General features: G+C 37.7%; 1 protein-coding gene and 1 pseudogene across 2 annotated transcripts; both read right to left on the minus strand.

Moving 5' to 3' along the window:
- Nucleotides 1-9,961: 9,961 nt before the first annotated feature.
- Nucleotides 9,962-243,212, minus strand: THEMIS (thymocyte selection associated). 2 transcript variants are annotated; one of them, XM_072643293.1, is made up of 6 exons: nt 242,936-243,212; nt 180,640-180,798; nt 161,907-162,365; nt 139,010-140,058; nt 41,633-41,786; nt 9,962-10,168 (listed from the first exon to the last, which is right to left on the minus strand). In XM_072643293.1, the coding sequence occupies exons 1-6, from the start codon at nt 243,024-243,026 to the stop codon at nt 10,149-10,151; spliced, it is 1,932 nt and encodes a 643-aa protein (XP_072499394.1). In that variant the 5' UTR covers nt 243,027-243,212; the 3' UTR covers nt 9,962-10,148. The 2 variants fall into 2 exon arrangements, with proteins under 2 accessions (XP_072499394.1, XP_072499395.1); XM_072643294.1 differs by lacking the exons at nt 9,962-10,168; nt 41,633-41,786 and adding an exon at nt 109,206-119,001 and having other exon boundaries at nt 242,936-243,137.
- LOC140526778 (low molecular weight phosphotyrosine protein phosphatase pseudogene) lies at nt 105,866-106,363 on the minus strand (annotated as a pseudogene).
- Nucleotides 243,213-249,933: the final 6,721 nt, after the last annotated feature.

Genomic DNA, 249,933 nt, shown 5'->3' on the forward strand with positions numbered 1-249,933 from the left:
AGCTGGCCTTATTTTATCGACTGCTATAGATAAGAATTAGACACACAATACAAAGCATGTTGTATTCTTGACAAGAGAATTTTGGAATATCTTAAGAAGCATATTGGGGGAGAGAGTTTTTTTCTTTGTCCTCTGTTAGCTAATAAAATAAATGTAGGAAACGGTACCTATTGATTATCCCAAAAGAAAATACATTTCCAGTCAGAAGGCAAAAAATCATTAAATATAATAATAAGTATTTAGGATCATAGGATTATAGATTTAGAACTTGGCAGAACCTTAGTGGACTTTAATCATCGTATTTTCCACCTGTCAAAACTGAAGATCAAAAAGGTGAAGTAATTTGTCCAAGGTCACGCAGTAGAAAACCAGAACTGAAATGAAGGTTACACTGTACCCCTCTTCTAACTCCAAATTCAGGGCTCCTTATGCCACTTTCATGATAAATAAAGTATAATCCAAATACATATTTTTTTGTTCAAAGGTTTTAGTGCACGAAGGGACCTCGGACATCATATAATCCAATCCTCTTGTTTTACAATAACAAAGCTCAAGTCCAATGAGTGACTTGACCAAATTCACAGAAGTAGTAACTAGCAGAGATAGGTATCGAACTCAGGTCTTCTAATTCCAAATATAGCACTATAGTATTGTTCTCTTGGGGGTCATGGGTTGTTCAAGGAGGACTGATATCTCTGGTATGAAGGCTTGCCAAGCCTTTTTCAGGGCTGCTCATCTACCTTTGGTGTCCATCTATCACCCAACTTTCATTTGTAACTCCAAGAAGCTATAGTATGCACAGTGGCAAAATCCCAGTAAAATCTTTCAGCAGATGGGTTAAACCAGGCTAAGAGTAACTGAAGGGTCTCAAAACTGTCAGTGAGCTAGGAGGATGTCTGCCTCAAACATGTGAAGACTATGCCCAGTAGAATGGGTGAATGAGAACAATTTGTTCCAATAGAAATGAAAGTGACTGATAGAGGCACTGTGGAGCACTTTAAAGCTTTGTCAAACATCAAAGATACCAAGGTCATCCATTGCATCCTAGGTTATCATCAGTTATTGTGACTTTTGTCTTGCAACTGGAATTTGCTGACTGTGGAAGAGACAGTGAGACTGATGACTTGGTGCAATTCTGCCTCACTTAAATACAATTCACATGTAAGTTAAGACATCACCCTGTGATGTCATTGGGAAACAAACTGCTCTCCACAAATGTGTTCTGCACATGCATCTCCTGTTCTTGAAATACCATGTTGGTGTTTACTGAGAGCAAGAGGTCTCAGTCAACAAAAATTTATAACATTAGATTAGTGTCTTCCTTTCTTTCTACAATGAATATTTTGTCCAGTAAGTTTGTGGATCAATATAACAATCAGAGAAAATGGAGCTGAGATAACCAGACCATTTACCTAACACATTTTTATTGTATTAATAGATAGGAATTAGTGGACTCATTAGAAAATGAGTACAACCTTCTGATTCTATAGATGAGGAAACTACGACACAGAGAAAATACATAAAGACCAACATTAAAAAGTAGTAGGATACAGGATTCAAACCCAAGACTTTTGGCTCTGAATCTAGAGCTTCTACTAAATAGCAAAATATTTACAAGAACCAGAAAACAATACATTCCCCAATCTTTAAGTTATTTTCAAAATTTTCAAAAATTTAGGTAGCAGAGTCAGCTGCAAGGCTGAAATTGATGTAGTGTTAGGATTGAAGGGTTTTGTCATGAATATCTACTGAGAAGTTAAGCTGGATGCTAAGTCAGATTCATTTTTATCAATGACTAAGGTCTATATCTCTAATATCTCATACATTCACATCTGTCACAAAGGAGCTTGAAAAAATATATGAGTGGTTTCATACGGTCTCCCCCCACAACTGGGAAAATAATTTAACATATAAAACATAATGATAAGGAAGCAGTAACTCCATCTTTCCTTAGAAAAAGGCACCATTATAATTAGTTCTATTGAATTACAAAGTAAGTTATGAACTATGTAATCACATCTTTAAATAACTTCTGACCATGTAACAAATTTCATCTAAGTCTGTTAAAATGGGGGGGAGGGGTGGAGCAAATTGAGTTAATTTGAAAACCCTTTATTTGTTGGCTGCCTTCTCATTTAAAAAAAAAATAAAGCGGGGGGGCGGAGCCAAGATGGTGGACTAGAAAGACACACTTACGCAACATCCTCCCCACAGCCCATAAAATACCTGTGGAGAGGGACTCTCAAAAAATTTTGGAACAGCAGAAGTGGAAAACAACAGAGTGGAGGAGATTTCCAGCCCATGGTGACCTGAAAGGGCCATGGAAACATCAGTTGCTCCCAGCCTTGGCCGAGCAAGCCCAACAAGACTCTGGGAGGAGGACACCTGGGGGCAGAATCTCCAGTTGCAGTAGTGGGGCCTCAGATCCCTCAACTCACAGGCACCAAAGGTCAGTGATGGGGTTTAATCAGCAAGCCAGGAAAGGAGAAGTGCTTTCCCATAGCTCCAGCAGCAGGCAGCAGCCACAGAGCCTGCACAGCAGCATGGAAGCTCCAGTGTTGGAGCGTAAAAACCCCTGGGGGCATTGAAGAGCTGAGTCTTGCCTCCGCCCTGCGTGGAGGCCATGGGGGAGCTGGTCTTTGTCTCACACTGAATGGTGGCCCTGACAATCCAGCTTATCTGAAAATCAGCCCCCAGTGCTGACTTGGGAACTGGAGGCCAAGTGGCTGTGGAGAGGTATCTGCTAAGATTATGAGCATAAAAATTCCTCTCTGCGTCCAGACCAGTACACACTTGATTGTGCCACCTTGGAGGAACTGAGATCTCACAGGTTTCCAGAGTATACCCTACTCTTGACAAAGGACCCAAAAGTCAAATAACTGGTTGGGAAAATGCCCAAAAAAGGGGGAAAAAATAAGACTATAGAAAGTTACTTGCTTGGTGAACAGATATCTCCTCCCATCCTTTCAGATGAGGAAGAACAATGTTTCCCATTAGGGAAAGTCAAGGCTTCTGTATCCCAAACATCCAAAATATTCAATGGGCTCAGGCCATGGAAGAGCTCAAAAAGGATTTTGAAGATCAAGTTAGAGAGGTGGAGGAAAAATTGGGAAGAGAAATGAGACAGATGAAAGAAAAGCATGAAAAGCAGGTCAACACCTTGCTAAAAAAAATGCTGAAGAAAATAACACCTTGAAAAATAGGCTAACTCAATTGGCAAAAGAGGTTCAAAAAGCCAATGAGGAGAAGAATGCTTTAAAAAGTAGAATTAGCCAAATAGAAAAGAAAGTCCAAAAGCTCACTGAAGAAAATAGTTCTTTAAAAATTAGAATGGAACAGATGGAGGCTAATGACTTTATGAGAAACCAAGAAATCACAAAACAAAACCAAAAGAATGAAAAAATGGAAGATAATGTGAACTATCTCATTGGAAAAACAAATGACCTGGAAAATATATCCAGGAGAGACAATTTAAAAATTATGGGATTACCTGAAAGACATGATCAAAAAAAGAGCCTAGACATCATCTTTCATGAAATTATCAAGGAAAACTGCCCTGATATTCTAGAACCAGAGGGCAAAATAAATATTGAAAGAATCCACAGATCACCGCCTGAAAGAGATCCAAAAAGAGAAACTCCTAGGAACATTGTGGCCAAATTTCAGAGTTCCCAGGTCAAGGAGAGAATATTGCAAGCAGCTAGAAAGAAACAATTCAAGTATTGTGGAAACACAAGATCTAGCAGCTTCTACATTAAGGGATCATAGGGTGTGGAATATGATATTCCAGAAGTCAAAGGAACTAGGACTAAAACCAAGAATCACCTACCCAGCAAAACTGAGTATAATAATTCAGGGGAAAAAATGGTCTTTCAATGAAATCGAGGACTTTCAAGCATTCTTGATGAAAAGACCAGAGCTGAAAAGAAAATTTGACTTTCAAACATAAGAATCAAGAGAAGCATGAAAAGGTAAACAGCAAAGAGAAGTCAGAAGGGACTTACTAAAGTTGAACTGTTTACATTCCTACATGGAAAGACAATATTTGTAACTCTTGAAACTTTTCAGTATCTGGGTAGTGGGTGGGATGACACACACACACACACACATACACACACACACACACAGCATAGAGTGAATTGAATAGGATGGGATCATATCTTTAAAAAAATGAAATTAAGCAGTGAGAGAGAAATATATTGGGAAGAGAAAGGGAGAAATGGAATGGGGCAAATTACCTCTCATAAAAGAGGCAAACAAAAGACTTTTTAGTGGAGGGAAAAAGAGAGGATGTGAGAGAAAAACATGAAGCTTACTCTCATCAATTCGACTAAAGGAAGGAATAAAATTCACACTCATTTTGGTATGAAAACCTATCTTATAATACAGGAAAGTGGGGGAGAAGGGGATAAGCAGGGTGGGGGGGGATGATGGAAGGGAGGACAGCAGGAGGAGGGAGCAATTTGAAGTCAATACTCTTGGGGAGGGACAGGATTCAAAGAGAGAACAGAAGCAACGGGGGACAGGATAGGATGGAGGGAAATATAGTTAGTCATACACAACACGACTATTATGGAAGTCATTTGCAGAACTACACAGATATGGCCTATATTGAATTGCTTGCTTCCCAAAGGGAATGGGTGGGGAGGGAGGGATGAAGAGAAGTTGGAAGTCAAAGTTTTAGGAAAAACTGTTGAGTATTGTTCTTACTACTAGGAAATAAGAAATACAGGTAATGGGGTATAGAAAGTTATCTGGCCCTACAGGACAAAAGAGAAGATGGGAACAAGGGAAGGGAGGGATGTTAGAAGAAAGGGCACATCAGTGATAAGGGCAATTAGAATGCTCGGTGTTTTGGGATGGGGGAAGGCAGAAATGGGGAGAAGATTTGGAACCCAAAATTTTGTGAAAATGAATGTTAAAAGTTAAATAAATAAATTTAAAAAAAAATAAAGCTGACTTATAAGTCACCTTTCAGGCGTATCTCAAATCAGTCACACACTTCAGAAGTTATTGGATAAGAATTAAACAGTGAAAAACTCATGAGTCAGATTTAAAACAGAGATCTTATTTTATTAACTCTGAAGGAGAGGATACTCCTTGCTTACGAACTCTGTCACAAGTGGGAAGAGATAACAGACATAGGAGATGTACCCCCTCAACACTGGGCCCCAGGGGACTGCCCCAAGGACTTATGATGGGCATCATACTTTTATCCTTTAACATTTTTGTCAGTGACTTTTATATGGTTTAGATGGGAAGCTTATCAAATTTGCAAACAAACCTGGGAGATAAAAGAAAAACACATTTGAATAACAGCAAAGATTCAAAGATATCTTGACAGGCCATGATACCTGACCATATAGCTGGTTAGTTTAAAGGGAACTCTTCAGATATAAGTTGGACTAGAGGGCCTGTGATGTCTCCTCCAGTTCTGAAATTTGTGATTATATGCATCTGAATAAAGAAAAATGTTTATTTGTTACTACACATAGTTTCAAAGTTCCAAATATTGTTGCGAAAAAACAAAAACAAAATCAGCCTCAATAAATTCGTACTACTAGCAAGCAAAAGTAACACTATTTGTCAGTCATGGCATGGAATTTTTTTTCCCATTATGGGGATGGGTTTCAGTCACTTACCTGGTTTCATTGTGACCAATGATATATATCCCTATGAAAAGGATGGCTTTATTATAAGCATGTAAATGGTTCAATGCAATCTATGTCTACCAGAAAACAGCAACAAGCAAATGAACAATTTAAGGTATAAAACCTAATGGGAAGCAATAATTTTGTACAAATGGCACTACACAATATAGTAAGAGTAATGTCATTCCATCCTTCAGGGACTTCTGACCTTTTCAAAAGAACTCTACTGTTGTCTAAGTTCAATGGTCTATATTGAAATTGAACCCAATACCTTGTTTGTATTCTCATCATGTTCTAACAGTTATAGTTGACAGTCTTATCAAATAAGCTCCTGAGAGTAGCTAAGGCTCAAAGCCACTAATGTTTGCATCCTGATTCCTATTCAACCTTACTTTGATTCCCAGTGGGATAAATCCTTTGTTTGAAAAAAACCAAAAACATCACAGTGATGACTTGCACATACATTGGATTTAAGTGAGGCAGAGTTACTCAAAGTTGTCAGTCTCTCTCTTCCTGAGTCATCAAAGTCCAGTGGCAGGACAAAAGCCAAAATGACTGGCCATGGTCCAGGAGATGTAGGCAATGACTTTAATACCTTCAATGTTTAATCAAATTCTAAGTGCTCCACAGTGTTCACTTCAGCCACCTTCATGGCTCTCAGGACAAATTGTTCTCATCTGCCCATTCCCAGTCTTCATACACTTGGGGGGAGATATTTCCCTAACTCACCAAGAAGTTTGAAGTTTGTTCATTATAGGAAGCTGAGGAGGGATTGGAGATGTAGCAGCAAGCACCCTGACACATCCAGGATGGTTGGCTAGCACAGGTTCTTAGATCTGCTTTTCTAAAAGGAAACCAAGCTTTGAGGGTTCAACAATCTTCTTTAGTCACATATACCAACAGAGAAAATACAAGCAGAGAAATAAAGACCAAGAGACAGATCTCCCAACTGTCTGACCATAAGCAATATATGCATCACAGATCAACAGACAGATCCAACTGTCTGACCATTACATACATACATTGTTACCAGAGAGAAGCACCAACATCTGGGTTTTCAAAGCCAGGGGGCTCCTTAGCAGCTGCCCAGAGTCTCGTCTGGCACATGGACCTTCTTCCAAAGAGTAAGTCCCAAAGCAAAACTTCACCTCAGAGTATATATACACTTTTCCGAGCCAGAGGGTATCATGACCCTCCTGACCCAGTGTCTCAATAACAGTTAACAAAATGTGTGGGCCTTCCTACAAAACAAGCCTGCCATAATCAAGCTTCCCTTAATGGACTCCACCTAAGACTTATTAAAGGGCAGGGAAGATCTTTAACATAAATCTCATTAACATTACTGGAGACACCACTGGGACAGATTAAAGCAATAGAGAAGAGTATAAAAGCAAAAAAGGTGAGGCTATCTGATTCATTGGGATAGATTTGTAGAATGGGAAACTAACTTGACACGTTTGAATCAATCAATCAATCAAGGAAAAGCCATATATGTGCTACTGTATGAAAAGCATTGTGCTAAATACTAGGTATCCAGATAGAAAAGCAAGTCAGTTCGTGTTCTCAAGGAACTCATTCTAATAAAAGAAAACAATCCATAAAGGAGAGTTCAGCTTCAGGGCAGATCAAAAAGACGGGATGCAGCAGCAAAGCAAACAGTAATCTATCTTTTTTAGTGTCATTGACATTAATAAAACACTTGACTATTATTAAGTAGTAACATTACCAAAGTATAGTAAAGATCATTTATAAGTATCAATCCTTATTGACCTTAAGATAAACCTGTAACACAATACTATGAGTAAACTTCCAAATGATTTATTGACATTGGTTCATAGCTTGTAAAAATCAAAGCAAAAGCTTTATAATGTGAAAATAATTTGACTTTCCTCTCCCCTCTGAGTACAGTATAACAACAAATGAGGACAGTGATTCTTTTTCATCTCAACCTAATACATGATCTATTGAATCTAGAGGAAGTAGCACAGTGATACACACACAACTGGTTTCTTAATATTTACCAGTACATCCCTACCTAGACCACATCCTCTTTCAGGGTTATATAACTTGGTCTATTTGATGCTTTAATGGCCCTGAGACAATGCTTAGCAGCCCCTGTGTCCAAAAGAAGTACTTCTGTCTTCCTTCTCCTTTACTACAACCAACTTCTTTCATATGCAGGAGAAAATACAATTCACTTTGTTTTTTGCCAGATCTAGAGGCCTTCCTTTTAAATGACCACAAGAAAATGCTTATTAAATTCCCTGAAAATAAATGTACGTAAAAACCAAGTCAAAATGGACATATGTGGAGCTAGAAAATTTATTTTCAATAAGAAATAATCTCGTAAAGGTATGTCTGGAATAGCAAATCATCTAGTACTAAGTCTGCTGTTTAATAAAAGTCAGTGCGAGAGATTATATGAAATGCACCCTTGTTAAGAAACCTGAAATGCATTATAAATGCATTTCAGCTTCTCTTTGATATCATACATAGTATATTAGCAAGATTTAGCAATGACCTAAGACTTTTTATTTTTTACTTTACTGTCATTTGGTCCTTGCTGAAAGAAGAAATGGAACTTTTTCTATGTACTTAAAAAAGAAGAAATATTGATCATTAATACAACTTTAACAAGAATGGATCAGTATTTACATATGTATATGGAACAGTGTTTCAAGGCTGAAAAAAGGAAATACTCCATATGCAATGGTGGTAACTCAGATTTATTGCCATGACCTTACCAACCAGGTATTTATTTTGTGCTTTTGAATATTACATTGTTGTTGTTACTGTTTTAACATGGAAGGGAAAGAAAGGGAGAAAGGATGAGAAAGAGATGGAGAAAGAAAGAAGGCAGGAGGGAAGGAAGGCAGGAAGGAAGGAAAGAGGGAAGGAAGGAAAAGAATCAAAGAAGGAAAGACATGATATGACAACAGAAATGGAATAAATTTAGAAAATATTATTAGGAAGGAATATCCTTTATATAAGGAAAAATGTTTCAGGGTATTCTGAGCCCTCTTTGATGATGAATTTATGAATGATTACATGCAGAATTCATAATTATGATATGGTAGGTTGGTGGTCAAGCAGTTATTATATAGTATTATGGGAAGATGGCAGAGTCAGAGGGCCTCAATTATAATTGTGAATCTTCTACAAAATGGTTGTATGCCATTAAGTACGTAACTTAACAGTTATGTAACTTAACAGTGCATAACTTAACAGCAATAATAATTATAATTAACATTTATACAGAGCTTTAAAGTTAGCAAAGCATTATTGTCATAGCAAACAAATAGTAGTGCAATTGCTATCACCCCCATTTTACAGAGGAGGAAACAGGATCAGAGAATTAAATGGCAAGGCACATGAATAGAAAAAGTCAGATCTGGGCTTTGAACCTAGTCCTCATTATAAATACATCGCTTTTCCCATTACTCTTTATGAAAATTCTCTGTACCTCAGCTGACTCGTTTAAAAGATCAACTGAAATCATTGATGTAAAAACATTTTAAAGTGCTACAAAAATGTAAGGGTATTATAAATTAAAAATGAAGATCAATATGATTTACAATAAGAAACTAACTTTAGTAATAACTACAAAGACTTTTTAAAAAATCAAATCTTACTGGCAAAGAAATGGATTTCCTGTGGGACTTGGTACATGCTCATTTGAAGGAGATATCTAGTTTGATGGTTTTAACATAGGATAATTAGAAGGACAAAAACGTGTCTAAATTGTAGCCAGGTTGGTCAGCTGATGTTGGTCACCTCCTTGGATGTGAGCCAGGGGAAGGCCTATGACATAGAAAAGTTTTAGCTAGAAATCTCAATAGTTTATCATGATATATTAAAGAAAGGTAAAAACTTGAAACCAAATTCATTCTTACAATTCCCAAGATTGAAAATAGAATTGCTGTAAATTTCAAATGTCTCCCACACATAACCATACTTTACACAAGTTACAAACTCTTTATTTTTCCCAGTTAGCAAAAGTAAAGAGAAAACCCAAGAAATAGTGAAATGATTGTTTTTTTTAACAATTAAGAAATTTAGAATGAAGGGTTTTGAGGGACTTGTGCCTGATTGTGTTCCATTTCAGGGTGATTATATGAGGCTCTAGAAAATTGGGCAAAATAATTTCTTTTAAAATTTACTGATAGTATTATACATAAAATAGATGAAGGAAGAAACGTGTGTGTAAATTTCATAAATTAGTCCCTAAATTACAATGAAATTTTTTAAAGGGAGAGGTTATTAATTTCTAGCCAGAGGTTTCTCTTTTAAAATCATAAGGTCAAACTTGTTATATCTCCTGGTTTTTAATATTCTATGTATGTCAAGTTACTCTGGGGGACAATTGCAATGACAGTTGATTTGAGCTTTAGACGATTCTCAGATGATTCTCAGAAGACAACAGTAAAGCATCATTTTTCATGTAATATTTCCAATCAATTTTCAAGTGTTTTCAGTTACTTCTCATTTTTGCAGTTATTAGTCATTTTGGAAGGTTTCTGTAAGAAAACAAAAAACATAAGATAGAGAGATAAAACAAAAAAATAACACTAGAAAAAATGTCTATTCTTAAAGTTGGTTCTTTTTAAAATTAGTTTTTCATTTTCAACATTCATTTCCACAAGATTTTGAGTTGCAAATTTTCTACCCATCTCTCCCCTCCCCCACACCCCATATGGCACGCATTCTGATTATCCCTTCCCCGAGTCTGCCCTTCCTTTTATCTCCACCCGACTTATCCTCTTCCCCCTTACTTTCTTGTAGGGCAAGATAGATTTCTATACCCCTATATAGCTTCTTTCCTAGTTGCATGTAAAATCAATTTTTAACATTTGCTTTAAAACTCTGAGTTCCAAATTCTCCTTCTTCTTCCCTTCCCACTCACCTTCATTGAGAAGGCAAGCAATTCAATGTAGGTTATGCATGTATAATTATCCAAAACATAGTCATGTTGTAAAAGACTAATTATATCTCCCTCCATCCTATCCCGCTCCCAATTATTCTATTTTCAACTTTGACCCTGTCCCTTTTCAAAAGTATCTGCTTCTGACTACCCCCTTCCCCAATCTGCCCTTCCTTCAATCATCCCCCGGCCCCCTTATTCCCTTCCTCCTTACTTTCCTGTAGGGTAAGATGCCCAATTGAGCATATATGTTACTCCCTCCTTAAGCCAAATCTGATGAGAGTAAAGTTTCTGCATTTCCTCTTACCTTCCCCTCTTGCCTTCCATTGTGAAACCTTCTTCTTGCCTCTTTTATGTGAGATAATTTACTCCATTCTATCTCTCCCTTTCTCTTCCCAATATATTCCTCTCACCCCTAAAATTTTTTTAGACATCATCCCTTCATATTCAATTCACCCTGTGCCCTCTACCTATCTATCTATCTATCTATCTATCTATCTATCTATCTATCTATCTATCTATCTATCTATCTAATCTATCTATATTTCCTCCAACTATCCTAATACTAAGCAAGGTCTCATGAGTTACCAATATCATCTTTCCATATAGGAATGTAAACAATTCAACTTTAATAAGTCCTTTATGATTTCTCTTTCTTGTTTACCTCTTCATGCTTCTCTTGATTCTTGTATCTGAAAGTCAAGCTTTCTATTCAACTCTGGTCATTTCATGAAGAATGCTTGAAAGTCCTCTATTTCATTGAAATTTCATTTTTTATCCTGAAGTATTATACTCAGTTTTACTGGGTAAGTGATTCTTGGTTTTAATCCTGGCTCCTCTGACCTCTGGAATATCCTATTCTAAGCCCTTTGATTCCTTAATGTAGAAGCTTCTAGATCTTGTGTTATCCTAATTGTATTTCCACAATACTTGAATTGTTTGTTCCTAGCTGCTTGCAATATTTTTTCCATGATCTGGGAGCTCTGGAATTTGGCTATAATATTCCTAGGAGTTTTACTTTTAGGATCTTTCAGGAAGTGATTGGTAGATTCTTTCCATTTCTGTTTTACCCTCTGGTTCTAGAATATCGGGGCAGTTTTCCTTGATAACTCTACAAAGATGATGTCTAGTCTAGGTTCTCTTTTTGGCCATGACTTTCAGGTAGTCCAATAACTTTTAAATTATCTCTCCTGGATCTGTTTTCTAGGTCAGAGGTTTTTCCAATGAAATATGTCACATTGTCTTCTATTTTTTCATTATTTTGGTTCTGTTTTATAATTTCTTGCTTTCTTCCATTTGTTCCATTCTAATTTTGAAGGAATTATTTTCTTTTTTTTTAAAGTTTTTTTATTTTTTATATTAATTTTATTTGTTGTCAGTGTTCTACAATCACTACCATATAACTTAGATTATTTTTTCCCTCCCTCCCCCCCCCGAGACAACATACAATTTTATATAGGTTCTATACATATATTCTTATTAAATACATTTTCACTATAGTCATGTTGTGTAGAAGAATTAAAATGAATAGAGGAAATCATATAACAAACCAAAATGTAATACAATAGAAAATGATCTGCTACATTCTGCGATTGAATTCCAAAATTCTTTCTCTGGGTATGAAAGGAATTATTTTCTTCAGTAAGCATTTAAATGTCCTTTTCCATTTGGCCCATCCTGCTTTTTAAAGTATTTTTGTCTTCATTGGCTTTTTGGACCTCTTTTGCCATTTGGGTTAAGTTTATTTCTTTTTAATATTATTTTCTTCAATATTTTGGGGTCTCCTTTACCAAGCTGTTGACTTGTTTTTCATGATTTTCTTGCATCACTCTCATTTCTCTTCCCAATTTTTCCTATACTTTGATTATTTGATTTTCAAAATCTTTTTTGAGCTCTTCCAAGATCTGTGACCAATTCATATTTTTCTTGGAGGCTTTTGATGTAGGCACTTTGACTTTGTTTTCTTCTGGTTGCATGTTTTTCCTCTGTTTGCTCATCTTCCCAGCCAGGTATTTGATTTTCTAACTCTTTGTCAAGGTAGTACTCTGCTTCCACAGGGTGTGGGGTGGGGATGAGTATATTGCTCCAGGCTTCAAGGGTTTTACATCAGCCTTTCTAACTCTTACCTTCTGTGGGCCCAGAGCTCTGGAAGCTGCTGTTGCTGCTGCTACTGCCAGTGTTGTCTCCTCCCACCCCACTGCTGGGGCCAGACTATAGCCAGACTATGCCCCTCCCTCACTCAGGTCCAACAGAGTTTTCCCACTGACCTTCTATGCTGTCTTTGGCATTTGTGGGTTGATAAGTCTGGAAACTTCCACTGGTGCCAGTGATTCAGTCCTCTGAGGCCTGCTCTGGCCCTGTCTATGCTGGTGTGGCTCAGGCCCAGGACACAGTGTGCTGCGCTCTACTCTGCTCACAATCCAGTGTGATAGATGTTCCTGTCAACCTTCCAGTCTGTCTTGGGGCTGGAGATTTGCTTCACTCCATCTTCTGTGGGTTCTGCAGCTCCAGGATTAGTTTAGAGTCATTTTTTTCCAGAAATTTGCAGGGGGTTGGAAGGAAAGCTTAACCAGGTCTCTGCTTTTATTCTGCCATCTTGGCTCTGACCTAAAGTTGACTCTTAAAAAGGATATTTGAGGAGTAAATTATCAGAAATGGATTGGGAGATATCCCTGAACAAACTGAGTACCTCTCTATTTTTGCATAAAAGGTTCCCCTTGTCTGGCATTCACTTCTCACCATGACCTCATATCATGTTTAGCTTCCTTCAAAGCATAATTCAGGTATCCTCTTCTATACAGGCCTTTTTTCATCTCTCAGTTATTACAATCTCTCCCTCTTGTGTCATTGTATGATCATAGAATACTATTTTACAAATAATTTAAAGATTATCCAGAAGCAACAGAGTGGCATATTATGAACATCAGTAGATTGTGACACATTACAAATGAAGAATTACACAAGGGAAATGGTACACCATCAAAGTCAAATAAAAGATGCCATCAAAGGAATGTTTAACCAGAGGGAAGAAATGGGCCAGTCATGTAATGAAAATGATAGATAACCAAGGATAGCTCAGATGCTCTATTGATATCCATGCAATGTCCAGAGAATAATATTACTAATTAAAAAGCTAGACTCTAATAGTAAAGAAATGATTAGTAACTATCCTGCAGAGGAATTGGTCATCACAAAGAATCAGCAGGATTTTATAAAGGAAACATCATGTCAGATCAATCTTATTTTCTTCTTTGACAGCATTAGTAAGCTGGAATACCAATGGAATGTGGTGTCTCATGATCTATTTGTGGATATGGCAGAGAGATACAGAGTAAATGATAGATTTTGGAATTAAGGATTTTGAAGTACATAGTTGAATGAATATATCCAAAGATTCATCATTAATGGTTCAGTGTCCACTTGGAAGATCATGTGAGGTACCCAGTAAAGTGCCCAAGACATCTGTATTATTTAATATTTTTTTCAGTGACAAAGGTATAAATGGCATGTTTATCAAATTTGCAGATGACAAAAGTTGGAAAGGATAGAATCAGAATATCAGAGTTAGAATTCTAAAGAATCTTGACATAGTAGGGTCTTGAGCCAAATAGAATAAGATAAAATTTAATAGCAATAAATATAAAGCATTATACTTGGGTTCATGAAATCATATTCATAACTATAAGGTGAAAGAGATATATTTAGAAAGCAGTAGGTCTGAAAAAGGCAAGATATTACTGAGCTCTATGCTCCATAGGAGTCAAATATGCTATTCCAGTCTAGGAAGTGAATGCCATGTTGGTCTGCAATAGGAAAAGCATAGTGTCCAGGACTAGTAAGGTGATCATCCCCCTACACTCTGCCCTGGTGAGATCACATGTAGCAAATTTTGTCACATTTTAGGAAATAATTTGATAATCTGGAGGACATCAAAAGAGAAAGTGACCATAAATTTCTGAAAGTCTCAAATTCCAAACCATATGAAGGTCACATTCAAAGGAACTGGAATGTTTTTAAACAACATTTAGACTTAGACATGATAGCCATCTTCAAGTATTTGAGGGACTATTATCTGGAAGAATCCTTAGACTTATTCTGCCTGACCCCAAAGGACAGAAGGTAGACTTTGCAATGAGGCAAATCTGGGCTAGATATTAGAAAGAGCTTAGCAATGAGAGCTGTCCAAAGTGGAATATGATACTAACAATAAACATGAGAACAATTGTTCCAATGGCCAAGAAGGAGGTTGAAGTGGGCACTGTGAAGTGCCTAGAGCTTGGTCAAACATTGAAGATACCAAGACCATCTACTACATCCCAGGCCATCACCATTGTCTTGACTTTGTCTTGCCATTGGACTTTGATAACTCCAGAAGAGAGATTGAGGCTGATGACTTCCTGCAACTTTGCCTCACTTAAATCCAATTTATGCATGAATCAAAACATCATCCATGATGTTACTGGTCCTCTTCAAAAATGAAGGACAAACAAACAAACAAACAATAGACTCTATTTAAGAACTGAATAAACAGAGGCAATAATGAAGTACCTTGTTTCAGGGTAGAAGCAGTGCAATGGAACAGATGTAATTTGTCCAGATCTAAAGTTCCAGGTTTACATAGATTAGGTTCAATGTTGAGAGAGCCTCACACAAATCATAAAATCATGTCCCCTGAGAATATTAAAATTTGGTCTATGTTCAAGGCTTTATAACCCAAAGGAAAAAGCATACAACTCCCATAAAAACACTCAGACCAATACATCAAATATTGGACAGACTTTATTTAATCTAACAAAAATCACAGATTCAGTATGAGCACATAAATAGGCAAGCTAACTCTCCATCCCTTTTTGGTAGACTTCTACAGTTGCAGAATCACATCTCAGAACTGGAAGGGACCTCAGAGACAATTTAGTCTAAAATTCATCTGAATAAGAATCCTTTCTACACAAGGAATTGAAAACAAAGCAGAAGCTCACTGATTGGAGAATGGCTAAGCCAATTGTGATACATGAATATAATGGAATATTACTGTGCCATAAGAAAAAAATGAAGATGAATAATTCAGAGAAGCTTGGAAAGAAAAGTGATATAACGTAGAATGAGGAAAGCAGAACCCAGAAATCAGCATACCCAATAATTAGAATAATGTAAATGAAATAAAACTGAACACTTATGTAACACTTATGTAATACCTAGCTTCTATGACTCATTTTCCTGAATAAGCAGCAAGGAGTATAGGTGCAAAAAGAAATATTTTTCATATTCATACTACTGCCACAAATAGCCTGCAGGTCATTTCCTCTACCACCACCACACATGCTAATGAGAGAGAGACACAGAGAGGGAGAGACAAAGACAGAGACACACAAGACACAGACAGAGAGAGGGAGAGAGGGAGAGAGGGAGAGAGAGAGAGAGGGAGGGAGGGAGGGAGGGAGGGAGGGAGAGAGAGAGAGAGAGAGAGAGAGGGAGAGAGAGAGAGAGAGAGAGAGAGAGAGAGAGGAGAGGGAGAAAGGGAGAAAGGGAGAGAGAGGAATGAAGGGAGGGAGCAAAAAGGGAGGGAGGGAGAGGTTGTAGTTGGTGGGGGCAAGGTGCTTGGACAGATAGCTCATCTTGCCTGCTTCAGACTTGAAGAATTGCCAGTCTTCTTCCATTTCCTTAGCTCTGGCTCCTACTATTTATTATGACCAAAACTAGTGATATTATTTTATGTAAACTTTCTATCTTTCTTCCTTTTTTTTTCCTTTCTGCCTTTCATTCTTTCTTTTCTTAAATTTTCTTTTTCCCCTCTTCTTTTTTCTTTCTTTTCTTCCTTTAATCTATTTTTCTTTCAAATTGAATCTCCCTATCTCACCTCATTTCCACTAATGGCAGGCATGGGAACTCTGATCTGCTCCATTTCCAACCTGGGCCAGGTTGCTTCTCTCCTTAGGCAACCTAGCAATACTTGCACTCTCAAGGCCTTATTGTATTCGTCCTGGAATTAATGCAGACACCTACTTAGTTTAGGCCTCTGCATCTCAAAACTCCCAAACTCAAGCAGTCCACCAGCTTCAGCTTCCCTAGTAGCTGGGATCACAGCTGTGCACTGTAAAGTCCTTATATAATGTATTATACATGACATAATATCATGTATATCATAATACTGTGCTTAATTGTTTAATCTGTCATCCCAATAATTCCCAGTTTCATTAACCTTTGCTGCTGATTTAACAAAATAAATACAAAAATATAGTAGGATTTCGAGCCTGAGGGGCCTTTGGAGAGTATCTAATCCAAACCCCTCATTTTAGAAGAAGAGAATTTAAGTGATTTGCCAAAGGTCATACACACAACAGAGCTGTGGTTCAGATCAGAGTTGTGCTGGGTAGTTTAATAACTGGTATCCTAAAGGGAACATAAATAAAGTATGCACAACATTTGCATAACTTGAATCATTAACATTTTCTTCATCACTTTCTTAAGTCTGGATAATCAATAAAACAATAAATCAAAGGAGTCAATAACATAGTCAGAGGAAGCATTAGACTCAAGCTCTTTTCCCACAACCCCTCAGTAAAGATCTTGAGAATGTACCAGATGTAATTCTGATCAAGAAAGCCAAGAGGTTTCATTTTGTCATTTTTCTAGCCCTGCTTGGCTTAGACAGCTGGACGGAAGGGTCTGGGGATCTAGGCTGGTAAAAACTCCCAGGAGCTGTGGCAAAGAACATTCCAACACCCCAGTACTAGGAGAAGGTCAAGTTAGGAAACCATGGTGGGGGTTTCCCCCCATAAGCAACACTGGGAACAGGAAGAAGTATCACCTGGCAGCTCTGTTGCCTATCACTCAGTGCCAGGTCACAGATTCTGAGTGGAGTGGTTGTGAGTGCTGGCCATACTTGTGTATTAAGCCCAGAACAAGTTCTATCAAGCAAATGGTAGCAATGTGGAGCTTATCCTAGAAGCAAGGAGAAGTATCTCAGAACAAAGAGGAGCTGGAATAAGTCATTCTCAACCTGAAGACCTTCCCAGTGGGGGATGGTTTGTGGTTGAGTCAACCAATAGTTTTAGTAGTTTGCTGAAATCCACAAGAAATGAGTTAATAAACTCAAACCTGGATCAAGAACTTGTATGACTCAAACCACAAAGGCAGTGAACAGATCACTCCCTGAATCACACCACTTTGGGAGCACTGAAAATTTGCAAGCCCCCAGCCAGAGCTGTGAAAACAGCAGAAAGAGGTAAATCACCTCAGATTTGTACAGTGACCAGAATTAACACAAAGTCCTAAATAAGGAAGTAAACTGGAAAAATGAACAAACAAACAAAGAAAAAAAGAAACTAACCATAAAGCGCTGTTATGGTGACAGGGAAACTCACAGAAGTGAATGACTTAAAAAAAAAAAACCTACAAGCAAAGCCTCAAAGATAAATGCATCTTTTATACAAGTCCAACAAGAATTTCTAGAAGAAACTAAAATGATTTTTAAAGCCAGATGAGAATAGTAGAGGAAATATTTTTTTTAAAAGAAGCAAGAGATAGGCAAGAAAGATTTGAAAGGAAAATTAAGAGTTTGGAGGGAAGGTATAAAATCTTACTGAAGAACATAACTTTGAAAATTAGAGTTGTCCATTGGAAGCTAATGACTATATGAGACATGATGAAATAATAAACTCAAACGACTAAAAAATTAAGTAGAAATGTGAAATATAGGAAAAACAACTGACCAATTAAAAAATAAGAGCTTTTAGAAGAAAGAATTTTTCTAAAGCATTACTTTCCAAGAAATTCACAGAGATGAGAATAGATCAAACAAGAACTATAGATAATTATACAAAATTTTTTGTAGCATCCTACTGTTTTATTCTGTAGTATGTTACTACTGTTTGCTTGGACCTACTTTCTCTATAGGTTCATAAGATCACTCACCTTAGTCCCTGCAATCTACTACATAAAGGCTATCTAGACTTGAGACCATCAAAATACTGGTCAGGACTCTGACACTGGTCAGGACACAGACTGTGCTGTCCTAAAGGTTCCTGTGACCTGCCTAGAAATCTGGAGGTAGACTACTATGGAAGTAGAACTAGGTGAGGAGACAGTGCAGCTTTTCTAAGCTTTCAGATATAACATAAGACCAGGAACTAGGAACTTTTGGGACTAAGGTCCAGAATATATTTGTTTCTCTCTCTCTCTCCTCTCTCTCTCTCTCTCTCTCTCTCTCTCTCTCTCTCTCTCTCTCTCTCTCTCTCTCACACACACACACACACACACACACACACACACACACCCCATACACACATAAGCATGTATATACACATGTATATGAATCTATGTGTACACATACATACGTAGGTACATACATATACTACAGTCACCATCCACTAACTAGACCAATTTAAGTTTGAGTAAAGTCCTTTTGAAACATGATTCCTGGATCTAGAGTCTTATTTAACCTCAAATCACTACAGAAGGGTGCATCCTTCCCTTTGAAAAAACTCCAAGGTAGGTATAAGAGCAGACTTCAGGGTGACAGTCAATTAATTGATGACATTTAGGACATACCGGGACAGAGGGGGCTACATATGCAGACTAACTGATCTACTTCATGTACTCTAAGGATTGCTTATTTCTTTGTGTAATTTCCAATAAATAATAATGATAAAGCTTGTGAAAGTGAGTCAACGATGAGTATCCTCCTTGTATCAGAACTTAGAAATCTTTTGATCCCAGTAACTTGGAAGCTGCCAGGCATTTTCCCTGTTTCTTCAGCAAGGAGTTATAAACCAATAAAATGAGAAAACTCACCAAAGTATGAGTTTTTATAAGAAAAGAGTCTGCCAGGATCATTCCAAGGTTTGATGCAGCAGGATTTTGTACTTTCTTACTCAGATTCTGTTGCTCTTCCTGAATTTATCTCTTTAAGTGCCATTAGAACTTCCTCATATTTTGGTAGCAGAGTACCAATGTCATGGTTCTATTGCCGTAAATAATGAAAACAAGCCAAAAATATCATGTCAGCCGAACTGGATAATTTCGTGTCTATTGTCTTCATTTCAGGTGCATGTATTTACAAATGCTCTCAGGATAATTTGACTTAGCTGGATCTCATGCCAAGGCCTCTGAAGGTTTATTTTTCCCTAACTGACTTTAACACTTTTAGAAGATAATACTGCTCGTTGTTTTCCCACTATTTATCTTTTATGATATTTTACCAATGACCTTTTTGTACTCTATTTGTAAAGGTTTTATTTAAAGGTAAAGGTCTTTTATTTTTTATACCACAATAATTTCTCAGTAGACCACTCATCATAATATAATATAATATGATGTATGATATGATATGATATAATCTAAATCTTTTAAAGACTTCTTTAATATTATTCAACACAGTGACCATGTCTGACAGCAACATTCCATGCCTATACTTTCACATATTATTTTACCAAGAGGAAAAAAAAAGGTGACCTTGTGTTGACTGGTGATTCAAATTACATTTGGCATAGCATTGCTGTCACTTGTATGCTCTCTAAGATTTCCAGGAATTTAAGTTAATGTTATACTTTGGGAGAATCCATCCACATTATTTTTTTTACATCAAGGCCATTCCATGACACTTCTTCTGTTTGGTATACATTTCCAAAATTATAGGCGGTAGGTTATCAGATACATTTGCCAGTTTTGTTTTGTTTTTCCTCAGCATCCTGGATTTCAGCAGGTTTGATAACTTGGACTCATCAGGGACAGCTAAGTGCTCTCTTAGCTCATTTATTTTGGGTTTCAATTCCCTGTGGACCATTTTTGAGCTATTTTTTTTTGTTGAAGGGGGAGGGTGAGAGAGGGTTTTTGTCCTTATTCTCTCCACCCTGAGGAGTGATCCTGTTTCTTCTTGAGCTCTGTACCTGCAAGGCTTCAGCTACTTCTGAACTTTAGAGTTCCTACAATCCATCCTTTCTTGTGTTTAGCCTGTTATCTCTCCTCCTATCTTCTCTACAATCTTTTAAAAGTCTGAGTTGGTGAGCTCTCAGAACCTCCATGTGGTCTCTTTAGACCCTCTTATTCCTCATCATCAGAATCCTTTGTACTTTTGTTGTCACAACGTGGTGTTTTATATTCTGCTATCTTGGGGCAATTATCCTCTTGTGATTTTAGTCCATGGAAAACCCCTTGTCTTTTATTTTTTTAATTTCTTGAAGTCTCTTCTCCCATAAATCTAGGGTAGCTAGGTGGTGCAGTGAAGAGAGCACCAGTGCAGGAGTCAGGAGGACCTGAGTTCAAATCTCACCTCAGACACTTGACTCTCAATAGCTGTGTGACCTTGGGCAAGTCACTTAACCCCAGTTGCCTCATCCTGGGTCATCTTCAGTCATCCTGATGAATATCTGGTCACTGGATTCAGATGGCTCTGGAGGAGAAGTAAGGTTGGTGACCTGCACAGCCCTCCCTCACTCAAAACAAAGTCGAATGCAAGTCTTGTCATTGTTTCTCCAATGGCATGGTCTTCTTCAGCAACAAAAGACGAACACACATATTTGTATTACTGTGATTATTCCCTATGCTTTTCTGGCTCTTTCTTTACTCTATGTGAGTTCAAATCAGAGTTCCCACATTTATTTCAATTCCTCACATTTGTTACTTTTTATAATATGATAATGTTCATTCAATTGTTACACCACATTTTATTCAGCCAATTCTCAATTTATGGGATCCAATTTGTTTCCTTTTTTTGCTACCATGAAAAGGATTGTTTTATTTCTTGTTTGGATTAGTTATTTAATATTTTATTTTTCCCTAATTGCATATAAAAATAATTTTTATTTGTTTCTTAAAACTTCGAGTTCCAAATTATCTCTCTCCCTTTCATCCCTCCCCCCACTGAGAAGGCAAACAGTTTGTCAAAGGTTATACATGTGCAATCATACAAAATACACTTCCATATTAGCCATTTTGTGGGAAAAAAAAAACACAGACTAAAAGAGAAGAAAAAAATCCAAGAAAAATAAAGACAGTTTTAAAAAGTATACTTCAGGCTGTATTCAGAGTTTGTCAGGTGTGTCTTTGGAGCTGTACAGCATTTATCATTATAGTTTCTTTAGAATTGCCTTGGACCATTGTCTTGATCAGAGTAACTAAGTCTTTCACAGTTGATTATTAATACAATATTGTTATCACTGTCTTCACTGTTCTCCTGGTTTTGCTCCTTTCACTTTACATCAATTTTTATGTCTTTCCAAGTTTTTCTGAGAGCATCCTGCCAATCATTTCTTAAAGCACGATAGTATTCCATCTCATTCATATTACTACAACTTGTTCAGTCATTTCCAATCAATGGACATCTCCTCAATTTCCAATTTTTTGCCACCACAAAAAGAGCTTATATAAATATTTTTGTATATGTAGGGCCTTTTTCATTTGTTTGCTTTTTGTCCTTGGGATACAGACCTAGTGGTAGTATTGCTACATCAAAGGCTAATCATTTTTTATAGCCCTTTGAGCATAGTCCCAAATTGCTCTCCAGATTTGCTGAATCAATTCACAACTCCACCAACTGTACAGTCTCTCAATTTCATGAAAAGTATTATTTTGAATATTTTGCTACATATTGGGAACTTTGTTTTGCACTTGAACTCAAAACATGACTCTCCTTGGTTGCTACCACTAAACACTTTCTTGTCACATAAACTTTCAGGTTGTTTTGACTTCTGTATTCCAATGATTATTTGGCAACAGTTAAACTTCTCCAGGAGGTGGTCACAGCAAGAGTCAATGCCATTACTTTCATCTAATTCCTCTTTCCTTCCCCAATGTTTAAAACTTTTTTAAACAGGATGCATTAATCTCCTAGTTGTTGATCTGATAACAATAGAGAGGTCTGTTGTTTTCCCTAGGTATGTATCTAAGATATTTTAAGAGAGAACTTCCCAAGACTTATAAAAAAAAAACTGATAGCTACATATTTGTGGTAATTTCCTTAGACACAAATGACACTACCAGAAAGAATGTAAAAAGTAATGCAAATATTAAAAGTCTTAGTTAAGAACCTGAAAATGATGGAAACACAGGCTGCATTTCCTCACTGCAATCCATGGAAAGCAAGGGGTATGAAAGAGACATGTTGATTTGGGAAGAGAACAGCTAGCTAAGAAGGTAGTATATGAGTCTGGGATCTGGATTCCTGGACCACTACTTAAAATATAGATGTGACAGATTTCTGGCCAGAGACTGAGTACAATACTTAGCAAAGCTTGGTGAGAATGTATTTGCTGGATATTTCACCAAAATAATGCAAAGGAATTTAAGGGTCATAAAAAGAGGGGGAAGAAGAAGACTCATGTAACTGTTGAGTTACTACAGAAAGTTAACTCCAAAGAATTGAGATACACAGATTCAAGGGAGACAAAATCCAAAAAGAAGTCAGTTACTGTCATATGTATTGTGCCTATTCACCAGCTATTGAACAAATCTTGGACTTTAAGAATACAGTGAGAATAGTTAACATTTGTATATAGTTTAAGTATGTGCTTCTTAGTATCCTTAGTATCCTCGTGTTCCATGCTGCCTGAAAGTCAGACAATACCAAGTACCACTTCATGCTTTTTTTTTTGAGGGGGATGGTGTTTTTGTTTTACTTTGTTTTCTATTTTATGGGTTGCTGTGGGTGAAAAAAATATATGATCACCTAGTGGTCAACTTTTTGTTGATGAGTCTCTTTGCTAGTTCTCAGACAACAGACATAGACCACAGATGCATTGTCCGTTACTATACCCAAATTTATTCACTTTCCAGATATATAGGGGCAGCTTCAAGACTCTACATGGAGTCCAGTATAGAAACTGTACCATGCCTAAGGAGGAACTTTAAAAGAATGTCAAGAGGTATAGAAAAGAACTTTTCCAACAATCTGGAGTTGTGAACTATCCTTTTATAACAAGTAATCTCTAAACTTGAGCCCATTTTCCCTTGAAAGCCATACATTTTGGTATATGTGTCACAGACTTTTGGGAAGGGTGTTTTCTACAAAGTGTTTTTGCTGAGTCATTTTAGTAAATACTACTTTCTATAATTTAATTAAGTCTGTCTGGCTAATTAGTATCAACTGATAATCATTGGTAGAAGCACACTCCTGGGACCTACTGAGCTCTAGCATTAGGAAATCATCTTCAGGTCCTTTATAACCCAAAGGAAAAATGTAGCAGCCATCCATGCACTGAGAATCCAACCTGCTAGTGCAAATGGGGTTTGTGATAGTAACCTCATAGCAAATGTTACTTTACTCACAAGCAGCAGAGGTGGAATTTGAATCTTGGTCCTGTAACCCCAAATCAATACTACCTCTGGGTTCTTCCTTCTTGGATTAAAACCAAGTCTAATCCTTCTTTCAAATAAAAGTTTTTTTTTCAAAGTCAAGACACCTCCCATGTTCCCCTAAGTCTTCTCTTCTCCAGGCTAAAAGTCCCCTTTTCCTTCACATGATCCTAATATTCAAGAACTTTTACCATCCTAGATGCCTTCTTCTGGACTTCTGCTTATTGATATCCTTCTTAGAATGTAGCTTCTATCACTTTGATCTGAGATAGATATCAGACCAGTTGAAAGCTGGGGGAATTTCTAGGAAGAAAAATTTACTATCCCATTCTCAGTAATAAGCTAGGGGAACTTATTTTGATGTTTGGGCATTATATACTAGATTAAACATACTTGTGTAGATCAAGGCTGTGGTATGTGAATTGACTTGTTTAGATATTTGCATTGAAAAAGCACATTAATTCCTACCTTTCCAATCTTTTCCCACTTTACTCTCCTTCAATTACTGTTCAACCCATTGACAATGGCCTTCTTTCTGTTACTCATATAAGCAATTCCATCACTCTGTGCATTTTCTCCAGCTACTCTTCATGTTTGAAATGTTCTTTTCCTTATCTCAGCCACTTGACTTCGTTAACTATCTTCATGAATCAACTCAACCTACCCCCTTCCTCCCTTCCCCCCTACTTCAGGAAGCCTTTCCCAGTTTTATGTAAGGAGGATTTTGATATCTTTTATAGACTTTAGTTTCTCAGGATCCATGGCCATGGCAATGTCTAGTTTCCAGGTGTTAGATAATAACTCCCAGAATAAATCCAAGGATCCTGGATAGTAATTCCTAGAATCATAGTGACTGACAGTCCTACTGAGACTGTGCAGTGAGATATAGGGATGACATAAGTAATATTTACTACACTTGTGACAAATGATGATATTGCTAAAGTTAACCTGTGAGGCCACTGTTGGCAAGATGTCTTCTTTGTCTATTGCCCTATGAAGCCAGTGGGCACTGGCCATCAGTGAAGAATCCATGGGGGAAACCACATGGAATTCATTGGGGAACCCATGGGGAAATCTGACAGTGTAATACTGTGTGTGCCTCAACAGGCTCTTTGAGGCTTCAGGGGATTTAGGGGAGTATACAAGCTGTGGCTGTCACAATTGACCCCATTGAGATATAAGGGTAGTTGTTCTCCGCCCCCCCCCCCCCCACTTCACTCTGGCTCCTGCAAGAAGGGTGGTTAGGGAATGCCATAAGAGTTGGTGCTCCCACTATCAACAATCATTTGAGAAGACTAGATTAGAATAAAGTAAGATTATTAACCCTTCCAAAGCTGTGTTCCTGTCTGACCATATCAAGAGTGAACCTGTTAGAGAATGGAGTCTGAAAGGTCTAGTGCCTCTGTGTGTTATTTGTGAAACATCAGTCCCAACTGAAGCTTCTAGTGCTTTCCATCTGAGACTACCCTCCATTTTAACCCTATATCTTGCTGCTGCTCAGTCAGTCCATCATATCCAATTGTTTGTGAACCCACAGCATGCCCAATGTGGTTCAGGAGGTTTTCTCAGAAAAGCATGATTTGCCATTTCCTTCTCCAGTGGATTAAGACAAACTGAAGTTAAGTGACATAGTGTCTGTGGCCAAATTTGAACTCAGGTCTTCCTGACTCTAGCCCAGCACTCTATCTATTGAACTTTCTAGCTGACTTGTATATCTTGTATAGACACTTATTTGTAATTTGTCTCTCCTCTTAGAATATGAGCTCTTTGAGGGCAGAGATCACATGTTTTTCCTTTCTTTGCATCTCCAGTGCTTAGCACAGTCCTTTGCACACAGTCAGTACTTAATGGATATTTGTTCACTGACTCACCTCATTTGATTTTTCCATTGAGTTGTCTAGTCAACTAAATTGACTATAATCAAGCAGTTGATTTCAGTGTGTATAGACATGGCCTTAGTTGGGACAAGACATAAGTAAACTTTGCTAACATAATCTTTTGTCATGAAGCTCCAAACCCCCACAAAAAATGAAGGCTCAAGAAGACTATCATTAATCAGAATCCACAATATAGTAAAATTAAGTTTTGTTCATCAGCCAGGGTTATACTAGAGCCAGTTAGTACTGGCTCACAAGAGCTGATTGTTCAGTTTTCAGAGTAAGCATTTCCAACTTAGAAATTGCAAATTGTTGCAAATCAAGGCTTGATTTATTGTTTTGTTGATCTTCTAGTCTTAAGATACTGATGGTGACGAGCGCAGCACAGTAGGGACAGGACCTGGAATAAGCTTCAGGGAGCCACTGGCAGCAGCAGTTCCCAGATTGCTCAACCCACAAATACCACAGGGAGCTTCAAAGGTCAGAGGGAGGGTTCCTTCATGCAGGAGAGGGGAGTGTGGTCTGGACTGCCAGCAGCAGGCACTGCAGTGTCAGCTTCCATTTTTCGAGCCTTCCACCTAGCACCACTGGGAGAATTGAGCAGCTGATCTGAATCTCAGCCCTGAGCTCAGCCCTGGAGTAAGGAGGAACTCGGGTGTGGTAGAGCTGGAGGCAGTTGTGGTGAGGGAATTCTAATTGCAGATTCTTGGCAGAAAAGCTTTTGCTTGTTCCCAGACCAATGTGCAGGCCAGGAGAGTAGTAAACTCCTCTGCCTTGATTGTGCCACCCTAGAGGAACTGAGAATTTACAGATCCCCAGAGTATATCCTCCTCTTGACAAAGGACTCAAAAGACAAGTAACTGAGTGGGAAAATGCCCAAAAAAGGGAGAAGAAATAAGACTACAGAAGGCTACTTTTTTGGTGAACAGATATTTTCTTCCATCCTTTTGGATAAGGAAAAACAAAATATAACATCAGAGGAAGTCAAGGCTTCTGCATCCAAAACCTCCAAAATAAAAATGCAATAGTCTCAGGCCATGGAAGAGCTCAAAAAGGATTTTGAAAATCAAGTAAGAGAAGTGAAGGAAAAATTGGGAAGAGAAAGGAGAGTGATACGAGAAAATCATGAAAAGCAAGTCACCAGTTTGCTAAAGGAGACCCAAAAAAATGCTGAAGAAAATAACATCTTTAAAAACAGGTTACTTCAATTGGCATAAGATGTCCAAAAAGCCAATAAGGAGAAGAGTGATTTAAAAAGCAGAATTTGCAAATGGAAAAGAAAATTCAAAAGCTCACTGAAGAAAATAATTCTTTAAAAATTAGAATGGAGCAGATGGAAGCTAATGCCTTTATGAGAAATCAAGAAATGATAAAAAAAAATACTAAAAGAATGAAAAAAGGGAAGATAATGTGAAATATCTCATTGGAAAAACAACTGACCTGGAAAATAAATCCAGAAGAGATGATTTAAAAATTATGGGACTACCAGAAAGCCAAGATCAAAAAAAGAGCCTAGACATCATCTTTTATGAAATTATCAAGGAAAACTGCCCTGATATTCTAGAACCAGAGAGCAAAATAAATATTGAAAGAATTCATTGATCACCTCCTGAAAGAGATCCAAAAAGAGAAACTCCTAGGAATACTGTAGTCAAATTCCAGTGTTCTCAGGTCAAGGAGAAAATATTGTAAGTAGCTAGAAAGAAACAATTAGAGTATTGTGGAAATACAATCAGGATAACACAGTATCTGGCAGCTTCTATGTTAAGGGATTGAAGGGCTTGGAATAGGATATTCCAGAAGTCAAAAGAACTAGGAATAAAACCAAGAATCACCTACCCAGTGAAACTGAGTATAATACTTCAGGGGAAAAAATGGTCATTCAATGATATAGAGGACTTTCAAGCACTCTTGATGAAAAGACCAGAGCTGAAAAGAAAATTTGACTTTCAAACACAGGAATCAAGAGAAACATGAAAACATAAACAGGAAAGAGAAATCATAAAGAACTTTCTAAAGTTGAACTTTTTACATTCCTACATGGAAAGATAATGTTTGTAACTCTTGAGACTTTTCTCAGTATTTGGGTAGTTGGAGGGATTATACACACACACACATAGACAGAGAGCACAGGGATGTTACCTAAAATAAATAAAATTAAGGGGTGAGAGAGGAACATATTGGGAGAAGAAAGGGAGAAATGGAATGGGGCAAATTATCACTCACAAAAGAGGCAATAAAAAATTTTTTCAATAGAAGAGAAAAGGGAGGAGGGTGAGAGGGAAAAAGTGAAGCTTACACTCTTCAGATTTGGCTTACGGAGGGAATAACATGCTCACTCAATTTAGTATGAAAATCTATCCTACACTATAGTAAAGTAGGGAAGAAGGGGACAAGTGGGGGGAGAGGGATGATAAAAGGGATGGTAAATGGGAGAAGGGAGTAATTAGAAGTAAACACTTTTGGGGAGGGACAAGGTCAAAACAGATAATGAAATAAATGGGGGGCAGGATAGGATGGAGGGAAATATAGTTCATCTTACACAGCATGACTATTATGGAAGTCTTTTGCAAAACTACACATATACAGCCTACATTGAATTGCTTGCCTTCTCAGTGGGGAAAGATGGGGAGGGAGGAAGGGAGAGAAGTTGGAATGCAAAGTATTAGGAATGAATGTTGAGAATTGTTTTTGCATACAACTGGGAAATAAGAAATACAGGTAATGGGGTATAGCAATCTATCTTGCCCTACAAGAAAAGAGAGAAGCTGGGGATAAGGGAAGGGAGGGGTGTGATAGAAGGGATGGCATATTGAGGGAAGGAGTAATCAGAATGCAAGACATTATGGGGTGGGAGGAGGGGAGAGATGGGGAGAAAATTTGTAACTCAAAATTTTGTGGAAAGAATGTTGAAAACTAAAAATAAATAAATAAACATTAAAAAAAAGAAAGTGACAGTGAAAATGTAATAATGCAGATTAAGCTTAAAAGTGTATTGTGGTGGGCCTTTTTTTGTTTGTTGTTTTGTTTTGGAGAACTGGCTGACAAACATTTAACAGCACATTGCTGATACCACACCTCTTATCAGAGAATATAAGTTTGTCAGGCAGCTAGAAAAGCAGATGGGGGCTTAAAATGAAAAGGAGTCTCCATTGCTTGAGGATACCTCAGGACAATTAGTTTTTAGTTTTCTCTCAGTTACAAGGGATGAGCTTTCTAAGTATCCATTTGAGCTTCATCTATTTGTACCACGTTGTTCTTCTTGCTGAAGAGTTCAAAGTACAAACCTAAGAAAATTACCTTGCTAAAGAATGATCATCTGTAGATTAAAAAACAATCCATTGGGTATTAATATGAAAGTTTGCAATGCACACTTAGCTTCCTCAAGAGTGGGCTATATTGTGGAAGGTCCTTTCTTGTAATTTTTGCTTTACATTCTCAACTAAATTTTCATTGATGTGTTTATGATCATGCTCATCCTTTAGCTTCCTTTCCAGATCTTCTTTTATGAGCACAGTTTTTGCTGAGGCTAAACAAATGAATAAAACATATGGGTAAGGAAATGAAAGATCATCCACTTGGCAATATTTATAACCACCTTAGTTTCCCCTCACCAGCAAGAACTAAGGTGGAAAATATTTGCATTTATTTTCAAAGGTAACCCTGACATCTGTAACTCTGGGTACTTTCCCCAGGCATCCCTCAGCATACTAGTCTATGTTAACCATGTTACACAAGAAGTAAAGTCACTAACAGGCAGTCCTTTATTGGTACACATGAGTCAGCTTACTCAGGCAAACTTGGGGTGAAGGTACGTTGAATTGAACAGAGAGGTGAAGTCCTTTCTATGACACATACTGGCTTTGTGATGCTGGGAAAGTCATTTAAACTCTGTTATAGAGCAGTGTTGTCCAATTCAAATATAATAAATGTCACTATGGCATCATGATAAAAGGATTCACTCAGACCACATATTAACATAAAATGTAATACAATATTATCCACGTATTATTAAATTTTTATGTATTTTGTTAAATATTTCCCAATTACATTTTTAAATTTTTTATTAATTTATTTATTTTTAGTTTTCAGCATTCACTTCCATAAGTTTTCAAGCTCCAAGATTTCTCCTCCTCTGTCCCCCCACCCCAAGACAGTATGTAATCTGACATAGGCTCTACATATACATTCGTATTAATCATGTTTTCACATTAGTCATGTAAAGAAGAATTAGAACCAATGGGAGAAATCAAGTTAAAGAAGAAAGAAAAAAACAAAAGAGAACAAATAATGTGCTTCCATCTGTGTTCAGACTCCATAGTTCTTTTTCTGGATGTGGGTAGCATTTTCCATCATGAGTCTTTTGGAGTTGTCTCAGATCCTTGCATTGCTCAACAGAGATAGGTCTATCAAAGTTAGTCATCACATAATGTTGCTGTTACTATGTACAATGTTCTCCTGGTTCTGCTTGCTTCACTCAGCATCAGTTCATATAAGTCTTTCCAGGTTGTTCTGAAGTCTGACTGCTCATCATTTCTTATAGCACAATAGCATTTCATTACATTCATATATCACAACTTGCTCAGCTGTTCCCCAATTGATGGGCATCCCCTCAGTTTCCAATTCTGGGCCATCACAAAAAGAGGTGCTATAAATATTTTTGTACATGTGGGTCCTTCACCCATTTTTATCATTTCTTTGGGATACAGACCTAGAAGTGGTATTGCTGATTCAAAGTTATAGCCCTTTAGGCATATTTCCAAATATGATCCAGAATGACTGGATCAGTTCACAACTCCACCAATGATGCATTAGTGTTTCAATTTTCCCACATCTTCAGCATTTATCATCTTCCTGTTTTGTCGTATTAGTCAATCTGATGGGTGTGATGGTACCTCAGAGTTGTTTTAATGTGTATTTCTCTTATTAATAGTAATTTAGAACATTTGTTCATGATTATAGATAGTTTTAATTTCTTCGTCTGAAAACTGCCTGTTCATATCCTTTGATCATTTATCAATTGGGAAATGATGTGCATTCATATAAATTTAATCAGTTCTTTACATATTTTAGAAATGAGGTCTTTTATATTGGCTGTAAAAATTGTTTCCCAGCTTTCTGTTTCCCTTCTAATCTTGATTGTATTAACTTTGGCAAAACCTTTTCAATTTAATGTAATCAAAATAATTCATTTTGCACTTCATAATGTTCTCTATCTCTTGTTTGGTCATAAATTCTTCCCTTCTCCATGAATCTGACAGGGGAAGTATTTCTTGCTTTCCTAATTTACTTAAAGTATCAGCATTTATATCTAAATTGTGTACTCATTTTGACTTTATCTTGGTATATGATGTAAGATGTTGGTCTATGCCTAGTTTCTGTCTTATTTTTTCCAGTTTTCCTAGCAGTTTTTGTTAAACAGAGAATTCTTGTCCCAGAAGCTAGAGTCTTTGGGTTCATCAAACAGTAGATTACTATAGTCATTGACTGTTGGGTCCTGTGTACCTAACCTATTCCACTGACCCACCACTCTATTTCTTAGCAATGCCAAGTAGTTTTCATGATTGCTGATTTATAATACAATTTAAGATATGCATTTCTTTTCACTAATTCCCTTGATATTCTGGTCTTTTGTTCTTCCAAATGAATTTTGCTATTATTTTTTCTAGCTCTATCAAATAATTTTTGGTAGTTTGATTGGTATGGTACTGAATAAGTAAACTTATTTAGGTAGCACTATCATTTTTGTTATATTAGCTCTGCCCACCCATGAGCAACTGATGTTTTTCCAATCATTTGGATCTGACTTTATTGGTGTGAAAAGTGTTTTGTAATTGTGTTCATATAGTTCCTGGGTTTTTTCTTCGCAAGTGGACTCTCAAATATTTTATAATGTCCACAGTAACTTTAAATAGAATTTCTCGTTCTATTTCTAGATGTTTGACTTTGTTAGGAATATATAGAAATGCTGATTATTTATGTGGGTTTCTCAATTACCATTTAATCTCATTCTGACTGCTCTCTTGCAGGCCATGTGTTTGATTGCTATAGAGACAATTCTCAAAGATTTTGAGTTTCAGAGATGTCACCAACCTGTATTAGCAGAAACTTTTCTAATCTGAGGTTCCTTACATACAGTATCTTTTATTTCAGACACCTCAATCTATATTATTATTGGTATTCATTTGTTAGAATAAGAGTGAGATACCTGGAAGAAATAAGAATTGAAACTGGTTTACCATGATGGGTATAAGAAGAGTTTGTTGTCCTCTGTCACTGTAGTACCATATACCCATGTAAAAGGAAATAGGAAAAGGTCATTTAAGTGGTACTAATTAATGAATGGGCTTGGGATATTCAGATCTTCTGTGTGATTAATTTTGCTATTGAAAATCTACCTTAGAAATCACTATAATATTCAATAATGGAAATGCAAAGAATACAAAATATTAAAGAACACAAAGTGAAAGCAATGTAATTCATTGTGCTATAGTATCTCTTGACACAGAGATAGCAAATAAATTAAAGATAATAAATTGAGAATAACAGGGGAGAAAATTAAAAAGGGAAAATTCTCAAAAACTGGTAGCTTGGGTTGTCTTATCCTAAACTTGGGCATCTCAAACAATTTATAAGGTGAAAGAGTGGAGACTGAGGAAGGGAAGCATGCCAGTGGGGGCTTTAGGCCACATTTAGGTCCTCAAGTGTGGCCCTTTGATTGACTCCAAACTTCATAGAACAAATTCCCTTAATAAAAGGATTTCTTCTGTAAAACATGAACTTAGTCAAAAGGCCATACCCAAGGACCTAGAAGACCAAATGTAGCCTCTGGGCTGCAAGTTTCACACCCCTGGGGCCAATGAAAACAGAGGCTTGATTAGGGGAGATTTGTTTTGTAGGATGGCCCACATCTTTTGTTAATTCATGAGGCACTGAGTCAGAAGGGTCATGATACCCTCCAGCTCTGAAAAGTATATAAATACTCTGAGGTGAGGTTTTTCTTTGGGAAGAAGGTCCATGTGCCAGATGAGATTCTGGGTAGCCGTTAAGGAGCACCCCCCAAGCACTCGACTTTGAAAACCCAGATGTTGGTGTTTCTCTCTCTGGTAACTATGTATGTATGTAGTGATCAGACAGTTGGATCTGTCTGTTGATCCGATGTATGTATTGCTTATGATCAGACAGTTGGAAGCCCTGTCTCTTGGTCTTTATTTCTCTGCTTGTATCTTCTCTCTTGGTATATATGATTAGAGAAGATTATTGACCTCTCAAAAGTTGCTTTCCTTTTAGAAAAGCAAATCAAAGAACCTGTGCTAACAGGCCACCCAGGATGTATTGGAGGCTTGCTGTTACACATATTTCTCCCATTTGCACACTCCACTGTTCAACTCAAATGGTCTGGTTAAGGCTTGTCATTCATAAGAATCAATCTCCCATCTCAATGCCTTTGCACTAGTTGTCCCCTATGCCTGGGATGCATTACCACTTCACTTTCAGATTTTAGAATACTTCATTTCCTTCAAGGATTAACTCAAGGAACCCCCTTCTACATGATGCCTTTCCTGAATGCCTTAATTATTAACATCTTTCCCCCCAAAAAATGTCCCAGAATTTTACCACATATTCATTTTATATATACCTATAAAAGCAGATTTCTTTATACCAATAAGTGTAACCCCACCCCCAATCAAAAGTAAACTCCTTGACAGCAAGGATTGCTTCACTAATATTAGTCTTTGAGTATCTGATACCTAACACAATACCCTGTACTTAATAAGCACTTAACAAATGCTCCTGGATTGAATGATTGATTGTTTCCATTGCTTAGAATATCCTTTCTCATCTCCTTCATCTCTTAAATTCCCTTGCCTCCTTCAAGGCTCAGTCAGTTGCCACTTCCTACCTGTGGAGACTTCTCTTGATTTCCACTGCTGTTAATATTCTCTCCATACTCAAAGGACCTAGTATTTACTTATGAGAGTACATATACTGTCCTACTCTGGTACCTGGTAAGAGTTTTTTCACAGCAATAATTATTTCATTTTTCCGTCTTATCCCCTAATGCTAAGTACAACACTTTACATAGTAGGAGCTTAATAAGTGCTTGTTGAACACAAAGAACACAAAGTGAAAGCAATGTAATTCATTGTGCTATAGTATCTCTTGACACAGAGACAGCAAATAAATTAAAGATAATAAATTGAAAATAACAGGGGAGAACAACGACAACAAATGCTTGAAGGGCGATGTGCTGAGGCTGCTACTATCCCACTTATTTTCATATTTTTATATTTGTATCATATAAACATATTTTACATATTATATATTTTACATTTATACTTATTTTTACATTCAGAAAGCAGATTAAGACTGCTGATTAACCATGCCCAGATCTTACTTTACTCTTTGAAATGATACTCAAATCAGTCCACTTTAGATCAAATATGTTATGGAAATATTTATCCAGTGAAGATGCCCATATAATCTTTTTAATAGACATGGTAACCACTGACTTTATTTGAGAACTATGTTCTAAGTGCACTTTACCTCCTTGTTATTTAGTATTTGTTGAGCCAGATCTGAATAGCAGTACAATAACTTGCACTCTGATTATGATGAGAACATTTACGAAGCCATTAACTTCTTGTATTTGTATAACATTCCTGCCAAGTCACTCCAAGGGCTTCAAGGAGCAGCATCTACTGTATAAACCCAAGAAGAGATTAGATATAGCTATTGCCATTGATGTCCCACAAAACAAGGAGAAATGTGGCTTCTTTTGAATACTACAATCTTCTCCAAACTCCATTTCTCTTGCCTGCATTCAATACAAATGTGTGACATGGTGTTATTGTGGTCAATGGAGCCAGCAGTCATTTCCCATGATATATTATGCTCTAATAAACTTTCAGTTCAACTACGTACCCAGGGGATAATGCCTATTTTATTGCTTATTTTTCTTCAGCAGCCTACTAAGGTCTTGGAACATTTCACCCTCTGGTCCTGATGATCTTCTCTGCTAGGGGCTTGTAGTATAAGTTTGCTTAATTGGAGTCTTAACCCTTGTTCACAGAGGCATTAAAAATATTTCCAGCTCTGTTTCCTCTTCTGTTTTGGATTTCTGGTTGTATAGTTTTTCTGCTACAGCTAGAATGCCAAGGAGCAGACTCTCTCTTCTCTCCAGGAAAATGGAAAAGGCAGATTAAAAACCTAAAAAATTGTAAACAGTAAGTCCCTTATGACTTCTCTTTGCTGTTCACCTTTTCATGGTTCTCTTCATTCTTGTGAGAACCATGAAAAGGTGAACAGCAAAGAGAAGTCATAAGGGACTTACTAAAGTTGAACTGTTTACATTCCTACATGGAAAGACAATATTTGTAACTCTTGAAACATTTCAGTATCTGGGTACTGGGTGGGAGTACACACACACACACATGCACACACGCACACATACATAGAGACAGAGTGCACAGAGTGAATTGAAGAGGATGGGATCATATCTTAAAAAAAAAAAATGAAATCAAGCAGTGAGAGAGAAATATTGGGAGGAGAAAGGGAGAAGTTGAATGGGGCAAATTATCTCTCATAAAAGAGGCAAGCAAAAGACTTATTAGTGGAGGGATAAAGAGGGGAGGCAAGAGAAAAACATGAGGTCTACTCTCATCACATTCCACTAAAGGAAAGAATAAAATGCACACTCATTTTGATAGGAAAACCTATCTCATAATACAGCAGAGTGGGGGACAGGGGCACAAGCAGGGTGGGGGGGAGGTTGGAGGGGAGGGCATGGGGAGGAGAATGCAATCCGAGGTCGACACTCATGGGGAGGGAAAGGATCATAAGAGAATAGAAGTAACGGGGGTCAGGATAGGATGGAGGGAAATATAATTAGTCCTATACAACACAACTAGTATGGAAATCATTTGCAAAACTACACAGATTTGGCCTATATTGAATTGCTTGCCTTCCAAAGGGAAGGGGTGGGGAGGGAGGGAGCTAAAGAAGTTGGAACTCAAAGTGTTAGGATCAAAAGTAATGTTCTTACCACTGGGAAATAAGAAATACAGGGTAAGGGGTCAAGAAAGCTATCTGGCCCTACAGGACAAAAGAGAAGTCGGTGACAAGGGCAGGGAGGAAGGATAGAGGAGAGAGCAGATTGGTCACAGGGGCAATTAGAATGCTTGGGTTTGGGGGGGGAGGGGATAAAAGGGGAGAAAATTTGTAACCCAAAATTTTGTGAAAATAAATGTTAAAAGTTAAATAAAAAAAAACCCTAAAAAATTGAACATTTGATAGAGGTGTTTATGTATATGTGACGGGGGAATTTGAGGAGAATAATCTGGAAAAACATTAGAAGTCATATTCTAAGGAGGCCCTAAATGGCCTCCAAAGGGTTTTTATTCACTGACATTTCATGAGCCATCTTAGTGTTTTGAATAGGGGAATAACATAAGTAGTCTTCATAATTTATTTCACTATCCAGACGTCATTAGAAGGTAACATAAATGTGGGGATGTTTGAGCAAATTTTCTAGACATATGTTTGTGTTCTCCAAAGACATATCTGTATAAAAACACAACCAGCTTAAGATATTGAATGGATAGGCTCTTAGCTAAGGCTGGAGTATACCTAACAAGACCCCATCAATTTTCGCATATATACTTGCAAATCTGATCAAGAGAGTATAAAAAGAGAATAGAAGGGGGCCAGGAGAGGGGGGAAATCCTAATATTCCTACCAATTGAGATGATAGCAAAGCAACATGAAGAACAGATAGCAGGTAAATGTCTCAATTTTCTTTTATTTTTTAAGAGTATAGATTCTTTATGAGCAGCTGGGTGCCATAGTAGAAAGAACAATAGGTTTGAAATCAGAAAGACCTGAGTTCAAATCCAGTCTCAAATAGTTACTAGCTGTATGACCCTGCGCAAATCACTTAACCCTGTTTGTCTCAGTTTCCTCATCTGTAAAATGAACTGGAGGAAAAAAAATGACAAACCACTCTACCATCTTTGCCAAGAAAATCCCAAATAGGGTCACAAAGAGTTGACCACGAGTGGAAAAAGAAAAATGATAATAATAGATTCTTCAAAATAGAGGTCATTGAGCTTTATTTAGACCCTGCATTTGATTTGGACTCTGGAGAGGCAGCACTGTGTAGTACATAGGGTGTGGCATTTAGAGTAAGAAGACAAATTCAAATTCTTCCTCAGACACTAACAATGTGACTATAGGAAAGTCAATTGAACTTTATGCACATCAGTTTCCTCATCTGTAAAATGAGGAGGCTCATCCTCAATAGTTTCTAAGATCCCTTCTAACTCTAAATTTATGGTCTTATGATGTTAAAATTCTAGAGTATATTATTAAAGGAATAGTTTGTGCGAATTTATAAAAAGAGATAGTGATCATTCAGTTCCAGCCTAACCTCATCAAAAACAGATCACAATCACACCACAATAAACTCTTTTCATTTTTGACAATAAAATATAGGCTCCTTGAAGTCAGGAACTATTTAATTTTGTCTTTGTACCTACAATATTTAGCAGTGCCTGTAACAGAGTAGATAATTTTAACATATGCCCATTGAATTGAATTAATAAAGTGGCAGATCAAAGGACTAGTATAGACATGATATACTTGGATTTCCCAAAGTTGTTTGGAAAACTCTCTCATGCTGTCTTTAGGAATAAGATAGAGAAATGTGGGTTCAATGACAACATACTTAACTGGGCTCAGAACTGTTTGAATGTGAGAGAAATTATTATTAAATAACAAATTATTGGGGAGATCCCGAATTTTTTTCACTTCCTATATTCTCATTCTCTACTTAGTCAAACCAGCATCTGAAGGACATTGGTCATAATGACATTAGATTAACTTTCTCTTCAATCTTGTTCAGACCTCATCCAAGTGGGGAATCTCATTGTGTTCTACTCAGGCTGGGTGATTATTATTATTATTAGATCCTTGGTCTAGATTGCCCAAGGCTGGGGGTGGTCTGGGAGTATGAGTGATCAAAGTCTAGTCCCTCAGATCCTCATTAGAATAGGTCCACCTCTCATTATAATATTGATTCTTGTCATTAACTGTTCATCATAAGACTTGATTGCCACCTTCAGAGACACCCACTCTTCCAAGGGAACCAGTGACCTCTTTTTCTTAATTGCTTGCAAGCATAACTAATAAAATGAATAATTACCCAGCAACTATGTCTCTCAAGTTTTTTATATGTCACAGATGTCTAGACATAATGAACACTGATAGACTTTAGTTTGGGAGAAGACTGCTAATGGAAGGTCCCAGATATCTTTCCTCAGCCTTGAGGCATTTTAACCAATGACAGGAATCTGGGAGGCATAGCTACTCTATTAGAAACCAAAATGAGTATCTAGAAAGAGCTCAAAATTTAATAAGATGTAATTTACTTCAATATGTCAAGGACCTGAGACTTTGTCAATGTAGGTATCCTTCAACACAGATTACAAATTTTCTGTAATTTAACAAGTGGGTTTGGCAAGTTTCTCTGGCCAAAAAATTTATCATCATATGATCAAACTAGGGATGAGCCTTTCTGAAATTAGTTAGGTTGGCCCTTGGCCAAGTGACATAATTTCAGTATTGCAATTTGGTAGGATTTGCCAGACCTTGTGCAAAACTGGCATATGCTTTAAAAACCAATGACCAACTCCAAACCACAAGGAAGCGTTCAAGTGGAATTTTAGTGGGGAAGATGAAATTTAACAGAAAAAAATGTAAATACATTTAGGTTTAAAAAAATCAGCCATTCAATTATAAGACAGAGGAGAGAATATAAGACAACAGTAATATGAAAAAAAAAAGCTAGGTCAATATTAATCAGTACTGTGACATGGAAGTCAAAAAGAGGCATGATAAAAATATAAAAGAGAAATAGTAATATCCTTATACTTTTTTCTTGACTGTACCAGTTCTGGAGTATTTTGTCGAGTTCAGGGAAGTATAGTTTAGGAAAGATACCGAAACTAGAGCAAATCCATAAGAGGGTAACCCAGATTTGACGAGGATCAAAATCTATGCCATAAGAGATAGGTTGAAAAAATCAGGAATGTTTATCCTAGAGAAGAAGACTCAGGGTGAACCTGATGGGTTTGTTCAAGTATTTGAAGAGCTGCCATGTGGAAGAAAAATTGAATTGTTTGGACTGGCCTCAGAGAGCAGAACTAGGAAAATTTGCAGCAAAGTAGATTTTGCTTCAATAGAAGGACATTTTTGAGAAAAAAATACAAAACTGTCTAAAATAGAAGAGAGTGAATTTCCCATCATTGGAGGCCTTTAAGTGATAGTTTAAAGACCATTTGTTAGAAATATAGTAAAAATGATTTTTATTTAATTAGGCGTTAGGCTATCGATGCCCTCTAAGATCCCTATTCCCTCTGAAATTCTGTGAACCAGTTAAAAGGAGAAAATTACAATATAATATTTTCCTTTTTCCATTATGTGAGATAATTGATTAGATAAATCATTTACCACTGAATTACTGGTTAATGGGTATTGGATAAGCATAACTTTACTCTAATGATATGGGGAGCATATTACTAAGGTTTCATTTTCACTCCCTAAGGGAAGGGCTGGAGAATGTGAGTAGTGTATTATTACTATTATTTTAGCAAATATTGGTAATTTCAGAAGGCTATAATGCTTTTCGAACATAAGCATAAAAAGGTTATGAGTTATAAGCTCTGGCAAATGGTGATACAATGGAAAAAGTATTGGCTTTAGAATGACGTTTTGAATCCTGGATCCGTCAGTTATATGATTTGAGACCTTAGACAAATCATTTAATACCTTTGGGCTCTCATTTCCATATTTGTGAAATGAGCATGATAACATATCATAACATATCACCTGCCTCACAAAGTGGAGAGAAGAAGGCAAAAGGCAAAAGAAAAATGCTAGATCTTATTGTTAGTAGAAGTAAATAGAAGTACAGGCCAGAGTTACACTTTGGTATCTTAAATCAGAAAAACATTATCATGCCCCTGGGGCAACTAGGCCTAGGGTCAGGAAAACTCATCTTCCTTAGTTCAAACCTGGCTTCAGACATTTACTGCTGTGTGTCCCTAGGCGACTCACTTAACCCTGTTATCTTCAGTTTCTTCATCAGTAAAATGAACTGGAAAAGGAAATGGTAAACCACTTCAGAATCTTTTCCAGGAAAACCCCACATGGGGTCACAAAGAGTCAAACATGACTGAAATGACTCAAAAGCAACAACAAAAATCTTACCTTGAATTTTTTGACTAAAGTTAAGAGAGCTTTGTCCTTGTCACTGAATTCCCTCTTGTCTTATTCTGTTGCAAAGGTGTTGTATTTCAAATAGAAAAGAACTGGGTGTGTTTTTGCATCTGTACTAACTCTCCCAACACACACAGTTGCAAGGATTCAGTAAGAGCAGTCTCTTGCAAACCCAGGGCCTCCTTCTGTAAACCCACAAAACAGATAGAATACCTTGAGGCCCTTAATAAAAGGATTTGTTCTGTGAAGTCTGAATTTAGTCAAAGGGCCACACTTGAAGACCTACAGGGCCACATGTGGCCTCAAGGCAATGGGTTCCCCACCCATGGGCTATATGGTTTATTATGACTGAAATACAGAATTTTGATCTTGGGAATTGTGTATCTGGCACCTTTCAGGATCAATACTTCTAAGAAAAAAGGTATTGCCAATGCATAAAGCCCTGGGACTCAACATGCTACATCAATTTCTACCGTGGTGTTGTTTCTTTTAAACTCACACTTGATTAGTATTTGGAATTTGGAGGAAATGCAATCTGTTGGGTTTTCAAAGACTTTTACAAAATTTCATTTTTGTTGGTCAGAGAGATCCAATGACAAGGTAATAAGGAAAACTCTGTAGGATATTTTTATGTTAGTGTCAGAAGTCAGTAAGCTCACTACATAAAAGAACCTAATTTATATAGACTGGTTTTGGTGCAGGAATACTTCAGGAGCGTAATATCCAGTGTACTGACTTTGACATGCCCTTGTGGGATGGAGGAAGGGAAATGTAATGATACAAAACTGAGGAAGTAGGTACAAGAATGTGTAATAAGTAGAAAACCAAGAGAGAAGGAGTAAATTGTTTGCTTGGGAAAAAAAAAAGATCAACTTGTTGGTAGTTTTTCTTGGAAAAATGCGTGGGAGTACACAGGTAGAAGCCGCTTCAGGCTGCCATTCATTGTGAAGAGGAGAGAGAGGAATTTCTAGGAAAAGAACTTTTTTCGGTCCTTCAGTTTAGGCCTGAACACTCAAAGCTCTTTTACAGCTAACCTAGAGGTTCTCTTCTTTTTTGTGAGCCTGTTTTCTCTGTTCTATCCTCAGATGGCAAGTCTCTGATTGTCATAATTGCCATGGACAGTTACTGAGCATACACTCAAAGGCTACCATCAGAATCCTTCACTGCCACCTTTTCCTAACTTAAAAAAAAAAAAAAGAATCTCTTCTCATAAAATGCCTTTTTTCAATCCATTCATCATTCTTGTGACATTTTAAATAAAAATACTAACGGTTTATTACCATAGCTGAATCAGCAATCTCAAATAGGAACATTTTCCTTGGTCAAGATGACCACAGATGAAGCAAGCGTATATAAAATTTGCCCTTCTCTACGTGTCTGTTCCTGAAAAATAGTGAATATGCATGTCACTGATGTGAGCACAGTTTAACATTGCCAGTGAAACCTTGGACACACTCACCTTTTATCAAAACTGACATTTCTACAGGACATTTAGGACAGTGAGGTTCCCATTCTAGTTGAAATAATGGGGGGGAAATGCCTGTAAATTGAGCATTTATCAAGTTCAGGGTTAGACTGTGGCGTATTAACAAATGAAATCATGCTGCTTAACTGACCTCTCATCATGCTGGCTTCTGCTAACGCAGTTGTCCTGATCACATCCCGCTCTGTCTCCGGATGGGTCAAATCAATTTGACAACTACCCGGCAATCTTGAAGCGGCAGTCCCTTGCTGTGAGTGCAGGTTCTTGGCTGTTTCTACATGGAGACTCTGAAATGACACAGGCCAGTGTGATTGATTTCACAAGTAAATTATTAGTCCAAACTGAGTACTTTCCAGAGATATGACAAGGAAGACCATCCATCACATTACAGGTCATTTCTACAACTCTGAAACAGAATCTCCTGCATGTCAAAGTGAGTTACAAATCATATTTCCATCAATAGATTGTGGTAATATAGGTGTGGTGATATGCTGCAATTTAAATGACAAGCATAAAAAACTCACCCTGGGCACAGAAAATCATCCTCCAAGGATACACTTGAACATTGCTATCTTCTTAGCTTTTTGAATGTGCTTCATTTAAAATGAATTTTAACTTGACTATTCACATCTTACAGGTAATTAATTCTGAGTCTCTCATTATTCTCCATGTCATAAACAGCAATATAATTCATGTCTAGTTTTTACTTATTCCGTAAACAAAGTAAATCATACTTTCAGTTCAAAATGATGCACATTTCATCAGCATGACAGAAATTGTCCTAGCTCCTCTACTCAATCTGGAATAGCAAGTCAGGATAAGAAAGGATTATTAAGGCATGCACAGCATTAATGACCATTAAAAATTCATTTCAAATTTGGTGATGACACAGTGTTTGATGTTGTTCTGACATACTGTATGCTTCAAAAGATCCATCAAATAAGAGCAAAATTCAAACCCTTCATCTGAAATTGAACATTCAACCCTTTCCCTCATCACCAAAGCCCAAGTGGATGTCTCCCACTATGTGAAATCTAAGAATATTCATAAGCAACTTCCACACTATACAAAGTAAGTGGTAGTTATCCAGTCAATTTAGTCTATGTAGTCAAGGAAACTAGGTCACTTAGGATAAAATATAAACCCTGAGGCCCAGATAATCTATATTGACTGTACGCATTAATCAAAATGAACTGGCTAACTGCTAACTCTCTTTCATATTTTGTGCTATAGATCTGGACTGCCTTAAATTTCTCACAAGTCATTTCATAAAAAATAATGATAATCTTACATTCAGTCATCTCAAGATGATGAGTCCAACACTCTCAAAAGTATTATTAAAAGTATGTTATTAACAATAACAATGAGTAAAATCCTAATAATGCTACAAAAAGTTGCTACAGTACAAAATAAAATCCAGCCCTGATCTTTTGCTAAGCTACATTCCAGTCTAAGAAGGACATGGCTGGAGAACTCCCAGACAAGTTGAACAAGTATGGCGAAGGGTGTTGAGCCCATGTGACATGAACATTCACTCAAAAAACTGAGGATATTTAACTTGGAGAAGAAAAAACTTAGAGTCATGATAGCCATCCTGAAATATTTGAAGAGCTGTCATATAGAAGAAGGATTAGATTGATTTTTGCATGGCTCCAGAGAGCAGAAATAGAAAAAATAAGAGGAAGGTGAAAAAAAAACTTAGACTTGATGTCAAGACAAACTTCCTAATGAGCAGGGCTGTCTCAAAGTGAAATGGGTGAACTGGGGAAGTGGAGGTCTCTGCCTTATTATAGAACTTCAAGTACAGTCTGGTTGACTCTTTATTGAATCTCTTATAGTGAGGATTCTTTTAGGGATGCAGGTTGAATTAGATGGGCAACTCTAAAATCTGTGATGATGACCACCCAGTCATGGCAGAGTTAAGTTTAAGATGGGTTATTGTGAGAGCCCTGAAAGTAATAGGGTCCCTGACATTTACACAGGAATATATAAGGGAAAGGAAATGGTCTCAAGAGTATCAGCTCAGACACCCAGTGAAGCTGAGTTCAAGGTAGCTTTCCATTTGTGGGTTACATTCTAGGACATTCAACCCACTTTCCAATATGACTATAGACATACTAGATGTTGTCAAGAGGACACATGAGACAGATCTCATTAGGGACCTTAACCAAAAAGGCAACATAAGAGCAGAGCTCAAAGATAATTTGGAACAGGAAGGTACCTGTGGGTCTAGGACACTGTAATCTTGCTGGCCCTGAACTGAAGCTCTTGCCTTATTTCTTCTTTCTTTCCCTCTGCAGTCATAAAAGACAGGATTATGGAAGCTGGAACATGACTCAAACACCAGCAAACCCACTGCTTATGTATGCAGGCTAATGGTGGCCCCCAACAAAATGGAAATACCAATGTGTTTCCCAAACCCAAGCCTGCACCCATTCTATCTTACTTCTTACTATTTGGCTAGACTGCCAGCCTTATTAGGCTACTACAGAGAAACATTTGCTCCTTTCCCAGGCCTTGTGGCTATGCACATCCCATTGGAAGGGGAAGGGTGGGTCACCTAAAGCATCAGTGATAGGAACACCAGAGCATGCACAAACAAATCCACCACGTGTTCCAACTCCACCCCCTTTGCTTCCCTGCAAATAGGTTCATTCCTCATTCGTGTTGTTATTGTTGCTTCCTTCCAGTGGCTCTCTTTTTAATTGGGAAATCATGCCTATTACGCTCTGAGAGGTTAATTTGTGGCCAAAGGGGAGGAAAATTCATCTTCTTTTGAATTATGCAAATCAAAACCACAACGGAATAAAATACACACCACATTTATGGTCAGATTAGCTCTCAGTGAAATTAGTTTTGAATTAGAAAACATGTGAAGTGGAATCTCATTTGAAGAGGGTCCAGCAGTGTAAAGTCTGCTGCAGAGGGCGGATGAGAACCATGGTATAATATAATAGGGCAGAGCCTAGGACAAATATTCTAAATTCATTGCTGAAAAACTGTGATTATAGTTCTCCCAACCATCCAGCACTAAAATAAAACCTTTTCAGATGAAAGTATAAATGAAAAAAATTTGCAGCCTAACTTATTTGATACAGGAGCCTCTGTAAGTTTTTTTTTTCTTTCTATCTCCCTACTTGTCATATATGAAGTAATATTATGTCTGGTTTTAGAGTTAGAGGAGAGGACCTAAGTTCAAGTCCTACTTCTGACTGACTGACTCTGATATCTTGGAACAGTCACGTAAGCTCTGAGCATCAGTTTCTCTATAAGAAGGCAACATCAGAGGCAACAAATGAAAAGCAATTTGGAAATTCTAGAGTGTTCAATATATTTCAATTAAGAATTTGTCTGTTATTGAGAGCTAATCAGTACTTGATTCAAAGGTGCCCGTGAATTGAAAATACTTACTCCCACTAAACTTACATAAAGTCAGAGCCCGTTCTAGGGGGAAAAAAATTAATTTAACCACAATTTGCCTTTGCTGTAATGCTCTTATGTGTCCAACCTTCTCTACCTGCCAGCCCACCAATGCTCTGCTCTCTTGTCTTGCCATTTAATAATTATCTGACCCATGTTTGATTCCTTCTGAGCTAGGTGACTGGTTACAAAAGACTGAAGTCAATCCAATTGAACTCTAATACTGATCAATGTTAACATTTAACTAACATGTATTTTTTTCTACTTCATCCCTAAATACCTTACTCTCCTAAAAATGAAATTTCTTCAACAAAACTCTAAGAAACAATGAAAAAAGGAAGAATTTCAGGTCCTATGTTAGACCAATAGGAGAGAAATTGGGAACTGTGAGGAAATTTGGGAAACCTTCAAGTCACTTCATTGATCCTGCAACAACTGACTTCTGGAGACAATGACAAATGGAGATATAGAACACTCTTTCATTCACAACCTCCTTGATGCACATCATCTCATTTATTTCTCAAAATAAATATATAATAGGCCAATAAGAGTTTTTTAACCCCATTTTGTGGATGAGGAAACTGAACCTGAAAGAAATAAATTGATTTACCCAAAGTCCATAGCTTTTTAGTGATAGATAGTGATATAAAGAAGTGACTTTCCTTCCCTCAAGGCACAGATTTCTGCTAGGGAAAAAGTGGATTACTATGAGTTAACTCCAGGTCTTGACTCTTTTCACTTTACTATGCACTCTTTAGCAAACTGTGAGAAATGGAAACCAAATTAAAAGTAAGTAAAGGGAGAAAGAAGAAAGAAGAAGATAGAATAAAGCACCAGGAGAAATAAGTGATGATGGGAAGATCCATCACAGATCTGCCTTTCTAAATGGTACTAATAGAATTCACTTCCTTGGCAGCAAGGTGGGATGTTGGATAGGACACTGGGTCTAGAGTCAGGAAGACCTGAGGTCAAATCTAACCTCAGATGTTTATCAACTAGGTGACCATAGGTGAGTCACTTAAACTCTATTTGCCTCAGTTTCCTCAACTGTAAAACTGAAATGATAATAATAGTACCTACCTCCCAGGATTGTTATAAGAATCAAATGACATAATATTTGTAAACACTTTGCACAGTCCCTGGCACATATGTAGCACTATGTAGACAGTATTGTTGGTGTTACTGAACACTGTTTGCCAATAAATGATGTATCCACCATGCATATCCAGTGATATACATCTAGTTTATTTAATACTAACTTTTACCAAAATGTCATTACTGTATATGTATGTGTGCTGCATATACAAAATGTGTCATCATTCTATTCTGACTGTCCAGGAGATAATGGTCATTGTGCTTGCTCTGTACCCGTGCTGTACAATCTTGGACAATTCATTTTAAATATTTTGACCTTAATAACTTTATCTGTAAAATGGAAAGTATAAGAGATTCTTTCTTTTAACTTTCTATAAATCTTTACTTTTAGTATGTTGTAAGTATTCTTCTGTTTAAACTTCTGTTCCTCCCCCTTTTTTTGTCAAACTGGGTTGTCTTTGCCAATAAAAACTGTTTCCATTGCTTATATGTTTAGAGTTTCAATAGTAGTAGTTGTAGTACAGTGGAAAATATAATAGTACTGGATTCCAAAGACCCAGATTCATACTTACTTGTAATGGAACTGGATCCATCCTTACCACCTTTGTGACCCCTCTGGGCCTTAGTTTCCCTGTCTATAAAATTAAACAATTGGGCTCAACAGTCTCTAAGAGCCTTTCTGGATAGATGACCCCCAAAAGAAATAACCTTCCTTTCTAGATAGGAATTATAGGATCATAGATCAAGAGCTAGAGGGACCCAAGTTGGAAGCCCTGGAGTCTAGCTCCCACATTTTATAGAAGAGAAAAATGAGGTCCAGAGAGGTTAAATGACTCACCCCAAATCCACAAATATGTTGGTAAATATTTAATAACTAGATGTCCAAAACAAAAATCTATGCATGGCACAATTTTCAGTTTAATCAGAATTATTAACAGTTTTTTCATCATTTTCTTACTTCTAGAAATCAACAGAACAATAAATCAAACTCTGATTTGTATCATTTAACTATTTTCAAAAGGTAAAAATCAGAAATCAATTCAAGTGGGCTCCAACACTCCCCTGCAGCAAAATCACACAGGTAGCAAGCATCAGAGACAGGTTGTAAACCCAGAACTTATTTCAGAGCCTGTATGATCCACTGGGCCTCCTAGAGCAAAAACTGTATATGTGTGTATTTTAATGGTACTTTGAAAGATAATGGATTTTTTATTTACATTTGATGTCATAAAAATAGTCTTAAAAGCTTGTTGTATGTATACACTGAGTGAATTTTAAACATTTCCATTTTCATTTTGTACTTATAAGTTAATGCTAATCTAATCCTAATATCTTTCCAGGTGTTGAATGGAAATGGAATTTTTAGACACATAAAGGAATGAAAAAATGAAAATGAAGATAAATCATAAAATGAGGGAGCAAATACTTCAAAATTGATAGCTCCCTACTGCCTGCAGTATGAAGTCTAATATTCTGAATCTGGTCTAACTCCAAATATACTTTTAGTTTTATTTCCTATTCAAGTGTTAAGCTCCAACCCAAACTGCATAATTCATAATTCTCTAAAAACGCCATGACCTCCTTTACCATTCTAACTTTACTCATGTTACTGCCTCTATGCGGAATGTACTTCTTCCTCTTCTTGCAGGCCTGAGAAAATACAACCTTCTCTATGTGGATTTCCATAACATACAAGAAATAAACTCCTTCACAGTATGCTATACTTCTGCAGACTATATTTTATATCTAATTTTGCATTATTGTCTCTTGTCTTCTCTCTTCTGCTAGGTTCCTTAAGGAACAGGGAAGAAATCTTTTTCATATTTATATTTCTAGTACTCAGCATGTTGACTTCCATAGAGTAGATGTGTAGTAAATGTTGGTCAAATTGAAAAGTTCTTCCTCATGCACATCACTCGCCCTCCTTTACTACCCATCTCTTTCAGCTAGATGGCAGACTGGAAAGGAAACTGAGCCTGGAGTCATGAAGACTTGAGTTCAAATCTGACCTTAGACATACACTGTGTGACCCAAAGCAAGTCACTTAACCCCTGTTTGTCTCAGTTTCCTCATCTGTAAAGGGGGGATAATAATAGCACCTACCTCCCAGCAATGTTATAATTCTCAAATGAGATAATAATTATAAAGTGCCCATCATAGTGCCTGACACATGGTAAGCACTATATAATTTGTTATTAATTGTCATCATCTAATGTTTTTTCCTTTCTCCAGTACCCTGGCTGTTCACATTCATTTTTATGAGTAATCCACAGTAGGAAAAACTGAGATGATGTATACAGGACCAATCCACTGAGGACAGAAGTAGGGTGTGTGTGTTTGTGGGGGGGGGATTTGGGAGAGAACAGATTCAGCTAAAAAGAGCAGCAATTTGTGACACAGCCTCCTTGAAAGGAAATCGATAAGAAAGAAAAAGTGAATTAGAAGAGATTCTCAACACTGAAGTTGTTAAAGCTAAGGGACAGCAGAAACCAGTAAATATACCATCCAATTTAAAGCACTTCATCCCTTTCCAATATGTTCACCATATAATGTTTACTATAGTTATCTATACTTATGTCTAGCACTATTAGACTACAAGCTTCATGAAGTCAGGAGTAAAAGCTTATCTAAATTTTATATCCTCTGCTTTTAGCCCACTCTTTACCTCTGCACACTCTTTTATTCAGTTGTGCTTTCAGTCATGTCTAACTCTTCATGACCCCATTTGGAGTTTTCTTGGCAAAGATGTTGGAGTGGTTTGTCATTTCTTTCTCTGACTCATTTTACAGATAAGGAACCTGAGGCAAGCAGGGTTAAATGATTTGACCAAGGGCACACAGATAATAAGTGTCTGAAGTTAGATTTGAATTCATGAAGTTGAGGCCCTAGCACCTTGGAGGATATGCCAGTGAATAGAATGTTCTCATGGGACCAAGTTATAAGGTGTATGTATGTGTGTGTATGTGTAGTGATGTCTAGTGATTGCCTATATGTGTAGTCCCAAAGAGCATGCTATCTAAATTTCAGTGATGCTCCTCAGTTTGGCTTCAAGGTGGTGAACCTTTCAGCCAGAACTACTCACCAAGTCCATCTACTAAGATATTAAGAAGTTCTGGTTTGCTGTCAAACTGTCAAACTTGCTGTACAGGAGTACAGACAAGATTATGTACACAAGCTGTCTTTAAACGTTTCAAAATAGCTGAAAGTCTCCTTTAAAAGTAGCTGAAAGGTGCTATATATTATTGTTTCTACAAATTTCAAGCTTTCCTTAAAATGCATTGATGAAAAACGATGTATTTTCATTAAGCTCTCTACTACCTTCATGCAAAACATCTCCAAGGATTAAAGTCTCTTAACTACTTAAGTAACATTATACTTCCCTTTGTACTACTGCCTCACTCCCCACCCCTCAGAGCCACACACACACACACACACATGCATGACTATCTAGATGAAATTTACACAAGCACACAGGAGACATGTGGCAATTAATGCACACAAATGGGAATGAGACTATTTGGACACAACATCAGCAGCCTCTGCTGCTGTAGGGGCAATGCAGGTGGGTACCATTCAGCCAACTATTGTTAGGAATAGATTTTCAAAGTAGTCTGCAAAGGAGGTCTATCCCCTTGATTACTAGACCTCAGAAAATTTTGATAGAGGTGGGGATGGAAGAAGGACCTTCTGTCAAACCTGTTTGAATTACATTTGATTTTCTGGGAAAAAAACATTAGCTGGTGCTACCTCTAATAACTTAAATGCTTCTCTAACATTCTCTCTGGCTCTGAGGGGAACAATGCCTTTCAGTGAAAAAGGAACTCTATTTCCAGAAGATGTTCTAAGGTTCTAAGGCACTGTTTTTATTTAAAACACCTTATATATTACATGATATACTTAAAGCCAAGGAGACAAGTCTTTCTCAATAGCACCGGGATGCAAATATCTGCTGTGCAGTTTGTGAGACTGAGATATTCAAGAATAATACATCATAGCCACAGGCCTTACAGATCAGTATGACTGGGTACCAACCAGAGCAGTGTGTTGATAATAGTTCCTTAATAAGTTTTTCCCAGATGAATAAACATGATTTTCCCTTAATACTGATATTAATCTCACTAATCACTCCTTTTATCTGTCTTTACTTATGTATGTTGAATAATAGTAATAGCTAGCATATATATAAGAAATGCTTTAAAATTTGCAAAGAATTTTACAAATACTATCTCAATTGATCCTCACAACAGTCAGGTAAAGTAAATGCCATTATTATCCCCTTTTTGCAGATAAGAAATATTGAGGCAGACAGAAGTGAAGTGATTTTTGCCCCAGGTCACAGAGTTAATCAGTGTCTGAAGCAGGTTTCATACTGAGTGTTCCTGAATCCAAGTCTAGCACCTGATTCATTCCACTATCTAGCTGAATCGCTCAAAAAAAATGGCTTTTTTGTGAGTATGGCTGGTAAGACAACTTGGGACGGATGTGAAAGGGGGTGGAAAAAGAGGGTCCAATGACTTCACTGTTATGCATAGACTCAACACTAAGTGGTACACAGAGTCAAGAGTCAATAATTATTTGTTAATAATTTTTTTTCCTATTTTCCAGGCACTGTTCAGGGAAATATGAATAGGAGAGGTGAGGTTGAATGAATATGAAAAAAGAAAGGCAATCTCTGTCCTCAAAGGGCTTATAATCTAACAAAGGAAGACAACATACAAAAGGAAGTTCCAAAGGATCAAGGGAGGTGTGGAGGTATTGGACTGTTGTCAGCAGAGTAGTGACTTGACTTGCAAATAAATTGGTTTTAAGCGAGTACAAAGTCAGCAGTCTCACTCTCTCCCCCAGAGTCAAGGAAGTCCAGTGGCAAGACATGGGTCAAGAGGACTATCCATTGCCCTGGATATAGTAGAGGAACTTTGCTTTTTTGAGCTAAGGTCCTTTCTCAAGTCTCTGTTTGACAGAGAAGACAGAGATAGTCCAGAGTAGTGCAATCAGGTGAGAAATGAGATGTTCTGAGCCAAATTCCATCCTTAAACAGAAGTTTCAGAGTTCACGGCTCCCTCTTTCATTCAAAGGACCAGATAATAGAAATGAGGGAGTGTACCAAAACTGATGTGATCTTGCAAGATGATGAGGTTTCCCCCCAAATTAGCCTATTCTAGGAAGATCTGAGTTAAAATCTGGCTGTGTGACTCTGGGCAGTTCACTTAATTTTGTTTGCCTCAGTTTCCTCATTTCAGACATCTTAAACTCAATATATCCAAAACAGAACTCATTATCTTTTCCCTTAAACCCATCCTCATCCTACCTTCCCTATTACAGTAAAGGGTAAATCATTCTCCCCCTTCCTCAGGTACTCATCTTGAAATGCTCACTCTCTCACTCTTCATAACCAAACTGTTGCTAAAGACCTGACATTTTGACCATAGCAACATCTCTCAGATATGCGCCCCCCCCCCCTTTCTCTCCTTGGACATTGCCAAAGACCTTCATCACTTCCTGCCTTGATTATTGCAATAGCCTGCTTTTACAGCTGGTGGATCTGCTTTCCTAAAGTCCCTCCCAACTCCAATCCATTCTCTATGCAGTGACTAAAGTGATTTTTCTAAAATGCAAGTCTGATCATGTCACTCTCCTAAATCAATAAATTCCAGTGGTTTCCTATTTAATGCCTCCAGGAGCAAATACAAAATGCTCTGTTAACTATTCAAAACTCCTTCTACCTTTCTAATATTCTTACACCTTGATCCAATATGAAGAATCTGTTTATTTTGATCCAGTGGCATTAGTCTTATGGCTGTTTCATGAACAAGACACCCTCTCTTGGCTCTACTCATTTTCTCTGGCTGTCCACCTTTCCTGGAATGCTCTCCCTACTTCATTCCTATGACTGACCTCCCTGACTTTCTCTAAGTCCCAATTAAAATCCCTCCTTCTACAGGAAACCTTCCTTAACCTCCTTTGTTGCAGTGCCTTCCCTCTATTATTTTCTATTTAGTCGGTATTTAGCTGACTTTGTATATTACTTGTTTTTATGTTTTCTCCTCCTTTAAATTGGAAGCTCTTTAAGGGCAGGGACTATCTTTTGTCTCTTTGTGTATTCCCAAAGGTTAACATAATACCTGGCATGTAGTAGGTGTTTAATAAATGTTTATTGATTGATTTGACTGATATATTCTGATTTGAAGAATTTCAGTGATTCCTGCTTACTATCTACTTGGATAAATGAATTTACATGCTATTCGCTGTTTGTGATGGCATTTTTTATAACTAGCATTTGTGGAAAGGGACCAAGTTTGTAGGTTAAAGCTTCGGGTGTTCTTCCTGTTTAAGAGCCAGAGATCAGAGAAGCTAGCAGCTTTGAATCTAAAAATATCATACAAGCAGACCAACAATATTTAAGGAGGAATATAAGATACAAACCTAATCCAAAACTCCTGTCTCTCAGAGAAATCAGAATAGCCACCCTCATGGCCTCTTCTCCTGTTTCGTACTTGCTATATGCCAAGCACTGTTCTAAGTGCTAGGGATACCAATAGAAGCGAAAGCAATAGTCCCTACCCCACTGGAGTTTAAATTTTAGTGAAGTAAAACAGCCCACAAAAGGGAGTGGAGAAGGAAGGATTGGGAGTGACAGAGGTACCTGTCATAGGCACATAATTATAAAGTTCAAAAGCCAGGAACAGGCCCAGGAAATGGATGAGGATTTGCCTGGGCCAGGGGTGGGGAACTTGGGGACTCGAGGTCACATGTGGCCTTCTCAATCCAAGGGCCACACTTGAAGACCTAGAGAGCCACATGTGGCCTCAAAGCTGCAGGTTCCCCAGCCCTGGACCTTTCCACAAAACAGAGACTCTGGAAAGAACTAAATAGTGGGAGAAGAGGACCAGCCTTATAGAACAATGTTCCAAGTTCAGAAAACTACAAGGCAGTTGGATGTTCCAGCCTGAGAAGACTCCAGGCTCAGAGGGAAGATCTAAAATAAGATAGCAGGGCTTGGAAATTCAGGAACCAGGAATATAACCAGAAGGGAAAAAGGGTAGGCAAAATTCCAGAAATATGTATCCAAGCTTCCCCTCAAGTCCCAGTCTATGGCTTTAGATATCCCATGTGAATTTATACGTTATAATCATGATTTCATGTTAGTCTCCCAGCAATTTTGTGATGTAGGTCCTACATTTATTATTTTTCCCATTTTATGTACGAAAAACGTAGAGTTCAGAGAAGTTAAGTCAAAGCTAGAAAGTGTCAGTAGTCAGATTTGGACCCAGGCATCCTTGACTCTAAGTCAGATATTTTTACCCACCTAATCACATGACCTTGGAACAATCACCAATATTATTTCTTACTCTGACGTTCAACAATTCTTATTTTTATTTTTAAATTTCTCATATACTATTGCCTTTAAAAAATCGTGACATTTTATGTTTCAATAACATACACTATTGCGCAGGGGGAAAAAAATCTCAAATAAAAAATAATAAAAAGATAAAGTACACCTTATTAATATATCTTATTTTTCTCTAATTTGAGGAAAACTGCTTTAGCTCATCCTCCATAGGGCTATACTTTTGACTAAAGAAAGCTCATTGATAGGAGAGAAGGAGGGGTTCTGAGGCTAACAGTGACTCGGAAATTCTTAGGCACAGACCTGAGATAAGAGAAAGAACTTTTGAAAAGTTAACAGCTCCATACAAATGTCAGATGTTACTCTGATTATCTGGGAGCTGGAACACAGCTGACAGAACCCACAATTGACAAAGCACAATACTCATTCTGACACATGAAACTGAAGTTCCCAGAGATTAAGAGTTTGCTAAACTCTCTGCCAGTAGTAAGTTCAGTATTAGATTAATTAGTTTTCAGGTCTATATTCAAACCACTGGAATTTTTTGCTCAATATTCATTATCTTGACCCCTACAAACCCATTCCCATCATGGTCTGAAGCAGTGGGAAAAGAGATTCTATTTCCCTTCTCCTAACTACCATTCTTATCCAAGGATCTGGGAACTACAGCAGTAGATAAAACCAAATACCATGAATGAACAAATGAAAGGATTCATAAAGAACGGTGTGTGCCAAAACAGAAGGTCTTTGCAACTTTTTTTTTCAGTAGGGGAAAGTGAAGGTGGGGTAGGGGCATCCCTTGTACAATTTAGAGTAAAAATGTTAAACACCAAAAACTATTAACATTCCTTTGCATTTCTAATGAATGTGATACTTTGTATCTTGTAAATTCATAGTTAGCTGAATGAATAAATGTTGGTTTCTTTGAGCATTTTGTTCTGTCTGTCTTGTAACCTGACTACCATAATATTCTTCCATGGGGAAAGAACATGGTGGTTGCTTAAATAGAAGTTCAGTGGCTACAGTGTCACCAGTGCCACCAAGGATCAAGATGCTCTCTGATAAGCTAAAAGTTATCCTGGGATAGCGACCGTACTAAAGTTTGTTTAGAATGACTGGCTGGTGTGGGAAATGTGCTCATTTGAAACAAACAATACTCACTGTGAAGCCAGGAAGGTTCTCATTTTATTTTAGTCAATCGTTCTACATTCCTAGTGAATGGGGCTCTGTCTAATGAAGAATACACTTGCCCAGACAAATGCAACACTTTTTATGCTGTTTCCAGTTCGAATTTCTCCATGGGCTAGATACAGCCTCCTGAATGTCCTACTTCATGTTTTCCTCCCAGATAGGTTCTCCTTCAAACAGCTCATTAAGCATGCATACAAGCCTCTGACCTTTAACCTGATCAGAAGCCTGTTATGCCAGCTCACAATTCTGATTAGAACCAGTCCCTTCTGGCTTACATTCTGCTATCACTCAAAGTTGAGAGGAGTTTTAATCCTGTGGAAACAGAATTCCTCCTTCTGTTTCCCACATGGGGTACACCTTAAATCACTAGTGGGGTACAGAGAGTATATGAGAAGGAAGCTGCCATCGCCTTTTGGTGTTCAGGCAGGAACAGACAAAAAGCTCTGGAGAATCACAATGCTTTGCTCCAGGGGAATATTAATTACTTTAGATAGCTTAGGAATTATACAAGCTTTCCATTTTGATTGCTGAGTAGAATTCTTATAGATGCCTTTATTTCTGTCAGTACTCTTTCCCAGGCAAACAAATGCCCAAAAAAGCACCCTGGAGGAGGGAAAGAGTTGTGCAGGTACCCAAGCCAGGGATGTCCACATACAGTATTGATACGGATGCTGAGGGGTTCTGGGACACAATCACAGAAAGAAGAAAAAAACAGCTTTACTTTAAGTAGTTCAGCTGTATCAAGCCAGAGCTGGAGACAGCAATGCCCACATGAAGTAAAAAAGAAAGCTCTAGGTCAAAAGATAAGGGCTCCCCAGATATGTTAGAGGAGAAACTGATTCAGAGAAGGAGCTGATTCCCAGGAAGTAAAAGCCCAAGAGTCTACAGACCAAGGAAAGATCTTTTACAAGTACAATTTTTTTCTTTCTTCTTCAGTGGCATCAGTAAAAGGGCAAATGCAAGAAAGACAGGGACTTTTCATTCAACATTCATTTTCATTCATTTAATTAACCAGCAAAAATCATAATTACAGTGCCCCCAAAAATAGCTTTCTTGAGGGCAGAAATTTTTAATTTTTTTCTTTGTATCACCAACATTCAGTACAATGTCTGACAAAACTGAAGGCGCTTGTTGGGTTAAATTTTAAAATTCATAAATAGATGATTATTAAAAATAAATATCAAATATCACTGATAATGCTCAAGAATGCCATTAGTAACTAGTGCTTTTTGGATGCATAGTTTACTTAAATTGTGGCAAACAAAAAATATCTGCTTTAAGACTTACAATGTAAATAAATCCGCGGAAAAGACATGGAGGAGAAATAGAATTATTTCTGTAGTAACTTAATATGGCCACCAGATGGCAGACTTTCCCATCTCTCTTTCTAGATAATTCAAAGCTGGGTAATAACAGCGGATGGAGCAATTCTATTAGATCTATTTACTGCGTTCAAATATGTGATATCTGCCAGCCCTCTGTGGCTCCAAGATTGGATTTCTCTCATTTCAAAAGAGGCTTCTATGAGCAGAGGCTCAGTCCATGCATACATCTGAACAACAAAGGATATTTACATAAAATTGAAGGCTTAAGTCAGACAGCCCTCTCAGGATCTCAGTTTGGCACCTCTTCTTGATAAGCAGGAGTCCGAGACACTAGGAAATGCCTCTGAGGACATTTTGGTATATTGTTTGCTTTTTAAAAAACAAAAACCAAAACCAAAAAAGGCCAACCAGGCCAGACATCAAGCCCAAATATTCACTTCTGTTCAATTTTTTTTATCAGATCCAATCTTCTAAACTGCCTAATAACTTAACAATGCTTCCAGACTGCATGTAAATACCACCCTATGCTGTAAATGCAATTTACTCTATTATAAATACATATGTGCATGGCCAAGCACAAAATAGCTTGACAGATGTGCTGGCTGAGACAAGTATACTCAGTAACTGCCTAGATGTAAGCAAATCACAAACTCAAGCCAGAAGTGCAGAAGGCCTCTTTCGATGATCAGTAACATTTGCTTGCAAGAAAGGGAACTGAAAATTCAGTGAGTTACTATATTGCCACAGGGAACCTTAATGAGTTTCTAGAATCATTTTTCTTCAAATTCATAAATTAATGTGGTTCAGGATTAGCAGGGTGCTCTCTCAACTCTACATAGGTAGTACACAAAAGGTGAAATGATCTGTTTCCAACAAGCCAGCTCATAAAAGCACAGATTTTGAAGTGGAAGGGATCTTAGGAGCTATGAAGTCCCACTTCATCATCTTATAGGCCAATATAATATAATATAATATAATATAATATAATATAATATAATATAATAAATATAATATAATATTATAGGCCTATGTGACCAGCTTAAATCACCTGGAAGCCTAAGTCACATGTGGTGGGAAGTTTCCTAAACAAGTAGAACAGGAAGGGTGGAGCAGAACTGGGAGAAAGTTGATGAGAGCAGTTAAGAGCAGGAAGGAGAGAACAAAGGCAGTCACCACTGGGTGTGTGTGTGTGTGTGTGTGTGTGTGTGTGTGTGTGTGTGTGTGTGTGTGTGTGTGTGGAAGAGAGGGAACCTTGGTAATGACTTTGTTTTCTGCAGTGATAATGTGACTTCTTAGTTACTATGATGGATTTGGCTTTCTGGTGTTGAGATCTGGCTTTCTGGTGTTGAGATCTGGCTTTCTGGTGTTGAGATCTGGCTTTCTGGTGTTGAGATCTGGCTTTCTGGAGTCTGAATCATATTTTTCTTCTACCTTCTATATGGAGAGTCTGTTATACTTTGTGATTCAAAACTATGCCAACATATCCATAGTAGCTCTTGGTGCTGTGAATATTGCCTTGGCGATACAGGAAACTACTAGAAAAAGGTTCATTGACTTGCCCAAGGTAAGGTAGGGTTTAGATATAGGCTTTCATGAATACCCTCCTAAAAGATGAGGGCCTGTACCAAGGTGGTAGCAGTGTAAGAGAAAGGGGTATATATGGTAGTATATATAAGGGATATTATTAGGATAGAGTTGATGGGGCTCTGCAATCTATTGGATATGGAAAAGGGGAGGGTTGAAAGAGAGTTAAGGATGATATCTAGGTTCCCATTTGGGGAACTGGGATGATGGTGGTGCCCTCAACAGAAATACAGAAGTTTGGAAGAAGAGATGGTTTGGGGAGGAAAGATAAGAGTTCAGTTTTAGAAATGTTGAGATCTACAGGATGACTATAGGACCTAATAGTTGAAAATGTGAGACTGGAGATCAACAAAGAGATTACAGCTGGAGAAGTAGATTTGAGAACAATCAGCAGAGATGATAATTAAATGCAACGGAGATCACTAAATGAAATAGAGAAGAGAGAGAAGAGGGATACTTATGGTTAAAGGACATGACCTGGAAGAGAAGAGAGCAAAAGAGACAGAGAAGGAGTGGTCAGAGAGGTAGAAGGAGAAGCAGGAGGGAGTTTGGCCTGAAAATCTTGATAGAAGAGAATTTCAAGAAGATACTGACCAAGTATATGAAAGGGTTGTTGTTGTTGAGTTAGATTGTAGAAGGTTTAGGAGAGAGTGAACGGAGACAAAGAGGACAAAGTTCTTTGAAAGAGTTTAGGCACAAAGAGGGAGAGAGACCTGCTATTGAGGTCTGGGTCAATGAATGCCACATGGCATAGGTGATACCTAGAGCATGGCCCTCAGTAAAGCTATGGTGCTCCTGTTCATTAAGAAGCTTACATGGGCATCTATAATTGAAGATTATTTCTGCTATTTCTTTTATCTATCTATATCTTTATATCTTTATCTAATAGATAAATAGATAACTGATCTAATAGATAAATATTTGGAACCAAGAAGACCTGAATTTGAATTCCACCTTAAATACTAACTAGCCCTGTGACCCTGGGCAATTGATATCTCTTGTTCTCTGTTTGTTCATGCATAGAAGAAGGGATAATAATTGCAGCCAACTTTAAGGGCTGTTGTGAGGATCAAATGCAAAGAGGGAAGGAAAGAAGGAAGGAAGGAGGGAGGGAAGGAAGGAAGGAAGGAAGGAAGGAAGGAAGGAAGGAAGGAAGGAAGGAAGGAAGGAAAGAAGGAAGGAAGGAAAAAAGGAAGGAAGATGAGGAGGCATTTATTGAGTACCTGCTATGTGACAATCATTGCAATATGTTTTTAAAATATCTCATTTGATCCTCACAACAACCCTAGGAGTCAGGTGTGTTATTAACCCAATTTCAAAGTAGTAGAAACTGAGGAACAGAGAAATTAAATGGCTTGCCATGAGTCACACATCTACCAAGACTTGGACTCAGGTCTTCCTGACTAGAAGCCCAGCACTCTATAAACATGAATGTTAATACTTAAGGCAATCCTAAACAATTCGATCCTTCTGTGGACATCTGTATGTGAAAAATGTACTTAGCGATTGAGCATAGTGAACTTTTGTTGGAAAAAAGTTAACTTGAGTCCTGAGTTAGCTACTTATTAGTTGTGTGAACTGGGAAAAGTCATCACTGAGTCCTCACTTTGCTCTTTTTTAAAAATGGGAAAAATATTTGTACCATACTCTCTTTTAATGAAAAAACTATTAAACCATAAAAGTCACAAAAATCTGAGCTACTTTAACATAATTTTAATTTTGTCAAATTTGTTCATTTTTAGTTAACAAAATTTTAACAAGGAAAATATATTTCTCCCATTCCCTCTAATCTGGCTATAAATTCTCTTCTGCCATTAAGGAGATTTGTATTACTAATTTGAGGATCCTGGATGACACTACAAACTCTTTTCTCTCCTAAAATTGACTCTTTTATTTAGTTATTAACATGATTTCATCCTACTGTTGCCATGTTTACCCCATTTAGCTGAACTAAATATAGAGAAGGCACCCAACAGTTTTGCTTTATTAGCTGTAACGGTACAAAGTGGTTAATTAGAAAAATAAGGCTTAAGCTACCTTAAAGAGAAACTTTTAAGGCTGATAAGTATAGACTTCAAGCACTGGGGACTTGATGTTACTAAGGACAAATTAAGCAGGAGACCCAGGAATGTTCAGAGACTATGTGAGATACAAGGTGGAACTGTGAAAGTTTCATTGGTACAAATGGGAAGATGGGTGATCACACTTGCAGTGCTGCAGCAGATAGGACAGAAAAAGGGAACCACAAGAGAAATAAAAATATAGTGATGCCCTTGGTTCTGTTTTTAAAAAAGAAATCAAAGAACCATGGATAATGAAAGATCATGAACCTACAGTTGAAAGGGATCTTACAGGGTGACTAGGACAACACTCCAATTTTGTGGTTGTTCAGCTGTGTCTGACTCTTCATGACCCCATTTGGGGTTTTCATGACAAAGATCCTGCTTCCTTCTCCTGCTCATTTTACAGATAAGGAAACTGAGGCAAACAGGGTTAAGTGACTTACCCAGGGTCACAGAGCCCTTAAGTATCTGAGGCCAGAATTGAACTCAAGAAGATGAGTCTTTCTGCTTCAGGCCCAGCACTCTACCCACTGTACCACCTAACTGCAGCATTCCTCTTATTTTACAGATGAGTAAACTGAGGTAGAGAAAAGTTATATGACAACCCCAAATCACACAAATAATGAGACATGAAGGCAGCGTGAGGCAGTGGGGAAAAAACTGTGACTATACAAAGAACCTGGGTTCAAATTCTGTTCCTGATACTACCTTCATGACTGAGGGCATTTCATGACTCCTTGGCCTTGGATTCTGATAAAACGAGGGGCTAAATTAGATGATCCTTCTACCTCTAGATCCAAAAATCAATGATTTGAATACAGTTCTTCTGACTCCAAACCAGCTGCTCTTTCTAGTATAAAATCCTGCTCTCCTTCCTCATACGAGAAAGAAAACTGTTTCAGAGAAAACACAGGGCAGGAATCATTCTGGGATGCTGCCCTGGGTGATATCTGTGGGCCTATTCTATCAGAGTTCCTCTATATTTATGTTGGAATACCACTCCCCCCATTCCTTTTCACCCCATGAGGAAAAATAGTTATCACAGCTGATGATGGACATGTGAAAATGAAATTGTCTCTGAGGCCACAGCTGTATGATGAAAGCACCAAACCAAAAACTGGTCCATCTGGTCCTCTTAACCCTCATAATGAAGAAATTCAAGAGCACAGCCAATCCAATTGATTCTGTAGAAATTGGCTTAAAGAGTGGCTAAAAACAACAGCAACTTTGCCAAAAAAAAGTGTTGGTTGATGAAAGTGACTAGACACAGACCCAGCCTCCTGACTTCCTTCAGGAGGAATGACAACGTAAACTAGTAGATCAAATTCTTTATTTTCTCGCTGCTGTGGGGTTACAAATGGCTTTAGAGAAGGAGATGACTTATTTATTGAAGCAATCTGTGATGGACATAGCATGCCACCTCCAGAGTGCATTTATGAGCCACCAGGGCTATGAGGTACAAGCTGTAAACTATTTATTACAATCTTAAAAAAAGGTAGGCACACAACACAAGAACAAAGCTTTGCATTACCAGCCAGCGCTGTTATTAAAGCAGAAAAGATACTGCTTTACCTTCTGTACATTTTTTAATCTAAATGTATATATATAATACGTATATATATATTCATGTATGTACCTACTGATAAGTGAAAAGTCCTCAATATTTCTATATCCCCTACATACAGAAATACACATAAGTACAAAGAACAAATAAGACATTTCCATGAGGAAATGCTATTATAACCCCCAAGCATACATCACACCTTGCAATTTCCAAGCAGAAACTGTGGTTTATAGGTACAGAGGCAGCAAAATATAAGCCACTGTAAGATAAGTGGTAAACATATAGGTCAGCTTAAGGTTTCTTTCAAATTTGTCTTTTTATTTCATTTTCTTGTGAGCTTTCTGCGCATGCATATGTGTGTGTGTTTCTTTGTGCCTCTATTCTGTCTCTGTCCTTTGTTCTCTCTCTGTCTCTCTCTCTCTGTCTCTCTGTCTCTCTCTCCCTTCCTCTCCCTCCCTCCCTCCGTCTCTCTCTGTCTCTCTGTCTCTCTCTCTTTCTCTCTCTCTCTCTCTCTCTCTCTCTCTCTCTCTCTCTCTCTCTGTCTCCCTCTTTCTTTCTCATCAAATAATGACCACTACCTCATTTAAATCTAAAACTGTCATTTTTATTTCATTCAGTTCCTTTTTTTTATGAGCTAGAAAATAGCTCAGAGAATGGCATTGTTTGATATCACCCATCAAATTTCATTTGCAACATTAAAGACTTAGCACTGTAGAGGATGAAGCTGTCAGGCATGTTATGTGTTGTGCTGTGCAACCCCATAAAGATATAAAATGGGATATACAAGAACAATGGGCCAAATATGGAAACAGCAGTAACCAGAATGCATCCTTAATGCTGAGAGCTCACAAAGAATTCTGAAAGACATTGGAATGTGAGGAATGTAGTACTTAATTTAGAACCTAAGCATATAGTCCATATTCTCCCTTCCAAATTCAGAAAACTTGCCTCCCCAAACGCCACCCTACCCCCAAGCTTCTGTGATTCATTGAGTCACCTTGGGTAAGTCGTCCATAGCTGTTCCTTTTTCAAGCTTCCCTTTCCCCTCCCCTCCCACCTCTTCACATGGCAGGCTAGTCATCATTAAAGCAATTAATCTTACATTAAGCCAGATTTCCAGGCCCCTTACAAAGAAAATTGGATTGGGGTTGGAGTTGAGCATAGTAAAGGATTAGACATCTCAGCATAGGTGAGATGTATGGGGTAGAATACTGGATCTGGAGTCATCTTTCCATTCTTAGCTCTGCCATTTATCTTACTTTGAATATATTTTGTATTATGTCATCTCTGTAGGATAGTTCCCTCAATTAGAATGCGACCTCCTTGAGCTTAGGGACTGGGTTGTTTTGTTGCTGTTGTTAAAGCACTCTTGTTTTATGTCCCTGATGCCTACTACAGGGGTCAACACAGAGTAGGTAACTAATGTGAATGGGATGGGATGGGATGGGACAGGGTAGGGTAGGATAGGGTAGGATAGAATAGCATAGGATAGGATGGGATATTAATAATAGAATAGAATAGAAAGGCAGCCTGGTAGTGGTGATAGAGAACCAGAAAGTTAGGAAAAATTGTCTTTAAGTTCAGCCTCTGACAAAGACCCTAAATAAGACCCCAATACTGAAAGTGACCTTGAACAACTCGATGTAGTTTAAAAGATTTGGAGTGAGAAGACTTTGGTTCAAGGCCTAGCTCTGCTACTTACTATATGACTCTGGACAGGTCCCTTAATTTCTCTGGACTTCACTTTCTTCATTTGTAAAATGAGAGGATTGGATTATATGACCTCTAAGGCCTCTTTCAGTTCAATATCTATGACTGAATGAATCTCTCTATGCTTATTTTCTCCTTTGTAAAATCTTTAGATTTTACTAGACTAGATCAGGGTTTCTTAATGTAGGATTTCAGTCTATAAATTTGAATGAAAATTATAACTTTATGTCAATATAATTGTCTTCTTTTGTAATTATATGCATTTTATTTTATGCATTTATCAACATTCTGAGAAGGGGTCCCTAGGTTTTACCAGACTGCCATGACCTGCAGAAAAGCTTAAGAATCCCTGCATTCTATTTTCTATGGTTCTGAACAAATCTTCTTGAAGTTTCTCTTGCCTAAGCTCATATAAAATCTCACCTGAGCTTTGGAAGTAAAAACTGCGGACATTCTAGGCCCAGGATTCATTTGAGTATCTGGCTTTATACCAACCAATACCTGGAACCTCAGGATTCTGTGACAAACCAACACAGTCAGCTTTTACCCAGTCTTTTTTATTGGCAGTTTTAAAGTACCTGGACTACTATCACTATTCTCATCCATTTCTTGATCAACAAAATGGAGATTAGCACTGAGCAAGCAGTCAGATTAAGAATTAAGGTCATACAAGACTATTAGAGACAGAATTGGGGGAGAAGGAAGGAGATGAACAATTTTTCAGAGCTCAAAAATTCTTTTGTCAAGTGATGGTTGATCCTAGAATAGATAATCACCACCTACTAGCAGGAGAAATGGACCAAAGAGGCAGCTGCCACAGAATAAAGTGAAGGAGGATGAGCTAGACAACTCATTGCAAGGTAGCAAAGAGGAGTACATTAAATATAGAAAAAAAGGAATATGAAGATCATTTCTTTCTGCATTTTACAAAGTGTCATTTATTAAACAGGCTGACCTGGAAGAGTAGAAATTATCTTAGAAATAATATATAGCACAAGTAAAGGTCATTCATTTTAAGTTTTTTCAAAGCATGTTTTTTTTTCTTTTTGGACAGTAAAAGAAGCATGCTAATCAGCCAATAGTCCAGAGTGTAGTTTAAAGGTGAAAGAACCACTAGATGGCTGTCTTCTCTGTGTTAAAAATAATGAATTTTCTGGTCTGGTTATGATTTTCCATTGTAGTCCTTTAATTTCAAAAGTTTATAACTTGCTTGCAACCATACCAGGCAGCCAAAATTGCGAATGTGACACCTCAGATCAGGAAGGATATTCCATTTTTCCCCTCAGTTTTTCTCCCACCAAAACACCAGGAAAATAAAAAGTTGACATGGCATTTGAAAATTAAGAAGTGATGAATGGAAAGGGAGAAAGCTGACTGGTAAGAAATACGCCTGTTGTTTAAGAGAAATCGAAAATAAGAGGTTTTTTATTTTGTTTTGATTCTTTTTTTTGAGTGAAGCACTATTATATTGTTTGTAGGAGGTATTGCCACTGCCTTAAAGTTAACAAAGATGGAGGATAAAAATTTCCTTACGAGAAGTATCTCTTTAGGAGGATGGATAAGTTTTTCTCAATTACTATGCTGGATTCCTATGACCAGAAATAAACACACACACACACACACAAACAAACATTCACATACAAAGCTATCTAGCTAATTAACTAGAAACATAGATACATAGATGATAGATAGACAGAAAGATAGGTAAATAGGTAGATTAGATAGACAGATGATTGATAGATAGATAGAATCTCAGAGCATCACAGAACTAGAATTAGAAGGAATTTTGGCTCATCTAGTCCAATCCCTTCACTTTACAGATAAGGAAACTAAGGTCCATAGACATTAAATGACTTACACAGCTAGCAAACATGAGTGAAGAGTTATGCCACCCTATCTGGGGTCCTCAGTATCTATTTAGAGATGAATGAGTGATATGTGACATGAATGAGAGACTATGAGTGATATGATGAATGGAGTGACATCTATTTGGGGTATCAAAGTCAGTTAATTTCAAAATTTTGATCCAAAGTCTATATAATGGACCCAAAATCAGGCCTTCCAGCATTTGAAGTTAGATAAAATGAATGTACAAATATTGAATAAATGGTGGTTATTTAACAGTAGCCCAGGCATTCCTGGCATGGGGCCTAGAGGTGCTTCCTCAGGCAAAAGAGCAGTAGCTTACTCGGCTTTATTTCTGACAATTTTATATGCTATCATTCGGAACTGGAAATTGCTTTTTTGCCACCAACAGAGTACACAGTGAAGATAAATACCTGAAAGGGGGTGGGAAGGAGGGAAACATTCTTAGGAATCATTGAAAATGGCCAGCTTTCAGCCATCTGATGGGAGAACAGCATAATGAGCAGAACAGCTTCAGTGACTGCTTCATTAACTCTACTAGGGTACTGCATTTTGGGATTTCATTGAAACATCAAGCACCTCTATACTCAGTGGCTTCAACAGAGGCCCTACCACCAGGGAACCTAGTTAGTCAGAGAAGGGTGAACCACCAGTGAAAATGAGAAGCAGGTAAAATTTGTCCTCACTGCCTTCTACTCATCTGTCATCATATTTATGTAGCCCTTTAAAGTTTACAAAGCATTTTCCTTATACTATATCAATCAACTCACACAAACAACTTTATGATGTAGGTATTACGGGTATTATTATCCCATTTTACACATGAGGATATTGAGGCTCAAAGATTAAGTGCTTTCCCCCTGCTTAAGTAAATTCCGGAGGTAGGATTTGAAATTTCAGTCTTTTTCACTCAAAACACAGAACTCTAGCCATTGTACCACTAGACCCTGTCTCTACTTTGAGAGTTTTCTCCTACTTCCCTAGACATGCAGAGCCTTTAGACTTATGTTGGGGACTTGATTAATGAATTCACATATTAATGGATTTTTTAAACACTACTAAGACCAATGTTGGAAAGATATTTTGAGTCACCTAAACAATGGAATTCCACAGGAGGAGTCTTCCTGAGTTTCTCAAATCAAACTCCACAACTAACTACTATAATTTTCTTCCCCACAAGGATAAACCTAGGTTAGCACCTGCTGATATTTAGAGCAGAGTGAGAGATTAATCCTCTTATCTGTCAGTCCACTCAGCTTTGGTTCCATAAACAACATTCCAAGCCTCAGTCATCTATCTTTTAAATATAAGTTTTTGGCCTAGTAGGAAAATGGACAATTGAATTTGGACAGAATAATGAAAATTCTAAGGTTAAACTCATCATTTCATAAATGAGAAAACTAAGTCTTAGTAGGCTATGTTACCTTAGACAAGTCATTTTTAGTCATCTAAGATTCCCTTTTCTCATCCAGGAAATGGAGTAGCTTTGGGAAAAAAATCATTTATAATATCCTTTACTACTGAATATTCTATATGTACATGGGTGCCTGAGTATTTTGCATACTACTTCATCCTTATGGCTCCATGTTAGCAGAGAGAATGCTGATGGAAGGCTTCATACCTGTGTGAGTTGTAGAATGGTTGGGAAAGCTTTGGAGAAGAGGGGCATTTTCTTTTCAAGAGGACATGTGTGATAGGATACTCTTCAAGACTGACAGATACATGGAGAGATTGAGAAAGACTTTGAAAGCTATGAGAATGAGGAGACAGCTTCTCCTCCATGTCTATATCCTCTAAAATTTTTTCTTTCTTTCACATCAAAGAAACCTCTCTGGTCCAACTCCTTCATTTTACAGATAAATAAAATGAGAACAGAAAGGTTAAGTGACTTAGACTATAAGTTCCTTTAATAGTGACCTTTTTCATTTTTTATACATTTAGTTACAGCACCTAGCACAGTATTTGGTACACAGCAGATATTTATAAGTTCTTCCTTATTGAGTGACTGATTGTGCAAGGTCACCTAGGTAGTAAGTACCAGAGCTGGAATGGAAACCAAGGTCCAGTGACTCCAAATGCTACTCTCTTCCCACTGTTTAATCATGAATGTTTAATCATGTATCACATGTCTTTTACTCATAAATTCAGTTTCTTTTTAAACCAAATGGAAGACTTTACATTTCATTTTATTAACTTCACCCCAGTTCACTAGAGCTGGTCAAAAACTTTTGAGATTCTTAATCCATCATTAAGGGTATTAGCTATCCCTTTCTATGTCAAGTCTCTGACTCTTTTTATGTCAATTCCATATAACCAGTTCCATAGTCATCTAATTATTCTATTGCCTAGGTTACATCTCCATCTTTTCCATACCATGAGATTTATCAAATGCTTTCTTAAAAATCTAGGTAAATGATATATACAGCCTTGACCTACTATTATCATTATCCTATCAAAAAAAGAAATGAGCTTAATCTATCCGTAACTGAAGTTGTCCTAGTTCTCTGTGATCACCACTTACTTTTCAAGATGTTCACTAAATATACTTTTAATAATATGTGATAGAATTTTGCCTGTGATGATGAAACTCTGATAACTCAGGAAAATGTCCTACAAAAGCCTTGCGCTAGCAGAACAAAGATCTGCTGTGGTTTGGAGAAACAGAGAATTATTAAGGTTCTGCCCCTCTTCAGGGGGTGAGTTTTCATAGTCTCTGGGAAAACCTGACAATAAATTAAGACTATGTAGTCATCACAAATAGATTATAAACAAAGCAACCATGCCTGGTGTTTATTCAAAACCCAGGACTGATGATCTTGATGTCAAATTAAGGGGCAATTCTTCACTAAGCTTGATAGGAGGTATTCCCATCAGCAGTTGCTCCAAACGAGAGTTCCAGAGAGAATATTATGATTAATACACATAAGCATCTCTATCAAAAATTCAATTTCACCTTAGGTTTTTAATCTGCCTTTGCTACATTCCTGAATAGAAGAGAAAATCTGTTCCTTGGCATTCCAGCTGTAGCAGCAAAACCATATAACCAGAAATTCAAAGCAGAAGAGGAAACAAAGCTGGAAATATTTTTAGCGCCTCTGTGAACAAGGGTTAAGACTCCAATTAAGCAAACTTATACTATACTACAAGCCCCCAGCAGAGAGAATCACCAGGACCAGAGGGTGAAATGTTCCAAGACCTTAGTAGGCTGCAGACAAAGAATAAGTAATAAAATAGGCATTATCCCCTGGGGACATAGTTGAACCAAAAATTTATTAGAGCATAGTACGTCATGGGAAATGACTGCTGGCTCCATTGACTACAATAACACCATGTCACATGTTGTATTGAATACAGGCAAGAGAAATAGAGTTTGGAGAAGACCACAGTATTCCAAAGAAGCTACATTTCTCCTTGCTTTGTGGGACATCAATGGTAAGAACTATTTCTAACCTCTTCTTGAGCTTATAATGTAGGTGCTTCCCCTTGAAGCCCTCAGAGCAACCTGGCAGAAATGTTCTGTGCAAATGCAAAATGTTAGTTGACTCATTATTGTCGTCATCACATTCAGTCAACAAGCATTCATTAAGGGCTTACCATGTGCAGGCCCCGACGCTAAGTAAGCACTGAGGACCCAAAGAAGGCCACCCCTCCCCCCTGAATAAATTCCCTGCCTTTAAGGACCTCACATTCTAATGGAGGAAATAACAAATATTTAGGTACATGCATAGTATTAACAGGGTAGATGGAAGGTATTCTCAGATGGGAAGGCGTTGGCAGTTGGGGGATGCTGGGAAAGGTCTCCTGCAGAAGGTGGGATTTGATCTGAGTTTTCAAAGAAGCCAGGAAAACCAAGAGACAGAAGTGAGGAGAAGGAACTTTCTAGGACTGGGGAGAGGTCAATGCAAAGGCTTGATGAAAAGAGATGGAATATTATGTGTGAGGAATTGCAAGTCACCCCCTTGCTTACTGGACTATAAAATTCAAAGAATGGAATAAGGTATACGACGACTGAAAAGGGAGGAAGGGGACAAATTACAAAATGCTTTACATGCCAGAGACTTTTATGTTTGATCATAGAACTGATTGGGGACCACTGGAGTTTTATTGAGTGGGGTTTATGTGTGTGAGTGTGTGTGTGTGTGTGTGTGTGTGTGTGTGTGTGTGTGAGAGGAGAGAGAGAGAGAGAGAGAGAGAGAGAGAGAGAGAGAGAGAGAGAGAGAGAGAGAGAGAGAGAGCCAAAAATGAAAGTCTCTGCCTTCAAGAAACATATTCTATCTGGGGAGGAAGTACAATACAGCCTTGTTGTTCAGTCACATTCAAATCTTCATGACTTCATTTGGAGTTTTCTCAGCAGAGATACAGGAGTGGTTTGCCATTTCCTTCGCCATCTCATTTTACAAATGAGGAAACTGAGGCAAACAGAATTAAGTGAGCCAGAGTCACTAAAGCTGTTAAGTGTTTGAGGCCAGATTTGAACTCAAGGAAATGAGTCTTATTGACTTCAGGCCCAGCACTCTACCCACTGCACTGCACTACCACATCTAAGCAAATATAATGTCACTTGAAAGGGAATAACAACAACTGGGTTAATTAAAGGAGGGCACATGAGCTAAGCCTTAGAGAAAGCAAAAGATTTTAAGAGAGAGTTATGAAGAGAAAGAATATTAGGGGAGATATATGTGTGTATGTGTGTAATGTATATGCATGTGTAAGCATATTGTCTGTATAGATATGTAACTATATCTATACAGTCTCCAGTAGAAAAACTAACAAAGGCCCTTTGTTTTGTGGGTATTCTTATGATTTCCTCCATAGACATGGAACTCCAGGGGAGTGAAATAAAAAGCCTCCAAGGAAATGGCCAGAATTGAAAATGATGGGAATGGCAGAAATTGTTATCCTCATCAATGTTCTATTAGAACCTGCATGCATGCACACACATATGTATGTATGTTTATATATATTTACATATACATGTATATTCAATATACAGATATATTCAAAGAATGGAACAATGACAACTGAAAAGGTAGGAAGGGGACAGGTGGTGGCATCTCTCTGTTTCTCTCTGTCTCTATATATACATGTGTGTGTGTATTCATGCCAGGTCACCATTAAAGAAAGACCAGGAGGGAGGAATTAGTGCCTGGCACATAGTAGGTGCTTAATAAATGTGATTGAATTTTTTAGTAAAAGATGAACTCTCACTCTTGGTTGTCCAATGGTTGAAGGCCATGAATGACTAAGAATCTGGAGATATGGCACAGAATTTCTGAGAGTCCACACAAAGAAGAGACCGAATACTCTGGGGTGCTTCTGAGTAGAATTCCAAGAAGAAGATCAAGGTGAATTATCTGACCTCCTCAGATGAACTGCCTACAAGCCAAGTGAAGTGTGGCAGGACAACATATTTTATTATTTTATTATTTTATTATAGTGATATCGAGGGTAGAGGGGAAATTGAGAGAAATTTCTCTTAGAACAGTGCCTAGCGTATAGCAAGTATTTAATAAATGTCTATATTTAGCCAACAGCTTCCAAGAGCATTTGCCCATTTGAGACAATTTTTAAATAATCAAAAATGGTCAGAAATATCCGACCCTTTAATTAATGGTTTATGGTCACTTGAGGATTGTGGTGGACTGTAAACTCAGCTGGGGAGTTTGTATTTTTTTTCCTGGAAGCAATAAGAAACCACTGAAGATTTTTGACCAGTGGAGCAGCACAGATAACTCTATATTAATTTGTTAGTCATGAGCAGAAGGGTTTTTTTTAACACATTTTATTTTAATCCTGGCATAAATACACACCATATGAAGAGTCGCTGTTGAGAAGAAAAGACAAAGCTAGTCATCAATGAATGTGGGTATAACCTCTGACTACAAACACTAAATAAATAGGTTGATGCACCATTAGCACAAGAAAAGTGACATGTACTAGATTTTCTGGACTTGAGTCTCATAAAGACAGTGCGAAAAATACACTCAGAAGCTGTCCTCGTGAAGAGCCTTATGAATATATTTATTTAAATAGACTGGATATTTCAGATTCTAAGAATTTAGCCTCCTGTTGGTTCCAGGAGAACAGGTACAAAGTTAAATTTTAAATCTTTAGTTGAAGGCTAGTGAACATTTTATTTGACATTTTATTTAACCACATCGTATATGGCAGACTACATAAGTTGTTCTCAAGTTAGGAACAAGCTGGGTTCCACAAGCTTCCTTTTAATTTAGTTGTTTAGATTTGAAAGTATGTTTTCCTTTGGAAACAACAGCAAAAATTCACGTGTGTGGCTCCTAAGAGTGTGGCTTTTATTAGGTTTGTACCAGTAGAAGGAACAGAGAAGATGGAATGAAGAAAAGAAATACATGGCCTAGAAAAGCTGGTTAGGTATCTGGAATAACCTAAAAAAGCTGACAACCTATGGCCCAGGACAGCTAGGTTGTGACTGCTGCACAGTCACAATGGGCCAACATGTCAATATTCATTCATTGAATGCCTACTACATATTAGATACCATGTGGTAGGTGCTAGGACATGAGGACAAAAATAAAACTGTCCCTGTCCTCAAGGAGCTGATACTCTAGATAGGGATATAACATGTACAACATCTACAGACACACACACATGCATGCACACACATATACACATATATACACATACATATATAAAATGAGCATGTACTAGATATATACTATATAAATTCAAGAAAATGGAGAACACTAGTATCTGAAGGGAAGGGGAGGAGGAAGGGAGGAGGTTATCAGTTTTACAATAGATGTTATGCATGTATGTAAGTACTGTCATTATCTTCATTTTACAGTTGAGGAAACTGAGGCAACCAGAAGATAAGTGATTTGTCCAGGGTTACATAGTTAGGAAGTTTTGGAAGTCAAGTTTAACTCAGGTCTTCCTGACTCCAGACCTAGCTTCAATCTGTTGTGCCACCAGTTGCTTCAGATTCCTTACCTTATCTAGATTTGTCTTTTTTTAAACAAGATTTTAGATCTATGCTCTAGAAGTAGAAGGAACTTCAGAGGCCATTAGTCCATCCCCTTCATTTAACACTGAAGGATCACATACCCACCAACAGAAAAAGTGTTGGTTGGTGGAGGAGGTAAAACAGACAAGGAATTACTCACAACTACAAAGTACATAAATTTTTATTATAAATCATTAAGTTACAGACTACAAGACTCCTCTAGGCTAGCCATATCAAGTCATCAGCAACATACAAATTATAAGAATTTCAAAGGACCATAAAAAGGATTAGTAAGAAATCTCAGTACCCTGAGCAAATTTAACAGCTTCTATTCCTTGTAGATAACCCACGTAGTAAAGGACCAGACTGGGTCCCAGTCCTCTCAATAGGAAAACCAAACTCTTTTCAAGTGAAGTCATTTTGGAAGACATGACTTAATGGGTTATTTTCCACATCCACATGGCACTCTTTGGACTCCTACTGAGAGACAATGAAGGGTGCCAATTAGCAAGAGCTGTGATGGTTTCAGTAATATGTTTAGCACCTCACATTTTGATCCAAAATGTGCATTTGTGCCTCAAAAAGGCACAGAAGGACAGAAGGAACCATCTGGTATTCCAAATTATCATTAAAAAAAATTTATGTTCTGCTACTAGCTTACTGTAACTTTTAATTGCATGTTTTACAAACATCCTTACCATTGAAGTAACAGTAAAGGATCAGCAGCATTCTTATTCTGCATTTCCTATTTTAGCCATCTGCACTCAACATTAACCAATCTAGGAAAGACGAATTGTGTAGAGTAGCAGCGCAAGAAGAGGCATTAAATAGTATCCTATTTTAAACTAGTCCTGTCATAATTCTTCTTCTTACAAAATCTAGAATGTTCCTTTCAAAAATGTAGCTAAAATCTCTAAAATCTCCAAGCAGGTAAACAGGTGCTCATTTTAAATGTCTTTACAAGTACAATTGGTTCAACACTCCTAGTATATTAAAAAGGTAGGAAATGGGCATTATCTCAATAAACTGTAGATCAATGCCAGAAATGCCACTGCAAAATCATAGGCAAATCGTACATATCTATAAAGTTATTATGAATCATTTGTAGTTTTGTTGCAATATAGGAGATAAAAATAGTCCTAATGCCTCTTTCCTCTACAGTACTTCTCATGAGCACACTCAGTTTCATTCAATATGGTTGCACCCTCTTTGCTTCTGATGGCTACTCTGACAAGATGATAATACAAAATAAAGAGGGAAGCACGATCAGTGCACAAAACATTTTAGAAAGTGGTGATATATATCAAAAAGCTGTGATAAACAACATTCCATTTATCTTCCCTATATTCTGGCAATTTTTTCCTCTTCAGATGAGAATCTTGACATTTATTTTTTATAATTTCCTCTGGCTGACATTCGACAGCATCAGCTAATATTTTTTCAATAGTTTCCCTACTGCAGTTAAATCGCTAATTATTAGGCATTCACCTGTGTGGTAACTACTCTATTTAATTGAAGAAATAAAAGAATAAAATACTGAGTAGTAGTGCAATTTGTAGTGTTTTGACATAATCATCAAAGGAATTCAAGAAGTGAGCTTAATCATAGTTGTTCATTTCTTAGCGTGTTTTTTAAATGAGGGACCATCAAGTTACTTTGAGCTTCCCCAAAGCCTGCTTCAGCAGCCCGTTTTTCTAACTGCTAACAAAAAACACCACTTCACTCAATCTTATTTCAAGGATTCCTGATGAGAGAACTATAATTTCTTCAACTACGGATCTACATAAGGGCCTTTCTGCCAATGCATAGAGGATGCCAGTAAAAGCAGTAGCAGTACTATACTCACACATAATAAGCACATCCCTAGTTTAGAGTGGAGAAAATCAGGGGAGAAAATTTCACTGGAGATTGTAATATCTCTAGTGTTACAATTTTCAAATTGGTCATGACAATTGGCATGGCACATGGTAACATAGTTAACTGTAAGTAATCCTTGACCTTTGGGTAATAGCTGTACTGTTTTGAATTGAAAAAACCTGAAATAAAGAATATCACTATCACACAAACCATCACAGGATTAACCTAGGTCTGCTTTCTCAAACTCAACGTTAGTATGTTTCTCCTCTTGCTATGCGAATGAAAGAGGACAAGGACAAAGGACTTATTAAGTTATTTGAGGGAAGTGAAATTGGAATAGAAAGAGGATAAAAATGACTTTATTCAAGCTATTCTGTGATCTTAAGCCTTTGAAGATGATAATTGTATCCCATTCTTTAACATAGGTGGTCAAGGGCTCAGGAGGTATAATGCTCCAGTGAGATGCTGACATTGGTGACATCGGTAGGGATATTTGACTTAATTCTGGTTCACAATATCTTACCCTTTCCATTCCCGCACTCAGACTGCATACTCAAATATTTATTTGTCCAGATACCCTTGAGTTTTCTGGGAACCATGTTCTAAAGGTTAGGATAACTATATAAATTTATACACCAAATCTATTTCCTCATTTCCTTTTTAGTGATTTGAAATCTCCAAATGTCATTTTTATCTTCTAGCTGCATTTCAAAGAGGCACAAGAGGGATAAAAAATATTGACTATGAACACAAGAGCTTCATGTAATCTCTAATACATTACAAACTTAGGACAGCATGTGCTCTGAAGCTAATCTTTCAACCCCATTTGCACCGGCAGGTTGGGTCCCTAGACCATAACTATTATATGTCCCCTCAGGGGTCTAGAGTTAACCCTGAAATGTTAGAGATGTCTTCATCATGCTACAGCTCATGAGTACCCACCAGAGTCCTTCCCACCATAATAGTCAGGGGATATCCATTAGCCAGACAGACTTATTTAGTTGTTTGCTTTTCTTTTAAACTAGTATTTATCAAAGACAGACAATTGTCTAACTACAACTGAAAGGGATCTAGGACAACGCTCTCATTTTACTGTTGTTCAGTCATTTCAGTTATGTCTGACTCTTTGAGATGCCATTTGGGGTTTTCTTAGCAATCATACTGGAATGGTTTGCCATTTCCTTTTCCAGCCCATTTTACAGATGAGGAAACTGAGACTAACAGGGTTAAGTGACTTGTCCAGTGTCACACAGCTAGTAGGTATCTAGGGCTGGATTTGAACTCAGATTCTTCTGATTCCTGGGCTGGCTATCTACTGTGCCAAATAGCTATCCTGTAATAAAGTCAGCTCCTTCCCTGTCTCAGCTAAATCAGAACTTCCTTTCCTATGTGGTAAAACACATCTTGCCATGAAGCTACAATGTGTCTTCATTATATGTGGTATATCAAGCAACAGTGATTTATGTCATGTTTACTATTAACAACTGGCTTTCAGGGAGGGTGGGGGGGGGGATGTACAAATGGCACACTTTTAATTTTAATCTGCCTTGTTAGCATTTTCTCAATCACTTTAAGTCTTAGACAATCAACAAAATGATAAATCAGGCCCTGATTTGTAGTGTTTTCCATTTCCCAGGAAAATGCGACAATTGGTTCTCCCAAGCTAGTATAAGCTGTCTCCAGCACACCCCTGGCTCTTGGGTAGTGTTGTTCTTCTTTCCCCTAAACAGTTGCCTAACCACACACACACGCACACACACACACATACGTACACACATGCATGCGTGCATGCACACACACACAAACAGCCATACACATAAGTATGTACGTACTTTATGCAATTTGGTTGCACCTATAGGTTTCTCTCATGAGTGGATTACATGCTGCTCAGAGGAAGGAACACTTTCTTTTACATATTTGGAGAAGTATTAGTTATACTTTCAAGTGCATTAAAAATGTCAAATAATATTGTTTACATTCCTGGGACTCATTCTCTTGCCCCACATAACAGGGAAGTGCCATGCTGTGTTTCTGGATCTGTTAACTACTCCTGGCACTTCTCTCTCCACTTTCTTCTTTCAACCCTCCAAGTTGCTGCAACTTCAAAGTGTGAACATTTCTGCTACATCAGCAATTTTGTAGCCTACAGATCTGAAGGGAGGAGTTGGCGGCCCTAGAAAGAGAGCATACTTTCCAATGAAAACAATAAAATAGGGGGAGGGAAAAAAGACAAGGGAATTCACTGTTGCAGAATTAATAAGACCCTGTTCAGAAAAGACTTTTTAAAAGGCATGAAATTATAATTTCTAAATCTAGAATATTAATTAACATAAAACACAATTATCTGTTGAACTATCCATTTATAAAAACAGAAAATTATTCAGGTCAGTGATTTAAACAGCTCCAAAAATTAAAAATATTTTGATATAAAAATCCTCAAGTTATGCAGAGTCCATCTGGAGACAGTTCAAAGATAAATGCAGAAGGCTTGCTTTCTATTTATCAGATTGGCATAGCTTTCCACTAACAGGTTCCTTTCCTTATGCCAGCATTGGTCCCAACTCCTACAATACTTCCTTCCTTCCATGCAGTCCTTATTGCAGGATCTTTCAACCTCAGGCTACACACATGTTCACTCAATTCAATCAAACAAAAACAGGCAATTGATTTTCAATGCATCAACAGTAACTGGAAGTTATTTCCATCTATATTGCAGGATATATTTCAGTTACTCTATAAATTCTGCTGGATGGACTATCTTACTCCAAAAGAGGGTAGTCACATTGACCACATCTGAAAGGGGGGGGGTTGTATTTTTCTAAGATACTCTCTGAAAGTAAAAACAAGAAATTCAATGAGGAGAAAACAGATTGGAATAAAATCAGCATCATTTTTCGGTGGCATATGGAACCTGTCAAGTTATTCATTGGAGGAGATTCATTCTCAAGGAAGGAGGGTGCATAGCTTGGCTTGCTCTGTGTTGTTTTCACTATTGGCTAAGTAAGTTGTTATAACTGGGTTAGGTTATTTTGGTCAAGAAAGTTTCATTTCTGTGTTATTAGTCATAGGACCTTAAAGATTACACAGGAATCTTCAGAAATGACCGGTTTCATGTTAGAAAGTAGAACTGTAAATGACTTTAGGCATTTTCACCTTTAGGCAGTATGAAGTGGATAGTATTCTAGGCTTGAAGTCATAAAGGCCTGTGTTTGAATTCAAAGTCTGACACTTACTAGATGTGCGACCATTGTGGTCATGTAAGTTCTCTGAGCCTCAAGTGACTCTCTCAGATTTTAAGTGTTTTCATATCTAGCAATAACTTGATGCCTAAATTTGTATAGTTTGAAAACTCAGCAGATTTTTAAGGAATAGTCTTTGGTCCTAAACTATTTTCTCTTTTTATTTAAAATGAATTTAAAGAGCATATTTTAGTCTCTGACTCCCAAAACAATGTGGATCTGAGTTTTCTTTATTTCCTTTTTCCAGAATATCTTATATAATGTTATGCATTTGTAAAGTTTATAGGTAACAGTTTCATCTAAATATCAAACTGAATATTCTTAAGATTAGATCTAGTCTACTATAATAAAACCATTAAACTTTGGAATTTAAATGGACCTCAAAGGTCATCTAGTACAATTCATACCTGAGTTAGAAACTCCTTTGTGTAGTGGTTATCTAGCTTTTGCTTAAAGAGTACCAATGATGAAGGCTAATATTATAGAAAAATTAGGGTAGCAAAGAATAGTTTATTTATCAGATTTATGGAGAATTGATGAATTTATGACCAAACAAGAGATAGAAAACATTATCAAATACAAAATGGATAATCTTTATTACATTAAATTGAAAAGCTTTTGCAGAAACAAAGCAAATGCAACCAAAACTGGAAGGGAAGCAGAAAACTGGGAAAGAATTTTTACAACTAGTGTCTCTGATAAGGGCCTCATTTCTAAAATATATAGAGAACTGAATCAAATTTACAAGAATACAAGTCATTCACCAATTAATAAATGGTCAAAGGATATGAACAGATAGTTTTCAGAGGAACAAATTAAAGCTACCTATAGTCACATGAAAAAATGCTCTAAATCACTATTAGAGAGATGTAAACCAAAATAATTCTGAGGTAGCACATCATACCAATCAGATTGGCTAACATGACAAAATAGGAAAATAATAAATGTTAGAGAAGATGTGGTAGAGTTGGAACACTAATTCATTGTTGGTAGAGCTGTGAGCTGATCCAACCATTCTGGAAGGCTATTTGGAACTATATACAAAGGGTTATAAAAATGTACATACGCTTTGACCCAGTAATACTGCTTCTAGGGCTGTGTCCCAAAGAGATCATAAAAATGGGAAAAGGTCCCACATGTACAAAAATATTTATAGTAGCTCTTTTTGTGGTGACCAAGAACTAGAAATAGAGGGGATGTTCATCAATTGGGTAATGGCTGAACAAGTTGTGGTATATGAATGTAATGGAATTCTGTTATGCTATAAGAAATGATGAACAGGCAGACCAGAAAAACATGGATTTATATGAACTGACGCTGTGAAGTGAGAACCAGGACAATATTACCCACAGTAACAGCCACAGTGTGTGAGGACTGATTTTGATCAACTTAGCCATTCTTAGCAATGCAAGCATCTAAAATATTTCCAAAGGACTCATGATGCAAAATGCCATCCACTTCCAGAGAAAGAACTATAGAGTCAGAACGCAGAATGAAGCAGACTATTCTCTCTTTTGTTATATCATGTTTTATTTTGTTTTTCTCATGGTTTCTCCCATTCATTATAATTGTTTTATGCAGCATGACTAAGGTGAAAATGTGTTTAATAGGAATGTATGTGTAGAGCCCATATAAGATTGCCTACCGTCCTGAGGAGGCAGGGGGGAAAATTTAAAACTTATGGAAGTGAATGTTGAAAACTGAAAACAAAAAAAATTGGGGTAAAAAAGAGTGCCAACAATGGGGAACCCACTACTTTTCCAAATCAGCCCCATTTCACTTTCAAAGCAATCTCATTGTTAGGAAATGTAGGACTGCTCAAAGTCTAGATTTGTTGCCATCTGCAAGTAAGCATGTAAAAGACAGGAGTCCTGATCAAAAGATCTGAGGTAGAAGATAAGTTCTTTGTGGTTCCCACATTTTCAAAAGAGACCTAGAATATCTTGGGGACTGAAGGAAGTCATGCTGCCTTATACCATAGTTTCCCAAAGTGGATGATAACACCCTCTGGGGAGCACTGGAATGATCCAGATGGCAGTAGTAGCCTCAGGTGCAATTGAGGGGCATAGAATAAAAACAAGGGAATGGTGGAAGCATAAAGAAAGAAGGCAAGAGAAGATATTTTTGAAAAATCATTTCTACATGTTTTATCTCTTGTGTAGCAAAGTTGTAATTACATTATTTTCTAAATAAACATACAAAATGCTAGTTATAACTAATCAGTGGTCAAGTCTGTTGACAGGTCTTAACAAGCTAGCATTGGCAGGCAAGAATATCACAGATTGTCAGGAAGTCCAACATGCATCAGTAGGAATATGTGCTTGTAATGACTTGTTTACAATATGATACTTACTCAGCCACATCATGCAATATAGTGTCATCAAAATTTCAATGGAAATTCAATGTAAAAAACCCACAAATTTATAATAAATTGTCAAATTTAAGATGCATCATTTTTTAAAATTTACATTTTTTGAAATGATGCAAATTTAAAAAAAATTAAGGGGTTAAAGAAAGTAGAATTCCAGGGGTTTCTGAGTATTTTTTTTAATGAAAAGGGGGTGGAAAGCCAAATAAGTTTGGGAAACTCTGTCTTAGAATAACACAAGATTTTGTGGTTAGTTGGAGTGCAGCTTCCCAAAATTGTATTCATGAGAATGCAGGCCAACAATCAGGAATTGAGTAAAGGGGCCTTCCTAAACCTAAATTAGGGGCTTGGAACAAGAACATTGAGTCAGATAGCATAAGGAAATGAGCCCAAAAGAAAGACTAAATGCTTGAGAGTTCTATTTAACTAATTGGCTGGTCTGTATTCTGAGACTCTGGTAGCATGTCTTTTTTGGAGAGAATGTTTTGAATGTAAATGTCTGTCTTTCTAAAGAAAAAAGCTACAGCTTAGCATCTTGGTTAGGAGACACAGACAGAGACAGAGAGACAAAGAGAGAATTGTGGCTTTTTATGAGAAAGTGGTAGACCCTCAGCAGAAAAGTACTGCTGAGACTCCATGTATGATAGCAAGAACAGTCCAGAGAGAGAGAGACAGAGAGACAGAGAGACAGAGAAAGAGAGAGAGAGAGAGAGAGAGAGAGAGAGAGAGAGAGAGAGAGAGAGAGAATGACATTTCTTCTACTTGATTAAAAAAAGTAAACACATTGATGGATACCATGAAAACCATTCTTGAAAGGAGGCATATGCATAAAGTGTTTTGAATCCAGGGCATATTTTCTGAGGGTCTAATGCTTGAGAGGGGAACTAGATAAGTATTACTTAGACTGAACAGAAATATGACATTTTGCCAATTTTATCCATTGATCCTAGTCTCACTCTATGTGGACAAATGCAAAAATTTAATCCATTTTCTTCATAAAAACTTTTAAAATACTTAAAATAAGAAATAATTCATTTAATTAAGCAAAAACATTTAAGACCTAGACTACATAGAGCACTGTGTTAGGTGCTAGTGGAAAATTTTAAAAAATGTGGAATAAACCTAGTCCCTGTTCTAATGGAGTTTATATTCTAACAAAAGTTAATAGTTTCACCAACATTTATGCAATTTTATCAAAGATAGTGCTATGGAATTATTATTTTAATCCAAACTCAATTTTTAAATTGATGACTTCCAGCTAAATGGCATGTAATGATCATTTCCTTACTCCTTAACATTAGCAGAAAACATTTTGACCCTTGCTTGGCTCATTTCCAGCAGTAAAATTCTCTTACTTTAAAAGTATGTGCCACCGAGTTTGCTCCTCCTCTGTCAAACACATTTGAAAGGCAGGATTTGTGCCATCAGACATATGGCAGGATTTTTGCTTCTTTGGAAACAAATACCAATATTCTAAAAGTTCTTTACTACAAGTGAAATAAATTCTTATATATGTTAAAGAGTATATCTATTCTTTCCAAAAATCTGAAATAAAAATTATTGAAATACTAATTCTTTCCTAAAGATAAGAATACCATAGGGATAGCTCATTTAATATAACATCAAAATCCCCTAGAGTCTTCAAGAAATTAAGAGGCAAATTGGTATAATGGGAATCAAGCTAAGTTTTAAGTCACAAAACCTGAATGTGAATCCCAGATCTGTCACTTACTACTAAGTATACTTCGACAAATCAGTTGACTTCTTTTGCAGCCATAAATCTATAATCTTAGGAAATTCTTAGACAGGGGTGAGGAACCTATGACCTCGAGGCCACATGTGGCCCTCTCAGGCCTCAGGTGCAAAGGGCCACACTTTAGGATTTAGAGGACCACATATGGCCTCGGACCATAGGTTGCCCACCTTTGGGCAGGAGAAATTCACTTTCATGGCTTAGGGAAAGTCCTGTTCTTCTAGTTGTCATTAATATAATGTAAAACTAAGTTACATTAGTAATGATGATGATTCTTTACATAACGATTTATGTTTAGTTTCTTTTTTGATCCTGACATATGTGGTTATAAGATAACAGAGGCAGACTTGAACTCCTGGGGGATAATGTCCTCTTGTTACATAACCTGGAAAATTTTAGTCAACTTTTGTATGAGCAATAGAAACACCCCCCCCCACCTTTTAAATCTCAGCTGGAATAGTCAGCACCACGTGCTTTGCCACATGAAAGGAATCTAATGACTTTCAAAACCTATTCTTCAGTTGGAGTTTCAACTAGGGAGGGACTGACTTCAATCTGAGTAAACAGTCAATGGCCTCAGCATTGATTGATGATCGTCTGTTGAAAACACTATGAAAGTGTTCAGCTCATCTCTCTAGGATAATATCCTTATCAAAAATCAATGTAGCTCTATCAGCACTGAGTAGTTGAGATGCGCCAAAGGTATTTGGCCCATAAATAGTCTTCAAGGCATCGTAAAAACACTTTGGATTGTTACTATCAGCATAAAACTGAATTCCATCTACCTTCTTACTGAGCCAAGAATCCTGCATCTCTCTAAACTTCGCTTTTGCTTTACTTTTGATGTAATTAAATGCTGCCTTCTTGGAGATGGATGAGCTATCCTACTGGTAAATCCTGTGGAGTTCTTGTTTTTCATTTAGCAGCTTCTGAATTTTCCCATCATTTTCACCAAACCAGTCTTAGTGTTTGTGAGTGTTCTGACCCAGATAAGCAAATGCAGTACTATACACAAAATCTCTGAAAGCTGCCCACTCCTTTTCTGCTCCACTGTTTTCAAACATGTGTTGGCTCAACTTTCCCTCCAAGTTAGCCACAAACTGTTCCCACTCAGAGAAGAGCTCTAATTTGTCGACATCAATTCTTCTGGTAGTCATTTTGCCTTGGGGATGCTGCTTTCGGTGAATGTGAACATTTATTGGCTCTCTCTTAGTCATTGGGTGGGGAAAAGGAAGACCTTTCTCTTAGTCATTGCTGTCAAGATTCTTGCCAGAGTCCTCCTTAATAGACTTATCCTTCACCTGGAAGATGATTATCTACCTGAGAGCTAGTGTGGCTCCAGAAAGGGCCAAATGGTGTTTGCTGCCTGACAATTCCAGGAAAAGTGTCAGGAGCAGAACAGAGGTCTGTACACAACCTTTGTAGATCTGACCAAGGCCTCTGATACTGTTAGTCATGAGGGCTTATGAAAAATTATGTCAAAAGTTGGTTGCTCAGAGAAGTTCATCAGTATTGTATGTCAATTTCATGATGGCATGCTTGCCGAGGTTCTAGATAATGGACAATGCTCTCATGCCTTTCCAGTCACCAATGGAGTGAAATAAAGCTATGTGCTTGTTCCTAAGCTTTTAAATATGATGTTTTCAGCAATGTTGTCAAATGCTTTTATTGGGGATGAACATGGCATCAAAGTCAGCTACTGCACTGATAGTAAATTCTCTAACTTGAAAAGACTATAAGCTAAGACCAAAGTGGAGGGAGTGTTGGCGCATGATTTTCTGATTGTGGATGACTGTGCACTCAACGCAGCCTCTGAGGCTGAGATGCAACAAAGTATGGATTAACTATGCTGCTTGTGCTAATTTTGGCCTAACAATTAAGACCAAGAAAATTCAGGTAATTCGTCACCCACATCACCACAACATCCATACATGGAACCATTGGTTACAGCAAATGGAGAAGTTTAGAATGCTGTGGATAAGTTGGTAGTGTGTTTTCCAGGGATGTACACATTGAAAATGAGGTTGATACACACATTGCTAGAGCTAGCTCAGTATTTGGAAGGCTCCCAAGGAAGGTAGGGGAGAGAAGACGTATAAGACTGACTACCAAACTGAAAGTCTACAGAGCCATGGTGCTGCCCTCATTGTTGCATGCCTATAAAACCTGGACAGTATACAAGCTCCATGCCAGGAAATTGAATCACTTTCATTTGAATTATCTTAGCAAGATTCTGAAGATCACCTGGCAGGATAAGGTACCAGACCTTGAGGTCCTCACTGGAACTAAGATACCAAGAATTCAAATTCTGCTTCAGAGAGTGCAACTCCAATGGGCTGGTCACATTGTTCCAATGCAAAACATATACTTGCAAAAAAGATTGTTTTATGGATAACTCACACAGGGCAAGCATTCACATAGTGGTCAGAAGAAATGATACAAGGACATTATCAAGGTCTCTCTTAAGAACTCTGAAACTGATTGTGTGACATGGGAGACACTTACACAGTACCACTCAGCATGGTGTGCCCACATGAAAGAAGGTGCTGTGCTCTGTGAGCAAAGCAGAATTGAGACAAAGGAAATGCAGGATGCACAAGTTTAGAGTATCCACCCCAAATGTTCACAAGGACTATTTGTGCCTGACCTGTGCCAGAGCTCATATTGTTCTGATCAGCCACAGTTGGACACATTGAAATTTGACTTTAGCATAATGATATCATTGTGGTCCTCTTCGAGAACGAACAACAACCAATGAGGATAAGTCCTGTGAGTATTCTACCCCTCTTTTATATATCTGTCAGCTAACAAGCACTTATTAAGTATCTACTATAAATCAGGCTCTGTGCCAACTACTGGTGACTCAAAATGAGGCAAAAAAATAGTTCCAGCCTTGGAGGAGCTCACAATCTAATGAGAGGGAAAACATGAAAATTAAATATGTACAAACAAGCCATTTACAGAATATATAGGAAATAATCAACTGAGAGAAGGCACTAGAATTATGAGGGTTTGGGAAAGATTTCCCGTAGAAGATACAAATTTAGTTGGGACTTGAAGGAAGGCAGGAGTCAGAGATAAGGAAGGAGAACATTTCAAGCATGGGGAATAGTCAGAGAAAATACCTGGAGTTGAAAGAGAGAGGATCTTTACTCTTGAAACAGCCAGAAGGCCATAATCACTGCATAGAAGATTAAGTTGTGAGGGCTAAGATATACAAAGACTAGAAAGATGAGGGAGGGGTGTGATAAAAGGGAGGCAGTGCTAGGCTATGAGTGGCTTTGTATACAAAACAGAGGATTTTGTAATGAATCCTAGAGGTGATAGAGAGTCACTGGATTATGTGCAATTCATTTTTCAAAAAAACACCAAATGTAAGACATAGGAAATCATAGAGATGAAGACTGAATCTACTAGTGATTTCCTTGGTATAGGGAAAGCCCAAATGAGAAGTCCCCTCTACCAATTCAAGCTGGTGTTTTCTGTGAAACTTAGAGAGTCATCTACAATATTAGAGTCAAATTCAAATAGAATTGTTCCACTTGGGAGTGTTGTAGCCACATCCTTGACTTTTCTGGTCTAGAGTACTGAGAGGCTAAGTAAATTATCCAGGATTCCACAGTCAGTGTGTATTAGAAATGAAACTGGAACACAAGTCTCCTTGGCTCCAATGCCAGCTCTTAATAGGGCTATGCAATATGGCACATTGTATTTCATTCACATTATATTTTATTTTACTGAATCAGGCACAGCATTCTATCCTACTGAGACCTTCCAGGATACTCAATTCAGTATGCTTTCCATCCCTCCTAATGTTGTGGCATTTGGAAATTAGATAAATATCCTATCTGTTTCTTTGTCCAAGGCATTGATAAAAATCTTAAAATGACACAGGATCCAACCCCTGTCCCTCAGACATTCCACTAGAAATCTCTTATAAAGACATTGAACCTCTGGTGACTACTTTTTCAATCTTTCTATTCAACCAGTTCTGAATCCATTTTGGGGGACTATAATCTAGCTCATTTTTCTCTTACTTTTTCATATGACTACAGAGAAGCATAAATATGAGAGATTTAAGAAAATATTTTGCAAAAATCTATCCAAACTATAACTATAGCATTTCCCAGATCTACCAGGATAGTAGCCTGCCAAATGGGAGAAAAAAGGAATGAGGTATGAACTGTTCCTCATGAAACCATAATGACTTCTGTGCATACCACTTCCTTATCTCAAAATCCACCAACCATCCCTTTAATAATATTTTCTAGAATTTTTTGAGCAATCAAAGTTAAAACATTTGGTCTATGGTTTATAAGCTGATTTTTTTTTCTTTTTTAAAATCAAAAATTGTCTTTCTTCAGTTCTAAGATGACTCTCCTATTCTCCACAACCTTTCAAAGCTCATTGATTGTATCTGAGCAATCAACTTAGCAGATCTTTCAAGATCCTGGGATAAAAGATCACCTGGGGCAATTGTTGTTGAACAGTCTTTTCAGCTATGATCAGCTCTCTTCTTGACCATGTTTTGGGGGGTTTTCTAGGCAAAGATACCATAGTAGTTTACCATTTTCTTTTTCAGTTCATGGAAACTGAGGCAAATAGTGTTAAGTGACTTGCCCAGGGACCCCCAACTAGTAAATGTCTTGAGGCCAGATTTCAACTCATGAAGATTAGAGTTGCTGATTCCAAGCCCAGTGCTCTGTCCACTGTACTACCTAGCTCTAAAAAAGATCCACATATTTATCTTGAGTATTAACTCCCTTATGACAATTTTTCTTCTTTCCTTTCCAGGCCAAACATCATAATCTTTGGAAGAGAAAACTTTTATTTTATAAATAAAAGTTGAGCAGTTCTGCTTTCTCTCTTTCACCTGTTATCAATCCCACACCACACAAAGATCCTATCCTTTTATTTGATCTTCTTTCTTTCTAAATAGTTTTTTAATGTTCTTTGTAACCCTTATCTTCTCTTGCTAGCCTCATTTCATTGTGATCTTGAACAACTCCTTACAGTGTTCTTAAAGTTCCATCCTACACTTATATTCTGGCCTTCAATTCTCTGTCCTCCTTTCTATTTTCTGTATATGTCTTTTTTAAAAGTCTGAGGTGGAACCACATGATTATCCAGAAGGCAGAATAGCTATTTCCAGCATAACCTCCTCTGAGTCCAAAAACCTTAAAACAAAATAAATTTGTCAAATCTGTTGTAATGAAGACTAACAACAAGAGAAGATAGAAACAAGGCAACCAATAAAAAAATGCCTTCTGAAGTAACAACTGAGAGTCAGACTAAAACTCCCACTCCTTACAAACATCCCTCAATTCACCTGTTATACCAGGCAAACAACCTGATCGACTTTTATTCCAAGTTGGGGCTGGGGCACAAATAGTTATAATAGAGAATCAGTATGAAGTACAAATCTTACTGATTTGCTTTCTGTGCACAAAAGAGAAAAACAATGATACATTTGAAAAAAATGTCACTTGCAAAGTTGTCATTCTAATGGTCTGGAAGATGGGTTCTTAATCTTTTTATGCACTGTACTTTTTGTGTACTGTCTTTTGAAGCCTGTGGACACCTGCTCAGCATAATATTTTTATGGTGGGGGTAGGGGTGGACTCATGGGTTCTAACTCGAAATAAAGTGCTAAATTTTAGTTGGAGGCTAATGAAAAAAAGTAATTTTTTTTTCTATCCAACTTCAAAGACTCCTTGAAATCTATTCATAGAACTCTTTGGAATCCAAAGAGGCCAGGGTATGAACCCCTGGAAAATGATTCGCTGACCGTGCTACATATTTAACTGGGCATAACTGACAGACAGCTAGTCTGTCTAATTAGGATGTAAGTAATCAGTGTGGGGGCAGCTAGGTGGTGCCATGGATAGAACACCAGTACAGAAGTCAGGAGGACCTGAGTTCAAATCTCACCTCAGAAACTTGACACTCACTAGCTGTGTGACCTTGGGCAAGTCACTTAACCCCAACTGCCTCATCCTGGGTCATCTCCAGTCATCCTGATGAATATCTGGTCACTGAATTCAGGTGACTCTGGAGGAGAAGTGAGGCTGGTGACCTGAACAGCCCTCCCTCACGCAAAACAAAGTCAAGTTCCAGTCATGTCATTATTTCTCCGATAACATGGTCTTCTTTGACAACGAAGGACAAACACACAAGTAATTGGTGTTCATATCTATCTACTATACCAACATTTTTGGATAACTTTATAAAATGGGAAGGTTTAGAGAGATTTTTAATTGATCTGAACATTGAAGATTTCTTTTCAAATCAAGCTTGCATTATTTTAGTACTATTAGTATGTGGCATTTTTTTAAAGATCCTTTTAAAAGCCTTTACTGATTCTACTAAAGTTTCATTTCAAGATGAAAGGTTTCGCCATTGGAGTCCTGCTTTGATACGTACCTGAACATGGTGCAAAGGTAACCCTCAGTTTTCATCATCTAGAAAAGTAAAATACAGGCCCTGGATAGTCGCAATAAGCTGCCAAGGCTTCAAGTATGGATCCAGTAATGTTTATTGTCTATTTGTCTGTTGTCCAAGCATTAACCTAGGTAAGTATAGACAGGTTTATCACCAGAAAGCTAACCACAAGGTAACTTTTTTTTACCCACATAAATTCATGAAACCATCTAAGAAATGAAAGGATTATGATCTGCATTTGTAGAAGGAATACCCAATATTAGTCTAAAAACAAACATTAACTAAGGACCTACTGAATGTTTGGCACTGTGCTCAGTAATAGGGATACAGTGACAAATATTATATAGGGTTTGCCTTCAAGGAACTTATAGCCTAACTAGGGGAGATTTGTATACACACAATTATAGACAGATACAAAATACGAGTTAATTATCTATAAGCTAATGTGAAGGGAAAGTCTCTATAAGCTAGGGGGATCAGTACAGACATAGAAGATGGTAATATGGAGTAAGGCTGGAAAGTATAGATCTTAAACGTATTGAAAGTATAGGGACTTCTAATACAGAGAAGAAAAAATGAGGCAGATTATAATTAGTATAGCTAGTTCTGAGAGTAAACATTTTCAAAAGAAGTATAGGAATATATCAAAGGTATAGGACTAAAGAATTCCAGAAAACATTTTTGGCTCTTCACTGCATTTCCTTTCCTTGATGTTGCACCTCTGCTTCTAATATGATTACTCTGACTACTCTATCATCATTCCATGTAATCAGGTGCCTTTCCTGGCCCTTTCTACTCCTTTCCCACCATTCCTATCTTTCCCTTCTCCACCCCCCTCCCTTGCGCTATATCTTTTCATATTTGCATCCCCATTGGCTAGCATAGTATGCACTCAATGATTGTTCACCGACTTGTAACTATTGAAGTGACACATGAAATAATTTGTCTTAAAACAATCTATAAATAGCTAGATCTATCCCTTAACTTGCAGTTGCACTTCTCAAAAGGAAGCCAAAGGATCGTTTTACATGTTAGAGAGTTTTAAGAGCTATGATAAGTATAAATACATAAGAATATCATGGCTGAAGATTGAACACTAGATAATGTCCCAAGTAAAGAATGAGCCCCCTCTCATTTTGCTTTTTATTCTTAAGGTTAATTGTTTGGTTATAGAATGACATCTGCCTTGATTAGTACCATTAGCACATGAAAGGGCATTTGATGTGCTGGGATGAAATGAAAGACTTGTGGAAATGATTTCAAAGTGCATAGATTGCATAATCATTGGCAATTTTTTTCCAGACCAAGTACTTGGAGGGCTTAGTAATTAAAAGCAGCCAGTGACTTAACACTTCAGTATTCATGGCCCTGGTCATTTCTCAAGACCTCGCAAACAGCCACAATATTAGGCAAAACTGAAGCAGATGGAAGTCCAATCACCAAAACCCTTGCCTTTTCTATTTTGAGGTCTTTCCCCTAGAGGCATTTACTCTCTCTCTCTCTCTCTCTCTCTCTCTCTCTCTCTCTCTCTCTCTCTCTCTCTCTCTCTTTTTCTCCAAATCTACACAACTTTGTACTTGTGCTCTCTTCTCCTCTTTTATCAAAATTTACTTTCAGTCACTGATACTTCATATCTTAATATGAATATAAGTGTACATGTGGCATTGAGTTTCAGACTTATTTCTAATTTACTTATAAAAGACATTGCTTCCCCTTCAAGGAATTTTAGACATTAGCAAGCAAGTAAAGATGATTTAGGGCCCCGGAGACCTTCCCAACATCTTTAAAATGACACCACACCTCCAACATTTGGGCACTAACAATTTTGTAGTTTAAAATCACCTTACACCTTTTCAGCTCAACTTATAGCCCACAGAGGGCAATGTAACATGCCAAATATACTACAGCATTAGACACGAACTGCTATGATGAGACCAGAGAGCACTAACCAGTTAAAATGAAGTAGAAACAATTTCATTTGTCTACATCTCAAGGTGCTCACAAGGTTCTACCAGCATCATTTTTAAGGACACAGAGGACCTTGTTTATGGGGATCTCAAAAGTGTTTAAGTCATTAAAGTAAATCTATCCTTCCTTTCCCAAATGATAAAGATGAATTAATCAAAAAATGCCTTTATGCCTCAAAAAGTAGAATACTGACCATTTATATGTGTTGTTCAATGTCATGCAATGTTGTGACCTGATTGTCCTTCTTCAGAATCAATGCCAAGACACTGTGATTGGAAACCTACCATCTTCATGAAGTATTTCTGGCATTTAAAATTCATAAAAAAAACCTGCTTTGGCTTCATTAGGAGAACTGTCTAGAGTCAACCTATTGATCAATCCATACACATTTATTAGGCACCTACTATGTGTCAGGCATGGTGCTAAGTGCTAGGGATCCAAAAAGAGGCAAAAGGCAGTCCTTTCCTGAAGGAGCTCACATTCTAATGGGGAGGATAGCATGCAAACAAATGTAGATGAAACAAGTTATAGAGAGGGTAGGTAAAATGGAGCATTTAAACAAAGAGGTACTTATGAAGTAGACTACAAAACAACAAAAACCAATTTTTAGCTCTTGGGAAAGTTGGACCCTAATCATTGCTTTTAATCTGTGGAAACATTTTTCAAAGAAGTCACAATGCTGCTGTGAGGGCTGAAAGCCAAATGCTATTCACCAGATGAACAACAGCCATCCATGCGGTTTTCAGTGATCTGATAGCATGAAGGGCTCAAAGTCTTCAGTAGCATTTTGTTATCTCTGAATTCTTTCATGCTGACAATGCTTGGGTAGAAAACGATCTCTCTGTCAATGTCATTGTTATTTATTGGCATTCAAAAGAATCACTCTCCTCCCTCCCCCAAACCCTTCCTCCCAACTACTGAATAGGTTTTCCCAAGAGATTCATTGAGCTCTACTCTCTCTGCTTGGAGGCAGCCCATGGAGAGGCCCTGAGTATTGGTAAGATTTACAAATCTTTCTGAAGAGGAGCTAGCTTCTAAAACACAGAAGCTGCCAGAAGCAGAGCTCTATTGTGAAATGAAGATTGTAGGAATGCAGCCCCAGTGACTATTGCAAGTGTTGAAACTTGGCAAAGACGAAAATGAAACAGCACTCATGAGTAGCTTTCCAATTTAAAAAAAAAAATTAAGTACATGCATAATCTAGTGGAGTGTCTGGACTGCAACAGCTTAAACAGAATGTGGGATTCAAATTGCATTCACAGTAAATGGCTCAAGGAATTGTTGAGCAAGTAAAATGGCAATCTGTAGCTCAGAGCCTGCTCTCCAAAGAGAATGTTCTTTGCAAGGGCATGGTTTGGAATTGTCTAATGAGCAGAAGCAAATAGGAAAAGCAAGACAAAAGGTCCTCTCTAATAACCTTCCAAGGAGAATAGGGAAGAGACCTGTGGATTGGTTTCCTTCTAGAAATGAAAAGCTGGTTATTAAAAAAAAGGAGTAGGCCAATCTTTTTGGCTAAATTGAATGCACAATGAGTGAACATCTGTTCTTGTCAGATGACATCGCCAACAGTTTCAGAGAATATATTTGTCAAGTGAATTTTGTAGATCTCTCTCATATGTTTAACACAACTCAAGTTGCCATCCCCTTTACACAGCAGTCAGATTTTTCAAATGTTATTAGTACCTTATGCCAGTAGCCCTTCTGTCCCCCATAAAGCATAATCTCTTGAAACAGAAATTACAACTACATGACCTTATACGTTGTTGAACATTTTTGGGGTACCATTTTGTCCTACACTTTTAGCGAATTACAGATGACTGAGCTCAGTGCAACCCAGACCTAGCTAAGACGTTTACTTATATCTCTTCCTGAAAGTCATGTGTTTGTTGCTGCATGAAAAGATATGTAGAAAATGAGGAGAGAGAGGAAATCATCCATTATGTTGACTGAACCTGAATTTTCATTTTTACAGATTCAAATTGGAAATCCTGAATAAAAGAAGACTCTAGAGTCACTTTATCTTATAAAATTCTAAGAGCTGTGATAGACTGTTACAAAATTCTCTCTTCCCTGAGGTAGGTGCAAACAAAGTAAAAGATTTTTTGTGGGGCTGAAAATCAGAAAACAAAACTAGGTATATGTGAATATCAGTCAATCAAAAAGTTAGTCATAACCACCCCGCCCAGCTTCCCCTCCCCCACCCCCTGTCCTAAGCTTTTTTTCTTAATTGCTCCTAATTTTGTCACCTTTTAGAAATGATTAAAGATTTCTTCTTTCTGACTAAACCGTCTTTAGGCTTTTCAAAATGATGTCCATCACCTGCAAGTCAGGTGACTTACAGGTCACTGATGACCTATCCACTGTGCCAGTGGATAGAGTGCTGAGCCTAGAGTCAGGAAGATCTGAGTTCAAATTCAGCCTCAGGCACTTACTAGTTGTGTGTCCCAGAAAAAGTCAGTTATCCTCTGTTTGCCTTAGTTTCCTCCATGATAAAATGGGGACAATAATAATAGCACCTACCTCCCAGGGATGTTGTGAAAATCAAATGAGATATTTCTAAAGTGCTTAGCACCATGCATAACACAATAGATAAATGCTTTTTATAACATTTTAATCATAGCTCTTGTTAGATGTGGAATGAGCATTAGAGATCACCCAACCCCACCCTTTTCATGTTATAGATGAGGAGAATCCCAAGGAAGATTATGTGACTTGACCAACTTCCCAAAATCAATTAGTGAGCAAAGTAAGACAAGAATTCATCTACACTCAGTCCAAGTTTAGAGCCCTTGGCTAATATTACACCACGTGGGTGAGATTTCTACTCAAACCTTCCAACATTCTTTTTGGCAAATCAGTATTTCCTTTAGCATTAATATGTGTAGGGAGATATGAGGATATCCTTTCCAATGTCATCAGCAGAATCAGTAGTGAATATGGAACCTTTTAAGTGATATTATCTATTCCAATTGTATTTCACACATGAAAAGTTGAGACCCAGAAGACTAAGTAAATTTCCCAAGGTCACTTAGTAATTTGTTAGGAGGATAAGATTTAAAACAGGTCTGCTCACTCCTACTGTATTGCCCTTTCCATCATACTGTGTTGCCTCTGATAGTTTAGAGGCTCATATTTCTAGTCTGAATTATAAGAGTAGAAGAATCCTGTGATTTGACATTTTCCTAGTCACTAATTGTTTTATCATAGTTCATCATTATTTAATAATCTATTTCTAGCTTGAATTACAAGAGTAAAAGAATCCTGTGATTTGACATCTTTCTAGTCATCAATAGTTTCATCATAGTTTATCATATTTAATATTAGTAGTAATATATTTATATATTATTATTAAATATTAAGAATATTAGATATGATATTATTCACTATAATATTATTTACTATGATAACATTATTTACTAATTAATAATATCATTTACTATTTAGTGCAAAGTAAATATTATTTACTTGTTTTTCTGCAAAGCTTCAGGAATTTAGAGGATCTGTCATCATCCAAGATTATGGCTAGAATCCCTGTGTACTAAAAACAATAAGATGGATGACACACAGTGTTTAATTAAGTGCTTGCTAGATGTTGGGCACTGTGCTAAGCACTGGGAATACAAATATAAGCAAAATTTTTCTTTGAAAGACAATCCTTGCCCTCAAGAAGCTTATAGTCTAGTTGGCAGGAAGAAGACAGCATGTCTAAGGGTGCTGAAAATGTGGAATTTATGGAAGTGGGGAAGGTATCAGAGAGGGACTGAGGAAGAAACATGGTCTGGAATATCATGGACTGGTTGGGTTTGAAGAGAACTTGTGTAGGTGTCTTCTCAAATAGAGGTTCAGAGAGGAACTCAGTCATCAGAGGAAGAGGTCTATGGAACGGAGGGGTGTCCAGCATAGGAAAGACATAGAGACATAGAGAGGAGTGTCCTGGGCTGCTCCAGGATTGGAGAAAGCATACTGTCTGGAGGCAGGTGATGCTTCCTCATAACTTAAGCAAGAAGTCTACCTATTTTGGTGAGGCAATTTGGAAGATGGAACCAAAATATTAACTTCAACTACAGTGTTAGAGTTATAAGGAACTGTTGGAGTTCAACTGAATTCAGTTGAGTTATCAACCTTCTCATTTGAAAAGGATACTGAAGCCCTGAGAGGAAAAGCCTCATTATTCTTCTTTCCTGTCTTTTGTACCCTAACAAGGATCTTTTTGGAGATATTCTCCATGTTTCTTTATAGCCTCCTAGAATTAAGCCTTGCACACAGTAGACACTCACTGATTTAGTGTTTAATAAACAAAAATGGCCTTATTTTTAATAACCTACTGAAAGCTTAGAATCATATTCAACAAAGCCTCCTCTAAAACGAAAATGTTACTATAGTCTCTGGAAATTTATCTTTCCTCCTCATATATATGCCTCACAAATGGTCTGACTCATGAATCTGTGCCATGTGATTGACACATTATGGTTGTTTAATATCTTCTAAAAAAACACAATGAAAATAAGAAGAAAACTTCAACCCAATGTAATACCTTTCTCTTAGGGAATTCAGAGTTCTTGATAAACTCCAGTTGCCATAGACAATTTAAGTGACTGTCAAACCTAGGAGACAGATTTCAAGTTGTTGTGCTCCCAGGGTAGTAATTTTGCTACAAAACTGCTTCTTGGCATAGTTTTCTTTTTCAATCTCTAGAAGAAAGATTCTTGAGAAGCCTCCTAAAATAGGGCTTTGCATACAGGAAGTAGCCAATAAGCACTTGTTGACTGAATGAGTAAAGCATAAAAAGAGGTTTTTTATTATATTTAATATATTTATTCAATATATTAATTAATTACTATAATATATTATATATAATATAATATACAAGGTAACTTTAGAAGCAAAAGGCTTGGATTTGAATTCTGTTTCTGACACATGCTCTGTGTGTTGGGGTGTGTGTGTGTGTGTGTGTGTGTGTATGTGTGTGTGACACAAGACAAATCACTTAACAAATCATCTGGAAAACTCTCTCTTACTCTAAGCCGAAGAGAAGGTGCCAGCCAACCTTCGTGGGACAAATTTCTTCATCTAGGAATTCCCTGTAACAATGAAATCAGTCTTAGTCTCCTTCACATACCAGAAGCCTAGGAACAAACCTTCAAAAACATGTTTTCTAAACCAAAAATGGTATAATAAAAATGATGATAACTAATATTTATATAGTGTTTGGGGGATTGTAAAGTACTTTTCATACTCTTGACATCTTAGTCCAGATGGTATTTTGAGCATATGCATCACAAAAAAATGGGCTGAATACTCAAACCTATGTCAGGGCTCCTATCTACAAAAAAAATAGTTCCACGTCTCTTTCTAGTGTCTCTTGATCTGATCTTTGGACAAATTTTTCTGGTTCCTCAGAAGTGCTTTGGCAGAAAAAAAAAATGTGCCAGCAGAGGCCTCTTTGTCATTTACAAACTAAAAATAAAATAAAATGAAGCAAGCTCTCAGCTCCCATTTTCATTTCACCTAACTGAACCAGCCTATCCACAATGGCCATTATCACACGTGTCATTTTTCAGTAACACAAGAACCTTTAGGGAGATGTTTCATACCCCCATGAATTTTGCCTGTAACCAACATCACCCATTTATATATTACATATCACTGGCACCTGTCTGCATGCTTGGCTGCCAGATGACTCCTCATCAACAAGAGGTTTTGTGTGAACATCAAAAGACAAGTGTCTCCCCTGAGCCTGCTCAGGAGAAGCTACTGAATTCAAATGACAGCAATTCATTCCTTGCCACATAAAATCTTGCTCCTCCTCTTCTCCAAAATTTGTTAGACTATATTTTCCCTCTGACGCTATTTTCAGCCCCAGCTTTCTATTGGTGGGTAATCAATGATTGTAGGGCCATAATAAAAAAAAGAAAGAAAAAAAAAGGCATGCCATTCTTTAGAATGACAGAAAAAATGCTGTTCCACCATTTAAAAAGTGGCATTTCAACCAATGTCCAATGATTTTGATGGCTTTACCTCCGTCTAAGCTACCTGAACTTTAGAGTATAATCATTTTCTGGCAATAAGAGAACCCTTCAAATATGAGTAAAGGACATTCTAATTTTTCAAAGTACGGTAAATGCCGACTATTGTGAAGTTCATCGTGTTCATTATATGGAATGTCATCCTAAAATATGACAGAATCACAAGAATTTCTTTTTCCACTAAACATTGAAATCCAGTTCTATCCTTTCCTTTTCTATCCTTTCTATCCTGTCCCCTCTCATGAAAAGAAAAAGAAAAATTCATCTCAACCATGGCTTTTATAAGGATAGTCAGATAAGTGGTAAATGCTATTGGACTGGATTTTCTTAATATAAGCAAAAGTGGATTACTGCTGGATAGAGCCTGTGAAATGATAAAGATCCAAGAAAGTTAAAAAATGAACATTCATAGGAACTCAGTTAACAAGATATTGACAAAGATGTAACAATTCTTCTAGAACTGTTTTGCCTATCCTCACTTGCACTTGTGGTGCAGATCCCCCAAAGGGCAGCTGCTACTCGTAGTTAGCATTCTAGAGGTAATTTTGTAGCACTATTGTGCATAAGTCCTAACTGATATGCTCCCTTTTGATTTTCAGCCAGTTTCATACATACAAGGAAACAGTAAAAATAGTACAACATAGTACTACAGGGTATAAAAAAATTAATATTTTTCCAAATACCTATTAAGATTTGATCTGGGGGCTAGAATTAGTCCTCAGAAGCTTGTTGACTTTCATAGCTTAATAAATCCCCATAAATACAAATACAGACCTGAAAATATTCTGGAGAATTCAACCAATAAATGATACTGAAATCAGATCATTATCACAGACCTATTTCCCATAATCCATCAGACATAAAACTGATAAGAAACTCAAGAATGTTTTTAAGAAATATTATCATATTAAATTGTAATTTCCAAGCTACCTTGAATGAAAATCTTTCAAAATATAGACAATTAACAGCAGAGATCAAAATCATGTGGTAATAAGGAAAGGTGCATGTTTTCCTTCTTGTTATGCCTGCTACTAGAGTTAAACAGAGATGTTTTTATTGAGCCTATGGAGGATTAGCATGTATCCTAATATGTTGATTCAGCTACAGAGGACCTGATTTTATCCTCCTGTGCAAAATACTCTTTCAAACACTAAATATAAAAGAACAATAGTGACCTATCCTGGGGACATTTCTAGCTGAATTACAACAAAAAGATGAAGATATGATGACAATAATAATAAAGATGATGATGGTGGTGGTGGCAACGATGATGAAAATTGTAAAAGAGACTTACTAGCAAACTGAAATCAAAGTTAAATGGGAAGAATATTTTTACAGCAATTAATACCTATCTAAATGCAATATTTTTAGACCCTTTTGAAAAGACCTAAAGAAATGTGTAAAGTATCATAACAGAAACTAGTACAATATTAACAAAACACAAGGTCCAACCACTCTTAAGGCAGCTACATAAAGGTAAATACTTGCTTTTCAGAAAGGAGAAAAATGATTCATAGACATTCTTAGAATGCATAATGAAGTCAAAAATTTACAGAAATACTTCTAGAACAAGCAGTCATCACTTCGCCAGTAAATAGTAAAAGATAGTAAAATAAGTACATACCAATAAATTTGCCAAATACAACCAAACATAGCTTACCTCCAGATTGACCTGATAAAATGGGTGAAATCTAAAAGTCGAGTCAAAACAAATTTAGCTAATAAAGTCAATAAAGAAATGTGTGGGGTTTTTTTTAATGACTGTCATGTCCATTTGTTTGTGGCAACAGAGAGTCTCATGACTGCTATGAGTCAGAAGTCCTTGAATCCAAATCTTCCTAGGCCAACTTTCCATTTGCTATACCACCCTGCCTCTACTACTGCAAGGAATCTCTATAAAAGTTCTTATATTTTTGTGCCCTCTAAAAAACCTTTTATACTTCCCTCAATTTGTAGAAGTAAAACTGAGTTCTCAAAGGTTAGCCAAGTCTAATGTCAACTCTGGAAGATAAGGCTATGTGTATGGTCCCAATGCTGGGCTGTCTATGTCCAAATGCCAGCCTCATAAGGTAAAGAGATAATCTTCCACTATCTATCACTAGATGTATAATCTAGAGGAAAGGCCTGTCTCAGTCCTCTCTGTCTCACTATCACTGTGTCTCCTGTTGGAACTCCCAACTCATGACAAAAAAAGAATTATTTAAGTTTCCTTGGCAGGACTCAACTCCTAATTAGTAGAGAAACACCAGTCACTAGTAGAAAAGCTTAATTCTTTAGTCATGCTACCTAGGAAAGAAAGATAAATAAATGTCTACTCTCAACTTTTATAGTGATAAGTAGACATGTATTAAGGAAGCGAAAAGATGGTGTTAAGAATACTTTTTTTACATTATCCATAAAAATTGATACAATTGTTGGTACTCTAAATCTATCTCTTAACCTCTATTTGACTTAATCCATGGGAGAGGGAAATGGCAAAACACTCCAGTACCTTTGCCAAGAAAATCCCATGGGGAAGGCCCATGGGGTCCTGAAAAGTTGGACTGAAATGAACAGCAACACTCTAAATGTGAGATCTTTATCCAATTACTGATAAAAGCAAAGGCTTGCAGACCACTCAAAAGCTTCACAGCTGTCTATCACAAATAATCTCCTTCAATGAGAGAGTCAGGTAAATGAAGGGGGAAGGGAAGAGGAAGAGAGTAAACATTTATGTAAGAACTATTATATGCCAGACACTGTGTTCAATGCTTTTTACAAATACAATATAAATTATATATACAAATATATATATAAATTATAAATAAAATATAATACAAATTGTAAAAATAAATAAAGATAATTCTCATTCGATCCTCCTGACAATCCTGGGAAGTAGGGGTTATCATTATCCCCTTTTTACGGCTGAGGAAATTGAGACAAACTGAAATTAATTGACTTGTCTAGAGTCATACAATTAGTAAGTATCTGAGGTTAAATTTGAATTCAGGTCTTCCTGATTCCAGGCCTGGAACTCTATGCACTGTGCCCACAGTCCTACTAATTGATTCTAATGAATTGGAGACCGTGCTATATGAGGAACATATGGTTGGCTTAAAAAAGAGACAAGTTGGGTGGGTAAGGTGGTCATGATATGAAATTTTAAAAGCTGCCACTGTCAAAAAGAAGATCATTTAAACTTGTTCTGTTTGGTCCCACAGAGTTGGACTAGGAAAAATGATTTAAGTGTAAGGGAAATCTTACTTCCATTTAGGTAACTCAAAAGTTGAATGGACTGTTTCATGAGATAATGGCTCTACTCACTAGAGGGATTGAAATGAAATCTAGATGATCATTCACTGGGGATGCTGAAGAGTGGTTTCTTGCTTAGGTTTCATTTGTATTAGATTGTCTCTGAGATCCCTTCCAACAATGTGATGCTGCATTCTTTTCTAAAACTAAGCATCTGGAATAGATGACCTCTGAGGTCTCTTCTAGATCTGTGACCCTGTGAATTCTATTACTGCAATATAGTATTAAATTTTCTAAAGATCGCACAGTGATAATGCCAAAGTCTATTCTAGATTAATTTCCAGTTCTCTACTGCATCACCTGGTTGGCACTTAGTGTTCAGAAAGCTGTGGTCATGGATGTGTTTCCAGAAAGGACTAATTGTCTTTTCTGCTTATATAGTCACTGAATGCACCTTTAAATAAAACCAATCATCTCTCAAATGTGTGCTTTGGACAAAAGGAGGACCAGGTAAGAATGTCCATATGTAGAATGCAAATATATCTCTAGTATCTGAGAAAACAGCTCAAAGCACATACCTCAATGTTGGTACACAAGAGCATCATTTTCCTACACAAAGAAAAACTGTAAGTGCCCCTTTTTTGTGATTTATTTATAATAGCCTATGATTCTTTTTATCATAAAGAACAAATCAGCTTCTAAACTTGACACACACATAGAACATCATTGAAATTCATCTGTCTTTTGGGCACATGACCCAAAAACACAATGTGCAACATCCTATCCCAGCACAAGAAGCTTTGGATAAATACTCTGACAAAGCCCATCCCATCCCATGACTCATAGATGTCTTTTTTAAAATAGGTTCCAATTTTGGAATGATATTGAAGGAGTTAGTAATCATTTCTACCTAGAGCTATCAGCATTCGATGCATGATTTGTGTTGGAATGCATTTCTCCTGATTCTTCCTAGCAAAGCTCATTCTTTTTAAATATTCTATGAGAAAGTCCATGTTGCCAATCAAGACTGAGTGGCTGCTTGCCTTTCAGGGGCTACTCTACAGATGACTGATTACCTTTTAACAATCACTCAAGATTTCAGTTTCATAATGGAAAATAAAATGTTCTCAGAGTGGCCTGGCTGGGACCGTTATAGAAAAGCTACCGTCAGGCTGACATGTGCTTCTATTAACTATATTTCCTGTAGTCAGACAGACAATGAGAAATCTGCTTTTGAATTTGGGACCAATTATAACATGCAGCTGGTTGAACAGGCACATTTTTTTAATCCAACATAGTCATAATGTCAAATCTATGATTAGAGTGGTCTCATGTTCTTAGCTAAATGAGGGTAAATTTATTTCCAACTATATAACAAACCACAATTCTTGGCTTCTCCTTTTTTTAAATTTTAATCCCTATCAAGTAGGTCTGATTCACACAGGTTTGACAAGAGGGTAGATTAAATTCTGGTCACTCAAGGTAAAAAATATCACAGTCTTGGCAGTTATGGGGAAAATAGCATTGCTATATTTGTATGTAGTATAATGTTAGGTATAGCATAAGTTTTAAATCATTCTAAAGTTTGATTACATTGAAAACTATGACAACAACAACTTCAGTCAGAAAAAAAAACAGGGTAGGCTTTTGCTAAAAGCTAGAAAGCCTGACCAAAAAAAAAGAGTCAGAAAATGCATATTCCCCATGGAAAATAGGAGGGGAAAGAAAATTGCTAGTGGCCCTCCTAAAGGAGACAAGCTCTGTACTTATTGAGAGGCAACTAACTATTACAGGAACTTCTGCAAACAGAGGAAGGAAATTGAAATCTCATGAATGCTTTTTTCCACCCTTCTTCTCTCTCCTGGCTAGAGGAAAACCAGTTCATAGTAGAGTTTCTGGTAAGGAGAATCTACAAGTAAAGTAACTCTCCCTAGATCTTTTGGGGACCAGCAAAAGTCAATCCTAGATATGGGTTGGCTATGGGTCCTAAATATAGGTCCATAATAGATGGACAACAAATTAGATTTTGCTGTCTTGGGGAAACAGATAAGAACAGGGATTTTTCAGGAAAGAAGTTCAGAAATATTGTTAACAAGAATATCAGAACTAAAAGAGTTTGGGATCCTCTGTTGCCAGAGTTGCAAGCATCTATAGGGCTTGTTTGGAACTGGAAGATTCCATACTAAATGGGGCTCCTAACTATTTAGATTATAACAACCAGAGGCTTATACCAGATTTAAATGTAATCCTATACTTTTTAACTTCAATTAACAAAAAAATAAGTTTTCAACTTACTAAAAAATTTAGGGGATACAAAATGCCATCAGTGTGGGTATTCTTTCCATAAGTGCAGATCATAACTCCTCTGTGCCACAGCAGATAATTCAAGTTGCTCCATACTTTAAAAAAAAAAAGAATAAAAAAACATTCTTGCCTGGTGTCAGTGATCAGCCTTTTCAAACTTGGCTAAGATGGTGCTCATTTGACAGATACACAGACCTTTGCTGAGCCCTTCTTATGAATCAGAGTAAGGTTTTAGAGGACTGATGAGAGATGCAGTTAGAAAGACTAGACAGTGCAAAGACTAACAAAAAAAAAGAAGCTCTAACTCCAGCTTCCACTGTTCTGGTGATGTCGTCCCTCACAACACTGTTCCCTAGGGATAAATATTACAGAAATAAGTTCTCCCTTGAGTTAATTGTTTGAGGCTGAAACATAATTTCAATGATAACTAATTGTACATTAGTTTACAAGATACTTTTTCTACTTTTATGATATAAATATAAATTGAAACAAGTAAATAAATCAATTAATGATGACAGTGATGATAATTATAAGACCATTTATACAATTCCTACTGTAAGCCAGGCATTATACAAATATTATCTCATGCGGTCAATGAACAAATATGTATTAAGCATCAGCTGTGTGCCAGTCGCTGTGGTTAGAACTGGCAATGGACAGGCAAAAAATGAAACAGTCCCTACTCACAAGGAGCTTACAGTCTTTGTTATAAACAGTAATTATATGAACTATAAGTTTGCAAATATTACCTTTCAACATAGCTTTTCTCTCTGCGTCTGTCTCTTTTTATCTCTGTTCCCCCTCATGTATGTGTGTATGTGTGTGTGTAATAGGTATATATTTTAATATAATTATATTATCCTGGCACTAATTGCCTGGAAGGTCAGATTACATTTCACTCCCCACTACTCAGGATTCTAGGGTTGGGGTGTGTGTGTGTGTGTGTGTGTGTGTGTGTGTGTGTGTGTGTGTGTGTGTGTGTGTGTGTGTGTGTGTGCATGTCTAGGCTCTCTGAAAATGGTTCCAGCCCCTAAATTATGTTTTCCCAAGTATAAGGTAGTTCCCCTATACCACAGTTTCATTTAACCACTAACATTCAGATTAGCTTTTAGAAAGAAATGTGTACTTCAGAATGAATAACCACAAACATATGGACTTATTTCTAATACATAAGACACATAATCATCCTACTCCCTGCACCACCTCAGACTCTGGGTAAAGAAAGGGAATTAAATTAATGGTTTAGCTGGTTCCTCTAGACCACACAGTCCCAGTTCTATGTCTAAACTCCTGTCACGTCTAACTAGCTCCAGGCACCCTGGTTTCTTTCAACTTCTTTGCCTGCCTGGCAAACTGTACTCTCTCCTTGCCTGTGTTCCTGACTCCAAGGTTGCCACATGGTCAGAGCAAAAGAGAGAACAGAGGAAGGAGGTTCTTCCTGACCTTCATGGTTCCCTCTTGATGGGTGAACTGTGATCTTCCCGCTATGGTCATAGCAGAAAGTAATGCACAGCAAAGAACACAAGCCAGAAATTGAGGCAAAAGATGCCAATCATCTCAGCCTCACCATTATAAAAAATTTCAGATATCTGTTTTGGTTATGCAGCCAATCAAAGGAGGCTATAAGCATCCACAGCTTAGAGGATCAAAGAGGTCTTCATGTTACTCTGTCTGGGCATGTCCAGATAAACCCAAGTTACACACATACATTTCAAAAGAACACTTCCAATAGTAATCTGTAGAGTTAACACAGTCTTAAATTGCAAGTGAATGCTAATTTTTCAAAATTAGATGTTTTCTTTTGCAATTTTTTTTCTGAAGGAATCATAGATTAAAAAACTATAAACTACAAAAAGTTTTATTTGATGATCAAGCAAGTAACTGGAGCTGGCCAAGGTATTTGTAATACCAATTAGATGCTAAAAGCAAAATAAACAAAAAAAAATCTTGAAATCATACAAAATCAGGTGACATCTGCATATCATAATATTAATGTTTGTTTTATTTTATAGAATTATTTCAAACAATCAATTTGTTTTTGTTTCCTCATTTTTGTCTTTCCCCAATTAGCTTAGATGAATCTGCTACTATTCTTCCTTCCTGACAGATCTAGATAATTTATTAATGTGGTAAAGTAGTAACAGATTTTTTTTAAAACCATTAATTCAGATAATTGTATTTGGGAATACAATTTTATTTTCTGATGGTGGAAGGGAAGTGACTCTCATACATCTTGAAGGAAAAGAAAAAAACAGAATGCAAAGTAACATATACTATGAATCAATACTTAGATACTAAGTTGAATCCAAGTTCAAGTCAACAATTTCTCCGTCTCTAGGTTTTTACATCTCTTCCAGTGCTATTTTGTTTTTGTTGTTTCTTTACTTTTTAAAAAAATATAATTTCATTTTATTTTTTCAATAACATGTAAATAAACATTTTTAACATTCTTTATTTTTATTTTGAATTCTACCTTCCCTCCTTCACCTCCTCCTTGAGAAGGCAAGCAATTTGATAGAGATTATGCATGTGAAGTCAAGCAAAACTTATTTCCATATTAGCCATGTTGTAAAAGAAAACAGACAAAAAAATAACAAAAAATAAATAAAGTTTAAAAAGGATGTTTCAATTTGCATTCAGACGACATCAGGTCTTCTTTGGAGGTGGATAGCATTTTCATCATAAGTTCTTCAGAGTTGTCTTAGATCATTGTATTGCTGAGAATAGCTAAGTCATTTACAAATGATCTGCATAAATTATTGGTTACTGTGTACAATGTTCTCCTGGTTCTGCTCACTTCTCTTTATATCAATTCATATATGTCTTCCCAGGTTTTTCTGAAACCATCCTTCTGATATCTTTTGGTAAAATAATACATCACAATCATATAGCACAACTTTTTCAGCCATTCCCCAATTGATGTGCACCCCATCAATTTCCAATTCTTTGATACCACAAACAGAGCTGCTATAAATATTTTTGTATAAGCAGGTTCTTTTCCTTTAAAAAAAATCTCTTTGGGATACAGATCTAGTAGAGGTATTGTTTGGTCAAAGGGTAAACAAAGTTTTATAGTCCTTTTGGCATAGTCCCAAATTGCTCTCCAGAAAGATTGGATTACAACTCCACCAAGAGTGCTTTAGTGTCCCAGTTTTTCCGTATTCCTTCCAACATTTATCATTTTCCTTTTCTGTCATATTAGTCAATCTGATAGATGTGAAGTGGCAGTTCGGAACTGTTTTAATTTGCATTTCTCTAGTCAATAGTGATTTAGAGTATTTTTTCATATGCTCTGATAGCTTTGATTTCTTCTGAAAACTGCCTGTTCACATCCTTTGACCATTTATCAACTGGAGAATGACTCATTCTTATAAATTTGACTCAGCTCTCCAAATGTTTGATAAATGAGGCTTTTTACCAGAGAAACTTGCTGTAAAAAAATTTTCCCAGTGTCCTGCTTTTTCTCTAATCTTGTTTTTTTTGTTTTTTTCAAAAACTTTATGATTTGATCCCATCAAAATTATACATTTTACATCCTGTAACACTCTCTATCTCTTACTTGGTCATAAATTCTTGCCTAATCCATAAATTTTATAGTTAAATGTTTTCATGCTTCCCTAAATTGCTTATGTATCACCCTTTACATCTAAATCATGTATCCATTTTGACCTTGTCTTTGTATATGGTGTGAGATATGTTGTAATTTAAATTTTCCCTTAAGTACTACTTTCTCCATATCTCATAAATTTTTGTATGGTTTCTAATTGTTGTCATTCTCCTTAATGAAATTATTGTTTTTATTTGTTTTTGACTCATTCATTCTTTAGAAATAGATTAGTTTCCAATCAATTTTTTTTCTTTTTGCAAATTTCTGTTTATTTTTAAAACAATTAAATTTTGTGAAGTGTCCACATGAATTAAAGAGCACAATCCCTTCAGTGTGATATTATACATATCCTACAAATCAGTTAAACACTTATGAATGAAAATCTATTAATACACTCCAAATTTCTCTAGGTATTATATTTTAATCATATTGTATTATATTATAATTATTGCTCCTTTTGATCCCAAATGTTCACTTTATTTCATTGCCCATGCTTGTGTATAGTTGAAGCTTCAGATGATGTTGAAAGCAAAATAACTTATCTCAAACTGGTAAAATAAAAGTCTACATGATATAAAATAGTAAAATGTTGTTGTTCATTTGTTATAAACCTAAAATTTGAGGGAGACGATGGAAGTCAAAGGAAAAATAAATTGACTTTTCTTTAAAACGAAGTCCTTGTATACAAGATGTCCCAAAAGCTTTAATGACTTAAAATTATATTAACATTTTTGGGACCCCCTGTATAAAGATCAAAAGATTAATCAGGTCCTAAAGAAAAATTACATAAGTAACTTCCCCTTATTCCCTCATTGTGAAGAGTAACTGTATAAAATTCACATTACAAACTCCTATGGCAGGGGATATTTTTATTTTAATAGACAGTCAAAACATTAAAAGGTGGTAAAAGATGAACAGAAAGAATATTTCTTCTTCATTAAATTATTGTCATCAAATTACTGCTAACACACTAAAACAAATTTTTCTTTAACTACTCACAATGATCTCAATTATTTTCTGTTGTCTTCTAGAACAAAGGTAAATGTTTTATTTACCTGTTAAAGATCCCAGTTAGATGTAAATGAAGCTGTAGCAAAGTAAAACTTTATCAAACGCTTTTAATAAATGATTGTGTTATTGAGGTACCTTAGTTTTCACCTGCAAATTTTAGTTTGTTCCACTACACAATTCATTTTTAAAATCTGAGACATAGACTGAAAGTTCTAGCTAGTTCACAATTACAATTGATTTAATCAAATATTCTTGTTTCAAAATTATTGACTGATTTTCATATATGTGAACATCAAATAAATTGAAGAAACAATGATGGTCTGAAAATGTAGTACATTATTACTCTTTAATAACACATCAATTGATATACATACATCATTTTTAAGTCAATGTCAGTCACTGTTGTCTTTTAGCAATGAGTATGAGCCTTAATGAGATTTTTCCAAAAATGCTTTGCAGCACCTCACACATTGCTCATATACAGTCTCAAAGTCAGAATCATTTCCATAATACGGATCTTCAATAATAAGTTGTTTCTGTGGATCGTAGCTTCCAAGAAGTTCAATTTTAGCTTTGCAGTTTTTAACCTGATTAACTTTTCTATTCAAATCTCTCAAATTGCTTTCATCCATACATAGTATATAATCAAAGGTCAGGAAATCTTCTTTGGTAAGCTGCCTGGCAATAGGATTCATGGTAATGCCATGTTTCTTCTTGCAAGTCTGCCCTCAAAAATCAAGGGGGTTTCCCATTTCATACGTAGATGTTGCTGCACTGTCTATCCTCCACTTATCTGAAATATTTTGCTCAGCTACAAGTTTCCTAAAAACTGCTTCTGCTATAGGTGAATGACAAATATTACCTAGACAAAGGAACAGCACATACTCTGTGGCCATTTTTGATTTCCTACTGCTTCAATTAATTTTAATGTTTCCCTTTATTGAATGTAATTTTTATCACATAATGATCTGAACAGAATGGATTTAATATTTCTGCTTTTCTGAATTTGGTTGTGAGGTTTTTATGCCTTAATACATGGTCAGTTTTTGTGTAGGTGCCATGAAAAGCTGAGAAAAAGGTATGCTCCATTCTGTTCCCATTCAGTTTCCTCCAGAGGTCTATCACATCTGACTTTTCTAAAATTCTATTCATCACATTACTTTATGATTAGATTTATCTATTTCTGAGTGGGGAAAGGTAAAGTCCTCTATTTCATTAAGTATATATATTTTTTTCCCCTGAAGGATTATATTCAATTTTGCTGGGTAGGTTATTCTTGGTTGTAATCCTAGCTCCTTTACCTTCCACAATCACATTCCATGACCTCCACTTCATTAACATGAAGCTGAAAAATCTTAGGTAATCTTGATGATGGCTCTATGATATTTGAATTGTTTCCTTTTGGCTTTTTGCAATATTTTCTCCTTGACCTGGGAGCTTTGGCATTTGTTTATAATATTCCTGCAAGTTTTTATTTTGGCATTTCTTTCAGGACATAATTAATGGATTCTTTCCATTTTGATTTACTCTCTAATTCCAGGATATTGGGGCAGTTTTCCTTGCTAATTGACTGAAATATGATGTCTAGGTTCTTCTTTTAATCATGGTTTTCAGGCAGTTCAATAATTCTTAAACTATCTTTCCTTAATCTATTTTCAAGGTCAGTTGTTTTTCTAATGAAATATATCACATTTTCTTTTATTTTTTCATTCTTTTGACTTTGATTTATTATTTCTTGATGTTTTGTGGAGACATTAGTTTGCACTTGCCTAATGGTAATTTTAAGGAATTATTTTCTTCATTTAGCTTTTGCACCTCTTTTTCCATTTGGCCAATTCTACTTTTTAAGGACTTCTTTTCTTCAGTGAATTTTTGTATCTTGTTTTTAACTTGAACAATTCTGCTTTTTAAATATTGTTTTCTTCAGTGGATTTTTGTGCCCCCTTTACCATTTGCAATTCTTTTTTTAAAGGTATTTTCTTCTTTATTTTTGTGCATCTCTTTTACCAAGCTATTGACACTCTTTTTACAATTTTCTTGTATCACTTTCATTTCTTTTTTCCCTCATTTTCCCTCCACCTCTCTTAAAAGAGGTATTTGATTTTGAAAATCCTTTTTGATCTCTCCCAGGAATTATTATTGAGTTCATGTCTAACTCATTTTTTTTTCTTTGAGGCTTTGCTTGTAGCTGTTTTGACATTGTTTGTGTCTTGATTTTCCCTGTCACCCATAGTAACTTTTGATGGTTAGGTTGTTTTTTTGTTATTTGCTCATTTTTCTTTGTTTCTATTTCTTGATTTTATGTTAAAGTTGGGCTCTGCTCCCAGGATGAAAAGGGCTCCCACAAGCTTGTTTCCAAAGCTAGTTCTGGGGATCTGTGAGTTTTTGGTGTTTTAAGGGTAGTATGAGTTGAGGAGAATTATCATCCCCACCTGCTTGGTGTGTGCTCTGGTCTTTACCCAGGAAGGGATCTTGTTCCTCTGAAACTGCAAGTTGTAGGGCTCCTCTGATCTTGGAACTGTGGCCAAGTTCCCTACTCTCTTGTAAGCTGCCAGTAGCACTCCTCTCCACCCTGGAACTGTGACTAGAGCCCTTCACCCTTGCAGTCACAAGTGCTAGTGCTCCTCTTTGCCCTGAGATTATGCATAGCAATACAACATGATCCTGAACCTAGTGCCAGTAAATGGTAGCCTGTAATCTCTTTCTGACCAGTTGTCCAGCCCTCAACTTCTGTGGGCTGGAGCCCCTGAAGCTGCTGCTGCAGGTGCCTCCATGCCCTGCTGCTGGCATTACCATAGTGGGCCTACATCACTGCCTGCCCAAACCCCATCCTGGTGTGACTAACCTTTATTGAGGGACCTAAGTTTTCTTGGGCTAGAAAATTGCTTCATGCCAACATTTTATTTCCTCTGTCACTATAGAAAATGATTTGAAGCACTTTTAAAAGTTGTTTGGGGGGAATTTGGGAGAGTTTTCATGAGTTCCTGCCTCAACTCTCACATCTTAGCTCCACCTGTTGTTGGTTTTGAATACTTTTTATTTCTCTAATATTTTCAAGGCCATGATGACAATTAAGTGATCTCTTTCCTTAATTATCCCCCCCAAAGCAAGAACTGTGAAGAAATAAAATATTATGATTTTCATTTACATGTAATAGTAACCAGTATCCCACCCAACTGAAACAACAACAATAACAAAAACCTTCCATGATTCCTATGGTTCTACCCTATGAGTCTTCTTTCTGGCCCAGAGTGCTCTGACATCTTTCACTGTGATCTGTTCAAATTCCTCTTCTGCTCACCTGCAAACGTTGTAAATTTATGCTAAGGATCTTACTTTATTTCACCATTGGTGTTTGCAAGGGAATGAAATGAGCCAGAATTAATGGACTACAGCTGTCTTTAATATATTCAAGAACTTCACCTTGAAATGTCTCTGAAGAACTTTCTCCTGATGAAATAACATGTATTTCTTCATAGCATTCCAAAGAAATGCATTAATATCTTCCATATTTCACAGTGGCACAAAGTAAATCTTCCTATCATGTGACTTAAAAAAATCACAGAGGCAGAGACAGAATTTTTTATTCTTAAACACCAGTGATTCTTCATGACACCATGTCATGACATCATGGCTATTATTTCTAACCTGGATGAAAATTATAGAAAGAATTCCATATTCATTTAGAAATGTCTATGTGAAGAGAGGGAAAAAGACATAATATGAATAAATGAATATTAATCCTTTGTATTATCATTTCAAATGATATGTGCCAGTGAATTGAGGATGGTGAACCAGAAACCCAACTTCTTTCTGGAATGCTTTCAATGATCACTAAAATTAAATGATTCCCTGAAATGCATAAATGGCCCATCTTGTAGGCTACCTAGAGAAACCTGAATTATTTGGTATGATTTGGTGCACACAACCTTGGTAAATAAATTACAGCTAGTTGATTCAGAAGGCCCAGTTTTATTTCCATAAAGATGATAAGTACAACCTTTAGTTAAGCTGCAAAGTAAAAGCATCTCCAGTCAAACATTTGACTCCAGTTGTATTCCCTGTTAGCAACTACTGAAATAGCCAACAGAATTAAAAACCACCTACAAAGAATGCTAGCAACTTGGTTTCTATAGATCATTGTGTATGGGAGCCTTGCATACATGAATGACAAAGTAAGAAGATCAGTCTTCAGCTTTAAAAGGAAGGTCAGCTTTTACCAAATGTAATTGAACATAGTTATAGAAAGTAATGCGTCTCTGAATTTTAAGTGAAAAGCTTCTGAAAATGGTGTCTCATTATTTTGCAAACGAGAGGAAGTTCATCACCAGCTTTTGTGAGGTTTTCTTTTCTAACACTAACCTGACAAGTCATATTAGTCAAAATAATGTTCCAATCACTGTCATGCAAAAGAAGTACATTTCACTTGCAATGCAATTTAGAGCTGTTTAAAGATATATATTCCCTCTCACAATCAGGAAGTTCCACAGCCTGTAACATATCATCATTCTTTTTTTTTAAAGAAATGACATACAGAATTATGCATTCTTTGCTATAGAACCTATGTTTAGAATAGAATTGGTCATTTCAGCAACATTTAATTTAAAAATAAGGAATAATAACATTGACTTTAAGTGCTTAAAGTTTATTGAGCATTTTCTTTGAAATAATTCAGCATAACAGATAGCACCAATATCATTGTCCCAATTTTACAGATGAGGAAATTGATTATATAAAAGATTAAGTGACTTGCCCATGTTCACATAGTAACTGTGTGAGGCAGACTCAGGACCCCTTTAGTTTCTGAAACCGAAAAACAATTAGGAACACCATAGCCCTTGTCTTTTAGAGGAAAAAAGAAAAAAGGGAGAAAAGAAGGAGGAGAAGATGAAGAAGATGATGATGATAGACTATAGATAAAATTTCTGCTGTATGTAAGGCAGTGTTAAGAACTTCCCTCTCCGAGCTGTTGCTTTTTTCAGTGACCTCCGTCCACCTATTTTTGGTGTATACTGGTCTTGTCAATAGCAAACTAGAAGCCAGAAACATTAAAGGCATGAAAGACTATGCCCTCAGTTGGAAGTTCCTGGGGGTCCCAATCAATAATTGTCATCCTGGATCATGTGATGGATGAGATGAACCTCCAAAATGTTTTCCCAATAAACAGGTTTCAGATATACATACATGTATACACACACACACACACACACACACACACACATATATATGCTTACAAAATCTATATATAGATATATTTCTGAGGCAGGATTAGAATCCAGCTCTCCTAATTCCAAGTCCAATGCTAAGTCTGCCAGTGATTTAGAGAATAGATCAGAGATAGGAGAAAATGGATCATTTCACAGGCAATCTCAGTGGATCAGATAGAATTCAGGGAGGTTTCATACTATGATTGTAAGGGCAATGTAAATTAGGAGATAGATACAAAAAAATGTTTAGGTCAAACTGACAAGATTTTGTTAATGATTTAAAGTGGGGGTTGAGGAAGAAGTGAAAATATAATAATAATATTTCACAATGCATTTTATAATTTCCAAAATGCTTTCTTCATAACAATTCCATGAGGCAGGTGGTACAAGTATTACTTCATTATTACTTCCATTTTTTTGGATTAAGAAACCAGGTCTAGGGAAATTAAAAAAAACTAGGTGTGGATCATATAGTCAGTAAGAGAGAGAGTTAAAATGCCAATCCATATCTGTTGCCAGGTAACCTAGCACATTGTTCTTTATGCTACATGGCCAGCTTCATATCTCACTTCCACTCACTTTGCAACATGAGTGACTATGAGAATGATAATTCTATTAGAGATAGGTAATCTAAAATGAAAAGCCAATTTGTGGCTAAAGACGATACATTAACCCTTGGGTATATGAGTTTAATTCGTAAGCAGACTCTTCAGATAACAGCCAAATGAAACTCCAGGTTTGGGGTTCAAGGAAACAGATACAATCTGGAGATATAAATTTGAGAATTACCAGAAAAGACAATAGCATTGATGTCATGGGAATAGATTGTCATTAAGAATTAGAAAATCTGCATTGGGGAATCACAAAAGCTCTAATTTTTAAATTAATGGAATTGAAAGAAGAGTATCTAGTGGAGAACTTCATAGATCTTGTGCAAAGCTAATTCCTTGTGCTAATATTTTTTTCCCTTCTACATACTACTCTTGTAGTTCATATAAACTGATCAATCAATAATCAATCAATAAGCATTTATTAAGTGCCTACTATGTGCCAGGCACTGTGATAAGCACTGATACTTGATATCAGGCAACAAGTTGAGGTGGGCATGAGGTGAAACTACCTTCCCCATAGACTTAGTTAACTAAGGTAAAGAAAATAACATAATTACACTTTTAAAAACTTAAAAAATATCTTTTAAAATAGCTTAAGTGTATCATTTTCTAATCACTACAGTAAGAGTTAAATAAATAGAAACACCTAGTTACAATAAGATGCTTCCTTCATTACATTTTGTGGTGAACAACTTCTGTTTGTGTTTTTCCTCAAAACTTAAGTAAAAATATTTTACCTCAAATCTTTCTTGGCTTACCTGGGTTTTGCCTCTTAACTGTACTGCCCCAACCATGAGTCAAATCTATAGGCTTCCTTTTACAACAAGTTACAACATAATCTTTCTGTTTCCTCAGACTCTTTAATGGTTTTGATTTGAAAAATCTTGATTTCCCTGGGTATGCCTTAGAGTTAAAGGTCCTAAAGTTTTCTTCATTAAGGGCTGTCATATTTAGGACAGCTTTCTGCTAATCCCAGGAAAATCTTTATATTACCATCCATGTTCTACAATTATTTCACTGGATCCTCAAGGTGGTGGGGTGAACTGAAATAGATCTAACTCTCATACAATTGATTACTCTAGCAAGAATGAAAAAAGAGAATGGGACTAAGCAATGATCAAGAAATCCGAGAAGAAACTAGAGTAAGTCAATGTCTTTCACTAATGTCCAGATTGTGAGACAGACAGTAAAGAGTCTATGGGCACTAGGGCCAGAAAAGCTAAAAAATCTCAAATCTGAAGTGGAAGACAAGGAAGCCTTCCAGCCTATGAATCTTGGAGCCAGCCAGGGAAACCTGTAGCTAAGTACTTCAGGGTGAGGAAATGTTTGACTCTTGGCACATTATTCAACCTATGTCTGCCTCTGTTTCCTCAACTATGAATTAGAATCAAATGACATGATATTTGTAAAGCGTTTAACACAATGTCTGGCACCTAGTATGCATGTAATGAAGCCTTGTTTCATCATTTCTTTTCAATGCAAATAAGCTGTTCAAGGTTTATATCTCATTGTCCCAGTTTTCTGCCATTTACTTATATCCTGTAATTTCAAAAACTAGTTGGGGAGGAGGAAAGTAATTGATCTGGTAGCCCATGATTAACTTTCTGTGCTCATTGTGGAGACATAACACCCACAGATACACATCTACACCTCTCTTTTCTCCTAAAAGATTATGTGGAGGGTAATTCCTTTCTACATATATGTGTGTTCCAAAGAAACTCTTCAAGGACTTCTTTATGTTCAGTATGCAAATGAACTCTTATTATCTGTCATATCCTTACTTGACTCTGCCTCTCAACCAAGGATTATTCTTTTCTGGTTTTCCTTTTACCCACCCAATTCTTATCAATTAATCACCAAAAGTTTATTAGATTAAGCTGGGGTTTTTACTCTTCTTTGTATTCCCAGAGCTTATCACAGCTCTCCTTGCATAGTAGACACTTAAAAAATGCTAGTGGATTGACTTCTATGTGGTAGGTTCCTCCTACCCCAGGCCCCAGGTTCCTTCCTGTCCTTCTTTCTCCCCTTTCAGACTGGCTTTTCTGTGTGGCCTCACCCAGCCCCCTCTAGATTGTAAAATCTTTGAGGCAGGGGTGATCTTTTGTCTCTGTTTGTATCCCCAGCATTTAGCACTGTGCCTGACACATAGGAAGTGCTTAACAAATACTTTTTGAATGACTTAATTGTTAGATAGTTTAAATCTGATGAAGCCAGAGCCCAGAAGAGTATCAGCTGCATAGAAGGAACAGAAAATATTTGGATATAATTCCAACCAAGGTTCCTGTCAGGGAGCTTCTAAAATGTATATTCCTGTTGTCTATGGCCTCTTTTTGTATGCCTGTATCATAGTTGATTTTTTTATGTGTAAGTTACATTGTATTAACAAACAAAAATAGCAGTATGTTTTTAAGTAAATTAAAATGTCTTCTTAAAGGTGGTAGCTATAGTAACTTTCTTTCCATTGTTGTAGCAATGAGAGAGCAGCCAGTTGTTTTTAGTTACCAGATAACAGTATATTTTTATAATCACCAGTCTTTGTTTTAGGGCCTATTGTAATAATAAAATAAATTAAGCCCGACCTAGGAAGATATGGAAAGTGAGGCATTTGTCATATTTCTTTTGTCCTTTGCATATCAAATGTTCCCTGGCTGGATCATTTTGCATCTGGTGGACAGTCACCTTTTAACTTAAGAGGATTCTCTGCACTTCTCCTCCCCACAAGGTCTGAAGTTAACTCTGCCATTTGGCTCCTAGTAAGTGTCAGAAATGACAAGCTCTCCCACATCATATCTTGAAGAAAATTACATTGTCTGGTAAAGGTACAACTAGAATATAAAACACTGTATAAAGACTTGCTACAGCTCTGTGATCGTGCCCTACTAAGACTCTGGACAATGAAGATGATGTATAATAAAAGTGCAATGAAGAAATGGTTGAGTTAGAGAGATTTTGTTCAAATAATGTATAACCTATGAGTCACTTTTTTCCCTGTGAGACTCTTTAGAGCATTCAGAGAGAGGACCACTGATCTTTTTATATAGACAATTCTCTATCACTGTCTAGCTCCCTCCTCTCCACTGTTTTAATGTACTTCCTTTTTCTGCTTTTTTTTATTTTCTAGATTTGGGGAAAAACGCAAATTTTGAAAACCTATCTTTGCTCTTTCTTTGTCATCCTAAGCTCATTTTCTATTTTAATAATTACTTAGAAAATTTATTTGGGCCTGCGAAACAGAAATATTTTCATTTTCTATTCAAAGTAGGTCTGGCATTAATGAAAAACACCACTGAAATATGAAAAACCTGGAACTTCTCTCCTCTCTCATCTCCCCATCCCTCTTTTTCCTCTTTTTAAATCTGAGAAATATAACTGCAGATAAAAAGTTCAAAGAAAGAATATGTGCACATATGAATGACTATGTGGACTAAAAAATTTTGGCTTTTTATCACATCCAGCCCTCTGTTGTAAGGAAGCAATATGCTTAAATTATTCCTAATTGATAGCATCCTCTGTCTTCTGGGACAGAAATTATAAATTCTTCTAGGTCCTGTTTAATTAGGAGACAGAGGAAAATTTTGCTCACTTAGGTATGAGTCTACATGACACAGGAAAATTCATTTTCTTACTCTCTTAAATCTTTCATATTTCCATATTTCACATGGGCACTTTGGAACCTCACTGGGAAAAGGGAAAACCATATCTATAAGTTTTGTACACTGTCTTTCTCACTTACTTCTACATGCACAGATATACTTATGAAATATTTGTTGATCTTTGGGGATCTTGTTCCCTTGTGATGGTGTGAGAAATATCCAAAGTCTTCATTCCCTCTAAAAGGTCAGAGCATGTGATGGAGAACTGCTCCTCAGCATCTAAGGTTGTATCCCCGTGGACGTATAAAGGGACAAGTGGAAAGGGTTCATACAATTGTTTGCAGTCAGCACTCTAAGCAGTTCACAGAGATAGCAATCCACTGTGTTCATTAAATCTCCAGAGAAAATGAACAAACAGATATCCCTTTGACAATATCAACCAATATCTCCTTACTATTATACTCAGGAAGTTTTCCCTAATGTCTTGTCATTTCACTTCATCACATAGTATTCTGTGGAAATTAGTAATAGTGGCTCAACACTACCTAATATTTTTGTCTTATGAGTGGCATTACCTCTTACAGTAGTAAAGGATTAGAAACAAAGTAACTGCCCATCAATTTTGGAATGGCTCAACAAACTGTTGTACATTAATGCAATATTACTTTACTGTAAGAAACACTAAATATGAAGAACAACGTGAAGTACAGAAAGGCATATGACTAGATGCAAAGTAAAGGAAATAGAACCTGGAAAATAATATACATAATAATTATAGTTGTATCAACAGAAAAAAATTTAAAAATAGAAAATGAATACTGTACAATTATAATGACTGTGGTTGACATGAAGAATAGATGAGAAAATACTGCTCCTTTCCTTCTTTGCAGAGATGGGACATTTTAGTGGAGAAAATGCAATTACTATCATTCATTTAACGTGGTACTTAGTTTATTGAACTACTTTTCTTTTTCATTGCTCTGTTTTCTTTCCTACAGTGTATTGATCTATAGGTAGGGGAGGAAGAGAATATGTATTTGAAAATGAAGACAACATAAACACAAATCTATCATTTTTTAAAAGATGTCATTTTCTCCTTTCTCTGATCTGTTGCCTGTATACAATAACCCTCTCCCCAAAACAGGCAGAAAGAATACTGTGTAGATGGAGTACTCTACTGGAAGTTAGAAGCCCTAGGTTTGAACACTGACTCTGTTACTATATGTAAAGACTAGGAAAAGTCATCAGATTGAGTTTTTCAGATAACTGAAGGTCACCACTAAATGTGATGGCTTACACTTGTCATTCCTCCTACTGAGGAAGTTGAAGCTAGTGGATTGCTTGAGCTCAGGAGTGCAGATCTTCAGTTCACAAAGCTGATTCAGTGACTGTACTAAATCTGGCCCCAGTACAGTGAACCCCAGGGAGTGGAGAGGGGGGTCAGAGGCTTCCTAAGAAGGGTCAAATTTGCTGAAATCAGAAACAGAGCATGTCAAAGCTCTGATGCTGATCAGCAATGAAATCAGGCTTGAATATAGCTCCTGCACTTCCAGTCTGGATGAGATAAGGAGATGCAGTCTCAAAAAACAAACACATTTAAAAAGAAACAAACAAAGTACACTTATAAATTTTACTCCTTAAGCATCAAAGCTTTTATTTAGGATGAAAACATTTCAAAAATCAATTACACACTTCCCTGACCTATTAAATTGAACATTCTGAATAATAATATAACCTCTCCTTTTTTAATGATTCAAGGGCATAGCTATAGTGAAAATCAAGCAAGGAAGAAATAAGCCTTTATTAAGCATCTTCTATGTGATGGATACTATGCCAGGCACTAAAGGTACAAGGATAAAAATAAAACAGGTCCTGTCCTCAAAGGAAAAATAAAATATGTGCACATATAACAATACACAAAAGAGATATAAAGTTAATACAAGGTCTTTTGAAGATGGAGGAGGCCCAAGAAACCAAGGAGAGAAGAGGCTGGAGATCAAGAAAGGTCTGTCATATAGAAGAGGAAGAGAAGAGGTATTAGACTGACTACCAAACTGAAGGTCTACAAAGCCATTGTGCTGACCTCATTGTTGCATGCCTGTGAAACATGAACAGTCTACCAGTGCCATACCAGGAAATGAAATCACTTCCATTTGAACTGTCTTAGGAAGATTCTGAGGATCACCTGGCAGGATAAAGTAGCAGACACTGAAGTCTTTGCTCTAGCTGAACTGTCAAGTATTCAAACTATGCTTCAGAGAGCGCAACTCTGATAGGCTGGCCAAGTTGTTCAAATGCAAAATGTATGCTTGCCAAAGAGACTATTTTATGGAGAACTCATATGGAGCAGGCGATCACATGGTGGTCAGAAGAAGTGATACAAGGACACTCTCAAGGTCTCTCTCAAGAACTTTGAATTTGATTGTGTGACATGGGAGACACTGGCACAGGACCTCTCAGCATGGTGCACCCACATCAGAAAAGATGCTGTGCTCTATGAGCAAAGCAGAATTGAAACAGAATAAAGGAAATGTAGGATGTGCAAATTTGGAGCATCCACCCTAAATGTTCATATGGACTATCTGTGCCCAATCTGTGGTAGAGCATTCTGAGTTTGTATTGGTCTGATCAACTACAGCCATTCACATTGAAACTTCACTTTATTATGGTGATGTCATTTTGGTCCTCTTCAAAAATGAAGGACAACAACCTCTTAGAAAATGTTGTTGTGGTTTGTTGTTCAGTCACTTCAATTGTATTGACTCTTTATGACCCCATTTGGAGTTTTCTTGGCAAAGATACTGCAGAGGCTTGCCATTTTCTTCACCAGCTCATTTTACGAGTGATGAAACTGAGGTAAACAGGGCTAAGCGAATTGCCCAGGGTCAAACAGCTACTAAGTGACTGAAGATGGGTTTGAATTCATGTCTTCCTGACTCTAGGTCCTATGCTGTATCCACTGCCCCACCTAACTGCCCTGTGGAGGTATATTGGACTTCCATTCAGGAAACCTGAGATTGACACTGTTTTGATCTTGTCACATATCCATGACTGTGAGCAAATCTCATCCTCTCTGAGGCTATGTTTCTTCATCTGTAAAAGGAAAGAATATGGAATGCATGCTCCTTGGGTAGCAGGAGGGCAGGAATAACTTCATTTTTTGTCTTTGCATCCCCAGCATCTAGTCAAGTGCCAGGCACATAGAACCTGAGTAATAAATGCTTGTTTCATGAATTCATGAGGGTAATGATAATTACATGCCCTGGCTCTACAGGGTTATTACAGGAAAAGTACATTCTCTAAAACTTTAAAGAGCAGCATGTCCCAAAAGTCTCAGTGCAGGTTTAAATTACTAAAGCTTATAGCCTGCACTAAGACTTTTGAGATTTCCTTATACTATAAAAATTTAAGCTATTACAGGAGATATGAGATTTGAGGGGAAGGAGAAGTAGTGATAGGGTACTCTACCTTAGATCCTAATTCTGACACATACTGACTGTGTAAGCCTGAGCAAGTCACTTAACCCCTTAGTTCTCTAAGCAGTCTCTGAGAGTTTCAGTTTCAGAGAAAGTCTCTATCCATTTTGGTAGAGGAAGTTTCCTCATGCCAGAGTTCCCCTACTGAAGAAATCACAGATCAAGTCCCTATACTGTATTCCTATGGGACAACAAAAATGAGGGGGGTGTCATAATACGTGTAGTTCTCAGTTCCTTCACAGTTCCTTCATCTACCCCTCCAGCCCTGCCTCCTTCTCCCATTTGTGGGTTTCTGCCAAAACTTCCATGTTGAGGAAATCCCTGGATGAGCCATGCTTCATTCTCTAGACTTTACCACCATGATGCCACGAGTACTTCCTATTTCCTTCTTTTCATCTCCTTTAACCTTTGATTTTCCTCATTAAGCTCTTTGAGGGCAGATACTGTGTTTTTGCTTGAATTTCTATCTCCACTGCTTAGCACAGTGCCTGAAACTTTGTAAGCTCTTGATCAGTTCTTGTTGATTTTAATGAAATTACCTCTGGGGTCCAAGCCAACTCTTAATTCAGTGATCCTGGTATTTCTTAAAAGGGCTTATTTGTTGAGATCATTTTACTCCTTATGTACTATGAGAAGTCCAAATCATGAATCTTCATCTGCCCCTAGAAAACAGAAATACTTTGGTGACACTTGCTCATGTAAGAGTATATTTTCCTGCATTCACAGGGAAGACGAAAGTACAGTCTTCAATGTTAAGTAAAGAGAAGATCCTAAAGCTTGGGGCAGATATCAGACTTTATTCAAATCCCAGACCTGCTACATATTCAGTCACAGGGATGACTCATTCAGCAGCTCATTAACAAAACCACTGCCAGAGATGACAGGGCATTCATGATTAAAAGCCTGTAAATGCCAGTCTGGTGGGTACAGTGTTATGCTCCAAAGGTCTGGACAATGCCTGGGAGACTGTGGATTTCTGTCTTTGGCACTTATCAGCTACTTCTGCTGTCACAAACAATCAGAAGTGATTCCCTAACAGCAGCAGCAGCTGCAGAGCTAACTCTTTCAGACCCTAAAAGAAAACCATCATCTCCCTTTTCAGCTCTTTCTCTGACTTGGGTTCCACAAGTGTTTCACATCCCTCCCCCCCTTTTCAACACTGAACAACTGTCTCCTTGACTCTGTGCCTTAGTCTTTCCTTTGTGGGTTCTTGTCTGATCAATATTTGGAAACTCAGGTGACAAACTGTACCCTGGGGTTTGAGGTGGCTAGGCAATGTTTCTCATATGCCAGTTTTCAGGTCTCAATTGAAATCTCTGAAGAGACTGAAATACCCTCTCTTCCAATCCCACATTTGCTTCCCCTATCTGATTATAGGCTGTTTCATCAGAGTGCAGGAGTTACATTTCTCTGGTGTGGCACTTAGCATTCAAAGTCATATATATCTTTGACAATCCAAGCCCCCATGGTGAGTATATGCTTGTCAAGCTAGTGGAAAAGGATTCTGACACAGACTCACCTACTAGCAGTCTATAATAGGCCAAAAATCATTTCTGGAATGCAGCTTGAGTCATTCTGCTTTCTCCCTGACTCCAAACAAATGTCACATTGGCTTTCTTAAAGTACAGACCTAACCATGTCATACTCCTAATCAATAAATTCCAGTTTCAAATATAATAGATGGGGAAGGCACTGTGCCTGGAGTTAAGGACCTGAGTTCAAATCTGGCCTCAAATACTTATTAGTTATGTGACCCTGGACAAGTCACATAACCTGTTTGCCTCAGTTTCCTCAATTATAAAACAGCAATAATAATGAATATTACCTGTGTCTCAGGACTGTTGTGAAGATCTAATGGAAAAGTCTACTTTGTTTCTTAGAACCCAAGTCATCACTGAGACTCTGGGTGACAGTGAGATTTTGTATCCATACTATCAATAAACTCAGATCAGTTGAGTATGACCCCTCTTTATACCTTGAAAAACTAAAATTAAACTTAGGGAAAAGCTGGCCTAAATCCTTCCTACTTCATCTCTATTGAGCATATTAGGAGCAATATAAATGCTTTTGGGCAGCTAGGTGGTGCAGTGAAGAGAGTACCCAGCCTGGAATCAGGAAGATCTGTGTTCAAATCCAGTCTGAGGTGTTTACTAGCTGTGCGATCCTAGGTAAGTCAATTAAATCTGTTTGACTTAGTTTCCTCATCGGTAAAATGAGCTGGAGAAGGAAAAGGCAAACCACTCCACTATCTTTGCTAAGAAAACCCCAAATGGAGTTACAAAGAGTCAGACACAATGGAAAATGACTAAATAACAAAAATATAAATGCGTATTTGTTTCTTCTTGTTACTAGTGTGTATGATATATAATCAATACAACTTCAGGATCAGATACAAAATCCTTTGGTTTTAAAACCTGCCCCTCACCCCCACCTTCTTAATCCTTATTCCCCTGTGTGTGCTCTGAGATTCAGTGACACTATCTTTCTTTTTTGTTTTCTGGCAAAACATAGTCCAGTTCCAGGAATTCTCATCATCTCTCCCTCCTCCTCTCTACCTCCTGGCTCTCTTGACTTTCTTCTATTCTCAACTGAAATCCTTTTTTCCTCCATGAAGCATTTTCCAGTCATCCTTAATGCTATTTGCCTTCCCTCTGGGATTTTCTCCAATTTATTCTGTATATATCTTCTTTATACATAATTTTTTCCATATTGTCTTCCCCATTAGAGCTCCTTGAGAAAAGGAATGGTTGTTTGTTGGGTTTTATTTGGGGGAGGGGGAGCTTTCTTTGTATCCCCAGCTCTTAACATATTTCCTGGTGCACAGTAGGCACTTAGTATGTGCTTCTTGAATTGACTCCCATTTATCTCTTTAAAATGTTGCTAGTGAGAAGTAGAATTAATAGACAACCAGATTCTGAGTGTACTTATTGTTCATTACAACATCATCCTAGAAGGGATTTTGCTGGGTCAACTGGTATTCTCAAATTCACACTAGGTATCTGTTTTAAATTTATAGCTCTCATTTATTTGTACCACTACCATCAAAATCATTGTTTCTCCTCACAAAGACTTGTATATCTGATTACATATTCATCTGAATAAAGGAGAACTGAAAGCAGCCAAGTGAGCCTTGGAACTGGGGTTGGAGATTCCCTGATTTAATCCAGATTCTAATTTCCAGACAGCATCATGCAAAACCCTTCTTTTCCTCTCCTCAAATAGACAAGTACCTATCTTGTTCTGCAAAAGTTTCATAGGAGCAGATTTCATGAGCTTTTAGATGGACAAGCTATTATCATTATTAGAAACATATTTTTTCCTTATAGTTACTATAGTCTGGTTGTACTGCATTCTTTTTCTCTGGAGGGAATAACTGAATTATTCATTAAGCACAGCCCCTGACACCAAAGGAATTCTTCAAGCCCCTATATTCATCCTTTCTTGATTGAACTATCTGAAGATACCTAGGGTTTCCTTCCCTGGATTTGAACCCTTGTAAAAACCATACAGATTGTAATCTTGAACTGGCCACTAAGAATTATAGTACCACATATCAAAAGATCATAGAGTGAGAACTGGAAGGGACTTGAGGGGCCATCTAGTCAAATTTCTTATTTTACAGATGAGGGAATGGAGGCATAGACAGGTTTTGTGACTCCTCTAACATTAATACAGTTAGCAGGAGACCGAGCTAAGATAAACACCTGAGTCTTTTGAAGTCAAATTTGGTGCTCTTTCTCCTGAACCAAAAGTTCCAGTTTGGGCTGGTTGTTTGGGACTCTTACGCAGTGAGATTTTGTATCCACACTGAAATAAACTCAGATCAATTGAATATGATCCCTATTGAATATGAAAAACTAAAACTTAACTTGGGGAAAAGCTAGACTAAATATCTCCTACTTCAGCCCTAGTATATTTGCATTTTTTATTCAATCATTTTCAAAGATTAACATTGATGAGTTATTATTTTATGCTAATTTAATCCCTCAAAAGATTTAGAATAAATATGAAATCTGTTCTCACCCTTCTATGATAACTGGTCCCTGTTCTTTAACCTCTTCACATAGGTTCTCATTTTTAGTTCTATACCTAGGAATTCTGGCATCCAGAGCAAATTTAGTTAAGTGGAGATTGGGGAGAGGGGGTACAAAAGATAGTTTGCTCTGAGCAGGTGCAGTCACACCAAGAAAATTACTGTCCCATCCCACAAAAGAGTCTATCTCCAGCCCCTCTACCATGGCCAATAATCTTCACCCACAGAAGGATCAAAAGGTAAAAGGAAGAAACAGGCAGGAGACATGGTAGTGGAGGAAGATTGCCTCTAGTGGGGTACAGCACCCCTTAGGGGCTACATAGAGCCAGAAAGGGTCAACAAAGGAAGAAAGTATGCCTATCCTCCCTCTCCCAGATATTGACTCCTTGGGAAAATCTATAGTCACTCTGCTCCAATTATGGTTCAGCTAAATTTCTAAAACTTTCTAAATTAATAAACAAATGGTTCTGACATGAAAGCAAAGATTTTATTTTTAAAAAGGAGCCCAGAAGTATTTCATCAACTATCTTAAAAAAAGAGCGAGACATATATAAAATATGGATGCAAAGGCAGGAAATAATAGGATGAATGCAAAGATACAACATGATCCTGAAAGAATAGTTTTAGGAGGCTAAAATTCAGAATGAGATGAAGCTGGTGGAGAATAACAAAACTAGGAGGGTGTAGTTCTGTTGAGGCTAAAGGGAGATCAAGAAAGAGATAAGACCTCAGTTCTGGGGAAAAGGACTGATCATAACAGATAACAAAAAGAGAGCTAAATGACTTATCCCTTATCTTACTTCTTTTACCACCAAGAAGAGTGATCTTTACATTGAAAAGGATACAACAAAAATGATTACTCTTGACTTGAAACCCAAAATAATTGAAGTAACCTTAACAAAGTCTCTACCTGCTTCCAGTGAATGTAAGTTACAAGTTTTAGATGAAATATCTCCTACAGTTCAAAAAGAGCTTCTAAATGAAGACATAATGACCAAACTACTATCACTGATCTTTAAAGAGTCATGGAAAGTGGAAGAGGTACCAAAGAACATTTATCCCAATTTTCAAAAAAAAGGAAAATATGGAGCCTACAAAGGATTGACCATCAGGTTGATCAACTCCTACCAAAGTCTAAAATATATTGCTATTCTTCTGGTTCTTCTTCTTATTATATTTATTTATTATTAAAGAGATGGTTTATGAGCACCTAGAAAGGGTAGCAAGGTGCAATAAGAGCCAACATAGTTTAATTGAAACAGGCAAACTAGAATTTTTTTTTCTTTTTTGACAGGGCTGCTGAACTGGTTGACCAGGAGATGACAGTAGGCATGGTACAATTCAGTTTCAAAAGAGTAGTTGACAGTCTCTGCTATGATCTTTGTGGACAAGATGGAGAAACATGGACTAGATTATCATCTATCATACAGTTAACCTGGTTAAAGTACCAGACCCAAAAAATGTGACTTGGATGAGTAGGCACCATTTAATAAGGAGGTCTCTGCTCTATATTTGACACCGTGTTACCAACATTTTCATCAGTGATGTGGATAAAGGCATAGATGATATGCTTATGAAATTGATAGCTGATACAGACCTGGAAGAAATAATCAACTTACATACTCAGGATTCAAAAAGAGGCTACACTGATGGGTTAAATCAAATAAGATGAAATTTTAAAATGATAATTATAAAGCCTTTTGCTTGTTTTATTTTTAAATCTACTCTAGAAGAACTGGATGGGCAAAGTGTGGCTAGAAAATATCTCATGTGAAAAAAGATCTGGAAGATTTAGTGTGGTATGAGTATAATAAAAACCAATCATATGACATGGGAACCAAAAAAAAAACCATAAGTTGATTTTAGGCTTCATTATGAAAGGCACAGTATCTAGAATATAAGAAGTTATCATCCTACTGTGCTTTGCCCTAGGCTCACATCTAGTATATTGTATTCATTTCAGTATTATGTCACAATTTAGGAATTACCTTATGTGGATCTAGATCAGAAAAAAAGGAGCAGCCCTCCTTGTTGAGGCGGCTGGAGACTAAATCTTTTGAAAATAATTTGAAGGAACTAGAGATATTTAGAAGAGAATTCTAGGAGGGGAAAGGGATCATTTTGAAAGATGACTGAGGAAAGAAAGAAGAAAAAACAAGCTTATGTTGTTTGCCCCTACTCAGTCACTAAGTATTTATTAACTGCTTACTAAGTACCAGGCATTGTACTAATTGAAGGAGACAAAAAGAAAGGCAAAAGACAATCCTTGACCTTGAGGTAGAGGAGGAATGATGATCAGAAGTAGCAGACAGAGAGTTTGGGTCTAGGCATGTCCTAACAATTCACTATTTGATGTTGTACTAATATTTTGATGGTGAATTCAAAAATATAAATGTAATTTGCTTATCACCTATCAATATTGAATATTTTATTTATTTTAATATAAATTATACACTGTAAAGCAATAATAAAGAATGTTTTGCTTGAGGAAGGGTAGGGAGAAATCAGTATTTGGATTCTTCTTGTGTTCTGGGTGAAATCCCTGTTTTTATGCAACAGAGCAGGACAGACTGAGACATGTTCACACACACTGAACGCGGGTTCTGTAATAGGGTGAAATTACGTCAGGTATTTGCTAAACATGATCGTTATTTCTAGCTCTGTTTTCTCAAATGTTTTGCACCTTGTAGATGCTAGTGTATACTACTGGGGGACCAATAAAGGTCTTCTGCAGAAGGTAGAATTTGAGCTGACTCTTAAAGGAAGTCAGGGAAATTATGTGGTGGGGGTGGGGAAGAGGCAGAGCATTTCAAGCATGAGGAACAGTCAGTGACAAGGCATAGAAATAAGGAATAGAGTATCTTGTTAGAAGAACATAAACTAGGCCAGTGTAACTGGATTGCAGAGGTCACAGAGGGCAGTAAAATACAAAATAGCTGGAAATGAAGAGGGAACCCAATTATAAAAGGTTTTAAATGTCAGATAGAGGTCTTGATATTTGATTGATTGTGGAGAGTACAGGAAACCACTGAGTCTCTTTCAGCATGGAGTTGACATGATCAGACCTACATTTTGGGAAAATCATCATGGTAGGTGAGAAGGGGATCCTTTAGTGTGGCAAGAGACTTGAGGCAAGGAGAACATCTGGAATAATATTGAAATAGTCCAGATAATAAGTGATGAGAAGAGAGGGAAAGAGATGTATGCTAGATATGTCATGAAGCTAGTAACTTTGAGATCTGGCAATGAATTGGATATATGGGGTGAGTGAGAAGCCAAGGATTACACAAATTGTGAGCCTGGGCCACTAGAAAGTTGATGGTGCTCTCAATGATAATAAGGAAGTTGGGAAGAAGGGAGGTTCTATTTTGGACATGTTGAGCTTGATATGCTTATGTGATATCGAGTTTGAAGTGTCTAAAAGGCAGTTGGTGATTTGAGATTATAGCTCAGCAGAGATACCAGAACCAGATATATAGATCTAGGCATCATAGGAATCATATTTAAACCAATGGGAGCTGAGATAGCATAAAGGGAAAAGAGATGAGGGCCAAGACCAAGGACACACTGAGAGGTTAGGGTGGGGGTGGGGAGGGGGGCTAGGGGTGGAGCCGTAATGGATAAAGAACTAGGAAAGAGACAGAAGAGTGACCAGGTGGGTAGAAATGGAATGAAGAGAAATCAGTGTCATGAAAACCTAGGGAAAAGAGAGTATCCAGAAGAAAAAGTGATCAACAGTAACAAATGCTACAAAGAAATCAGGAAGGATGAGGACTGACAAAAAAAAAAAACCATTAGATTTGGCAATGAAGATATCATTGGTAACTTTAGAGAGGGTAATTTCAGGTGAATAATGAAACTAAAAGTCATTGAAAAAAGTTTAGAAGCAAATAAAAGAAATCGAGGTTCCTAAATTTTCTCAATGAATTTTGTTGAAAAGTCAAGAGTTAAAAGATGATAGCCAGCATGGATGGTCAGATCAAATGGGGCTAGATCCCCTATCCCTGTGAACTGTAGAGAACACTATCATTCACTAATTAGCTGTTTTGCTAAATAAATATATTAACTATTTCCTGCATTTCTAAGCATACTATTCAATATCAATATCCATCAGCTATAAGATCTGTTTTACACAGAAGAAAAATAAAATCTGCCTGTTCTCAATCTATGAAAATCTTATAATTTGGCTAAAGAAGATGAATTGATTCAAATGTAAGAATGAGATGATATGACAACATAGCAGATGAGCAATATGGTGATTGTCAATTTGAAGTAACCTTTCTATCTTCAAGTCCTCTTTTAATAATTCATTCATGATCTTAACATCTGAATTTCAAGGTTAACTTTTAGTTTATAAAAAGATAGCTTCTTTTGCAAAAAGGTGTGTTCAAAATATTAAACTTCTCATTAAGACATGCAAAGTAGTCTCAGAATATCTATAATGATCTAAATGGGTTGGCTTCTTTCTAGAATTACAACTTGAGTGGACCAAATACTGATGTTTTATTTATGAATAGGGAGACAGAAAAACCACTATTACAAAAAACATTGGTGTCAAAGGAAAGAACTGATTCAAGGAAAGAAAATGTGGCAAGTGAACAACTAGTCCAAAAAAATCAATTAAACTTAGTTTGATGGAAAAAATGGTCAAGGCAATAGAAATTATGCAGATTTTCTTTATCTGAAAAAATACCTCCCCAATAAATAAAAAGGCAAATTTCCAAGAATCAATGCTTAAAGAGATAATAGTTATAGGTGTTCAAGTAAAGCAAAGTGATGAAAAGTTAATATTTTAAGAATCAATTGAATAAAGTTTAAAGACCAACATCTAAATGAGGAAGGAAGAAAGGCAGGAAGGAAAGGAAGGAAAGGAAAAAGGAAGAGAGAGAGAGAGGTGTTGGGGGACAGCTCTGGACCGGGGTCCCCCGTGAGGACCATGAGATGCCTGAGGGTCCGAACCTGCCCCCTTGTGGGGTACTGGGATGGCCCTGGTAACAGGCTGGCTCCACCCACGGGGAGGCACTTGGGAGGAGCTCGCCCGCCCATGGGAGGTACGGGGGAGGAGACAGGGGATAATAAAAGGGGATGACCACGAGAGCTGGAGGAGAAGAAATGCAATAAAGCTTGCTGGCTGCAACTCCTTTCGGGTGCTCTGCCTGTTTATTCCCCTCCCCCAACAGGGAGAGGGAATTCCCCTCCCCCAACCAGGAGAGGGGCCGGAGATGTCCGAAGACCAGGGATAGGTAAGTAGAAGGCGAAGGCCCGGGAGTCGCCCCGGGCATCTGGCGCCCAGACAGGGACTGCCATAGGGAGAGGAGAATCCACCTTGCCCCGCAGTAGTAGCCTTGCTCCGCTACTGCGGGAAGATTCAGGCAGCCTCAGTATTGAGAAGTGGCCTTGCCTCACTACTGCGGGAAGATTCAGGCAGTCTTAATATTGGGAAGTGGCCAGGATGGGTCAGGGAAATAGTTTTCCCAGTTTAAAGCCCGAAGATAAAGGAGTACTTGCTTGTCAGCTGTATAAGTTTTGTGAGATCCATGGGCTTAAGCCCCACATTCAGGACTGTAGAGCATTTGTGGAAAAGATCTGGGATGTCTCCCCTTGGCTAGAGCATTGTGGGTTACGCCCAGCTAAATGGGACATAGTGGGACAACAGATGGTTGCCTATGAGAGGGTGAACCCGGGTGTATTAACAGAGGAGGACTTTACGTTCTTTCAAGTGGTCGCTGCACTTTTGTGCTCGGATCCCCGTCCCCCCTGGCGATCAAACGGCGAGACCCAGACAGGGCAGTCCCTTCAAGGGACGACAGAAGAAGAACAGGAATCTGATGAGGATGATCCCAACCCCAAGCCTTTATATCCATGGGGTACGTTAAGAGAATGTGCAGGCAGGGACCAGGACCGCGCCCTTCAAGGTGGTGCATGGCTGAGCAAGGGGCGGGACTCTAGAGCCCCGAGGGGAAGAACAAAAGGGAAGTTTGATGAGGAGGGAACGCCCAAGAGGGAGTGGAAAGCCCCCGAGACAAAGGGAAAGTCTGATGAGGAGGGAACGCCCAAGAGGGAGTGGAAAGTTCCCAAGACAAAGGGAAAGTCCGATGAGGGAGGAACACTCAAGAAGGAATGGGAAGTCCCTGAAACAGCAAGAGAGGGCTGGGGAACTCACAGGAAGAAGTTTCAACAGAATTTGGGAACTCCCAGTCCTCCCGAGGTCGGGCTGAATGTCCTCTCCTTCTCCCCAGCCGCCACGTCCTTGTCACAATCATCACAAGGAGCGCGGTCATTTACCTACGGGCGGTCCGGGCCCTCGGAGCCTCTGAGTGTACTCACTCAGAGCCTATCCGCAGCTTTGGCAGAGGGACAGGATATAGATTTAGAGGAGTGGGAGGGGGCCGGCGCTTACCTTGTCATTGTGGAGCAGGATCCGATGGGAAACGAGAACCGTTTCCATCGACCGGTGCCCTTCAAATTATTGAAAGAACTGAAGGAGGCCGTTTCCAAATATGGCCCTTCATCACCTTATGTGAAGCATCTCTTTGCGAATACCACAGCCACTTGGCCGTGGGCCCCAGCTGATTGGAAGGAAGTGTCGGGGGCTATCCTTACACCAGGACAGTTAGTGGCTTATGGCCCCGCCGTTAGACAAGAGGCGCTCAGATATGTCAAGGAACACAATATTGCAGAGACAGAGGACGCTGTGAATATGATAACAGGGGCAGGGCCATACTCGCAGCTTATTGACCAGCTCCAATTCGATCCTCAGGTGATGGCTGCAGTTCAGTATTGTCATATTAGGGGTTTTGCCAAGATTGACGCCCCGGGGACTATGAGGAATAAGTTGGTAGGGCTAAAGCAGAGGGCTAGCGAGTCCCCCACTGATTTTGTGAGTCGGGTCCAGCTTGCGGTCCGGCGGTCTCTTGGCTCGGGACCAGGAACGGATTCCCTGATAGCTCAGCTGGTCCGAGATGGCTTGCGTCCAGAATGCTCCCAAGCCCTAGCGGGCTTGGGACCTCTTGCCTCCCTCGAAGAGATAGTAGAGAGGCTGTTAGACATTCCACCTAAAGACACCCACCAAGCCATGGTGACGGCGGTGGCCCAAGGGGTGACTCAGGCCCTTCAAAGTACCAAGGCCCAGAAACAATGTTATCGCTGTGGCCAAATGGGGCACTTTAAGAGCCAGTGCCCTGTCGCTAAAATGGGAGCATTGCCCACCGGTTTTCGCTGTGGGAAACCGGGCCATATTGCCAAACATTGCCGTCTAAAGCAGCAGCCTCAACCACCTCGGTCAGGAAATGGGAAAGGGGGCCTTCCTCGGGGGGGCCCCCGACCCCAGAAACAGATCTTCCCAGTGGAGGCTGTAGGCCCTGTCCCTGCCCCCCAGCCCGGGAATTCTGTACCCCTATCGTTCCCGCAGCAGTATCAACAGGCTCTCCAAAAATTGCAACCCTAATATGCACGTCTACCACGGATTCCCCCGATGCTGATTTAGTTATAAGACCTTGGCATACTAAAGGGATCGACGTGCCCCCCGCTCCTTTCCCCCGTCTGGTGGTGGGACCCTCTGGCTATGTGCCATTTATAGTCCATACTCAATTGTTGGCTAGCGGATCCTCTACCATTTATTTGAACAATCCTCATTGTTATCCCATAAACATTGCCCCAGGAACTCCCGTTGGGAGGGGTATCTCTCTGCCTTGGGTTGAAGAGTCCGGGCAGGAAACCCATCAAGTTAATTGGTGCGCTCCCATTGTGGGCGATCGCCCCATGGTACAAGTTTTGGTTGAAGGACACCCAATCATGGGTCTGCTCGACACCGGAGCAGATATTTCAGTCATCAATGCATCCCAGTGGGACCCCAGTTGGGCGGTGAACGATGGTGCTGCCCAGGTTGCTGGAGTAGGGGGTGCCAGTTTGGCACTACGGGCTGCTAAACATTTGAATTGGACCTTTGAGAATCATCAGGGGTATTTTAGGCCTTTGAAATTGACCGGCCTTGCCTACGCCCTTTGGGGGCGTGACCTTCTTCAGCAACTTGGGTTACACCTTACCACCCCAGAACACCTTCAATTAAACATTCCGGGGCCACTGTGACGGTGAGCAGCCCACCTATTACATGGAAAACCGAGACCCCTGTGTGGGTTGAGCAGTGGCCCCTAACCCCTCAAAAGCTCACCGCCTTACGCTTTATAGTTGCTTCCCTTTTGGAGCAGGGCCGCATTGAGCCCACTACAAGCCCTTACAATTCTCCTGTTTTTGTTATAAAAAAGAAAAATGGATCTTGGCGCATGCTCATAGACCTTAGAGAGATTAATAAATGCATGCTGCCTATGGGGGCGCTACAACCTGGTCTCCCTAGCCCTGCTGCGATCCCCCGAGATTTTAGTATGACAATTATTGACATCAAAGATTGTTTCTATAGCATTCCCTTACATCCACAAGATAGAGTCAAATTTGCCTTTTCCATTCCCTCGGAAAATCGCCAGCAGCCATATGAAAGGTATCATTTTACCATGCTCCCTCAAGGGATGGCAAACAGTCCTACTATGTGCCAAATGTATGTCCACGCCATCCTCTCCCCACTCAGACAGTGCTTCCCCAAGGCCATTATCATTCATTATATGGATGACATTCTTATTGCCACACCTAGTCAGGATTCCACGATGGCGCTTACTCAACTTATGGTCGATACCTTAGCTGCCCACAGGCTAACTGTGGCTCCAAACAAGGTACAGACTACACCCCCTTTTCAGTATCTTGGCCATGAATTGAAACAAGGACGGATTGCTCGCCGTCCTCCGAGCATTGATCTTTCTCAGCTCACCACTCTCAACGATTTTCAAAAGCTGATTGGCGCTATACAGTGGATGCGGGCAGTTACCCCTATCCCTGATGGTGAATTATACCCGTTGTATGATTTGCTGCGAGGGGATCCCGCTCTGCTTTCACCCAGACATTGGACATCCGAGGCCTTAATGGCAGCCAAGAGCATCCTCAACAGATGCTCCACAGTTGTTGTGCGGCAGGAACCCAACCAACCCATTTATGCCACTATATTAAAAGCCAGTACTTTCATTGGGTGCCTCTATCAATCACATGGCATTTTGGAGTGGCTGTACCCCCCTCGCAACAAAAAGGCCCTTCCACATAAATGGCGAATGGTCGCCCAATTTTTTCTTTTAGGTGCCGAGCGCTGCCTATTGGCTTTTGGCAGATTTCCCATTTTGAATTTAGAGGTATCAGAGGAAGCCTTAAGGTGCTTCTCTGATGAGATTCCAGAATGGGCCTCTCTTTTATGTATGTGTAATACCATAAAGCTTCCGCTCCCCCCAGCGCTTAGAGGATGGGAAGTCCTTCCTATCCATATGCCTTTTACTATTGTATCTCTACAGCCAGTTACGGGACCCACTGTTTTTACGGATGCTACTAAAAACCATAGGGCTGCGGTTTATATACCTTCCAGGCAATTCCTTAAGGTGTACACCACCGAGCATTCCTCAGCCCAGAAAAATGAATTGCTGGCAATACAATATGCTCTCTCCATATTACCTAATGAGAGCTTTAATCTTGTTACTGATAGCTTGTATTGTGCAAATGCTATTGCTGCTTTACCTTTTGCCCTCATTAATCCCCGTGCTTCAACTATAGCTCAAATCCTATATGATATTCAAGAGTCCATGTTACAACGCTCTACTCCTCTTTATGTATTGCATATTCGCTCACATATGTCCACCATAGGACCCATTTATCAGGGTAATGATATTGTAGATAAAGCCCTTATATTCCCTCTGCATTTAGAAGCACAGGCAGCCCATGATAAGTATCACCTATCTGCCCGATCTTTGCGATGCCTTTATGGATTGTCCAGAGAAAACGCTCGCCAAATAGTCAAACAGTGTATCAATTGTGCCCCATTTCGCCCTCTTGCCTGAGACACCGCAATTAACCCCCGTGGTGATTTCCCTAACGATCTTTGGCAAATGGATGTAACACATTTTGGCAAAGTTCTTATACATGTTTGTATTGATACGGCCTCCAATTTTATTATGGCCTCTACACAGCCTAAGGAAACAGCCCGTGCAGTGATCGACCACCTCTATGGTTGCTTTGCCATGGTTGGGGTGCCTCGAGCCATAAAGACAGACAATGGGCCAGCTTATATTTCCTCTGCCTTTGCCGCCTTTTGTAGAGAATTTTCTATTATTCATATTACTGGCATCCCATATAATCCCACAGGTCAGGCCATTGTTGAGCGTGCTAACTGCACTATAAAAACTCTTCTGTTAAAACAAAAAGGGGGAGTAAGGGCGGCGGGGCGCCTCTCCCGAGGTGATCTGGCACAAGCCGTCTTCACTCACAATTTTTTGCAAATCCGAGACGATGGCACATGCCCCGCACAAAGATTTTATCTCCACGAGATGGGAGGCAGAAGGGAAAGGCCGTTAAAGGCCCCTACTGCCTGCCTCACCGGAGCTCGAATCCGGTGGAGGGACCAAGAAGGCAAATGGCATGGCCCTGGAGTAGTTATAGCGAGAGGTCAGGGGTATCTTTGTGTCCAACCAGATGGAGCCGACCCAGGGACAGAGATCTGGATCCCCACACGATGGGCAGTTGAGCTGCGAGAAGCCGAAAGCAAGGAGGAGACGAGGGCGGAGAGGAAGGCACCGTCCAAAGCGGGTGTGCAAACAGCGTGAGATAACCATGCTCACACTTCTGATGGCCTTACAACAGTTCCTTCCTGGGTCCGAGGCTGTCCAGTCCAAATGGTACAATGCCACCCCCGCAGAGCAGCGAGCCGCGGATCAAAGGGGCGACACCTACTGGGCATTAGCACAGGGACTCCCCGCCTTATGAAGAGTTTCAGATTCAACAACTAATAGAGGAAGGACAATTATGAGCTTCCACTCTCCAATCTTTCATGAAATCAGAGGTAGCGGCGTGGCACCGTCAGGACCACATAGACCATCTCCTCCAAAGCCAAATCACCGCCCTGCAAGACATGGTAATTTGGCTAGGAGACCAAATGGCTTTACATCAACGCTATGAGATGTTACAATGCCATTATAAATATCACCCGCTTTGCGTGCTTAACCTCCCAATTGATTCCTCAACCTTCCCCAATCAATGGCCGGCGGTCCGCAAAGCCCTCCAGGGGGCTATGCTGGCTTATAATGCCACAGATGACATCCATCAGTTGGACTTGCTTATTGATCAGCTGAATAACCTTTCCAGAACGTTTGAGGAAAAGCGTGAATGAGAAGAGCGTTCCATCTTCGATTGGTTACAACGAATCCTAGACTTGCATTGGCTGCCAGGGGTGCTCTCCTCCGTTGCAGTTCTTGTCCTTACGTGTCTCGTCCTGCCGTGCCTCCTGAAGTGCCTCCTGCAATTATTGACACGGGCACTGGAGAGTCTTAAAGGCAATGTCTTGTCTCTGAGACACCGCGAGGGCAGGTCCCCATGGGGGGAATCACCCAACCTACCCATGTAAAACAAAAAGGGGGAGATGTTGGGGGACAGCTCTGGACCGGGGTCCCCCGTGAGGACCATGAGATGCCTGAGGGTCCGAACCTGCCCCCTTGTGGGGTACTGGGATGGCCCTGGTAACAGGCTGGCTCCACCCACGGGGAGGCACTTGGGAGGAGCTCGCCCGCCCATGGGAGGTACGGGGGAGGAGACAGGGGATAATAAAAGGGGATGACCACAAGAGCTGGAGGAGAAGAAACGCAATAAAGCTTGCTGGCTGCAACTCCTTTCGGGTGCTCTGCCTGTTTATTCCCCTCCCCCAACAGGGAGAGGGAATTCCCCTCCCCCAACCAGGAGAGGGGCCGGAGATGTCCGAAGACCAGGGATAGGTAAGTAGAAGGCGAAGGCCCGGGAGTCGCCCCGGGCAGAGAGGGAAGGAGGGATAATAACAGACCCTATTTTCCAAAATTATTGTGAGAATCAAATGAGATAATGTTTATAAAGCACTTAGCACAATGTCTGACGCATAGTAGGTACTTAGTAAATACTTGTTTCCTTCCTTCTTTCCTTCCTTCCCTCTTTTCCTAACTTAAATTTTGGTCTTTCAGCTTCAATTTATCTTCATAACAATCTTAAGAAGTAGCTTATTATCTTCATTTGACAATTGAGGAAACTGAGTCAGATTGATCTGTTTTTAAAACCAGTTTTTAAAGTGAACAAAACATTTTTAGGAAACTTTGAGGTAAAACCTTATTAATAAAATTTTACTTTCAAAGTCTATAATGTTATGGGACATAATGAGTCACTCAAGTTCTTTTTCTTGGATTCATAGTTGAACTTCTGCCCTAGAAATGTAGTTGTGATCAGTAAGGAACACAGGGAATGAATTTTTTCATAACAAATCTCAACAGAGAAAAAGCCGTATTTAGACAAGCAGAGAACTATTGCTGAACCCTCAAAAGGGAAGTTACGTAGGAAAAAATACAACAGAAAACTATCACAAGCTATAGTTTAAGTGAATTATAAAAATAATTTTCTTTAATAATTTTTTAAAATAGGAAACTGTGATTTAAATGAAAATTGTGGATGGTAGACAAAGTCTGAAGCTTTATCTAAAACCATGGCCAAAATATTGTGAAGTTCATCTATTTTATGAATATAAAAGAATCTTTCTTTTCTTTTTGTTTATTTGCTGCTGTCTGGTACACTTAGAGTTGTCTAAAAATAGACTGAGCTGCTTTAGGAAGTGTCTTAGTTTCCCCCTTAGTGAATATCTTCACGCAAAGGAAGACTGACCAAATTGCCAGAGATATTGTAGAGTATAATTTCAATAATCTTTAAAGTTTTTTATAATGCTGTGATTCTATGAATTGTGAAGAACTGAATAAGATCACATATGTAATGTAGGGTAAAGATTTGACCAGAGCTCAGCATCGTTTAGATACTTGTACACTCAGACTTCCCATATATCTGCCCAATAACTTAATAACACAAGAAATGATCTAATAAGGTTAATGACCCATCGGGAAGGTAAAAGTAAACTTCTATTAATGAAGCATCTGAAACTCTCTTCTCAGTGGGTAATGAGGCATTTTAAAGTGAGTTTGAAGCCTTAAAAGCTGACTATCTTTAGAGCGGGAAAAAAATCTCCATACTTAAAACTGCATTCACAACATGATCCAAAATCCTAAGTGTTTTCTGTAAATGGCTTCCTCTGGGGACAGACAGCACATTAGAATGATCCTTTCCATTATGCTGAAAGCAAGTGAAATTATTGTTCCAATAGAGTCAAACACAAACGTGTGTATGTGTGTGTGTGTACATATATGTGTGTGTGTACATGAGCACGTAAGCATGTTAGGGAGGAATTTTTTTAAAGATTTCAGATTTTTCTAAATATTCCTATTAAAAATATGCAGTAGTTGGTTTTTCAACTAGTAAATTCCTCTAAAAGGAAACTTATCAACAAGCCTGCCACTCACAATTCATAAAGTATACATTCCCCAAAGATAGCTTATTCAATTGCTGGGCAACTTAAATTCTAAGAATTGTAAGGAGGCTCTGCCTTCATATTGAACAAAAATCTGATTCCTTGTAACTTTGACCTTTTATTCCTAGTTCAGTGCTCTGGTGAAAACACCTAAGTTCTTCCAAAGGGCCATAACTTTCTAAATATTTGAAGATAGTTACTATGTGTCCTTAAACCTTATCCCATGCAAACTAAGTTTCCTCAGCTCACTTGACTGTTGACCTTACAACAATAGGAAGTGTACTGGACTTATAAAGTCAGAGGATCTGGTTTATTTCCCTTCGCCAAATTACAGAAACTTAGAGTTTGAAGGAATTTCAACAGAAATCTAGTCCAATTTGGACACAAAATAAATCCCCATTATAACATCTTCCATTTACAGTATTACCTCTAGCAAGTCACTTTATCTCTCTGAGCCTCAATTCCCTCACTCATAAAATGAAAATGGTAGGCTAGATGACCTCTAAAATCCCTTCTTTTTCTAATATTCCTTGGTTTCTTATGACATGGTTTTAAGATTTCTTGCCATCCTGAGCAATAAAAGTGTGCAGCAAAAGGTGCTCCAGGTACTTGGGTGTGGGAGCATGATAAGGGTCTGAATTTCCTCCTCAGTGTGACCAATCTCATATCACATGCAATTCCATCCCCATCCTGTTGCTATGGCACTACAATCTTAAGCTCACCTTCTCTCTCAAACTTCACAAGAGTGACCACTAGACCCCTCTCCTCCTACCTTTATACTCATGGTTATTCTGCCCTCTATGATTCCTCTCCATTTTCTTAACTATTTTCACTCTACGTGAGAAAAAAAATTAGTTACAGCTTTATTACTCCCCTACCTTCTACCTCTACCTTGTCAAAGTCTCTCCTAAAGTATTATGCTTAGAATAAGAATGTTGAGGTTTTAGGAAGAAAAAAATACTGAGAAAATTTTTTTCTCTCAACAAGACTGCAAGATATATTGTCTTTCATAGAAGTTAGTGGATGATTTGGTTTGTAAAAAAAACAAAAATGAAGTATCATAAATTAAGAATAAACTGTTAATAAAGTAAAAAATTATATGGTCTAAAAAAAAGAAAAAAGAACTAAACATATTAGTCAGAGGCACCTGGGTGATACAATGAAAAGAGCACTAGATATGGAGCCTAGAAGACCTGAAATTAAGCTAGCTTCAGACATTTAATTCAGTGTGATCCTGGACAAGTCACTTGACCTTTGCCTGTCTGTTTCCTCACTCACAAAACTCTGCCTCCCAGAGTTATTGTAAGGATAAAATAAAGTAATACCCATAAAGCATTTTGCAGACCTTAAAGCACTTTATAAATGCTAGTCATCATTGTGGCTGTTATTCATTTTTTTATTATGACTTCAGATATGGTTTGGCCAGCACCCAGGACAGTGGAAATTATCTCCTTTAATCTGGACAAACCTATTTCTACATAAAAAATTAGTTTAAAGTAGTATCTATCCATTTTAAAAGTAGAATTCTAAATAGAGAGGCAACTTCAAAGTCAAGAAGACCTAGATTGGTCCTAGCTCTCACATATACTTTCTATGTGACCTTGGACAAATCACTCAACCTCCACAGGTATCATCCTAAGAGTATAGATTACAAAATTAAGCAAAGTTCTGCACTGGGAGAGGGAATTTCCTCAGTGGGAAATCCTTACACTAATGAAATCACAGGTCTTAGTTTTTCAAAATTCATCAGTCCTTTTAAATTTGCAGGGGTTTTTTATGTAAACTGCTATCAAGATACTTTCCTCTTATATTCATATAACAATTTTTTTTAAATTGAAAAGTAGGACATTATATTTATTACTGATAAATTACCGTTGATTTTGGCCCATCATTCTAACTTACTGAAGTCATCTTGAGTCCTAATTCAATCATCCATTCTATAATTCTCTCTCAGCGTTGTGCCATCTATGAATCTGATTCGCATGCCTTCATTCTCTGCCTTCAGTCAAGTCATTGACAAAAATGTTGAACAATTCAGGGACCAAGGACAGAGCTCTGCAGGCTTTAGAGCCCCCCTTCAGTTTAACAATAATCCCTTAATCAACATAAAACTGTTACCCAGCCAGGAATTCACCTAACAGTCTTAAGCATAGAAAATTCCCACAGGTTCAATTTTCACAGAAGGGAAGTTTATAAATCCATTCTAGATCTTTCCTACATATAATCAGAATATAATCTTGAAAAGTGAGTTTAAATGTATTTCAGTATCCAGACACTTAAAACTGGAGGCTATCATCCAAGAAACAATACATCTAAGAAACACTCCCATGTCTTTGTCATGCTAATTATTTCTACAACATCTGCCAGACCAAACCTCTCTACCCCTTCTACACCTCTACAGCCTAAAAGTGAGCACCAATCTCTCTCATGATAAACTAAAGGTTAAATTCTTTTCAACCAGCATCCATGCAGCAACCAAAGGGTAACTAGCTGAGGGAAGAATAAAGTTGCTCCAGTAGAAAAATCTTTAAGTTGCTGATGGCACTATTGACTCTAAGGATTCCAAACTGTCTGCAATTTTATTGATTTTGTTTGTGAATGGAAGAGGGAATGATAACAGCTCTGGCTAAGATAGACAGAATGTGGGCAGATGCTGTTCCCATTTCTGCACATAGTTTCGCCAAGCCATTTCCCATCTTTCCTAACATAAAACAAAATGAAGACAAGTGTTATTGCTTATGCTACTAGCTACCCTAAAAGCAATGGAGTTTATTGTGTGCTCATTTCCTAGATAAAGTATTAAAACCTCACTACCTAGATGAAAACACTCAGTGCTTTTAGAATGAAATTGATTTGCTGTTAAGATACCTTATAAAACAATCATAATTACCAAAACCTCCATTGAAAAGGCAATTTGAGTCCTTATATACAAATGCCATCCCTGTTACTCCTAATTCAGCAGAAACCTCACACAACATCCCGTGTTTTAAGTGTCTAAATACATGACTGCAGCAGCTTATGCTCTATAGGGGCTCATTCCTCTAATGTGAAAAGCCTCATAAAGCCTCATTTCTAATATGGCAAGAAGGAAAGGCAAGTAAGCAAAATATAAATTCAATAAAGACAAGCAATGAAGTCTCCTCCAGTATAAGCTTCAAGGGATAAGTTAAAGGAAAAAAAGGCCTACCTTGGGAGACTTTGGTGGATCCGTGATATTTAGCTTGGGAGGAGCAAGAAAATCTGGTTTCCTTTCCATTGTGGAGGGTTTTTTGGGAGGGCGAGGTGGTGGGTGTAAGGCTAGGTTTTCATACCTCCTCATCATGTAATACTGTTCTTGACTGATCTCTTCTATAATGGTTCGGACTGGAAATGAATCAATGACATCAACTGTACTGCTAACCAATTGGACAGCCATGCCCAAGCGGCTGACAGGAATCTCCCAGCTCTCAGTAGGGTTAGTGAGGTCACTGATGAGCAAATAAGAATCTGTGATCTCTTCCTCCAGTTGCAGGCCAGGTGTGGCAGCCAAAATATCATCTTCAATAGAAAGGTCCCTCACAGAGACCTTGACATTGAAAGGCAAGCGAAACTGAGCACACAGCTCGGAAAGTTGGTACTGCTTCTTGTCGTGAATCACTTCTATGAAGCCGCCTTCCATGTACAGAGGTAAAAGAACAGGCTCATAGGCCTTTTTGAGGATTTTTTCGCAGGCCAGAACACCCACTTCCTTTTTGATCCCCTTACATAAAACTTCACTGGTCTGTGAGCGCTGAACTAAAAACTGGTCCCCCACAGACACAGATGACAACTCCTCATAAGGGGAATCAAAGCCTTTAGTGGCTACCACATGGAGCTGCTCTTTATCACTCTTTACTATCTCCAGGTCATAGGCAGTAGGGAATTCCCGAGGTCTCCGCTTGAATTTACCTTTATAGCTAGTTGGAATCAAGAAATGCCTTTTGGGGGAATCACTTCTGATCTCTGAAGCTAAGATCCTTGATGCCTGGTATTTTTTATGGATGACAATGGTTTTTCCAGGTTGCAATAAGCCACTGGCCAATGGATTCCCTTGAGGTCCTTCTATCACTTCAACTGCCATAGGGAATTCCTTACTAGTCTTTTCAAAAAGATCTTCAGTGGACAGGAGCTGAAGGAAACACTTAGCATCATAACAGTCAGTTATATCTTTCACTTCCACATCAAGATCAGACAGGATACGAACTATATCCTTCCGGACTGAAAAGGAAAAAAAAGAAATTTTGTACATAAGCTTGACTTAGCCACATTTTTTGGTAATGATACATCATTAGAGTGCTTCCCAATACAAGATATAAATTTCTTCATATACATATACACACACATACATATATGAATACATGTGTGTATACACATATATACATACACAAATGCATGCATATGTATGTGTGCATGTGTTATATTTGTATGTATATATGCATATATAGACATGCATACGTATATGTATACATATATATTGTATATGTATATCCCAAATGGTATATAATCTTATGTTTCTTAACATGCTTGCTTTCTATATCATAGAATCATAGGTATAGATCTGGAAGGGAACTCAGAGGTCAAATAATCCAGACCTTTATTTTACAAATGAGAAACCTTGGACCCAGGGAGCTTAAATAACTTGCCCAAAGCCACACAGATAATGATCATTAGTGATGGAATTTGAATTCAGGTCCCCTGACTCTAGAGGAAAACTCTCTTTCTCTTATACCAGGTCAATATCAATATTTGTATCCACTGATACTTTATAAAAAGTGAAACACTGCCTGTGGAGTGAGAGGACCTGAGTAAAAATGTCACCCCTGGCAATTACCAAGTCCAATAATAATCTTGAACAAATTGATTAACCTTCCTGGGTCTCAATTTCCTCATTAGGAAAGTAAGGGAGTTAGACTAAATGACCTCTGAGATTCCTTATAGCTCTAAATCCTATGAGCCTTTAGAAACAACAGTAAATAAAGCCCCCAAAGCCCAGACAAACCCACCAAAACTACTCCACAATGAAGAGGATCACTGCAAAGTCCTGTAGTATAAACATTTAAATGCAGAAAAAGATTCCAGACAGTGGAATTGTCTTTTTTTTTCAATTATATTTTCAATAGTTCACAGTTACTCTGTCAATCTGCTGCTGCTAAGATGACATTGAATCATAGAATATTGACAAGAAAGTAAAAAAAAAACAGGACTTTGCCCTCTGGAGTCAATTCCACTCTAGATCCAATCATGGACTTGGTATGAACTTTCTTTTGTCATTTAGCAGGTATGTATTTGAGTTTTCCCATGTATAAAATAGACTTGAATTGAATCAAGAAAAATCTAGGAAAAATGCTACCTCCCTATAATATAATAATAACATTGATGCTATTTTACAATGATAACAACACAATTTCCCTATAAGATAATAATAACAATAACATTATTTTCTGACTCATATTTTAATGATAAAGTTATCTAACAAAGATAATGATATGGAGCTGTCATCACGGCATATGGTTTGAGTTATTTTCCCAGTGCTGGTGAGAGACATACAGTGATTCATCTAAAATGTCTCACTCAGATTCTTGTGACCATGGCATACCTCTGAAAAATAACATTCTTAGTTTAAAACTAGAGACTGTGCCTTTGCAACTGAGCAAGGAGAATATTGAAATCCTCATCTTGGCCTTATTAGCTCTGTTTTAATGAAATGTACTAACAGGGCTAACATAGAGTGATCTCATTACTGCTATTAATTCCCTAAGCAAAAGTCTGGAAGCCAAGAGAACCTGAACTGTAATCTCTTCTCAGGGCAGATAGGTGGCACAGTGGATAGAATGCCTGGCCTAGAGTCAGGAAGACTCAAATTTGACTTCAGACACTTGCTGACTACGTGATGCTGGGAAAGTCATTTAACTCTGTTTGCCTCAGTTTCCTCATCTGTAAAATTAGCTGGAGAGGGAATATCAAACAACTCCAATATCTTTGTCAAGAAAACCCAAAATGGGTTCATGACAAGTTGAACATGACTAAAAAGTAATTGAACAACAAAAAAATCCCCTTCTCCCTCAAAGTAGTAATACTGCATGTGGCTTAAACTCTCAGGAAAATGAAAGGAGGGAGCCAAGATGGCAGATTAGAAAGACATACATACACTAGCTCTTCCCCCACAGCCCATAAAATACCTGTGAAGAAAGACTCTCAACAAATTCTAGAGCAGCAGAAGCCACAGAACAATAGGGTGGAGGAGATTTCCAGCCAAGGGTGACCTGAAAGGCTGACAGGAAAGATCTGTCACACCAGACACAGAGCAGAGTGCAGCCCAGCCTTGGCTGAGTAGCAGGGCCACAGGAGAAGGACCCAAGCAGGTCTCAGGTACAATCCCCAGCCTTAGTAGTGATGGTTTGCAGATCCCTCAACCCACGGGCGCCAAAGGTCAGTGAGAGGGTTTTTTCAGCTGGCCCAGAAGGGAGCAGGGTTTTCCCATAGCTCTGGCCTCAGGTGGCGGTGGTGGCAGAGGCCACACAGGGAAGCAGCAGCTTCTACAGCAACCTGTATCCATTGTTGGATCATAAAACCCCTGGGGGAACTGAGAAGCTGAATCTTACCTCAGCCCAGTGTAGCATTCCTGCCCTCACCTAATGCTCATGGGGGATTTGAGCAGCTGATCTTTATCTCACACTGAATGGTGGCCCTGCCCCCCACAAAAGCTCCTGGGGGAATTGAGCAGCTTATCTGAATTTCAGCCCCCAGTGCTGTCTTGGTGGAACTGGAGGCCAGGAGAGGAAACTCTACTTCTCACAGATTCTGGGCACAGAAGTTTCTGGTTGCTCCCAGAGCAGTGTACACGCTTGACTGGGCCACCTAGGAGGAACTGAGATCTTACAGATGCCCAGAGTATACCCTACTCTTGACAAAGGACCCAAAAGTCAAGTAACTGGTTGGGAAAATGCCCAAAAAAAGGGAAAAAAATAAGACCATAGAAGGTTACTTTCTGGGTGAACAGATATCTCCTCCCATCCTTTCTGATGAGGGAGAACAATGCTTACCATCAGGGAAAGACATAAAAGTCAAGGCTTCTGTATCCCAAACATCCAAAATAAATATTCAATGGTCTCAGGCCATGGACGAGCTCAGAAAGGATTTTGAAAATCAAGTAAGAGAGGTGGAGGAAAAACTGGGAAGAGAAATGAGAGAGATGAAAGAAAAGCTTGAAAAGCAGGTCAACACCTTGCTAAAGGAGACCCAAAAAAAAGCTGAAGAAAATAACACCTTGAAAAATAAGCTAACTCAATTGGCAAAAGAGGTTCAAAAAGCCAATGAGGGGATGAATACTTTAAAAAGCAGAATTAGCCAAATGGAAAAGGAGGTTCAAAAGCTCACTGAAGAAAATAGTTCTTTCAAAATTAGAATGGAACAGATGGAGGCTAATGACTTTATGAGAAACCAAGAAATCACAAAACAAAACCAAAAGAATGAAAAAATGGAAGGTAATGTGAAATATCTCATTGGAAAAACAACTGACCTGGAAAATAGATCCAGGAGAGACAATTTAAAAATTATGGGACTGCCTGAAAGCCATGATCAAAAAAAGAGCCTAGACATCATCTTTCATGAAATTATCAAGGAAAACTGCCCTAATATTCTAGAACCAGGGGGCAAAATAAATATTGAAAGAATCCACTGATCCCCTCCTGAAAGAGATCCAAAAAGAGAAACTCCAAGGAACATTGTGGCCAAATTCCAGAGTTCTCAGGTCAAGGAGAAAACATTTCAAGCAGCTAGAAAGAAACAATTCAAGTATTGTGGAAATACAATCAGGATAACACAAGATCTAGCAGCTTCTACATTAAGGGATCACAGGGCATGGGATATGATATTCCAGAAGTCAAAGGAACTAGGACTAAAACCAAGAATCACCTACCCAGCAAAACTGAGTATAATAATTCAGGGGGAAAAAATGGTCTTTCAATGAAATAGAGGACTTTCAAGCTTTCTTGATGAAAAGACCAGAGCTGAAAAGAAAATTTGACCTTCAAACACAAGAATCAAGAGAACCATGAAAAGGTAAACAGAAAAGAGAAATCATAAGGGACTTACTAAAGTTGAACTATTTACATTCCTACATGGAAAGACAATATTTGTAACTTTTGAAACTTTTTTCAGTATCTGGGTAGTTGGTGGGATTACACACACACACACACACACACACACACACACACACACACAGAGAGAGAGAGAGAGAGAGAGAGAGAGAGAACACAAGGTGAATTGAATAGGATGGGACTATATCTTAAAAAAATGAAATTAGGCATGAGAGAGAAATATATTGGGAGGAGAAAGGGAGAAAAGGAATGGGGCAAATTATCTCTCATAAAAGAGGCAAGTAAAAGACTTTTCAGTGTAGGGGAAAAAGAGGGGAGGTGAGAGAAAAGACATGAAGTTTACTCTCATCACATTCAACTAAAGGAAGGAATAAAATGCACACTCATTTTGGTATGAAAACCTATCTTACAATACAGGAAAGTGGGGGAGAAGGGGATAAGCAGAGTGGGGGGGATGATGGAAGGAAGGGCCGTGCGAGGAGGGAGCAATTTGAAGTCAACACTCTTGGGGAGGGACAGGATCAAAAGAGAGAATGGAAGCAGTGGGGGCAGGATAGGATGGAGGGAAATATAGTTCATCTTACACAACATGACTATTATGGAAGTCATTTGCAAAACTACACAGATATGGCCTTTATTGAATTGCTTGCCTTCCCAAAGGGAATGGGTGGGGAGGGAGGGATGAAGAGAAGTTGGAACTCAATGTTTTAGGAACAACGATTGAGTGTTGTTCTTGCAACTAGGAAATAAGAAATACAGGTAATGGAGTATAGAAATTTATCTTGCCCTACAGGACAAAGGACAAGATGGGGACAAGAGAAGGGAGGAATGTTAGAAGGGAGGGCAGATTGGTGGTAAGGGTAATTAGAATGCTTGACGTTTTGGGGTGGAGGGAGGGGAGAGATGAGGCGAAAATTCGGAACTCAAAATTTTGTGGAAATGAATGTTGAAAACTTAATATAAATACATAAATTTTAAAAAATAAAATAATAAAAATAAGGAAAATGAATGGAACATTCAAGGTTTTGATAAGACAAATTATATATATATTAGATGTAGATATAAATGTATATATGTGTATGTTTTTATATATATATATGTCACAGACATATAACTTGCCTTATCCAATTTGCTTTATGTATATACAAATATATATATACAAAGATATACATATATAATGTATACATACACACACACATATATACATATATATATCTAAAATCAACTCAAAGGCATAGACTTCAATCATCACATATGTATGTGTATATATATATATATATATATATATATATATATAATTGAAAATAATGTGGATTTTGTTTTTAACTTATTCTCTATGGCTGATAACTTTTTCTATTGACTCACTGAAAGAACTTTTAATATCTCTCTGTAAGGCTTTTATTCACGGTTCTTGATTTCCATGTATTATTGTTATTTTTATCTAACCTTTAATTTTCCCCAGTCCTCTCATTTCTATGAGTATTTTAAAACTACTTCTTCTTCTGGTCTCCAATCTAATCTGATCCAAAAATCACTAATTAAGAACATGCTATTGAAATGTACTGTGTTAGGTACTGGGACAAAATGAAAAACTAAACTAAAATCTATCTTTGCCCTTAAGGTGCTTACCATCTACTTGGCAGAAATTTGCTTGGGCTGCTTGAAATTTCCTTAAAGCTTTGTCACAGACTTTAATAAGTTTCAAACAATTTTTTGTAAGGATTAGGTTAGAAACTAGATGTGATTTGAGAAACACCTAGATGGTGACACTGCCTTTACTAATGAAGAAAATAATTATCTTTTCTGTAAGTTACAGTCTTATAGAGTGTTACCTAGAATAGTCTGAGATTCAATGGAGTTATATAACCAATATAATCTTAATCCTGGTCATCCTAACATGAGGCTAGCACTAGTATTCTAGTCAATATGCCATGCTGGTTCACAGATTCTTTTCTAACTTAAATGTTTTATAATTCTTTGGGTACTATTTGAGTACCCATCCTAAAGCTGAAAGATCCCAGTGACTTAGCATTGAAACAAACTACCTTCCCTCTGACTTGTATTGTCTGTAATCTTATGATCATGGAAACTTAGAATCTTAAAGATGAGTAGGATATTACCCATTACAATTAATCATACTGTATAATTGCTATACTTTATAGTTTTCTAAGTACATATTATCTCATTTGATCCTCCTAATAACCCTTTAAAGCAAATAGGCCAGTATTATCCTTATTTTGTAGATGAAGAAACCAGACCTCTGAGAAGCAAGGTGCTTTGCCTAAATCACACAGACAAAAAAATTGAAGACCTAGACCTTTAGCAGGTAGGTCTCTTGTTTCTAAGTCCCATGTTCTTGGTACTTCATTATACTGCTCAGAAGTTATCTAATCCAATCTTCTATCCAACTCATTAACGTCTTCTACAGCAAGGAGGTCAAATAAGTCTACAATTAAAGAAATTAATTCAGGCTATTCTTTGGAAGGTCAAATACCAAGAACTGAAGTTTAATATTTTGGCCACATAATAAGGAGACAGGACTCACTGGAAAAAAAACCCTCATGTTGGGAAAGATTGAAAGCAAAAGGAAAAGGGGATGGCAGAGAATAAGATGGGCCGATAGTATTGATGTGGTTTGAGAGGTTCAGGGATCCTCCAAGGACTGCAGTAATCAACAGGGTCTTCTGGAATGAATTCACTGACTCAAGCATTCTTCAAGTCAAGTTGGCAAAGGTTTTTTGTAACCCCAATATGTCAGGCAGAGCTTCTTAAGGAACTTGCAATTTAACAGGAGTGATGCGGAAGCATAGGAAAAGTAGTGGATTATCTAGAAGATGTGCTAACTAGGTGATAATTTACAACCTTGGTCATTGGCATCATTCACTATGGGAAAGCAGGGGAAGAGGTTTTTCAGGGATGTATTTTTGGTTTGTTACATCTGTAGCAAGATAGCTTTGAGAACTGTTGTCTATATCTTGACCTCTGGACTGAATATGATAACTTTGGAATCAATATGTGATAATTCTGTGGTTACAAGATAGTCTTGTTTTTACAAGAGAATTTCTTCAGAGGTCAGCTTGTTCTCATGATGGGGAAAGACAGTTTATTTTATTGTGGCCCACTCATGAGTAATTGCTAGGCACAGTGTCCCTGGCCCGAGAAGAAAACTGTCAAGGATAATGTTTTGAAACTAGGAAGAAATGTAATTTTTAAAACTAGGGTCCAAGCACAAGCACCCAAGAACCCCATCATTCTCCCCTTAAACAGATGGGACCCAAAATCTTTTGCAGTAAGGGACAAAGGTCTCAGCTTCTGAAATTGCTTTATGCTGATAATGGAACTTGTTGGACAGACTTTGAGAGATAGTGGAGGATAGAAGGGCCTGGTGTGCTACTATTAGACACAACTGAACGACAACAAAATTACATCTTAACAAATCATCTTCTGGCCTCTGCTCAAACATGTCTAATCCAAGCATTCTTAACTTTTCTGTGCCATGGACCCCTTTGGTAGTCTGATGAAACCTACTGACCTCTTCTCAGAATATTTTTTTTATGCATAAAATAAAATTTAAGAAAAACAATGAATTACCAAGAAAACTAATTGTACTAAATTGTTACTAAGGATGTTAAGAAGTTCCTAAGGATGTAACTTTTTTCTAATCCAAGTTCATAGACCCCCTGAAATTTATGAAAGAGCCTCAGATTAAGAACTCCTGCTTAAGTGGATAGTAACAAGGAGTTAGTATTTCACAAGGCAGCTTTGTCACAGTTGTTTAGCTCTGGTTGTAAAGTTATCTGTTATACTGAACTGAAATCTGCCTCCATTTAACTTTCAGTTGCCAGTCCAAGACCCATCCTCTGGTTTCAATCAACCTCCTAAGCTATTTAGTACTTTTATGGCCTTTACTTGTATAGCAAATTACCTCTCTAGGTCTTAAGTCCTTCATTATGAAATCAAGGAATTAGAATAGATAAATAGTAAGGTCTTTTCCAATTCTAGATAATAGGATGCTGAACAAGTCCTTCAAATACTGACAACAGTTGTCATATCGGCCTCCCCTTTTAGTCATCTCTTCTCTAAACCAAATAATTCTAGTTCTTTCCTCTCTTCCTTTCATGATAAGTTTCCATGGCTATATCAGTACAGAATGCGTTCTTGTGATCTGAAGGCCAAAGATCACTTTAGCTTAATAGTTAATCACTAAATAGTTAATAGTTAATCACTAAATAGTTAATAACTAATCACTTTAGTTAATAGTTACATCAAGCTTTTGACTCTTATCAAAGTTATAGTCATCTAAGACCATCAGGTATTATTTCATATGAACAGAGATCAAGCTCCCTAAATTCATATTTGTATAACTAAATCTTTAAAACCTAAATGCTGCACTTTGACATTTATCCCAGTTAAATTTCATTTCACTAATTTCTTGTCAACATTTCAGCCTATCATGATCATTTCCAATCTTGATTCTGTCATCTGTTGCATTAACTGTATTTCTCTGCTTTGTATCATCCTTAACTCCGATAAGCATATCTACTAAATCTTTATCCTAGTCAACAATAAAAGAATTGAATAGGACAGGATCAAGGATAGTATTCTCAGTCACTCCCTTTTAGCTTAGCCTAAATTTATGGTTGCTTAATCCATTTGAAAATCAAATATCATTTAGTTCACATCCCACATGTTAACAAGGATATCTTAGAAGACTTAATTCAAATGCTTTGTTAAAAGTATATTATTTATGACATTCTCTGAATCTACTGTATTTTGTTTCCTTTAAAATGAGAAAATGATACCATTTCAATATAAATTATTCTTAGTGAACTCATATTGGTTTCTAATAATCAATAGGTTTTTTTCCTAAATCCTCAGAAACCATCATTACTAAAGCAAGTATTTAATTGTTAATAAAACAGTTCTAGAATTTTGTCAGAGTTTAATGTCTGGATAAAATATTTTAAAAATTCAGGCTTTTCTGTTCTGGAAATCAGTACATTTTTCTGTTCTTATCTTCACAAACTCTCCAATTCCCCATGACTTTTAAAGTTTACCATCTGTGGTTCTGAGATCACATCTACAATATCCTTCAATACTCTGGAATTAAATTTTAAGGCAGACTTAAGTCAGCTAAGTGCTCTCTTGCTACCCTTTCATCTTTTGGGGGCTTCAGTTCCCTTCACACAGATGTTTATTCTACTGTTTTTGATATGAAAGCAATTCTTCTTTTTGGAAAAGAGAGAAAATAGGAAATGTATAGTTGTATATTTTTTGTTCAACAATTTACATTACGCTACCTACCGAAAACAAGGGGACAATTGCTTCAGTCCTTCTTGTTTATCTAAAAAAAGCTTTTAAAATTATTTTTGTTATCTTTAGCATTCTTTTCTTGAGGCTGAACTTAATCATAGGTAGTTTTTATTCTTCTAGATGTTCCCTTTGGTGGAGGAGGAAGAAAGCATCAAAAAATAATAAAACTTTCAAAATAATGATCAATGACATTTATATATCACTTTACAATTATAAAAGGTTTTTTTCCAAACTTTCCCATTTTTTTTAACCCAAAATAACGCAAGTATAATCATCTTCATTTTGCAGATGGAGAAATTGACACTCAAATAGTAAATATCAGGGGTGAAATTTAAATCCAGATCTCTACTGAGTTTGAGTCCAATACTTTCTCCACTATTTTATACTTCTACAGTATAACCTGTTCATACACAAATGTTCTCTTGGTGATGCTATTGCTCTGAAAGTCTGGGAACACTCAATCTCTGGAAAATCGCAGTTGCAATTTCTCTAGGGGATAATAGAAAGACACATGAGTGGCAAAATTAGGTTAAAATGTATTTCCAATAGTAATGTATTCACAGGAAGTAGTATAAAAGATGTCTTTAGGGAAATATTGGACGGGAAAAAGAAGTAAGGGATAACAGATGGACCATCCACGTACTACACTAACTAGTGTATTCAAAATGTAAAGAACAATCAAAGCATATTTATCAAGTGCCAGGCACAAGTCCAAAGAATTCAGCACACATCTTGTACATGGGCATGTCTTTTATGCAGGAACTGTGGGAGATGAATTGCATAGGATGAGAAGCTGTGATTTGTGATCTGAGCAGAGAAAGTGTACCCATTTTACTGAGATCATAGATAAATACGGTAAAATATACAAAAGAGATGGTTTTAGTGCAAACATAAAGGCAGCTGGTTCAAGGAAAGAAAAAAGGTTAATTCACAAGCAACAACAGGTTCTTCAGATCATTTAACTTGAGGTTGATAAACTCAGTTCTAAGGTATCTTCAGGTCACCTATCAGTCTTTTTAGCTATACAAGAGCATCTAATAATTAATTATTTATGATTTCAAAATAATGGACAGAAAGAGGGAGAAGACAATTCCAAACAAGAGGGGAGTTTCCAACAGTGATTTTTCCACAAATTTTTTTTGGTGTAAACTATATAAACTTCTTACCATGCTTCAGGCTTCATAAATTTCCTGTCAGGGTAGTTATAGATTTTTTTCCAGTTTAGTAAGAATATTTTTGGATAGAAAGTTGGACTTGGAGTCTTGAAATTCATACCCCACCTCTGGTAATACCTGTGTCATGTGGGGTTTTTTTTGGGGGGGGGGCTTCAGTTTTCTCATTTTTATGAAATTATTATGGACATAATAATATCTGCAGTACCTACCCTACAGGTTTACTGAGAGATTCAAGCAAGATAATGAAATTACTTAGAAACATTTAAAGTGTAATATAAATATAAGTTATTTTCATTATCATTTCTGGTTTTGAAAACAGATTCCAGGCTTAAAAAGCATTTCCATTCTACTTGACAAAGTAGATAAAGCCCTTTAGGTTCCTCTTTTTGTAAAATTGTTGGATCATTCCATTGACTTTACTCCTACACAATTGCTAGGAACATTTATTTTCCCACTTAGATCTCACATATACCAAATTGTCTCAGATCTTCAAATTTTCCTTGCAGCACCTTAAGATCTTAAGGAGAGTCTTTGGGCATTTACTTGAATTATCTAGGTATCAAGGAAAGTCTTCTAGCCAATGTAGCACCTGAAAATGGTCTCAAAAAAAGAAAACATGTAAGTCTAAAATCTCTTGATGATTTGTTGTTTGAAAACTCTGATTGGAGCTTTCAAGTTTAAGATCATGACTGTAAACTGATTTCCAATTCTGGCCTTTCTCTCCTCCCACATTTCAAGATTTGGTTAAACAACTTATCCCCATTCAATATTCCAGTGTCTTCTCCCTACAGCCCCCTAAAAGTATAGGACTGCAAACTCTGGGAGGATCTTTCTCTTTTAATTCATGGAGGCAATAAATTCATTTTCTTATTCCTTCTTTTTCCTAAGATCCTTTTATAACTTAACCTATATCAAGTGCTGCAGTTTCTCTCAACCTCCAGTTCCTTCTGTTTTTAAATAAATCATTTCTTGGGTCTTTTTCAATACTTTCATTTGCAGAGTTCACTTTTTTATCATTTCTTCAATGCTTACCCACTCAGAAATGATTTTATAAAACCCATCTCCATTTTTTAACTGCCCTGTGAATTTTACTGGCCAGGCATACCAGTCACATTTCACTGCTCCTTTTATATTGATTCATCAGCTTCATTCATAATTGCTGAGTTCTAGATTCTTCTTACATCTTCATTTGAAATTCATGGGGCATTTGCCCATGAACACATCCACTTAGTCTCAATTTTTTTTTTTATGAACAACTTATATCTTTTAGTTTCTCCTAGTTTCACCTTCTTCAAATTCATCTCAATTTAAGAAAGGCAAATATATTCAAAATCTCCTAGCTATTACTCCCATCATGTCTCTTGCTTTCATTATTATTAAGTATGGTTCATTCTCTAGGTCCTTTAGAGTACCAACCCGTAATCCAGATTTTAGGAGTTGGTGATTGTTCAAAAATAATGTAGTTGTATTCAACACCTAACAAAGTGAACATGAATTTTTCATGCTAGCTCCCAAATATAAAGAAGGAAGGAACCTCAAAAGTTATCTAATCTGATCCTTTTATTTTATCTCTGAGGACCAGAGAGTTTAAGTAATTTATTTATAATCAATGTAAGTAGCAAGCACAATAGTAATCTAACTTAGCTCATCTGTCTTCAAGTCCAGTGCTTTTTCCACTGTACCAAAGAGTCCTACTATCTTTCAAATGAGATCAAGTGATCTAATATTTGTGAAGAATTTAACAGTGCCAGGCACATAGTAGGTATTTAATAAATGTTTCTTTCCACTTCTATTCTTATTTCATCAGACTTGTGAAAACTGTAAAATTAACATGATTTTTAACTCACCACCTTCACACAGTGGAAGACAGTTAATGGGTCATTCCTTGGCAATGTTAAAGACTGGTAGTAAAAAACAATGTGTTGGATTGGTCAGATGTCTATAAATTCAAGCAATTGTATTAATTATATGATGAGTACCATACTAAGTCATGGGACAGATATAAAATTAAATAAGACACAATTCCTACCCTCATCCAAGTCAGGTAACTAGATAGTCAACAGGCATTTACTAAGTGCCTACTACGTGCCAGGAACCATGGGATATAAAGAAAGGCAAAGAGGAAAGAGAGGAATACAGTTTGACTACAACATAAAACATATATGAGAGAATGACTGGTCTAGAAAGGTAAATGACAATCTATCTGTGGAGGGCCTGGATTGTCAAACAAAAGAATTTGGATTTTACTTAGTAGGCAAGAGAGGGTCATATAAAGTTTAGTGACATCAATCAATCATTCAATCAATCCATAAGCATTTATTAAGTATATCTCATGTATCAGATGCTAGGTAATTAATGAAATGATTACTGCCCTCAACAGTTTATATTCTAGGACATGGCCAAATATATGAATGTGGATAATTAGTCTCATTGAGGTTTGAAAAATGGATTGAAGGGGGGGAAGAGAGAAATGGAGGGAAAGCCTCTTAGAAAGCATATTAGTAGTGAGCAATGATGAAGGCTTATACTAGAATAATGTTAATGAAAGTAATAAAAGGGGTGGGGGATATGATAGGTATTTCAGAGAATGAAAAGTATAACCTCTTTTATTTACTGTTTGGGATGTGTATAAAAAATGAGTTTGCAGCATAAAGAGATGGGTCAGAGATTAGAGATACAGATTGAATTACCCATTCTTCCTAAAATCCATCAGCATAAATCACAATGTCTACTTTAATGCTATTGGGGGGAAAACACGACTATTGATACTTTCTGCACCTATTAGAAGAAAGAAACAAAGAAAGGTATGTTTTTGGTGCCACAAAATTGAGGGGAGGGAGAGGGAAGAGTAAGAGAGGGATTCCTCAAAACTGTTCTTTCTGCAAATATATTATTTTGCAAATATAATTCTGGAAATGGCATTTCAAGTGTGGCAAAGTAGAATGAAAAGGTATTTGTTAAGCACGTATCATGTATGAAGCCCTGTGCCAATGTCTGGGAATGCAAACAGGAAAATTGAGACAATCCCTACTCTTATGAAGTTCACTATCTAATTGGGGGAAATGAAGCATAAAAGAAAGTTCAGTTGCAGGGTAGATGAGAAGCACAAAAGTCCGAAGTTCTCATCACTGGAGTAGATGGCAAGGTTCAGAGGTCTTGGGTTATAAACCATAAAGTACATTTATTACATGAATAAAGAATCATCTCTTAAAACACAGAGATCTCAAAGGACCTATGAATAGCTATGGAATCAGTTCTCAAAATGATACTTTCTTAAGTGTTACACAAATTAATGAAATTACTTTGGTTTTTTTTTTAGTCTTTAATGACACATGGATCCAATGCAAGGAAATTGTTTTTTGTTAACCATTTTGGCAATTTTTATGCCATCTAAATTATCTGAAATAGGAGACATAATGATCTAGTTGAGAGAAGGCTGATCTTGGAGTCAAGAAGACCTCTTATTACCCCAGGTAACTCTCTAAAATTATAAATTTCAAGGAAGTTGTTGATTCATATAGGTGAACAGTTTCCATACTGGGAGTTAGTTCCTTATGTGCATGAAATCATGGGTCTGATCAAAAATAAGGAACTGAAGTAACATAGTGACCTAACATCAGTTACTTATTTAGTATAAATACTAATTATGGTCAATAAACCTGAGATTCCACTGTCCTCCATTAATTTATATTTTAGTTCATATATACTATTTTTAGCTAGCTCATAAATTTCCATCTAACTCACTTAGTTCTCCATCTATTTTAGCCCACAATAGGGGAAAACTATGAGAGTTCCTATGGTCCCCTCTGTTCCCCAATTTACTATAAATGAGGTCTGCCATGCACTCCATTTCCTTGAATTTAGAAGACAAAATAAATTGTAATACTAACTGTCCTCTGTACATACCCCACATTTTCACACCACTTGTGATGTCTGGATTTTAGTTCATTTAGTTGAAATCTTACTCATTTTTCAGAGCCCACCTCATATGCCACCTCCTCCAGGAACCCTAACTTTATTCCTCTAGCCTTTATTGACATTCCTTTTAATTTGAACTCCTATCACCTTGTACATTCATCATGTTTTAATTTGTACAATAATTACTCCCATGTATACTTTATCTCCTCTATTGGAATTTCAGTCCCTTGAGGGTAGAGGTCACATGTTGTTCATTTTTATATCTTTTCCAGGGCATAGTTCTTGTTAAATAAATATTTATTGAATGCTATTGAACAAAGTGCTGAAGCCTTCAGCCTCCCTGGTTCTCAGAGAAAGAACAGACACCTTCACATTTTTCTCATGAATCCAATTTCATTTGCAACCCATGGTTTGAGGAGGGAGATGTAATAAAGAAATAAATCAACTGGAGATGTAGTGTAGCATAATGCTGAACTTGGAATTAACAAGACCTAGATCCAAATCCTGTGTCTGATATTTACTGGTTGTGTGATCATGGACAAGTCACTTAAATTCTCTGAACCTCACTTTTCTCTGTAAAATGAGCTAAATGGTCTTTAAAGTCACTTGACTCTCTAGAGCCACAATCGTAAGAACCAATGAAAGAGAATGAAAATACAATACTATTAAGATTTTAAAGGAGAGCAGAGGGGGAGAAGGATAGAAGAGAGAGGGGAAAATACTCCCCTGGCTTCAAGCTAGAGTAAGTATGGAATCAGATTCATATCTTATATTGTCACAATATCTACTTTACTAGAGAATTGATGTCCTGAATTATTACACTGTAAGACCTTGAATCAGAAGAATATTGGAATATGTTTCTAATCCTGTATTTACTAAGGCAGGAAAGTAGATTGTTTATTTTATTATTTTGAATAAGACAAAAGAGGTCATGTCTCATCAGGTAGTAAGTTAGATTACTTGACCTTTAAGAATCCTTCTAATTCAACTATTCTATCACTGTCAAAACCCTCAGTTAATCAAATTACCTCATTCTTTGGCCACTATAGGCAAAATTTTCCTGTAATTTCAGAATTCTCTCATGTTAAATAATAAGCTCCTGTATGAAATCCTGTTTTTATCTGAGGCAAATTCATACTTTTCTAAAATATAACCCTTTTCAAAAAGATTTCTTATCCATTCTAGCTGAATAATTGTAGGTATGTAACATTTTTGACATTCTCACAGTTTAAAACCTCTAGAAAATGTTCTCAACAATTATTTTACATTTTTCAATTTTTTTTCAATAATATTCAAGAAATCATCAACAAGCTTATGCAAGAGCAAAGTAAGAATGATCATTTTAAAAGTACCAACAGGCTTCTTTTCCCAAAAGAATCTAACCTATTCAGGTAATAATTGATGCTCAATTATTAGAGAGTCATTCCTTTCAGATAATCAATTCTCTTTTAACTGATTCCTTGAAATTGTAACTAATAATATCTTAGGGTAACTTGTGTCATCAGAATATTTTCTTTGAGGACAAAGAAGGATGAAGACCAGGATGAAAACATCAGAAGTCTTGAAGATAGATGGAAGACACTGATTTGGGAAAGGTACACATAAAAAGACACTGAAGAGTATCAAAGAAACTTTGTACCTACTGTATACACGGTGATTTGCTAAGTGCTGCAGAAGATTAAAAAGAAGAGTAAGTCACATTCTGGTTTTAAAAGAGCCTATATGTTAATTGGGGACAGTCAGGTGGCACAGTGGATAGAATGTCAGGCCTGAAGTCAAGAGGACTCAACTTCCTAAGTTCAAATCTGGCCTCAGGCCTGGAAAGACTTATATGATCTGATGCTGAGCAAAAGGAGCAGAACCAGGAGAACTTTGTGCGCAGCAATGACCACAGTGTGCGAGAGATTTTTCTCATAGACTTGGATCTTCATAGCAATGCAACGACATTAAAAAAAGAAATCCCAACTGTCTTCTAAGGCAAAATGCCTTCCAATTCGGAGAAAGAACTAGGGAATTCAATCACAGAATGTAGCAGATCATTTTGTGTGTGTGTGTGTGTGTGTGTGTGTGTGTATTATGTTTTAGTTTGTTATATGATTTCTCCCATTTATTTTAGTTCTTCTACACAGCATGACTATAATGAAAATGTATTCAATAGGAACGTATGTATAGATCCTGTATAGAATTGCATGCCATCTTGGGGAGGGAGGGGGTGGTAGTGGGGTAGGTAGGGGGAAAAAATCTGGACTTACTAGCCATGTGACCCTGAGCAAGTAACTTAATTCTGTTTGCCTCAGTGGCTCATCTATAAAATGAGCTTGAGAAGGAAATGGCAAACCACTCTAGTATCTTTACCAAGAAAACCTTAAACAGGGTCACAAAGAGTCAAACATGACCGAAATGACTGAACAACAACAATATACTGAGGGATAAATACAAAAATAGTTCTGGGGGCAGAGCCAAGATGGCGGAGTAGAAACACACAAATACGCTAGCTCCGAACCCACAGCCCATGAAATATCTGTAGAAAAGAACTGCCAATAAATTCGGGAACAGGAGAAGCCACAGAACAGTGGAGCAGACGAGATTTCCGTTCCAGAGAGCCTGAAAACCTCTCACAAAAGGTTCTTCGCGCTGTGGACACGGAGCAGAGCCCAGCCCTGCATTGGCCGCCCAGCGCCAAGAGGAGCAGATCCAAGCAGGCTTCAGGGACAGAATCTCCACCAGCCATGCGGGTCCCTCCACCCACAGGTGACAAGGGTCGGTGAGAGGGTCTCTTTGGTGGGTTGAGAGGGGAGTGGGGAGCCCCCATGACTCCAGCCCCCTCCGGAGGCACCAGCGGAGGTGGGAGCAGACCTGGGCTCCCCAAGCAGGCAGGAGCCCGGATCCATTGTTGAAGGTCTCTGCATAAACCCCCTGAGGGAACTGAGCCCGTGAGGAGGCCCTGCCCCCGCCCAAAGCCCTGAGGCTAGGAAGCAGCATTTGAGTCTCAGACCCCAAGCTCTGGCTGGGAGGATCTGGAGGTGAGGTGGGTGTGAGGAGAATATTCAGAGGTCAAGTCACTGGCTGGGAAAATGCCCAGAAAAGGGAAAAAAACCAAGACTATAGAGGGTTACTTTCTTGGTGAACAGGTTTCTCCTCCCCTCCTTTCTGATGAGGAAGAGCGGTGCTCACCATCAGGGAAAGACACGGAAGTCAGGGCTTCTGTATCCCAGCCCACTCAATGGGATCAGACCATGGAAAAGCTCAAAAAGAGCTCAGAAAATTTTGAAAATTATGTTAGAAAAGTGGAGGAAAAACCGGGAAGAGCAATGAAAGACATGAAAGCAAAGTATGAACAGCAGGTCAGCACCCTGCTAAAGGAGACCCAAAAAAATGCTGAAGAAAATAACACCCTGAAAAATAGGCTAACTCAATTGGCAAAGGAGGTTCAAGAAGCCAATGAGGAGAAGAATGCTTTCAAAAGCAGAATTAGCCAAATGGAAAAGGAGGTTCAAAAGCTCACTGAAGAAAATAATTCTTTCAAAATTAGAATGGAACAGATGGAGGCTAATGACTTTATGAGAAACCAAGAAATCACAAAACAAAACCAAAAGAATGAAAAAATGGAAGATAATGTGAAATATCTCATTGGAAAAACAATTGACCTGGAAAATAGATCCAGGAGAGACAATTTAAAAATTATGGGACTACCTGAAAGCCATGATCAAAAAAAGAGCCTAGACATCATCTTTCATGAAATTATCAAGGAAAACTGCCCTAATATTCTAGAACCAGAGGTCAAAATAAATATTGAAAGAATCCACCAATCACCACCTGAAAAAGATCCAAAAAGAGAAACTCCTAGGAATATTGTGGCCAAATTCCAGAGTTCCCAGGTCAAGGAGAAAATATTTCAAGCAGCTAGAAAGAAACAATTCAAGTATTGTGGAAATACAATCAGGATAACACAAGATCTAGCAGCTTCTACATTAAGGGATCGAAGGGCATGGAACAGGATATTCCAGAAGTCAAAGGAACTAGGACTAAAACCAAGAATCACCTACCCAGCAAAACTGAGTATAATACTTCAGGGGAAAAATTGGTCTTTCAATGAAATAGAGGACTTTCAAGCATTCTTGATGAAAAGACCAGAGCTGAAAAGAAAATTTGACTTTCAAACACAAGAATGAAGAGAAGCATGAAAAGGTAAACAGCAAAGAGAAGTCATAAGGGACTTTTAAAAGTTGAACTGTTTACATTCCTACATGGAAAGACAATATTAGTAACTCTTGAAACTATTCAGTATCTGGGTACTGGGTGGGATTACACACACACACACATGCACACGCACACACACATAGAGACAGAGTGCGCAGAGTGAATTGAAGAGGATGGGATCATATCTTTAAAAAAAATGAAATCAAGCAATGAGAGAGAAATATATGGGAGGAGAAAGGGAGAAATGGAATGGGGCAAATTATCTCTCATAAAAGAGGCAAGCAAAAGACTTTTTTAGTTTGGGGAAAAAGAGGGGAGGTGAGAGAAAAACATGAAGTTCACTCTCATCACATTCCACTAAAGGAAGGAATAAAATGCACACTTTTTTTGGTATGAAAACCTATCTTATAATACAGGAAAGTGGGGGACAAGGGGATAAACAGAGTGGGGGGGACGATGGAAGGGAGGGCATGGGGAGGAGGGAGCAATTTGAGGTCGACACTCATGGGGAAGAACAGGATCAAAAGAGAGAATAGAAGTAATTGGGGGCAGGATAGGATGGAGGGAAATATAGTTAGTCTTATACAACACGACTATTATGGAAGTCATTTGCAAAACTACACAGATTTGGTCTATATTGAATTGCTTGCCTCCCAAAGGGAGGGGGTGGGGAAGGAGGGAGGAAAAGAAGTTGGAACTCAAAGTTTTAGGAACAACTGCCAAGTACTGTTCTTGCTGCTAGGAAATAAGAAATACAGGTAAAGGGGTATAGAAAGTTATTTGGCCCTACAGGACAGAGGAGAGGATGGAGACAAGGGCAGAGAGGAATGATGGAGGAGAGAGCAGATTGGTGATGGGGGCAATTGGAATGCTCGGTGTTATGGGGTGGGGGGAGGGGACAAGGGGGGAGAAAATTTGGAGCCCAAAATTCTGTGAAAATGAATGTTGAAAGTTAAATAAATTAATTAATTAAAAAAATAAAAAAAATTTTAAAAATTAGTTCTGAAAAATGCACAAATAGGTACCAAAAATGGAGAAGTACCATATTTAGTGAATAAAGAAATGGGAAAGACCTGAGTTCCAAATTGGGTGAATCACTTAACCTCTCTGAGCTTTAGTTTCCTAACCTGCAAAATGGGAGTAATTATACCTACACTATCTACCTTACATGATTACACAAAGCAAATGAGATAAGGTAAGTAAAATATTTCACAAATCTTTTAGCGTGTATAAACATCACTTATTAAGGGACATACTATATTTTATCCAAAATAAGAGAAAGGAGATAATGTATCTCGTTGCAAGAGATCAAGAAAGGCTTCAGGAAAGATGTACTATTTCAGTTAGGTCTTGAAGGATAAGTAGAATTTCACAAGTGGGATAGAGTTGAATTATGAAGGGTTAGGCATGGTAGGTAGGGAGATGAACCAAAACCTTAGTTAGCATAGTGGAAGATTTTGTTCAGAAAACAATGTACAATCTAGTCTGGTCAGAACACTGAGACATGTGTGAATCTAGAGATGAATCAATCAAGAAACCTATATTAAGTATCTTCTGTGTTTTAGGAACTGTTCTCTTTGAGAATGTAAGTATCTTGAGTATAACGGTTGTTTCATTTTTACATTAATATTCTCAGCACTTAGCCCAGTGACTGACATGTAGTGGATGCTTAAAAACAAGCATTTGTATAGTCTGGTAAGAACTGAAAAATACTTTAGAAATTCAAGGTTGTGCCCCAAAAGTCTGCACTAAGACTTTCAGGCAGGGGTGTGCTGATAATGTTTTTAACACCTGGCTCTCCAGGAAAAATATGTAATCAAGACACACTTTTAGGTTTGATCAGCATCATTCATATTTTCCCCAATTTCTGAGGTATAAACACTCAAGCTAAAACTTTTCAACTGACTACAGAGTGCTAATTCTAGTTGGCTCCTACACACTCCTGCTTTTGGAACACTCTGTATCCTAGTAACAATTCCTTGAAGTTTGTGCTATTGTTATTCTAGTTTTAAAGACTTGGAAATTGAGACAGATTGAGGTAAAGGTGACTTGCCTGGGGTCACACATCTAGTAAGTGACTAAGGTCAGACTTAGAGTCAGCTCTTACTGACCTCAGGTCCAGAGCTCTATCGGCTGTGCCACCTAGCTGCCAATATATGTTTATGGATTGAATTGACTTATTAACTATGTGAGTTGCTGGGAATAAAAAAGCAAAATGAAACAGCCCATGTCCTCAAGGAGATTATGTTTGACCATGAAAACAACATACATGCAAAATATATATAAAGTAAATTCTAGATTGGGAATCCAGGTGACACAGTAGATAGAGTGCTAGGTCTGGAGTCAGGAAGACTCATCTTCATGAGTTCAAATAAGGCACTTGCTAGCTGTGCGATCCTTGGCAAGTCACTTAACCCAGTTTGCCTCAGTTCCTTACCTGTGAAAAATGAGCTGGAGAAGGATATGGCAAACTACTCCAGCGTCTCTGCCAAGAAAACCCCAAATGGGTCATGAGCAACTGAACAGCAATAAATATTAGGTAATTTTGATGGAGGGGACATGATAGTAGTTGAGTGTGTAGAGAATTTGGAAAAGTCTTACCTTACATAGAGAGGGTACCTATATACAAGGTAAGGTACCTTATATAAGTAAGGTACTGTAGCTGAGTTTTGAAGGAAGTCAAAGTTTCTAAGTGGCAGAGACGAGGAGGGAGTACATTCTAGGCATGGAGGCAGCTCAAGCAAAACCATATGGGGTCAGATTATAGAGTGAGATAAAGAGCAAACTAAAAAAGTTTTCTCACCTAGTTAAATATCCTCTTTAGCCTCATCTCAACCTTTTGATTTCTCACTTGTCCTTCTAGAACCAACTCAAATGATACCTCCTCCAGGAGGCCTTCTGTAGTGAGGAGAAGAGAGGCTGGTGACATTGACAGTTCTCCCTCACTCAAAAACAAAGTCAAGTGCAAGTCATTTCATCATTTCTCGGATGGCATGGTGTTCTTAGGCAACGAAGGACAAACACAACAATGACAACAAATTAAAAATTATCTTTCTCACTTCATACCTCAAAACAGTATTCTGTACTTCTTTTTTCAATTTGTCTAGATCTATTTTATATTGTGTCCCCTCCAACTTTATATTCTGACCCCTCTACCAGACTGTAATCAATGAACACATAGAGCCATTTCTTATATATCTGTTTATCTTTTCCTATGCTAAACATGGTGCTCTACATACTTTGAACTGGTTTTTTTTGTTTTAATTCACTTCTAAAGTATAGTTCATCCTAGAGACTGCTTAGAAGCACCCATGTGCATTGTGTCCAAGTTCATAGGACATTAGCCTCAGCAAATACTTACATTTCATCACTGCTTGTATTTCATAGATAGGTGTGAGACTAAGGAAACCATCAAAATCCTTAGGCAGTGGATAAATGGAGTTCCACTTATTGGAAATATCTGTAAATTTCACAATCCGTTTCCTGTTCTTTGGAATCTTCCACTCTGCAATCTCTTTTAGGGTGTACATATGTTCATCTTCACACTCATAGAACTCTCCTTCTTGTGACAATGGTATGGTAAATGAATGATTCTGATTGTCCCTTACCACTCCACAGTTCACCATCATTTCCCCGTTGATCTCTTCAATGGAGTTGAGCATGATGGATTCACCAGAGCTGATGGTGAGATTCCCCAAGTTTATATCCTTCTGATGATAGAAGCAAGGGTGACTTAGCCGGTTTGGGCCAATATAAACTGCTCTTGTAATGTCACCCATCGTATGATATGGTACTCTATCAGCCATAATCTTGAAAAGACCTAAGAATAGAGAACAGTGAATTAAATATCATACCAAGGAAATGCACGCAAAAATAATAGTAGATGGAGAAAACTCATAAAATGGATCCAATAAACTCTAGAACCTACATATTTTAAATGGATTGTCTGTCTATAATAACTCCTGGGGTAGAAGTGAGGATAAAATGAGATCACATTCATACACCATTTTGCAAACCTTAAAGTGCTGAGTAAATGCTTGGTATTATTATTAGTTATTACTTAATAGCTCTTTTAATAACCTTTAGTTACACATCTTCCCTTGTTGGGGAATATCAGTAATTGGAATAATTTCCTCACTTTCCTTTTCTATGTAACCTCTACTCCACTGTTTCTTTACTAAACAAAATGTAATTTATGGACAAATTCCCAAAGGTATCCCATGTTTAAATATTCCCCTATTCTTTCATTTTTATTGCTATTAGTTTTGCAGTTGTCTGAGAAATTTGCTTAATGTTCACTGTTTATAAACTCTTAAGTAAATAAAAAATGTTAAAGTTGTCAGTTATACTGCTAATATGAGGATGATTATCACTAACACTAACCTTTTTTTTGCCAATGTTCTTTAATCCAGTTTACCAAAAAAATTTTACCTAGCATCACACATATTTTATTGACAATTTAAAAGTCAAACCAAGTTGAAAATATTTATACATGAACTGATCTCTATCCTCTGTAGAGTAATCGCCATCCTCCAGACAATAAGCCATGGTGTCTATTTTAAGTAAATCAAAGAGAGGTAGTGGGGGTGGGGGATGGTCTAAAACTACAGCTGGGAAGACTTCTGTTAGATACAAGGATGAACTTTTGGATGATGTGAGTAATTCAATGTGCTAACATAATTACAGAAGTATGTTGTAGGATCTCTTAGTTATGTCTTTAAGTACTAGATAAAGCTGCAACTTCCAAGACAAGGGTCTTGAAGGCAGCAGATGGACTATACAGTATAAAGGTTTTTTTAAGCCTTTTAATTCCAGCTGAAGTTTTTTTTTTTTAATCTGTGTGAAAGGTTTTGTTTTAGAGGAGAAATGGGATCCTTAAACAATAGGAGGAAGAAACATTTACTGTATAAATTTTTTTATTTTTTAGGATTAGAATCAAAGGAACAAAAATAACAATCCACCTAGTATTCTCTTTGTATTCTCTACTAGAAGGGTAAATGGACTGATATATGTGTGTGTGTACAGGGGCCGGTGCTTTCATGCTTTTTAAAATTATGCCTTTGGTTTAGGCCTTTCATTATTATGTCACAGTTTCTAAATATCCCCCTTTCCCTTACGATCTTATGAGTCTTCCCTTATCATCAAGAGATAATCCACTGTCAAAGAGACTACCACAGTTTACATACTATTCCATCTCTCTATGCCCCCAAATATTCAACAAAGTGAGAGGCACATTTCCTCATCTCTTCTCTTTGACCATTATTAGTATCAACATTTACACAAATTATATCACTCTAGTATTGTTTTTCACTTATATTGCTAATTATACTTTGTATATTATTTTCCTGAGGCCAAAATGGAATTCATGAAGATAAGTTTTCCTAACTCCAGACCCAGCACTCTGTCCACTGTACCATGTAGCTGTCCCCTGTAATATTCCATAACAGTCATATAATTTCAAATTTATTTAGCTATAAACAGATACCTCTATAGTTTGGGGGGGTTGTTTTATTTTGATATCATAAAGAAGCATTGCTATGAATATTCTGGTATACATTGAACATAAATAAGGAAATATTAAAAGAATTTAGTTGTCCTTGATGAATCAGTGTCACCTAGTTGATATGAAATATTATCTTTGAGATCTGAAAAATTGGCACAGATGATAGCTGAGCTGCTGTTAGTGATACATGAAGCAGTCTGATGGGCCAGTGAATGAAGAGCTGGCCTTTGAATCAGGAAACTGTTGTGTTACCCTGGATAAGTAACTTAATTTCTGTTTGTCTCAGTTTCTTCATCTGCAAAATGGGGATAATAATGACATCTACCTCCTCAGATTGTTGTGAGGATCAAATGAAAGAACTATTGTAAAACACTTAGCACAGTGCTTGGCACATAGTAAGAGTTATATAAATGTTAGCTATTATTATTTTACTTGAAAACAATGGAAAATAGGATTGGAGAAGGGCAAGTAGTATCCATATTTAAAAAAAAAAAAAAAAGGAAAAATAGAGCAGAGTCTGCAAACTATAGACCAGTGAGTTTGAATCCTGGGAAGATTCTAGAATGAATCATTAAAGAGGTGGTTGGCAAAGCTGTAGATAGAGAAGCTGTGATTATAAAGAGCCAGCATGGTTTCATCAAGATCAAGTCAAGTCAAGCTAAACACAGGTCCGTCCTTCCTTCCTTCCTTCCTTCCTTCCTTCCTTCCTTCCTTCCTTCCTTCCTTGTTGCCCTTCATCTTCAAAGAGGACCAAAATGACATCACCACTGTAAAGTGAAGTTTCAATGTGTCCGACTGTGGCTGATCAGACCAATACGAGCTCGGAATGCTCTGCCACAGGTTGGGCACAGATAGTCCGTATGAATATTTGGGGTGGATATCCCAAATGTGTGCATACTGCATTTACTTTGTGTTGTCTCAATTCTGCTTTGCTCAAAGAGCACAGCACCTTTTCTTATGTGGGCACACCATGCTGAGTGGTCCTGTGCTAGTGTCTCCCATGTTGCACAGTCAAATCCAGAGTTCTTGAGAGAGACCCTGAGAGTGTCCTTGGATCATTTCTTCTGGTTACCATGTGATTGCCTGCCTTATGCGTTCTCCATAAAATAGTCTTTTTGGCAAGCATACATTTTGCATTCAAACAATGTGGCCAGCCCATAGTCGTTGTGCTCTCTGAAGCATAGTTTGAATACTTGGCAGGTCAGCTAGAGCAAGGACTTCAGTGTCTGGTACCTTATCCTGCCAGGTGATCTTCAGAATCTTCTTAAGAGAGTTCAAATGGAAGCAACTCAGTTTCCTGGAATGGCGCTGGTAGACTGTCCATGTTTCACAGGCGTATAACAATGAGGTCAGCACAACAGTTCTGTAGACCTTCAATTTGGTAGTCAGTCTAATACCTCTTCTCTCCCAAAACTTTCTTCAGAGCCTCCCAAACACTGAGCTAGTTCTGGAAATGCCTGCATCAACCTCATCGCCAATGTGTACATCCCTGGAAAGTACACTACCAAGATAAGTGAACTTATCTACAGCGTTCAAAACTTCCCCCTTTGTTGTAACTGATGGTTCCATGTATGGATGGTGTGGTGGTGGCTGATGGAGCATCTGTATTTTCTTGGCGTTAACTATTAGTCCAAAATTAGCATAGGCAGCAGAGAATTGATCCATACCTTGTTGCATCTCAGTTTTAGAGGCTGCATTGAGTGCACAGTCATCTGTAAACAGAAAATCATTCACTAACACTCCTTCCATTTTGGTCCTGGCTTGTAACCTTTTCAAACTGAAGAACTTACCATCAGTACAGTAGTTGACCTTGATGCCATGTTCATCCTCTTTGAAAGCAATTGACAACATGGCTGGAAACATCATGCTAAAAAGCATGGGAGCAAGCACACAGCCCTGTTTCACTCCATTGGTGACTGGGAAGGCACAAGAGCTTTGTTCATTATCTAGAACCTGGGCAAGCATGCCATCATGAAATTGACATATAATATTGATGAACTTCTCCAGGCAACCAAATTTTGACATAATTTTCCATAAGCCTTCATGACTAACAGTGTCAAAGGCTTTGGTCATATCTACAAACATTGTGTACGAACCTCTGTTCTGCTTCTGGCATTTCTCCTATAGTTGGCAGGCAGCAAACACCATATCAACTGTTCCTCAGCCCTTTCTGAAACCACACTGACTCTCAGGTATATGCCCATCTTCCAGGTAAAGGATCAGCCTATTAAGGAGGAAGCTAGCAAGAATTTTTCTAGCAGTGACTAAGAGAGAGATCTTCCTGTGATTGTCACAGGACAATCTATTCCCTTTACCCTTATGCAGATGGATAATGGAGGCATTCTTGAACTCCTGGTGAATAAGGTCCTCTTGCCATATAACCTGGAAAATTTCAGTCAGCTTTTGTATGAGCAATGGTCCCCTTATCTTGTAAATCTCAGCTGCAGTAGAATCAGCACCAGGTGCTTTGCCACAGGAAAGGAGCCTAATGGCCTCAAAACCTCTTCTTCAGTTGGAAGTTCATCTAAGGAGGGATTGACTTTGACCTGAGGTAATCAGTCAATGGCCTTAGCATTGATTGATGATGGTCTGTTGAGAAGACTATGGAAGTGTTCAGCCCATCTCTCTAGAATCATGTCCTTATCGCTAATCAATGTGGCTCCATCAGCACTGAGTAGTTGTGATACACCATAAGATATTTGTCCATAAACAGCTTCCAGGGAATCATAAAAGCACTTTGGATTGTTACTGTCAGCATAAAACTGAATTCCTTCTGCCTGCTTACTGAAGCAGGAATCCTGAATCTCTCTAAGCTTTGCTTGTACTTTGCTTTTGATGGAATTAAATACTGCCATTTAGAGGTGGGTGAATTCTCCTGCTGGTAAATCCTATGGAGTTCTCATTTTTCATTTAGCAGCTTCTGAATTTCCCCATCATTTTCATCAAACCAATATTGGTGTTTGTGAGTGTTCTGACCCAGATGAGCAAATGCAGTGCTGTAAACCAAATATCTAAGAGCTGCCCACTCCTTTTCTGCTCCACTGTTGCCAACTGTATGTTGGCTCAACTTTTTCTCCAAGTCAGCAGCAAATTGTTCACTCTCCGAGAAGAGCTCTAATTTGTTGACATTAATTCTTCTGGTAGTCATTTTGCTTTGGGGGTGGCACTTTTGATGAATGCAAATATTTAGCTTGGAAAAGATAAGTCTATTATTAGTCCAGCACTCTGCACTACACATTGCCTTTGTCACTCTCACATCTTCTGTCTCTTCTCCTTACAATCACATAATCTATTAGATGCCAGAGTTAGCTGCAAGAGTGCATCCATGAAATTTTATTGCATTTAGGTAAATGGAAGACAGCTTTGGTGATAAGAAGGTCATGTGATGCACAAGTCTTCAGCAGTAAATGACCATTGCTGTTGCTGTTTCCAACTCCATTCCTCCCTAGGATTCCCTGTCAAGTTTGGTAGTCTGAGCCTACTCTAGCATTAGAGTCACCCAGAATTATAAGTTTGTCCTCTTTTGGCACATTGACAATACGGGTCTCTAGGTCTTCATAAAATTTTTCCTTGACTTCATCAGGGTTTGTCATGGTAGGAACACAGGTACTGATGATGGTGGCATGGCATTTTCCTGCAAGTGGCAATTGCATTGTCATGAGTCTGTCATTCACTCCTTTTGGTAGGCATACCAGCTTGCTGATTAGATAAGTTTTGACTGCAAAACTCATGCCAGCTTCATAGCACTCGCCTTCACCGTTCCCACTCCAGAAAAAGGTGTATTCAGTTTCAGCTTGAGTAAGCTAACCTTCATTTGCCAATCTTGTTTCACTCAGGGCTGCTATTTGGATGTGATATCTGTTGAGTTCTCTTGCAACAAGAGCAGTTCTTCTTTCAAGTCTACTGGATTTTGTGTTGTCTATTAATCTGTGCACATTCCATGTACCAGTGGTGAGTGAAATCATCTTTGCAGATGTTTTTGTACATTTTTTTGCGTTTTAACCACGTAGTGGGATTCCCTGCCTGCCACAGTAATCAAGCCAGGGTTGGGTAAACATGCAATGTTTAGGGCAACTTTTCTAGCCCCTTTCCTCACACTAGGAGGTGAGCAGTGCAATCCTTAAAAGGCTGCTCAGACACCCAGGGGCCTGCTGAGAAACAACTCTATGGCCTGGGCAGCCTGTGTGCAGGGTCATGACTACAGCTCACAATGTATCCACAGCTGCTGCTTTATTACTTGCCTGTTGCCACAGGACTTTGAGGCATAATAGTGAAGTGGTATGGGTGATGTCTTTTGATTCATGTGTAAATTGTATTTAAGTGAGGCAGAGTTGCACAAAGTCGTCAGCCTCAGTCTTTCCTTCAGAGTCATCATAGTCCAGTGGCAGGACAGAGTCAAGACAACTGGTGATGGTTCAGTGGATGACCCTCGTGTCTTGGGTGTCTAACCAAGCTCCAAGCATTCCACATTGCTTGCTTCATCTGCCTTCATGGCCGTTGGAACAAATTGTTCTCATCCACCCATTCCACCAGATGAAGTCTTCACATGCTTGGGATAGATACGCCACTAATTCACCAATGGGTTTGAGACCCCTTGGTTACCCTCAACCTGGTTTGGCCCATCTGCTGAAACAGTTTAGTGGGGTGTGGACACTGCATATGCTGCATCTTCTTTGAGCCGCAGGTGAGAGTTAGGTGGAACAGGTGGACACCAAAGGTGGAAAGAGCCCCAAAAAGGACTTGGCAGCCATCACACCAAAAGTACTGGTCCTCCCTGAACACACCCTACACCCCATGAAAGGAGATAAAGACAAGCAGAATAATCACTAATACTTGTGGGAAAATAGTGTACAGTATGATCAACATTAGTAGATTAATTCAGATTTAAGAGACTAGACTCAAAGAATAGTTGTAAAAGGTTCATTGTCAATGTGGCAAAAAAAAAAAATCTCTAGTAGAGAACATCAAAAATGACGTGAATTTTAAAAGTTCATGACATTTGTAGATGACACAAAGTTTTGAAAGATAACTAATGCATTGGATGACCAAGGCAGGATTGCAAAAGATTTTAACAGACCAGAAGATTGAACTAAATCCAATAATATGAAGTTTTAAAAAGAAAAATATAAAGTCCTATACTTGGGCACCAAAAAATAAAATTAACTTCACATATTCAATTCAATTCAACAAACATATAAGTACCTACTATGCATCAGGGACTCTGTGAAGTGCTGGGGATACAAAGAAGAAAGAAAATGTCCCTGCCTCAAGGATGTTATAATCTAGTGAGGAATGACACACAAAAGGAAGGTAAAAAAGGGAGAAGGGTCATCAGAGGGTTTTCTATCAAGGGTATGATGTTCTGTGGAGGGGAAATCAAACAGAAGTGCTGATGAAAAATTGAGTTACCTGCAAAATTCTGAGCCCTCTATAATGGAAGGCTGTGGGAAGAGTTTATTGCTCATCCTTTATCCAGCCCTCAGATCATACGGGAGAGATAACTGAGAAAGTTCAGAAAGTGATAAGTACCAAACATTAAGTACAGTCTGCATCATGGTGAGATTTCAAGTGATCAGATTATCCTGGAGGAGGCCTGATGTTCCATGGAGTGGAAACCAAGCAGAGCTGCTGATAGAAAATGGATAATCATACCTACCCAAGAGATTAACTAGCAGTTGTTCTAAAATAAAATAAAATGAAAAGATCTAAGGATTTTTAATGGCTACGAGGCCAAGATGATTTTTCAGTGGATTGTAACAGCCAAGAATATAATGTAATAATGCAATCTTGGCTACATTAAGAGGGTCACAACTTTCAGGAATTTGGGAGGTGATATCCCCACTGTACTCAGCCCTCATCAGACTTCACCTAGAGTACTATGTTCAGTTTAAGGTAGCATAGTTTAATGAGAATACTAGTAAATTGGAGAGTGTCCAAAAGAGGACAATCAGAACTCTGAAGGGACTTAAGTTTGTGTCCTACGAGGATTAGTTGGAGAGACTGGGTGTGTTTTTAGCCTGAAGAAGAGTAGACTCACGGAAGACAGAATATCTGCATTCAAGCTGACAAGATCAGTCCACTTTATTTGGCCCCAGAGGTTAGAACCAAGAACAATGTGTGGCAGTTGCAAAGAGGCAAATTTAGGATGATATCCAGAAAAATATTTCCTAACAATTAGAACTGTCCAAAGTAGAATGTGCTGCTTTGGAAGGTGGTCATTTCTCTCTCCTCAGGGGTCTTTAAATAGCATGGCTGACCACTTGTTAGGTAGGTTGTAGTGTGGCCTGCTTTTATGTATGGGTTGAACTCGACAACAGCTGCTATCCATTATATCTCTCAAATGTTTTGATTATGATTCTCTCATCTTTTTGTCTTTAATTCTTTTAGGTATATGCTGATTGTTTGTTAAATAATATTTTATTTCCCTCAATTACATGTAAAAATAATTTGAACATTTTATTTTTAATTTTAAATTCCAAATTCTTTCCTTCCTCCCTCTGTCCCTTCCTCCCTCTATGAAAGGGTAATGAATCCAATATGAGTTATACATATACAATCATGTAAAACATATTTCTATATTTATTATGTTCTGGAAGAAAATGGAAGCAAAGAAGAAGGAGGAGGAGGAGGAGAAACAGAAAGGAGGAGGAGGAGGAGAAGCAGAAGCAGAAGAAGAAGAGAAGGAAGGAGGAAGGAAGGAAGGAAGGAAGGAAGGAAGGAAGGAAGGAAGGAAGGAAGGAAGGAAGGAAGGAAGGAAGGAAGGAAGGAAGGAAGGAAGAAAGGGAGGGAGGGAGGAAGGAAAGGAGGGAGGGAGGGAGGGAGGAAGGATGGAAGAAAGGGAGAAGGAAAGAAAGAATGAAAGAAAGAAAGAGAAAGGAGGAAGGAAAGAGAAAAAGAATGAAAGGGAGGGAGGGAGAAAGGGAGAGGAGAAAAATAGTATGCCTCAGTCTGTATTCAGACTTCATCAGTTCTTTCTCTGGAGGCAAATAGCATTTTTCATCATGAGTCCTTTGAGATTGTCTTAGACCATTGTATTAATGAAAATAGCCAAGTCATTCACAGTTGCTCATTGTACAATATTGCTGTTACTGTATACAATGTTCTCCTGATCCTGCCTATTTCCCTGTACATCAGTTCATGTAAGTCTTTCCAAGTTTTTCTGAAATGGCCCTGCTCATCATTTCTTATAGAATAGCGTTCTATTACAATCATATACCACAACTTGTTCTTTAATCTCATTTCTGTATGTGGGAAAATTTACTTTTCAAAGCCTACAATAGTTAGTCTCTTAAATACAATTCAGCAATTCTTGTAATAGTTGCCAAAGAGCTACTTTAAAATAATATATATCAGGAAGGGATTAAAAACTTGCATAACTTGATTGATATGTAGAAGTCCGCCTGTGAATAGAGTCATGTTTTCAGGTAGGTGGGTTGGTTATGCTAAAGCAATTAGAAACCTCACGATATTACAAAGTAGTATGACAAAAAAAAAGATCTAGCTGAGATACCTTATTCCCTTAGCAGCAGCATCTCAAAATAATTGCACCCTTTGGCGTTTTCTCTCTAGAAATTCAACATTACAAAAAAAATGTTTCTATGGTTCTATGTATTTTCCCTTAGTGTATGATTATGTGAACAGCTGAAAAAAATTAAGTGGGAGAATATAGCAGAAATGGTTGATTAACCTATCACTTCATGAGTTATAGGATCCAAAATATTCCTTCCTAATAAAAAGCCGCCAAGTGCCATATAAGCTAGGGTAATCTTCCCCCACATCCTACAATGACTAAAATGAAAGTCTATTTCCACCATGATTGCAGGCAAACTTTAAAAAAAATGCCCAGTTAGGCCTAATAGTGCTAAATTTGACATCAATTTTGCTTCCATTCTTTTTTTTTTTTGAAAAGAATGGGCAAAAATCTATATTATTTTAACCATAAAATGTTCACTGAAAATTATTAAACAATTTCTTATCCTCACAGAGTAATACTTTAACCTCAGAAAAACAATAGATATTGATTACTAGTTTTGTAGGTTGTGGTATTTTTAGGTGGAAAAGGTATCTTCTGAATTACCATGGTCATCAAAGAGTCTCATTCATTACATAAAAAATAGTGACAAAAGAGAGAAAATACCTTACAAGTTTTGCAAATTACTCCAAAGATGAATTGCTATCCTAACTCACTGATTTCTTTAATAGTTCAGCTGTTCCATGACCCCCTTTCAGAGCTATGATTTATTATTTTATCCCTTCATTCCCATTTGTCTCTTACCCTCTTTTTCTCTTTCTCATTTAACTCCACACTCGTTTGTGTGACTTGCATCTTATTTTCCATTTCTGGGTACTGATTCTTCTTAACCCTTTCCAAATTTTTCATATCACCTTTGTGATATAGTGAGATAGATTTGATGCTGGAGGAAAAATTTTTATGTTACTCCTGACACTGACTGTATGACCTTGGGCAAATATATTTAACCTCAGTTTCCTCAGCTGTAAAATGAGGGCAATAGTGTAGGTGGTCTCTAAGGTATCTTCTAACTCCAGAGTATATAGATATATGTAGATAGATATACACACACATATATATACACACATACATAAGTACACACATATATATATATCTTTATTTTTTTACTAATAACTGGTGATATTATGGATTTTATTTTATGCACATATTGAAAACGTTCTGAGAAGGGCTACATAGGTTTTGTCAAATTGCTAAAGGGGTCTATAACTCAAAAAAAAGTCAAGAATCCAGAATCTTGAATAAGGTAAGGAACTCAACTTGGTACATGTAAGATTATTCTGACCTAATGAAAGTCACAGCAGAAGATAATATAATAGAATTGGCGAATGGTGAAGAAGATGTCTAAGTTTCCCTGACCAGAATATAAAAATTTTGCGGCAACGAGACAGCTCAAGCCAGCAAATCTCTGTATTCATGCCAAACTTCCATTTCAAATGACACCTCTTCCGTAAATTATTATTAGGACTTTTCCTGATTCCCAGAAATGATATTTTCTTCCTTGGACCTCACAAGATACTTTGTTTTCTCCCTCTCTAAAACACTTATTATGTCTTTAACTGTGTACTATGATCATCAGGGTGCCATTCTTAACTCCCTCCATTGTTGTTTAGTTGTGTCTGACTGTGAATTTGGAGTTTTCTTGGCAAAGATACTGCAGTGATTTACCATTTCCTTCTCCAGCTCATTTTAGAGATAAGAAAACTGAGGCAAGCAGTGTTAAGTGACTTGCCCAAGATCACACAACTGGTAAGTGTCTGAGGCTGGATTTGAACTCATGAGGATGAAAATGAATCTTCTTGATTCCTGGCTCAGCACTCTATCTATTGCACCACCTAGCTCCCCCTCCTATTCTTCCACTAGACTATAAGTTCTAAGAGGATAGAGACTATATCTTATCTAAACTTTGTATCCTCTCTACATAGGAGACACTAAATGTATATTACTATGTTGAGTTGTACTGAACTGAAATCACTCCATTTCAAAGAAAAGACTTTGGGGAAATTTAAGGATGATATTAAAGTATATGAAAGATTCTTATGGAGAGAGAAATGATGAGCTGATATCTACCTTCAAAGGCAAATAGAGAAAATGAGTTAAGAGTGCACCATGAAAAATCTACTACAAATTGTATAGGATTGTTTCCCACTAGGAAAAATTGTTAAAAGTTAAAAGAACTGACTCAGGGAGGCTGTGAAGTTGTAAATACATATTCAAAATTAGGTTAGAATCATACCTGTATGAAATAGTTTAAATTGGATCTGCATAGAGGTAAAGAAATAGATTCAACACCGAAGGCTTTTTGTGTGGCTGCTCTTTTCTTCCTTTTCTTCCTTTTTTTCTTCCTTCTTTCCTTCTTTCCTTCCTTCTTTCCTTCCTTCCTTCCTTCCTTCCTTCCTTCCTTCCTTCCTTCCTTCCTTCCTTCCTTCCTTCCTTCTTTTCTTTCTTTCCTTCTTTTTTCTCCATGGAACAATAACTCTCTGAAACTTCCACCAAAGTATTTTTTAAAATCCCACCTCCTTAACATATGCATTCCTTTGAGAGCTCAGTGACATGTGTAGTACTTAAAACACCATGGATACTTAATAAATGTTTTTTTATTAGCAATGATAACATGAATTCTTGCTTTTTTGCCTAAGGGGTCTGCTTGAATGATTATTTTTCCATAAAACAACCATCTCCAGTGATTTCTATTTAAACACCTTTCTCATCAAAAAAAGTAGAGACAGGAAATAAGCACAAGATTATAAGATGCCTAAAAGATATTGTGAACTGTGAACCCTAGTGAGGTCACTTCAGCTCCCTGTGACTTTCTTCTACATTCGAGTAGAATATTATGCTTGTACTCATCTGAGGATACTACCCTGCCCAAACACGAGGGGAGGAGAGTATCTCCAAAAGGCTCTCGGGACCTCCTGAGGTTTTGTATCTCAATAGAGGGAACATAACAGAAGAAGTGGGATGTCTAATACTGCCCCGAGTGGACAATGGGAATTCCCAGGAGAGGGGGCACATCACAACAGCTAACCTCTCCAGTGCCTGGCATGCTGAACTCTTCCAGGGATTAAATGAAAAACAGAAGACCCCTTGAGTGATTCAAAATCCATGGAGAAGAGAATCTAGGTTAGATTCAGCCCCCCAGTATTTCCACAGAATCTACATGACTTCCATGAGCTTCCTGGATTCCTGTCCTGTGCCCTAAAATAAGAGGGAAGGGGGGAGGGGGACCCAACCTTCCACTTCTTCTCACTCCCTGAGCCATGTGTTGCTTAGTATTTCATTATCAAAATTCCATATCTATAATAAGCAGATTATAGAGCAAAACAAAGTGTCAGCACATCTGAAATGTGAATGTTGATTTACCCAGTCTCATTCTGCACAGCTGCTACAGCTCCGGCAAAGGAAAGAAGCCACAAAAGGCAAAGGCACTTCCAGAGCTTCTGCTATTCATGGCTCTGAAAGGGGCTTTTTGAAACCAATTTAGGGAGGCCTCCACACTCCCCCTTATTTAAACGGTCTTAATTTTGCTAATGGGACGTCAGCACAAAGAGTTGGGGAGCCATGTGGAGCCGATTGCTTTGCTCCAGCATGGATGCTGCCTGCGAATTAAACCTACCTAAGTAGCCACCTGTTTATGCTTACGATTATGGAAAGACCCATATGTTTCTCACTCTACACATGGGAGGTAAATATTGAAAAAATTATTCTGGTGTGAAGGGTGAACAGTAGCAATTTTTCTTTCACTGTCAACATATGCTGTGGTGTTTCCCCTTAACGTGGCGCCTTGCCTGACATATTTGCTGATGTTTACCGTGCAGCGTTCCCCCCAAAATCTGTTACCCATGGTTATGCAAAACAATTAAAATCCATTCACATTAAATTCAAATTAGAAAACCATATCATTTTCCAACATAAGCATAATAAAGTTTCCCTTTGAAGCTGAGATTTTAAATAGATTTTGATTTGAATGCTGAACAAAGACGAACATCTCCACTATTACCATCGTCAACACAAAAAGCTCCTCTCCTTTTTTCTTCCTGGGTCTTGAGAGGTAGTCCAGAACCTTGCACTTAGTTGGATGGGCCCTACAAAAGGATTGAAGCCTAATGTGCTCAGACTGCTGGACCTGGAGTCAGGAAGACCTGAGTTCAAATCTTGCCTTTCACACTTACTGTGTGAGCCTTCTTAAGTCATTTAATGGCTCAGAGCCTCAGATAATTAGTAATTGTTTTTGTTCAGTTTTTTCAATTATGTCTGACTCTTTGTGCCCCATTTCGGGAGTTTTCTTGACAAAGGTACAGAAGTGGTTTGCCATTCCCTTCTCCAGTTCATTTTACGGATAAAGAGCAAATAAGGTTAAGTGACTTGCCCAGGACTACACAGCTAGTAAAGGTCTAAAACCAGACTGGAATTAAGGAAGATTTTTAGCTCTATTCACTGCACCACCTAGCTGCCTCCAATTTACAGGCAGCATCAACGTTCAAATAAAACTACCCACTTTACTAAATCTAATCTGGAATTCAGCTTGGGTGGCTCCCATAGAGCTCTGCAGGGAAGGCTGGATTTGGCAAGCAGACTGGCAGATGCAAAGTAGTTAGGAAGATGGAAAGGCATAACAAAAAAAAACCCAGAGCAATGGGGGTACTGGTGGTAGGCTTTGACAGTAGCACACAAATGAGTGCCATTGTTTTAGTTTGACTCAGGTTGGGAGGACAGGAAAGGCCTCTATTGCCCAAAAAGGAGAACCAGACCTCCTGCCACTCCTGAAAAAAACATTTCTAGGGCATTGAAGAAGAGAATTTCCCCATCAACTCAATAAGCTACAGGCTGCCTTTGGAACTTTTGATTACATGTCACAGACATACATACATATACATATGCATATACACATATATGTATGCATATATTTATATGTGTATGTGTGTGTATTAAAAATACATGTGTGAATGACCTGGGCACACCTCTTGACACCTGGAAGAAGAGTTGCCCCCATGTAGATTGCCCCAAAATGAATTCTTTCCCTTCCCTCCACTCTATAGAAAGCAATGTCATAGGAAAAGTCACCTCCTTGTATTGACCTGTAAAGAGGAGTGAACAGATCTTTGGAGGGGGGCATTTTCCCATCTTCCTTTCTTCCATGGAGATTCTAGGAGCACAGCAGAGATGAGTAAACCTAGTCTAGAGCTGCTAATAGCTGACTTGGCCCAAAAGCTCATTGAGGAGTTAGGGGGACTAACATACTGGGCCATGCATGCCAAGCAGAGAATTCCTCAGTAATGTTTAGTCTTTGTCCTCAGTCTCGAGAAGACCATGGCATAATCTGTTAGTGATGTGGCAACTATGAAGAACTATGGTCAAGTGGTGAGGGCTCCTAAGGGATGCCTCTATCTGCTCTAAGTTTGAGAGGATGTGAATTGAGCTTCCTAAGCAGAGAAAGGGGATTTCCAGAGCCATCAATCCAGAATACAGCCTAGGAGCCAAAGAAGGGAGATTTCTTGGACTGTACCAGCTTCAGGGGTTACCTCATAATTAATTCCAAATTTAAAACTTCTGGGATCCACTTGAGAAAGGGAAATTTGCGACAGGAGTCTTAGAAAAAAAGCATCATATGTGAGGCTTTAAATGTTGGAAGGAGCTGCTGCAAGGACCTATTGTCACAATTAAGATGAGCGAGCATCCTGAATTCCATCTTCTACTGCTCAGGTTTTTCAAATATGGGGGAAAAGGATACCTCTCTGGCATTCACAAGAGGGTTTCCCTTCCAAGGGAGTCCAAACCATAGGATAGTGCTTTGTATTTGGGGAACTGATTATATCCCTACCAGCCTTGGAATCAAGAAGCTCCTGGGCTCAAGTCCTATCTTTGACACATAGGAACTCTGAGACCATGGGCAAGTCAGAGGAACCTCTCAGAGTCCTAGGCAACTTTCTAAGATGATAAATGAAACTTTTGCCAATTAAATCAAAGGTCCCTACCCTGATGAAATCAAAGGTCCAGATTAGAATGCAAAAATACATTAACAAATAATTGACTGAGTGAAAAAATAAAATATTTTCAATTAGCAGATTTGTTTCTATTGACTAATCCCATTCTCCCCTACACATACACACACACACACACACGCATGTATTTGGGCATGTGCATGTGTGTGTATGAATACACATACATATTTTATGTTATGGGGAGATTTCTAGATGATCACTGGTACCATCAAATTCTGTGAAAAAACATATACATATATCTCTATATCTATCCCAAAATACTTAATTTTTGAGATGTAATTTATCTTAATATATATTTTAATATGTCCCCAAAGTAGAGGTTTTATTTTTAAGGAAATGAAGATATTTGAAAGTTTCTTTTTAAAGTAAATTCAATATTGTCTTCTATATGCAATTGAAATTCAAACAGAAAAAAAGGGTCACGCAAAAAAAAATTAAGTTAGATATTTTTTTTAACAGTCCAAAGGTCTAACTGTAAAGGCTGTAGACACCTAAGAGGTAGATAATAATACAATGATTAATGTTTGGAAATAACATAGAGTGTATTTCTCATCATTTTTTAACTGTAGTGGCATAAATATTGTTGGTATAATATTAAAAAGGAACATTTACCTTCACCTAAATAAATCTACAGGAAAAAAATTTTTAATGCTTTTATATTAAAAATACACTGTCAGTTTATGAATAGGAACAGTCATTTGTTTAGCAGATTTTTTTCCCCTTCAGTCAACCCAATGATTGTCTTAAGATAACAACTCTATTAAAGGGAAAATATCTCTCTTCAATCAAAATGACTGAAATCTTTTAGGATTGTGTGGAAAATTCATTTATCTGGTAGGCATGTAATTCATAAAAGAAGTAAAATTTCCATATACATTATTTTCCATGAGTCGTGTGTAATCCCTATTTCATGATATTATAAAACATTATTATTTTATATGAATTTTTCCATTATGCCAAAGCCTGTTACATTTTGCAATCCCCTAGTGCTATCAGATGTCTCCAGATAATCATAGGGTCATAGATTTTAAAAGGGAGAGGGCTTGGTCATTTAGTCTAACACTCTAAGGCCCCAAGTAAACTGACTTGCCCAAGGTCACATAGTGATTAACTGTGTGAGGTAAGACTAGAAACCATGATATTCTTTTCCATTTCATCATGAGAATGTTGATGTTGACAAACAGCAATAATTACCCCTGATCAGGCTTTCATACATACATATATGTGTGTATACATATGTGTGTATATACACATATATAATACACATACACTATATATAGTGTGTGTGTGCATGTACGTGAAACTGACACTTATTTAATACTTTCAAGTTTGTAGGGTACTTTACATGGATGCTCTCATTTGAGCCCCATCATACATCTGTGAGGTACATACTACAGAAATTTGAAATACAAAATAAACATGAAATACACAAATGTGAGACATCTCCACCCCAATTGTTAATAAGGACTATTTGTGTCTGACTTGTGGTATAGCATTCTGAGTTTGTAAGTAAGAGCCTGAACCCATGTCTTCTGGACTTCAAGATCAGCATTCTTTGATTCAGTATAATTAAATCCATATTACAATTTATCATTATGAAGAAGAAAAAATTGAATAATTTCTGTCCTAGAGGAGGACTTTCTCAAGGTTTTTCCTAAACTGTCACAAACAAAACTGACAATAACACTCCAAACATGGTCTCATCAGAGCCAAGTATCCAGACTAACATATCCTTACATTTCTGAAACTTTTGCTTCTCTTAAAGAATCCCAGGATAAAATGAGTCCTTTTGGTTGCTACAATACCTTGAGCTTGTAGTTCACTAAAATCTCAAGATTATTTTTTCAGACAAATTGCTATCTAATCATGAATCATCCATGTTGTACTTTTTCAAGTTAAAGACCTGTGTAAGATTTTACACTTATCCCTACTGAATTTCATCTTGTTAGATTCAGCCTAATGCTCTGGACAGTCAATGTTATTTTAGATCTTGACTCTGTTATCCAGAGCACTTCCCTCACAAACTTTATTTTACCTGCAGATTTGATGAATAGTATCTTTTTATCTCCCTTACTGGAATACCCTAGAAATAAGTCTGGTCTAGACTTTAAGGGATTCCCCTTAGAGGCCTAGAGTGGGGATGTAATGATGCACAGTTTTAGAAAAAAGAATCTCACCATTCTCTTTAGGGGCCAGGCTTTCTCCTTATTGAATCCAGTTTACATGCTCAAATACATAGCCAGACAACCTTCTAGAGAGAGAGAGTGAGCAGCTGTATGTTGTACCACCAAGTAGCCATCTTGGAAAGAAGATATTCTTTGATCTTATACCCATCACAGCCCCTTTTCTTCCTTTAAAACTGACTACCCCTAGCTGTAAGTATATCTTAAATGGCTTCTCCAAGCATCAACTCAAATCATGCAATTATATAAAGCCAACAGGAAAACTCAAAAGAATGTCTTGAGCAACAATTGGCCTTGTGAAAATGTTGGCAAACACGTCAGCTATCTTAGCTGCTTTAGCAGGAAACATCTCTTATGGTGGAAGGATAGAAATCTGAACATCTGTTTGAAAACACTGCTAGTTGAAAAGGAAATTGGTCTATATTAGAAAGACACTATATATAAATCCAAACTCTTACCATTATCATGATAAAATAAAATAGCTTTCATTTGGAAAATGTCTAACAACATTAGATGAGGGCATGGAGTTGAGCGGGGGAAATGTTCCTTACAGACTTCTGAGTAAAGGAAGCTTAAGAGGAAGAAAGAGAAAATTTAAAGCTCAAGAATTTCTGTTGTTTTTTTAAATTGCTTGAATTGTCTGGATTCCAAATCAAAATAAGCCAGGTTAATATGACATCTTAAAATAAAGATTTCTCAAGTATATATAAAGCAAAGTTATGAATGAGGATGACAGATCATTTTCCCTAGAGTGAGAACAATTGCTTCATTCCTGTTAGTTGTGTAAATGTGTTAAAAAATAACAATGGAAAAACACCAATCCTACAATTTCTCCAATGAGGAGAGATAATAAATAGCATGCTCACAAGATACTGTACCTGGAAAATTTAAAGGAAGTTCAAATTTAGGAGAACATTGACCATCTTCATTTTCCTTACAAGTGTTAGCCACGACCTTCTTTATTTTGAAACTGTTCACTTTAATCACTTCTCCTGTTGATAGAGAGCATTCGTTTCCAAACATTTCATAAATAGAACCTAAAGGAAAAGAATGAAGATATATTGTAAAGTGGTTCAGGTCCCACTCTCTCTATGAAGAAGAAGTCAATAACTTGGAGATACAACGTATCCCAAAAGACCTGGTTCAGTTTTAAGATATCAAATTTAAAACTGCACTAAGATTTTTGGGATATCCTGTATCATCATGATCATCAATTTGTTACTTTTAGCAACTGATGAAAACTATTAAAATTGTTATTAAAAAATAAATTGTTGACGCCTTTTGTGTTTTATACCATAGTAATTTCTCCTTGGGGTGGTTAGGTGGCACAGTGATTAGAGTGCTAAGCTTGGAGTTAAGAAGACTGACATTCCTTGAGTTCAATCAGCCCTCAGACACTTGCTAGCTGGGTGACTCTGGGCAAGTCACTTAACACTATTTGCCTCAGTTTCCTCACCTATTTGAGTGGGAGAAGGAAACAGCAAATATCTTTGCTAAGAAAACCCCAAATGACATCATGAAGAATCAGATAAGACTGAAAGCAACTGAACAACAGCACCTTCTTATCTTCACCTCCCCACACAATAAACACCTCTTATAACAAAGGGAAACATTTAAACAGGAAACACTCCTTCTGGTGGAAATCTGTACTTCTGTTTTTAAACATTGCTAGTTGAAAAGGAAATTGGTCTAAGCTAGAAAGACACTATGTATAAATCCAACCTCTTACTATTATCATTATCAAACCCACTTGATACCATAGCCATAGTTTCCCACCTCTCTACTAAAGAGGAGATGTGTTTCATTGTCAGCTCTTATGCTCCAAAACTATTCAAATTAGTAGACTTGCACTGATTTATTGCTATTGCTTCCATTATTGTAATCATTGTGTATGTTATTCTCTGGCTTCTCATTTCTTCATAATTCATCACTCATGCATATTTCTCCTTTCATACATATTATGTATCACCTTTCCATTACTAAACTGAATTTAATCATGTTTCACAAAAACACATTTATCTAAATCCTTAATTCATTGCCTAGCCTGCTTCCCATAGCTGCTGCTTCAAATTTTATCATATTTCCTCAAGCCTCTACCTAGTATTCTACCCTGAACTCTTTCCACCGATGACTTTGCCTCAAACTTCATGGGACAAAATTGAGACTGTCAAGAGTTCCTTCTCCCTTCCTCATTTTATATAATGAAGACATCTTCTCCCAATCTCCTCTTTCATTCTGATCTCAGATGAAGAAGGAGACATTCTCCTTGTCAAAACCAACCCCTTCTCTCTAAATAGCACTCCTCACATCTCACTTTTCTCTCTCCCTCTCCCTTATCTTCAACCTTTCTATATGTACCAGCTCCTACTCAGTTTCCTACAAACATACTCATGTCTCTCCCAAACTTAAAAAATCCTCACTTGATGCTCCCAGCCCTGTTAGTTATCATCCTATTTCCCTCCTTCCCACAATGGCTAAATTCCTTGGGAAAGCTATCCACACTAGATATCTCTACTTCTTTTCCTCTCACTCTCTTCTAAACTCTTTATATTTATATCATTAAACTGAAACTGTCCTCTCCAAAGGTATCAATGATTTTTAAATTTAAAAAAAATCTAATCACCTCTTCTTGATCTCCTTCCTTCTCGACCTCTTTATAACATTTAGCAAATGAGTATTTGTACAGCAATTTAAGTTTTGCAAAGCATGTTTCAAATGTCATCTTATTTTATCCTCAAAAAAGAAAAAGAAAAAGACAACCTGGGATGTAGGCACTGTTATCATCCGCCTTTTATAGACGACAAAACTGGAGCAGATAGAAGTTGAGTGGTTTGCCCAGTCCTAAAATGGTAGGATTTGAACTTGGGTCTTCCTGACTCCAGGTCTAGAAGTCTATCTACTAGGCCACCAACCTGCCTAGCATTTGGTATTGTAGATTACTTTCTCTTTCTGAATACATTCTTCTCACCAGGTTTTTGTGATGCTGCAGTCCTGGATCTTTTCCTCTCTGTCCAAACTGCTCTTTGTCAATTTCCTTTGATGATTCTTCATCACCTGGTCTCCCTACTTTAAATCTCTTCCCAATTCAATGCATCCTTCTTTAAGCAGCCAAGGTGATTTTTCTAAAACTTAGATATCATCATACAACCCCACACTCAAAGAACTCCAATAGTTGCCTATTACCTCCAAGATGAAACATAAACTTCTCTATTCAGCATTTAAAGCTGTTTGCAGCCTGACTTTTTCCTACCTTTCCAGTCTTTTTACAACTTTTCTCCACAGGGATGTATGAGTTGTTCAAGGAGGACTAACATATCTGGTATGAGAACTTGCTGAGCCCTTGTCCGGGCTTCTCATCCACTTTTGGTGTCCACCTCCACCCAACTCTCACCAATGGCTCCAAGAAGCTACAACATGTATAGTGATCATACCCTGGTAAAAGTCTTGCCAGATGGGCTAAACCAGGTTAAGAGTAACCAATAGGTCTCAAACCCATGGGTGAGTTAGAGTGATGCCTACCACTAAACATATGAAGATTTTCCTTGGAGAAATAGGCTGATGAGAAAAATTTGTTCTAATGGTCATGAAGGGAGCTGAAGCAGAAACTGTGGAGCACTTATAGCTTGATCATACATTAAAGATGCCAAGATCACCCACTGCATTGGATCATTATTGTCATCATCATTCCAAGTTTTGTTTTACCTCTGAACTTCAATGAATGAAAAAATAAGGCTGATGATTCTGCAAATTTATCTCACTTAAATCCAATTCATGTATAAGTTAAGACATCACCTTGTGATGTAATTGCTCCTCTTCAAAATGAAAGCAAAATAGCACAGCTTCTGTTCCAGCAACACAAGCCATACCTTATACTTGGAATGGTCTGTTCCATCACTTCTGCCTCTTATATTCCCTGTCAAGATTCAATTCATATTCCTGTTTCTTCAGAAAAACATTTCCCTCTCAGAGTGCCTTCTATCGACTCAACATCTTGCATCTATCTACTTGTTTGCATGCTTTTTCTCTCATTAGAATGTGTAGTCCTTGAAAGCAGTGACTATCTTTTTGTCTTTCTTGGTATACTGAGTTTTAGTTCAGTGGCTGACATTTTAAAGTGCTTAATACTCTAAGTGTTTGATAACTTGACTTGACTTGACCTAGAGGACTAATAACTTCCTGCTCTATTTGGTAAGCAAAGAAAATGCTACTTTTATGCTAGAAACTTTTAGTTTGCATTTTTCTCAGTATTTTTAGCTCATGATATTGAGGTCAGGATGAAAACAAATCATAGATTGTTGGAATTTATCATATATTCTTGCTACATCAGGTGATTAGGTTCTTGGGACTCAACAATGACCTAAAAACTAGGGGGAGAAAAATCTAAGGATGGAAGGAAAAATGGATCACAGTCCATTACTAGGAAAGGCAGTCTGATGCAATAAAAATCACACTAGGCTAAAGATCAGAAAACCTAGGTACTCTTCTGGACCTTAGCTATTTAGAATATGACCTGGACAAAATCATATCACTGAACCTCAGTTTCTATCACTAGAAAACAGGGTTAATAAAAATCTGTTTCATTTATTTTGCTGATATGTTCTATAAGTGTTTATATAAATGTAAGATATTGTATTTAGGAAGCAAACAACTGATTAAATAGATGGTGTCTGTAAAGTTGATTTTATTTCCTACCAGCAGTGGAGAACCAATAACCATGAGGCCACATGTAGCCTTCTGGGTCCTTGAGTGCAGCCTTTGGCTGAGTCCAAGTTTTACAGAATAAATTCTTTTATTAAGGAAATTTGTTCTGTGAAGTTTGGATTTAGTCAAAGGGTCATACTTGAAGACCTAGAGGGCTACATGTGGCATTGAGGTCACAGATTCCCCACCTCTTTGCATGGCTTAAAATATAGAAATGATGATGACCTCTTTAGCAGGTGTACAGTATACCTAACGAGGGCTAGTAAATATGCATTTGCCTCCTGTATTTAAATGGAAAAGAATGGTGAATGGAGAAATCTATCCATGTCTTATGACGCAACTAAGTGGTTGGGTGGATAGAGTGCTGGACGTGGAGTCAGGAAGACTTGAGTTCAACTCTAGCTTGATCTTAATCATTTACAAGTGATTTTGTGGAAAATTCACTTAAGCTCTGTCTGCTTCAGTTTCCTCATCTGTAAAATAAGGAAAATAATAGCACCTACCTCCCAGGGTTTTTGTGAGGATAAAATGAGATCCTTTTTTGTAATATATTTTACAAACCTTTAAGTTTTATACCAATATTAGCTATTGCTATTATTATTTTATGATGATGATGTGTCTATTTGCCAAGATAGATAACATAGAAAATATCAGGTGTAAGAAATTCACTCATAAGAGTAAATCATAAAAGATTATATTCGAAAAGTGGGCATCAATAAAACCCATAGTCTCAGGCATATATATTTAAAAATTATTGAAGTATGGATAATAAGCAAGATAAAGTAGAAATCTTAAGGCAAAGGAATGAATCCAACCTTTTCTAGATTATCACTCAAATCTGAAGGGTCATGGGAAATAGAACTTTTGATTGAAATATGGTGGCTAAAAGGAACACTATACTTTAAAAAGATAGCAGTGTAGAATTGGATATCAACCAAATGTATTCATTAGTGGAAGAAAGGGAACTAATGGAAAGAAACATCATGGAGAGCATTTGAATGAGAATTATTGTAAGGACAACAAAAGCGATATTAATGTAGAAGCATACTACAAACCACCAGGGCAGAAGAAAGAATTATCTATACTTCATGAAACAGATAGAAAAACTAGCATAAAGACAAGTTACAGGAACAGCAACTTCAATTATCTGGATATTTTCTGGATCTGTGTGTGTGTGTGTGTGTGTGTGTGTGTGTCTGTCTGTCTGTCTGTCTGTCTGTCTGTCCCTCTATTTGTCTCTGTCTGTCTGTCTCTATTTCTAGCTCTAGCTCTAGCTTTCTGTCTCTGTCAAAAGCAAATGAATTAATATATGGTTTACTTGCTTTAACGATAATTTCATTTGTGAAACTGAAGAAAACAAAGGTGAATTATTCTTCTGGATCTGATTCTAACAAGGAGGCATGGATTTCTAGGGTAAAAAAGATGGGAATCCATCTTCAAATTCATGAGAAAGAAGAATACTGGGGGGAAATCTGACATGAATGCTAGATTTAAAGGGAAAGGTTTTCAAAAGGTTTTCAAAGAAAGAATAGGAGCCCATGACTTAAAATTTTATATGGCAGGTTAGTAGAGAAAAGATAAAAAGTTCTTAATGAAAATATGAAGACACAAAGAGACACACTTCTAATGAAGGGGAAAGGCCAACTTATCAGAGATGAGTATGGGAAAACAGCATTCTCCTCAATGAACTCAGATTTTTAAAGAGACATTTCTAAAAGATGGAAACCAAGGTGGGTCATGGAGATTGAATACAAAAGAACAGGCAGTTCAGTTGGAATAGTGTGAGGAGCTTTAAAGCCCAAAGTAAATTATCATGTTTGAAAATTAAGGTAAACTGAAAAGGTCCTGGGCATAATCAATTTACAAATCAGGCTATCAGTGACCAACAAACTAGTTCAATGGCATCTGGCAATGACCAAAAACTCCGAGTGAGGATTGGCAGGATCTTTTAATCCTAGATGTGCCTCCCTTCTGACTGGTCTGACAGTACATCATTTGAACCTCACTGCAAAGGTAAGACAATCCTGTCTGATAAACATTTTAATAAGGAAGTGGGATGAGAATCACTTCAGCTCCTCCCTGTTCAGAAAATGGGAACGATCCTCAAATAATAGGATTAGACTTCAGATGATGGGAGTAATCTGCAGCATCTTTGGATGAATCAAGAAGAATTTGGGTTGAGTGGTTAGTGGTTGAGATAGTCCCTCTTTCTCAAAGAGGATCAATGACATCAGAGGGGTGGGTGAGGTTAAAAAGGTGGACAACACCAGGGTGGAGATACAAATTAAAACAATAGAATTTAGAGTCACACTGACTGCAGACTTCCTGAGTAATTATAAGTAGAGGTAATTACAAGTCACAAGGCAGCTAGGGGATACAGTGGATAGAGTGCCAGGTCTGGAATCAGGAATCTTTCTGAGTTCAAATGTGGCCTAAAGCATTTACTAGCTATGTAACCCTGGGTAAGATACTTAACCTTGTTTGCCTTGGTTTCCTCATCTGTAAAATGATAAACCATTCCAGTATCTATCAAGAAAATCCCAAATTGGAAGAGTAGGATACAACTGAAATGAATGGAAAGACAAAAATTGCAAGACAAAAACTTGACCTTAAATTTCTCCAGAATGTAGGTAAAGGGTGAAATTACCAGGATAGATTCACACCATGTGGGAGAGCATAAATTCTAGGCCAGCTTGACTAAGTCTTAAAAATAGAATTAAGATCAATTTTCAATATTACAGAGCTAAGGATGGTAATAACTAAGACAATAATATTTATTTCTTTTAGACTTTGCTTTGGAGTCAAGAAGAAGGTCAATGAAAGATTCTTCTCTTCATAGCTAGGAAGGTATATGCCACTGGTAATGGATAGTGGAGAGGTTTAACTACTTCTGGTCAAAAATTGAGCACAACTCCCTTAATCTTGTCTTTAGTATTAGCTCACCAATTAAAGGACCTTCTTGCTGTGCTTCCCATCCCAATGACCCTCCACAAGAACATATTGTGTAAGAACATCCATTCTGGGAGACTTCAAAAGTTCTCTAATTTCAGGAATTAGCTTGGTCATTCAGGTCAAGGTATCTTACTTATCTAATCAGCCAGCTCTTGGAACAGGTTCTCTCAATCTCCTTTTGCCTGAAACCTTCCCCCTCCTTAGTGATTAAGCCTATGTAAGCTTTGGCTTTTTCTTTTTCTGGGAATCTCCACCCCTGTGAGAGGGGATTCCTTGTTGGTGAACTCAAACCCCAAGACAAGTTTGATACTCCGGGGCCTCATTATTCCTGATTTATTTTGCTTCTAGATTCTCTAACAGGGAAAATGAATTTCAGGCCAGAAACAAAAGAGGGCAGGTACCAGTTGGAATAGATGGTAGTCCTGTTTTACTCTGACTTGCTCAGAATCACAATCAGAGAACTATGTTCTGAATGGCAAATTTAGGGAAGAAAATAAATTGGAAAGTATCCAGAGGAGAATTACTAAGATAGGGATGGGGCTAAAGGTGAAACCAGACCAGAATCAGGTGAAGCAACTGAGTTGTTCTTCCTTCATTTTGGAAGAGGATCAAAGATATCACTGGGTGATATCTTGATTTGAACATGACCTGAATTTAAGTAAGGCAGAGATGCACAAAGTCATCAGCCTCAGTCTCTTGCAATCATTGAAGTCCAGTGGCAAGGCAAAAGTCAGGACAACTGTCGATAGCCTGGGATGCAGTGCAAGACCTTGGCATCTTTGATGCTTCATCAAGCTCTAAGCTCTCCACAGGGCTCACTTAGTGCCTTGTGGGCTCTTCAGAACAAATTGCTCCCATTCCTCCATTCCTCCAAGGGAGATCTTCATGTGCTTGGGGTAGACATCTCCTAAATCATGACAGGTTTGAACTCTGTTAATTACTGTCAACCTGGTTTAACTTATGTACCAACTACTAAGGTGTGGCCTCTGTACACGCTGGTTGTTTGGTTGGGTGTTGTCCTTCATTCTTGAAGAGGATCAAAATGACATAAACATGATAGAGGGAAGTTTCAGTGTGTCTTCTGGTGGCTGATCAGACCAATAGGAGCTCAGAATGCTCTAGCACAGATTAGGCACAGATAGTCAGTGTGAATATTTGGGGAGGTTACTCAGATTTTCACATCTTACATTTCTTTTCTGCTATCTCAATTTTGCTTTGCTTATAGAGCACAGTACCTTTTCAGATGTGGGCACACCATGCTGAGTGCTCCTGAGCCAGTGTCTATCATGTCACACAGTCAAATTCAAAATTCTTGAAAGAGACCTTGAGAGTGTCCTTGTATAGCTTCTTCTGACCTCCATGTGATTACCTGTTCCATGTGAGTTTTCCATAAAATAGTCTTTTTGGCAAGCATACATTTTACATTTGAACAACATGACAAGTCCCTCAGAGTTGCGCTCTCTGAAGCTTAGTTTGAATGCTTGGCAGTTCAGTTCAAGTAAGGACTTCAGTGTCTGATACCTTATCCTATCAGGTGATCCTCAGAATCTTCCTAAGACAGTTGAAATGGAAGCAATTCAGTTTCCTGGAATGGCTCTAGTAGACTGTCCTTGTTTCACAGGCATACAACAATGAGGTCAGCACAACAGTTCTGTAGACCTTCAATTTGGTAGTCAGTCTAATACCTCTTCTCTCCCAAAACTTTCTTCAGAGCCTCCCAAACACTGAGCTAGCTCTGACAATTCCTGCATCAACCTCATTGTCAATGTGTACATCCCTGGAAAGTACACTACCAAGGTAAGTGAACTTATCCACAGCATTCAAAACTTCCCCCTTTGTTGTAACTGATGGTTCCATGTATGGATGGTGTGGTGGTGGCTGATGGAGCATCTGTATTTTCTTGGTGTTAATTATTAGGCCAAAATTAGCACAGGCAGCAGAGAATTGATCCATACTTTGTTGCATCTCAGCTTCAGAGGTTGTACTGAGTGCAGAGTCATCTGCAAACAGAAAATCATGCACCAGCACTCCTTCCACTTTGGTCTTGGCTTGTAACCTTTTCAAATTGAAGAACTTACCATCAATACAGCAGTTGACCTTGATGCCATGTTCATCCTCAATGAAAGCAGTTAACATTATGGCTGAAAACATCATGCTGAAAAGCATGGGAGCAAGCACACAGTCCTGTTTCACTCCATTGGTGACTGGGAAGGCACAAGAGCTTTGTTCATTGTCTAGAACCCAGGCAAACATGACATCATGAAATTCACATACAATATTGATGAACTTCTCTGGGCAGTCAAATTTTGACATAATTTTCCATAAGCACTCATGCCTAACAGGGTGAAAGACCTTGGTCAGATGTACAAGCATTGTGTACAGACCTCTGTTCTGCTCCTGGCATTTCTCCTGTAGTTGTCAGACAGCAAACACCATATCAACTGTTCCTCAGACCTTTCTGAAGCCACACTGACTCTCAGGTATATGACTATCTTTCAGGTGAAGGATTAACCTATTAAGGAAGAAGCTAGCAAGAATTTTTCCAGCAACGACCCTCCCCTGTAATTGCCACAGGACAATCTATTCCCTTTACCTTTATAAAGATAGACATTGGAGGCATCCTTGAACTCCAGGGGGAAATATGAACTCCATATAACCTGGAAAATTTGTCAACTTTTTTATGAGCAATGATCCCCCTACCTTGTAAATCTCAGCTGAAATAGAATCAGCACTAGCTGCTTTGCCATATGAAAGGAGCTTAATGGCCCTCAAAACTTCTTCTTCAGTTGGAAGTTCAGCTAAGGAGGGATTGACTTCAACCTGAGATAATCAAGTCAATGGCCTCAACATTGATTGATGATGGTCTGTTGAGAACACTATGGAAGTGTTGAGCCCATCTCTCTAGGATCATGTCCTTATCACTAATTAATGGGGCTCCATCAGCACTGAGTAGTTGTGAAGCACCATACGTTTTTGGTCCATAAATAGCTTTCAGAGAATCATAAAAGCACTTTGGATTTTTACTGTCAGCATAAAACTGAATTCCTTCTGCCTTCTCACTGAACCAGGAATCCTGCATCTCTCCAAGCTTTGCTTGTACTTTACTTTTGATGAAATTAAATGCTGTCTGCTTAGAGGTGGATGAATTATACTGCTGGTAAATCCTATGGAGTTCTCATTTTTCATTTAGCAGCTTCTGAATTTCCCCATCACTTTCATCAAACCAATCTTAGTGTTTGGAGTGTTCTGGCCTGGATGAGCAAATGCAGTGCTGTGCACCAAATCTCTGAGCTGCCCACTCCTTTTCTGCTCCACTGTTGCCAACTTTATGTTGGCTCAACTTTCCCTCCAAGTTGGCAATAAACTGTTCATGTTCAGAGAAGAGCTCTAACTTGTCGACATTAATTCTTCTGGTAGTCATTTTGCCTTGGGGGTGGTGCTTTTGATGAATGCAAATATTTAGCTTAGAAAGGATAAGTCTATGATCAGTCCAGCACTCTACATCACACATTGCCTTTGTCACTCTCACATCTTGTCTGTCTCTTTTCCTTACAATCACATAGTATATTAAATACCAATGTTTGCTGTGAAGGTGCATCCAGGAAGTTTTATTGCATTTAGGTAAACAGAAAACAGTGTTGGTAATGAGAAAGTCATGTGATGCACAAGTCTTCAGCAATAAATGATCATTGCTCTTGCTATTTCCAACTGCATTCCTTCCTAGGACTCCCTGGCAAGTCTGGTTGTCTGAGCCTACTATAACATTAAAGTCACCCAGAATTATAAACTTGTCTTCTTTTGGTACATTGATGATAAGGGTTTCTAGGTTTCCATAAAACTTTTCTTTGATCTCATCAGGTTTCGTTGTGATGGGAACATAGGCACTGATGATGGCGACATGGCATTTTCATGCAAGTGGCAATTGAATTGTTACGAGCCTGTCATTCACTTCTTTTGGCAGACATACTGAGTTGCTAACTAGATTACTTTTGATTGTAAAACCTACACCAATTTCACAGTGCTCCCCTTAACTGTGACCACTCCAGAAAAATGTGTATCCAGCTTCAACTTCCGTAAGCTGGTTTCCATTTGCCAACCTCGTTTCACTCAGGGCTGCTATTTGGATGTGATATCTGTTGAGTTCTCTTGCAACAAGAGCAGTTTTCTTTCAGGTCTACTGCAGTTTGTGTGTACACACATTCCATGTACCAATGTTTGCAGATGTTTTTGTACATTTTTTTTGTGTTTCAACCACATAGTGGGATTCCCCGCCTGCCACAGTAATCAGGCCAGGATTGGGTAAGCATATAATGTTTAGGGCAACTTTTCTAGCCCCCTTCCTCACACCAGGAGGTGAGCAGTGTGATCCTTAAAAGGCTGCTCAGACACCAAGGGGGCTGCTGAGTCCCACTGCAGCTTCCAGTGAGAAACAACCCTATGGCCTGGACTGCCTGTATGCAGGGTTGTGACTACTGCTCCCAGTGTATCCATACCTGCTGCTTCTTCACTTGCCTATCAACACAGAACTTTGAGGCATGATAGTAAAATAGTATGGGTGATATCTTTTGATTTGTGCTTAATTTGTATTTAAGTGAGCCAGAGTTACACAAAGTCATCAGCCTTACTCTCTCCAAAGGTGGAAAGAGCCCCAGAAAGGGCTCAGCAGCCATCACACCAAAGGTAGTGGTCCTCCCTGAACACACCCTACACCCCATTGTACATGCTACAGCTTCTTGGAGTCACAGGTGAGAGTTGAGTGCCATGTGGACACCAAAAGTATATAAACAGCCCAGAAAAAGGCTCAGTGAGCTCTCAGAGAAGTGACTTGGGAAACATATTTGTTTTCATATATCAGAAAGTCTCTCATATAGAAGAGAAATTAGACTTGTTTGCGATGAAGCACAGAAACTAGGCGCAATGGGAAGAAATGTCAGAGAAGCAAATTTAGGCTGCTCATTAGGAAAAACTCAATAATTAGAGCTGCCAGAAAGTGACCTCAGGAAGTGATGGGTTACTTCTCAGTGGAGATCATTAAATAGAGGCTGGATTACCACTTAGTTAAGATCTTAGGGGAAAGGTTCTTGTTCAGAATGTAATTTGCTGTGAGAAAAGGCTAAGGACATGATTTAAGAAAAAAACCAGGAATATTTGTATGTACTGATACGGAGTAAAATGAACAGAAACAGGAAAACCAATTATTTCTATAACAACACTGGAAAAAATACATTTTGAAGGACTTAAGTATTATCTGTTCAGTGACCACCCACAAATGCAGAGAACCAATGATGAAGCATGGTACCCACCTCCCAACAGTGTTGATAGACTAAAGATGCAGAATAAAACCTATTTTTGGATGTAACTAATGTGGGAATTTTCTTTGCTTCACTATATGCATGTTTGTTACAGTGGTTTTATTTTCTTTTTTCAAATGAGCAGGAAGAAGTGGGAGAGAAAATAAATGCTTGTTAGTTGGAAAAACAAACAAGAAAAGAATTAAAGATGGAGGCTAGACTAGATGAACTATAAATTCTTATCAGAATTTAAGGGTAAATAATCCAGTCTTATGTTGAGCTTGACTCATTCTATCATTAAAAATGCAAGATTCCTGGTTCACTTATTAAAAAGAAATCTTTATGTTCAGGCCTTTCACCCTGATAAAAAAAGCAAAACTGGAGTTTATTAAAAAATTGCCAAGGTAGAAAACACCAAGATAGAAATCACTGAGGATCAGCCCCAAGGATTTAAAGAGCTTTTAAAGACAACTTTTCATAATAAGAGTAAGACAGTTCTGATAGGCATGTCTTTAAAAGAGGATTTAAAAAGGGCTATGGTGTCTCAACTTTTCCCCAATGGCCACATCATAGGGAAATGAAGCTAGAGATTAGGGGGAAGGGGATGAAAGCTCCTGTGATTATGTGCTAAATAGCAGGTAGGATGAGGGATGGAAAAGTACACGCCACAGACAAGCTAACCTTACCCTTTTCCCCCCAACAGATCTATCTTCCCACAATAGACTGATTAACAAGTACCAGGAAGACAGACCAGACTGGAAACAAGGGAGTTGCCACATACATTTCAATAACTTCTATACCTGGGCTTTGCCATGGTAAGAGTTTCCTTTGAATTATAGGCAACATAAAGGCAGAATATCTTAGATATACCAAAAGATTCAAGTTAGTCAGTAGCCAATAAGCATCTATTGAGCACCTACTATGTGCTATAAGGACTGTATTAAGTTGTAGGGATCCAAGACAAATAAAAACAGAGACAGTCCCTACTCTCATGGAATTGAAGCTGGGAAAGAGAGAGGGGTGAAAGAAAGAATAGGAAAATACCTGGTATGAGGGCATTAAAAGAAATGCAAAGAAGTACAAAAGCAGAGAATCTGGTGAGAAATTGGGAGAAGATTGTCCTCAGTCTCTTCCTTAAATCAAAGCCCTGAGACTTACGGTCCTGCCCTGCAACCATAGAGTCCCATAGAAGGTCAGAGGGTACTGATGAAATATGAGTACCAGGCAGATTCAATCTTGCAGAATAATGAGTTTTCAGAATGGTAAGTTTTCTGGAGAAGCAAGGCATGATGGAGAATTCCAAAGAAGTCCAAAAGCAGTGTAGCTGGTGAAAATGCTAGACAAATACTTCAATATTCTTCCTACTGAACCTTTTGACTAGAGCACTAAAGAGTGATGTATTGGAGTTTTTCCCATATTTACTTTTTATTTTTGACAAAAGTGCTGACAAATGACCTGATCAGAATTGGGAAAGGGGAAGCAAAGTATCTTAATAACCTACCCTTACATAAAAGTGAACTGACGACACTATTAGCAGCTAAGTTTCTCTAGAGCTAAGCTCAGAATCAGGAAGTTGTTATTGTTCAATCATTTCAATACTGTCTAACACTTCATCACCCCATTTTGGGGTTTTCTTACAAAGACACTCAAGTGGTTTGCCATTTCTTTCTCCAGCTCATTTTATAGATGAGGAAACTGAGGCAAACAGGGTTGAGTGACTTGCCCAGGGTCACACTTCTAGTAAATGTCTGAAGCTAGATTTAAACTCGTGAAGAAGAGTCTTTCTGATTTCAGGTCCAGAAATTTATCCACTGCACCACCTAGCTGCCTAGGAATCTGGAAGACCTGAATTCAAATCTGATACTTCTTAGCTATATGACCCTAGGCAGGTCATCTGGCTTCTGTCTGCCTCAGTTTCCTCATCTGTAAAATGAAGATAATAATGGCACCTACCTCTCAGGGTTGGTCAGTGCTATATAAAGGTTACCTGTAATTTTCATTATATTCCTATACATTTTAAAATTTTAGTAAACAAGAGGCTGATATGATTAAATGCTAGAACATTTTGTAGTGTATGTTGGGTCAATGGAAGAGAGAAGGGAATGCTTATTCAGAACTATAGAAATATAAGAGCCCCAGTCATTTCCTTCTATTGCTCTGGGCTCAGTAATCAGACCAACACTTCCATACCACCATTGTTCCTAGAAAGGGCACCTTGTGGGACAATTCCTATGACTCCCCGGTTACTTCCTTCCCTCACTGCCATTCCCAGTTATATTTGGTTTCTCTGTATTAGAATACAAACTTCTTGAAGACAGAGTCTCTCACACTTGTTGACTGATCAGCTGATTGATTTGTTTAGCACAGTTTCTGGTGCATAGAAGGACTTAATAATTTTTTCCCATTCAATCACGGGTCCTATTCTCCCCTTCACAAAGACAAGTAGATTTATTGATCCACTTAGGTGAACAGAGGAGACCAATTTTCCCACACACCCCACAAGATGAAGAAGGATGACGCTGAGGAAGTTAGAGAAATCTAAACATTGAGCTGAAGAGTTGACATAACTCTCCCAGGCAATTCTGCCTCCCCTCCTTTGTACTATCCTACCACTAAATTCTGGAAAATTTCTAGGCATAGAGAAGTCAAGTCACGGAGTTTTATGTGAGGAGAGGAGAAGGATAATCCTTATGATTATAAGGAGAAACAAAAGGTAGAATTCTCTTTTTTAAAAACTTTCTTATTCTTTATATGTTGAATTTTTATGTGTGTTGATGATTGTTAAAAAAAATATTTTAAAAAAAATAATGCCTGCCTTCCTGGAATTTACAAAGTAGGAAGGAGATAAGACAAAAGCCAGATAACTTTAATGCATAATATTGTATAGTGCATAAGAAAGGTATACATTTCTATGTGAAGATTCAAAGAAAAGATACATTGCTAAGCAAGTACACCAAGGAAGTCTTCATAGAGGAGGAGGCATTTGAGTTGGACTTTAAAGGTTGACAAGCATTCAATAGGCAAAGTGAGTGAAAATAGACCATTCTAGGCATAAGAGATAGCATGAGCACAGGGGTAGAAAAGTGCATTGTATGCTCAGGATACAGAGAGCTTGAGTATGGAGAGAATAAATGGGAGCAATAAAATATAAGGCTAAGAAAGAAGGTTACTGCCAATTGTGCGGGGTCTTGAATCCAAAGCAAAAGATACCAAACTTCTCTCAGTAGGCAATAGGGAGCCATTCAAGATATTTTAGCAAAAGAGTGACCAGAGCTGTGTATAAGAAAGCTTATCCTGACAATGCTAAGAAGGATGGACTGGAAGTAGAGAAAAAACTAAAAACAGGAGTGGATATATTAGAAGGCTATCACCATAGGCCAGGCAGATAAGTGCTGAGAGCCTCTACTAGAATACTGTAGTGGCACTGTCAACAGAGAGAAGGAAGAGAAATACTACAGATGTGAAATCTACAGTATTCCTAATCCTGACTCCAAATGTGATATCATAGGTTCACACACCAAGATTGCTGTGTTTGTCCTTCGTTCTCAGAGAGGACCTTGACATCAAGATGATGACATGACTTACAGTTAGTTTTGTTTTGAGTGAGGCAGGGCTGGTCACCAACCTCACTTTCTCCTCCAGAGCCATCCGAGTCCAGTGGCCAGACCATAGAGGACCACTAGAGACAGCCCAGGATGCAATGTGAGACCCTGGTCCTTTCAGGCTAAGGTCTTATCAGATTCTCACTTTGAGTGAGATACATCCATTCAATGAAGAGTTTTCTTTAAGTAGTTACTCAAGGGATGACCTCTTTAATAAAAAAAATCAAACTGGGAGGGGAAGACTCTCAGGGTTCCTGGGTAAAAGAGAAATAGCTACTATTTAGTATTTAGTGATTAGAAGAAGAATGTTTAGAAATTACATGTCCTCAGGAGAAGCTGAGGTTCCTCGGAGGATGAGAAGATGAAAAGAATATAAAAGTCAAGTGGGAGTTTACTAATGAAGGAGGTAAAAGAGGTCTATTTTCCTGAGAAACACATGGTCGCTTCACACCATGACTCCCTTCCTCAACAATACCAAGAAAGGTCCAGGGCAGCATTGTCTTTGGGGATGACATTTCATTCTGCCCATGATAATGGCAGCTAGGAAAGTTAGGTGGCACAGTGGGTAGAGTGCCAGACATGGAGTCAGGAAGACCTATCTTTCAGAGTTCAAATCTGTCCTCAGACACTTGCTGTGTGATCCTGGGAGAGTCATGTAATCCCACTTGCTTCAGTTTCCTCAACTGTAAAATGAGCTGGACAAGGAAATGGCTAATCACTTTAGTATCTTTGCTAAGAAAACCCCAAATGGGGTCATGAAGTTCAACTGAAAAAGGACTTAAGAGCCATAACAATAGTGGCATCTGGGAGAGCCTTGTGGTGAAGAGACTTTCAATTTCAATCCCTGGGAAAGAGCAGGTAAGGAAAACAATGAGCTCTCCTCTACAAGCCTTCCCTTTCCCTTTCAAAGCCTTCCCAATTCCCTTATTACAGATAAAACTTCTCTTAAGTGTTAATCTGAATCACAGAAAAACATATTTGGACCTGGAAGGGTGCAATAGAGGACGACTAGTCCAACTCACCTCATTTTACAGATAAAACGACTGAGGTCCAGAGAAGGCAAATGACTTGTTGAAGGTGGCATAAGTGTAGGATGATTCCAAGGCAGGAAAGGCATTCAACTTCTCTGATTCCAAAACCAGTACTTGTTTTTGGTTTATTTAGTCATGGATCTTCTAAGAAGGCTTCTGAACCTCCTTCTCACCAGGAGAATAGGCCCCAGGCCTAAGGGCATCATCTATTTTTATGACATTTGAAAAGCCACATGCAATTTAACATGTATTATGGTACCATGGGAGCCAAAATGTGCCTGGAATACATATACACATATAAACATCAGAATCTTTTTTTCTTTTAATGGCTTCCTCTTAACCCCAAGGAATACATCACAAACATGCAGAACCTAAATCTATTAAGTCTTTACAGACTGATTCTTTCCAAAGCAAGGCATATATTTGCAGCACAATGCCAAACATCAGAGAAAGCTGGAATGAGGCTGCCTTATTTTCAGTGATCAAACAATGCCCCTGAAGGCTGTAATTAAAGAGCCATGTGCCTTTGAAATCACCTTTTTGGGATTGCTATTTTGCTCAATAAAAAAACTACATTTGTATCCTTTTATAAACCCATCTTTAGTTTGAAAATCCACATAAGCAGTGCTGAGATCATATCAGAGCATCCAAAAGCCTTTGGTTAATATATTTTTCCTCCATCTTTCCTGCCATGTTAAATATGTATGCGGGGACAAACGCTACTACTGTTTTGATTTTCTTTTCTCTGGTTTTATTTTCAGACAGTGAGAATAACTTTGGCTTTACATAAAGAGAAGGGACCCTCATTATCAACATGGAATGTGTTGTCCATGGCCAATTAACACAGGTAGGGCTTGGTAAATTAAAGGTTTCATTCATGAACTCCATCCCACTTAAATTAGTTGGTGTGAACTGATGGGTTAGTGGTCATCATGAAAATTTTTGCCAAGTGTGGATTGTGTAGTAAAATAATTATAATAATATTAAGAAGGACAGGCCCTATGACTCCACTTGTATGAGGAATACCTGGATGAGGAAATTCCCACTACTGACGCCGGTTGGAACCCTTTCTCCAATTTTCAGTCATACAACTTAGAGCACTGAGACTATGTGACTTATTCACTGAGATGAGGTGATTTGCCCAGAGTCGTATAGTCAGTATGTGTCAGAGACAGCAATTGAATTTAGGTCTTCCTGCCTTGGAGATCCATCCTCTATTCAAGCTGTCTGTAATAGTAATAAATGATAATAATAACTTATATTTATATGGTATTTTAAGGTTTGTAAAGTACTTTGCATACATGATCTCATTTGAATTCTACAATAGCTCTTTGAGGCTGGTAGTAGAGGCATAATGATTCCCATTTTATAGTTTACTAAACTAAGACTTAGTTTAAGTGACTTTCCCAGTTTCCCAGTGTTCAGAATTGTCAAAAGCAAAATCTAAACCCAAGTCTTACAGATTCCATATCCAGTTCTCTGTTAATTATATTCCCCTTCTCCAATCATCATTATGTAATGATAATTACAAAGATATGATATTGACCATTATTGTTTTAATTTACCCTGCTCCTCAGTCTTGTATCTTGAGTCACCATATAAGCTTTTCTTAAGTTCAGTGATGGTAAGATTTCAGTGACTTAGGACCATAGATTTAGAGCTGGTAGGAATCTGAGAGGTGATCTTGTCCAGTCCCTTCATTTCACAGATATGGCCTAGGCAAGGTAAGTGACTTTCCCAGGGTCACACAGGGAGTAAAAATTAGAACTGAGATTTTAGTTGAGGTCTGCTGCTTCAGAGGCACTTCTCTTTATACCATCTAAAGCTGTCTTCACAGCCACAATAGTGAGGGTAGTTAGTGGGGACCCTTTAACCCCCCTACTCTGACAATGGAACGAGACACTTGAATAGATGGGAGAACTTCCTACTTCAGAATGGACAGACCAATTACCAAGAAGGCTCACCCCTGGGCAGGAAGTTCATAAGTGTGAAATTAGATAATCACTGATCACATCCCTAGAGTTGGTGGTTGATAGGGCAGAGAAAGACCATTATAATGGCAATTTCAATTTCCAGGTGAACTACTAAGAGAAATGTCCAGGGGAATTGGGCAGATCAGTTGACTCTAATTATGTTGGACAGATATTTATAAGTATTTGACCACTGTGAATCTCCCATGGAATAGAATTGGTCAGGAATTCCAAGACAAATTCCTTGTACATATGTTTGAAGAATTTATTTAATGCAGATCTAATCTCTCACATCCAAACCTACCACCCTACACCATACCTTCTCACCTCTCATATGGACTAGTGCATGGGGGAATAGGCATTTATACATCACCAATTATGTGTTAGGCACCATGCAAAGTATTTTTACAAGTATCCTTATTTGATCCTCACAAAAACCCTATGAGTTAATTAAGTGATCAATTAATAAACATTAGGTGCATACCATGTGCTAGCAAAGTGCCAAGCTCTAAGGATACAAAAAAACAGCAAAAGACAGGTCTCAAGGAGCTTACAATCTAACTAGGGAGACAACATTCAATCAAATACAAAGCAAGTTATATAAGGATAAAGAGGTAGGTGTTATATTGTCCTCCGTTTATAGTTGAGGAAACAGAGATTAAGCAACTTCCTCAAGATCTCACAACTAGTGCCTCAGAGGTCAGATACGATCTCAGATCTTTCTGACTCTATGCCCAAGGTTCTATCTACCCTACCACCAGCATAGCCAAACTAACTGTTTTTCCAACAATGAGTCTATCCCCTCTCCAATCGATCCTCTAAACAGATGCCAAATTAATATTTCTACAGCACAGATCTGAACATATCACTACTCAAAAAGCTTTAATAGCACCCTATTGAATTTAAGACAAAATATGAACTCTCTCTTTAGATTTTATTAGCCCTTTATAATCTGATTCCAACTTACATTTCCCAGACTTTTCCTCTGTATTCCAAACAAACTAGTCTCTTTGCTATTCCTCATACACATAATTCTGTCTCTGGACTCCATGCCTGACATGTACCTGGAATGATTTTTCCACATTACTTCTGATTCTTGGGATCCCTAAATCCCTTTCAGCATTAGCTAACGGACCATCTCTTTCAAGAAGACTTTCTAGATTCCTCTCATTGTTAGTGCCTCTCCCCAAATACACTTTATATTTATGTCATATGTATTCTGCATTTACTTATCTCTGAACATGCTGCATTTTCTCATAGTACAATTCAAATTCCTTGAGGGCAGGGAATGACTAAAAGCCACTTATCAAGCACTTACCATATCCAAAGTATATAATATTCATTGTTGTATTTATATCACCAGCTATCTAGCAGGATGATTGCCTTATAGTTGTTCAATCATTTCAGTCATGTCTCACTCTTCATGATCCCATCTGGGGTTTTCTTAGCAAAACTATTGGGGGGGGTAGTTTGCATTTCCTTCTTTAGCTCATTTTACAGGTGAGGAAACTGAGGCAAATAGGACTAAGTGATTTGCCAGGGTCACAAAGGCCAGGTTTTGAATTCAGGAAGATGAGTTTTCCTGACTCCAAGCCTGGCACTCTATCCACTGGCCTGTAGGCACTTGATAAATGTTCGTGATTGAAAATGAATTGAAATGCATCTGTGCATACATACAGACAAGCATTTATCTGTATTTGTATAATAGGAGCATAGCTTTAGAGTCAAAAAGACTCATTTTATGGATAACGAAGGAGGCTCAGCAAGGTAAAGAGTGATTCAAGGTCACAAATTTAGTAAGTGGTAAGCCAGATTTCAAATCCAAGTCTTTCTCACTTTGCTATGCTGCCTGCCCCTCTTACATTCCCAGTATTTCTCCCCGAGGCAATAGAAAAGGTCACTGAGAATTGTTCTATCCTTGATTACAACAGTAAAGTTACATACAGTCTTCCCCACTGTGCCTTGTACAAAGTACATACCTAATAGATATTTAACTTAATAAATATTGGTTGAATGAGCTGTAAAATGTTCCTGGTATAATCATCAAAATGTGGGTTGTTATAAAGCAAATCTTACTTTTTTTACTAAAATAATGTTATATTTGGGGGTCATATTCAACACTAAATAAATCACAGAATGAATGAAAAAGTAATTTTTAAATATTTAGCAACTGTAAGCCTCTACAATCATTTAAAACATGAAAGTAATACTTACAGTCATATAAATATATATTGATGGATAAGTTTCATTGGTTGTCTAACTAAACGTCAAATATGAACATTGGCATTCTTCATCCATATTTTTTCCTGTATAGATGCTTAGTTCAACATCTTTTGAATGTTTATATATCTCTTACAAAAGCCTCTATAATGATCCTGTGCTTGCTGTATTAAGCATAATGAATTAAACGTGAGGAGGAAAGTGGCCTGGATATTCAAGACATTGTATAACTCCTTTATTTATCCCAAACTTCTCCCAGAAATAATGACCAATCTTTTGAACAACAACATTCTTTCAGGCTTACTGTAGGGCTGTGAATCATGGACAATTGGTACAGGATTGAAAGTGAATATCAGACAGAGGACAATGGGAAAACATGTGGTAGGTATGCACAGACTGAAACATACAAACATAAGGGACTTTGTAGAATCAAAGTAAAGGATGTCGGGGAAATTTAAGATTAGAAACAAAATTGGTTGGTCATGTGGCAAGAGTGAGAGATAACAGGTGGATAGTCCAGGTCACCCACTGACATGCTCGTAATGTCAAAAGAAAGTATGGTTATGTTGTGGTTGGACATAGTCCAGAGTTGCATAGGAAAGACAAGCATAGATGAGCGAAGCATTGCATCACCAGAGGGGAACATCCAAATTGATGCAATGATAATGATGATAAACACTTGTATTTACATAGTTCTTTAAGGTTGCCAAACTAATTTAGATATTTTATATTATTTGATTCTTGTGATATAGGTGCTAGTATTATCCTATTTTTCAAATGAGGAAACTGAGGCCAAGTGAGACTAAATGAATTGCCATAGTTGCATAGCTACTAAGTATCTGAGACAGGCTTCCTGACTCTAAGTTCAGTGCTCTATCCATTGAGCCACCACAAATCCACTTGAGTATTTTAATCATGTAATATAGATACTTCAGGTGATTCATGAGGACATGAATGACAGTTTCACACAGAACATAAAAAGTAGTGTCAGCAATTAGGAAGTCTTGGGTAAGAAACTGAAATTTATAAGGGCACAGGTTATATTTTCCTTATTTTTGCTCATTGAACACAAGGGACACATATGAAAAAAACTGATTTGGGAAGTGAACAGCAAGCTAAGAAGGTGGCAACTGAGAATGGGACCTGGATTTTTGGATCATAGTTTATAATATAGATTTGATAAATTCCTGGCTATTGATGATGTATACTTAAAAAAGGTAGGTAAAAATATATTTGCCAGGTGTCTTGTAAATCTCATCAAAAGGCATTTAAACTTATAGAAAAGGGGGAAAAGAAGACTTCCTAATCTATCTATACATATATAATCACACATGCATTTATACATATATATATATGTATATGTAAGCTAGCTCAGGGTTTGGGAGGCTCTGAAGGAAAGTATGGGAGAGAAGAGGTATTAGACTGACTACCAAACTGAAGGTCTAAGGAGCTGTTGTGCTGACCTCATTGTTGCATGCCTATGAAACATGGACAGTCTACCTGCGCCATGCCAGGAAACTGAATCACTTCCATTTGAATTGTCTTGAGAAGATTCCAAAGATCACCTGACAGGATAAGGTACCAGATCCTGAGGTCCTTATTGTTACTAAACTGCCAAGCATTCAAATTCTGCTTCAGAGACCTCAACTCTGATGGGCTGGCCACGTTGCTCAAATGCAGAATGTATGCTTGCCAAAAAGAGCATTTTATGGAAAACTCACATAGGGCAAGTGCTCACATGGTGGTTGGAAGAAGCGATACAAGAACACTCTCAAGGTCTATCTTAAGAACTTTGGAATTGACTGTGTGAAATGGGAGACACTGTCACAGGACCTCTCAGCATGGTGTGCCCACATCAGAGAAAGTGCTGTGCTCTTTGAGCAAAGCAGAGTTGAAACAGCTGAAGGGAAATGCAGGATGCACAAATTTAGAGAATCCACCTCAAATTTTCCCATGGACTATTTGTGGTCTATCAGCCACAGTCGGACATAGTGAAACTTGACTCCAACATAGTGATGTCATTTTGGTTCTCTGAGAATGAAGGACAACAGTCAACCAATACACACACACACACACACACACATATATGTGTATATATGTATATAAATATACATACATATATATGTATGTATATATATATCCCAAGTTAGATACTAAAAAGGGTAGTATATGGAATACTCATGAAATCACAGGTGACAAAATCCAAGAATGTAATTGGTAACAAAGCCAGTGGTCTACCATGTCTATACATAAATGCCTTAATGTAGCGGCAACAAAGAAGGGGAGATAGTGCACGTGTTGCAGATATAGTGTATCTAGGCTTTAGCCAGGTTTTTGATAAAGTATTTCATATTATTTGGAGGGCAAAAAAAAGGAAATGATTAGACAGTCATAAAGATGAATCAGAACTAGTCAGATGGACATACTCAAAGAGCAGTTATTAATGGTTCAATATCAGTGTGGTAGGTCTCCAGTGGAGAGAGTTCAGGAAAATAGGAGGCCTTGTGTCATTTAGCATTTTTATCAATACCTTGAACAAAGGCAGAGATGATATGCTCATCAGATTTGCAGACACACAATGCTTCTAGCTAACATAGTGAATGACAGTCAGGATCCAAAAGGATCTTGACAGGGTAGAGCATTGAGCTGAATTTAATCGGATGAAATTCAATAAGGATAAATGGAAGGTCTTGCAGTTGGGTACAAACAAATCAACTTCATAAGTATAAGATGGGGAAGGTATGGTTAGAACATCAGCAGTTATTCTGAAAAACGATGGGGAGCTTTTACTAGACTGCAAAATCCTTATGAGTCAGCAATATAATTTGGCAACCAGAAAAACTAATGTGATTTTAGATTGCATTAAGGAGAGGCAGAGCTTCCTGGAACAGGGAAGTGATAGTCCCACTGTATTCTTTCCTCCTTAGATCGCATTTGGGAAATTGTGTTTTGTTGTGAACACTGGAGTCTAAAAAAGATAATGATAAGCTGCAGGAGAGTCCAGGGGAGCAACCAGGATGATGAAGGGCTTGAGGCCATGCCTTATGAAGATCTTTGGAAGAAACTGGAGAAGAAAAACTCATCAGAGATATGATGGTTGTCTTCAAGTATTTGAGGTGCAATCATGTGGAGTAGGGAAGAGACTTATGTTTTTAATTTGGCTCCACTGCTGTTGTTTAGTCATGCCTGACTCTTTGTGACCAATTTGAGTTTTTCTTGGAAAAGATACTGGAATGGTTTGTCGTTTTCTTTTCCAGCTCATTTTACAGATGAGAAAACTGAGACAAACAAAGTTAAGTGACTTGTCCAGGGTCACACTTCTAGGAAGTATCTGAGGCCAGGTTTGAACTTAGGAAGATAAGACTTCCTGACTCCAGACTGGGCACTCTATCCATTGTGCCACTTGGTAGACAGAACTGGACACAATGGGTAAAAGTTGCATAGGGATAAATTTAGTCTGGGTGTCAAGAAAAGCACACACACACACACACACACACACACACACACACCCCAATTTCCTAACAATTAGAGCCATCCCAAAGTGAAATGAGTTGTTTAGAAATATAATATGGGTTCTTCCTCCTTGGAATATTTAAACAGATACTGGATTTGTCAGAGATGTTAAAGTGGGATTTCTTTGGTGCATAGATTGGAGTACATGAGTAATGAGGTTCCTTCCAAACACTAGTATGCTGGTAAATGTTTAGCAGTCAGCTCTCCAAAAAGGTTTAATTTGAAATATTAACATTTCCTTCATCACTTTCTTAAATTTAGACAATAAACAAAACAATAAACCAAGGCCTTATTTGTAACGTTTGATAATTTCTGAGGTGCAAATGTTAATACTGAAAATTTAACCCAGAGTTTATAAGAGACAGGTTTGAGCTGCCTCCAGCTCATTCTTGCATCTATTTTTTTTTTAATGAATCCAGTATTATTGTCATTTCATTCCCCTAGCACATTTTTTCATGAATTATATTTTATTTCATTTTTTTTGGAGTGGGGAAGGCAAGTTAATTGTGGTTAAGTGACTTGCTCAAGGTAACTTGCTCAAAGTAACACAACTGTGTCAAGCATCTGAGGTCAAATTTGAACTCAGGTCCTCCTGACTCCAGGGCTGCTGCTCTATTGACTGTGCCACCTAGCTGCCCCCTTAAAATTTTATTTTTGAAGTATACTTTTTTTGATTGAAAAAAATATTTGATGCTGGAATCCAAATAGTCTTGTTTGTTAATCATATCAAACATCGATTCCTTTTATCTTTTTTTCAGTTCTACATTCTCTCTCTCTCCCTCCCCTATCTCTCCCTATCCATTGAGAAAGGAACTAATGATTGTTAATAATACCCACCATACATAAATACAGGAAGTCAAGCAAAACATATTTCTACTTTAGCCATGTTGTGAAGGAAAAAAAAGCAAGAAAAATAAAGTGGGAAAAAGGCATTTCAATCTACACTCAGAGTTCATCAATTCTCTTTCTGGAAGTAGAGAGCATCTTTCATGAGTCCTTTGGAATTGTCACTGATCATTGTACTGAGCAGAGTAGTTAAGTCTTTCACAGTTTATTATCATTGCAATATTCCTGTTATTGTATACAATTTTCTCCTAGTTCTGTTCACTTTACTTTGCACCAGTTCATATGTCTTCCCAGGTTTTTCTGAAACCATTGTCTTTGTCATTTCTTATAGTAAATCATATTCAATCACAATCATATAGCACAACTTGTTTAGGCGTTCCCCATGACTAGGCATTCTTTCAGTTTCCAATTTGTTGCCACCACGAAAAGGGTACCTATAAGTATTTTTGTACAGAACCAGTTTGGCACAGAACCAGTAGTGGTATCATTGAATCAAAGGGTAGGCAGTTTTATAGCCCTTTGGACATAGTTCCAAATTATTTTCTAGACTAGTTGGACTAGTTAATAGAACCACCAACAGTGCATTCAAGGTCCAATTTTTCCACATTGTCTTCAGCATTTGTCATTTTCCTTTTCCATCATGTTAGTCAATGTGATAAAAGTATGAAGGGGTACCTCAGAGTTATTTTAGTTCCATGCATGTAAATCTACTAAACTCTTCCTCCTAACCAGAAAAGAACAACCCCAAGAAAGATAAAGTCCTTTCTTACCTGGGAACTTCCCCCATACTCTGCCATCTTGGGTTTTAGGCCTTGGTGCTTCCTCACCCTATCTGGAAATTTCTATGGTCTTGGCCTCTTGGAACATTTTGCCTTCCCACCTCAACTGTCTCTCTGCAACAGTTAGTGTCCTGAAGCTGGGACTACAAGCAGCATCTTGTAGTCATTTCAAATTTATCACATCTTCTACATCTACCATGCTCTAGACAGAGCGAGAAAGATCTTAAATTCTGAACCTAGGCTTCCACATGGACCCACTTCTCAGACTTAGGGTCACAAATGAGTGAACACCTCCCCCTCAGCACATACACACACACACACACACACACACACACACACACACACACACACACACATACACACACACACACACCCCTCCTTCTTGAAGGTGGCTCTTGCAGCCTATAAACTTTACGCCATAATTACAAAAATATCAAAATATTCTCAATGCCCCTAAATAAGGCAAGGTCATTACACTGTCGCCTCTCAAATATTCTTGAAGTCCAGGACACATAAACCATATGACAGCTACCGACAAACAAAGACCTTTCCAAAGTAGCATGAAATATGTTTTAAAAAATCCTGTCTATATGGGTGATGACACTGATGATTTACAAGTGGATTATAGAACAACTAATACAGTGAAATGGATTCTGATCTATTTTCTAACTGCCAAAGGCTAAAAGCAGATGCATTTTAAATCTGGACACAATCATTATGTTCCTAGCTCAGTAATATGTGGATATTTTCTAATTAGTCATAGCCAGTGGTGTGTTAATTAATGTTTAATAACCAGCTTTGGGGGGTGAGGAGGTGGAGAGGATTGTATGCAGACATATTTTAAAGTTTAATATTCATTGATAACATTTTCTCCATCACTTAAGTAGATAATCAAGAAAATAAGCTTGGGTCCTAATTTGTAGTGCTTGCTGATTTCTGAGTGTAAATCTTCATACTGAAAATTTAATAACTGTCTCTCCAGATCTAATATCCCCCTTCTTCCAAATATTACATTCTGTACAGTTTGAGTACCACTAAATCTACATAGGATAACAAGTAATTCAGAGGCCATCTTGTCCAACACACTCATTTTACAAATTAAAAACTAAATCCCAGGGAAATTAATTAACTTCCCCTAAGCCACACAGGTAGTGTCACAAGAGATATCTGAACCCAGTTTTTCTGACCCCAAAGCACACATGACATAAGAATACCATTCTACTCTAGTACAACTTTAACTTAAATGGAATAATCATATTTTTTTTAAAATTCAGTTAATAAATTAGCATGCCTTTTCTGATTTTAGACAGGTTGGGGGAGAAGAATGATATGGATGGTCCAGATTACTTAAACAGACTATTCAGGGATTTAACATGATGGGTTACTTTCTCTTATTAAGCAAAGATCTTGAAAGTCATTCCACTGAATCTTGAAACACCTTAAAAATAAGGAAAGTATTCAACCATATATTTACTCTTGATACTTTGAAAGGACCATAATTTCATCGCTGTGAGTACTTTCCCCTTAACCAGATCTTCACTCCCTTAAATAATCAACAAGCATTACTTGCTATGTGCCAAGTATCAAGTTATGCATTAAGGATTAAAACAAAATAGAAAAAGCTAAGAACATTTTCTGCCCTCAAGGAAAATATATTCCAAGGAGGAAAATAATGATATGTTAAAAATCTAATGGTGGACATTATTCTTGTGACGAGCTCACCTCATTTAGTTAAGGTGGGTCCCAGACGACACATGTGCACAATCTGTCCAGCTTGGCATAAGCGAGCAGAATTTGCCCTCTGCTCTGCTGGTACAGGTTTCAGGACCAGGGGTTACTGCCATACTCAAGAAAGACCTCAGGTCAAGACAGTGAGGTTTCCACACAGATGAGGCTTCCAGTTAAAATCATTTTGTTTTGTTTTTAAATTGAAGGTCAATATAACTTTTATTTCTTTCTCCATTTTAAACCTCCTCTGTTCATTTAAAAATCTAGTCCATATCATATCAAATAAATACTATTCTGGTAAAAATGAGTACGATCCAAATGTGATATCTTTCATCGGAAAGCCACAAAAATATTTATCAGGTTGTTAAGGGGATCTAGAATAGGACTTCAATACTTCTCTCACAATTTTAATAGGATAGACACAAAACAATATCCTGATTCCCCATTAGCTATTTTCTTCTTATACTTGGACAACAGAATAAATGACATTAAATGATATACATGAAATTAAGAAAATTCAACAAGTTGGAATGACAGACCAGAACTAACAAAAATTTTAGCAGGGATAAATGTAAAGATCTGCTCTTACATTAATGACATTAATTACAAAATCACAAGATTATTCTTTTAGTACATCCAGAAATATCAACTCTGTTGATTACCTTAACATATTGCTGACTCAGACCAAGTTTACGATACTCCAAAGACTCCAGATCTTTTTGAGACCAGCTACTGTGACACCACAGCTACTAACTTGTATTTATAGCAATGATTTTTTTTGCCAGAGTTAATTTGATAAAGCATATATTATGTAATTGATTATCTGAAATGTGCTCGATGTCTAGTACTAAATCTAAGACAGTATAGCAACTATTTCACAAGGAGACAAATACTGCTGGATATAGACATTCAGTGGAAAGAGAACTATTCTGGGATGCTTGGGTATTTGTTCTTCAGTTCCTAAATAAGTGTATGACCTTGAGTAAGTATCTGGGTTCATTTTCTCTATATATCAATTATGGGATTTGATGAGAGGCAAAGTACATTGCATATGTATTGAATTCAAAATCATTAGACTTTGCTTCAAATATCAACTGTGTTATTTTATGAATTTAGACAATGGTATGCATAGTGGGTGATAGTTAAAAAAAATCAGAAGAGATATAAGAAAGTACCTTCCTCTTCTCTCCTCCACACTTCTTTACAAAAGGAGGTCTTTGGGTATGGGTATGGCTTGTCCTTGACTGTACCTCTACTCCACTAGGATAAGTTAGACATGGCTAGAAGAAGTAGAAGTCCCAGATGGCAAATAGAAGAGCATTACCCTTTATTACTTCTGGTCTCCTGTAGATCCTAAGTTCATGTCCCATGCAAGAGGTCTTACAGAAGAAATCCTGAGTCCAGAGTTTCTTTGTTTCACTTAGTGGCTTACCCTACTGGACGTGTTCTTCAAACATTAGTAGCTAACCCTCTAGTCTTTAAAATCTCATTTAAAAAAAAACTAGCCCATATAATAAACTGTAGAATTTAATTGGTGGCCAAGGAAGACCTGCCTTGAAAAGATTGAAGTCTGTCATTTGAAGCAGTCCTGAATCTCCAGAAATTTTGGCTCTCTTCCACCTTATTAAGATTGAAAATTGTAGTTTACTATGGTATGGGTGGGGAGAAAAAGAGAATATATGTATCAAGGAAAGAAGAAAAGATAAAACTTTTATCATAAAATTTTAATATCAAATCCTAAGTTATTTATAAGGTTGAGAACAATTATTGCTAGTTGTAGATCGCATTTTGTCATTCTCTTATTTTTCAGGTTTTTCCTGATCCCCTGAGCCATACTACCTCCCTCCAAAAAAAATTACCTGCTATTCATTCTCTATGTATTTTGTACATACTTACATGCTAAATATCGTTTCAAATTTATGATAGAGAGGTAATTTTGTATGCTTTGGAGATTGAAGTTCTCATGTTCAAATCTTGCCTTTGATCCTTGCCATCTATATGACTTTGATGGTGTCACTTAACCTTTCTGGTCCCCAGTTTCCTTATCTGTAAAATAATCATGCAGGTGTATGTCAAAGGTCCCTTCTGGCTTTCATTCAACGATCCAATGATTAGGAAAACACAGAAGGAGGGAAAGTTCAAAAACCTTGACAAATAATAGATGAAGATAGAGTAAAGTGGTTGGAAAGCTAGAAAACTAGGAGTTTTTCATTAGAGAGGGAAATTTCAGAGTTTTAGATCTTGGAGGCAGAGTAGTTTGGAGTCATGATGAGGTCTTAAGTCTAAGGGGTAACCAGCCCCTGTAGGGGATATAGACTAGTAAAAGTCATCTGATTTGTTCAGTCAGTCATGTGTGACTGTTCGTGACCCCTTTTGGGGTTTTCTTGGCAAAGATACTGGAGTGGTTTCTTCTCTAGCTCATTTTATAGATGAGAAAACTGAGGCAAATAGGGCTAAGGGAAATAGTCCAGGGTCTCACAATCAGTAAGTGACTGAGACCCGATTTGTGCTCAGGAAGATGAGTCTTCCTGACTCCAGGCCCAGCATTCTCTCTACTGTACCATCTAGCTGCCCATCTGACTTAGGAGGTTGATTAACTTGGAAGACGGGAGATTAGAAACGGGAATTAGACTGTGCTAAATGTTGGGGTGAGTCATATGTGAAATTCATTGAAAACGGGGAGAATGTTCTAGAGATCTGTGGGGACAGGTAAATTTCCAAAGTAGAGAATGATGGTGGCAGAGGGAGGGTCTGGAAGTACTGGAAAGGGGAAACACTTTTGGACTCTTTTCAGTAGGGGACTGGGCAGATAACAAAAAGGCACGGCTAACATTAGGGAGTGATACATTGCAGAGACCTCTATTGTAGGCAAGGGAAATCCCTGCCTACAGTTATTGCTTTTTTGTACCTTACTAAGTACTTTTGTATTTCAATTGCTGAAAGGTGAATAGAGAAATAAAAGGTTAAAGACCATGCTTGCCTTTGAAATAAATTTTAATACCAGAGTCCAAATGGGCTTCAGGTTATGTGTTTCCTCTGATGTAATTAGTAGGTCCATAATGTTTGCTGTTATTTGCATAGACTCAACACAAATATGCCCATAATGCTATTTAGGGGGCAGAAAGTCTAAAAATAAAGTGCAGTTAACAACATCATGTATTTATGTTTCTTAATACATTCATTTATTTTTCCCAAATCATATCACATCTCTCAGTTGGGCTTTTTGCCACCACTGCACATCTGCTGTGAATGAGATTTCAATATCCCTTTCCCCCCCAAAGTATGAGTCAGAAATGTTATTTTTATTATCATAAGACTGAGATTTGGGGATGAAATATGCAATAAAATTGTGGAGTGCTCTGTAAATATTTTTCATTTCTGTAGAAATTGATCATTATCTTGGCACTCAGGTTTCTCCCTCCACAGAATGAGAAAGTCCTCTTTCAAAATGAGCCACTAGGCGTCCTAGGAACAAACCTGAGGACTTGGGACTCTGTCCTTTTGCATCAGTACTGAGCTCCTGAACATAGAACACTATAGAAAAACTACAAGTAGAGACAAAAGAAGGCAGAACCTCATTAATCTTACAATCTAGTTCAGAGGAGAAAGAAGGGAGCTGTCCGATGAAGATACAAATCAACCAAAGTGCTAGTGCAATTTGAGTATATGGCCAATGAAGACAAAAGCAGGAGGGAGGAGGGAAGTGGAGGAGAAGGGCAGTGGTCAATTATGAAGGACTTCCAGGAGGTGGCAAATTTTGACCTGGATTTTGAATACAATAAATGATATGGATGAGTAGAGAGGAAGGAAGACCTTCTAGCTAAAAGAAATGGTAATTACAAATATCTGGAGAAAGATCTGGACAAATATTGGAGGAAAGGGATGGGGTACTAGACAGGCAGGGAGGCTTTTAGATTTAGAAGTAGAAGGAATCTTGTAGATCATCTCTAGTCCGATCCTTTCATTTTATTTGTATTCTGACCCACCAACTTCTAGGGAGAATTCTGATCCTTCAGGGAAAAGGGTAGGTTTATGCAGGGTCAGTGTTTTGGACCCAGAAGGGATGGCATCTGATAGGTGGAAGGAATTTGTGGTCCTTGACAGAAATAGGGAGAGCAGAAAGAAGAGCCTGATCTAAGTAGCTGAAAGATGCTTACACTGCAGGCAGATGGGCCACCAGAGACCTGGTGGCATAAAGTACAGAAGTGAGCCCTCCCTGGGCGTACAGCTCTCCTCCCACCCCCATTCCCTCTTATACTGGCTCCCAAACACTAGCCACTCACGATGAATGAAACCCTCCCCTAGGGAACTATTGAATTCTTCTATGGAAATATGTGAATGGGGATATTGATGAAGAAACTGAGACAGAAAGAGGAAAGTTTGAATTGCTGAAGGTCAAACAGTTAGGAAGTATTGTTCAGTCCTGTCTGACTCTTCATGCCCCCGTGGACCACAGCACATCAATATTCTCCTTGGGGTTTTCTTGGCAAAAATTCTGGAGTGGTTTGTCATCTCCTTCTCCAGTGGATGAAGACAAACAGAAGTTAGATGACTTGTTCAAGATCTTACAGCTAGTAAATGTTTGAGGTTGAATTTTAACTCGTCTTCCTGACTCCAATTTCAGCGTTCTGTCTTAGCTGCCTAGGTATGAAGTGTCATGTCGTTGAGTAGTTATCTGACTCTTCATGACCCCATTTGGAGTTTTCTTGGTAGAGATACTGAAGTGGTTCCCATTTCCTTCTTTGGCTCATTTTACAGGTGAGGAAACTGAGGCAGATGGGGTTAAGTGATTTGCCCAGGGTAACACAGCTAGTAAATGTCTGAGGCCAGATTTGGACTGGGTGAACTTCCTGATTCCAAAACTAGCGCTCTATCCACTGTGCCACTTAGTTGCCCACCTAGGGAATGGCAGGTTGGAAATTCAAACCCCAGTCCAGGTCCTCTAACACACAAAAAAGTAGTGTTTTTGCCATTGAACTCTAGCTTTCTACTACAGGGGAGAAGGAATCAAATGAGTCATTCATCCAATAAATTTGTTCTTCTAGGACGGTGGAACTATATGCTAGAAACAATGAAAGGCTTACAACATGGGGGAGAAAGGAATACTGTGATAAAAGTCATTTGGTCAATATGAATTTGAATAGGATTAGGAAGTGGCAATAAAAAATATAGTTTTAGGAGATTAGACAATGTAGTCATAGTTACCATGAGATAAAGAGTATCATAGCATTAAAAAGGCAACCAATCAACAAGTATTTTAATGGAAGTGATTAAGTTAATGACATTAATTTCAGAGAGAATAAATAGAACTCCAGGATAAACTGAACCCTGGATAAGAAAATAAAAGAAACAGTCCAAAATAACTCCCAAACTAAGATCCTTGGGAATGAAGGAGGAGAAAATAGGGATGACTCTTGTAATTGTTGAGGAAATTATTTTATATGACTACTATTTAACTAAACAAGTATTGATTAAGCTTCTATTATGTGTTAGGCACTTTAGAAACAAAGACAAAAATCAAATATCTCTTTCTCTTACAGAGTTTCTATTCTTTGAGGGTAAAATTGAGTGTACTTAGAAAAATAAATTTAAAATATGTACTAAATAAATGAAGCAGTTAGGTGGCTCAGCGGATAGAATTCTGGGCCTGGAGTCAGAAAGACCTGGGTTCAAATACTGCCTCAGATATTTACTGGCTGAGTGACCCTGGACAAGTCACTTAACCTCTGTTTGCCTTAATCCACTGGAGAAGGAAGTGGCAAACCACTCCAGTATCTTTGCCAAGAAAACCCCATGGAGAGTATTAGTGTGCTATGGTTCAAGAGTTGAATGTGACTGAACAACTAAATAAATAGAAAATAATAGAGTGGGGAGGGTCACTAACAAATAAAGCTATCATATGATTACTGGAAGGGACTTTAGAGATCATCTAGTACAGAAAGGACTTCTTGCAGGAAGGTGATACTTGTGTTGAACCCTTAAAGGAGCTGGGAATTCCAAGAAGCAGGGAGAAGGAAAGACATGTCAGCTATGAGGTTAATCTGTACACGGCATATGGATAGAAGATGGAATATTATGTAGGAGAAATAGCAAGAAGACCAGTTTGTTTAGAATGTGTAGTTTGTGAGTGGGGTCGATCATCATGCTGAAAATGTAAGTTAGAGCCATGTTGTGAAGTTCTTTAGATTCCAATAGGAAGCATTAGTATTTTATCCTGGAGCTGATAAGGAGTCTTTGAAGTTTCTAGAACAGTGGCATAGCATAGTCAGACCTAGGCTTTAGGAATACCAATTAAAGAACCATGTGGAGGGTGGGTTTAAGAGGGAAGAGACTATACACAAATCGAGTAAGAGGTTTTTTTCAAGAGCCCAGGTGAAATGTGATGCAGGTCTCAATTAGGGTGGTAGACAGTGAGTGGAAAGAAGGGAACTGATGTGAGAGATACTGTGGAAATAGAATTGACAAGGCTTGGGAACTGATTTTATAGGCCTCCATTTTCAATGATATGGTGTGAGTGAGCACGAAAAGCTACCACTGTAGGTGAACAGAAGGATGGTGGTTGTCAACAGCAGAAAAAGAGAAGTGAGAGGAGGGTTGGGAATAGAACAGATAATGAGTTCTGTGTTCAGTAGGTTTAGTTTGAGGTGCCTGTGGGACATGTGCATCCAGAATGCAGTTGGAAATATGGGGACTACAGCTCAAAAGATTTACTAGGGGAAACAGAGGATAGAGTGCTGAACCTGGAGCTAGGAAGATTGGAGTTCAAATCCAGCTTCAAATACTTACTAGTTGTGTGACCTTGGGCAAATTACTTGACCTCTCTTTGCCTCAGTTTCCTCAACCTTACAATGAGAATAATAGCACCTACTTCCCAGGGTAGTTGTAAGATCAAATGAGATAACATTTGTAAAGCGCTTCTTAGCACAGTGCCTGCTACGTAACATGCAGAATATAAATGCTAGCTATTTTAAATTTATTCTTATTCTTTTTATTATTAAAAGAGATGAAAGATAGATGTGCAGAGTTGATATTCATCTCTTATTGAGATGACAATTGAACCCATGGGAGCCAATGTGATCACAAGGACAGAGTGTAAAGAGAGATCACTAAACTATTGTTGATGACAACAATGATGAGATCTCTGTCCATTGGCAGATGAGAAACTCAGTTCTTGGCAAGTTTCAACTGCCAGAAGAAGATATCCAGCAGACAAAACTAGACAGGGAACTGGAGGCCAGAGAACAGATGTAAACATCTGGGAATCATACAAATACACAATAAATGGCAAAAATAAAGTAAACTGATGGACTTCCTAAAGAAATGTGTAAAGGGATGTGTGTATACATGTATGCATATGTTTACATATGTTAGACTTATTATAACACATAATATATAGTATACATAGCACAAGAATGTATTCTGTATACATGTATACAGATGTATTCCAGATTCAGTTTCTCCAGAAAATTTCGCATGATTTTTTAAGTTCCTGTTAATAACTAAGTGACTTGTTGCCAATTATTGAGTTTTACAGATCAGTGAGTATGTGATTTTTAACAAGACAAGATAATGCTATGAATATTTCTATTTTATTCTTCAGAAAGACATGGATTTGAGAAGCAAGTAGGATAAAGTCTGACAGTAAAAGTACAATAATACATGTCACTTAACAACTGGATGCTATTCGTATCTAATTTGTGCTGGCAAAAAAAAACCAACTTTTTTTGAATGAGAATAGATTTATGTCATTAAGGTTCGTTGCTCCAAATAGGAAAAGTAGGGTTTTGTTCTAGATTCAAAATTAATTTTTGCCTTTTTTTCATTAACTTTTATGATAAAAAAGCCTAGAGCCTGATATGTATTTTAAATCACTTACTAGAGAACAAAGTAAAACCTTATTATTACATGATAACAATCAGTTTAAGATACTATTTTCTCTCAAACCAACATCATTCCACTATGGATGACACAGTTGTCCCAATGGCAGAAACTGGACAGTAAAAATTTATCAATAATACTTGGTCATTTTAATAACAGCTCACATTTTTATAAATCTTTAAGGTTTGTAGAGCACTTCAGATTGTTTATGTTACAAGTCACTGTCAATATATGAACCAACTCCTTCTTTTTATGGATGAGGAAACCAAGGTCCAGGAGAAGTCATTTACCCAAGGTCATCCAGGCAGTGTTGGCAGCAGAACTTGAACCTAGATCTTCTAACAACAATTCATGCATTCTTTTCACTATTTCAAGTTGCCATTCAACTGTTTTTCAGTTGAACACAGCCACGTAGACAGCAGCAATTCATCATTTCTTTGTGCATAGTTGTTTGAAAGTTGTGTTCCCCATCAGCTCTAGAGTTCTTTGAAAGCAGGAACTGGTTTTTTTCTTTGTATCTCAAACACTTACCACAATTGCTGGCACATAATAAGGGCTTAATAAAGGCTTGGTGACTGACATCAGAAGTCTATTTAATTTGATTAAAAACACAAAGACAAATTTTAACAAAACCTATGCCTTTCTGTCTCTCAAGAGGCAGATACAGATACAGAATAGAGAGCATAAATTAGGGAAACTGTTGAACTTCCTAAAGAAATAAATGTATAGGGATATGTGTGTATACATACATGCATGTGTATACTAAAATGAGGACCACCAACATTGCCCTTGACATCCACAGGGCCTTTTCCTCTGAGCTGGGTACCCATAGGCACTTCTCTCCTTTTCAGTATTATTACCTTCTGGGTGGAGCTGGAAACAGGGGAAGCTTTGGTTGTGGCCACATATATCATAATGACAGGAATTTGAAATAAAAATGATTGAAGTGGGTTGATGCAGTTCCACCTAAAGGGTGTTTTGTTTGATTTTCTTTCTCTTCTCTTTTGGAAAGCCAAAAGAACCTTTTGTTTGAAGAAAACCTCTGGGGGTGATGGGGCAATGCAGCTTGAGAGAGCTTTGGCAGTTTGTTGAAATGGCAAGTCTTTACAAACTAAGAAGAGTCTTGTGAGTGCCTTAAGGAGGGAATTTCAAGGAATTTCTAATTGCAAATCAGATTGACACTTCTAAAAGAGACCCTGCATTGGTAAGGAGGTTAAACAGTAATAAGAGGTTTAAAAAATAGCCTTAAAGCCCACATCTGGAGATTATGATGAGGCTGTATGTTATATTGTATAGAAAGTTGAGACCTGGAATCAGAAAGACCTGGTTTAAAATCCTTCCCGGGATACCTAATAGCTGGGTGACCATCCAGGCAAATGATTTAACATATCAACCTCTCTTTCTTCATCAGTAAAATAGGTATAATAATAGCATCTGCCTACCAGGATTATAGTAAGGTTCCAATGGGATATTACATGCAAAGAACTTTACAAACCTTGAAACACTATACAAATGTCAGCTTTTATTATCATAATTATGTGAGTTCAGCTCCTGGAATGAGGAACTTCCTTTTGGAGAGAAAATGCCCATAACAGCCAAGCCTGTGAAAACTGACAGGGTCTCCTCAAGGGCCAATCAATCCATCAATAAACATTTATTAAGTTCCTATGGTATTATTGTAATAGCCTACTGATGAGTCTCCCTACCTCAAGTCTCTCCCCACTCCTACCCATCCTCCATTCATCCAACAAAGTGATTTTCCTAAAAGGAAGATCTGCTGATTACATCACTGTGGTAAGCACTGGCAAGAAGGGGCAATAGATAGCCCCTTCCCTCAAGGATATTACAGTCTAATGGGGGAAACAGCATGCAAACAAATTATGTGTGGGCTATGTGCGTGAATTTGTGTGTGTATAGATATACATATATATGAGTTATATAAAAGATAGGAAATAACATGGGGAAAGCAGTAGAATTAAGAGGAGTTAAAGAAAACTTACAGTAAGAGAAGGAATTTTATTTGGGATTTAAAGGAAGCCAGAGAGGTCAGTAGGTAGAGGTGTGGAGGGAGAGCATTCCAGGCATGGGTGACAGTCATAAAACAGTGCTCAGAGCCAAGAGATGGGGTCTCCTAGTCAAACAGAGATCAATGTCACTAGATCAAAGAATATGTGGTGAGGAATAAGGTGTAAGAAGTCTGGTGACCAGGTTCTGAAGGATTTTGAAGACCAGAGCATTCTGTATCTTGGAGGTAATAGGGAGCCACTACTATTTACTGAGTAGTGGAATGACATGGTCAGCAATCCTGCTTTAGGAAAATCACTTTAGTGGCTGAATGAAGTATGGATAGGAGTGGAGAGAGACCTGAGTTAGGCAGATTTATCAGCAGGCTTTTACAATAATAAAAGCAAGAAGTGATGAGGGTCTGCACTCAAGTGGTAGCAATTTCAGAGGAGAGAAGGTAGCAAGACAGCAAAGGTGAAATCCACAGGCCTTAGCCATATATTGGGTAGGGAGGGGAGAGACAGTAAGGAGTTCAAGATAGCTCATAGGTTGGGAACCTTAGTGACAGGGAGGATGATGTCACCCTCTACAGTAATTGGGAAGAGGAGGGTTTAGGGGGAAAGATGATGAGTTCTGTTTTGGATATGTTTAATTTAAGGTGTCTAGAATTCTAGACATCTTAAATGGACAAGCCACTAAAGACAGTTTCCCTTAGTCTGATGAGTGGGTAAGGGCTTTGCTTTCCTAAAAGTGATGTTACTTTAAAGTAATGGACCTAAAAAACCCCAGATAAAGAGAGTCCATTCTTTCTCCTATGAGAAAATGGTAGCACCTGAGCTCTAGCTAAATATAGAACCTAGAAGCTCAACAACTTTGTGCCCATTGGACCTTTATCTGGGGGCAATCAGCTACGACCCAGGACCAGTGAAGTACTATCCAAGAGTGACCACGTGAGACTAACAGTGAACCATGCCTTTGTATATCATGCTATGCCCATAGAAGAAACTGCATGAAGGAAAGAAAGGAAAGGAGAAGGCCTGGAAAGAGGCAGTACAATGATATCACTAGAATACTTGGGGCATCAGATTTCATCAGCAGTATGAGTTGCCCCTCTACAACATATTCTGGCAATATGTTCTCTATGTGAGTCTTTCTGGTCCCATTTCTTCAAGGGATGCAGCTATTGTATTCCATTCCCTTCCTACTCAACTCATTGTCTGGACTGTACCACCTACCACCAGTTGTCCTGCCTCAACACAAGTATCCTCCCCCTACCTCCCTAACTTGCTTTCTATGTTTTACCTTTCCCTACTAGAATTTAAGATCTTTGACGGTAAGGAACATATTTTCATTTGTTTGTTCCTTAATACAGTGTCTCATTCATAGTAAACACTCAATAAATGCTTTCATAGATGTTTCAGAGCCAATAATTAGCTTCAATGTTTGTAAAGCACTTATATGTGTGTGTGATGCCTATTATGTATACCAGACACTGTGCTAAGTAGTTTTAATATTATCTCATTTGATCCTTATGACAACTCTGCCAGGTAGGGATTATTATTATCCCCATCTTACCTTAAGGAAACTGAGACAGACAATAATTAAATGACTTGCCCAGGGCCACACAGTCAGTTAGTGTCTAAGGTAGAATTTGAATTCAGTTCTTCTTGCCTCCAGGGCCAGAGCTCTATCTATTGTGCCATCTAGCTGCCTGTCCATTTTTTGCCTATCTATCTATCTATCTATCTATCTATCTATCTATCTATCTATCTATCTATCATCTGCTCATGTTCTTTAGGAGTCCACAATAGGAGAGTGTGACTCAGGTTTATAAGGGGGATGGTTTATTGATATTTTTCTTACTATACTATTCCATATAACATATTTTCTTTGACTTAATTGTGCCTTCTGGATGAGTTGTAAAAGTTAACGTATTAAATTAGGGCTTCAATTTATAATCTTGAGGATAGATAGACAGACAGATAGACAGATAGAGAGACAAACGTATATGTGTGTAATATACATAACATGTATTATATATAATTACACACATATATACACAATTACATGTGTATATATATACATATATGTGTGTGTATATATATATGTATATATATACACACATACACACAGTACATACATATTTATCTCTGCTCAAAATCATAGCATGGAGCCCTCACTCAGTGGATTAACTTTTACAACTAATATATAGTTACAAGATATATGTGTGTGTATGTGTGCATGTGTGTGTGCGTGTGTGTGTGTGTAATATATAGGACACACACACACTCACACACACACACACACACACACGGCACTGAACCCATGGTAGTTTGTCTTGAAGAGGGAGAGAAACCTTCACTGTAGGTGAAGGTATGTATTTGTTATTATTCAGTCCTTTCAGTAGTGTCCAACTCTTTGAGACCCCATTTGGGGTTTTCTTGCCAATACTGAGGCAGGTATGTGGCACATTGAGTAGAATACTGGACTTGGAATGAGATTCATCTTCATGAGTTCAGATCTGCCCTCAGACACTTACTGCGTGACCTTGGGTAAATCACTTAACCCTGTCTGCCTCAGTTTCCTCATCTGTAAAACAAACTGGAGAAGGAAATGGTAAACTGCTCCAGTATTTTGCCAATAAAATCCCAAAAATGGTGTCAGGAAGAGTCAGAGACAGCTGAAAGACAAACAAATGGCAAGGATGCTGGAGTGGTTTGCATTCCAGGCCCAGCACACTATCCACTGCACCATCTAGCTGACCCAAGTGCTATATCTTAAGTATTTCTCATTCATATTTCACAGATTAGCTATATGTAATATCTTCTTTATTAGTAACTTATTAAAGACTTTTTCAATTCCTCAATTCACAGCTTAGGGGATTTGGGGTGAGGGAGGGATGTCCCAAGAACTAAGGTTCTTGAAGGCTCTGGGAGCAGGATGTAAGTTCCAGCAATTCTACCAAGTTGGAAAGACTTTGAGATGTAGAACTATATTAGAACTATATGTAGAACTATATTTCAGCTGAAAGTATTAAGAAACAAATATTTCTTCCACTTGAAGTGTTTTCCAGACTTTTCCCCTTTGAAAGGTATATATAGCAAGGGTAAGAACTAAAGTTGGGGAAAATGGATTGAAAGACAAATACCTCTTATCAAGTTAAGATCATGGCCTTCCCCTTCCCCTGAAGGGCTCTGTCTTAGTCTTGCTCCATTCTGTAGGGATTAGACTATTGATCACAGGAGCAAGTCCCTTTGAACCCTTGAGAAGAGCAGTCCAAAGAGGCACTGAGTAGTTTTAGGAGAAGATTAAATTACTTTTGTTTTATTAAATGGAGTAGAATGTTAACTCAAAACTATATTTTATCATATTATAACCTTTTCCTTGTTCAAGATTCTTATGAATGTTAGCACAATTTATCTTGGATTAGTGAGAAACCTGAGGTCATGGGTAGGAGTGGGGGGGGGGGGTCAGTCACTTTTGACATTTCTCACTTCAACCTAAGAATGCTTGCATTTAGAATTATGTTAAATTAACAAAAATCATTTCCAGCAGATATGCCTAAAACACAGTGCATCATTAATATTTTTCTTTCTTTCTTGGGAGGCAATCAGAGTTAAGTGATTTGCCCAAGATCACACAGGTACTGAGTAAATTACAGGCAGTAATCTGATGCCACATTTGAACTCAGGTCCTCTGGATTCCAGGGCTGGTGCTCTACCCTAGTTGGCCCTAATACTTTTCTTCAACAGAGGACAAATGTGTAAGTCTGATGATCAGTCTAACTAAGTTGGGAGAGGCTGAGTTCCAGAAGGTTGAATTTTATTTTTCAGCCACAGCAATTCATGAAGTCTTTTAATTAGGTACAGAGGGATTGTGACCTGTATATAGTTTGTATATTCTTGTTTATGTGCATCTTTTCTCCTCCTAAAGAAAACAATCCCCTCCATGGCAGGAACCATTTAAATTTTGTGTTTTGTGTTAGCACAGTGCAAGGCACGTCATTGGTGCTAAATGAACATTTGTGGATTTATTGGTGGATGAGTACTTAGTAGGTACTTATTGAATATTAATTGATGAAAAAATCATGCCTTCTTAAGTTAAACATCAGGATGTTCATTAGTCAGTAACTAGAAAGACAGAAGATAAAACTGCTAAGTAATTGTTTCTTACCTTCCTCTTTTTCTCCATTAAAAAAATTGTAAATACCTTATCATTGATTTTGAATGAGTGCAATCCTCTCATTTTGTAAATGAGGAAACTAAGACCCAGAGATGGTGAATTGACTTGCCCCAAGTCACACGGTAAACTAGGATTTGATTCAAAAGGTCATGATGCTAGGAAAGGACAGAGGACTGGGAATTGGGAGACCTAAGATCTAGCTCCAGTTCTAATTTGAGTCAAGTTAAGTAAGTCATTTCTATTCTATGAGCCTCAGTTTTCTCAACTATAAAATCTATGGCCCTTTCCAGCTCTTACAGTACCTTAGGATAGTGCCTGGCACATTTTATTATTCTGATTAAGATGACTACAGGTTCTTGGAAAAGAAATGAAATGTTAAGTGATGTGTATGGGGTGGGGGGGAGGGGGGTAATGAAAGTTGATATTTTTTTGTCCCCTCAATGGCCATCACTCAATATACATTTGTTGAGGACTCCCTTTTTTTTTTTTTTTTTTTGGCCAGGATGAGGAAGTTGCAGAATCCTATAGAGTTTGCCCTCAGGGAGTGTGTAATCCAGTAAAATTTGACTTTAGATTTTGTTGCCACATTTTATGCTTGCAAGATGCCTTCTCATCTTTGAGAACTCAGTTCCAATAGTCCCTAGGAAGCCTGTTTTGCAGATAAGGAAGCTTCTTCGCAGCTGGAGAGATTTGCCTAAGGTTATACTGCAAATCAGAAGCAGATCAGTTGCAAGACATCTGAAGAGCCTATTGACTTCCATGGGGAAATCTGCACTTGGAAAGGAATGAAAATTTGGCCCATTAGCCATTCAAGAGCGGCAGCTTAATAACTGGCAAAGACCATTTTCATTTACATGTCTCTGTGAAAAGCAAAGCACTCCAAGGAGATAATGGATGGAAAATACCACTGGGAGGACTGCCATAATTTGGTGTGTGTTTTTTCTAAGTACTCCATATCAACCAGAGTGGGCAGGGACCTGCTGGCATTTACAACTTCTCATTTCCTTCCTAAGAATCACCCCCAGCAGAGACAATATACTACGTGCAGTGGATTTGCTCAGGGAAAGTCTGTCACTTTAGAAATACCAAGGTTCAGATGCCCTTCTCCAAATGTTCAGATATGTTTTTATGAACCTTTAAAATAAGTTTAATCTGATTTTATGGATATATTTTGTTTTTACATCACCTTCATTTCTAAATATGTCTCACTTCCTTCTGCTACGCAGTTAACCTTCTCTTATTTAAAAAAAAAATAAACTTTTTTGAGAAAAAGAGCAGTTCAGCCAAACCATCAACTGAATCTGATGGTGCTTATTGCATGTCTTGCTCATAGTTGGCAGTTAGTAACTGCTTTTTTTCAGTGAGGTAATTAGGGTTAAGTGATTTGCCGAGGGTCACATAACTATTAAGTGTCAAGGGTCTGAGGCAGGATTTGAACTCAGGTCCTCCTGACTCCAGGGCCAGTGCACCATCCAGTGCCCAATCTATCTGCCCTTAAAAACTGCTTATTGACTAACTGATAGTCCTTACAATATTCCATACCCATAGTCTACTACCTCTGCAAAGAAAGAAGAGAGGTCCATTCCTTAATTTTATAGATGAGGTCCAGGGAAAACAAATGAATTGCCTGTGATTGAACTACAAAAAAACAACAAAAATGCTCAAACTGAAAATCTAACAATAGACTCTTCCAAGCCTTTTGAGTTTGCTCCATCACATCCCTTATCTGAGAATAGGTTGTCAGATCTATCGGCAATTGTTAAGGGAAGAAATGGATGCATTGTGACCAATCAATTATGAAAACCAAACCTTTCATAAATCAGAACTATCAAGTACTCCATAACGTAGCATTCAAGGCCAAATGAAATCTGGTTCTACTCTCCTCTACATGTTATCCTCCACTATATACAATGCACAAGTCTTTAACTCCTCTCAGACTGATGTACGCATTACCAATTATCAATCACTTAATATCAACAAGTATTTATAGGACACCTACTTCGTACCAGCTTTCAGGAGATAAAGAGAGAAGTTAAATAGTCTCTAGCTAAGGAAGCTTATAATCTAACAGGGGAGATAAAATGTACACGTAAAAGTATATTTGGAATATTTACTAAATGAATATAAGGTAGTTTGGGAAAGGAGTGACCTAGGAGGTGGGAATGAGGTGAAAAACAGGAAAAGCTTCATCTAGAAAGTAGTACATAGAGTGAGTCATAGGAAAACAGGAATTCCAAAAGGTAGAGGTGAAGGAAGAACTCTTTACAGCCATGAGGGACATTTAGTGCAAAGGCACAGAGATGGGAAACATTTCACTTTTTCCTATATGCTTCCTTCTCCAACTTTTTTTTTACTTGAATCTTCCCTATCCCTCCACATTGTCTCTAATATTTAATAAGTGACTGACTAAATCACTTGACCTCTCGGAGCCTCATTTTCCTCAGTGGTAAAATAAGTGGGTTGAACTAGATTACTTCTGGGATCCTATTGCTCTAGATCTTTGATCCTGAATTGTCTGGTTACAGGTATCAAATGTTCCATGGAGCCTTGCTCTTGTAGCACCAGTTGTGAGTACTTATTAACCAAAACCAAATGAACAATACAGGTATTAATTATGTGCCCACTCTCCCAAATTTGATTGTAAGGTCTTGGAAGAACAGAGACTATGTCTTCTTTCACCATGTACCTTGTTATAATTCCTAGAGTCAAACCTTGAACATGATACAAGGGTTACCAACCTAGGATACACACACCTCCCACTTCCTATCCACCCCTCTGAGAAACTTATCAGGGGAATACAGGGAATGTTTAGTAAATATCTGTATCATGTTATTGAAATATTTAAAAATTAGCAGTTACATTGAAAAAAAAAATTAATCTGAATTGAGACCAGTGAATAAGTGGGGCAGGATGGGACAGAAAGGGAGGATTATAATGAATTGAGAAATTTGAAAGACAGTCAAGGGAATAATTTCTAAGGATCAAATCATAGAAATGAGGTTTTGATACAAAACCTTTTTCATATTGAACTGGAAAAACAATCAGTGACAATGACCCAGTGAAAGACCAACTAATCAGTCTTCACAATAAACAGAAACTCAGAGTTGATTTCTAATCAATGCAATTACAAAACTTTTGGCTTACTCTTGGAGAATCATTGCCCCTTCTTAATGCAGGTGTTCATAAAGCTTTAACTGCATTCATATCCATATGTTTCTATGAATCAGGATTCTTAATCCTGTTCGCCACCAAACCCAAAGCAAGAAACAAAATGGAGGCTGCACATGGTGTGCAGGTATCTCTTTCAAAAACTATAAGAAGAAAATGTGACCAGAAGTGGAATGAAGAGTCTCATTAAATTATTTGGCTTTTTTTCTATAAACATAACAATGCAATGTTGATTTTATGAAAAATTAACCTCTTTCATTTCTTATGGTAAACTCTAGAATTTATTTCCATTTGTATTCAATGGGAAAGCAAATAGATAAGGAACATAAAAGCCTGGGATCCCTTGCTATAACCAAAGCTCAATAAATGGTTTTAAGGGGATAAAGTGCCCTATTGCACAAGAATGATTTCCTAGTCTAGCACAGCATATAGTAGGTATTTAACATATACAGTGTGTCCCAAAAGTCTTAATGTAGTTTTAAGCTTCAATGTAATAGTCATTAAAGCTTAAAACAACACTAAGATTTTACACTTGACTGCTCTCCACATATTTGAAGAAGGGATTAGGTGTCCCCTAAGTCTTTTTCTCTCGATTCTAGATATCCCTGATCCTTTCAACTTTTCTTTAGCTGGAAATTCCATACCACCTTGATCCTGCTTCTTTAAACATGGCTGCAGTGTGTCAACATCTGTAATACATTAAATGTGGTATAACCAAGAAAGAGTGCAAGGACATAATTTACCTCCATCATACCAGACAGTACCCTTGTATTAATATCGCCTAAGAGAAAAACAGTATCTTGCTATTGACTTATTCTCTATTTTTTCAGCATAGAAGAAAGAAGTTGAAGCTTTTTCTGAAAGTAGTAGAGTCTCATGATAAAAAATTCTATCCACCTCTGGAGAAAGAACCAATGGAGCCTGAGTGCAGATCAATGCATACTAAACTTATTTTGGTGGGGTTTTTGGGAAGGTGGGGAGAGGTCTGTGTTTTCTTTCATGACATGATTAATATGGAAATATGGTTTGCATGACTGCACATGTATAACATCAAATTGCCTTCTCAATGAGAGAGGAGGGTTAGAAGAATTTAGGAACTCAAAATAAAAAAAAAATGTTAAAAATTGCTTTTACATGTAACTAAAAAAAAAATAAAAAACCTGCTAAATCACTAATTTCATTGGTAACAATGTAAATAAACATAATGGATTTCCAAAAAACAGAAAATAATAGAGTTTGAATTTTTTCTTTCTTTTTTTTAAGGATACCATGACCTCTAGGATCTTGGTAACTACTCAAAACATTATTCTGAAAACTTATCAGAGAGGCAATGTTTTATAGGAGGTAGAATGCTAGATTTGGGGTTAGGAGGACCTAGTATGATTCACATCTTGGACACTTACTAGTTGTATGATGCTTGGCAAATCACTTAACCTCTCTCAGCCTCAGTTTCCTTATCTGCAAAACAAGGAGAGTAGTAACAGCTCTCTCACTAGATCATTGTAAGGATCAAATGAAATATTGTGTGCAAAATATATAAAAATGTTAGAGTAGTACAAAATGCAAGCTGTTATTATTTGAATAAATAGAAACAATTAATTAGGATTTAATGAATGAATAAAGGGCTACGAGCTAAGCAATATGTTGAGGATACAAACAAAAAAGATAGATAGTCTCTGATCTCAAGGACTGAACATTCTAATTGGAGGATATACCACATAAAAGAAAGCTCTGCTTGAGAGAAGATAGAAAGGCCTAAAAATTCTAGGTGTTCAGCAGTGGTGTGGATGGTTAGGTCTAGAAGTCCTTCAGTTACAGAGGTAGTTAAATCCAGGTGACTATAGGGTATAAAGACAGGGCTGAGGGTAAGGCCTGGAGGATCCTGGGAAGGTAGTAACAGAGCAGATGGTAAATCCTGGTGGTCTTCCACCTAATTAGAAGGAATGAAGTTGTTGATTTCGATTTCATTCAAAGCCTATGAGCAGTCAAGTTCAGGTGGAGAGGAAGTCAAAGGAGTAGGGAATTCTTCTTGTTAAATAACTTCATGGGTTTGGGGCATGGACATTGATAAGCTAGTGTATCCCAAGGAGAACAGCCCAGAACATGAAGGAGTCTGAGTACACGCCATAGCTAGATCAGTTGGGGTGAGAGGGAGGCAAGTGGGATAATAACTGTGTTTAAATATCTGAAAGGGTATCATGTAGGAAAGAGATTTATTCTGTTCTGTTTGGCCTAGAGTATAAAATCAGGACCAAAAGTACAGAAGTTGCAAAGACTCAAATGCAAAGTTAATTTCCACAATAATAATAACTAACATTTATATTGAACTTTTATATTTGCAAAGCACCTCATCTATGTTAGCTCATTTGCAAAGCTTCCTAACAGAAATATTCCAAAATTGAATGTGTTACCTCAGGAGGTAGTGTCCTACTCCACACCCCAACCCACTGGAGGATTTCACGCAGATCTGGATAACCGCTAACTAGGTATTTTGTATTGTCCTTTCTTTTTAGTGGGAGGTATATGAGCTGAAGTAACTGCCTAAGCCCCTTCCAAAGATAAGATTCTATTTCTTTGAAAGGTACCGTATGTTTTCAATGTAGTATATGTAGCCCAAGGCAGTTACTTGGTGCAGTGAATGGAGCACGAGGCCTGGAGTTAGGAAGACGAGTTCAAATTCAGTCATTTACTAGCTGTGTGACCCTGAGCAAGTCACTTAACCCTGTTTGCCTCCATTTCCTCATCTGTAAGATGAGCTGCAGAAGAAAAGAGCAAACCACTCCAGTATCTTTGTCAAGAAAACCTCACAGGGTCACAAAGAGTTGGACATGACTGAAACAGCTGACTAACAATGTTAGTAGCTACGTGCTCCTGACATAGCAAATCTTCACCGTTCTGAAAGAGAAACTTGCTAGTAGGACAGAACAAGGGAAAGTGTGTAGATCACAGGTGCCTGGATGTAAAGATTTTTCATCATGACAACATTTGTGTTCTAAGACCAAGTAAAAATATTCAAAGTAATATTCTTAATGATAAAATGGAAATATCACTTTCACTGATTAACATTTTTGAGGCACTAGGAAAGTCATCGGTGATGACTGAAATTATGAAGCATCTCTTGTTAATCCATATGAATTACTCAGAGACTTGCAAAGGGCAGTTTGAAAAATAAAAATAGATAATTGTTAAAAATTCTGAGTTATTCAAACCAGTGTGAAGCTCAATAGACCATCAACAGAAGATAAAAGACAGAATGACAACAAATATTTTATTAACTTTTTAAAAACTATATTTCTCTGGCCCTTCCCAAGAAAACCCCATGTACAATATGGTCCACAGAGTCATGAAGAATTGGACACGACTGAACATCGAAAACAACAACCAATGATTTCCTTTCATGTAATGTTCTTTTCAATAAAAGCAATTCATTGAATGTGTAACTGATTTAATTTTAATGCTTTTATAAGACTTTTCCAACCCACAAATGAAGGGGGGAAACTTTAATCAGACCATATATCCTGATGTGGCTTCAGAAGATATAGCAACTCTTAATATAACTCATAAATAGATAGTAACAGTAAATCAATAAACATTTATCGAATAACCTCTAACACTAGCACTTTGCTAGGTTCTTGTGGGATACAAAAGAAATGAGAAACTGTTTCTAGCCTTCAAATAACTCACATTCTAATTACGGAAGAAAAAAATGAACACATCAGTTACTTACACTGGAGACATAAGGGGATAGGGACTGGCCTTGTGGTTTCACTGATATAAAGAAATTCGAGAAGAAGAAGCTCTTTAGCACAGCACTGTCTCTACAGCTAAGTCTTAAAGAATTGCCTAGACATAGATCTGAGAGGTTAAGCAACCTCTCCAAAATCATACAGCCAGTACATGTTGGAGGCAATGATCGATCACAGGCCTTTCTCATATTGGATGTATGATTAAATTTATGTTAAAAAAAGTGGTCATTGAGAATCCTTTCTAATCATCTAATAAGTTGTTTTTATGGAATTTTGTGCAAAGGCAAAATGAGAAATAAATGTAATTACACAGGGTTTTTTCAAATTTTTTGCTTCAGTAATCAGTTATTCATTCAAGAAAGGTAGTCTGTAACTTGACAAAATATATAGCAGTGACCTATAGGATTTTGTGGTAGATAGTAGAAACTAGACAAAGTTCTGACATGAATTTGGGTTAGGGGAATGGATTAGATGACTTCTAAGTCTTTTCCAGTTCCAAATCTATGATCCTCGGTATATGAAAGTTGCTAGCTAATAGAAAATATTGTCTGATAAGTAAAAAAGAAAAATTCATTAAAAAAGGAGAGGGTAGGTACTGGGCTATAGAGTGAGATTAAGAATAACTTCTTGGAAAAAGTTGACCTTAAATTGCAATTTCAAGGAAAATAAAGTTAAGATGAATTGACTGAGTCAAAATCTTAAGGGCAGGAGAATGAGGACTATGTGTAGCAGTACTTTAAAAAAAAGAAAGTAGATCTGAGAATTGAATTAGTTGAGTAACCAAGGCTATGTAAACTTGGCATGAGTAAGGCATGAATTGATCATAACATTTTTTTCTGATTTCATTAGAGAAGAAAAGAAAAAATAATCAATATTTTGTTTTGTTTGAATTTATACTTAGTTAAGTGTGTCCTTTCTTCAACTTGCCAAAAAGGTGCTGTGAATAAACCCAGTCCAGTTATGGTGGAATTCTCTCTGCTCTAAGATTTTTTTTCTTAAAAATAAGAAATTTGAGCCTTTAATCCAAATATATATCTTAGTAGATGTCATCCTTCTTTTTTCTAAGTAGATCTCTTATTTCTTCAGGCAAAATCTCCTTGTCAAACAATAAATAATTTATCTCCATTTAAAACATTTTTTTGCTAAAAAAAAAAGCATAAGATTCATTCAAATAGCTTTTTCAGCTGAAAGTTTATGCAAAAGCCTTGGTTGATAATGTGAATGTCAACCTCATTTTCAGGTTAAAATTTGACACAGAAAGACTTATTCTAAAAAGTTTTTTAGGAAGAGAAAGACACATTTGTATATGGAATAATGCAAAATTTTTAATGTCAAGAGACTTGAGAATTTTGAGCATACAGGAATGCTTCAAAGTTGCTTTTATATCTCCAATTTATTTTCTGTATTTGTTTTGCCCTTTAACCCATTTTGAAAGGTTTACTAGCTATGGTATAATATAAATTTCATTTGTAACATACAGCAAACAATACAATTCCAGAAGTCCCATTCTTTCTTTTGGGCATTAGCAGATATTCCTCACTAGCAGATAATTGTCCAGTTGTCCAGGAACTTGGACTTGCTGAAAACTAAATACCAGGAGAGCTCCACGCAGAAATTCAGCTTTTATATCATTATAGACCATAGGGACAGCCGACAGAAATTATAATACACATTTGCTTTCTCTTTCTGTCCCTATTAGGAAGAAGATTCATAATCACACCTTCCTTAGAGTAAAGTTTGTGAAAGAAAGCACAGGAAAAGTTTATTGCTTGTGTTTGTGGAATCATTACACAAGGGAAAAAAACATGTAAATCTAAAATTGTCTGAACTAGTTCCTGATGTAAGTCCACACTGGACAGAAAAGATTATTCTTTACTTAAAATAAACAGCAAATTATCCTGTGTGAATCCCTTATAGCAGATCTGAATATGCTACTGTCCTCAAATATGTGCATCTTTGCTATATCCTCAATTAAGCCAACAATGTAGAATGTGTACTCCTAGTTGATTTTGTTCTGCTACTGTTGAAAATGATACAGCGGTAATTCTTTTCATCTGAGATTTTCTTTCTTTGTTTATTACACACCTGTTTCCTAAAACAGTTCTTCATAGTTTAAAAAATAGTTTAGGAAAAATGTTTCATATATTTTTGTACATAATTCAAATTTTTAAAAAGTACTAAACTTTTCAGGTTCACTTACATATTTAGGTTTTAAGGTTTTGGACCCTTATTTTCTCATTTTTTTCCAGTGAAACATAATATGGTTTTGGCAGCAAAATTATCCTAAAGCTAAAGCACCAGGAGTAAGAAGATAGAAAAGCTCCAAAAGATTTTAAAGGGGAGAAAAAAGTTAAATCTTGCTCTGAAAAAATCTGAAAAAATAGATTTGGTTTAGTGAAGAGTCCTGGATTTGGAGTAAGACGGCTTTGCTTAAGTGCATGCCTCTGCCATGAGAGCTATCTAGAGGCAGATAGGTGGTGCAGTGGTTAGAGCTCTGGGCATGGAGATTTCAAGACCTGAATACAAATCTAACCTCATTCACTAGCTGTGTGACCCTGGGCAAGTCACAATCTCTGTCTGTCTCAGTTTTCTCAATGGTAAAAATGAGGGAAATAAACAGCATCTAACTCACAGGGTTGTTGTGAAAATCAAAGGAGATGTTCATAAAGTACTTAGCATAGTGCTTGCTACTTAATAAGTGCTTACTAAATGCTTTTTTTCCTGCCTTTATTATCTGTTTGGACAAGTCATTTAACATTTCTGGGACTTAGTTTTCTAATCTGTAAAATTATAGATAACCTCCAATGTCCTTTCCAAAGCCAATCTGTGATATGATCTGGCCCAATCTGAAATGTTCAAGTATTACTAAGTCAATGAAGGTCAAATATGAGTAGATTTTTTTTTCAAAGAAACAGCTTTTCAAAACAGAACCCACCCTCTTAGCATCCCATCTCATACTGTTGCTTCAGAATATTTACTAAATTATCATTTACTTCAAATGCCGGTAACAGAGAGCATTTTTCTTGTATCGAAATACTTAGATACAAATGCTTTCAATTCTTCATTGGTGGAGGTGAATAGGAGCTAGACAAATGAACTCACAGATTCTGATGAAACACTAAGAGAGCTCCTTCTGACCAAAATCATCACTGAGAAGCGTCACAGAATCACGCTTTCTGCTTGAGAAAATCATTACAGGATAACTACAAATCACAAAGAATTATTTTAATAACTTTACTCACAGTTTCAATACAGCTTTAGAGATATTACTTTCCATGAAAAACTGCTTTGCATCATTTCATTTAACAGAAGCTATTTCAATAAAATATCCTGCATCACTAGAGAGGACGCCATTCCAAAAGAGCTGCGATTTGACTTGGTTCAGGATATACCTGAAATCATTGTGGACCTTATTAAAGACACTCAGACAAAGGTGGGGGAAAAGTGCAAGTTTTTCCTTTGTTGGAATGTTTAAAGCCTGTGAAATGCTACAATAAGAAATAGAAGGCTATACTTTTTCAGAATTAGGATTTGGCACTTTTTACTGGCTGTGCCTCTGATTAAATTAAGCCTATAAAATAATTAAATGCAATTAGCCATAAAATAATTAAATTGGCATTAAAACAGGGAAAACATTTGCAATATAAAATCGCAAACCTGCACTGGATCCATAAAATGCATGGCCATATAATATACAACTCACTAAAGATCAATATTCGTAAAATTGTTTCAGAGACCTTTAAGGCAAAGCTCTGCTCCCATATAGTGAATGGTTGCATAGCCCCAATCTGAACAGAGTAATCCTACCTGAAGAATAACATGGATATTACACTGAGTAGTTGCGTCTTTTATTTTAATACGTCACTTTTAATAGTCTCAAAACAGCAGCTGTTAGGAAATAGTAATAAAATGTAGTTAAGATTCACTACTATAAGGCAGCTAGGTGGTACAAAGGATAGAACAATGGACGAGAATAATTTTAAAGTCTTTTGAAACACTAAATTCTATGACTAAAAAACATTATCCTTAGGATGTCTGGGGCAAGTCCTTTCTGAGGGGGTTGGAAAATGTGAACCAAATTCACCATAGCATTTAACCATTTGGAAAGTATTAGGTGATTGTGGTCTAAATGATGGATAAAGGGTGGAGAGTAAAGGGGTGATGGGGAATTTTTAGACATGACACTATTCTTTATATCTCCATTAATTTCCATGCAATATATGCTCACAACTTGCTTGTTTTTTTTTCCTTCTTCAGATTATCTAGAGATTTCATGTGCGTGAAATTTTCAGCAGGTGGAAGCCCTGCTAGCATAACTGTTCTGAGAGTTTCTTCCCATTACAAAAAATACCCTCAATACTTCTAATAGGTACAATAGTCATGGAAATTAAGGGTTGCCCAGTCAACCCCAGGCATGTGGGTGATTTAAAAAATTGTGGGTGGGTGATAAGAAAACTTTTACAGGGTATCTCTCAGTTAATCAAGGCTTTTCTGTATCAGTCATTCAATTAATGATATATTAACATAGTTGTAGCAAAAATCACATATTGCAATTTTGAACCTGGTCAATAGAAGTTTTGTTTAGAAACACAGCAAATACAGGCATTGATGGAGCTATAGGGAAAGGCTTCTTTGAGAGAACTGGCTTCTCAGTGATGGGTTTAATTTACAGAAGTATACTTATACTTTTGGCCAAGTATGGATTTGTTTTGCTTGACTATGCTTATTCATTATAAAGATTGTGTTTTTCTTTTTATATTGGGAGGGAGATATTGTGGGTGAGAGAACAGGGCATGTTGGCAAAAAAAAGAAAAAGAAGGTAAAAAAGGGTTATCAAAGTACTTTTTAAAATGAACATAAGAGAACTGAAGCAAGTTCAGAAGATTACACAAACAAGACATAACTTTGAAAGTAATAAGTGGAATTTACTATGTATGTGTTTAAAAAATGAAGAATTTTTTTAAAATTTTTTTTTAAAAATCAATAGAGATAGCTTTTAACATGCAATACTCTCTGTTCCACTTTGTATGCGGAAATATTTTTTTTGGTGGTTGTTAAATTTAGAATTAAAAATTTAAAAACTATTAAAAAGGGGGAAAGGGGGAAAGCAACCTCCTGCTTTACAGAGCTTGAAGGCATCCTTTATGTCCTAAGATGAGTCACTAGTTTCTATCTGCATTAGCCTTGCAGGTGGATTTATCTTGCATTTATTGCATTGATGCAGAATTTTATCATTGTCTAGTCTGTGGTCTTTTTCACTAGCCTTGAAATTAAGGCAAGGGTGAGAAGGGGTTTAAAGAACAAAGACAAGGAAGGATGAGTGCTTTCTCGCTCTGAATGTAATGAAAGTCAGTTTCTAAGATGGTGTTTGTTACTCATAACAAAAGAAGGAAGCTTCTAGGTGTGGTGATGCATGCCTGTGCCACTGGGGAGGCAGAAGCTGGTAGATCACTTAAGTTAGTTCTGAGTTGAAGTAGGACTAAAGCTGATTAGGTCTTCACTAACTAAATGCAGCACCATTATGAAAAGCCCCCAGGATTGGGACCACCACAGTGTGTAAGGTGGGGCAAACCAGTGCAATCAAAAATGGAGCAAGTTAAAGCTTCCATGCTGATGAGTATTGAGATTAGACCTTATAAATGGCTGCTGCATTTTCAGTTTGGGCAAGATTGTCTCCAAAAAAAAAAAAAAAAAAGGAAGGGCAACACAGGGCCAGCCCCTCTCTCTTTGCCTCAATAGTATTAGCATACTAAATTATACATAAATAGTAGCCCTTCGTGCCAAGGTTAAACACTGATATTTTCACGTTCAACGATGGAAGTGTACGTTGTTAAAGAACTACAGGAAAGTCTAAAGGAGGTAAGGGCAAAAGAGTGGGCAACTCTAAAGAAGGCACTGGATGGAATGTTAAGCATGTTATGCTTTGGGGTGAGTGGGCTGAGCTATGAATCGGGTCAAGACGGTGACAGTAATAAAGAAGTTGCTTCTATACATAATAGAGGAGAGTCTAAAAATGTAGGGTACAGAAATGTCTCTGAGAGAGATCTTGGGGGAAAAACATGGAAAAACTTTTCTCATTAAGAGTGGGTGTGTTGTGTGTGGGTACTATTATCATAAATCACAAATAGGTATATGGAACAGTGAATAACTTGGGGAGTAGATGAATAACGTGTATATACAAATACATACATACTAAATCATATAGTAAGGTTAGCTGCCATACTAAGCAATAATGTTTTAAAATCTCCTTGTGCCATGTATGTATATACTTAAACATCTATACATATATGCATATTATATGTCCATACATGTTATAAAAGTTCTCACACATTCAGTGCAACACACAATCTCAGGGAAAAGGGAAACAGAGGGAAGGAGGGGCAGGGAGGGAAGGAAGGAGGGGCAGGGAGGGAAGGAAAAGGAATGATGGAGGGAAGAAAAGGGAGGGAAGGAGGAAAGAAGGAAAGAGAAAGAAAGAAGGGAGGAATAAGGGAAGAAAGAGTGGAATAAAGGAAGGAAGGAGAGAAAGGCAGAAAGAAAATTTTCTTTCCCATCTCCTCTAACATTCCATATTCCAGATGGCTGTTATGCTTAGTGGTGCTCCATAATGATGTAGTTTTCTAATGGAATAAGCCATTACCTGGAAGCCCTCTTTACAGTGACAGTACTTGAGGGATATCCAAATGTCTCCTCATCTTTAGGATTCAAGGTGGGGTTTATTTTGTTTTCCTTCTTCCCAATGTGGTTGTGTCTCTATGACTACAACTCTTACACGCTCTCTAACCCCTTCCCCAACGTGCTTAATAATTAAGCAAGAAGTCTCCTCAGTCTCCTGACACAAAAGAAAACTCTAGATGACCTATTAGAACAATTCCTCCGATAATAAACAAGAGAAGCTTTCAGATGAGCAGATCAATATGGAAGGCAAAGAGAAAGTAGGTTGGCAGCCAGGAGTAATCTCCTGTGCCAGTCATCTGTCAGGGTAAAATCCTCTGAAGCTCCCTGACAGGATTTAACTCAAGTGGCACCTTACAGAACCTCAGATCCAACTGATTTATGTTATGAGGATAGGAAAAAAAATTCATTTAACAGAGATGAGGAGATGGAAATTTAGTACCTTTTCCCCATCTCTAAAATCTGGTTGAGCTGAAAATTATATTTAATGATTTTTTTTAAAACTTCATTTTTATAAATGTGTTAGTAACCAGAAGAATCCATAATCTTCACTATTATAATATCATACAAAAGTGATAATGACAATAGTATTATTAACAATTCTGACATCTAATTAAGTTAGAATCAGAAACTATCCCCTGAATGGCAGAAAGGAGAAATTATATAGCATAGAGTGGGAAGAACATTGTCCTGGAGAGTCAGAATATCTAGGTTCTGGTCCTTATCTTGCCACCAACTTATTGTGTGACTTTGGACAAGTCCTAGTGTCTCCATTTAGAAAATGGGGACAGGACTATATGTTTTCACAAGTTCCATAATCCTATAAATTTAAAAAAATTTCATAAGTCACACAAAGGCATTTTTTACCCTTGTCTTTCTCCTTCAATAATTCAATACTTCTGGAAATGTGCCTTTTAGCTAATTTAGCTTCTAGATTGTTCTGAATCAGCAGGGGATTCAGTATGAAAAGACAGTATAATGTAAGTCCTGCACATGTTGGCAAGGATGTCAAAAATGGAAGTATTCAATGTTGGAAAAGCTGTGATAAGACAATCAAACATGTACTGTGAATAGATCTGAATTGGTCCACAGAGGATAGATAGTCTTTGACCAGTGATTCCACTACTTGCCATATATTCCAAGAGGCAAAAAGCAGAAAGAGAGGTTCAATATATAATGGAAAATTCATAATAGCACTCTTTGTGGAGGCAAAGAACTGAGAAAGAAGTGAATACCCATCACTCGGGAATGGCTGAACAAAATGCGTTAATAAATGTAATTGAATATTACCATGTAGTAAGATAGAAGGATCTGGAGGAATTCAGAGAAACTTGGCAAGATTTCATGAACTGATATAGAGAAAAATAAGCAGGCTCAGAATATGAGAGATAACTGCAGTAATGTAAATGAAAAAGAACACTTAAACGAAGCCAAACACTGGGTAAATGCAATAACATGTCTTGATCCCAGAGGGCTGATAATAAAGTTCACTGCCCTTCTTAGCAGAGCCATATGCTTTCAGACATAATTACTCCAGCAGCTGTTTTTTCTTAGTTATTTTTTTCTTCAGAAAGATGTAGGGTTCTATTCTAGAGTAATGAGGGGTGGAGCTGGATATATCCAAAAATGACTGTCATCTATGAAAATGTATAATCAGCAAAGAAAAGAAAGAAGCTTTACTTGAACAGTTAGGAAACCTATCTTCACATGTTGTGGCCTTAGATATGGCGTCCAACCTTTTGGAGTTTTCCCATTTGTAAAAAGGAAAGGAATGCTTACCCTCACAGGTACCTTCTGAGGAGGGTATTTTGCAAACTTTAAGGTACCATAAAAATGTGAATTTTTTATTCTGGAAGAAAGAGAAGCGATTTGGCATTCTGATAATTCAAAAATGTTTCCTATATAGCTTGACCCTTCAAAAATCACCTTGTTGATATGCTCCATGGTTCTACATAAGATTTCTTGCCCAGTCATATCCTCATAAGGGGATTGCATGACAGAATATGAGACAGGACCAGATCAGAGTCACAAAGTTCTTATTTATGCCTAGATACATGGACACTCTACTGGGAATTTCCACTCTGTGACATCGGTTCACTTTGAATCTGTCGGTATGGTCAGATTATGCATTGTAAGGGCTAAAAATAGAATCAGTGCACCCTCATACTTTACTCTTTACCAGATCACATCAGAGGTTTCCCTTTTGTTTTTAGCAACTATAACATTTGTTAATAACTTGAAGAAAAAAAAAGAATTGTACCCAGTGCTATATCTACATTTTGAAATTGAAAGCTTATCCAGGATATTCAATTCAACGAATATTTATCAAGCACCTATGTTGTGTTGGGACCTATATTAGGCAAAAATAAAATAGTCTCTGCTTTCAAGAAGTTCGTGTTCAATGTGGGGAGGAGGATACAGCATGAATACAAGTAATTAAATATAAAAGTATATAAAAGGAATTTCATGAAGGAGAGAATGCTAATACCTGGGAAGATGAGCAAAGGTTTAAAGTGTGAGGTGGCACCTGGTCCATACTTTGAGTAAGTCAGAAAACAGGAGGGAAGACAATGCATTCTGGCTTGGTGGGGGTGGGGAGGGGATAGGAGGAGGCTGGGATAACTTGCTAATTGGCACAAAGTGGAATTCAAGATAAAAATGTTGACTATTGATGATTCTCTGAATTGTGGAAAGTTAACATGGGGTTAAATAACAATGATTTCATGAATAGAGTATTTATTAATAGAATAAATGTTCATTTATTACACAGTATTTCTATCAACTTTCATTGATAAGGGCATTAAAAATCAATTTCCAACATTAAAATTCTCATGAACATTTTGCAACTCAAATAGGACACTTGGACGTAAAACTCATCAAGAAAGTCTTGCCACTTCTCAAAGAATGAGGAGCCAAGGATGTAAGAATTCTATCAACTTTCCCTCATCTAGATTGGGCATAGAAGTTCCCCTGGTCCAGAATAAAGGGAATTTCTAGTCTTTGTCCTCTTCTCTTCTCCCATCCTCAATAAGGTACTATTCTGGTTATTGTCATAAAATTTAAAAGTTATGAGATTCTGGTTAAATGGCATAGTGTATGGAATAGACATCTGATCCTGGAGTCAGAAAGACCTGGTTCAAGTCCTGCCTCTGACAATATGTTGGCTGTGCGACAATAAGCAGGTTCATTTGACCATTCATTGTATCCAGATAACTCTTTAAGACTGTCAAGTTACAGAGGACTGGCTACACTGCAAACTAATGAAGGGAAATTCCATGCCTGGAGTTTCCTACATTAATAAAATGTGTGTGTGTGTGTGTGTGTGTGTGTGTGAAAAAGAGAGAGAGAGAGAGAGAGAAAGAGAGAGAAAGAACCTTTAAGATCAAGCCCTTCATTTTACAGATGAAAGAATTGAAGATAAATCTTGTTATAATTCTCTTAATTAAAATTCCAATTAAACACAATAGCTTTGCTCTTCATTTTCTCATTCAGTTCTTTGACAATTTAAGTTCCAACATGGATTCACTCTAGCAAGGTGAAAAGTAATCAGGATAAAAATAAAGTCTTGTAGGTAGACCATATTTAAATTTGGGTCTTTCTGATTCCAGGCCCAGAATTCTATCCACTAGGGCACCTAGCTGCCCCTGGTACCTAGCCTCATGATCTTGAACTCAAGTTTCATGTTTGTTTTAAGTTTCTAGTATTCATCTATCTGGGGTATTTGGGCATGGAGTTAGGATAGACCTGAATTCAAATCTCAAACACATATTAGCTATGTGACCCTGGGCAAGTCACTTAACCCTATTTACCTGAGTTTCTTCATCTGTAAAATGAGTTGAAGAAGAAAATGGCAAACAATTTCAGTATCTTTGCCAAGAAAATCCTAAATTGGGTCACAAAGAGTCAGATATAACTGAAAGAAGGACTGAACAGCAACCGAATCTGAACCACTAATCACTGAGTCTCCGTTTTGCTTCTCATGAACTTTCTAATGAGGCTACAAATTCCTCCGGACTAAGGGCTGTACTATTATGCTGCTGAGGAGAATAAGTGACCGCATGTCAATTTTTTCATTCTCAGCATGATTCAAAAGAAATAACACTCTATTTAGAGTTATTGTCAGTCTAGAGCTAGAAAAGACATTGAAGACTTTCTATCCAAATTCAGAATTAGAGAAGTTGAGATTTATTCAAGATCACCCAGGTAGTAAGCTTAACAGGCAGGATTTAAATGTGGGTTCTCTAACTCCAGAGCTAGTACTCATTCATTGTACCATGCTCAGTCAGAGAATTTGGATATGATTCCCAGCTTTGTTGCTTCATACTTGTAGGATTTGGGCAAAAGTCACTTTGGGCCTCAAGTCCCTCATTTTTAAAAATGAAGGCTAGATTTAAAATGAACTAGAACATGTATTTGTTTCCATGTTATGTCACCTGTTAGATGGTATATTTCTTGAGGCCCGGGACTGTCATTCATATTTTTTTTTTATATTCCCTAAAACTTGGCACAGTGCCTGATATATAATTAAGTATATAATAAATGTTTATTTATTGATGATATTCTCCAATTTTCTGTCCAATTATGTTTGTGAACCTATGATTCCCCTTGAGTTAAGAGTATAGTCTGTATCTATGGAATCATCCCTTTAAAAAAATAATTACAGACTCTAATCCAAGAATAAAAGGAAAGTCAATTGGCCTTCTGTGGAAGTGGAACCATGATCCTTCCAGCTGCTTGGGCTTATAACCTTAGAGCTACTTTTGACCTTTTTTTAATCGTCACTTTCTTCTTCCAATCAAATCCTGTTTGATGTCAAATCCTGTTGCCTCTACATGTGCATTAGTTCTTGCCCCTAACTTGTCTGCACTCCCATTATAGCCATTCCAGTTCATGCCCTCATTACTTTTCACTTAGACCACCAGAGTTTTAATTTAGAATGCTTGTACCCGTGACAAATTCAGTAGGCAGTGGAGGGGTTGGGGGATAGAAGGAATGCCAGGACAGAATCTAACCATTGATGAAATCATACCAGAAGAGGGAACAGCCCACCTGCCAGAGAATCTGATCCTTACCCCCAAAGAGATGGATGGATAGGGCAGGGAGAAGAATTCCATAGTAATTAAATCCTGATACTGATGGCTTGGGGGTGGTTATGCCATGTGGCAGTGTAGGTCAAACAGGAACAAAAAGTCAGACATGAAGACAGCAGTATCTGAGGGGAGGATACGTGCCCTCTAGAGGTCAATATACTGGGATAAAGTCCCAGTTACCTTAGGCTAATTCTAATGGACTAGACTAATGGTATTCCTGTTTTGAGTCAATTCTGTCTTCATTCTATTTTCCACACCAATTCCAAGTAACCATCATCATAACACTCTTCTCAGAAACTTTCAGTGATATCTCATTGTAGGTTAAATAAAGCTAAAGTTCTTGATTCTGATAATCAAGGCCTTCCACAGGGCTTTGATCTTTCCCTCATATGTTTTGTCCCCATTCTCATAATACTCATCTCTTTTTCATGCCTTTGTTCATGCAAATTCCCACCCCTTCTGCCCCAACCCATTTGTAATAGATTCCCCTCTATTCCAACCCCACTCCCACCCCCCAAGTATTGAACTACTTCTTTCCCTTCAAAGTCTAATTCCAATGTTTCTTGGTACTTTCTCTGGCTCTACTTTATACCCATCTCTTTCTACCATTCTACTATACCTGGTAGACCTTTTATTTGTGTGTGTACATATGTACATATATGCGTATATCCATTCATACATATGCACATATATTTGCACACACATTACACTCTCTCTCTATGTGTGTGTCTATATGTATGTGTATGTGTGTATGTATGTATGTATGTATATGTGTATGTGCTGTATCTCTTCCTTCATTAGACTGGATGCTTTCTGAGGACAAGCTATACATTTTTTTAACTTTGCATTCCCAGTATCCAGCATAATACTTTACTAAAGATACATACTTATTAAATGTTTTGTTGAGTTGAAGTTATAATCTTGATTTCAATATATATGTATATATGTGTGTATGTATATATGTACACATACATATATACATGTGTATATGTATGTGTGTATACCGCTCTACTAGCAAACCATGGGGGACAGCCTAAGATATTTTACAAAAGACTTCCTATATTTTCCAGACAACCTGAAGGGAACAAAACTTTCAAAGCATCCTTTAAGATTCTAAATAATCTCTCTTGTTCCCTATATTTCTAAGAATCCACAAGAGAATTTATAATTATCCATTTTTCATTGTTTAAATCTAAATTCTGATTGTGAGATTTTTTAAATCATGATTCCATAGAATGAGATCCTGAAATAAAGTTAAATAAACTTTAATATAATATTCACTTGGATGCACCTTCAAATCAAAGATTTGTCATTTTTCCAAGTAGAAAGGTTTGGCACTACAAAATAAGAGTGCAAGTACATTTCAGTGGATACCAAGAAAACAAAACTCCTAATTGCCTCCAATCACCTAATCACAATTCACAGATTTTTGAGCTCCTAGAAGGCAGGGACTGTCTTTTTTATTTCTTTGTATCCTTCGTACTTAGCTGGCACATAGCAGACGCCTTATAAATGCTTATTGACTGATGGCTAGACTTCTCATTCTAAAAAAGAAAAAAAAAGAATTCCATTTTCTCCCTTCCCACCATCATCAAGTGGATTCCACACAAATTGCCATTATCTGCACCTTTTAACAGGTACATGTCCGCTTCTCTTCCAAGAAGGTTGGAAGTTTTACTTTAAAAGAATTCTCACATAGCCCTATTAATCTTTTCGCTTCCAATCCCTGTAGCGCAAAGTGCAAGAAGGCTGGTTACATGTCTTCTCTTCGTGATACTTTTTTATATTAGAAGCTTACCTTGGAAATAGATGCCTGACTGGATCTGAAGGACTCTTGGGAGGGTTCTGGGATTCAGAGAGTGGATGAATTCCTGAAGAGTGGATGTCATTGCTGAGCTCGGGGTGTGCAGACACTTGGTGCCACACAAGGCTGGCGCTGCCGAGAGTCACTTCATGGCAATTAGAATCTGGGCTGTCTCCCTATACACACTGAACTCCGGGGGTGGGGAACCCATAAGGAAGGTGCTAAGACTTCTTCACTGTCCTCATTGTGGTCTCCATTTCCTTCCAACACTAAAGTAACACAGGATGGGGGCGGGGTGAGTGAGTGTAAACAGCTGCCACAGAAAGAGAATGCCAAGTGTGGTTCTCGTTGCCTACTGCTTCCCCAGGTGTCTTTTTGCAGCCTAGACAAAACTGTTTGTGGTCAAAGCTGCAGGTGAAAGGACTGCCTAAACAGAAGGAGAAAATGATCTCTGAAACTAAAGTAAGAGGCAAAATTGTGTTATTATGTGACCCATTTCATGCAAACTTTCTGTCTGATCACTTACTTATCAGGCCCTATATGACTGCATTGTATGTCTCACTGTGTCAGCTGATTGTATAAGTAAATAAGGAATTTAGTTCCCTCGTCTGTATTTTGAAGATTTCTAAATTCTGTTCTAATTCTTAATCTTATTGTAACCATTTTCACAAACGCTCTCTCCAGACATAAAGGAATGGGACATGTTTTGGGAGGTTTCTCAATTATTTATCTCGTTTCTTTCTCACCAAATCATTTGTGAATTTCTTATCTCATATCACCCTGTGTGACAGTAACTAACTCAAGAACAAAGTTCAAAGAATGAATGAGTTTATTGAAAGAACAGTTATCATATCAGATCCCTTATTGAGGTAAAAACATCTAATGGTAACAACTCTCACCAAGGAGACTGGTTTCAGTCAGTTATGAAATTACCCTGGGTGTGATACCACAGGAACTCCTCCTCCTCTTTGGCACTCTCCTCGACACTTACAGCCAGTTGACTGCACAATGCCATCCTTTCTGTAGCCCCCTCTCTTGCCCCATCACTATGTACACAGATCACTCTTCCTACTGCTCCAAACAGATGCCGCAGATCACTGCTTCCCATCACAAAATTCCATAGTGGTCCTCTCAGTCACAGCACTTCATGAAAGCTCCCTTGAGCTTCTAATGAATGAGGGCAGATATCCTCTTCCATTGTCTGATATGGTGTCCAATCTGCCATGTCATTTTCCTTGCTATTCTCCTTATCTCTCAAAGGAAAGTATAACCACTCTTTATTTCATGGAAATAGATCTCTGTGAAGTTCCCTTAGATAAAGAACACTTCAGAGTCCCTGGCAGATTAAGGTATAGATCAAAAACTCATGAGTAGATAGGTGGTGAGGTTGATAAAAAAAAAAAAAAAAAAAAGGACCTGTAGTCAGAATCCAGCCTTAAATACCTACTAGTGATGTGAACTGGGAAAATCACTTAACTTTTGTTTGCCTCAGTTTCCTTTTTGGTAAAATCATGATAATAATAGCACCTACCTTTCAGGGTTGTTGTGAGGATAAAATGAGTGCTTTGCAAACCTTAAAAGACTCTAAATGCTAGGTATTACTATAGCTGAAGCCTTTCATTCCTCATGTGGTGTTTCCTATGACTTCTGCCATGAAACAAGAAGTCTGCTGGGGACTGGCACTATAACTCTTCTTATATCCTAGAAGCAAGTTTCCCTCTTTAATACCTTGTAACCTGAGGGTAAGTCTCACAGTCCTAGCTATGTGCCCATCATCTAAGAACTGGGTGTCCTTTCTGTCACCTCTTTCTATGAGTCTAGGGGTTTGGAAATGTAGATTAATTTTTCTCTCCCATTGCTTCTCAATCTCCTATGATTCTCCTCGGCAGTGTTATTGAAATTTCCTGGGGCTGTTTATCTAGAGAAGAATGACCCGAGAGAGGAAAATATATTTTCCCCAATTACATTCTTCCCTCAGTTATATATATTTAAAATCTTCATATATCACATATAGTATATGATATGCAATATATAGCAAACATCAATTATAAGCTTTGTGATATAGATATGAGTAGGAGAGAGGTAGGTTTTCACAAATAATATTCTATAACAGACAACATAGGATCATTAGTTCATATATATCTGGTGTGTTCAGGGAGGACTAGCACTTCTGGTACAAGGGCTTGCCAAGCTGTCTTCAGGGCAGCTCATCTATCTTTGGTGTCCAATTCTTACCTTTGGTTCCAAAAAGCTGTAGCATGTGGCCACACCACAATGAAACCACCTCAGCAGATGAGCTAACAGGTGGAGGTTAAATGACAGGCCTCACACCTACTGAGGAGTTAGGGGGATATCTAACCCAAGCACATGAAGACTTCACCCAGTGGCATGGGCAGAAAAGAACTTTTGTTCCAATGACCCCAAAGGAGGCTGAAACAGCCACTGTGGGACTCTTGGTGCTTGGTCAGAAATCAACAATGCCAAAGTCATCCACTGAATCCCAGGCCATCATCTTGATTTTTGTCCTGCCACTGGACATCAGTGACTCAACAAGAGAGAATGAGACTGATGATTTTGCACGATTCTGCTTCATTTAAATAAAATTCACTCATAAGTCAAGATATCACCCATAATGCCATTTCAAAATTTCAATAAAGGGTGACCAATGTATCTAGAGTTGGGAATGACCTTAACGTTCATTTGCTCCAATCCTCTCCTTTTACAGATGATGAAATTTGGTCCCAACATGGCCAAGATCACATAGTCAGTAAACACCAGAAACAAAGGTTTGAACCCAAGTCTTATGTCTCTAAAGTTAGTGTCTTTACTGTGCACAACTGTCAAAATAAGAGGGAATGCAAGATCTTTCTGTGGGTTTTTTTTGTTTGTTTATTGTCCATTTTTAAAAATATTTTCTATAACAAATTTAGAGCAAACCTAAAGGCTGTACTCCAGCATAGCATCTACCATGTATATGTCAAATCATACAAGATTCCCTAGGAAATATAATAGTAGATATAAGTTAGGTCCATATAATCTGATTAAGTAAAGTAAAGCATAAACCAGAACTATGTATACCTCCTTAAGATACTTCCACCGTACTGGAGAAAGTCCAGTGATTGGTGGATTCTTTCAATTTCTATTTCACCCTATGGTTCTATAATATCAGGGCAGTTTTCCTTAATGATTTCTTGAAAGATGATGTCTAGGTTCTTTTATTGATCATGACTTTTAGGTAGTTCAATAACTAATTATCTCTCCTGGATCTATTTTCCAGGTTAGTTGTTTTTCCAATGAGATTTCACATTGTCTTTTATTTTTTCATTCTTTTGGTTTTGTTTTATTGTTTCTTGATTTCTCACAAAGGCATTAGTTTCTAATTTTTATGAATTATTTTCTCCAGTGAGCTTTTATACTTCCTTTTCCATTTAGCCAATTCTACTTTAAGTAGTTTATTCTTTCCTGAATTTTTGTACCTCTTTTTCCCTTTGGCCAGTTCTGCTTTTTAAGGCTTTCTTCTCCTCATTGTCTTTTTTGTATTTCTTTTACCATTTGGCCTTGTCTGTTTTTTTAAAGTGTTATTTTCTTCAGTATTTTTTTGTATCTTTTATCAAGTTTTTCATGATTTTCTTGCATCTCTCTCATTTCTCTTCCCAGTTTTTCCTCTACCTCTCTTACTTGATTTTCAAAACCCTTTTTGAGCTCTTCCTTGGCCTGAGACCAATTCATACTTTTCTTCTGCATGTTGGTAAGTCTCCCCCTACCAAGCCTCTCACTCATCCCTTCAAAAACTTCCTCTGTGAAGGGAGAAGACACTCTGGATTCCTGTAGGTCTCCCTGCTCCTGATTCCTCAAGATGCCCAAAGCCTGCTTTTCCCTAGGGATCTAGGTTTCTGCAGGCCTCCTGCTGACTCCTCAAGTCCTTTTTGCCTATTCCCTCTCACCTGTGTCTCCAATAACTACCATATCTAGTTGGCCCTAGACTATATTTCACATTCCTTCAGCCATCCACTAGGAAAACAGCATGAGCCACAAACAATACACCCTCATGTAAACCCTCAATGTATACCCTCAATCTTACTTCTGTACTTTGATCCTTGGAGGTTACTATAATGCAAAATCCACTGTATGTGTTCAACAAATGCTTGTTCATCCATCCATCCACCCATTCTAAAATTAGTCCAGTCTGCCTCTTCTTGGTTATTTACAAATTCTGCTACCTCATGCATCCCTCCTGATCTTTTTAGCTTTCCTTTATGTGATATCTTTTCCTATTAGAAGAAGTCTTTGAGCACAAGGGCTGTCTTACTTGCTTGGATTTATATTTCTAACATTTAACACATAGTAAGCATTTAAAAGACTTCTTCATTCTCTGATTCACCTAGACTTGAATGGGACATCAGAGGCCATCCAAAATAATGCCTTCACTTGAGAGCTGAAAGTAGGGCTTAGGGAGGTTAAGTGACTTCCTAAAAATCTAAGAATTATAAGAGGTAGGATTTAATTCCAGATCTTCCAAATCCATAGCTAGTGCTCTTCCAACTGGTATTACGTAGTGAAATGTGAAAGAATACAAGATCCTACTGTGTTCACTATTTGTTGATTACAAAAACAAAACAAAATAACCTGAATTGGTAGAGTAAAACATGCTATTATAGGTTCTCTTTTAACAAAGTCTTTCATGCATATTTTTAGATCAAAAAAAGATTCCTTGATAGATGCAACTACAGAGAACATCATTCAGTGCTCTTCCAGTTATTACTATTGTCAAGCAAAGCATGAAAGAAGGAGCTATCACGTGGCCAAAGATGTTTTCTTTATCATAAAGGTTGCTCTGTGAATGATACAAAAAGACAAAAAAATTCCCATAAATACTATTGTGCTATAAGAAATGATGAGCAGGCAGACTTCAGAAAAACCTGGAAAGACTTATATGAACTGATGCTGAGTGAGGGGAGCAGAAACAGGAGAACATTGAGTACTTTGTGCGACAACTAACTTTGATAGACTTGGCTCTTCTCAGCAATGCAAGGTTCTAAGACAACTCCAAAAGGCTCATGATGAATAATGCCATCCACATACAGAGAAAGAATTATGGATTCTAAATGCAGATCAAAGCATACCATTTGCTCTCTCTCTTTTTTGCTTTCTTTCTTCTTTCTCATGGTTCATTCCATTGGTTGTAATTCTTCTTTGCAACATGACTAATGTGAGAATATATTTAATGTGAAAGTATATGTAAAGCCTATATCAGAATGCATGCTGTATTGGGGAGGGGGGAGGAGAGGGAGGGATAGAAAATTTGGAACTCAAAAATTTATGGAACTGAAAGTTGTAAAGTAAAAATAAATAAATAGACAGATAGACAGATAGAAGTTCCCATAGATGATATCTTCCAGATGTTTTCATTTGTGAATAATACTACATATTACTCAAAAGAGATTTAACAATCCACCCAAGGAAGACTAAATAATGAAAAGCTTTTATTATTTGGGCCAGGGAGAGAGGGGGCAGTGGGGAAGCATAGTGCTGGGGAAAGAAATTAGCTGAATGATCCACATGAGAAAAACTAATTGGATGAAAAATGCCTATTATCCTTGCTTTTGTATTTAGTTAGAAGGCTGGAAAATTTTGTTAGTACACAATTTTTTCAAGCTCTACAGATTGGCAATTAGTTGGGCCCAGAATTGAAAAGGAGGAAGAGAGTGGACAAGATTGCATATGGGAAAAAATATACAGTGCTTACAGTAATCCCAGGCTTTTGCTCTCTGGGACAAGGACCCATTTGGTTAGCACAAATGTTCTCACTATAATGCTGCATGGTTGCAAATCTTTGAATACCATGTGCAAGTGGGATAGAGATTAATGAAAACATATGTTAGGTTGGGATAAGTTATAGCACATTTTTAACAGGCAATGAGGTGGTACAGTGGTGGTACAACTGGGCTTGGAATCAGAAATGCTCATCTTCATGAGTTCAGACCTGGCCTCAAACACTTAGTAGCTATGTGACTCTAGGCAAATCACATAAATGAGCTGGAGAAAGAAATGGCAAACCACTCCAGTGTCTTTGCCAATGTACAAGAATGACAGGTGCTAAAATACATATCAGAAGAAGGGTGTAATTAGAAAAGATGAGTCAGTTTTATGGCAAAAGAGAACGATAGTATATGGATACCCGAAATGTTCCACTAATATCCATTAAAATGTAAAAAGTCCTAGAGGAAAATACTCTAGTATGTTGGATGTATGGAATTAGCATGGTGGATTTTTAGAAACTTGAGTATAACATGAGATCAGCAGACCTCTATGGGTTGTGATTCTTATCAGAAGAGGAAGTATTTAGATTTATGAGACCAGAGATCAACCGATGCACTGAAGTTTATGACTTCCAAATGATGCTGTCTCTTCAAAATGCCAGTTGTTTTATTTCTTATAAACTCATCTCATAAAGCCACACGTCATGAGTGGTGAGAGCAATATTTTAACCCTCACCATAATGCAAGTTGGACAATGTTTTCCCTTAAAGGCAACAGAGCTGTCCTTGAAACTTGATTGGCTCAGGGAGATAAGATCGGTTGTATTGAAATGACTTCCTGGTCACCTAGGAGCATAAAAATACCCACTCACACAGAGTTAAGGTCTTTCAGACTTAGCAAATACTACAGGAGCAAGAGTCCCCATACCCTACCCTTCCAACCAGATATGATTCCATATGGAGGCCAGGGAGCCATTTCTACCCAAGTTAAGTGCTAGAGTACCCTTTCTATGCTAATAAAAGCAGTAAACTACTTTTTATTAACTGGTGAATGATTTTCAAGGGCCTCATTTTACCCCAACATTGAACCAGAACTAAGAGGTTGCCAATTACAGCCAGGCTTGTCTATTAGACCACATTAGACATAAACAGTGTACACTTACATTATTGACTTTGAGATGAATATACTCCTTGATAATGCTACGCCATCAAAACAGAATATCCTCAAGGCCAG

This window comes from Notamacropus eugenii, chromosome 2 (genome assembly GCF_028372415.1).
Source record: "Notamacropus eugenii isolate mMacEug1 chromosome 2, mMacEug1.pri_v2, whole genome shotgun sequence".
Lineage (NCBI taxonomy): Eukaryota > Metazoa > Chordata > Mammalia > Diprotodontia > Macropodidae > Notamacropus > Notamacropus eugenii.

Excerpts from the sequence above, each read along its gene's own strand:
- THEMIS (XM_072643293.1), bottom strand. The coding sequence starts at position 243,026 with ATGACATCCACTCTTCAGGAATTCATCCACTCTCTGAATCCCAGAACC. Across the intron at positions 162,366-180,639 it reads ACTTCCTTTAAATTTTCCAG|GTCTTTTCAAGATTATGGCT; the intron begins GTACAGTATCTT and ends CTCTATTCTTAG. Across the intron at positions 41,787-139,009 it reads ATCCACCAAAGTCTCCCAAG|AGTCTCCATGTAGAAACAGC; the intron begins GTAGGCCTTTTT and ends GTGTCATTTCAG.